This window comes from Gastrolobium bilobum, unplaced genomic scaffold (genome assembly GCF_033153095.1).
Source record: "Gastrolobium bilobum isolate Gb01-03AN ecotype WA unplaced genomic scaffold, APGP_CSIRO_Gbil_v1 utg1031, whole genome shotgun sequence".
Lineage (NCBI taxonomy): Eukaryota > Viridiplantae > Streptophyta > Magnoliopsida > Fabales > Fabaceae > Gastrolobium > Gastrolobium bilobum.
Window position 1 is genome coordinate 320,880 of NW_026899326.1, and position 288,358 is coordinate 609,237.

At 35.0% G+C, this 288,358-nt stretch overlaps 17 protein-coding genes, 2 non-coding genes and 1 pseudogene across 28 annotated transcripts; 11 read left to right on the plus strand and 9 right to left on the minus strand.

Moving 5' to 3' along the window:
• Positions 1 to 7,863: 7,863 nt before the first annotated feature.
• On the plus strand, positions 7,864 to 10,489 carry LOC133289653 (patatin-like protein 2). Its single transcript, XM_061487640.1, has 6 exons — positions 7,864 to 8,004; positions 8,318 to 8,499; positions 8,736 to 8,925; positions 9,609 to 9,770; positions 9,888 to 10,190; positions 10,310 to 10,489. The coding sequence occupies exons 1-6, from the start codon at positions 7,864 to 7,866 to the stop codon at positions 10,487 to 10,489; spliced, it is 1,158 nt and encodes a 385-aa protein (XP_061343624.1).
• An 8,849-nt stretch (positions 10,490 to 19,338) lies between these two features.
• On the plus strand, positions 19,339 to 19,965 carry LOC133289661 (cellular nucleic acid-binding protein homolog). The gene has a single exon (XM_061487653.1). It carries the CDS (start codon positions 19,339 to 19,341, stop codon positions 19,963 to 19,965), a length of 627 nt encoding a protein of 208 aa, XP_061343637.1.
• Positions 19,966 to 45,122: 25,157 nt separating this feature from the next.
• LOC133289692 (small nucleolar RNA R71) lies at positions 45,123 to 45,229 on the minus strand. Its single transcript, XR_009748518.1, has one exon. It is a non-coding gene; the product is annotated as a small nucleolar RNA R71 (small nucleolar RNA).
• Positions 45,230 to 58,268: 13,039 nt separating this feature from the next.
• LOC133289663 (mitogen-activated protein kinase kinase kinase 20-like) lies at positions 58,269 to 59,389 on the plus strand. The gene is made up of 3 exons (XM_061487654.1): positions 58,269 to 58,401; positions 58,549 to 59,000; positions 59,330 to 59,389. The coding sequence occupies exons 1-3, from the start codon at positions 58,269 to 58,271 to the stop codon at positions 59,387 to 59,389; spliced, it is 645 nt and encodes a 214-aa protein (XP_061343638.1).
• Positions 59,390 to 62,579: 3,190 nt separating this feature from the next.
• On the plus strand, positions 62,580 to 68,471 carry LOC133289689 (protein DETOXIFICATION 16-like). 3 transcript variants are annotated; one of them, XR_009748517.1, is made up of 8 exons: positions 62,580 to 62,996; positions 63,656 to 64,200; positions 64,354 to 64,605; positions 64,767 to 65,005; positions 65,844 to 65,962; positions 66,060 to 66,146; positions 66,240 to 66,419; positions 68,444 to 68,471. XR_009748517.1 is itself a non-coding variant. In XM_061487684.1 (8 exons), exons 1-8 carry the CDS (start codon positions 62,712 to 62,714, stop codon positions 66,297 to 66,299), a joined length of 1,479 nt encoding a protein of 492 aa, XP_061343668.1. In that variant the 5' UTR covers positions 62,580 to 62,711; the 3' UTR covers positions 66,300 to 66,619. The 3 variants fall into 3 exon arrangements, 2 of the variants coding, with proteins under 2 accessions (XP_061343668.1, XP_061343667.1); XM_061487684.1 differs by lacking the exon at positions 68,444 to 68,471 and having other exon boundaries at positions 64,354 to 64,440; positions 64,549 to 64,605; positions 66,240 to 66,619; XM_061487683.1 differs by lacking the exon at positions 68,444 to 68,471 and having other exon boundaries at positions 66,240 to 66,619.
• A 14,561-nt stretch (positions 68,472 to 83,032) lies between these two features.
• LOC133289690 (protein DETOXIFICATION 16-like) lies at positions 83,033 to 87,410 on the plus strand. Of its 2 annotated transcripts, none has more exons than XM_061487686.1 (8): positions 83,033 to 83,569; positions 84,905 to 85,449; positions 85,559 to 85,645; positions 85,752 to 85,808; positions 85,953 to 86,191; positions 86,617 to 86,735; positions 86,841 to 86,927; positions 87,021 to 87,410. In XM_061487686.1, exons 1-8 carry the CDS (start codon positions 83,285 to 83,287, stop codon positions 87,078 to 87,080), a joined length of 1,479 nt encoding a protein of 492 aa, XP_061343670.1. In that variant the 5' UTR covers positions 83,033 to 83,284; the 3' UTR covers positions 87,081 to 87,410. The 2 variants fall into 2 exon arrangements, with proteins under 2 accessions (XP_061343670.1, XP_061343669.1); XM_061487685.1 differs by having other exon boundaries at positions 87,100 to 87,410.
• Positions 87,411 to 91,356: 3,946 nt separating this feature from the next.
• LOC133289664 (protein DETOXIFICATION 16-like) lies at positions 91,357 to 101,643 on the plus strand. The gene is made up of 8 exons (XM_061487655.1): positions 91,357 to 91,557; positions 92,549 to 93,093; positions 93,191 to 93,277; positions 93,412 to 93,468; positions 93,609 to 93,847; positions 101,133 to 101,251; positions 101,359 to 101,445; positions 101,563 to 101,643. The coding sequence occupies exons 1-8, from the start codon at positions 91,357 to 91,359 to the stop codon at positions 101,641 to 101,643; spliced, it is 1,416 nt and encodes a 471-aa protein (XP_061343639.1).
• An 8,363-nt stretch (positions 101,644 to 110,006) lies between these two features.
• Positions 110,007 to 123,057, plus strand: LOC133289665 (protein DETOXIFICATION 16-like). The gene is made up of 11 exons (XM_061487656.1): positions 110,007 to 110,171; positions 110,450 to 110,567; positions 112,648 to 112,859; positions 115,202 to 115,746; positions 120,528 to 120,614; positions 120,706 to 120,762; positions 121,849 to 122,087; positions 122,430 to 122,460; positions 122,584 to 122,671; positions 122,773 to 122,859; positions 122,929 to 123,057. Exons 1-11 carry the CDS (start codon positions 110,007 to 110,009, stop codon positions 123,055 to 123,057), a joined length of 1,758 nt encoding a protein of 585 aa, XP_061343640.1.
• Positions 123,058 to 134,034: 10,977 nt separating this feature from the next.
• LOC133289666 (protein DETOXIFICATION 16-like) lies at positions 134,035 to 138,640 on the plus strand. Its single transcript, XM_061487657.1, has 8 exons — positions 134,035 to 134,232; positions 136,178 to 136,722; positions 137,059 to 137,145; positions 137,299 to 137,355; positions 137,638 to 137,876; positions 138,176 to 138,294; positions 138,401 to 138,487; positions 138,560 to 138,640. The coding sequence occupies exons 1-8, from the start codon at positions 134,035 to 134,037 to the stop codon at positions 138,638 to 138,640; spliced, it is 1,413 nt and encodes a 470-aa protein (XP_061343641.1).
• A 1,769-nt stretch (positions 138,641 to 140,409) lies between these two features.
• LOC133289647 (cyclin-dependent kinase D-3-like) lies at positions 140,410 to 144,847 on the minus strand. Of its 2 annotated transcripts, none has more exons than XM_061487626.1 (8): positions 144,712 to 144,847; positions 144,441 to 144,597; positions 143,607 to 143,905; positions 143,414 to 143,522; positions 142,702 to 142,827; positions 142,006 to 142,241; positions 141,605 to 141,919; positions 140,410 to 140,980 (listed from the first exon to the last, which is right to left on the minus strand). In XM_061487626.1, exons 2-8 carry the CDS (start codon positions 144,543 to 144,545, stop codon positions 140,923 to 140,925), a joined length of 1,248 nt encoding a protein of 415 aa, XP_061343610.1. In that variant the 5' UTR covers positions 144,546 to 144,597; positions 144,712 to 144,847; the 3' UTR covers positions 140,410 to 140,922. The 2 variants fall into 2 exon arrangements, with proteins under 2 accessions (XP_061343610.1, XP_061343611.1); XM_061487627.1 differs by having other exon boundaries at positions 141,605 to 141,678; positions 141,733 to 141,919; positions 144,441 to 144,832.
• A 5,257-nt stretch (positions 144,848 to 150,104) lies between these two features.
• LOC133289643 (protein PLASTID MOVEMENT IMPAIRED 1-like) lies at positions 150,105 to 153,368 on the plus strand. Its single transcript, XM_061487620.1, has one exon. It carries the CDS (start codon positions 150,264 to 150,266, stop codon positions 152,850 to 152,852), a length of 2,589 nt encoding a protein of 862 aa, XP_061343604.1. The 5' UTR covers positions 150,105 to 150,263; the 3' UTR covers positions 152,853 to 153,368.
• A 2,581-nt stretch (positions 153,369 to 155,949) lies between these two features.
• On the minus strand, positions 155,950 to 191,907 carry LOC133289667 (uncharacterized; annotated as a pseudogene).
• A 12,005-nt stretch (positions 191,908 to 203,912) lies between these two features.
• On the minus strand, positions 203,913 to 214,486 carry LOC133289673 (peroxisome biogenesis protein 3-2-like). 2 transcript variants are annotated; one of them, XM_061487663.1, is made up of 7 exons: positions 214,213 to 214,486; positions 213,809 to 213,970; positions 213,469 to 213,668; positions 213,216 to 213,346; positions 205,458 to 205,585; positions 204,848 to 205,069; positions 203,913 to 204,476 (listed from the first exon to the last, which is right to left on the minus strand). In XM_061487663.1, the coding sequence occupies exons 1-7, from the start codon at positions 214,224 to 214,226 to the stop codon at positions 204,209 to 204,211; spliced, it is 1,125 nt and encodes a 374-aa protein (XP_061343647.1). In that variant the 5' UTR covers positions 214,227 to 214,486; the 3' UTR covers positions 203,913 to 204,208. The 2 variants fall into 2 exon arrangements, with proteins under 2 accessions (XP_061343647.1, XP_061343648.1); XM_061487664.1 differs by lacking the exon at positions 213,809 to 213,970.
• Positions 214,487 to 217,095: 2,609 nt separating this feature from the next.
• LOC133289658 (uncharacterized) lies at positions 217,096 to 224,164 on the minus strand. 5 transcript variants are annotated; one of them, XM_061487650.1, is made up of 10 exons: positions 223,582 to 224,164; positions 222,587 to 223,086; positions 221,342 to 221,538; positions 221,065 to 221,232; positions 219,809 to 220,150; positions 218,859 to 219,008; positions 218,621 to 218,770; positions 218,319 to 218,525; positions 217,821 to 218,139; positions 217,096 to 217,685 (listed from the first exon to the last, which is right to left on the minus strand). In XM_061487650.1, the coding sequence occupies exons 1-10, from the start codon at positions 224,012 to 224,014 to the stop codon at positions 217,335 to 217,337; spliced, it is 2,817 nt and encodes a 938-aa protein (XP_061343634.1). In that variant the 5' UTR covers positions 224,015 to 224,164; the 3' UTR covers positions 217,096 to 217,334. The 5 variants fall into 5 exon arrangements, with proteins under 5 accessions (XP_061343634.1, XP_061343635.1, XP_061343633.1 ...); XM_061487651.1 differs by adding an exon at positions 223,196 to 223,265 and having other exon boundaries at positions 217,096 to 218,139; positions 223,582 to 223,705; XM_061487649.1 differs by having other exon boundaries at positions 217,096 to 218,139; positions 222,575 to 223,074.
• Positions 224,165 to 243,344: 19,180 nt separating this feature from the next.
• On the minus strand, positions 243,345 to 244,031 carry LOC133289669 (uncharacterized). Its single transcript, XM_061487658.1, has one exon. It carries the CDS (start codon positions 244,029 to 244,031, stop codon positions 243,345 to 243,347), a length of 687 nt encoding a protein of 228 aa, XP_061343642.1.
• Positions 244,032 to 244,076: 45 nt separating this feature from the next.
• LOC133289670 (uncharacterized) lies at positions 244,077 to 244,748 on the minus strand. The gene has a single exon (XM_061487659.1). The coding sequence runs from the start codon at positions 244,746 to 244,748 to the stop codon at positions 244,077 to 244,079; it is 672 nt and encodes a 223-aa protein (XP_061343643.1).
• A 3,655-nt stretch (positions 244,749 to 248,403) lies between these two features.
• Positions 248,404 to 252,813, plus strand: LOC133289671 (exonuclease 1). Its single transcript, XM_061487661.1, has 12 exons — positions 248,404 to 248,481; positions 248,576 to 248,612; positions 248,717 to 248,891; positions 249,026 to 249,104; positions 249,407 to 249,451; positions 249,625 to 249,774; positions 249,917 to 250,031; positions 250,317 to 250,417; positions 251,315 to 251,412; positions 251,508 to 251,600; positions 251,889 to 252,106; positions 252,272 to 252,813. The coding sequence occupies exons 1-12, from the start codon at positions 248,404 to 248,406 to the stop codon at positions 252,811 to 252,813; spliced, it is 1,731 nt and encodes a 576-aa protein (XP_061343645.1).
• A 340-nt stretch (positions 252,814 to 253,153) lies between these two features.
• LOC133289675 (beta-glucosidase 44-like) lies at positions 253,154 to 256,375 on the minus strand. The gene is made up of 11 exons (XM_061487666.1): positions 256,066 to 256,375; positions 255,728 to 255,786; positions 255,344 to 255,419; positions 255,176 to 255,247; positions 254,993 to 255,080; positions 254,585 to 254,837; positions 254,379 to 254,494; positions 254,029 to 254,246; positions 253,911 to 253,942; positions 253,719 to 253,821; positions 253,154 to 253,577 (listed from the first exon to the last, which is right to left on the minus strand). Exons 1-11 carry the CDS (start codon positions 256,334 to 256,336, stop codon positions 253,300 to 253,302), a joined length of 1,566 nt encoding a protein of 521 aa, XP_061343650.1. The 5' UTR covers positions 256,337 to 256,375; the 3' UTR covers positions 253,154 to 253,299.
• Positions 256,376 to 275,095: 18,720 nt separating this feature from the next.
• On the plus strand, positions 275,096 to 275,168 carry TRNAK-CUU (transfer RNA lysine (anticodon CUU)). The gene has a single exon. It is a non-coding gene; the product is annotated as a tRNA-Lys (tRNA).
• Positions 275,169 to 276,710: 1,542 nt separating this feature from the next.
• LOC133289679 (uncharacterized GPI-anchored protein At4g28100-like) lies at positions 276,711 to 279,106 on the minus strand. Its single transcript, XM_061487668.1, has 2 exons — positions 278,352 to 279,106; positions 276,711 to 277,046 (listed from the first exon to the last, which is right to left on the minus strand). Exons 1-2 carry the CDS (start codon positions 279,027 to 279,029, stop codon positions 276,711 to 276,713), a joined length of 1,014 nt encoding a protein of 337 aa, XP_061343652.1. The 5' UTR covers positions 279,030 to 279,106.
• Positions 279,107 to 288,358: the final 9,252 nt, after the last annotated feature.

The window sequence follows — 288,358 nt, forward strand, 5'->3', positions numbered from 1 at the left end:
GATGAATCATCAAGAGTACTCACAAATTAAGTAGAAGAATTTTATTTTATTTTGCTATCACTAAAAAACGTATATTCTAACTATTAAATCAATATCACGTTATATGCTGTACTTTTTCTAGCTACCAATCCAATCTTAAATCTTCCTGGACAAGTAATACAAAAGATTAAATATTCTTACTTGCCCAGGAAGGTTTAATCTTTCAAATTCGAATAGCATGTTGGCTTTTTTTTCTGCATTTACTTTATTCTGTTAGGCTTACTTTGACGTACGAATTAAGTTCTCGGGGGAACTATGGATAAAGGTATTAAGAGAAATATGTAGATAATTTTCTCATGTATATTCTCTTTACGGAAAATTATCTCATGTATACATGTAGGATGGAATCCATTTGTTTTCTTTTGTTTTAATGGATCTGATCCATTTTTTGTGTATTGTATGAGATAAAATTATATCATGCAATATAGAAACGTATTCTTATATAGGGCTTGTCTACTCTCATGTAATAAAAAAGAGCATATTTTATGCTAAGACACAAAATTTGGGGTCCATCATTAAAAAAGAGAGAAAATAGAAGCACAACTATGAAGGATCTATGACATAAGATACAAGTCCCATACGACATGAGACTTGTATTTCTTATATATATATATATATATATATATATATATATATATATATATATATGAGGTAGGAACCTTTGACACCAGTGTCAAATTTCAATTTTGACACATCATCTGAGGGCCGTTAGATCAAAAAAGATCAACGACTCTGATTTGCAAGCATGTGCAGTCGTTGATTTTTTTTTATCTAACGGCTCTCATATGAGGTGTCAAAATTGAAATTTGACACCGGTGTCAAAGGATCCTACCTCTATATATATATATATATATATATATATATATATATATATATATATATATATATATATATATATATATATATAATCCTTCACACCAGTGTCAAATTTGAAATTTGACACCTCATCTGATAGCCGTTAGATCAAAAAAGATCAACGATTCTGATTTGTAAGCATGTGACACCATTGAACCTTTTTTATCTAACGGCTATCAAATGAGATGTCAAATTTCAAATTTGATACTGGAATCAAAGGATCCTATCTCATATATATATATATCATTATTGTTTTGTGTTGCTGAAAAAAATTATCTTATGTCGTCCATTATAACTATGTATTCCAAGGAGTACATAGTTATAATATTAAAACGGTTTTTTTTATCTCTCCTGATCAGAAGTTGTCTGCTGACATAGAGAGAAAAAAATAATTTTAATATTATAACTATATACTCTCCGGAGTACATAGTTATAATGGGTAACATAAGATATATTTTTTTGCAGCAACTTAAGAAAAAAGGGATATATATATATATATATATATATATATATATATATATATATATATATATTTATCTCCTGTGTACACATAAAAATACGCCAGGCTATATTTTTTCTTCTCTCTCTTCTCCTTACACGTGGATCCCATACAATTTTATATGTGTGTAGATAGTTATAATTGGTAACATAAGATATATTTTTTTGCAGCAACTTAAGAAAAAAAAGGATCGATATATACATATATATATATATATATATGATTTATTATTTATCTCTTGCGTAAACATAAAAATATGTGAGGTTATATTTTTTTCTCTCTCTTCTCCATACATGTGGTCCCCATACAATTTTATGTGTGTATAGAAGATAAATTTATTTTCTACAATATGATAAATATTAAACCACACACACACACAGAGATATATATATATATATATATATATATATATATATATATATATATATATATATATGAAAAATCTTATGTTGCAAGATATGTTTTATCTTATGTTGTAGAAACATTCTCATGGGATCCACTATTTTTTTTTAAAAAGAAAATGTTGGCTTGATTGTCGGGAAGTATCTGAAAAAAAGGTGAAAGATATTCTGCAATAGGAGATTAGTTAAGCATATATATATATATATATATATATATATATATATATATATATATATATATATATATAAAGATATTTTGACACCGATGTCAAATTTTGAAATTTGACACTAAATCCTAACCGTTGATTTTCGTCAATCAACGATTATCATTTATTGGGAATCAAACTTATTAATTAACTATTAATTCCAAATAAATGATAACTGTTGATTGACAAAAATTAACGTTAGGATTTGGTGTCAAGTTTCAAAGTTTGACACCGTTGTCCAAAGATCTTGCCCTATATATATATATATATACATATATATATATATACATATATATATATATATATGTATATATATATATATGTATATATATATATATGTATATATATATATACATATATATATATATATATATACATATATATATATATATATATACGTTTATTGTTTCTTATGTTATAGGAGATAAATTTATCTCTTATACACACACAAAAATGGATGGGGCCCGTATTTTCTTTTTCTCTCTCTTCTCTTCATATCTGTCTCACATACTTTTGTGTGTGTGTAAGATAAAATTTATCTTCTACCATATATATATATATATAATGGAAAATATTTTCTCATGTTAGAAGAGAGTTGTTCTCTCCTATCAGTGATCCTTCGATTTTCTTACATTATTTTCTTTTGCTTTTTTATTTTTTTTAATAAATATGAACCTCGCACAATATATGGGCTTTTTGACCCTTTTGCCCCTAATTAAATAATTAATAACCAATTTTCCCCTCCCCCAGAACTATCCACCATCCTGCCCCCATTTAGTCGATTAAGTTGCACTTTTAATCGACTAAATGGGCTAAACTCAAAAATTATGAAACGCGAATTTTAGTCGACTAAAAACTCACCTTAATCGACTAAATTGTTTGCACTTTTAGTCGACTAAGCACATTATTTAGTCGACTAAAGATCGCAGATCAGGTTTTTAAAAAAAAACCCCATTTCGCAAAGGGGGTTATTTTGAACCCTAATCGACTAAATCGCTGCATTCCGTCCCCTCTCTCCAACCAAGTCCGAATCTCAACCCTTGAAGGTGCGATTGAAGCTTCCTTGGTGTCATGAAGGGCATAAACGCCACACTGAAGAAAATAGGAAAAATGGCGCTGAAACACAAAAAATGGAGGAAGAGTCACGTGCAGAAGGGAAATGAAAGATTTAGACATATACAGGGACGGTTCAAGGGTGTTGAAGATAGCTTGCTCGTCTAGAGCTTGGACGAGGACATCAGATTGAGGATGTTGCAGGGCAGGGGGCTGATGTGTCAGATGAGGATGACGAGGAGACGGCGTCCGAGGAGGATGAGGATTAGATTTAGGGTTTATGTTTCTATTTTACGTTTCTAGTGTATGTTGTTATGTAATTGACTTCGGTCTTCCTATTTGACATTTGTAGTTTATGTAATATTATGGTTATGAAATGAACTATTTGATGTTCCCATCATGTTGTGAACCGTTTACATAATTATTGCTGTTTTCTTGTTTACCAAATGAAGGAACAAATATCTTTTACCTTCTTGTTTTCAATTTGTGTCTAGTCACAGTCCAACGGGTCTAAAATGTCCAATGAAATTCAGAACAGGTGACCTTAACAGAGTTAAAAGAAGAACACAAGTTTCGGATACCCTAACTTGGAGCATTTATGCAGTACATGTACATTCGTGGTTTATAACCTGTACAATACTATTTTGTACCTGAAAGTGTGTTCCCCAAGTCATTATATGCGTGTACATTGATATTCGATCGGTTCCGTGCCAAAAAAATGCGTGCAAAACAGAATGGGGTGTCAAAACCAGTTATTTAGTCGAGCAACCTGTACTGGTTTAGTCGACTAAACCAGTACATGTTGCTCGACTAAATAACTGGTTTTGACACCCCATTCTGTTTTGCACGATTTTTTTTGGCATGGAACCGATCGGATACCAATGTACACGCATATAATGACTTGGGGAACACACTTTCAGGTACAAAATAGTATTGTACAGGATTCGTATGCGATTGGGTACGTATTACCCCAAACCGTTTGTTTACGCTCCCCGAAACTTAGTGATTTCATTTTTTGGTAATATTAGTATTAGTTATGAGTTTCAATCTATCAATATGGACCAATGTTAGATAATGGACTTAGAAATGAAATGTCAAATTACATAATGAGTTATACAGTAACACAAAGTAACATCACAATGTCTTACAAAAATTACATGAACTCTTACAAAAGACCTTAAATACATGCACAACATTGGTTCAACTAGGATTAATCCTCATAGGACATGTACGTTTATTGTGACCAATTTGCTTGCAGGTGCTGCATCTAGTTTGACTGCTTGTGGGTTGGGACTCAACCCAATCCATTTCATTCTGTATCCTTGAAGACTTCGGTCTACCTTGTGCACGAACCAACGATGCATTTGGATTAATGTTGGACCATCTATTTCTGGGATCAACAAGTCATTACCCATTGGAAACCAATGTGCAGCATAGACCTTCTCAATTTGTGTAATTGAGAACACAGGATCGACATAGTCATAGTGGTTCAATTTTTCAACCTTGCACACCGCTAGCACATCACTGCAAGGAAATCGTCTAGCTGTGAACCGTCCACATTGACATTTACGATTTAGCAAGTCAACCCTCATAATGTCGCCGGCATCATGCGTAGATTGATTGTAGGCATCCTCAACTTCAAACAACTGCAAGTCTCTATCAAAAACACGGACACGGAGACTGACAGTTAACTGATCATTCTTTTGTAAGAAGTCCTCAACCTTTTTTGCAATTCTCCAGCCTTTGTCCTTTACTTTTTGGATCTTTTCACGCCTCTTCACAAAATACACAACAAGTCTACTTTGCGTCATCTTGACCAATGCCGTTACTGGCAAATTACGTGCACCCCGTAGGACCTTATTGATACACTCAGATAGGTTTGTCGTCATATGACCAAACCTTCGGCCCTCCTCATCATAAGACCTGCACCATTTCTCTTTGGGAATCTGATCTATCCATGAGGCTACTTGTGGGTTACTGTCGACAAATTCTTGAAATCTTAAATCAAAGTGAATCTTCGAACACATGTAACCTGCAAAAAATGAACCCAAATTGCAATGAGTTATACATAAACAACATTACATACAACATGTACACATTCATGTAAATAGGTTACCTAGTTTCATCAGTGCTTTCTTCAGTTCCACGTCCCTAAACTTAGTGTTGAAGTTGCTTCCAATGTGACGAAGACAAAACACGTGATACGCAAATGGAGGCTGCCAACCGGCATGATCCTTCACAGCCCTGATGATGCTGGGGTGACGATCGGATATTAGACAGATACCATGCCTACGTGTGACATGGAAACGCATCTGGCTAAGAAACCACAACCAATCATCCAATCTCTCACCCGGTGGAACAATGGCAAACGCAATAGGCAGAATGAATCCATCACCATCCTGTGACGTAGCAATCAAGAGGGTACCTTTGTATTTCCCGTACAGGTGTGTGCCATCAATTTGGATTATGGGTTTACAATATTTGAAAGCCTCAATGCACTGGTGAAAAGTCCAAAATACCCTGCGAAAGACAGCCTTATCGGTGTAGACTCGTCGTTCGTCACAACACTGATCCGTATCAATCTTGAACACAGAACCAGGATTTATCTGTGTCATGTAGTTCAGCCAACCAGGTAAGATGGCATATGATTTTTCCCAGTCCCCAAACAACTTCACAATGGCCTTCATTTTAGCCTTCCAAGCCTTCCTATAAGATATGTTGTATCCATACAAACTTTGTACCCTCTCCTGAATAAGAACTGGTTTCGTGGATGGATCTTCTTTTAACATACCTATACAAAATTCGAAGTCAACACAATCAATAAATATACCGAAAAATTAAACCATAAACAAAAATGAATGTAATACATACTTATAATGGCTGCACAGATTATATCAGAATCCAGCTGTCTATGGTCCCGAGTAAGGCCTTGGTTTAGGCAGGTGTGTTTTTTACCCCACTTACTAACAACCCAACTATTCCCATTCTGGGGCAACATAGCTCGCACGTACCAGGGACAACCATCATTATGGTGTCGACACTTCATCACAAATCTATGGTCATCACTTTTTGCCACCACAGCAGTACGATGAGACTTCATACAATATAATTTGACAGCATATTGCATTTCAGATTTAGTTCGAAACTCCTGGTACAAATATAATGGATCTTCTAAATGCCAGCCACCGTGGATGTCATCGTCGCCATACAATATCTCCGTCTCATCATTAGGGTGAGCCCAATTAATAAACGAATAGTGTGGGCTGTCGTTCCAAAATGGCTCAATCTCAGACCCTACGTCCAAATTTAAACTTATCCGTTAGTACGAAAGAAAACACAAATATAACAGCATGTTGCAAAAATAAAACTTTAATTTACAATCTTACCACTGCTAACAGGGTCAACACGGAGCGGTGGCATAACCTGGGAACTCAAGTTTCCTGAACTAGTATCAGCGTCAAAATTCCCCTCTACGTCCGTATCTGAGGTGTCACCCAGCGGAATAACACTCTCGGGTTCACCATCGTCTTCACTGTCCATATCCTCGTCATGCCCATCCTCATCCTCGTCTATTTCCCTCAGTGGTATCTGACTTAAGACAGGTGCAGGTGCAGATAAACCGACCACTCTGTCTTCTTGACTTTGACTTCTTCCATGCACAGGTGCAGATGAAGATTGACCACAGTCTATTTCAACATATATCTCAATAAAGTTTTGAAATTTTCGGTCCACAATTGCATCTATGACACAGTCCACATCTTCATCGTCACATATATCATTACCAATGTAGAATATAGCATCCTTACCAACTGTAGACTCTACCCTGGCGATCATCCGTTGAACGCCATGGCTGCCGTGTAGCCCCAATTTTTGGTTAATCCTCCCCTTCAGCTCATTGTACGTAGTGCCCCGTTTGATTTTCAACATTTTCGTTTTTCCTTCAAATTGAACACCGTTGGGGCCTTCATAATGCTTTCCATCATAGTAAATCATGGTAACATACATGTTTGGACTTGAGCTCATCTTTCACACGAATTTTGGGGGTAGAAATCAGATTTTAGGGGTTAGGGTTCGGATTTGGGGGAAACAAGTGAGAAATAAAGGAAAATGACAATGATTTCACAATTACTATGCCTTAGGGGTGGTGGGATGAAATGGAAGGGTGATTGGAAGGTTCCCAGCTGACAAACAAGAGAAAGAGACCAAGAGAGGAGTTTTGATTTCGAATATTTTGAAAATGAGGCCAAGAGAGGTCTGGATATAGGGTTTTTCGCGATCTTTAGTCGACTAAATAATGTGCTTAGTCGACTAAAAGTGCAAACAATTTAGTCGATTAAGGTGAGTTTTTAGTCGACTAAAATTCGCGTTTCATAATTTCTGAGTTTAGCCCATTTAGTCGATTAAAAGTGCAACTTAATCGACTAAATGGGGGGCAGGATGGTGAATAGTTCTGGGGGAGGGGCAAATTGGTTATTAATTATTTAATTAGGGGCAAAAGGGTCAAAAAACCCAATATATGTCTATAAGATAAGATACATATCTCTTCCTGCATGAAAAATTCAAAACCTATATATACGTATAGAGTTTAGTATTTTTCATATTGCATGACTCTCATGCAATCAGAAACATATTCCCTATGTGTATATGGCCGGGGTCGTGCCACACTATAAATACCACCATGGGCAGACCTATCTGGCAACCCACGAGTTGGCCTTAAAAACATACTACAGCCTTTGCTTTCAACTTTTAATTTAGCATTAATCTTTACACGAGAGTGTATATTTTGTGCACACAAACCTCCACTTCGCCTATGGATAGAACAAAGTCATCCGTTGCACAAATTCAGGCCCCTACTTATGGAAACTTAGTAACCGTTCTTAGCATCGATGGGGGTGGTATTAGGGGCATCATTCCTGCAACCATTATTGCTTTCCTTGAATCTCAGCTTCAGGTATATATAATTAAAATGAACCAGTATATAGCTAAGTAGCTAGCTATGTATGTTATTTTTTATTTTTTTTATCATCTAGCTAATTAATCCTCACTAAGTAAGGTATATTTTTCTTTTGTTAACAGAACCATGACTATTAGCTAATACTGCTAATACTAATCCTACTATTAAGTCCTAACTCATGTCAGTCATGTGGAGCCAATCTAGTAAATTAGTACATATTACTTGACGTACTTAGAGCAAATGCAGGTTAAATACAAAGTATTATTTTGAAAGAGTAATCAAATTCATCATCTGGATGTGGGACATGCAGGAGTTGGATGGTGACCATGCAAGGCTTGCAGACTATTTTGATGTGATATCAGGAACAAGCACGGGAGGTCTTGTAACTGCTATGTTAACTGCTCCTGATCAAAATAATCGTCCTCTTTTTGCCGCCAAAGATATCAAGCCCTTTTACATGGACCACTGCCCCAAAATTTTCCCACAACTTACGTATAGAATAATTTATCTCTTTCTTTGTTTCTGTTTAAACTTACTTATAATTTGAGACAAATTATATTTACAAATTTTTTATTTACAAACTTGTTTATGTATTCTGGGAAGTTCATTCCACTATTTTTATACTCCTTGGAGTATATATACAATTTTGTAAACAAAAAATTTGTAAATATAAAATTCTTCTCGTAGTAATAAAGAAACTAAAGTTTTGTGGGTTCAATTCGTGGCAGAGGATTTTGTGCAACAATATTAGCAAAATTAGCAAGATATATGGGAGGACCCAAATATGATGGGAAGTACCTGCGATGGGTCGTCAGAGAGAAACTCCGAGACATTCGCTTGCATGAGACTCTCACCAACGTTGTCATTCCCACCTTCGACATAAAGAGCTTGCAGCCAACTATTTTCTCAACTTATCAGGTTTACTTTACTCTCATTTCACATGAGACATCTTATCTCATTTTCTCTTACTTCGATTTTCGCATCCCACCTTTTTTCTTTTTTTTTCTTTCTTCTTATAATGGTGGGACCCACCCATTTTCTATCTACAACATAAGATAATTATCTTATGTAAAAGGAGATTAATAAAACCCTTACTTCTATCTCTTCTCGCCTCGTCTTTATTTTCTTTTCACTAGTGTGATGAATTTTCTTCTAACAGAATAATTGCTGACTAATTTAGAAGTAATTGTCTTTTATGATACGAATACAATTGTCTAGTTAAAGGTAGCAATGTTCATCTATAAATAATAGAATATCATTTCTTATACCAGCGGAAATAAATTAAAGTAATTTAAGTTTTCTTTTTGGTTTTTTTTTTTTTTTTTTTTTGTAAATAATCTTTTTGGTTTTTTTAGTTACTAAATTAGAACTATGTATATAATCAAATATCAATGTTTTTATACTAATATATTTTATGATGTATAATTTTTAAAAGAAATATATTTATATAAACTTACAAGAGATTAAAGGCAATGATTATGATTTACCGTGAGGAATATGGTATGTGTAAATATTGTTAGAAAATTCTGGTTCTAATTTAATTTAATAAAACCAAATGGATGATCAAAACAAAAGCCTAAAAAGATTTGAAATTCCTGCAGCGGAAGATGAACCCTTGCTTGGATGCTAAACTCTCAGACATATGCATCAGCACATCCGCTGCACCTACTTATCTCCCTGCTCACAACTTCATAAACGAAGACTCAAAAGGGAACGTGCACGAATTCAACCTTATTGATGGTGGTGTTTGTGCAAATAACCCGGTATGTGTAAATATTCACTTATTATTTGTTATTGGAAATTTTATTTAATTACTAATAATTATATACATTGGAAGCATTGCTAATTTTTTCTTTTTCTTGGGGAACTTCATGATACAGACTTTAGTTGCGATCAACCAAGTGACAAAGCAGATTATTAATAAGAATCCTGATTTCTTTCCAATAAAGCCTATGGAATATGGTCGGTTCCTAATAATATCAATAGGGACAGGCACCGCAAAAAATGAGAAAAAATTCAATGCAGAAATGGCAGCCAAATGGGGTCTATTGGACTGGCTAACTCATAGTGGTTCTACTCCCTTAATTGATGTTTTTACTCATTCCAGTGATGATATGGTTGATTTCCATTTATCTACTCTCACTCAAGCACTTCATTCTGAAGATAATTACCTTCGAATTCAGGTATATTCCTAAACATATAAATTCTCTCTTGTAGTTCTTCCTTTAGAAATAACATAACAACATAAGTGAAATTTATATTAAGCATAAATGATCAAATTTCTTTAACAACATGCATGCAGGATGACACATTGCCCAGAACAGATTCTTCAGTTGACATTTCTACAAAGGAGAACTTGGAGAAACTTTGCCAAATTGGTGAAAAGCTATTAAAGAAACCTGTCTCTAGGGTCAATTTAGATAATGGCCTTTTTGAGCCACTTCAAAATGGGGAAACCAATGAAGATGCTCTCAGAAGGTAACATTAAAAAGTGACTTCTTCATTATTAGTAGTATGATGCATATTGCAATCCAATGATACATTTCAATTATATATTTATATTAATAAAATGTTTGGTTTTAGAGATAGGATATTATGCCTACTATTTTTCATTCTTACTTTACCTATTTCTTTCCAACACTATTAGATCAGATTCTTAAGGTTATAGAGAAAGGGTAAATATTAGTTGAGATTCTGATCTAACGATGCTAGAGATGAGTAGATAGAGTAGGCATAGGCCTAATATCCTATCCCTTGGTTTTATTACTTTCAGGTTTGCAAAAACACTTTCAGATGAGAGGAAATTCCGTGAAACGAGATCCCCACACACTAAAAATGCCTTTTAGTCCCATTTCCTCGTCTTATAATATGCAAAATGTTGTTACATGTGGATGACTATTGGAATTTGAGAAGGTTTATGTTATGTCCTTTTTCTTGCCAATGACTTTTGGTATGAAATGTAACCACCCTGCATAATGGTGTATAAATGTATAATCATTCTCCCTAATCATTCTTGAAGTCTTATATAAAGACATGTATTATGTGAAAATAAAAGAATAAGAGTTTGTGATATTCTCCTACTTGTTAAAAGTTCATGCTGTCATTTATTTATATTTTCTCTATTTATTTCATACTTTCTCTATTTTTCTCCTAGTTTTATAATATGTTATTAGCACAATCACGTCTCTAATTGTGTAGCAACATGAGTCTCTGGTATAGCAAATTCCTCCATGTTTCGTTTCAAGCACGAGTCTTTATGTAGCAAAATTGTTGCGAACACGGCAAGTATACCGGTCGTACAAGTAATAAAGTGAATGAGTAGAGTGTCATTCCCACGAGGACTAATTACAAGCAATAGTTTCACCGTTTTTATCTAATTTAGACAAATCCAAAAGTGATCTCAAAGGTAACCAATATTTAATTAAAAATTCAATTAAAGATGCAGTAAAAGAAATTAATTAAAAAGATGAACTTGAAATTATGAATAAAAATTAAGTTCGGTTTGCTTCACCTCCGATCCCCCTTAATTGGTTTAATTACAATTCAATAATATTCTATCTCAATTATTTCAAACAATTCATCATCTAAAAATTAATTGGTTAAATCCTAATGTCTTAGTTCTTTAACCCTTTAACCCAATCGGAATCCTAATGTTGTTAGAAATATTGTAATTAGGTTTTCCTTATTTTGTAATTAGGGTTTCCTTATTTTGTATTAGGTCAGATTACATTAGGTTTGGGCTTAGCCCATTAGTTTGCTTATATAATGTACATCCCTCATTCGTTAAATACACACAGAAATATTTCAAATGTTCCTCTCTTTTCTCTTGTTATTTAACATGGTATCAAGAGCCTAAGGAACTTTGAAAAAATTTTCCGGTGAACCCACTGTTCATCGTCGTTTATTTTTTTTTCCGGAGCTGTCTCATTGTCAGTTTCCGGACGCTTCTCTCTCCGCATACAACTTCTGTCACGTCCAGAACCACCGTCCGGTCACCGTTTCTGGCGATCCACATACCGCCGTGATCGTCTCCGCCACACAGTTCCAACGCCACCGGTCTCATCCAGTTTCAAGGCCACCCACGCCCTCACGCGCGCGTGGAAGCTCGGCCACTCTCAACCACTCTCCTCCACTCCGGCGGCGCGTGGAAGCTCCTCTGCGGCCGCGGCTGGTTGCGATCTTCTCGTCTCGGTGTGTAGGTTCTGGATCTGGTCTTGTTTTGGTGTTTGGATCTCTTTTTGTGTTGACGCACAGATCCCTCTTCTACCGGTTAGTTTTTGACTTGTGCTTTCTGCTTTTTTTATTATGGACACTCCTGTCACTCCTGTCTCCAATGTTTCTGTTTCTGGGACTCCGGCGAGACAAAAGTCGGAGTCTACTATTTTCTCAAATTATATCCTTGCTCCGTTGAGTGTGGATAAATTGGATGGGTCCAATTATGATACTTGGTCTTCCGATCTGCGACTCTGGTTGGATGGGCAGAATTACACATCCCATCTCACCACTAAGGTTGAATCTGTGGCGGAAAATGAGCGCACACGATGGAAGATGATTGATGCTCAGTTGTGTAGTCTCATTAAAGCTACTCTTCATCCGTCTATCAAACAGATTTTTCGACCTGCTGTTACCTGTGAAGCTATTTGGAGTCAAGCAAAGGCACTGTACACCAATGATACCCAGAGACTCTATGCTGTGTGTCAGAAATTGATGACTACCTTTGCTCCTCGGGACTTTAATTGTCCTATGACTGAATATTTGGGGAAAGCTCAGAGTCTACTCCATGATCTTAATGAACTTTTGCCTCTCACTGGTGATGTTGCTAAGGAACAGGAACAGCGTAATACACTATTTATGTTGTTCATTTTATATGGTTTGCCTGATCATTTGTCTGTCAATCGGGATCAAATTTTGGGATCTGCTACAGTTCCTACACTGGATTCCATGATGTCTACCTTGCTTAGAATTCCCTCTAAGCCCTCTACGTCATCAGCACCTCTTATGATGCATATACCCCCAGCGGATTCTGTTGACTCTTCCGCTCTTGCTGCTCAAAGGTATGATCGTGGACGTAGAGAAGACTATGTTGACTCTTCCGCTTTTGCTGTTCAAGGATATGGTCGTGGACGTCGATTCTCTAAAGGCAAGCTCTTATGCACTCATTGTCATCAGACCAATCATACTGTTGACCGCTGTTGGAAGCTTCATGGAAGGTCACCTCCACCTTCTCGGAATGCTCATGTTGCTCGGGCTTTCTCTAGTACCTCTGCTCCAGAGTTACCTTCCAGTGCACAACCTCCAACTACTCTTCTGAATGAATTTGCGACTTGGTGGTCTGAAAAGCAATCATCAGGTCCTACTGCATCCATTGCTCCCTCTGGTAATTCTTTTGCTGGCATTTCTCAGTTGCACTCTATAGGCCCTTGGACTCTTGATTCTGGGGCTTCTGATCATATTTCTGGTAATAAGTCCTTATTCACTTCTCTTTGTACTACTGGTTCTTTTCCCACAATTACTATGACCAATGGGTCTCTGGTCCAATCAAAGGAGATTGGCACAGTTCTTCTTTTACCCAATTTATCTCTGGATCATGTTCTATATGTTCCCGATTCTCCTTTTAACTTACTTTCTGTTAGTCGTTTGACCAAATCCATTGACTGTGTTGTTTCTTTTACTAAAACCTCTGTCATCTTTCAGGATAGGAGTTCGGGGAAGGAGATTACCGAAGGATGTGAGTCTCAAGGCCTCTATCAACTAGTTCCCTCTTCTTCAGCCTGCTCCATTGTGGATTCTCCTCTTACTATCCATGCTCGTTTGGGTCATCCGAGTCTTGCAAAGCTTCAGAAGATGGTTCCCCATTTATCGTCTCTTTCTACTTTAAATTGTGAGTCTTGTCAGTTTGGGAAACATACTCGTAGTGCATTTCCAAGTCGTCTTAGTCGTCAAGCTGTTTCTCCTTTTTCTGTGGTCCACTCTGATGTTTGGGGACCAAGTCGTCATTCTTCTACTTTGGGTTTTAAGTACTTTGTTACTTTTATTGATGATTATTCCCGATGTACTTGGTTATTTTTAATGAAAAAGAGATCTGATTTGTTTTCTATTTTTCAGTTATTTTATAATGAAATAAAAACTCAGTTTGGTATTCCTATTCGTACTTTTCGTAGTGATAATGCATGTGAATACTTATCTCATCAATTTCAACAATTCTTTTTATCTCATGGCATTCTTCATTAAACATCTTGCCCTTATACACCTCAACAAAATGGTGTAGCTGAGCGCAAGAATCGCCATCTGGTTGAAACCACTCGTGCCTTGTTAATTGATGGTAATGTTCCATACACATTCTGGGGTGATGCTATACTTACTGCATGCTATCTCATTAATCGCATGCCATCATCTGTTCTCAATCATAAGGTAGCTCACTATATTTTATTCCCCCATCAGACTTTATATCCTTTAACTCCACATGTGTTTGGTTCTACGTGTTTTGTTCATCATCTTGGTCCAGGTTTGGATAAATTGGCTCCCAAGTCTCATAAATGTGTTTTTATGGGTTATCCTCGGTCTCAGAAGGGTTACCGTTGCTACTCTCCCACTTTACGTCGGTACTTTATCTCGGCGGATGTCTCCTTCTTTGAATCAGTTCCCTTTTTTGGACCATCTACTACTCTTGTGGATACTGATTCTGTGCAGTCGTCCTTCCCGGGTGATCTTCTTTACCTTCCGCCTTTACCCGTTTATGTTCCTGACTCTCCTTCTATCACCTCTTCTGCTGATGAGATCGAGCATAGTTCGTCAGATGTCTCTGTGGACTCACATTCACCTGCATCTCCTCCCACAGCTTCGGTCCCACCTTCGGATAGTGACCTTCCCATATCTCTTCGGAAGGGTACTCGTGATACTCGCCCTCCGGCCAGGTATACAGTCAATATTAGTTATCATCGTCTTTCTCCATCATATTTTGCTTGCCTTTCCTCTTTGTCCTCTGTCTCTGTTCCTAAGACTACAGGTGATGCACTTTCACATTCGGGATGGAGACAAGCTATGATTGATGAGATGAGTACTCTTCATCATAATGGCACATGGGATCTGGTGCCTCTTCCTTCTGGCAAATCTGTTGTTGGTTGCAGATGGATTTATGCTGTTAAGGTTGGACCTGATGGTCAAGTGGATCGTCTTAAAGCTCGCTTGGTAGCGAAGGGTTTTACTCAGGTCTTTGGCTTGGATTTCATTGATACTTTTTCTCCTGTGGCGAAAATGTCTACTGTCCGCCTTTTTATTGCTATGACTGATATTCGCCATTGGCCTCTCTACCAACTGGATATCAAGAATGCTTTTCTTCATGGTGATCTTGAGGAAGAAATTTATATGGAGCAACCTCCTGGATTTGTTGCTCAGGGGGAGTCAGGTCTTGTTTGTCGTCTTCAGAAGTCTCTCTATGGCCTCAAACAATCTCCAAGAGCATGGTTTGGAAAATTTAGCAGTGTTGTTCAACAATTTGGCATGTCTCGGAGTGCAGCTGATCATTCTCTCTTTTATTGGCATTCTGCTTCTGGATCTATTTATCTGGTGGTATATGTGGATGATATTGTCATCACAGGCAGTGATCGGCATGGGATCACTCGATTGAAACAACACTTATGTCATCACTTTCAGACTAAGGATCTTGGGAAACTTCGATACTTCTTAGGAATCGAGGTGACCCAATCTAAAACTGGTGTTGTAATATCTCAGAGGAAATATGCTCTGGATATTCTTGAAGAAACTGTTCTGTTAAATTCAAAATCTGTTGATACTCCTATGGATCCAAGTATCAAGCTTCTACCAAATCAAGGGGAGCCCTTTTCAGATCCTGAGCAGTATAGAAGATTGGTTGAAAAATTGAACTACCTCATAGTCACTCGACCTGATATTTCCTTTGTCAGTCAATTTCTCAATTCTCCATGTCAAGAACATTGGAATGCAGTCATTCGTATTCTTCAGTATATTAAGGCATCTCTAGGAAAAGGCCTTGAATATGAAGATAAAGGTCATGATAAAATGGTTGGGTACTGTGATGCTGATTGGGCTGGTTATCCAGCTGATAGGAGATCTACTTCCGGGTACTGTGTCTTTGTTGGAGGCAACTTGATTTCCTGGAAGAGTAAGAAACAAAGCGTAGTTGCCTGGTCAAGTGCTGAAGCAGAATACCGCTCCATGGCGACTACTACTTGTGAGCTCATCTGGCTTAAACAGCTTCTCAAAGAGCTTAAGTTTGGAGACACTGGACAGGCAACTCTCATTTGTGATAATCAAGCAGCTCTTCACATTTCATCAAATCCAGTGTTTCATGAAAGAACCAAGCATATAGAATTAGATTGTCATTTTATTCGAGAAAAGGTGCTGGTGAAATTAAAACTAGCTTTGTACCCTCTAATAAGCAATTAGCAGATGTGTTTACAAAATCTTTGAGGGGCCCTCGAATAGAGTTTATATGTAACAAGCTTGGTGCATATGACCTATACGCTCCAGCTTGAGGGGGAGTGTTAGAAATATTGTAATTAGGTTTTCCTTATTTTGTAATTAGGGTTTCCTTATTTTGTATTAGGTCAGATTACATTAGGTTTGGGCTTAGCCCATTAGTTTGCTTATATATTGTACATCCCTCATTTGTTAAATACACACAGAAATATTTCAAATGTTCCTCTCTTTTCTCTTGTTATTTAACAAATGTCTTAGAAATCCCTTTTAGATTAAGCCTTAAGCGCGATAAATTATAAAAGTTTGCAATTCCTACAAGCCTATGTCTAGATCATGCAAGAATTGGTGTTCTACCCCTGTCGAGATCAAGATCCCAATATGTCTATTGTGAACCCTAACCTTTTTTATCCCTATATACTTGGCCAGATCAGACAAGAATTTAAACATGCAAATCAAGGTAAACACAAATAATTTTATACAGTTTATTAATGAAAAGAATTAAACCAAAACAAGGATTCACGTTGGATCAATATTCCTAACTACAAAAGAAACTTACCTACACATAACTAGCTTAACCAAAATAAAGAAAGAAAAGAAAATAGAAGAAGAAGAAATCAAAGGTGCTCAAATTCTTCCAGTTCTTCTTTCTGAAATTCTTCAATCTCCAGCAAAAGCTTCTTTGTACTCTGAATGTGCTCGCCTACTTTGTGTTTCCAAGAGTTGCCTTTTTATAGTGATGAAACCATATCATTTAATTTTTTATAAGATCTTCAATGGAATCTTCATTAGAATATCCAATCATATCTTTAATCAAATCCTTAAAATCCTCCCTTTTATATTTAAAGGAAAACTTTCCTTAAAAATATTCAAGAGAATCTTCAATAACATCTTCAATCAATTATATGATTCAAAAATCCAAAGCAAATCCACTTGAGCTCTCCAATTTATCTCTTTATTGAGCTGAAAATTACTACAAAATATAAGAATTTTTATGAGAATCTTAATGAGAATAAAATAATAATTTAATTACAATTCTCATATCTTTTAATTATTTTAAATTAATTTCATGCTCATATTAACCCTTAATACATAATATATTGGATACACATCAAACAATTCTCAGGTTTGGACATTGTTATCCACAGCAATAAACTAGAATAAACAATATGAAGCAATAAAGCAACTTTGTGAGAGGAAACACATGAAATTTGTAAGAACCTGCACCGTTAATTAAGGAAGTTAATTAATTAATCATGTGAAATTAGAAAATAATTCCATAATTGACCCTAATAATTATTATGAGGCTTTAATAATTATAGTAAGTGAGTAATAATACTTAAAGTCGCTTTTCTAACGAAAAGTGCAGATACCGGTTCTGCTACTCGGTATAAATGCGTACCGAAGAAGTATCCCGAAAAATTATGAAAAGTGTGTATATGTCACTAGAATAATATATAGGACTTGTAAAACAAGCTTCAAGTCAAAATGACGAGAACTGGTGTCAGAACTAATATTGTCAGCGTGAAAGCGCCTACCCGAAAAGTACTGCAAAAAAATAAAATAAAAATATAAAAAAAATCTTAGAAAAAAGGATAGGTTCAGAATCTTAATTTTGGGATTAAAATAATAAGCGTAGCTATTAACGCTAATACTGCGCGATTAACTTAAGCGCGCCTATAAATACCCAAGGGCACATGATCTTAGGTCAGCCCTTCATCTTCTACGTAGCATTTTCTGAACCTAGGGAGGCAGCCACCTTCTCCCATCTTCTATCCTCCATTTAAGCTCCAAGAGAGCACATTTCCACTTAGTTCCTTCACCAAAGTTGCTTATAAGAGTGTGCTCTAACCATGGGTGGGAAAAAGTCCAGCCATTTCTGAGTTGTGGGTGTTGTGGTGAGTGAGGGAGCTGCTGACTTTGTGGTTGTGAGGTGTGGGAGCCATCTCCATGCCATTTTGAGCTTCATGGTGCCATTTTGATGGAGAAATGTCCAACCTTGTGGTACATTTTCGTGCTCTTGCAGAGTCAGAACCTTGAGCCTTGTTAGAGAGCTCCAAGAGCCTACTTTTCTGCAGAGTTTGAACCTCCATAGTTATACCTTGAACATTCCCTTTGAAATTTCACGAAAATAGCTTGTTTATGTCATGAAAAGAGATAACCTTGATTAATCAAGTTAAATATTGTTAATCCATGTTTAATTAGTATTGTTGAACCACTGTTTTGTGCCAAAACCGAACCTTGGACCTTGGGGAAGCCTTGGGTCTCGGATTATGCAAAAAAATTCTGCAGAAAATTGTTCTACCCGCGTGGTAATCGATTACTTTTTGTTGGTAATCGATTATCATGTGCAGTAATCGATTACCCTGTTTTTGGTAATCGGTTACCTAGTTCAGTAATCGATTACCATGTCCTTAGTAATCGATTACCACCTGTGAAAATGACCAGAAACCAGTTTTATGCGTGGAAAAGTCCCCTTTTGGGCATGATGGCCTGGGAAGTTGGTGTTACTGTTGGGAAACAGTGATACATTTGATTGAGGGACTTAATGCTTGATAATTATGAACTAGAAAAGATGTAATCGAATAAGGAAATGTTGTCATATTGAAATGAACCTTTAAAGTATGGTTATTGATGATATTTCTGATATAAACAGATTGTGATTGTGTTGTTTGTGGGCATTGAGCTAGTGTGTGCTTGGCTTGGATAGTTTGCTTGCGAGGTAAGCTTTCATGTCCTCGGTTTAGCCATTGTTTGTTCCACCATGTCCCATGGGGGATGGTTATATGCATGATGTGTTTTCATGTATTGTTTTGTTGAAATGCTATTGAACTGTTAGATGGATGCTCACACCCGTGTGGGAGTGGAGTTAGAGGGATGCTAGTAGGGAATGAATCCTCGTTGCTTGAGTGCATCCCGTGTGGAGAGAATTATAAGGGTACTTGCGGGAAAGGACAAAGAGTATGTTTCAGATATGGCCAGCCAGGCCATCTTATAATAGGGTGCGCTTCCAAAACGGAGCGAGCTGCAGGAATACACAGTGTTTCAGTATATCCCTTAGAAAGGACAGCTGGATCGACGTCTAAGGACTTCGAGAAAATTCGTGTGAACCACGAGGCAAAGAAAATTAAAGAAACTGAGGCTATAAGAAACAGTGGTTCCATTTCCTGGAAGGGCAGGAAGTTTGGGGGCAGAGGTAAAGGGAAGCAGCTTCAAGTCAAACAAATGTGCAACAAATTCAAGAGGTCTATTTCTCTGATAAACAACTTTGCTAGACCTTTGATTATCCCGCAGTGTGTAGGTTGCGGAAAGGAGCATTTGAGACGATGTGCTACTAGAGAGTTGCTATGTTACAAATGCGGGAAGAGTGGCCATATTGCTAAGGATTGTTATAATTTAGTTGTTATGGCCGCAGCAGTTCAAACGGCCCCCTTCAGATGTTTCCTGGGAATGCAGCAAGACCTCCTATTCTCAGATGCACGAGATGTGGGAAGTTTCATCTAGGGTCGTGTGCTACTGGCCATACTATCTGTTTCCAGTGTGGCCAGGAGGGCCACTATGCTAGAGAGTGTTTGTCTTCTGTGGCCAGGGCTGCAGCAGTTTTGACGGCTCCTATTCAGATGTTTCCTACACTATCAGAGACTGACCGGGTTTATGCACTGGATCGGCAGCTGTCGGACCGAGCTCCGAACCTTGTCAGAGGTACTGTTTCCATTGGGGAATTGTTGTTGATGTTTTGTTTGATTCCAGGGATACGCATTCTTTATTGCAACCCAGATTGTTGTGGGGCTTGAGTTGCCATGTGCTTTCTCCACCGTTGTGGTTGACCACCGCCACCGGAGAAAAGTGAGATTCTACCACTGTACATCGAGATGTCGTGTTTCAATGGAATGGCCGTGAGTTCTCGGTAGATCGGGTGGGATTACCGATGGCTAATTTTGGAAATCATCCTTGGCGTGGATGGATTGTCCAATAGTTGTGCGATGATTGATTGATTGTTGTGCTTAGCGAGTGGTGATGTCTCCGTGTGATTCCACAGTCAGTTCCTCGCCTTTTATTGCTACGGGCTAGGAGAGCCTTGTGAGCAGGGACATTGGTTATGTCATCTTGGGAGGTTCGGTGAGTGGGACACATGAGGATCTCACTGGCATTCATGTGGTGAAGGAATTCCTCGAGGTGCTTCCTGAGGAGATTCCTGAGTGTCCGCCACAATGGGAGATAGCGTTCTCCATTGAATTGTTGCCTGGTGTGGGGCCTTGTTATTAGCTCCAAACTGGATGTCGCCACCAGAGTTGGCTGAGTTGAAGTAGCATTCTGAGGGTCTTTCGGCGAAAGACTTCATCCGACCGAGCGTGTCTCCATGGGAAGCACCAGTCATGTTGTTATTGAGGCAAGATGCCTTACACCATTACTTAATTGTGATGGTGCTTTGTTGGAGAATGTGAAATTCTCTTCGAGGAAAAGTAAGTGTGTAACACTTGAACTTTGTGGCAAGGCCACGCGCGATCTTGTATACGCGAGTCTGTACGTGTACAAGTAGTTGTGAGTTGAGTGGTCTCCATGACTCTAGGTTAATATGTTATTATTGATTTGCTTCATAAGTAGTTGGCATGTTAACACCATGGATAGTGTTAAGTATGAAATAAGTGTGATAAATGATGGTAATGTAGCAATGTTATTTCACCTTTAATTGACTTTCGATTTTGCAGATGCCATGGAGGTTGAGGTATATTGTTGCATAGAGTTTTGATTCATTATGTTATTGAAATTAAAAATTTTGCAGGTGTACGTGAACTAAGGTACGTTACTATGTGAATGAATATGTTAAATAACATGTATTGGTTGAAATGAACATGATTATGATTTCGTACTGTGAAATGAATATGAATTTATGTTGAGTGTAAGAACCCGCACCGTTAATTAAGGAAGTTAATTAATTAAATGTGTGAAATTAGGAAATAATTCCATAATTGACCCTAATAATTATTATGAGGCTTAAATAATTATGGTAAGTGAGTAATAATGCTGAAAGTCGCTTTTCTGACGAAAAGTGCAGATACCGGTTCTGCTACTCGGTATAAATGCGTACCGATGAAGTATCCCAGAAAATTACGAAAAGTGTTTATACATCACTAGAATAATATATAGGAATTGTAAAACTAGTTTCAAGTTAAAATAATGAGAACTAGTGCCAGAACTGATACTGCCTATGGAAAAGCGCGTACCAGAAAGGTGTTGCGAAAAATAAAATAAAAATATGATAAATCTTGTAAAATTGAGTAGGTTCAGATTCCAAAGTTTGAGATTAAAATACTAAGCGTAGCAATTAGCGCTAATACTGTGCGATTGAGATTAAGTGAACTATAAATGCAACTTTTGCACAGAATCCTAGGCCATATTGGCTTCCTACGTGAGTGCTCCAGCAGCTGAGTGTCTCTCTTCTTGTCACCTTCACCTTCCCTCACTCTCTTGAGCCAAAGGAGCCATTTTTACTCATGGTTTCTTCACCAAAATACCTTGGCCTTGTGTAAGCTAGCATTGGGAGGGGGAAAGGACCACCATTTCTGAGTTTTAGCTTCTGTGTGTGAGGAGTAGTGGGGCTGACTTGGTGGTAAGGGTTGTGTGAGCCTTTGTGGTAGCATTTTGAGGTTCAAGAAGCTTTCTTTGTGAAGAAATGAACCACCTTGTGTGCCATTACGTTTCTTTGCAAGTCAGAACTATGAGGACTTGGTGGGAAGCTCCAAGAATGTTCATTTGATGAGTTTAAGCTTGGGTAAGCTTCATCACCCTTGAACTTGAGTTTTCTTGATTAAAAATGGAACCTTGATGCATGTATGGATTAAAGATCATAACTTAAGGTTGGGTAATGTTAAACACACCATTAAATACATGTTTAAGCTTCTGGAATCATGAAATGAGCAACCTTTGGGAAGGATATCTCGTGAAATGCATAACTGCATTCTGTCACGAAATATCCGGATATGATATCCGGATATTGATATCCGGATATGGGGTCTTCTGATATCAGAATATGGATATCCTGATATGATATCCGGATATGGATATCCGGATATGCCCCCGACAAATATCCGGATATTCTGGGTTTTCGAAGAACAGTAGCTGCACTGTTCATACAGAAGGCTACTGGGGGTTAGTGGATCCTAGATTGATGGAGTTTAACTTCTGTAATAATTAAACTAAGTCAGAATCAAGTGATTAAGGGCTTGAGGCTTTGTGAGGAGCCTAAAGACGTAAAACGTTAAGGAGAGGCATTGTCTTTTATTGTATGCTTGTGGAGTATGAATATTGATGTTATAATTGGTCCATAACAGATTGTGATTCTACTGTGTTTGGCCTTTGAGCTAGTGTGGACTCTTGTCTTGGATTGTTAGCTTGCAAGGTAAGCTTTTGTGTCCTCGGTTTAGCCATTGTTGGTTTCACCATGTCCTATGGGGGGATGGTTTATATGCATGATGTTGTTTTCATGTATTGTTTTGTTGAAATGTTATTGAGCTATTAAGTGCATTTTGCTCATGATATGTATGTGGTGTTACGCCTAAACAGGAGGCCATGGGGTGGTCCTGTGGGCGGGTACAACATGGGCGTGTACTGTGTGGGTAATAGACGTATTCCTGCACTTTTCTGATCAGTAGAATAGTTATAACACACATGACATGAATATTTGTTGCATTGCACTGATTTTGGAACTTATACTGTTGAACTGCTTTTGAACTTATATTGCACATGTAAGTGAGCTTGGGGTGGAAGATCCTTGAGGACCCCTTGTCTTACTGAGATTTCTTTTTAGAGATCTCACCCCACGTTTGGGGCACTATTTTAGGTTCAGGTAATGCGGGAGTTGATGCCTCTAGCGGCAGAAGGTCGGAGCTTAGTTGATTATATATGATGTATGCTGACATGACTGGATATTGGATGTTGTTTATGTTTTCTGCCATTATTATGATATTTGAATTGAGACTATGTTGGGCTTGTTGCCTTATTTGGTGAGCATGGGGTTTGTCCATGATGCTTTGATGTTAGTACCATTTTAGCTTTAGTTGTATAAACTATCAGGGTTGTCCGGTCTACGTGTTGTAGTTCCGTGACTAGAGACATATTTATATTATTTATATATTGAGGTATTTCAGTTAGCTGTCTTTTGCAATTTACATACAGGCAATGTTTTGGAAATGAATTAAGTATTTCAACTTGGTAATGATAATGACGTCATAATTGAAAGTAAAAAGTTATTCTGCATTTTTAAATTAAGTGTGGCTTAATACGATGACATGTTAACAAACTGGGTTAACACAAAGTGTTAAATTTTATGGTATCATAGCACTTTCTAGGGAAAAAGACTGTATGTATTGCAATAACTTAGGATGTTGTGTTGTGAGTTGTGTCTGTGTGTTCTCTCTATTGGGTTTTGCTATGATGATGCATATGTGATCACATTGCATGGGCCTGATCAACTCACTCTTTGTGTAACTTTTGCAAAGTCATGTTACTACCTCGGAGGAACCGAGACACTAGCGAGGATCAACCTGATCCTGTCCTGGCTGCATTGGCTGAGATGTAGGCGGCCCGACTAGCCCACCAGGAGGCCATGAGAATGGCAAACCAGGCTACGTTGGACGCCGTGAGAGAGGCGAACAGGAAAGCCACTGAGGATGTACTGGAGGCGAATCGCCTGGCGAACATGACTTTGATGAGGGCCATGTTGGAGGAGATGAGGGATGGTCCTGCTGTTGGTCAGTTCCCTCCGCCACCACCTCCACCGCCACCACCACCTCTACCTCCACCTAGCCTTCAGGACGAGAGCCTGAGCCATATTGAGGGCACTGGTCAACTCACTGGGGTGATGGAACCCTATGTGGAGCCTGCTGAGGACCGCGATACTATAGACCGCCGGCTTAATGCTTTCCACAAGCATAAGCAACCTTCCTTCGATGAGTCGCTTGATCCCATTGCTGCTGCGAGATGGCTGCAGGCATTGGAGAAGATCTTCCGGGTTATGCAGTGTACCGACCCGCAGAAGCTGATGTTCGCTACTTACATGCTGGAGGGCGATGCCCATGAGTGGTGGATGAACACCTCTCGTGCTTATGATATGCAGGGTCATGTTATGACATGGCCATTCTTCGAGGACTGCTTTTTGGGCAGATACTTCCCTTACGATGCGCAAGAGAGGAAGCAGGGGGAGTTTGATAGATTGGTGCAGGGCTCGATGTCTGTTGACGAGTACCTGGCCAAGTTTAACGAACTTGTGAAGTTCTCCCACTTTTGGATGGCGGTGCCCACTCCTACCTTTTTGGCTGCTAAATTCTGCAGGGGACTTAGTGAGGTGATTGCAGAGCATATTGCTGGAGCTGCATCGAGAGATTTTTGTACACTGGTATAGCAGTGTAAGGACATTGAGGATGTCTGCATTACGAGTAAGGCCAAGAGGCCCAAGATTGCTGAGACGAAGGGAACTGGTAGTTCCACTTCCTGGAAGGACAGGAAGTTTGCTGATAAGGGAAAAGGAAACCAGTTGGCTGCTAGGCAGGCGCCTAATCAGTTTAAGAGGACTTCTGCTCAGGGGAGTACAGCGAGACCTCCTACTCCCAAATGCTCGGGATGTGGGAAGGTTCATCTAGGGCCGTGTGCTACCGGCCAGACTATATGTTTCTAGTGTGGCAAGGAGGGCCACTATGTTAGAAAGTGTCTGTCGTCAATGGCGAGAGCTGCAGCAGTTCGGGCAGTTCCATTGCAGATGGTTCCCATTCCACCTACAGCGACACCTGTTGTGCCACCTACCAGGGGGCGAGTTTATACTCTGGATCGTCAGCAGTCGGACCGAGCTCCGAACCTGGTTAGAGGTACTGTTTCCATTGGTGGATCTTCTGTTGATGTATTGTTTGACTCTGGGGCTACGCATTCCTTCATTGCTACCCCGATTGCTGTGGGGCTAGAGTTGCCCATGTCTGTGCTTTCTCCACCATTGCGGGTGACTACCACCACCGAGAAAGATGTGATTCTACCACTGTTCATCGCAATGTAGCGTTTCAGTGGATGGTCGTGAGTTCTCGGTAGATCTCATAGGGTTACCGATGGCCAACTTGGAGATTATTATGGGCATGGATTGGTTGTCTAAAAATTGTGTGATGATTAACTGTTGTGCCAAGCGAGTGGTGATGTCTCCGTGTGACTCCACCGCCGGTTCCTCGCCTTATATATCATTACTACAGACTAGGAAAGCCTTGAGAGCAGGGGCTTTCGGATATGTCATATTGGGAGGGTTGGTGAGTGGGGCACATGAAGATATCACAGACATTCCTGTGGTGAGGGAAAATTCCTCAAGGTATTTTCTGAGGACATCCCTGAGTTTCCGTCACAAAGAGAGATAGAGTTCTCCATTGACTTATTGCCTGGTGTGGGGCCCGTTTCATTGGCTCCATATCGGATGTCGCCACTAGAGTTGGCGGAGCTGAAGAAGTACATTGAGGACCTTTCAGGGAAGGGTTTCATTCGACCGAGTGTGTCTCCATGGGGAGCACCAGTCATTTTTGTGAAGAAGAAAGACGGGACTATGCGATTGTGCACCGACTATCGGCAGTTGAACAAGGTGACAATCAAGAACAAGTATCCCCTTCCGCGGATTGATGATCTGTTGGATCAACTAAAGGGTGCTTGTGTGTATTCGAAGATCGATCTCCGATCCGGATACCATCAGATTCAGGTGAAGTCAGAGGATGTCTCGTAGACCGCGTTTCGTTCAAGATACGGTCACTATGAGTATCTGGTGATTCCTTTTAGACTCACCAATGCACCCACTGTGTTCATGGATTACATGAACAGGATTTTCCAGCTGTACCTGGATCAGTTTGTGATCGTCTTCATTGATGACATTTTGATTTACTCCAAGACGGAGAAAGAGCATGCTGAGCACTTGAAGATTGTGTTGTAAGTGCTAAAGGAGAAAAGGCTTTATGCTAAGCCTTCCAAGTTTGAGTTTTGGCTCAAGTCCGTAAATTTTTTGGGACATGTGATTTCTGCAGAGGGAGTCGCAGTGGATCCTAACAAGATTGAGGCCATGCTATATTGGGAGAGGCCCAAGACGGTAACCGAAGTGAGGAGTTTTCTGGGTTTAGCAGGGAACTACCAGAGGTTTATCAAGGGATTTTCCATGCTGGTTCTGCCATTAAATCGCCTTACCCGCAAGGAGACTCCATTTGTGTGGACTCACGAGTGTGAGGAATGTCTCTAGGAGTTAAAAGAGATACTAACTACCGCACCTGCGGGGATCCTTCCTGATCCTGCTGAGGAAGTTGAGTTGTACACCGACGGTAAGCTTTCGTGTCCTCGGTTTAGCCATTGTTGGTTCCACCATGTCCCATGGGGGGATGGTTTATATGCATGATGTTGTTTTCATGTAATGTTTTGTTGAAATGTTATTGACATGTTAAGTGCATTTTGCTCATGATATGTATGTGGTGTTACGCCTAAACAGGAGGCCATGGGGTGGTCCTGTGGGCGGGTACAGCATTGGCGTGTACTTTGTGGGTAATAGACGTATTCCTGCACTTCTCTGATCAGTAAAATAGTTATAACACACATGACATGAATATCTGTTGCATTTCACTGATTTTGGAACTTATACTGTTGAACTGCTTTTGAACTTATATTGCACATGTAAGTGAGCTTGGAGTGGAAGATCCTTGAGGAGCCCTTGTCTTACTGAGATTTCTTTTTAGAGATCTCACCCCACGTTTGGGGCACTATTTCAGGTTCAGGTAATGAGGAGGTTGATGCCTCTAGCGGCAGGAGGCCGGAGCTTAGTTAATTATGTATGTTGTATGCTGACATGACTGGATATTGGATGCTGTTTATGTTTTCTTCCATTATTATGATATTTGAATTGAGACTATGTTGGGCTTGTTGCCTTAGTTGGTGAGCATGTGGTTTGTCCATGTCGCTTTGATGTTAGTACCGTTTTAGCTTAAGTTGTATAAACTATCAGGTAATTCCGTGACTAGAGACATATTTATATTATTTATATATTGAGGTATTTCAGTTATCTGTCTTTTGCAATTTACATACAGGAAATGTTTTGGAAATGAATTAAGTAACTCAACTTGGTAATGATAATGACATCATAATTGAAAGTAAAAAGTTATTCTACATTTTTCAATTAAGCGTGGCTTAATACGATGACATGTTAACAAACCGGGTTAACACGGGGTGTTACATTGAGGATGTTGATTAAAAATTGTAAGTCTTGTCGAGGTTAGAGTCATGGAATAGGACCAAACTCACTCAAGTTTTGTGTGGATTAGAGTAACTGGGGTCAGGTCACCCTTTTTGAGAAAGTGAATGGTGATCCCAGAGAATCGAATGACGTTTTGATGTTATTGAGAAGTTTCGAGTTTTGAAGGTGACTTCCTTGTTTGGGGGTGCACGTCTCGAGACGGAGACTGTGAGAGTCAAGTTTGAGCTTATGGAAAGGATCCAAGAGGTGCAAGTGCAGAGAGAGTGCCTAGATTATGTGAAGAACCAGGACAGTGTGTCTTGGAATGAGGATGGACTGTTGACCTTTCAGAAGAGGATTGTGGTTCCTCGAAGTCCGTTGACTGTTGAAGTGATGACAGAGGCTCGTAAGGGCCAGTTTACGGTCCACCTTGGTGCTACAAAGATGTACTAGGATTTGAAGAGGAATTATTGGTGGCTGGGCATAAAGAAGGACATAGCTGTGTTTGTTTCTAAGTGTCTGATTTGCCAGAAGGTGAAGATTGAACACCAAAAGCCGTCTGGTAAACTTCAACCTCTTGAGATTCCGGAATGGAAGTGGGAGAGCATTTCAATGGATTTCGTTGTGGGATTGCCGAAGACTCAGGCTGGCTTCGACTCTATCTGGGACATTGTCGATAGATTGACGAAGTCTCTCCATTTTCTTCCAGTGAAGGTGAGCTTCACTACTGAGCAGTTGGCCAGACTTTATGTTTGCGAGATTGTGAGACTTCACGGGTGCCCGAGAGTATCATCAGTGATAGGGACCCGAAGTTCACATCTCGGTTCTGGGAGGCGCTGTAGGAGGCTTTTGTTACGCAGTTGAGACTGAGTACAGCGTATCACCCTCAGACTGACGGACAGACTAAGCGGACCATCCAGACATTGGAGGACATGTTGAGGGCTTGCACTTTGGAGCAAGGTTCAGCATGGGATAGGTACCTGCCATTGGTTGAATTTTCGTACAACAACAGTTTCCATGCTCGCCTGGGCATGGAACCCTACGAGGCGTTGTATAGAAGGAGGTGTCGAACTTCTACCTGTTGGTCTGAGGTTGGAGATAAAGAGTTGTTTGTCTTGGACCTTGTCCAATTTACCACCATCCGATTCAAATGATCAAGGGAAAGCTGAAGCAGGCGCAGAGTCGCCAGGAGAACTACATTGATGTTAAGCATCGTCCACTGGAGTTCAGTAAGGGTGAGCACGTGTTTGTGAGACTTTCACTGTCACCGGTGTTGTTCGGCCACTCGGAGTGAGGAAATTGAGCCCGCGATTCTTTGGGCCATACCAGTTACGTGGTAGAGTAGGACCTGTTGCCTACCGGTTTGCCTTGTCTCCGAACTTGACTAACACTCACGACGTGTTTTACGTGTCTCAACTTCACAAGTTTGTAGCGGATCCTTCGCACGTTGTACAACCGGATGTTTTGAAGGTTCGGGAGAACTTGAAAACTCTCGTCAGACCACTCAAGTTTCTCGATCGTGGCGAGAAGCAGCTGAGGAGCGAGATCATTTTGATGGTCAGAGTACGATGAACGGGAAGAATTCCTGACGGGTAATTATGGGAGCGAGAGGACGAGCTTCTCCAGAAGTATCTCGCGCTTCGAGACAGGTATGTTTTCTGATTTTGAGGGCAAAATCTTAAAAAGGTGGGGTGAATGTAAGAACCTGCACCGTTAATTAAGGAAGTTAATTAATTAATCATGTGAAATTAGGAAATAAATACATAATTGATCCTAATAATTATTATGAGGATTTAATAATTATAGTAAGTGAGTAATAATGCTGAAAGTCGTTTTTCTGACCAAAAGTGCAGATACCAGTTCTGCTACTCGGTATAAAGGCGTACCGATGAAGTATCCCAAAAAATTACGAAAAGTGTGTATATGTCACTAGAATAATATATAGGACTTGTAAAACAAGTTTCAAGTCAAAATGACGAGAACTGGTGTCAGAACTAATACTGTCAGCGTGAAAGCGCCTACCCGAAAAGTACTGCAAAAAAATAAAATAAAAATATAAAAATCTTAGAAAAATGGCTAGGTTCAGAATCCTAAGTTTGGGATTAAAATGATAAGCATAGCTATTAACGCTAATACTGCGCGATTAACTTAAGCGCGCCTATAAATACCCAAGGGCACATGATCCTAGGTCAGCCCTTCATCTTCTACGTAGCATTTTCAGAACCTAGGGAGGCAGCCACCTTCTCCCATCTTCTCTCCTCCATTGAAGCTCCAAGAGAGCACCTTTCCACTTAATTCCTTCACCAAAGTTGCTTATAAGAGTGTGCTCTAGCCATGGGTGGGAAAAAGTCCAGCCATTTCTGAGTTGTGGGTGTTGTTGTGAGTGAGGGAGCTGCTGACTTTGAGGTTGTGAGGTGTGGGAGCCATCTCCATGCCATTTTGAGCTTCATGGTGCCATTTTGATGGAGAAAGGTCCAACCTTGTGGTACATTTTGGTGCTCTTGCAAAGTCAGAACCTTGAGCCTTGTCAGAGAGCTCCAAGAGCCTACTTTTCTGCTGAGTTTGAACCTCCATAGGTATACCTTGAACATTCCCTTTGAAATTTCACGAAAATAGCTTGTTTATGTCATGAAAAGTGATAACCTTGATTAATCAAGTTAAAGGTTGTTAATCCATGTTTAATTAGTATTGTTGAACCACTGTTTTGTGCCAAAACCGAACCTTGGACCTTGGGGAAGCCTTAGGGTCTCGGATTATGCAGAAAAATTATGCAGAAAACTGTTCTTCCCGCGTGGTAATCGATTACATTTTGTTGGTAATCGGTTACCATGTGCAGTAATCGATTACCCTGTTTTTGGTAATCAGTTGCCTAGTTCAGTAATCGATTACCATGTCCTTGGTAATCGATTACCACCTGTGAAAATGACAAGAAACCAGTTTTATGCGTGGAATGTCCCCTTTTGGGCATGATGGCCTAGGAAGTTGGTGTTACTGTTGGGAAACAGTGATACCTTTAATTGAGGGACTTAATGCTTGATAATTATGAACTAGAAAAGATGTAATCGAATAAGGAAATGTTGTCATATTGAAATGAACCTTTAAAGTATGGTTATTGATGATATTTCTGATATAAATAGATTGTGATTATGCTGTTTGTGGGCATTGAACTAGTGTGAGTTTGGCTTGGATAGTTAGCTTGCGAGGTAAGCTTTCGTGTCCTCGGTTTAGCCATTGTTTGTTCCACCATGTCCCATGGGGGTGGTTATATGCATGATGTGTTTTCATGTATTGTTTTGCTGAAATGCTATTGAACTGTTAAGTGCAAATGCTATATAATATGTATGTGGTGTTCCGTCTAAAAAGGAAGCCATGAGGTATTCCTGTGGGCGGGTATAGCATGGGCTGGTATTTTTGTGGGTAATAGGCGTATTCCTGCATTTCTCTTATCAGTAGAATAGTTATAACACACATGACATGAATATCTGTTGCATTGCACTGATTTTGGAACTGATATTGAATTACTGCTTTTAGAACTGATATTGCATATCCTTGAGGACCCCTTGTCTTACTGAGATTTCTTGTTTAGAGATCTCACCCCACGTTTAGGGACGCTTATTTCAGGTTCAGGTAACTTGGGGGCTGATGCCTCTGGCGGCAGGAGGCCGAAGCTTAGTTGATTATATATGATGTATGCTGACATGACTGGATATTGGATGCTGTTTATGTTTTCTGTCATTATTATGATATTTGAATTGAGACTATGTTGGGCTTGTTGCCTTATTTGGTGAGCATGGGGTTTGTCCATGCCGCTTTGATGTTAGTACCTTTTAGCTTGAGTTGTATAAACTATCAGGGTTATCCGGTCTACGTGTTGTAGTTCTGTGACTAGAGACACATTTATGTTATTTATATATTGAGGTATTTCAGTTAGTTGTCTTTTGCAATTTACATACAGGCGATGTTTTATGAAATGAGTTAAGTAATTCAACTTGGTTAATGCTAATGACGTCATAATTGAAAAGAAAAAGATATTTCGCATTTTTAAATTAAGCGTGACTTAATACGATGATATGATAACAAACTGGATATATACGGGGTGTTACAAAATTCAAGCATAACATTGCATTAAACAAATAATTAGGAACAATTACTCAAGAGAATACTATGCTAAGCATGAATGATTTTCATTTTTAAGAACTTCAAATAATACTTTCTAATTTTTTTATAGGAATAGAATCTAACTTAAGTCTCCCTCACTAAGATAAATAATACTCTCATCACTCAAGTGTTTGGGGCAAAATCACTCAATCCATCAATGTAAGAGCACTACTATAGGCTTGATCATATTCTATAGTTTCTAAAAATAAGGAACATAGACAACATTCACAAACTAATCAAAAGGTCTTTTCAAGGTTGTAACGTTGCCTGGTATATGGGTAGGAATATTTGGAAAGTAGCTAAATTTCAGATATGAGATTGAAGTACAGTAATCCTATGCAAAATCATTCAATTCACATGCTTATTTTCACTACTTCTTTCTACTGCATAATTTTCCTTTTCCCGACACCTTTTATTTTCTTACTAGTTGCCTTTTTCATCCCTTAACAAAAACAACAACAAAAACATTTCTTTTTCTTTTTCTATTTTCTATTTTTTTTATTTTTTTTATTTTATTTTTTTAACAAATATAACTACTGCAGCTTTATTTAATATCCTCACTTTGAGCATTCTTCCCATCTTCTTATCACTTAACACTATTCCTAATAACTTCACTTGAATATTTAATAAGTCTTTCAATCTCATTCAAAGATGGGATATTTAAGGATAGAGGTTAAGTGACAATATAGGTAAATAAAAGAAAAATAAGTCTCAGCCACAAAGGGCTAGCAATGGAAAAATTTTCAGGTGGTCTATTTTGGCCACTGGTTATACAGAATAAAGTGCTTTTATCATCTCAATCTATGCATGCATCAAGAGAGAAATAGAGCAAGTTCTAGAGTAATACTACAGTGAGATCTCTCAACAAGAAAATTAAACTGTTTAAGCTCAAACCTTACGTGTTGTGGAACCAACCTAGGATACTATTCCTTATTTTCTAAATCACAGTATTATCCAAAATTCTCAAAAAGAAACTCATTCAAACGACCAGTCATACTCTCCTATATGAGATTCAATGCAATGTCATGACAGAAATTCATTGTGGGCTCTCACAGTATCACTTGTGTTTCCTAAAGTTATTCATGTTTACTAACTGATGAACCTCATGCAAATTAGAGACAATATTCAGAGACCAAGATAACTGATAAGTAAAATAAAATAAGAAAATAATAAATAAATAAATAAATAAAGGACTGAGATATCTCCCCTGAATTTGAAAATTCTTGTTAGGTGTCTCTCTCTTGGTGTCTACTTCTCAGTCAAAGCATGTCATGCGCCCATAATTCCCAGATTTAGAACATTGTTGTCCCCAGCAATGAACTCTAAACTAAAAATGAGGTGACTCAATTCTGCTGTTGTGCAATTGTGTAACCCTTTAATCAATCACACATTAACGCAAGTGCACGTGTCAACAAGTAATAAAGTGGATGTGTGAGTCGGAATATCGTTCCCACGAAGAAAACTATAAAATTGGGATCAATGTGAAGCAATAAAAGTAACTTTATATATAAAAGTTTTGTGAATTAAGAACTAAGGACTAAACTAATACTAACTACTGACTAATAATTAAAAGCAAAGTAAAAATAAACTAAGAGTGACCTCAAGAACAGAAAAGTCAAGTAACAAAGTAGATTGTGATCAATTTCTCCAATATTACAATTTCATCAGAATGCAGTAGCAATGCTATAGCAATTATCCAATCAGTAATCAGAACACTAATGTATGGAAGGGCTCTCACCAACAATATATGTATATTAGTTCTCATATCTCTATGGCCAACATAGTTATGAATCCATTAAGTGCAAGTTCCATGTGATTTTGTGGTGTCGATGATCTCTCTACCCACGATTAACCAATTAAATTAGTTAAACCACAATACTTAATAACTTTCTGAGTTCCCTTATATCTCTATAGCCCAAACCCTGAGTATCTTGCAGCTCTCTCTCGATAAGTCAACAAGAATAGAGACAAAATAAGCACTTTATTAAACAACTAAAAGGATAATCATATAGCAAAGTTTAGGCAAACTGAATACATCACAATAAGGATACTCTATCACCCAATCCTAACAATTTAGCTCATACTTGAATAGAAAGAAAGAACAAAGAGGGATAAAGATTCCATAAAGCTAAAATAAAATAAATAAGGGCGTTGTTGTAGCTCTGCTCTCGCAGCAATCGTGGGCTCCGCCACCATCCACCGTATCTCAGTCGCCAGAATAGTGTAGGGATCCACCGGATTCAATGATCTCTCTATCAAACCCTAGCCTCACCTTTTGATCTATTAGATCTCTCTCAACAAACCCTCAAAATCTCTCTTAGTGTTTCGCGGCTTGGATCTTCTTCAAAAGCCCGCCTTCTCTCTAAAAGAGAGGCAGACCAGCCTCAAAGAAAGACTCTCCAACCTGTTTGATATGTGTAGGTTTCTACTTTTTATAGAATCTGATGAATTGGGCTCCAATTAGTTCTTCAAATCCGTTACAAATCATGTTCAAATCTGTTCTAATATGACTGAAGATACTGCTATGTTTTGCTGAAGCTACAGCTTGCTTGATTTGCTTGAAGATTCTGTCCACATCTGTCAAAGATATAGCTATGATCGTGATTTGGCTGAAGATTCTTTCCTTATTTGCTGAAGATATGATTGAAGATACAACTCTGTTTTGATGCAGATATGATTAAAGATACAGCTCTATTTTGATGCAGATGTGATTAAAGATACAGCTCTATTTTGCTGCAGATATGATCCTAAGACAGAGCATGATGTTGTTGCATATATTTTTCAAATCTTTCTAAATATATTTCAGATCTGATTTGGATTTGTGGAATCCGATTTGTTGAAGACTTGATTAGGATTTGTTGAAGATCTATAAATGATTATTTTGATCAGATTACTTGCTTGTGCGTTAAGAAGTTTCCCTCCTTGATGTTGGGCATGGGCTCACAGCTTGCTGGTGATGATGTCACCCAAATGCACTGCTTACCTCAGCTTCAATACTATAGCTCTATTTTCCGATGCTACAGCTCTGACCTGCAATAAAATAGTAAATGCAATAAATGGTTCCAACACTCAAATTATCTTAAAATATTCATACTTTACATATTTCTCATTCAAATCATGAAAATATAAAATTCATGCATTAATCATATAAAATCAAAAGAATTATGCACAATTATGGCACCAAATTATCACATATAAGCCTAAAAATAACTCTCCACTAAAGAGTTATCATCTGCGTACTTAGAACACACAGAGATTAAAATAAAATAACATGATAATACCAACAACAAATATAAGAGTGAGTATGTATCTCAATACAGTACCAAAAGAAAAATAAAATAAAATAAATAAAAATAAAATAAAAGATATGAAACAGAAAAATTTATTGGATTGCCTCTCAATTAACGCTTACTTAACGTCACGAGCCTGACGTACCTCTCATGATTATGGTGGTTGGAAGCACGCTATCATTGATGAACCAGTCTTCTTGATCCATAAACATCATTAAAAATAAAATAAAAAGAGAAGAAGAAGATGAAGAGAAAATAGTGCAGAATTTCAAATTCCAAAAAAAAAAAAAACTAAAAACAATTGTCTAATTCGAAATCTGACTGCCGAAGGGTTTCCTAAAGTTTCCCTTAAATAACTCACATTCAGAACGGATTAGGGTTCCACCACTTTAGCCCATACATAAATAAAAAATTAATAAAATAAAATAAAATATTAAAACATGACCTTGGGCCCTAGACACATTGGGTTCTAATTTAATTTACAAGTCCAATTGTCAAAATAAATTTCTAACAAAACACGTCCATCTTGGGCTCAGGTTTAGACCATCTTCCTATTCTAATTGGGCTTCAGTAGCTGAAATAGCGATTGCAGTCCTTTGTGTTAGCTGCAAAACGCAATAAAAACGGAGTCAATCAGACATCTGTAGAGTGAGATATTGCCAAAATACGAAAGTAGTGTAAATCTGGAAAATTCTGACGAAAATCAATTAAACCCAATTAAAATCTAGAATTCTAATTTGACCTAAAAGACCTTTATTTAACTCAAATAAATCCTAAAAATATTAAACAAGAGTAATAAATAAGTGTAACAAAATATGCGTTATCAAATTTCCCCACACTTATCTTTTTGCACTCCTGGGCAAAAACTAAAACAGAAAGCAAAGACTAAGATCAACCAATCATTTCTAACAATTACCAAGCATACAGAAAATAAACAAAGATCACAAGTCGTCAACAGATAAACAATAAGGACAGAAATTCCCATATAGTTGTCTTCTGAATGTTCAGCTAGTGGGCAGTTTGTAGTCAAGTGTCCTTCAGCACATATGTCACACAATGTTGGTTCCTCAACATTGATGGCAGAGATTTAATTCTTAGCAACTATCTTTGTGAGAGATTCCATCTGCTTTTGAAAACTCTGTTGACCAGTCATCAAGATGTCAAGTCTATCCACCTGCAGAATGCCTCTTTTTGAGTTGGATAAATCCTCATTCTCTTCAATAGCTAATTCTTCAATAAGTTGTAGAGATGCAGTTAGAGCTTTGTTAACTAATGATCCATTAGCAGCCACATTCAGAAATTTTCTATCAGCAGCACATATATCATAGTAGAAGAGTCTCACTTTATCTCTTACTTGAAGAGCATATTGTGGGCAAGCTGTCAATAGTCTTTTGAATCTTCTCCAAGTTGTGCCAAAAGACTCACCATCATGCTGAGAAAAGCGATCAATTTCTCGCTTCTTCTGCATGAATTTAGAAAGAGTAAAGAATTTCTTTCTAAATTTAACCACCAAATTGTCCCATGAAGTGATGCTCTCTTCCGGTTCATTTCTCAGCCATTCCTTTGCTCTACCTTTCAGTGTAAAAGGAAATAGTATCATACGAATGGCATAAGTGCTAACTCCATTATGCTTGTGAAGATTGGGACCATAGTCGTCTTGCCCTGAAAATTGATTGTTTTGGAACAGCTGCAAGAAGGCCGGATTAACTTCAAAGTTATTGGCCTGGATTGGTGGAATGACGATCGTAGAGGAAATAGTGCAAATGATGGGTTGAGGAATTGCTCTATTGTATCCTCATGTGTTTGTTCTTCAGCCAAAGTTGATGTTTCTCCATGGAAGAGTGATCGGTTCACTCTTTCTTTTTCTTTTTGCTACTTAGTGAGCCTTCTGTTCTCTCTTGTTATCTTTTAAATTTCGCAAGTCGTTTGGATCAACTATACCTCGCATAAACAAGAATTTAAAAACAAAAATCAGTAAGGGTAAAAAATAAAAAATAAATAAAGGTCTAATCTTAAAACTCCACATATACTACTATTGTTGATTTTTAGTCCCCGACAACGGTGCCAAAAACTTGTTGCCAACACGGCAAATATACCGGTCGTACAAGTAATAAAGTGAATAAGTAGAGTGTCGTTCCCACGAGGACTAATTACAAGAAATAGTTTCACCTTTTTATCTAAGTTAGACAATTCAAAAAGTGATTTCAAAGGTAACCAATATTTAATTAAAAATTCAATTAAAGATGCAGTAAAAGAAATTGATTAAAAAGATGAAGTTGAAATTATGAATAAAAAAGCAGTTAGGTTTACTTCACCTCCGATCCCCCTTAATTGGTTTAAGGGGAAGGTTATATTTACAACCTATTTTCGTTTACAATTTCTTACAACCATATTTTAACCGTTGATTTCTATCAATCAACGGTTAAGATTTTCGCAAATTAAATTTATTAATTAATTATCAATTCACAATAAATAGCAATCGTTGATTGGCGGAAATCAACGGTTAAGATATGGTTGTAAGAGTTTGTAAACTATTTGGGTTGTAAATATAACCCCTCCCTTGGTTTAATTACAATACAATAATATTCTATTTTAATTATTTCAAACAATTCATCATCTAAAAATTAATTGGTTAAATCCTAATGTCTTAGTTCTTTAACCCAATCGGAATCCTAATGTCTTAGAAATCCCTTTTAGATTAAGCTTTAAGCGCGATGAATTATAAAAGTTTGCAATTCCTACAAGCCTATATCTAGATCATGCAAGAATTGATGTTCTATCCATGTCTAGATCAAGATCCCAATATATCTATTGTGAACCCTAACCCTTTTATCCCTATATAATTGACCAGATCGTACAAGAATTTAAACATGCAAATCAAGGTAAACACAAATAATTTGAAACAATTTATTAAAGAAAAGAATTAAACCAAAATAAGGATTCACGTCATATCCATATTCCTAACTACAAAAAAAACTTAGCCAGACATAACTGGCTTAAATAAAATAAAGAAAGAAAAGAAAATTAAAGAAGAAAAAGAAAAAGAAGAAGAAATCAATGGTGCTCAAATTCTTCCAGCTCTTTTCTCTCTGAAATTCTCCAATCTGTAGCAAAAGCTTCCATGTACTCTGAATGTGCTCGCCTCCTTTGTGTTTCCAAGAGTTGCCAAAGATAGCTTGGAGGCAATTTTTGCCAGACGCTATGCTTGAGTCTATCCAGATTCTCTTAGTTGCTATAAGTCTCAATTATGAGATTTCATTTTGGGAGTTGGATGTCAGGATATCTACATACAACAACCAAAAGGGTTTATAGAAAATGGGTAGGAACACATGGTATACAAGTTGTGAAAGTCTATTTCATAGAATTAAGCAAGCATTCGAGTCTTGGAACATCAGTTTTGATCAGTTATCAAAATTTTGATTTTGAGAGAAACTTGATGAATGATGTGTATTTGTATGTAAAGGATCCAACGGAAGACAGTAGCTTTTCTGGTACTTTATGTAGATGAAATACTCCTTATTGAAAACAACGTGGAGGTAATATCAAGCATAAAGAGTTGGCTAAGTTGGTGTTTTGGTATGGAAGTACTGGAGAAGCCAATTATATTCTTGGTATAAAACTCTTATGAGACCGGAAGAATAAGTTGTTGGCATCACCTCAGGCTACTTACATTGAAAAAACTCTTGCCAAAATTCAACATGAGAATTCTAAGAGAAGAATTATAATTCTCAGATGTGGAATTCATCTTCCTAAGGAGTATATGTGGTTGAAAAGAGAACGGAAAGATGAACACAAAGGTGGGTGGATCTCCGCCATCGAAGACTGCACGCGCCTCCACAAGCGGATGCGAGTGGCTGCCACTTTCCGGCAAAGAATGGGAGCGTGAGGGAGCGTCCGGCCACCTTTTTGGGTGGTTCCGGTGGCGGTGCACTCGTCTCTATGTGGTGGTCCTTTCCCTGGAGTTTCGGCGTGAGTTGACGTTGGGTGACGGCGCGGCAGACCTAACAGCTAGGGTTCCTCTTTCGCGTCCTAGGGTTTCTCGCCAAAGGATTGGGTCTTGGGGATTTTGGGCCCATGGAAACCCTAAAGGGGCATGAGACAGATACTATGGGCTAGGCGAAAGTCGAATTCCAAAGTTGTAATATTTTATTATTTTTATTTATTTATTTTTCTTTAAAATAGGAAGGCCATAGATTAAAGTAATTAGAATTTATTATTTAATGCTTTTATTGATTGGCATGAAGTATATGTGCAATTAATATGATATTTGCGATAACATGTCATATAGGATAGGAAGGTGCCATATTGTTGCATGATCACATGTCATACGTGCATATTTACTATTATGTCATTACCGACTAGTATGATAGTATATGCGCGTAGTTTTTGATTTTAAATATTTCGGTAAAATAAAATTATTATTATGATTTTAGAAACAAAATCTAGATTAATGGTTATATTAATTTCAAAAATTAATTAATTATTATGATTTTGATAAAATCTAAAATAATCAAATTGATTATTTTTGGAGTTTTAAAATCAAGACAAATTAGTAAGAAAATTTCCTAAGAGAATTCTTTTATTTTGCGAGTAATTTGTGGGTCTACTAAAATGGTCATGTGTTAAACACACGCTGCATACCACAATCATGTATCATGATTGTGTGAAGCACTCGCTGCCAATCTTGACTGGATTTTAGGACCTTAATGATTTCAAAATTCAGATAAGCTAAGTGATGCACGTTCATCGGTGCTCTTTCTTACGTAGTTTTTAAAATCAAACAAAGGATACTCTCAATTAAATAATTCTTGGAAATTGAAAAATATTGCTTATGTTGAATGGAATGAGATTTAAATTAAGAAATTAATTTAACCTTCAAGCGCAATATAGGACCATTAATAAAATAATCATGTGAAGTCCCATCGAATAAACATGATTAGATTTTATTAGATTGGACCTAAATAATTATAGGAGATTTAAATTAAGAAATTAATTTAACCTCCAAGCGCATTGTGGGTCTATCAATAAAATAATCATGTAAAGTCTCAATGGATAAGTATGATTGGATTTTATTGGCCCTTAATAATTTCAAAATTTTAATAAAGTATTGTACGGCCCATCGTCGATAATACTAAGTTATTAAAGATAATTTTGAAATTAAACAATAAATTCGATAGGGCTTATGAAAATTCTCAAACAAAAATGTTGAATGGGTGAAGGTTTTAAAAATTAAATAATTAATTTTAAAACCTGCGGGCTCCAATTGTGAGTTTATTAGTGAAATAGTTATCGCTGAAGCCTCATCAAATAAGGATAATCAGATTTCATTAGATTAAATCCTAATAATTTCAAAATTTTAGTAAAGTATTGTACGACCCATCGTCGGCAATGCTTAGACACTAAGGATAATTTTGGAATTAAACAATGGTTAATTACATTCAACTTTGGTAAAATTGTTAAACCCCCCCTATCGAGGCTCTGGCAATGGCACTGAAGGCCCAAATAACAATTTTGGTTTTCAAAAGTTATTTGTCCATCGTAAGCCTTGTAAAGATAAACTGAAGGATTGTTAACCATAAACAAGAGTAGTTATGAGAATCTACTTGTACTTCGTTTGTTTATTGCATTATTTGTTTGTAATTGTGTGCTTTATATGTTTTTCCAGAAAATGACTTCCTTCAATCCTATAGCCATGATTTTGAGTCAAAAACCTCTAGATGGTACAAACTATGAAGAATGGAAAAGGAACCTTGATGTTGTTCTTAAACATGAAAAGCTGAAATTTGTCCTTACTGTACCAAAGCTATGGCAACCTGTAGAGAGTGCATCTAAGGAAACTAAGATGCATTTCTCAGATTGGGAAAGGGCAAATATGGTAGTTCACTGCTATATTATTGTCAGTCTTTCCAAATACTTGCAGAAGCAAGTGTACATGATTAAGAGTGGAGTAGAAATGCTTCAGACTCTTAATGACATGTTTGCTGCGTCTAGCAGCTCTGCTAGACAGAATACAGTCGGTGCAGGTTTTGCTAAGAGTCTTGTTAAATCCAAAGGGAAACCCAAGGATGGTAACAAGAACAAAATGACTTGGTTATCAGTTGTCAAACCAGTTGATATGCAGAAGTCGCAAGGCAAGTTCTTCAAGTGCAGACTGAAAGGACAATGAAAGAAAAATTTCCCAGAGGTGAAGAAAAGAACCAGACATGGGTATATTAAGGCCTGATCAGTGAATGAATCATTGATTCAGGAATCACTGATTATGTTTGTTACTTTTTGCAGTAGTTCAAACATAGTATGTCTGTCAGCAGTGGACAAAGATATTTTAAGCTTGAAAATGGGAGTTTGTGTCTGCATTAGCAGTAGAACAAGTTATTTTATCTTTTGATAAATTTATGACTTTAGTTTTAGATGACTGTTTAATTATTCCGGATTTGAAGAGGAATTTTATTTCTGTTAGTTGTTTTGTGAAAACATGGTTTAATAGTACAATTTAATTCCTCAGTTTCAATAAGAAGTTCATCTTCTTTATTCTGGTATATTGAATTGTCTTTATTACTTGAGTTATATATCCCATTTAATTTATTATGTTGAATGGAAAGGATGATGAACAAGGATTTTCACCAAAGAAATAAAAGTTTCAAATGAAACATAACTTTGGCTTTTGTGATTGAGTCACATTACCTCAAGTAGGAAACATGTTTTAGTTAAAAGAGGAACTGAAAGTTCAAGAATCTTTTAACTAAAAGAAACATGTTAGTCCTATTTGGAAGGTAAAATGGCCAAGCAATCCTGCAAGGAGCTAATAAGATTTGCGCAACTATTCAACTGGAACTGGTACATAATAATGTATGTGGACTAATTAGCGTTCAGACCAGAAAAGGTGATGAGTACTTCATTATATGAATGTTTACTCTGGATTTGGACAGATGAACCAAGTGCGCCATAAGTCTAAAGCTTTTGGAAATTTTCAAGAGGTTTAAGTCTGAGGCAGAAAAGCATGTGAGTGTTCAAATCAAAAACACTTCGGTCTACTAAAGTGTTTGACCACCTGTCTGGTAAGTTCAGGTCTTACCTGATTTAAGAGGGGATAGTTTTCGTAACTGTCAACTCTAAGAACGCGTTAGTTGAATGAAGTTGCAGTATGCAAAAATCAAACATTTCTAGACTTGGTGAAGATCATGTTAAGTTATTCATCTTTGCCAATGTTGTTCAAGGGAGATGCCTAAGAGAAGAAAGTGTACCTTCTTAACTTAGTTCTGTCAAAGTTTGTTGTAAAGACACCTAAAGAATTATGGAAAGGGTGCAAGCCCAGATCAAACCATATTCAGATTTAGGGTGCTACGACACACGTCCTACAACAGCAATCAAATAAGATGGAATCTTGTATGGAAGGATGCATATCTTTTGGCTACCCTAAGAACACTAGGGATGATTTCTTATTTAGTCTTAAGGTCAAGATAATCTAAGTGAGCACTCACATGATTTTCTTAAAGAAGGACTAGATGAGAAATTATAATCTCTTAAGTAAGGTTATTATTGATGAGATTTATCTCAGATCAAGAATTTCCAGAATCTCTAGAAGCTTCATCCACTGTTCCCTTGATTGTTCAAGAGGGGATAAATATATCTCTAGGTGAACAAACAAGAGAACCGTAATTGGAAATTCAACATGATAATATATAAGCGAAACTAGTAGAAATATTAGTATCACATATGAGGAACAATATCAAGAATAAGCGGATCCTCAAGAAATTGAAGATCCACCATTTGACCCATTTTTTGTTTTACCTATAAATACACAAGGTCTAGTGCAGTACATTTGATAAACCTTTAGTTTATCTTATTTTATAGACTAAATTAATATAAAATATCAAGTTAAATAAGTCAAAAACTAAGGTTTAATATAATAATCATGAACATTATCTGAATTTTTGTTTAATGGAATCATCTTTGCTATTTTTTAGGGATTTGTTGACAAAAGGAGTCAAAGATGAAGATTGGATAAATAGAGATCACAACTAGAAAAGATAAGATCAAGAGATGATAGAAGAAGATCAAAAACAATAAGATTGAGGATCTTATCAAGTTGTTAGAAGTGGGAGCTTAAGCCCCCATTCAGAAGCTTAAGCTCCCTAAAAACGCAAATAGCTACTGCCTCTAGGCGCTTAAGCCCCCAACTCAGGGCTTAAGCGCGCCACAAGAAGAAAAAGTTGTCGCGAGGAGCGCGCTTAAGCGCCCTTCAGAGCGCTTCAGCGCGCAACGCGAATCAGAATTCACTGTCCTAGGGCGCTTAAGCGCGCTACAACAGGCTTAAGCGCCCAGACAGATCCAACTTAGGCCCATTCGAGTTTTCTACTAGGATACGAACTCTTGGCCAATAAAAGGGCCATTGGGGACCAGAAATATATAACTTTTACATTGCTAAACAACTCTTGGGTGCTCGGAGGCTGAAGGAACGCGGAGAAACATCAGATTCATGTTCGTGAGCGGCGGAGACGGATCAACGTCAAGTGTTCACTGGAGATATTGAAGATCCACCAATCACTTATGGAGTTTGGGGGAGCTTTTCTATTTTCTTTTGTTCTTGATTTTGCCATGTCCGGCTAGTTCTTTAAGTAGTTAGGGTTAGATGGATTTTAGTCGATTTATTATGCTTTGAATAATTCGTACGTTAATTTTCCTTTTTATCATGAATGAAGTTATCTGTTTTTAATGCTTTATATAGGCTTGAATCTTATATAATGATCATCGGTAAATGCATGACAATAGGGATGTTGGTGTGTGATCCATATCTGATAACTTCATCGTAAACGCTATGATTCTAGGGATAGACATAGAATTTGCGTAACCTTAAGATTCTTGAACTTAATGCTTGCATTCTTGGGGAATAACCGGGGAACTAGGGTTCTTTCAAGTTTGTAAAGGTTTTAGGGTAACAAGGGATTGAGCTCTAATAACACGCGAAAGAATTGGTTAGATTGATATTAAGGACGGTTAACGTAAAGAAGGACTTCGAATCATAATAAGGAGATTAAAGGAAATCGAACCCCTAGCTACGTTTTTATTTTATTAGTTAAATCACATCTTTAATTTCTTGTCTTTAATTCTTGCAAGTAATTAGCTTAATATTTAATATTTTAATTTTGCAATTCAAATCCTGTTTCCAAATACACTTTCGATTGTCCAACTAAGTTTGCGATAGTGAATTAGTGCTTGAACCGTAATCCTCGTGGGAACGATCTCTTACTTAATCATATATTACTTGTACGATCGGTGCACTTGCCGTGAGTAGCAACAAGTTTTTGGCGCCGTTGCCGGGGATTACTATTTCAACATTAATAGTAGCTATTAATTCTTTAGATTGGACCTTATTTTCTGTTATTTAATTTTCTGTTATTTAAATTCAGTTTTATTTTCTTATTTTATATAATCTATTTTTCTGGTTTATGCGAGGTACCGTTGACACCGATTCCTTGCAATTCGACCCGGAGATAGAGAAAACAGCAAAAAGAAACAGAAAACTTGCTAAAGAAAGAAGACAGCAAGAGAAAGAAGCTTCAAGCTCAACAGAACCAAGAGAAGAAGCAATGGGAGACAACAATGTACCTCCACCACCTCCGAGAACGTTGGGAGATTACATGACTCCTGCTCGAGTTCCACAGACGGCGAGTATTGTTAGACCAAACGTGGATGCTAACAACTTTGAACTCAAGCCGGCACTTTTACAATTAATTCAGAAAGACCAATTTGCCGGAGGAAGCACTGAAGACCCTTACATCCATCTGGAAAACTTCTTGCTATATTGTGATACCTTGAAAATGAACGGGGTGTCTCGGGATGCTATTTTGCTCAGGTTGTTCCCATGTTCACTTAAAGACGAAGCAAGAGGATGGTTGCAATCGTTACCTCAAGGAAGCATCACTCACTGGGACGACTTGGCAACCAAATTTTTGGATAAATTTTTCTCATCTTCGAAGATGGCAAAGCTCAAGGCGGATATCACTTCTTTTGAACAAAAAGAAAGTGAATCTCTATATGAAGCATGGGAAAGATTCAAAGGACTGCTCAGGAAGTGTCCCCAACATGGCATTGAAGCCTGGGAGCAAGCGAGAACCTTCTTCCAAGGGATGACGCCGAACACAAGAACAGTGGTGAATGCTGCATCAGGAGGGTCCTTGAAGACAAAAACTCCAGAGGAAGCCTTGGAATTACTAGAGTCTCTAGCCTCTCAGGAGTATGATAATGCTCCCGCACCACAGAGAAGAGCGGGGATTATGAAGCTTGATGGCTATGATGCCATCTTGGCCCAGAATGATCAGATCCTACAGTCTAATAAGAAACAGCAACAACAACTAGATGCTCTCACAAAGCAATTTTCTGATTTTCAAGTTTCTTCTAATACTTCAGTAGCTCATGTTAATACTTCTTCTATTGTTTGTGATATTTGCGCAGGTGCTCATACTACTGATGACTGCAAGGCACCCGAAACTGCAGATGTTAATGGAATTTGGCATGATCAGAAAGTTCCATATAATCCAGGGAGGAACCAATACGGCAATAACCAGAATCAAGGGTGGAGAAATAAAAATCAACATCCAGGATTCAGTTATAGCTCGAATCATCAGCTAAATCCTCCTATGCCAGCACCACAGCAACCTCCACAACAATCAGAGTGGGAGAAAGCCTTTGCACAACTATCCAAGACCACATCAGACTACGTTCAAAGTACCAATGCATTCAGGGAAGACACTTCAACCTTTATGCAGGAGACCAGGGCCTCATTCCGGAATCAAGAAGCCTCTATCCGGAATCTTGAAACCCAGATCGGTCAATTGTCAAGGCAGTTCAATGAAAGAACCCAAGGCACTTTCCCGAGTAATACAGACGTTAATCCAAACGCACACTGCAAGGCCATTACCACTAGAAGTGGCATTGTAATTGAACCTGTGATTAAGCCTTCAGTAGAGAAAAAGAAAGTTGAGGGACCTGCCATTGAAGAAGAAAAAGAGAAAGAAGTTGACAAAGAGCCTACTGCAGAGAAAGCTGTTCCAGAAAAGAAAGAGTTCAAATGGGAGAAAAAGAAAGCTCAAGAAAGACAAGAAAAGCCATTGGAGCTCTCACCTTATGCAAAAATTCCATATCCGCAGAGGTTCAGAGAGGAAATCAAAAAGCAGCAGTATTCGAAGTTCCTTGACATCTTCAAAAAGCTACAAATCAATATTCCATTTGCTGAAGCCTTGGAGAACATGCCGAATTACGCAAAGTTCATGAAAGATCTCTTATCGAAGAAACGTAAACTGAAAGAATGTGAAACGGTGACGTTGACGGAAGAGTGTAGTGCTATAATTCAGAAAAAGTTGCCTCCAAAACTTGAAGATCCTGGAAGTTTCAGCATTCCCATAGAAATTGGCAACATTGATGTGGGAAAGGCGTTATGTGACTTGGGAGCTAGTATTAACCTTATGCCATTATCCATCTGCAAGGCTCTGGGGATTCATGAATTAAAGCCGACCAAAGTTTCACTGCAGCTAGCAGACAGATCTACCAGAAGGCCAGATGGAGTTATTGAAGATGTCTTGGTGAAGATTGATAAGTTCATATTCCCTGCAGACTTTGTCATCTTAGACATGCAAGAGGATGCTGAAATTCCCTTACTGTTGGGAAGGCCCTTTTTAGCCACTGCAAGGGCTATGATTGATGTGGAGCAGGGTAAGCTGATGTTGCGGGTTAATGATGAAACCGTAACTATTGATGTTCTTGAATCTATGAAACATCCTTCCGACGGAGGAGATAGCTTCAAGGTTGATGTGATCAATGATGCAGTGCTAGATACAGTTGATGAAATACTCCAACCACTGATGGAATTGGAGTCATTAGAAGAAGATCTACTGCACAATACGACTGAAGCAACAGAAGGAGAACAAGAGGTTGAAAAGCTAGAAGAGAAAGTTGATGATATCATTCCAGGTGCACCAAAGGTTGAATTGAAAGAACTTCCTCCCACTTTGAAATATGCATTTCTTGGAGAAAGCAAGACATACCCGGTGATCATCAACATAAATTTATCAACCGCCGAAGAAGAAAAATTATTGAAAGTGTTGAGAGAGCACAGAACAGCTATAGGATGGTCTATTACAGACTTGAAAGGAATAAACCCATCTTTTTGCACTCATAAAATATTGATGGAGAATGAGGTGAAGCCAGTCAGACAACCACAGAGAAGATTGAATCCAACTATGAAAGAAGTTGTGAGAAAAGAAGTCGTGAAGCTCTTGGATGCTGGTATGATTTATCCAATCTCTGATAGTGCATGGGTGAGTCCGGTACAAACAGTTCCAAAGAAAGGTGGGATCACAGTGGTACGTAATGAAAACAATGAGTTGATTCCTACAAGAACTATTACCGGCTGGAGAATGTGCGTCGACTACAGGAGACTTAATGCCGCTACAAGAAAAGATCATTTCCCTCTACCATTCTTAGATCAAATGTTGGAGAGGCTAGCGGGACATTCATTTTATTGTTTCCTTGACGGCTATTCCGGATACAATCAGATAGCGGTTGCTCCAGAAGATCAAGAGAAGACAGCCTTCACCTGTCCCTACGGTGTGTTTGCCTACAGACGTATGCCCTTCGGGTTATGCAATGCACCCGCCACTTTTCAAAGGTGTATGCTATCCATATTTTCTGATATGATTGAAAATTTTATTGAAATATTTATGGATGATTTTTCTGTCTTCGGTTCATCTTTTGATGTTTGCCTCACTAACTTAGCTTGTGTTTTGCAGAGATGCCAAGAGAGTAATTTAGTACTCAACTGGGAAAAATGCCACTTTATGGTAAGAGATGGAATAGTCTTAGGCCATAAAATCTCAGAGAAGGGGATTGAAGTTGATAGAGCAAAGATCTCACTTATAGAAAAACTTCCCCCTCCCTCTAATGTGCGTGGTGTGCGTAGCTTTCTTGGACATGCAGGTTTCTATCGGCGTTTCATCAGAGATTTCTCAAAGATAGCCAAACCCCTCTGCAAATTATTGGCCAAAGAAGAAGAGTTCAACTTTGACAATGATTGTTTGATTTCTTTTAATCTTTTGAAAGAAAAATTGACTACCGCACCTATTATCACTTCACCGAATTTTGAATTACCTTTTGAATTAATGTGTGATGCTAGTGATTATGCTATAGGTGCAGTCTTAGGTCAAAGAAAAGATAAACTCTTGCATGTTATATATTATGCTAGTAAAATTCTAAATGAAGCACAATTAAATTACACTACTACCGAGAAAGAATTACTAGCTGTTATATATGCTTTTGATAAATTTAGAACCTATTTGCTAGGATCTAAAGTTATTGTGTATACTGACCATGCTGCCTTGAAATACTTATTGACTAAACAGGATGCTAAGCCGAGACTACTTAGGTGGATGCTTCTACTTCAAGAATTTGAGATAGAAATCAAAGACAAAAAGGGAGTAGAGAACCGGGTAGCTGATCATCTCTCTAGACTTCAAGAGAAAGAACTTCAAGATAGTTCAGAATTGATAATCCGAGATGAGTTTCCAGATGAGCAAGTTCTCTCAGTCAGCACACTGCCATGGTTTATGAATGAGCAAGCTCTTGCAGTAGACACCGCACCATGGTTTGCAGACTTTGCAAATTTCAAAGCAGCTGGGACAATTCCTAAAGATTTTTCATGGCAACAACGGAAAAAGTTTCTCCGCGATGTGAAAAGATACTTGTGGGATGAACCATTCCTATTCTACACATGTTCTGACGGAGTCATTAGAAGATGCATCCCTGAAGAAGAGATGAAAGATGTTCTATGGCACTGTCACGGTTCAGAATACGGAGGCCACTTCGCGGGAGAAAGGACGGCTGCAAAGGTTCTTATGAGCGGATTCTATTGGCCCACTCTATATAAAGATGCCAGAAAATTCGTGGAATCTTGTGATCGTTGCCAAAGAACGGGGAACATATCAAAAAGACATGAAATGCCACTAAACAACATCATGGAAGTTGAAATCTTCGACGTTTGGGGCATTGACTTCATGGGGCCCTTCCCCACTTCATACGGGAATAAATATATATTGGTGGCGGTGGATTACGTCTCTAAATGGGTGGAAGCGGTTGCCTTGCCTACCAATGATTCTAGAGTCGTGATCAACTTCATCAAGAAAAACATCTTTGTGAGGTATGGAGTACCAAGAGCAATGATCAGTGACGGAGGCACACATTTCTGCAACAGACAAGTTGAATATGTGCTCGCAAAATACAGCGTCAGACACCGCATTGCCACACCATATCATCCACAAACCAGTGGGCAAGTGGAAATATCAAACCGGGAACTAAAGCGTATCCTTGAGAAAACAGTAGGAAGCTCCCGAAAAGATTGGGCCCGCAAGCTAGATGATGCACTATGGGCATACCGGACCGCTTTCAAGACACCCATTGGTATGTCTCCGTTTCAAATGTTGTTCGGGAAAGCTTGTCACTTGCCGGTAGAGATGGAACACAAGGCTTTGTGGGCTGTCAAGTTCTTAAACTTTGATACAAAAGCGGCAAGTGAAAAGAGGTTGTTACAACTGGATGAGTTAGACGAATTCAGATTATCAGCGTATGAAAGTGCCAGCCTCTACAAAGAGAAAACCAAGAAGTGGCATGACAGAAAAATATTGGGCAGAGACTTCAAGGTTGGACAACAAGTTCTGCTGTTTAATTCACGGTTGAGACTCTTTCCGGGAAAGCTCAAGTCTAGATGGTCAGGACCGTTTCTGGTGAAAGAAATACGTCCTTATGGTACAGTGGAAATCAGTCCACTGGATTCTGACAGAAGCTTCAAGGTGAATGGACAACGATTGAAACCATACCTTGGAGGAGAAATTGACAGAGGAACGGCTACCGTTGCTCTTGCAGAAACGTAAAGGAGGTACGTCAAGCTCGTGACGTAAAACAAGCGCTTATGGGAGGCAACCCAGTATTTAAGCTTCGTATTTTAAATTGATTAGTTTAGTTTCAATTTCAGTTTTTAGTTTAGGTAAGTTTAACATTTAGTCTTATGTTGAGATGAACGTACAGGTCTAAGTGGGAATAAAGCATACACAGGTACGCAAGTCTTATTTAATTAATCGTTGTGTATGATATATGCATAAGGGTGCAGTTGAGGTAAGGAAGAGATAGAGGACAGAAGAAAAATATCTAAAGTATAAAGAGTCTTAAGCCCAAAAATGATAAATCCTATCGGCCTCAGCGCGCTAAAGCTCCATGTATCGCGCTTAAGCGCGCTCCACGATTAGAAATACATTTGGTTCTGCCTCTCCGCGCTTAAGCGCAGGATAGGAGGCTTAAGCGCGCTCCTCGAGCTTCAAAATCCAATCCCAGGGCGCGCTTAAGCCCTCAAATGGAGGATTAAGCGCGCTAATTGAAGGAAAATAAGCCATTTGCCACTGCCTCTCCGCGCTTAAGCGCTTGAGAAGGAGGCTTAAGCGCGCTAAATTAAAAAAATGTACAATTTGCTTCTGCCTCTCCGCGCTTAAGCGCAGGATAGGAGGCTTAAGCGCGCTCCTCGAGCTTCAAAATCCAATCCCAGGGCGCGCTTAAGCCCTCAAATGGAGGATTAAGCGCGCTAATTGAAGAAAAATAAGCCATTTGCCACTGCCTCTCCGCGCTTAAGCGCTTGAGAAGGAGGCTTAAGCGCGCTAAATTAAAAAAATGTACAATTTGCTTCTGCCTCTCCGCGCTTAAGCGCGAAATAGGAGCGCTTTAGCGCGGCCCAATCCACCCAAAGCCTAACTCGGGGAGGGAGCTTAAGCGCCCGAAACCGCGCTTAAGCGCGCCTCAGCAAATCAGATTTTTAAATAAACCCCAAATTTCCCCCCTTCACACTTACACACTCTCTCACTCTCTAAACCCTATTCTCAGAACCTAAGACCACGAATCCCCTAACCGAACAAGATCCTACAAGCATAACCAAGGATTTCCACCGGAAGATTTCCTCTTCTCTCCAAATTCTTTCTTCATCCGATTAAGAAGCCTAAGGTACACATTACACGAATCATTCTTGTATGGTTAGGGTTCTTGAGTTCTTGAATTTTTATGATGTTTGATTTAGAAAATTCTGTGTTCATCATGATGATTGTCAAGATCATAAAGAAATTGAAAGAGGATTGTTGTGTGGCTGATGAATGGATCGATTGGTTGATGAATTAGGACATCACTAGGTTCATAAGAAACATGCACACGAACCATTTGATAAAATGACCGAATGGAATTCAGTGAGAATTTATGAAATTGAAGATAGGGCTATTGATTACATGCTCCATTGAACTTATAGACAGTGGTCCTTCTTAGATATATATCAATTTAATGGAATTGATTGATTATAAAACAATGGGAATCAATCAAGTGAGGAGGTTGAGTTGCAAGTGTCTTGATACATCAACAGCTTGAACATCATCAAGTAGGGGGAATGAGAAAAAAATTTGGAGGAAGAGAATAGGTGCCATTAAAATGGGAAATAGCAGTCATAGGTAAATGCTGAGTTTGCCCTGAATATGATTTTCCTTATTGTTTCAAACTGAATTCTTGATGAACCAAGTAGTAATTGAACAGGAAGTCAATTCAAAGCTAACATGCATGCCTAATTGCTTACATTAACTGTTACATCTTGATTGAGAATCACTTAGTTTTCAAAGTAAAATAATCTACGAGTCCTTGATATTGACTGTTCAATATATGATAGGATTTGATGGCATTGTCCTGTTCTGCTTGCCTATTCTTATTATGATTCTAACGGGGCTGGCTCGTGTAAACATGCATGTTTGATTCTGAATATCCTAAATAGGTTCGCAACATTCTTATGCGACTTCAATTCCACATATTTGTTTACTATTCCAGTGTGCATATTCTGTTTACATTTAGAAATTCTCATTATATACTAAGTTGGGAATATAGACACTCTGTAAGAATAAAATGGAATAGATATAGCATGGACCTGATGCATTATGCGAATACCTTGAGATGAAATGTTACACTCAAAGTACATGAATGTGTTTCCATGCCTGATTACATGCAAATCTGTGATTAAAATGATTACCATCATAGATATTATTTTCAGAACTGTTCTGATATTAATCTGGGAATTGCTTCGTGGAATTGCTTTCCGAAATACATACTGAGTTGGAAACCTTTATGTTTTTCAGGAAATGTCTCCTAAGGACAAAAACCTTGGCAAGAGGCAACGAAAGACACAGGCTGCAAAGGGTGCATCTAGCTCCACACCCCCTCCGGTATTTGACTCCCACAGGTTTAGGACAGCTGAACATGAAGAGAGATACAACAAGAAAGTGGCTGCCAAACCCATAATCAGGGAGAGGAAGATGCTCCTCCAGCAAGGGGAATATCCGGACATTTACAACAATTTGGTCCGAAGACGATGGAAGTCTTATTCCAACTTCCTTACCGACAGCTCAGGCACAATTTGTAGAGAATTTTATGCAAACGCCTACAACTTTGATCAGGGAGCCCGCCGCGTATACATCAGCTATGTTAGAGGCAAGGAGATAGCCTATGATTCTAACACCTTACAGGATCTGCTCAAGACAGCCCATCACAAACCAGGAACAAGATGTGAGTACAGACAGTTACTCGATAAAGTTGAGTATGGACCTGCTAGAAGTGACCCAGCGTCTGATACTTGGGACCCTATAGAAGAAGCTGCACCTATTTTGGATACCATTGCCCTTCCAGGAGAAAACTGGGAGATGATGAAAAACAACATTCGTCCAAAATTGTTGCATCTTAACCAGCTCAAGCAGTGGCCAAAGTATGGTTCCAGTTCATCATTAATAACATCTTGCCCACCACCCACACATCTGAGGTGCAGGTAAAGAGAGCAGCACTTATACACACCATCATGACTGGGGGCACAGTTGATCTTCCGACAATCGTAGCAGATGGTATCTACGACTTTGCACACCAGACATCTGCAAAAGCTGCCATTGCACACAGCTCTCTCATCCAGACCCTGTGTCATCGGGTCGGAGTAGAGATACCCACTGAGCCCAGGCTAGTGGAAGTGTGCCCCCCTATTGATGCTGCTCTCATCCGAACAACCATGGGTGTCCCATCTACTCCCCCATCATCTCCAGCACCTCCAGTACCACCAGCAGCACCAGCCCGACGGGCACGACAGCCAGATATCCCTGCTATATGGGAGGCAGTGCAGTCACTGCAGCGTCAGCAGGGATCTATGCAGAGGAGAGCTAGATACTCTCAGAGCAGACAGATGGCTTTTCAGGATTATATGAGTGCACAGATGGTCGAGCTATGTCGCCAGCAGGACAGACAGGCATCACCATTCGCATATCCAGCATATGCTGGATCTGATGAGGAGGCCCCAGGCCCGACCACTGCTGAGGATGCCACTGCTGCTGACACTGAGACGGCTGCTGAGGATGATACAGTCTGCATTGATGATGCCACTGCTGTTGAGGATGATACAGTCCGCATTGATGATGCCACTACTGCTGAGGCCGACCAGGAGGATGCAGGAGATGACGACACACCCACCACTGATATGGAGGAGGACTGATCCTCACATCAGTTTATCTGTTTTCAGACTTTTATTTTTTAATTATTATTTTGCTGTTTTTACTATTAGTCTAGTGCATGTAGACATGGAGGTATATTGAGACTGACCTGACATGACTGATATTGTTTTGGATAGATGACATGCTGACGTAGTTTCTTTATCTGTGACATGTGTGCAGAGTACATTATCATTTTTTTTCTGATATCTTGCTTAGGGTTCTTTTTAGATTTAAATTTATTGCTGAGGACAGCAAGATTTAAATCTGGGAATGGGTACCAACGCAATTTATCAGACCATAAACTTCACATGGTCGGAAGGAGAAACTCATGATTACACGGAGTACACAGAAATATCCAAATTACAAATGCAGTGTTTCAGGGGAGTTTCTTAATATTATTTTCATATTATAGTTCATTATTTTTATATTATTTAGTATTAGTTTATTTTAGAATTATTTTGATTTAGTATTAGTTTATTTTAAGGTCTTCATATATATTAGTTAGTTTAATATTTAAGTTTTTTTTATTAAGACCCCTTCCATCTTAGTCAATAAATAAATAATTAAGTGGATCTTAAGAGGTTTTCCATTGTGCTTGATATGGATGCATAATGAATAATTACATGAAATTGGTTGATAGTTGATATCAAGAGTATAAAGATGTAGATAAATTTTATTTTCGTACGTAAATGAGCGTCAGTCAAGCATGCTTCATAGTTCACTGGAATAAGAGAAGAATAACTAGAGTAATCAAAGAGAGAGTGGAAATAAGTCTCACATCCTTCGCCGTAAGCTTTTGAGCCTAAACAGAATTTTTTTTGTGGTGTGAACTTTACTGTTGAATCACTCTAGAACTTGTTTTGTTTCTCTTTGAAATGGTCTGTAGTATACAATTGTTGAAATGATAGAGGCAGTTCTTTTTAAAAGCTAGATAGCCAAATAGCCACCCTGAAGGTTTATTCTTAGATTAAGCCCTTTTGAGCCGAGGCCTGTTTGTTCATTGACAGTACATTTAGCCATTCCATACACATCCTCACCTGAACTGATTAATTTTCAAAATTAAATGAGGAACTGGATAGGATTGAAACAAAAAGAGAAAATCAAACTCTAAGTGTATGGGAGGAAAAGGTGAAAAGAGGGAAATTGCCACAAGGTGGTGGAAAAAGGAAATGAAAAGAAAAAGGTTGAACTGTTTATCTGTACAAAAACAGAAAAACAAAAACAAAAGGAAGAAGGAAAAGAAATAAAAGACTTATATTATATGAATAAGTGGAAGAAGAAAAGAGGAGGAAAATAAGAGAAATCTGTTTACTATATGTTGAACAGTTAAACTAGTTCCTCTTTGAAGTTGAATTTTGATCAGTTATCTTAAGCCACTTACCCAGATGATTCCTTCCCTTTTACCTAAAGCCACGTTACAACCTTAACAAAGACCTCTTGATTGACTTTGTATAGTAGTAAGACTGTGGAGAGTGAGAATATAAACAAGCTTATGGTAGTGTTAATTCAGTAAAGTAAGAGTGAAACACATACCCTTAAACACTGAGTGTGAGTGAATAAATAAAAATCCAGTGAGAGGGTGTTGTGGAAATTAAATTGTACTACTCTTTCTTTTGAGAACGCATGTTATGATTTTATGACTGGTGAATTATGGTTGTTTGCTTGAAATTGATGTGTCATTGATTTTTAATAAGTCTGAATACTTTGATATCTCATTATTGATCAGTTTTCTGCCTGATATTCATTAAGCATGACTAGCCGTCTTCAAACTTTCCCATAGTTTTATTCTAATTAATTGCTGAGGACAGCAATGTTCAAATCTGGGAATTGTTTGATAAACCTTTAGTTTATCTTATTTTATAGACTAAATTAATATAAAATATCAAGTTAAATAAGTCAAAAACTAGGGTTTAATATAATAATCATGAACATTATCTGAATTTTTGTTTAATGGAATCATCTTTGCTATTTTTTAGGGATTTGTTGACAAAAGGAGTCAAAGATGAAGATTGGATAAATAGAGATCACAACTAGAAAAGATGAGATCAAGAGATGATAGAAGAAGATCAAAAACAATAAGATTGAAGATCTTATCAAGTTGTTAGAAGTGGGAGCTTAAGCCCCCATTCAGAAGCTTAAGCTCCCTAAAAACGCAAATAGCTACTGCCTCTGGGCGCTTAAGCCCCCAACTCAGGGCTTAAGCGCGCCACAAGAAGAAAAAGTTGTCGCGAGGAGCGCGCTTAAGCGCCCTTCAGAGCGCTTCAGCGCGCAACGCGAATCAGAATTCACTGTCCTAGGGCGCTTAAGCGCGCTACAACAGGCTTAAGCGCCCAGACAGATCCAACTTAGGCCCATTCGAGTTTTCTACTAGGATACAAACTCTTGGCCAATAAAAGGGCCATTGGGGACCAGAAATACATAACTTTTACATTGCTAAACAACTCTTGGGTGCTCGGAGGCTGAAGGAACGCGGAGAAACATCAGATTCATGTTCGTGAGCGGCGGAGACGGATCAACGTCAAGTGTTCACTGGAGATATTGAAGATCCACCAATCACTTATGGAGTTTGGGGGAGCTTTTCTATTTTCTTTTGTTCTTGATTTTGCCATGTCCGGCTAGTTCTTTAAGTAGTTAGGGTTAGATGGATTTTAGTCGATTTATTATGCTTTGAATAATTCGTACGTTAATTTTCCTTTTTATCATGAATGAAGTTATCTGTTTTTAATGCTTTATATAGGCTTGAATCTTATATAATGATCATCGGTAAATGCATGACAATAGGGATGTTGGTGTGTGATCCATATCTGATAACTTCATCGTAAACGCTATGATTCTAGGGATAGACATAGAATTTGCGTAACCTTAAGATTCTTGAACTTAATGCTTGCATTCTTGGGGAATAACCGGGGAACTAGGGTTCTTTCAAGTTTGTAAAGGTTTTAGGGTAACAAGGGATTGAGCTCTAATAACACGCGAAAGAATTGGTTAGATTGATATTAAGGACGGTTAACGTAAAGAAGGACTTCGAATCATAATAAGGAGATTAAAGGAAATCGAACCCCTAGCTACGTTTTTATTTTATTAGTTAAATCACATCTTTAATTTCACGTTTTTAATTCTTGCGAGTAGTTAGCTTTGATATTTAATAATTTTAATTTTACAATCCAAATCCTGTTTCCAAATACACTTTGATTGTCCAACTTAAGTTTGCGATAGTGAATTGGTGCTTGAACCGTAATCCTCGTGGGAACGATCTCTTACTTAATCATATATTACTTGTACGATCGGTGCACTTGCCGTGAGTAAGACAATTTTGCTTTCTTTAACAATATTAAGTCTTTTTTTTTTGCAATGTTGAAAGTTTTTATGAATCGGACTAATTTGATTTGGGATTAAATCTTTCCATCCTTTCTAAAATTTATTACTTTCAAAAAGTGAATCCATTAATTTTTGGGTAGATTAAATTCTAAAATTTAATTTTATTGCCATTAAATCAATAACTCTTGAATATGTTCGGTCATTTTAGTACATAATAAAATGTCAACGAATATAAAATTACAATTATATTCCATGAAAAATGATGATAATTTTGTCGGATTGTTCATTTTCGACGGATTTCCCAACCGACAAAGTCCGTTGGAAATTTTGTCATGGGAAGGAATATCTTGACGGAACCAAAGTGTTTGTCGTACTTTTCCATGGCTAATTTTCCGTCAATTCATATCATTGGTCGTCGAAAGGAGGATGTGAGATCTGATGCATTTGCCAATCATGTATACAACGAAAATCCGTTAAAGATTGTCACTGTCATTGGTTACAGAATTCCATCAGTGATTTATGAATTTCTAGTGGTGCATAGTGATTTTCTTCATGTTGATTTAAAAATGAAAGAAACTCTCTCGTGAAAACAGAAATAAAAGAAAAAAAATGTATATATCTCGAGTGATAGATATTAAACTTTCGTAAACATTATGATTTAAAAATTAAAGTATTACTCACACTCTTTTTATTATATTTTTTCACCAATTCATTGATTAATTAATTAAATTTGTTGAGCTTGGTAGAACCACTTGAGTGATAAAATTCTACATGATTTTTCCCCTCTCTACCTGTTACAACTAAAAAATATATGAAAGTGTAAGCAAACCCTAGGGTTGGTTCAAATTGCAGTGCGAGCCCCAAGACAGATGAACTACCAAAAGAGTATTGGTTCAAATCTTGGAGAGAATTTATGGAGTTAGAGTTGAATAATTGTCACCCGAGCCAACTCAAGTATAATTTTATACATATGTGGCCCTTTTTTCCCACTTGAGTTGTGAAGGTATCCGAAGGATTTGACTCGCTCCAAAGGAATAATTAGGGTCTTAAAATTAAAAAAATTGGAAAGAAAATAATCAATGCTGATTTACTGAAGATTACGAGATTAAATTCAAACTGCATAAACCTTTTTTTTTTTTTGTTTAGTTTGACACAGTTGAAGACTTAACAAGAAAGCAAAAGATCAGTTTACCAAAAAACAAGAAAAAAGAAAAAAGAAAAAAGATGATGGCTGAATGGGAGAAGTTGAGAATATTAGGGAAGGGGTCCTCTGCTATTGTCTACATTGCTACCATGTTTGCTCCAGAGGAATGCATAGGAAATGTGGTGGTTGTGAAGAGTTCAATGCCTCACTCAATAGGTTCATTGATGAGAGAAGAAAATATAATGAGATCGTTGATTGGTTGTGTAGAATTCCTTCAATGCCATTTTGGCTAATTTACTATTGAGAAGGGTGAATTCATCTATAATCTTGTTATGGAATTTTCACCTTATGGGTCTCTCCTAGACTTAATTAGGAAGGGGCCACTGTTTGAGAGTGAGGCAAGAATCTACACCATTATGCTTCTTAAAGGGCTTTCTTGCATTCATCAAGCTGGAGTTGTTCATTGTGATTTAAAGCCCGATAACATTCTTCTCTTTTCTTCATCTAAGAACGATGCAAAGGATCAACTCAAGATTGCAGATTTTGGATTGTCCAAGACTAAAGAAGAGATTATCAATGCTGAGTATTGGAATTTCAGGTTTAGAGGGACACCATTATACATGTCACCAGAATCAGTTAAGGGTCAGATTGAAACATCATTGGATATTTGGTCTCTTGGATGTATAGTCATAGAGATGATCACTGGGTTATATGTATGGAGGAACCCTCCAACTTTAAAGAAGATGATTCCAACTACAAATGAGATGATGTACAAGCTTGCTGTCCTTGAAGAAGCACCAAAGATACCTAATGGAGTAAGTGAGGGTTGGAGAGATTTCTTAAACAAATGTTTCATCAAGAATCCTAGTCAGAGATGGACTGCTAGAAAGCTTCTCCACCATCTTTTTCTGTTTTCTCCATATGATTCTTTTAGAGGTCATGAAAGATTTCATATGATTCATTTTTCACTTATGATTGTAATTGGTTATCATTTAAGGCATAACTTTCTGTTTTTGTTGGGTAAGAGGATACTTTTAGGGTACAATTTCTGTTTGTGTACGGCTTTCTATTTTGTTCTTGATGACAGATAAAATTTTGAATGAAGAGAAGTATTATATGTGTTAATTTTTTTGTTTTTGTTCAGTTATTGGTTGACGATTGGTTCTGCATGTGTCACGTTGTTATTTCCTGTTCTGTTAATTGAATTCATGCTACGGCCACACAGAAGAATAAATAATGTAGCAAATAACAAACAAATGTATACACAAGGGAAAGATGGTAGTTGATGCTTGGGCTAAAATTAGAAATGTATAGTTTATCGAAAATATGAGAACAATCAAGTATTACATTTGTAAACATTACAAATGTCTTTCAAGGCGTGAAGTTGGGTAACAAGTATATGATCCTATTAGAAATACTGTAATTGTTGTTCATGAGGAATATACCAATCAACGTGCAACAATGTACAAGAGAATGGAATTGGATATCCAATGTATGGTTTGGTCCCTTATTGATTGTTAAGTTCGAACCTGTAAATATTCAATTACCTTCTTGATTTTAAGCCCTACTCCGCATGCCGAGGCTTTTTTATTCGACTTGGTCAGAGTCGTTTAAGTTAATGGAGGTGACTCTCACCTCTTTCCATTTGAGTCCAGCTTCGATTGTCGTGACTATTTAAATTTTAACTTGGCCAGAGTCAAATTTAGTTAAAGCTCGATTGTCGTGCCGTTGCAGGATGATAAATGTCAAGGTTGGTTGTCTTCAGTCACTCCCAAACGGTTGTGGCTTGTGGAAATTTCCAGACGGTGTTGTGGTTTCCAATTGGTGGAAGAGCTAGACTAATATAGCTTGTTTGATGCAGTTACTAGAGTTTTTTTGTGGTCTTTGTTAAAATTTAATTTTGGAAAATAAATGATCTTAATTTTTTTTATATATTCATAATTTTGCTATGGAATTTTTATGACATTCCGTCGCAAATTCAATAGTTGACTGCGACGGTATATATTATTTCGTCGCAAATTGCGACGAAATTTTTAAATATTCCGTCACAAAATGCGACGGTATTTTTAAATATTCTGTTGCAAATTTGCGGTGGTATTTTTTCTAAGTCGTTGCATATTTTTGAAGCATTTTTGCGACGGTATATTAGTTTTTTTTCTGTCGTTATCAGTTTACATGCAGGCCAATCTTTTGCAACAAAAAATGTTGTTTTGTGATGAAAAAATTCATCGCAATTTGCGACGGAAAATAATCAGCCAAAATGCTATTGTAAATTTTGTTTGCGACGAGGGTTTTTGCGACATCTTTTTTCCATCACAAATTCCATCACAAAGTGTATTTGCGACGGAAATTGCCAGTTTTGTGACGAAAAATGCCCGTCGCAAATAGGCTATTTTCTATTAATATATGGAGTTTCATGACCTAAAAAAATATTAACATATATGATAAATTCTGTTTGACTCTTTCCCATTGAGCATGATTAAAGTGAAACAATTAAAGGTGTATTCACTCTTGATTTAATTTAAAATATATCATTATTAACTTATCTTTATTTTTTTCAAGTAAAAGTTATTTTTATTTACTTACTTTAATACTAAGTTTACTTCAAAAGAATAATTTCTTTTTAAACAAAGATTATAACTTTCAACAAGCATATTGTTTTGGCATTTATTGCTTCGTGTTTATATGAACAATGCGAGGCATTTCTATGATTCCGTAGGTCTTATTATTTTATTATTTTTTCATATATATATATATATATATAGGGAGAATATTTTTATTATCAGAACTTTTTACTACTAACTTACTACCTATCTAATCACCATTGAATCAGAGAGAATGCTAAAAAATGTTTGAAAAAAGAAAAAATGTTGATCCAAGGATTATTAGATAGGTAGTGAGTTGGTAGTAGAAAATTTTAGTAGCAAAAATATCCCTTCTCATATATATATATATATATATATATATATATTTTTTTTTAAATTATAAGTTAAGTAATAAAAATTATTGATTAAGTAATAGAAATTAAAAATTAAGTAATAAAAATTAAAAATTAAGTAATAAAAATTTATTTTTGTTAATTATTATGAGTTTATTATTTTCGTTACTTAATTTATAGTATTTGGAAAATAGATGTATCATGTTCTAGAAAATTGGTTGTATCATGCTATAGACACAACCAATGTGGACCCCACCACTTTTAAATTTTTTTTTTTTTTGGTGATATTCACATTAGTTGTGTCTATAACATGACACAACCAAATTTTTACAACATGATATATCCATTTCCCATAGTATTTTACATAAAACTTATAAATTTTAAAAAATTATGCTATTTTTTTATTTACGAAGTAGACCCCTCAAATATTGGTACATTTGTCTTGATGTCAATGTATCTTTCTGTCAATAATGTGTGTGCATAATACAAAAACGTACACGACAGATTCCTGTTTCTCGCAATATCACTGCATGTGTCTTTTTTATCTTTTTTTGCAATTTGGGCAATGATATTGCGGTAGGATCCTTTGATACCGGTGTCAAATTTTAATTTTGACATCTCATCTGAGAGTCATTAGATCAAAAAAGATCAACGACTCTGATTTGCAAGCATGTGACACCATTGATCTTTTTTGATCTAACGGCTCTCAGATGAGGTGTCAAAAGATCCCACTTCTTGCAATAAAGAGAGAGCATCATGCCAATTTTAAGCGTAGTCTTGTCACCAATATTGGCATTTACCCAGCAAAAAAAATTTCCTCATGAAAATATGTTAGTACACGGTCATTGTACTTTTAAGTTAAAGTTAAGAAAAAAGTTTTAAAATAAAATTACAAGTTGTTTAATGATTATATAAATTTTTTAGTTTAAAAATTACTTATAAACTGTTGATTTAAAAAAAAAGCACATATTGTTTACCAAAAAAAAGAAAAAAAACATGTTGATACATCTTAAAATTTTTTTTTCCTAAGAGGAACTTTTGCTTTTTTTCTTTATTATAAAAAAATTGAGATAAGATATTATTATTACTAATTAGTGTTATTACTTATATCATTACTATTTTGTTCTACTGTTATATTCATTGTGTTAATCTAAGAGTTATATTTATTTTTATCTTTGTATGATTATGATTTCTCATATTTAATATAAAAGCATTAAATACGAAGAATCATAAGTAAAAATAAATATAAAATATTAGATACAGAGAGAAGAAAAAAAATTTAAAAAAATTAAATTATAAACTTTGGATCAACGTAATGATTAAATAAAATTGGCCGTGACAGTAGTAATCACAGTAATTGATATCCTATCTCAAAAAAAAAAAAAAAAAAAACAAACTAGCTTCTATAAAATCTTTTTGTTCGAGGAGATGAGAAGATTTGGCACTTCGTGACTTCAAAAGATTCGGTTCGTGTCTTCTTAATATGAAGCTTTTGGTTTCAGAATTGCACTGTAACATGTGACCAAACATAACACGCAATCTCTGTCTCTGTCTCTGGGTAACTAAGAAGTAGGATCTAAGAACATAAATGGAGAGAGAACACGAGAACGCAACTCTACAGTCTCCGTTGATTCAAGATGGATTCGTAGCTGACGTAAAGCAAAACGAATCATCAGGGGGAATAGAAAGAAGGGAAATTGTTGAAGAAGTGAAGAAGCAGTTATGGCTTTCAGGGCCTTTGATATCGGTGACCCTTTTGAATTTTTGTCTACAAGTTATATCTGTCATGTTTGTGGGGCATCTTGGCAACTTGGCTCTCTCCGGTGCTTCTATGGCCACTTCTTTTGCCTCTGTCACAGGTTTCAGTTTATTGGTCAGTTCTTATCTTTGATATCTTCTAATAATACCCTTATATTGGATTCCAAGTTTTGTGTTGGTTGGTTGTAAAAAGTATAGTTCTTTGCTAATGAGGGAGGGATACATTTTTGTAAAGAGGTGAAACTGTAACGTGTGTTTTTTCATTATAGATTACAATTTTTTATTTGGAAAAAAAAAAAAAAAAAAAAACATAGGGTGTCCTCATAACTAAATGCTTGTATGAGTTTTGGGTATGATTGTTATATATAAGGGCAAATATGCACAAAAGGTTTTATGAGACTTGCGAAGGTAGGGATAAGAGTCCACTGTAAGTAGATTTAAAATCTTATAATTTTTGCAAAGAGGCTATTTTCCAAACTTGAACCCATCACAATAAACAACCTTACCGCGCTCTAAGTTTGCACTAGCGTGATTATTATCTATATGAAAAAAAAAAAGTGATGCTTTGGCTTGTATGAGGTTAGACATGGCAGATAAAGTCAACATAATTAGTTCAAAATAAATTTGTTGATTGTTACCTATTGTCTATGGTTTACATTGCAAACTTATCTTTTCATGGAAATAATTGATAAGGAAGCTGGCAAAGTATAATGGAGTGTGCTCTGAGCTTTTTTTTTTTTTTTTTTTTTTTCTTTCTTGGGGGGGTTAAAACAGGTAGGAATGGCAAGTGCCTTGGACACCTTATGTGGACAGTCATATGGAGCAAAGCAGCACAGGATGTTAGGGATACACATGCAGAGAGCAATGTTCATTCTTATGATTGTTAGCATTCCACTTGCAATTATATGGATTAACACAAGGTCCATTCTGATTTTCCTTGGTCAAGACCCTGAAATATCTGCTGAAGCTGGCAAATATGCTCAGTTAATGGTTCCAAACCTTTTCGCCTATGGTCTTCTCCAGTGCCTCAACAGATTCTTGCAAACCCAAAATAATGTGTTTCCAATGATGTTCAGCTCCGGAGTGACTACTTTACTACATTTTCTTATATGTTGGCTTATGGTATACAAGTCTGGACTAGGAAGCCGAGGAGCTGCCATAGCAAATGCTATATCTTACTGGTTAAATGTTTCCATACTCTCACTCTATGTCAAGTTTTCTCCTTCTTGTGCAAAAACTTGGACAGGTTTTTCCAAAGAGGCACTTCATAATATTCCCTCATTTCTGAGGCTTGCCATTCCTTCAGCTTTAATGGTTTGGTAAATACATTCTCTTAATACTTTAATAGTACCTATTAATATAGTATATCAATATTTATTGTGTTGTTTCTTTTCTTAACATTACTCTTTCAATTTATTTTTCAGATCTTAATGATGTTTTATAATTTTTATTATCATGATTATGGTGAACAGCTTGGAAATGTGGTCATTTGAAATGATGGTTCTCCTTTCTGGTCTTCTTCCAAATCCTAAGTTGGAAACATCAGTGCTTTCTATCTGGTTGGTTTCATATTTGAGATGCTTTTCACATTTGTTAGTTGCTACACATAATCAATCAACTTTATTATCATTTTCATCAAACTATTGTCATTTACTTGGTTTTGTCAGCTTGAATACATCAGCACTTGTTTGGATGATCCCCTTTGGACTCAGTGGAGCTGTAAGGTTAGTATCTCTTATGAAGTTTCAGAATTCAGTGTCAATCTCACCGTTTTGCTTAAGGACACATTTGTCAAACATTCTGTTCTCTTTCTAGTTTTCTCTTTGAAAATTTTCTCTTGCTGAGTATGTATATAGCTCCATTATTGCTTGCATGATTCTTGCAGCACTCGTGTCTCAAATGAACTTGGAGCTGGTCATGCGTGTACTGCACGTTTAGCAGTATGTGTTGTCCTAGTAATTGCCATAATTGAGAGCATCGTAGTTGGAACGGTGATGATAGTAGTACGCAATATCTGGGGCTATGCGTATAGTAATGATGTAGAAGTGGTCAAATATGTGGCAACTATGTTACCAATTCTTGCAACATCCAACTTTCTGGATGGACTCCAATGTGTTCTTTCAGGTTTTCACTATTCCCCATTTCTTTCATTTATTGTCTGCATAGGAGGGTATGACTCAAAAGCTATGATAGAGACAATTTCGTGTATGAGAACATCCAATATATAATACTGTATAAGTATAACCTCTCTGTTACCATACAAAAGATGCTAATAGTGCTGCATGCTAAAAAATAATGTTATCAAATTTTAGTTAAATACTAATGAGGTCTTGTTATTCTGAGTCAATACCCGTAAGGCTGTTATATTTTTACAGATTAAGTGCTTACCGGAAGGATGGATGTAGATTGGTAGAAATTGTGAAAAATTGAAAATTATGTACTATTATAAGATTTTTCTAATTAGCATAAAATTAAGTAATAAGTAAGCAAAAAATTTTGAAGCAATATTTTGTAAGCAATGAAACAGGACAGGCAGGGGAAATGGAAATTGGAAAGTACCAATAAAAAATAAAGGAACTTGTATTCTATGATAATATTTTAATAAATTATAAAGTAACACTAATAAGTGTGTCTGCAGATTTCAGTCAAACAACTTTAAGAGTTGATTTTCTTTGGTTTTCATAGTGCATATTGCGTAAATATCTAAATGGCATACTGATAATTGAGACTTTAACAGGGTTAGATTGTTTTGTAGCCATTTTTCTTTAGGATCCACATTTCCATAAGCATGAATTAGATGATTTACTTTTTTAAACTTATTTATAAATATGAAAGAGAAGAAAGTCTTGAAGAGGAAAACTTACATTGGTGTTAAATTAATACTACAAAATCTTTGGTGTGTGATAGCTATTCAGTTAGTACAAATGATATTTTTTTCACTTTGTCTAAAATTATAATTCAGGCACTGCTAGAGGATGTGGTTGGCAGAAAATTGGTGCGTTTGTGAATCTGGGGTCGTACTATTTAGTTGGGATTCCATCAGCTATTGTATTAGCCTTTGTATTGCACATTGGTGGCAAGGTAAAAAATTAAAAAATCAAATTCATTCTTTGGTAGCGCCTTGTAACAAAAATTGCAATGATCTGATTTCTTTCTACCTGCTAAATACTGTATGTAGGGGCTTTGGCTGGGGATTATATGTGCACTTATTGTTCAAGTAATTTCTCTAATGATCATTACTATACGCACTGATTGGGAGCAAGAGGTGAACTTCAGCATTTTTTTTAATCCCTTTCTTTCTTTCATTTATGTGATGTTGGTTGCTGACATGCCTTTATTTTTATGACTCCTTATTCAGGCAAAGAAGGCTACAGATAGAGTCTATTGTTCAATAACACCAGAGAGCATAGTCTCATGAAGCTGCAATATCTTTGTAGATACACTTTCTGACTAAGTTCTATTTGGATGAAAGCAATACAAGCTTTGTCACAATTCTTCCAGTAGGAAAGTCTAGGCGCAAATGTGCATGGCCGAAAGGGTATTAACCTGATCTTTGATAATCTAAAGTAGTGTACAATATAGATGATGCAACTAGCAATTGGAACTGAAGAATATAGGTAGGGACATCTTTTAATGTTTTGTCCTCGGAAAAGATGAATGAAAAGAGTATGTTTGGAGTTTTGATGTGCTGTGTGTAAAAGGTTGCTGGATGTGAATTTGATCAAGTTACTGAAAACCTGAGACATTGAACTTTGTTTATAGCCTTAATAGATAGCAAGCTACCGAGGTGGACTCTACTTTAGAAAAGAATATAAATAAATAGTCAAATAATATCTAGAATGGACTTTGAGAGTCCTATAATAAAAACATATAATGCACTTGATCTTCTAAAAACTAGATTTTAGGAATCCAAATATGTTTTACCAACAAGCATTGGTTTGTATAGTAAGGAGTTTAAAAGGATTATGGTCCAACATAACTTGAATATTAGTTGAGATTTCTATGACAAATTGATTTTATTTTTATTTTTAATATCTAAATGCACTTAACTTGTTAGTATAAATTTTTTAAATAGTAAAGGTTTATCATTTCTCTCCCATGAGGGAGTGCATTGTAGATATAAAATCATTAATATAATCTCACTTAATGCTTTAAGGTTTTTGGTTTAAATGATTCTTTACATGGTATCTAAAGTGATCAAGTGGTTATGAGTTTGATCTTTGCATCCCTTTATTTTGTGGTGGAATTAAGTAAGCAGGTAAATACAATTTGGGTTTATGTAGCACAAGATAGACAAAAAAAAATGGATTTGTCCAATATCTATGCTTCAAACCCAAAAGACTCTTATGTAAAGGGGAATATTAGAAAGATATAAAATTATTAATGTAGCATCACTCAATGTCTTAAGGTTTTGGGTTGAATTGATTATTTAAATAAAATTATCTCTAGCAATCCCAAAATTATGTTATTTTAAGGTGGAGAAAATTAATTAATGATATTTTGGTAAAAGTTATATAATTAAAAAAATTATTAAAATATTCTTTATTAATTCTCTCAATTCTCAAAACGACGTAGTTTTTGGATTATTAGGATAATTTTATCTCCGGTGACAAAAGAATAATAATATCAAATAAAAAATATCAGAAATACTTTATGGAAAAAAAAATTAAAATGAATAAAAAAAAGGAGAAGAGCACAATAGAGTATTCATGCAAAGTCCAACGACAATGAGACATAGAGAGAGCAAATACGCAAAGGGAAGGTAGGAGAATATTCACAAGACTCGAGAGGGAAACTCGAAAAAAACGAATGCAGTGTTTGTATTGATATGCATATATAATAAATCAATTTTAACATAAATCATATACTACAAAAGAAAAATTAAAAAGAGGTTCGGAACGGAAAAAAAATATATATATGAAATAAAAAGTATTTATAACAGCAATCAATTAATGTCACCTAAATATAATCCAACTTACATGTTAGAAATATTAAGAGTCAATTATAAATATTAAAATAATTTTATTATAGTTATAATATTAAGACTCTTGATATTACCCATTAAATGTTATATGACCTCATTAATTATTGATGCATTTAATCTCAATCAATGATTTGGTATATATTGGATGTACCAGATTATAAGTTATGGAATATATATTAGAGATTGTGTCTTTCCCTTCAACCTCAATGTCATTCTTTCTATCATAATACATATCAAAGTAAAGAAGGTTTAGAGTGATAAACTACTTCCACACAATTGCTCACAAGATGATGACTGCTGTTAATTCTTCATCATCGTTTTCGGTATGTCTTTATCTCTTATGTGTATGTAAAAATCATGTATTCCCAAAATTTTTTATTATGTTCTTATTTTATGATTTATGAACATGATATATTATGCAAACTAACATGTGGTAACAGAGCCAGGTTTAGCAATTCATGTTTTTCCATGTATAATTGATCATATTCTTGATTTTTGAAAAGTTCGGATTTTTAAATTTTATGATTTTTCCTAAAGATTTTTTATATGATTCTATGAATTCATGTTTCTGAATGCAGGTCGATTTTTGCTAATTATCGTTTCTGGATCCAAATTTTGAATTGATTTTGCAATTCACAAAAAGACAAAATTGTGCCTATTACTTTGCAATTCACAATTTTATATATTGGATTCAATGGCTACTGTACATATATTCAAAAAAGTATATTTGAATGATTATAATAGAACAAATTACATGCATAGAATGGATACATTACTTTTGTGCAAGGCTTACACATGATCTTTTATATATATGTTTGGATTTTTGCTTTTATATATAATCGAATATATAAAGCTAATGTTTACAAAGGCAAGATAAATGTTTGTGGCTTAATGTTTATATACATATTATTATATATATAAAGTACTAATTTTGAAATGTATTTTTGATTGGGTTAAAATTAAATGTTAAATTTTAATCCTATAATTGTTTAATATATATATATATATATATATATATATATATATATATATATATATATATATATATATATATATGCATTATTTATATTATGAATAATGCAGTATGTATAATGACATGATTTCCATTGTGATTGAATGAATTTTTTTACATCGTTTATGTTTATAAAAAATAATTGCAATATATATATATATATATATATATATATATATATATATATATCTGAAGTATGGATTGTATTGTCGTATATATACTTATTGTTAATTTTATTGATGCATTATATTGTGATTATGATATGAGATTGATATGTTAAGTTATTTTCTCACATTATGTCATGGTTTGTTAGTCACCAAAGTGGCCAAACTAAAAGGTGTAGATAACATAAAAGACATTTATTTGTGTGCATTATGGTTATAGTTTGTTAGTCACCAAAGTGGCTGATCTGGATAAATATTATACAAATACAAGGCCCAAACTAAAATCCTTTACTACTAAGAAAGCTCATAGTCAATGAAGGTTGCACAACCCATCTCTCCAAGTTGCACAATAGTTAGACAACAAAGATATCTCTATAACAGCGAGCTCAAGACAGCCATCAAGCTGCATAATATTAAAGACCCCATGACAGTAAGCACCATGATATTAAAGACTCCATGACGTCAAGCTCCTCAACATTAAACATGGCAGCTCTATTACTTTACCTCCAAGACAAAGGAAACTTGATCACTAAGTAACATCTCCCCAAGCTGCTCATCTCTCCACTATAAATACATGTATAAACACTAAGGTACATCATCTTCTCCTACATAATTAAACCTGCTTGAACCATATCTGACTTGAACATCGGAGTGTCTTGCAAGTACACCCCCCATCGCGTTCCATAGAAGACCCATGGGATAAAGAGGCCCAACTGCAAGATGCTCTGACCCAAGACGGTTCCAAGCTGTGTAGAGGAATATCACATGATCGGCCCAGTTGTAAAGATTTGGTCTGATCATTGGTGCCGTCTGTGGGAAAGGTAAACTTTAATTCCCACCCCAAAAGGTACGCACCATCTGTGTAAACGTTAAATTCTTTGGCAGCAGTAGTTATTAAATTTTCCGCGATGATACCCTCCCTTTCCGCGATGATACCTGATGTGCCTCTCGCAAGTATGATTTTCTATGTTAAAATTGATAAGAATTGAGTCACAAAAGAGAAATTTAATTACATATTTGCTAATTATATTGATTATTTCTTGTCAATAATATTTCTCACGTATTGATTGTATTTTTACAGGAAAAAGAATTGAAAAATATAAAAAGCCTATTGATGCAATTCCACACAAAGGAAAGTTTCATGTTGCATCATGTCGCATAGTACAAATGCCAGAGAAATGGCGTGGACTGGCACCAAATTGGCTCAGACTCGCGCCAGATCGCGGAAACTACAGCGGAGAATTTCCAGCGGCGCATCATGGCACCAAAGTGGCGACAACTGGCGCCGGTCCACGCAATCGGGTCTGACTTTTCGTATTCGAGACAGTAACTCCGCGCGTATTTGCGGCAAACCCGCGCCAACTGGCGCCGGGTTGCGAGAAAATTACACCGTCTTTTCGCGGGGGTATTTTTGGAAGAAGGAAAAAATAAGTTTATAAATAGGATCCTTGTGCTAGACCTAAGGATATCGGATTCAGACCTATTTCTTCAGAAGGAGACCGACGGTAGAGCTCAGGAGGATTCTTCTACAGTTCTTCTTCTTCTCTTTTCTTCGTAATTTTATGCTTTGGAATATTGGATTATTTTTAGCCATGATTATGCTTGGCTAGTTTTCTTTTATTGTAGTTAGGGTCACGAGCCCTATGTGAACCCTAATAAAGAAAATAGAAAATACGCACAAGGTAGAGACAAAGATAATTATATAAATGAGTAAAACTAAATCAATCCATCGTAACAAGGGTTCACATAGGGCTCGTGACCCTAACTACAATAAAAGAAAACTAGCAAGCATAATTATGGCTAAAAATAATCCAATATTCCAAAGCATAAAATTACGAAGAAAAGAGAAGAAGAAGAACTGTAGAAGAATCCTCCTGAGCTCTGCCGTCGGTCTCCTTCTGAAGAAATAGGTCTGAATCCGATATCCCTAGGTCTAGCACAAGGATCCTATTTATAAACTTATTTTTTCCTTCTTCCAAAAATACCCCTGCGAAAAGACGGTGTAATTTTCTTGCAACCCGACGCCAGTTGGCGCGGGTTTGGCGCAAATACGCGCGGAGTTACTATCTCGAATACGAAAAGTCGGACCCGATTGCGTGGACCGGCGCCAGTTGTCGCCACTTTGGTGCTATGATGCGCCACTGGAAATTCTCCGCTGTAGTTTCCGTGATCTGGCGCGAGTCTGCGCCAATTTGGTGCCAGTCCGCGCCATTTCTCTGGCATTTGTACTATGCGACATGATGAATAAAGTATTCCCCAAAGTCACGTCAATGTGGTATACCTGCCGCAAATCTTTGAGTTTTACCCAATGTTATTTTTCTATATTTGATGACACTTGGTTATACATCATTCTTTTCCAAACGAAGTGGTAGGACTTCACTAAAGATAATCCATTAAATTGATGGCATGGATGGCGATTTGCTATGGGCACCCCTATTATGATCCATTATGGGTATGATGCAATATATTCTAAACAGCATGCGCGATGCTTATGAATTTTCACACGCTGAGGAAATAAATTTCCAGTATCTAGCTTTAAAACACGTCGCTGTCTTAGGTATCACTCATATGTTTATGGGATTGCCACGAGAAAGCCACGCGGCTTCAGGCATGTACACAACATAGGAAGCCTACTTTGTCATGTCATAGGAACTATCGCGCCTTCTGTGCCATGTACTGTCCATATTGTAAAGTTGTTTAAAATTTGCCTTAAGGATCCAAGCGCAATGCTTATCCCAATGAAGACAAGGTAGATGCTTATATCTTATTATTAATATCAGACATTACAAATGTCGCATGAAGACAAATTTGCGCCTATCTGTAGCAGTGAGAAATGCTCTAATCGCGATGTATGCAAAACCTTTTTCATATTTGGCGACATGCACTATATTTGTGATCTATGGATGCGATTCCATGAGGATCAGTATTAATCCTTCTTACATAATACTGGTAGCAGCGCGATAATGGGATTATCTTGGTACTTTAAGCACTTGTCATACTGATATTGATTCTGCGATAACCATAGATGTTATTACATGATGCTGCATAGCTCGGATGACCGAGCGTGATATCAGTTCAGTAAGCTTACTCGGATGACCTAGCGCGATATTATTTTTGTCCCCTGTGTCTTTCTCCTGTCATTGGGCATAACACTGTGTCAACCATTTATCGATCATGTTCTCCAGAAATTGGGCATTGATTATAACTTTGTTGTTTCTCAGCATGAACTTGAAGAAGTGGATTCATTTATTTTGGTATCCCACGCGATCAATCCTGAAAACTTTTTTGTGGTGTTAACAGTTTTATATGATTCAAGATAGATGTATAATCTAGGTATGATTGATATCCCATAGGATCAACTTCGCGAAATATATCATGATGGGTAAAGTTAGCATATTGAGGATCAAGTTGTGTACAATTATCTATATATCTCAAATAGATTATCGATGGCGCAGGCTTAGAAGCTTAAGACATGATATGGTGCTTGAACTAACTTTTGCGCAAAGACCTGATATGGTGTTGCAGAAAACTTACAGCCTCTAGGCAAATCGATAGTTCCTATAAAAGAGGTTTAGCAATGACTGATAAGCATCAATCTCCTTAGGGTAAAAGCCCAGCAAAGGTTAAAAACTCAAGTCTTATATGATATTGACAAAGTCTAGTCTGAGCACATCCTAGGCTTACGAATCATTTTTATGAATCATCTTAGTCCTGTTACAAGGGATGAATTATGACAAAGGCCTGATAGGCTATCATATCTTTATGTGATTTAATCACTATTGTGATCATACTTCTTGCAAGATTTCATAAACTTGCAGGATGCTCACGCGATACAAATCATGACATTTATGACTTATTTTAACAATCTTCTGTCTCTGTTATGAAACTCATACAAGTTGCAGGGACCCATGGACAATAAACAGTGAAGATCTCAATCTCACTGAGAATGCAGATAGACTTAGAACAATTTATCTGATTTATATGCCCTTATCTTGAGGTATCTTAACTACTTCTATTGTGAAATCCATAAGAGATTGCAGGGCTCCATGACTGTTAAAAGGTGAAGACAAAAATCTCGCGTGAAACGCAGACAAACTCAAAATCAAATGCTACATTTCCTATCAGCAACATTATTATTTTAAACATGATCTTGTTAAAATTATCATCTCCATGATATAATGTTATTATTCTGTGAGGTCTATGGAAATTACAGGTTTCACCAAACAGAAGAAAAGTCCTCCAAGCCAAAGTGCAATGAAGAACATAACAGGATTCTCACACGAATCCTCCAAGTAACAGGATTCCTCTCAAGGATCCTATCAAATAACAGGGTTCTCACACGAATCCTCCAAGTAGCAGGATTCCTCTCATGGATCCTATCAAATAACAGGATTCTCTCACGAATCCTCAAAGTAACAGGATTCCTCTCATGGATCCTATCAAATAACAGGATTCTCCCACAAATTCTTCAAGTAACAGGACTCCTCTCATGGATCCTATCAAAAAACAGGATTCTCTCACGAATCTTCCAAGTAACAGGACTCCTCTCATGGATCCTATCAAATAACAGGATTCTCCCGCGAATCCTCCAAGTAACAGGATTTCTCTCAAGGATCCTATCAAATAACAGGATTCTCCCACGAATCCTCCAATTAACAGACTCCCTCACAAGGATCCTCTCAACGGATCGAAACTATTCACATCGCGATCCTCCATGATCAAGCGCGATACAAGGCAGGATGAACCCCACTTAGGGTCAAACTCCTTCCTAAAGCGCGATACATCTGGCATACGTCACTACATCTCGACAACATGCCAATAACAAAGGTACGCAAAATATATGCATTATGAATTATGAACTGTATAATAATGCAGAATACAATCATGAAGCTCTCAAGCACCTATACAAAAGTACAGACCATAGTTCCAGATGAAGGAACAAGCGCAATGAATTTTCCAGATTGATAAACAGACAAATCATCTCACAAAGACTTATACATCTCGCTACTCATGCTTTCGGCATAAGCAACGAGCTGGGGGGCTTCTGATCTGGATAAATATTATACAAATACAAGGTCCAAACTAAAAGCCTTTACTACTAAGAAACCTCATAGTCAATAAAGGCTGCACAGCCCATCTCTCCAAGCTGCACAATAGTTATGACAGCAAAGATACTTCTATAACAACAAGCTCAAGACAACCATCAAGCTGCATAATATTAAAGACCCCATGACAGTAAGCACCATGATATTAAAGACTCCATGACGTCAAGCTCCTCAACATTAAACATGGCAGCTCTATTACTTTGCCTCCAAGACAAAGCAAACTTGATCTTTAAGTAACATCTCCCCAAGCTGCTCATCTCTCCTCTATAAATACATGTATCAACACTAAGGTACATCATCTTCTCCTACATAATTAAACCTGCTTGAACCATATCTGACTTGAGCGTCGGAGTGTCTTGTAGGTACACCCCTCATCGCGTTCCATAGAAGACCCATGGGATAAAGCGACCCAACTGCAAGATGCTCTGACCCAAGACGGTTCCAGGCTGTGTAGATGAAGCTCACATGATCGGCCCAGTTGTAAAGATTTGGTCTGATCAGTGGCCAAACTAGAATGTTATCGCATGAATAAAATTGTCATTTATCCATGTACTTATGAAATACCAATTACTGAAGTAAATTGGATAAATTGACGTTGCTGATTATTAGAAATGAAGGTTTCACCCAAAGGTGAATCATATTCTATAATTAGTGACATTATGTGGCAAATTACTATTTTGATAAAATATGTTTTAATTATCCAAAGATAATGGATAAATTTAATTGAAAAATATTTTTGTCTATTAATGTTTTGGTATTTGCTTATGATAAGTATATTGTAGTATCTACACAAAGGAGTGCTACTTTGTGCTTGTATGATTTTATTTGAATCGCATTTATGATTATTCATGAGCTTTCGTGTATATTATTTTAATTGTAGTTTTTTCCATTAATTCACAAGCTTCATCTGTTACTATGTTTGCTGGTGAGAATTTCTCAAAATAGCGTGAACAAGTCAACTTTCACTTAGGTGTAATGGATCTTGACTTGGCACTCCTTGAGAATGAACCCAATGCTATTACTGAAACTAGTAGTGAGGAAGAGAAATCTCACCATAAGGCATGAAATCGAAGTAACAAGTTGAGCCTTATGTTCATTAAGATGACTGTTGCCAACAACATTAAGTCAACCATTCCATAAACAGAAAATGCAAAAGAATATATGAAGTTTATGGAAGAATGCTTCCGATCAGCGGACAAGTCACTTGTTGTTACTCTTATGGCACAGCTCACGACCATGAAATTTGATGGGTCGCGAACTATGCAAGAGCACATTATTGAGATGACTAATTTCTACAGCAAAACTTAAGACCTTGGGATTTACTATTGAGGACTCATTCTTGGTTCAATTTATTTTGAACTTGCTGCCTTCTGAATATGGGCCATTTCAAATTAACTATAACACTATTAAGGACAAGTGGAATGTTAATGAATTGGCCAGTATGCTCGTTCAGGAAGAAGGGCGTTTAAAGAACCATGTGAGTCACTCTGTTAATCTCATGGGTTAGAAAGCTGGGAAATGATTGAAAGCAAGATTAAGACACTTCAAGAAAAAGAAAGCATATGTGCAAGATGGGCAGGAGAAAGAAAAGAAGGAACTAAAGGACATTAGTTGCCACTTCAGTAAGAAGTCTGGGCACTATCAAGTTGAATGTCCTAAACATATAGCTTGGTTCGAAAAGGAGGGTAAGTATCAATCTTTCGTAAGTTTTGAATCAAATTTAATTGAAGTTCCTAATAATACTTTGTGGCTTGATTCTGGTGCTACAACTCATGTTTCCAACAACTTGCACGGATTCGTTACGATCCGAACTATAAATCCAAATGAAGATTGTTTTCTCTTTATGGGAAACAGAAAGAAATCTTCGATTGAAGGCATAGAGACTTATCGTCTGGTCTTAGATAGTGGCTATCATTTAGACCTATTACACACCCTTTATGTACCTTCATTATCTAGGAACCTTATTTCAGTTTCTATGTTGGATATTAATGGTTTTAAATTTATGTTTGGATCTAGTTATTTTAATTTATATAAGAATATTGATGTTGTAGGTTCTGGTATTCTGATTGATGGTTTATATAGATTGAAATTGAATGAGTCTTATGCTGAATCACTACTTAATGTTGTTTATAATGTTGGATTTAAGCGTAATATAGAGAATGAAAATTCTGCTTTCTTATGGCATAGAAGATTGGGTCATGTATCCAAAGAAAAATAATGAGATTGGTGAAGAATGATATTTTGTCAAATTTAGATTTTACTGATCTTGAATTATGTGTGGATTACATTAAGAGAAAGCAAACCAAACATAATAAGAAAGATGCAACAAGAAGCACCCAACTTCTAGAGATTATACACACTGATATATGTGGACCTATGGACACTCCAGCTTTTAATGGGGAAAAATATTTCATTACCTTTATTGATGATTTTTCACGCTATAATTATATCTATTTGCTTAATGAAAAATCTCAATCAGTAAATGTGCTAAAGACATTCATTAAGGAGGTTGAGAGGAAGTAAGATAAAAGGTGAAAATCGTAAGGTCAGATAGATGTGGTGAATATTACAGTAAATATAATGAGTCAGGACAATATCCAGGTCCATTTGCAAAATTCCTCAAAGAGCATGACATATGTGCATAGTATACTATGCCGGGCACACCACAACAAAATGGTGTGGCAGAAAGGCATAACTGGACATAAATGCATATGGTCAGGAGCATGATGAGTAACTCTCATTACCCAAAAATTTGTGGACTTATGCGCTTAAAAGTGTGACCTACTGGCTGAATAGGATTCCTAGTAAGGCAGTTCAAAAGACTCCTTTTGAATTGTGGACAAGAAAGAAACCTAGCTTAAGGCACCTGCATGTTTGGGGTTGCCCAGCTGAAGCAAGGATTTATAATCCACATGAAAAAAGTTAGACTCTCGAACGATTAGTGGATACTTTATTGGTTATCCCGAGAAGTCCAAAAGTTAGTGGGAGTTCTAAAAGGGAAATTATGGAAATAAAGGAGACTAGGGTAAATATTTCTTTACCTACAATTGTTACTTCATGTACTAAATTCCTTAATGTTGTTCCAGTTGTTATAGAACAAGATGACAACACTGAACAACATTTGAATGAAGAAATACTCCCAACAGATGCTAACTTGTAGAATGCTAATGCACAAGAAAGAACCACATGAAATAGAATTAAGAAGATCCTAAAGGGAACGTAGGCTAGTTATTTCGAATGATTATGTGGTTTACCTGCAAGAGTCAGATTATGACATTGGAATCAATAAAGATCAAGTTTCGTTTTCACAAGCCATAAAAAGTATAGAATTCGATAAATGGATTGAAGCTATGAAAGAAGAGCTAAAAGCCATGGATCAGAATGATGTCTGGGATTTCGTCGAATTACCTAAAGGTTCCAAAAGAGTCGGTTGTAAGTGGATCTTTAAGATGAAACGCGACTCCAATGGTAATATTGAACGGCATAAAGCTAGATTTGTTGCTAAGGGTTATACTCAGAAAGATGGCATTGATTATAAAGAGACATTTTCACCTGTCTCAATAAAAGATTTATTAAGGATAATTATGGCATTGGTGACTCATTAAGATTTAGAGCTACATCAAATGAATGTGGAAATAGCCTTTCTTAATGGTGACTTTGAGGAGGAAGTTTATATGGATCAACCTGAAGGTTTTTCCATGGAAAGTGAAAGAAAATTGTGTGTAAACTCAATAGGTCAATATATGGACTTAAGCAAGCATCCCGACAAAGGTATATCAAGTTCAATACCATTATTACATCTTTTGGATTTGAGAAAAACATTGTTGATCAGTGTATTTACCAGAAGATCAGTGGGAGTAAGTTTGTTTTCTTAGTTCTTTATGTTGACAACATCTTTCTTGTTGTAAATGATTTGAGTATATTGCGTGAGACTAAAGATTTTCTCTCAAATTTTTTTGAAATGAAAGATATGAGAAATGCGTCATATGTGATTGGAACAGAAATATTCCATGATCGATCACAAGGATTGTTTGGACTATCTCAGAAAGGATATATTGAGAAAATTCTAGAGAGATTTAATATGAGTAAATGCTCACCTGGAGTTGTTCCTATACAGAAAAGTGATAAATTTAGTCTCATGCAATGTCCAAAGAATGATCTTGAACAGAAAGAAATGGAATCAATTCCATATGCCTATGTTGTGGGCAGCTTAATGTATGCTTAAATCTGTACTCGGCCAGATATCAGTTTTGCGGTTGGGATGTTGGGCAGATATCAAAGTAATCTAGGAATGGAACATTGGAAAGCTGCAAAGAAATTTTTAAGATAACTTCAAGGCACGAAGGATCACATGCTCATGTACAAAAGGTCCAATGAATTAGAAGTAATTGGATATACTGATTCAGATTTTGGTGGATGTCTTAATAGTAGAAATTCAACCTTTGGCTACTTGTTTATGTTTGCCCAAGGAGCCATATAATGGAAAAGTGCAAAACATACTATCGTTTCTTCATCCACTATAGAGGCAGAATTTGTGGCATGTTTTGAAGCCAAAACTCATGCATTATGGCTGCAGAACTTTATTTCAGGGCTTACGGTTGTCGACACCATTAGCAGGCCACTAAAAATTTACTGTGATAATTCTATAGCAGTATTCTTCTCTAAGAACGAGAGATACTCTAAAGGTGCCAAACATATAGAGTTAAAGTATTTTTCTGTTAAAGAGGAGGTTCAGAAACAGAGAGTGTCAATTATGCACATCAGAACCGAACACATGATGGCAAACCCTTTGACGAAAGGGTTACAACCAAAGCTATTTAAAGAACATGTTAAAAGTTTGGGCCTTGCTTGTATTAAAGATTATTGATGTATGACACTTTGAGCTCACCTATGTGTTTCTGACATACTTTATGTTTTCTTGTTATTTTATGGTCGTATACACATTATGAATTTTGACAAGGAAGTCTCTGTAAGACATTATGTAGACCATTATGTTTCCTATATTATGAATTTTATATGATGGATTGTTGGTGTTGTAATATATGGAAGGGAATGTACTGAATTAATAGCACACTACCGCCATAACTCACACTTGACAATTTATCTTTCATGATGACTAACATTAGAGATGAACATGTATATTATGATTAATCGGGCCAAGTGGGAGAATGTTAGAATATTAAGAGTCAATTATAATATTAAAAGGATTTTATTATAATTATAATATTAAGACTCTTGATATTACCCATTAAACGTTATATGGCCCAATTAATTACTGATGCATTTAATCTCAATCAATGATTTGGTATCTGATGGACGTACCAGAGTATAAGTTATGGAATATATATATATTAGGGATTGTCTCTCTCCCCTTCAACCTCAATGTCATTCTCTCCATCATAATACATATCAAAGTAAAGAAGGCTCAGAGAGAGAAACTACCTCAACACAATTGCTCACAAGATGATGACTGTTGTTAATCCTTCATCATCGTTTTCGGGTATGTCTTTATCTCTTATGTGTATGTGAAAATCATGTATTTCCAAAATCCTTTATCATGTTCTTATTTTATGATTTATGAATATGATATATTATGCAAACTAACAAAAGGTTCATAGAAAAATGCTTACCCCACCAACAATGTTGAGAGATTGAACAACACATGTAGTTTGGTCTTTAGCTGAAAATCTGGAATATGTTTGGTCGCTTTACACTAAAGAGCAAATCCTTTTTTCCTCTATCCTTTCATCCCAAAAACTTGTCAACTATTTATATGAAGATTAGTCAACTATTATGGGAACACCTAATGCAGTCTGCCTTGTTGTGGCAAGGCACTTTGCAACTGCTCATGTGCTGATAGTCACTGTTGTGTTGGAGGGGTATCAGGGGGGATCCCGAATTTGGCCATTTCGGTGCCTGCGGGGCAAAAGGAATAGGTTGCATCCCAACGTAAGATATTCTGGTGTCTTACGTTGGGGAATCTTGCTACAGGGAGAAGGGATAGTAGCAATGGTAGGGCTGAGGTGGCAAGTGACTTTGACTTTGGGAGGTAGAAACTGAACTCGTACTTTTTTATTTTGGGAGTTTCTGTCCTAAAATAAAAAAGTAGGATCTTGTAAATAATATTGTCAAGTTTGATAATTCATAGTCACGAGTTTCTGTACGTCTACTCCTGTCAAAAATAATATTGTATTCAATTTGTTTGATAAAATGTGATAAAATCTTGCTACATTTTTGTTTAGTTAAGCTTCATGAAAATGAACTCGTATTTTTTTATTTTTGGAGGTAGAAACTAACTAAATTTTGTCTTTGATGTTTCAAATTTGAACTGATTGGGATACATTCTTGTAAATGATAGAATGCATATCCTTCCCTGTTACAATTATCTATTTCAATACAAAATTACAAACCATAAATAATTCATAACTGTATATTTTCTATGTTCTTTGTAGTGATTATTATGGGGAAAAGTGCTACTATTGATGCTTATTTTAAGAGAAAGAATAGTGAGTCTTTGTCCTCATCTACTTATAATGTTGAATTGTCAATTATTGAGACTTCTTCTTCAAAGTCTCCTAGAATTGAAAATAAAGAGGTGGTTAAAGAAGATGATCTTGCTTCATTGGAAAGAGATCCTGGACTACGCCCTCCAATATGGAAATTTCCTATAAATCAACAAGATGACATCCGTCGTGCGTATCTTAAACTTGTTGGTCCATTTCAGTGCAAGATTCAAAATTGTCCTTTCTTTGGGCTAGAGAAGAATCAAGTCATTTTTGCTCTTCCTGGTTTGATTTGTTTCCATCTTGGTTAGAGTATTCTCCCACTAAAGATGCTTTGTTTGCCTTGTTATTTATTTAGTAAATCAGGTGGAAATGGTCGCTTTGGACTTAGTACATTTGTTGTTGAGGGACTCAGAAATTGGAAAAAGGTTAATGATGGAGAAAATTGTGTTTTTCTGTGCCATGTCAGAAAAATATTATCTCAATGCATAAAAATGTTGTGAGATCATATAGTGACCTTATGAACTAATCTCAACATATTGAGATATTGGTTGAAAGACTTACTTATCAGCATATTGCAGGTAATCGTTTGAGACTACAAGTTTCTGTGGACGTGACAAGATGGCTTGCTTTGCAAAGATGTGCTTTTAGAGGTCATGATGAAAACTTAGATTCATTTAATCGGGGTAATTTCCTGGAGATGATTAAGTTTTTAGCTTCCTATAATCAAGAAGTTGCATCAGTTATTTTAGAAAAAGCTTCTCATAATGCTTCATATAGTTCCCCTCTAATTCAAAAGGAAATTCTTCATGTTTTCTCTCAAAAGGTAAATGACACAATACAAGAAGAAATCTCCAATGCCAAATTTTTTCTTATTGTTGATGAAGCTAGTGATGTATGAAAAAAAGAGCATATGACTATTGTTTTGAGATTCGTAGATAAAGATGATTTTATACGGGAAAGATTTCTCGGTCTTGTACATGTGAAAGATACAAGTGCTAAGACTCTGAAACAAGGATTATGCAACTCTCTTCGTCACCATAATCTTGATGTTCCAAATATTCGTGGACAAGACTATGATATAGCTAGCAATATGCAAGGTGAATGGAATGGATTGCAGGCTTTAATTTGCGCTGAGTGTCCATATGCTTATTATGTTCATTGCTTAGCTTATTGTCTTCAACTTGTCTTGGTTGTTACATCTCATAAGGTAAAACATGTTCATCAATTTTTTGAAAAATTGAACTTCATAATTAAAATTGTTACTTCTTCTTGTAAGCATAATGATGAGTTAAGGGTTGCCCAAACAAAGGAAATTGTAAGAATGATTGCTATTGATGAACTCGAATCAGGAGCTAGTCTTAATCAGATTGGTACTTTGCATCGAGCTGGAGCTACTTGTTGGAGTTATCATTACAATTCGATATGCAGTTTGTTTCAAATGTTTAAAGCCACATGTGAAGTTCTTGACAATATTTCTAATGAAGGAAAGACAACATCACATCGTGGAGATGCAGATAATGCATGCTTATCATTGACACCTTTTGATTTTGTCATCATATTGCACCTTATGAAGGAAATTATGGATAGTACTGAAGTCCTTTGTCAAGCTTTGCAACTAAAGTCTCAAGATATTTCAAATGTTTTACATCTGGTTTCAACTACAAAAGAGTTACTTTAGAAACTAAGAGAGTCGAGTTGGGATGCTTTTTTGGTTCATGTTCAAGAATTTTGCAGAAAACATGACATTGACATTCCAGATATGAATGCAAAATATATTGGAAGGAGAGGTTGTGCTCGAAATGAACAAGATAATTTTTCTACTGAGAAATTTTATAGGGTAAATATCTTTTGTGCTACAATTGATTATCAATTGCAAGAATTAAATAGCAGATTCAATGATAATACTGTTGAATTACTTACTTTGAGCATGACTTTAGATCCAAGAAACATGTATAAGTCATTTAACAGTGATGATATTTACAAACTTGTTGATAAATTTTATTCTAGAGATTTCACAGAACATGAAAAATTGCATTTGAAGATGGAGTTATAACATTGTGAGCTTGACATTCCCAAAAATCTAGATTTGACTAATTTATCAACTACATCTAAATTATGTCAAGAGCTAGCAAAAATTGAAAAGTCTATCATTTACTCTCTTATTCTTATCAACAGAGTTATTAGACTTGTACTCACTCTTCCAGTTTTTAGTTTTAGCACGAATTCAATTATATATGAGTTTAAGCAATGTCAAGTGAAGTGATATTAATTTCAGTAATAAATTTCTTTTAATTTTTTGTATATTAGGTCTACTTTTATTTATGATATAATATTTTTTATTTTCGTCCTACTCGTGTTAAAATTCATGCGTCCGCAGCTACCTACACCAAGGAGATCTTGGGCGCTCGGTCTTGATATCTGAAGAAACTTTGTGTCCCTACCCACCATAACGTTTGGCAGAGAAATGTTCATGCAGATAGAGAGAGAGAGAGAGAAAAAATGACGACTTCTTGATTTCTGAAGAAACTTTGTGTCTTCATGAGATATGGTTTCAAAGTTGCAGTGCAGCTCATGAAAAAACTCTCTCTATCTTTCTCTGTGTGTAACTTATAAGTAGGATCTAAGAGCAAAAATGAAGAGAGAACGCGAGAATGCTTCTCTACAGTCTCCGTTGATTGAAGATGGATTCTTAGTTGACGTAAAGCAAAACAAATCATCAGGGGGAATAGAAAGAAGGGAAATTGTTGAAGAAGTGAAGAAGCTGTTATGGCTTGCAGGGCCTATGGTATCTGTGACCCTTTTAAATTTTTCTCTACAAGTTATATCTGTCATGTTTGTGGGGCATCTTGGCAACTTGCCTCTCTCCGGTGCTTCTATGGCCACTTCTTTTGCCTCTGTCACAGGTTTCAGTTTATTGGTCAGTTCTTATCTTTGATATCTTCTAATAATACCCTTATATTGGATTCCGAGTTTTGTGTTGGTTGGTTGTAGAAAGTACAGTTCTTTGTCAATGGCAAACCAAGAAAATTTTGAAATGGGACGAAATTGTAATGTCTAATCTTTCAGCAAGTTACAATTATTTATGGAAAAAAAAAATCTTATATTGTAGGAGAATTCTAATCTCATATCTACATCAAGTGTGAGTCCCATTTATTTAAAAACAAAAAACAAAAAACAAAAAAAATGAGAGGAACACTTTTTTATGGTGTGGGTAGGAAGAGTTTGTTTTCTCATGTAATATGAGAAAAACAAATCCCTTTATTTATATCATAAGAAAATGGGAAAACATTTTCTCATCATAGGAGAGTTGTTCTCTCCTACTAGTGACCCTTCGATTTTCGTGCAATATTTTCTTTTGTTTTTTATATTTTTTTAATAGATGTGGGTCCCATATAAGATGTGTCTACAACATGAGAAAATTTTCTCTTACCAAATGAAAAAATCAAAACCCTAAAAAAATATAGAGATGGTAGTCAAAACAAAAGTCTTATTTGAGCTTGGGGAGATCAATCTCTATACAATAAAAAAAGATACGTTATTCTACCTATCTTTTTTTATACCTATTATACCTACACTCTCTAACACCGTTAGATTATAATTTAAGAAAAGAGAGAAATAATAAAGGTTAATTGAGATTTTGATCTAATGATGTTGGAGAATGATAGGTAAGGTATGCATGAAAAAAAAAGGTAGGTAGAATAATTTATCCAAATTAAAAAAAGATAAAGTTTCGAGATTAAAAAAATGTATGAACTTCAGTATCGCCCACCCTGCTCTCCTTGCTCCACCACTGCCCTCTGTACTTCTTGTTGAGCCGATAAGGTAGCTCACGGTAGGGAGAGACCATTAACTATGAACTAAATGAGTAACGATATTAACTGGACTTAGACGCTATAATCAAACTCAAATCTTAAGGTATTAAATATATGAGTTTTTCTACTTATATAATGCTCACTCAATCTATTATTATTAACAGATGTGACATTTCAGTCACTCATGCTTAAATTTCTTATAGTACTATTCACTTGCTCGCTTTTGTAAATCCTAAATTGTGTGAATTTGGAATCATCACTGAGGTTAGATATAGGACATAAAGTCAGTCAATACGATTAGTTCAAATTGTTACCTGTTGCCTATGGTTTATATCACAAACTTATCTTTTCAAGGAAATAGTTGATAAGGAAGCTGGCAATGGATAATGGAGAGTACTCTGAGCTATTCTCATTGGTATTATTATTTTTGGTTGAAACAGGTAGGAATGGCAAGTGCCTTGGACACCTTATGTGGACAGTCATATGGAGCAAAGCAGCACAGAATGTTAGGGATACACATGCAGAGAGCAATGTTCATTCTTATGATTGTTAGCATTCCTCTTGCTGTTATATGGACTAACACAAGGTCCATTCTGATCTTCCTTGGCCAAGATCCTGAAATATCTGCTGAAGCTGGCAAATATGCTCAGTTAATGGTTCCAAGCCTTTTTGCCTATGGTCTTCTCCAGTGTCTCAACAGATTCTTGCAAGCCCAAAATAATGTGTTTCCAATGATGTTCAGCTCTGGAGTCACTACTTCACTACATTTTCTTATATGTTGGCTTATGGTATACAAATCTGGACTAGGAAGCAGAGGAGCTGCCATAGCAAATGCTATATCTTACTGGTTAAATGTTTCCATACTCTCACTCTATGTCAAGTTTTCTCCTTCTTGTGCAAAAACTTGGACAGGTTTTTCCATAGAGGCATTGCACAACATCCCTTCATTTCTGAGGCTTGCCATTCCTTCAGCTGTTATGGTTTGGTAATTACAACATATCCATGTTTACTGTGTTGTGTTGCTTGTCTTAACAATACACATTGAATTCTTTTTTGATGTTTTCTATTTTTATTATCGTTATAATGGTGAACAGCTTGGAAATGTGGTCATTTGAAATGATGGTTCTCCTTTCGGGTCTTCTTCCAAATCCAAAGTTGGAAACATCTGTGCTGTCTATCTGGTTTGGATATTTATTGATATGCTTTGCAAAATTGTTATTATACTTAATTAATCAACATTATTATTATATTTTCATCAACTTATCGTCAATGACTTGTTTTTTTAAGCTTGAATACCACAGCACTTGTTTGGATGATCCCCTTTGGACTCAGTGGAGCTGTAAGGTTAGTATTTCTTATAAAGTTTCAGAATTAATTGGTAATCTAACCGTTTTACTTTAAGCACACATGTATCAAACGTTCTGTTTTCTTCCTAATTTGCTCTTTAGTATGTATATAGCTGCATTATTGCTTGCATGATTCTTGCAGCACTCGTGTATCAAATGAACTTGGAGCTGGTCATCCACATGCTGCTCGTTTAGCAGTGCGTGTTGTCTTCGTAATTGCCATAATTGAAGGCATCTTAGTTGGAACTGTGACAATATTAATACGCAATATTTGGGGCTATGCGTATAGTAATGAAGTAGAAGTGGTCAAATATGTGGCAACTATGTTGCCAATTCTTGCAACATCCAACTTTCTGGATGGACTCCAATGTGTTCTTTCAGGTTTTTCCTATTTCCCATTTCTTTCATTTATGATCTACATTGGAGCTATAACTCAAAAGCAATGATAGAGACAAATTTGGATATGGAAACTTCCAATATATCATAACGTATCACTATATGTGAATGGCATATTGCATAAATATGTGAATGGCATACTGACAAGTGACAAATGAGACTTAAACAGGGCTAGCTTGTTTTGTAGCCATTCTTCTTTAGGATCCACAGTTCCTTCTTGCATGTCTCATAAGCATGAACTAGATGATTTATTTTTTAAACCTTACCAATGAATCTGAAAGAAAAGCAAGTCTTGAAGAGGAAAACTTACATTGGGTGTTAAATTAATACTGCAAATTCTTTGGTGTGTGATAGCTATTCAGTTAGTACAAATGATATTTTTCTTCACTTTGTCTCAAATTATAATTCAGGCACTGCTAGAGGATGTGGTTGGCAGAAAATTGGTGCATTTGTGAATCTGGGGTCATACTATTTAGTTGGGATTCCATCAGCTATTGTATTAGCTTTTGTGTTGCACATTGGTGGCAAGGTAAAAAAAGTTCATTATTTTGTAACATAGCCTTGTGACCCATGGTCAATTTTACAAAAATTGAAGTCATCTGATTTTGTTCTACCTTCTAAATATTTCATGTAGGGGCTCTGGCTGGGGATCATATGTGCTCTCATTGTTCAAGTAATTTCTCTAATGATCATTACTATACGCACTGATTGGGAACAAGAGGTGAACTTCTTCATTTTTTTAAATCTCTTTCATCCTTTCATTTATGTGATGTTGGATGATGACATGCCTATATTTTTCTGACTCCATATTCAGGCAAAGAAGGCTACAGATAGAGTCTATTGTTCAATAACACCAGACAGCATAGTCTCATGAAGTTGCAATTTCTTTGCAGATACACATTCTGACTGAGTTCTATTTGGATGAAAGCAATACAAGCTTTGTTACAATTCTTCCAAATAAGAAGTCTAGGTGCAAATATATATGGCCAAAAGGGTAATATCATGATCTCTGATAATATAAAGTAGTGTACAATATAGATGATCCAACTGGCCATTGGAACTGAAGAATATCGGTAGAAGACATCTTTTAATGATATTTTTTTCTTTTTTATACAAGTGAGAATTGAACTCATAACCTAATATAATCTATCTAAACTCTTTATCACTGGATCAATTCTATTGGCTTGGCATCTTTTAATGTTTTATCCACGGAAAAGATGTATAAATTGTATGTTCGTAGTTTTGAGCTTTGGTGGTTTTTAACTTTTTATAGATTATTGGATTTTGGTGATTACTTTGACTAATTTAGAGTTTTTTTTTTAATATTATTAATATGAGTCATTAGACAGCAAAGATGTTAGCTTGATCAAAAAAAAAATTTAAATAATATCTAGTAAAAAAACGTGAGAAATATTTTAGCAAAAAAGCAAAATAAAAAAACAATTTCTTTTAATTATCTGTAATACAAAAAAAATAAAAAAAGAGGAGAAGAACACAATGCCAAAGTTTTTGTCAGTTTTATTGTTGTCTCCAAATACATAGTCCAAGATAATGAGACATAGGCAGTGCAAATAGGTACAGACAGGGAAAAAAAATGAAAAGGAAGGAACAAGGAGAGAGAATATCCACAAGAGATAAACCTGAAAAAAAAAAACAAATGCAGTGGTTAAACTGCACATTGGAGACTTCAATGTATTCTATCCATTAAATGAAATGGAAGCCATTTAGATTTTAGAGAGGGGTTGGAGGGTTTGAAGAAAGTAAGGACAGAAGGGTGAAGGTTGGTTACTTGGTTCTGATTTTTCTGCACCCTTTGAGAAGAAAATACTGAGTGAGAATTCAATAGAGACTACCTGCAGTGCATGATTTTCCTGAAGTTCTATCTTAGTTCCCGAAGAAAGCAATGACCTTTATGTAGCTACAAAAAGAAGAGTGATGGAGCCACCTTTGTTAGATTGAACAACACGTCAACTACTTTGCAATTCAAGGTGCACGATCTACCCTTCAGTTTGTATCATTGGAAATTTCATGCATTTACTAGAATTTTGATTGGTTTTAGCATGTGCAGTGACATTTATTTTGTTATGATCTGCATATATAATAAAGGGAATTATCTCTATTCAGCTGCAAAAAAAAAAATTATTCCGTGCAGCAGTCACATATTTAGGATATGATTTCGTATTTTGAGATTTTTTTTTTAACATAAATCTCAAAATACGAAACTGTATCCTGAAAAGTATGTGTCAGCTAAAGATAATTTCTTTGCCACAACAGGAAATTAATAGAACTATATAATAAATCAATTTTAACATAAACCTTATACTATATAAAAAAAAAAGGTTCACAACTGCAACTAACCATAGACCCGTTAACTTCACAGCATCATTATAAGACCCATCATCATGCAGCCACCATAACCGCCGGCAATCCGCCACCAAGAGCACCGGCCAGCCATGCCCTTGTGTTGTGCCCCCTGTTTTTAGTTTATCTAATTTGGATTATTAATGTTTATTTGATTGTCTTGGGTTAAGCTTTTATATATATATATATATATATATATATATATATATATATATATATATATATATATATAGTTTATTTTTGAGTGGGTTAATGAATTTGCACTCTAAAGTTATTTATTATTAACATTTCATGTTTAATATCTGATACACAAATTAGTAAGAATGTTTGTTTTTAGCATTTTATGATGCGACATTGGGTTCATTTAATAAAAAGAATTTAAAAATTATTATGGCCTTATCTCATGAGCCCATATCTTTATGGCCCACAATAGACAATTACCTAAGGTAGTGTTTGGTTGGGGAGAAGTAAAAATTTTCCTAGCCAAGTGCAGGTGGGAATGTGAAACTCCATGTTTGGTAGAAGCATTTTGGTTGATTTTGACGTCAATCAGCTTTGTCTAGCATTTGCGAAAACAGGATAAAAGCACTGTTTGAAAGTCCTCTGAGAAGGTGGTATTTCTTATGGAAAGCAGATAACTTGAAAAAGGTGATCATATTGAAGACAACTTTACCCCTCTTCCACTGGTCAATGACCTAGTCGTCATTGGTGATCTCTTCTAGCATTTATGGTGTTCGGCCTTTTGTTCCTTTTTTAAGGAGTCTCCCTAGCAGATATGCAAACAGAGAAGAGACCTTTATTGTGTCGATTCCAGCTTGTTTGTTTTCTTCTTTCATGGATGTAGACTTTAGTTTCGATTCCAATCAAAATCAGCATAGAGCACCAAGCAAGAGTCTCAATGATCAGTGAAATTATCTGTCAATAGATCATATAACAGCTTTAATTCTCAGAGTCAACATCTGACAAAAAAGGACTAAGCAGAAGAATTAAAAGGTATTGTATGAAAAAATGATAATGCAAATAGGTTATTTCTTTTGGGTTTTTTTTTTGTAATTTTATTAAATTTTCTCATCAATATTTTATCTTCAACCAAACACACATTTAGTAATTTAACTCAATTTTCCTGGTAAAATTTTGTCCAACCAAACAATATTTTTTAAACTTTCTCATATAACTCACTTTCCCCGCATATCCCTAGTAATTACATTTTCTTAGTAAAACAAAAATTTTCTCCAACCAAATATTACCTAAGAGAAATACAGAAACAATCCTATTAGATAAGATAATAATCTTATCATGTGAATTGAATATTAGGCCTTTTATATTTCCAAGAGACCCACAATCCTATCATATAATTATTTATAAATAAGAGGTTAAATCAATCAGAAATACATTTTATATTATTTATTAATTATCATTGTGCAGACAGACTCACTCTTTGACTATATCGTTCATCATAATACATAATAATCTACAATCCTCTAAGATATATTTCTCATAAGTATCTGAGAGCATATTACATAAACTCACCAATCTGTCATTGGACACTCTCAATCCCCTGGATCGAATAAAAATAATATATAAAACTTTATAACCCTTTCCTTATTATGTAAATTTAGCTTGTTATTAGTTTTATTAGGATATGGATTTTAATTAAAAAAAAAGTACGAGTCGTGTAGATTTATCCGCCTTTTTTTGGTAAGTGGTTATTTTATTTCGAAAAGAGAAAAGAAAAGAAAATTATTTAATTTATTTTTCATTATTAGGTATTAATTTTTAGCAAATTTGTGTATATGCAATCAATAAGAATACATTAAAGCCACCAAGTATTCTCCTTCTTTATTTTTTGTACATTGCTTTAATTTAATTGAATATTTTCCATATTGATAGCGACAAGCCGACAAGTACCGTAATAAATGAGATGCTCATTAATAATGGATATGAACAATTCAAAATAAATTAAATACTATTTAGTTAATTTAAAAAAATAAGTAGCGTTAAAATCATTCTTAATACACAGGTTAACAAGGCTCAAGATTAAAATAATCTGGCGTCAATTGAAGTTTCAAATAATTAAATGGGTTTCCTAGTGCCTATAAACACATAATTCTGCCCCCGTTGTTCTCATCATATCATTTTATGTCCATTTTCAAAAGGCTTCAACTCTTCATATAGATCATTTTACATCCCCATTTCAATATAAATAAAGAACCCTTCGTTCTTTTAGCAGGTAACCATAAATGAAGAACAGTTTATAAATTCTCATATGTATAACCTCTCTCTTTCTCTCTTTCTTAGAAGGATTTTTGACTCTTGATATACTACCACTTTTAAAACAAATTTTTTTTTTTTTGATTCACTCTTTTGTTTTATTTTTCCAAATGTGCCAATTTTATTGAAGTAGATCCCACCAATATGGTAATACCTATTTGCTGTATTTTCTATGGGAAAAAAAATTGCAAGTTGTCCACTACCAAGATTTTGTACTTCCCCATTATGAGTTATTAACTATATATAAGCAGCATCCAGTTAATTATTTCTTGCAATTAATGTTTGTAATGTCAAATTACCACTAAGTTCATGGATATTTTCTTGTTATCTTTCATATAAGAAATATTGTATATCCAATTAGGCTACTTTTTCTAGAATATTAGGTTGTATTTAGTGATTATCTTAATTTGATTGACAATTGTGATAAACTACATATACAAAAAGCTAGAGTTTGGTGCCTCATGGTGTTGATTTAAATAAAATGCAGTGAGAACCATCACTTGAAAAGAAAATTAAGAATGAAAAGAGTTTGGAAGCAGGAAGTGGTTGAAGAAGTGAAGAAGCAACTATGGCTGGCTGGTCCTCTGTTCAGTGTTGGTCTGCTGCAGTATAGTTTGCAAGTGATATCTCTTATGTTTGTGGGTCATCTTGGTGAATTGCCTCTTGCAGGTGCTTCAGTGGCCAGTTCCTTTGCATCTGTCACTGGTTTCAATTTGTTGGTAAGGAAGTTTCTATTTATTGTAGCTCAATTTATTTTATTTTATATTATCCATTGCTTCATGGATCATTTAACTAGTCCAATTCGAGCCAAATAAAAATATATGAGCGGCTAAATTATTCTTATAAAATTTTAACACAGTTGCATTTCAAGAGATTCGAACTCAAGACCACTAATTAAGTTCGAACAACTCTTTATCAATTGATCCACATACATGGTGCTTGGTGGTTGTGAGAATTTTTTTGGCACTACTGTAATACCTACATCCATACTAAAAAGGAAAAGTTCTTAAGACTTAAAGAAAAATATAAACAAAATTTGGGTTAAAATGGATGAAAAAATTTCCTATTTAAAAAAAAAAAAACAATAGTTCGGTACTCTTGCTTCATTGAAAAAAATTTCCGGTGGTTACATGTCAAAACTTTATGTATCAGCGATTAGCCTTTGCAACTTTTTTTTTTTTTTTTTTTTTTGTAAAAATTAGCCTTTGCAACTTATTCACTTTAGTTTTAGTCAAAAGTTCTGTTTAGAATATTTTAATTATAAGATTTTCTAAACCAAACAAAAAAAACCTATAGATAATTTATTTTATTTTCAATATATTAAGTCTATGTAAAGGGTGCAACTTTAACATCTCCTAGGGCCAGTTTCGATTAATATAAACGTCATAAAAATAAATAAATTGAAACCGACTGATTCAAATATGTAAGAATATTTTTTGTTATTGAATTAAAGGGTATTGCACACGTGAGATAGTTAATGGTAAGAGTATGCTTTTATAAGGAAATGTGTTCATAATAGTAAAAAGTAAATAAATAAACAAACTTTCTCATTATTTTTTCGCTTAGTAATTCGAGATTTATAATGTTATTCTGGTATCTTTCATTTGAATTCATCTACCACGCATCCCAACTAATTTGAAATAAAGGTGTTATTGATGTTGATATTGTTAAATGTTATTCTTGCTGATTACTCGTTATAAATTCTAACAGATGGGTATGGCTAGTGCATTGGATACCTTGTGTGGCCAGTCATTTGGAGCAGAACAGCACCATAAGGTTGGCATACACTTGCAGAGAGCTATCTTTGTTCTCTCATTTGTAAGTGTCTTTGTAGCTATCATATGGGCATGTACCAAAAACATTCTAATTGCAATTCACCAACCAGTTCCCATAGCTGAGGAAGCTGGAGTATATGCCTTTTACTTGATTCCAAGCCTTTTTGCTTATGGTATCCTTCAATGCCTTCTCAAGTTTCTACAAACTCAAAACATTGTCTTCCCCATGATGCTAAGCTCCGCAGTTGTGGCTTTACTTCACACCCTTTTATGTTGGGTGTTTGTAACTAAATCAGGACTTGGTAGTAAGGGAGCTGCCATAGCAAATTCAATATCTTATTGGGTGAATGTGCTGCTAATGGCACTTTATGTCAAGTTTTCTACTTCATGTGAAAAATCATGGAATGGCTTATCAAAGAAGGCCCTACAAAATATCCCAGAATTCCTTAAAATCTCAATTCCTTCAGCTCTTATGCTTTGGTATATTATTGATCCTGAAGTAACATACTCTTATCATGTTGTCCTATAATTCTTCTTATCATATTTCTGATTCAGTTTAACTCTCTACATTGACCAGCTTAAAGACTTGGACATTTGAACTAATGGTTCTGCTATGTGCTCTTCTTCCAAATCCAGAGTTAGAAACTTCAGTGTTGTCTATATGGTTAGCACTCAACTAAACGTGTGAACAAAATGCCTATACCATTTGCATTTTTTATTTTTTTTTCTTCACGAAATAACTAACATTTCTTGTGGATATGATTATATAAATATGTAGCGTGACATTTCTGTTTTCAGCCTTAATACATTTGGAATTGCATGGATGATACCCTTTGGACTAAGCTGTGCTGCGAGGTACCTTAACACACTGCATTTATCAAACACAATTCCATTATGTAAATGAGTTTTTCATTCAGTTGTATCATTTGAGATGCTTAAGGCATGAAATTGAAGCTATATATGGTATATATTGAGAAACTTTTTCCAATTTGCAGCACAAGGGTCTCAAATGAACTAGGGGCTGGTCATCCACAAGCTGCAATTCTTGCAGTTCGGGTTGCTCTTTTCCTTGCCCTTGTTGTGGGTATTATGATTGTATTAGTGATGATTCTGATAAGAAAAATATGGGGCAATCTTTACAGCAGCGAAACAGAAGTTATCAAATATGTAGAAGCCATGATGCCCATTCTTGCTATATCCAGCTTCCTTGATGGGATTCAAAGTGTCCTTTCAGGTATCCAAATTAATTTCCTACGTTGAAATCTGTTGAAAAATTACGTCAAATAATCATGAGAGGATAAAATATGTATTTAATAATTGCTTCGACACAAAATCAATTCAACCTAAAATCTTAACACAAAATCAATTCAACCAAAAAATTTATTGGGTAAAGACCTTTTTAATGGTTTATATTATTATCTAACAAACTCCTTCACGCAAGAGCTCTTTGGACTTAAAACGTGGATATTAATTACACAGGCTCAATTTTTGGTTTATGTGCTTATTTAATTTCACTAGAAAGTGATGGGAGGTGGTTACTAAAACTCTAATACCATGTAAAGAATCAATTCAAATAACCTCAAGATATTGAGTGAGAACCTTTATAATAATTTATATTATTCTGTAACATAATTTGAATGACAGATTTCATATCTTGAAAATTAAGACACTTCAAATCAAAAGGCTCCTCAAACACAATCGTATGACCAATCACATTGGAGTTGAAGGATGAAAATGGTAATAATTATGCTAGAAAAAACTAGTAGGGTTGCAGTTTTAATGCGAAGAGACACGTATCATCAATAAAATTAATTCAAAACTAATTTCAATAATCCCCTAGGTGATTAAAATCATGATCTTATAAATATGAAAGTGTTACAATTCTTGGTATAGAGCTACCAAGAATCAGCCCACTAATCGAACTAACAGAAACAGAAAACATAAGAAACAACACACAAGAGATTTATACTTGGTTCAGAAATTCTTTGTATAAGAATTTCCTACATCCAAGTTGGCCAGTGAGGGTCAAACGCCCTCTAGCATGCACTCTTATTCAGAAAACAGATAACAGGTACAACGAGTTCAAGATCCTAAACATGTAACTCTACCAATACAGCTTATACAAGGCATATAACAGAGAAAGAATAAGCAAGACTACAGTAATGCATCAGGAATTAAAACACCCGAACAAATACATCACATGTATTTAAAGATTGAAAACAACAGCATAAAAATTAACTGGAAGGACTTCACCAAATCAATTAGCCAGCATCTTCATCCAATGCGCCCAGCTCCTCATTATCATGCGTTCTTCTTGTCCAAAGAGGAACGTCACCAGGTTCAGCCTTTCCACCACTGTTGGTAGAATCTCTCAACAATACACCGATTAAAAGCTTCGTCTTCTCACCAGGATCAAATCTCTCAAGAGAACCAAGATGAGATTCTTAGTTTAACTCTCTCAAAAAAGCCTCACAAGCTCTCAAAGAAACCCTAAGATATTCTTTCTGCAGAGAACTTCAACGAAAAGATGAAAACCCCAACTTTTCCGTATGGCACACAATGAATCAGCTTAAGGAATAATGCCATTGTGGCAACACGAATATGTATCACAGTTTGATAGCAATCACACCGTAACAAACAAAACGATGCGTTTTGTATGTTGGTGCTAAATGCTAATAGCCAGCAAGGGTAATCAATTTGGGCCGTAGAGATAAAGTAAACATAATGAAGCCAATGGCCCACAAATATATATCAAATGAGACTAATACCAAATGGCAGTATCAGTCAAGTATGAAAAATATATGTGTTTAGGAAAATAAACATAACAAATCTCCACCTATTTACTAAACAGAACAAAAGTGCACACCAAAGTTTTATGGCGTTTAACCCAAGGCCTATGCTATGCATGCAATTTAGGGAGGTTTTATTTTTAACAAATTTAGAGCCTCCCTAAATTTACTAAGAGGAACAGTCTTAGTCAAAATATCTGCAGGATTAATTTCAGTTGATATTTTATTCACACTAACCTAACCATTACTAATTATTTCCCTTATGAAATGCAACCTAACATCTATATGTTTGGTCCTTTCATGGTATGCACCATTTTTGGACAAGTGTATGGCAGATTGTGAATCAGAAAATACCTTAGGAGGGTCCTTACCTAGACCCAACTCAGAGACAATTCCATGTAGCCACATTGCCTCCTTGACAGCTTCTGTGAGAGCCACATACTCTGCTTCAGTTGTGGAGAGTGCCACAATGTGTTGCAAGCTTGCCTTCCAGCTCACCACATTTCCTCCCACACAAAAAACAAAACTAGTTAGAGACCTTCTTTTATCAAGATCAGCATCATAGTCAGAATCACAATAACCAGTAATATCACAATTAACTGAGTTTTCAGCAGTATAATGAATGCAGCAATCAACAGAGCCACTAAGGTATCTAAGCAACCATTTCACAGCATTCCAATGTTCCTTAGATGGTTTACTCATGTATCTACTTACTACACTAACACCATATGCAATATCAAGCCTAGAACCTATCATGGCATACATTAGGCATCCAACAACATTAGAATATGGAATATTGCACATAAAGGAAGCCTCATCCGAGGCTAACTCACCATCAACAGCCTTCAACCTGAAGTGACCAGCAAGGGGAACACTTACAAGTTTGGCCAGGTACATGTCAAAGGTCTTTAAGACCTTTTTCACATACTCAGATTGAGAGAGAGTCAATTTCCTCTCATCTCTAGTCCTTGTAATGTCCATGCCAAGTATCCTCTTGGCTGGACCAAGGAATTTCATCTCAAATTCCTTTTTCAACAAAGATTTCAAATTATTAATTTCATTTATGTCCTTAGATGCAATTAACATGTCATCAACATAAATCAACAAGTAGATAAAACAGTCATCATGCAATTGTTTAAAGTACACACAATGATCAAAACTACTCCTATTAAAGCCTTTGGACAAAACAAAATCATCAAACCTTTTATACCACTGCCTAGGGGCTTGTTTTAACCCATAAAGGGACTTTTTCAAAAGGCACACTTTGTTCTCAGCCCCCTTTTTTATAAATCTTTCGGGTTGTTCCATGAATATGAGCTCTTCAAGGCTGCCATGCAAGAAGGCAGTCTTGACATCCAATTGTTCCAATTCTAAATCATGAATTGTAACAACTGAAAGAATAAGCCTAATAGAAACATGTTTCACAACAGGGGAAAAAATTTCATTGTAGTCAACCCCCTCAACTTGTGAAAAACCCTTAGCAACAACCCTTGCCTTAAACCTGGCAGCTTCAACACCTGGGATTTCTGGCTTCCTTTTAAAAATCCACTTGCATCCAATTACCTTCTTGTTCTTTGGACGCTCCACCAAAACTCAAGTCTTATTTTTCTCAAGAGACTCCATCTCTTCCTTCATGGCTTTTAGCCAATGAATTTTAGAATCCAACCTCATAGCCTCTTGGTATGAGCTGGGTTCATTAAACTCCAGCATATCTCCTACTTGGAGTGCAAATGCAATGACATCTGCATGAGCAAAACAACTTGGAGGTCTTATACTCCTCCTAGTCCTATCCCTAGATAGCAAATAGTCCTCTAGATTATCTCTATCCACTTCCACATCATGCTCCTCAATGGGAATGTCATTCCCATCATCTTGAACTTCAGCAACAGTGTGCTGTTGTTCATTTTCAGCCACATCATGTTGCTGCCCAGTGTTGTTGGGCAGCTCCACCTCCAACTCAACAGTCCTAGGAGGATGCTCTTTGTCACTAAGCTTGGATATGTCTTTATAGAATGTGTTTTCTTCGAAAATCACATCTCTACTTATGACACACTTCCTTTCAGCTATGAGCCATAGCTTATATCCCTTAACACCTGAAGGATAACCAACAAAGACAGATTTAACAGCTCTAGGACTCAACTTATCTTGTTTTACATGCATGTATGCAAGACAACCAAATGGTTTTAAGTGTCCTAGACTTGGTGGCTTACTAGACCAAAGCTCCATAGGGGTTTTAAGACCTATAACAGTGGATGGGCTCCTATTTATAAGGTAACAGACTGACAGCCTCAGCCCAAAAAGATTTAGGGAGACCAGATTCAGCCAGCATACATCTGACCTTATTTAGGATGGTTCTATTCATCCTTTCAGCCACCCCATTTTGTTGGGGTGTTTCAGCACAAGTTCTGTGCCTCTTAATACCATGCTCATTGCAAAAATCAAAAAATTGATTATTGCAAAACTCAAGCCCATTATCAGTCCTTAGGACCTTGACTTTCTTATCAGTTTCATTCTCTACAAGGGTCTTCCAATTCTTGAAGCTATCAAAGGCTTGATCCTTTTGCTTCAAGAACATGGTCCATACTCTTCTAGAGTATGAATCCACAACCGAAAGGAAGTAATGGCAACCAGAGAGAGAGGGGGAACATTAGGAGATGCCCACAAATCAGAGTGTATGTAATCAAGGACAGATTTAGAAAAATTTGAAGAACTAGGAAAAGGTAACTTGTGTGTTTTTCCTAAAATACAATTTTCACAAAATTCAACACAAGTTACTTTCTTAGAACTTATAATGCCTTGTTTACATAACTCAGACAGACCCTGGTTGCTAATATGACCCATTCTCTTATGCCAGAGAACATATTCATCATCCTTGGCTGCTGTTATACAGCTTTCGGATGAAATAGCATGGCCCTGTAATATATACAGGCCATTAATCAACCTTCCTTCCATTAAAATTTCACTACCCTTAAGAACAGTGAGTGAACCTTGCTCACTCTTGAATAACAGCCCACTTGACTCAATCATACCTAGAGAAATTAAATTTCTCCTCAAGTCAGGGACATACCTCACTTCTTTGAGGATTTTATGGCTGCCATCAGCCATTAGAAACTTGACAGCCCCAATCCCTTCTATTTGATAGACCTGGTCATTCCCCATAAGGACCTTTCCACCCTTTTGGAACCTTAAACCAGCAAGCCACTCCTTCCTAAGAGTCATGTGAAAAGTGCAACCTGAATCCATAACTCATTCAGCCTCAAAGCCCTTATTAGACACCATAAGGACTTCAGCACCCTCATACCCGCTAAGTAAATTTGCATACTCAGTCTTGGTTGCTGCCTTTGCAGCTCCCTTATTATTTTCAGGGCAATTCTTCTTGATATGCCCCTCTTTATGACACAACCAGCAGGTAAGTTTACCTTTTGACTGCTCCTTATTTTTATTACCTTGTGTGTTCTGGTTAGGTTGGGATACATTATTGTTTCCCTTCCATTTATTTTTAAATTTCCCCTTCTTGTTCCCTTTACCCTTCACAACCAGCCCCTCAGCATGGGACTTTTTATGGGAGAGTATTTCAACCTCCCTTGCTTTCAAAGCTTCAGTTATCTCATCTAAGTCCATTCCCCCTTTGCTGTATTTTATAGCATCTTTTACACCCCTATAAGAATCTGGAATAGAATTCAAGAGGATCAAAATTTGATCCTCATTTGAGGCAGTTGCCCCAGCATTATCCAGATCTAAGGTGAGTTTGTTAAACTCATCAAGATTGTCCTCCAGGAACTTAGAAGGATCCATCTTGAAGGAAAAGAATTTCTCCTTCAAAAACATCTTGTTTGGGGCAGATTTAGTTTGATAGAGAGCCTTAAGCTTTTCCCAAAGCTCTCTAGGATTAGTTATCTTACAAACACGCCTAAGGACACTATCAGACAGATTTACAACAATTAGACTATGAGCTAAAGCCATTAAGTCTTTTAGTTCCTTAGGTGTCAGGGAATTAGGAAGATCCTTTTCAGGACCAACAACATCCTCACACTTCTGTTGGACCAAGACAGCCATCATCTTGATCTTCCACATGTTAAAGTCACCCCTCCCATCAAACTTCTCCACCTCAACCTTGGTGATACCCATCCTCTTCAGCTTCCAACAGCAGATAGGACGAGGACCAGAGGGAAAAAGACAGAAAACACGGAACAGAAACAGATACTGACCAGAAGAAAAAAGGAACCAAGAACCTAAGCTCTTGATACCACTTGTTACAATTCTTGGTATAGAGCTACCAAGAATCAGCCCACTAATCGAACTAACAGAAACAGAAAACATAAGAAACAACACACAAGAGATTTATACTTGGTTCAGAAATTCTTTGTATAAGAATTTCCTACATCCAAGTTGGCCAGTGAGGGTCAAACGCCCTCTAGCATGCACTCTTATTCAGAAAACAGATAACAGGTACAACGAGTTCAAGATCCTAAACATGTAACTCTACCAATACAGCTTATACAAGGCATATAACAGAGAAAGAATAAGCAAGACTACAGTAATGCATCAGGAATTAAAACACCCGAACAAATACATCACATGTATTTAAAGATTGAAAACAACAGCATAAAAATTAACTGGAAGGACTTCACCAAATCAATTAGCCAGCATCTTCATCCAATGCGTCCAGCTCCTCATTATCATGCGTTCTTCTTGTCCAAAGAGGAACGTCACCAGGTTCAGCCTTTCCACCACTGTTGGTAGAATCTCTCAACAATACACCGATTAAAAGCTTCGTCTTCTCACCAGGATCAAATCTCTCAAGAGAACCAAGATGAGATTCTTAGTCTAACTCTCTCAAAAAAGCCTCACAAGCTCTCAAAGAAACCCTAAGATATTCTTTCTGCAGAGAACTTCAACGAAAAGATGAAAACCCCAACTTTTCCGTATGGCACACAATGAATCAGCTTAATGAATAATGCCACTGTGGCAACACGAATATGTATCACAGTTTGATAGCAATCACACCGTAACAAACAAAACGATGCGTTTTGTATGTTGGTGCTAAATGCTAATAGCCAGCAAGAGTAATCAATTTGGGCCGTAGAGATAAAGTAAACATAATGAAGCCAATGGCCCACAAACATATATCAAATGAGACTAATACCAAATGGCAGTATCAGTCAAGTATGAAAAATATATGTGTTTAGGAAAATAAACATAACAGAAAGGAATCAAAAAAATTAGGATTTTGATTTTCCCTATTGGTTTTTTGCATATTCATATACATTTACATCTTCATATTCCATTACGGTTCTTCTAACTTCCGGAGGGGGCTCTTGATTGGAAGTATCAATATTCAAAAGATGAATTTTGTTTTATCCTGGGAGTTAATTTTCCAATGACTTTGGGCACCAATAGAGAGGATAAATCGCCTTAAAAAAACAACGTGTTGGGCTCGAAATTTTCTTGTATTGGTGATAAATTCATCTATCTCATCAGTTTCCTTGAATTCTGATATTGTATTGAATTTCATGTTTATTTTTTCTTTTCAATTTCTAGAACACAAATTATTAACACACGGTAATTAATTACATTTCCCCCAACAAAATCTTCATCTCGCAAAACACAACAAGAATTTCCATGCAAAGGAAAAGGTTTCTTAGCTAGGACGTACATGCATTTAAATGTTTCAGTACAAAACGATTTTGGTTATGGTATTAACACAATCAATTTATGGTGGGGAACAAGGGATTGCAAGAGGTTCTGGTTGGCAGAAAATTGGTGCATATGTGAATCTTGGATCATTTTATTTCGTGGGAGTTCCTTCTTCGATGGTATTAGCTTTTGTTTTCCACATGAAAGGGAAGGTAACTTAGCACATAATTTATTTCTGGTCTTTACTCTTTATAATTATTGCAACTTGTAATTGTGCTCTTCACATAGATTTGGCTAATGCACATGTTTGAAATAATAGGGCCTTTGGTTGGGGATTGTCTTTGCATTCATCGTGCAAGTGATACTTTTTGGTTTCATTACCATTCGAACTAGCTGGGAGAAAGAAGTAAGGCATCAATTCCATATACACTTATTAGTTGCTTTGTTGAACAAGTCACAAAATCTAGCTCTTTTTTGGAATTTCTTCTCCAACAACGATTAACACCATTTGCATCTTTTTTAGGCAAATAAGGCAGCAATGAGAGTCAACGACATCAAAATCCCTCCGGAGTTGTCAAAGGGAGATCCAACATTACCATCTTAGAAGTGGATATGTCTTGGGTCTATATATGTAAATTATAGGAATTAATGTATTAAAAAGAAGAAAGAGAGAACTAGACTGAATAATATGAAATAGATATTTATTTAATTTGTTTTGACTCGAAATAAACTACAAAGCACAAATACCAATTTATAGTAATATCAGACTCCAAATCTTGATAAAATAAGAAGAAAAAAACGATTAAATTATAAAGAAATAAAAAAAATTATTCTCAAGAAACTGTATAAAATATACCAATCTATTCTAAAATATAATTAAGATATTATAATATATTTTTCATATATTCTAACAAGTTGTATTATTTATTCTAAAGACTCTTACATGTGTCTCGAGGATTTGGACTTAAAAAAAATTGTTTCATTTTTCTTTGTATCATGGGAGGACAAAATAACTTTTTTTAATCAGAAAAGCAGGCCTAGGACAATTCCCATAAGAAGCTCTCAAACCTCGGAGACATCTCGATACAAACGAAACAAAAAAGTCACGACTCTTGTATGAACGGTTTTTCTTGCTTAAAATGGTTCCCTTCAATGGTATTTTGGATAAGAATATACTGGACAAACTGATATACGATATATTCTTTATGCATATACACTATTGCATTTGTATCTTTTTATTCATATATGAACAAAGCTTTTATATAGTTCTTATCAAATGATGACAACGGATCTTTATTAAGGTCAGCAAGGAGAAAATGAAAGGGTGCTTTTGTCCATATTCAAGAGTACTTTCTACAATATCAAAAGATGATAGCTCAATTAGCGTATGGAAGCTGAGCAGGTGGGAATGAGAGCATATATTTGATACTTTTCAGTATCATCTTTAAGAGAAGTTTAAAACTTTAATTATAGACTCGTCCCAAACTCTGGAGTAGCCTTAATCCTAAAGAGTATTTTCTACAATGTACAAAGGAGTTCGGAAAACTAACCAGTTGCCTCCAAGTATAAACCTAATTCATGCTCTGATTAACAACTTATAGTAAGTTAAAATTTTGCCTAGTTTGTTAATTGATACAAGCTTAAGCTTTAACTATTTTTTAGTCAAATAATTTAATCCTATTAATAACTTAAAATTATAGAGAAGGATGGAGGTTAACCTTAATGAAGAAAGATTTTGCTTTAATAAAGAGAAAGGACTTTGCTTTATTATTGATTATATTCATTAATTATTAATTACTAAATTACTTATTAAAATAAGCTAAAATATTTAATATATGGATTCATTCATTGAATAAAAGTAAAATGGATAAAAAATACATCATATAAAATAATTAAAGAAAACTTTTAATTTAAAAAGAATTGAACATATTATACATAAGTTGGTTTTCATTATACTTATTTATTATTTAAATAAATTATAATCTTTATAAAATTCTTATATACTTGTGTATCAAAAAAAAATATAATAAATTTTTTATGTTTATGATAATTTTATTTTTATAAAATAATGAATTTTTTGTTTTTATTTAATAAGATTAGTCAACTTGTCTCTCATCATTAAAATCAAGTATTGTCCTTCCTCGTTAATTTCCTTATGCATGTTACATTGATTAAATTTAGAATTTTCCATATTAATAGTTGAACTGTTTGGACTCAAGATTATTGATAAGTTCATTTCTTTAAACTTTTCTATCAATTCCCACTCTTCAACCATTATATGAGATAAGTGTAAGGACTTACGATTAAGGATATCTATAACTATATTTGTCTTATTAGGGTGGTATTCCTTTAGAAATTTTATCTATCTTCTTTTCTTTGCCTCGTAATCAAATTTTTTTTTTGTCAAACAAATACTTAAGGGTTTTGTAATCATTAAAGACTTAAATTTCACTTCATACAAGTAATATCTCCACATTTTTAAGGCAAACACTATTGCTATTAATTCAATATCATGAGTAAGGTAATTTTTGGTCTGGGAATTGTCTAGAAGTATAGGAAATTACTTTCCGTTTTTTTCATCAAAACATAACCTAAACCATTTTTATAATTGAATTATGATTTTTGGAGTATTGTTTAAGATTGAATTATAATTTTTTTTAGTGTTATTTATGATTGAATTATAATTTTTTTCGAGTTTTGTTTTCAATAATTTATTATTATTATTATTATTAAAAAATTGAGAGAGTTACAATGTGGTTAGTATAACTTAGTTCATTGGTAATAGTCCCCGCTGTGGACTCTCCTTGCCGACCTGTCACACTAACTACTATATAATTATTAGTTTATGTGACATGTAACATTAACTGTTATTACTATTATTATTATTATTGTTGTTGTTGTTGTGTTGTTCATTTTTAACGCAATAACTACTAATATCATTATTAAAAAATGTATTTTTTTGACATAAAAATTCTGTAAAAAATGATTAAAATTTCATCGAAAATAAAGTTTTCGACGAAATTATCGAAGAAAATGAAACCATCGAATATCTCTTCGTGAGTAACAATTTTTTCAACGGAATTAAGGATTTCGTCGAAAATTTTCAACGAAATAATTTCTATAGAATGTTTAAATGAAAAATAAATGAAATTCCATTGAAAAATCTTGTATTAATTTTCAATGGAAAAATAATTTTGTCGAAATTTTTCAACGAAAAATGAATAAAATTTCGTTGAAAAATATTTTGTTAATTTTCGACCGAAAACAAATTCCGTCAAAAATTTTCACGGAAAATAAATAAAATTCCGTCGAAAACTATTGCCTCAATTTTCTACGGAATTTTTTTTCTTTCAAAAAAAAATTAATTTCTCTCTACTAGATTAATACCAATTTATGTTTTGCACCTGATAAACAAATATAATTAAAGTAAATAACATATCAAAATCATATGATCTTAATATAATTATGTGTACAGAAGTCTCTGTTATATAATAATGAAAAGAGTCTTATATATACAAAAGTCTTTGTCGTATAATAATCGAAAGAGTCTTGTATGATTTTCGAAGGAATAATATTTTCGTCGAAACCTTCGACCGAATATGTTTTTTGTCAAAATTTTCGTCTTTAATTTTGACGGAATATTTTCAGTCATAATTTTGACTTTTCTAGTAGTGTATAAACAATGGGAAAAGTATTTGTCCGGACATAGAATTATGTCATTTTAATTAAAATTATTATGTTCTAATGTTGTGAGAAAAAAAGTTACAAAATAAAAAACCATGACGAGGAAGATTGGAAAGTTATTGACAGATTTTTTTATTTTAAATATTAAATAAAACACTACTACTTTACTTGAAATGACAAACATTTTTCCTAAACAATATAAGCCTTGAAGGCAGTGCTCTTGAAGTGGAAGGTAGGTGATAGGGACCTGCAACATGAAGGAAGAGGCACAGACGGTAATGTGGGAAGAGAAAAAGAAACAGAGGGGAAGAGATCAGATCAGAAGATGGAAGTACCAACTAGGAGAAGTCATCGAGTTAAGGTACCAGTCAAGTGGACCAAAGACTATGTGCTGGGAACACGTGGATGACAGGTGGCGGTGGGAGACTCAACATTTCTCCTTGGGTCGGTCACGTGATTTACTGCTACCTATTATCTGTGCCAATATCCTAGCCCATTTCGCAATTTCCTTTTTCGCTAATGAAGTCAAGCCTTTTGGCCCAATTAGCAATTTCCTTTTGTCGTATAATAGGAAGTATAAGTGTGAGGAAGAGGGTATCGAAATTCTGTAACAAACTTGTCTTCTCTCTCAACTTTAATCTCTGGAGTAATCAGCAAACTCGAATTGCTGAGTTATAATACAAATTATATTCTGAATTTCTGTTAATATTGTGAATCAATAGCTTAAGGCTATCAATTTGGTGCTTTCATTGAGAGTTGAACTTCTGATCTACACTATGGCAGAAGGAACTCGCAGCTCTGCTAAGCAAACAACCATTGACGAATGCTTGAACCGATTATCACATCATGACGATCAGTTTAATTCTCTAGGTAACCTGTTGAAGGAGATGAATTTGAAGTTAGCCTTGCTGGAGGAAAAATTGGATCAGAATCAGAAAAGCAAGAACAAAGTAGAAGGTGCATCGCACGGAGGTTTGGGAGATTTCTTTGGAGCAAATGCATTCAAGTCAGTGAAACTTACCATACCGCATTTTTCTGGTGGAAATCTGGAACCATGGATCCACAAAATCCAACAGTTCTATGGGTTTCATAACCTCACTGATGTCGAGAAATTCACGCTGACTTCTTTCCACATGGATGGATATGCGGAGGAATGGTATCACTGGATAGATCGCAATGGCAGATTGCGGACGTGGGAACAATTCTTGGTAACATTACGCGCCAGATTTGGACCTTCATGCTATCGTGATCTGAGAGGAGAGCTTGGTCGTCTGACTCAAGTAGCCACGGTGACTGAGTATCAAACTCGGTTTGAGCAATTGGCTAACCAGGTGATCGGGATCGACGATATCAGCCTTTAAAGCTACTTCGAATCTGGTCTGAAGCCTGAGATACGTAAGGAGGTCCATATGCATTTACCTGCAACCTTAGAACAAGCCATCGACTTAGCTATGTTAATAGAAGACAAAATTAATGATAGAAGTACTGCGAGATCATATTACAACAGAAACAGCCTTGGTTCTAGTAATGTCAGCCAAACTGGACTTTTACCTGCACCCCCAAGGTCTAATGCTCTAAGCACGATGCCAAAAAAAGAAAGCATACTAATCAAAAGGCTGTCATCAGCAGAAATGGCAGAAAGGAGGGAGAAGGGATTGCATTTTTACTGCGATGAAAAATACAACAAAAATCACATATGTAAAGGGAAGATGTTCATTCTGGTGGTACAAGATGAAGAAGGTGATACAGTGGAGACTGATGTGCGTGACTTAGAGCTAGAGCATAAGGTTGATAATGAGAAGATTGGAGGAGAAGACAATGTCATGCCTGAGATCAGCTTGCATGCCATGGCTGGTCAACACTCCACTAGCACCTTACGGGTTACAGGCCGAATCAACAAAACAGCAGTGCAAATCTTAGTCGATGGGGGCTCCACTCATAATTTTATACAGGAGCGATTGGTGAATTTTTTGGGCCTGGAAACCAAGCCAACCCAGAAATTTCAAGTATTGGTAGGCAATGGAGAGGTGATGAATTGTTTGGGAGTGTGTGCACATGTTCCCCTAGAAATACAAGGCCATGAGTTTTGTACTGACTTGTTCGTGTTGCCAATTCAAGGAGATGAAGTTGTTTTAGGTGTACAATGGCTCTCTGAATGGGGAGATGTGACCATCAACTATAAGCAGCTAGTTACGAAGTTTGAGAAGGATGGCTGCAGGGTGGAAATTCAAGGAGAGTCCAACATGGCCATGGAAGCAATTTAGCTGAATCAGTTACGCCGATTGACATCATCCCACTCAGTTGCTTGTCTATACCAGCTACAAACTATAGAACACACCAGCAAGGATTTCCAGCCAGAAAACCAAGAGTTGGATGCACGGGTGCAACAGGTCCTGCATGAATTCGATGATATTTTTGAAAAGCCTTCGAGCTTGCCCCCTTTCCAAGAGGAGGACCACCGAATACACCTAGAACCTGCAACCACAGCAGTTAATGTCAGACCATATTGGTACCCACATTTTCAAAATATATAGATAGAGAAATTGGCAAAAGAGATGCTAGAAACAGGAATGATTCGCCACAGTCTTAGTCCTTTCTCGTCCCCTGTCCTATTGGTCAAGAAGAAGGATGGGACCTGGATGCTCTGTGTTGACTATAGGGCTCTCAATCAGGTGACTATAGCCAATTGGTTCCCCATTCCAACCGTAGATGAGATGCTAGATGAACTGGCAGGCGCCACAGCATTTTCAAAGATAGACTTGCGGTCAGGATACCACCAAATCCGCATGGCTGAAACCGATATTTACAAGACGGCGTTTCGTACTCATGAAGGCCACTATGAGTTTGTGGTCATGCCATTTGGCCTCACCAACGCACCGGCTACATTCCAATGGATCATGAACTCAGTACTTAAGCCCTTTTTGAGGAAATTTGTAATTGTTTTCTTTGATGACATTTTAGTTTATAGCAGGACACTAATGGACATTTGGAGCATCTCTGGACTGTGCTTCATTGCTTACAGCAGAACCAGCTTTATGCTAAAAGGGAGAAGTGCCCATTTGCTCAATTGGAGGTAGAATATTTGGGGCATGTAGTAGGAGCCATGGGGATACGACCAGATGCAAAAAAGATCCAAGCAATCATGGATTGGAAGACACCAACAACAGTAAAGCAACTGAGAGGATTCCTTGGGCTGGTCGGGTATTATAGGAAGTTTGTCAAAGGATTTTCCCAACTGGCAGCTCCTTTGACCACACTCCTCTAGAAGGATGGTTTTCAGTGGAGTCCATCTGCTACTCAGGCCATGAACGAACTCAAAGAAGTCCTATCGAACCCCCCAGTGTTAGCCTTACCAAATTTTAGTGAGCCTTTTGTGCTGACGACTGATGCATCCGGAATTGGGATTGGAGCCCTGCTTAGCCAAATTAACCAACCAATAGCTTACTTCAGTCGAAAACTGTCCACCAAACTGCAGCAGTCGTCAACTTATGTCCGAGAGCTGTTTGCCATCACTGAGAGTGTTGCAAAATTTCACCAATATTTGTTGGGCAACAAATTTACCATACGAACGGATCAGCACAACATCAAGGAGTTTATGGCTCAGGTAATTCAAACCCCAGAGCAACAACGCTTCCTGGTGAAATTGTTGGGGTTTGACTATACCATTGAGTATTACCCCGGAGCTGTTAACAAAGTGGCAGACGCCTTGTCTAGGGTGCACGAATGAGAAAGGATTGAAGAACCGGCCCAAAATTCCATATTCACCTTGTCCACATTAATAAACCCACTGTTAGATTCCATTAAAGCTGAGGTCAGTAGTAAATCAGAATTGGTAAAAATAAGCATGGCAATTGAAGAACAGAGAGATGGTTATGAGCATTACTCTCTCAAGGATGGATTGATTTTTTTCAAGGGAAGGATTGTCCTAGCCAGCACTTCTGAGTTAAAAACCTCCTTGCTGCATGCATTCCATTCTACTGTAATTGGAGGACATGGAGGTACGCGTAAAAACTTGCACAGAATATCCACCCATTACTACTGGCCAAATATGAAAAATGATGTGCAAGAATTCGTACGAACTTGCCCTGTTTGTCAAGTTACTAAGTATCAACCACTGTCTCCCGCGGGTCTTCTCCAACCTCTATCCATTCCTCATGCTGTGTGGGAAGAATTGTCGATGGATTTCATAGTAGGACTTCCCCAATCAGAAGGGAAAACAACAATCATGGTTGTAGTAGATAGCTCTCGAAATATGCCCACTTCTCAGCTTTGGCCAGCAACTTTACAGCTTCAAAAGTGGCATCCGTATTTGTTTCAGACATCTGCAGACACCATGGCATTCCTAAATCGATCGTTTCAGATCGCGATCGCATTTTCCTCAGCTGATTCTGGCAAAAACTCTCCCGTCTCAGTGGCACCCGCCTTCAATTCAGCACGGCCAATCACCCTGAGAGTGATGGACAGACGGAGGTCACCAACCGAGGACTGGAAAAATACCTACGTTGCTATGCCATGGAAAACCCACAAGGTTGGGTTCAGTACTTGGCGTGGGCAGAATTTTCATACAACTCTTCATACCACTCTTCTACTGGGACCACTCCATTCTAGATCCTCTATGGACGACTACCTCCGACTTTGCAACTGTATAATGGAGAATCTTCGCCCATTGAAGCCATGGACACCCTGCTAACACAGAGGGATGCCATTATCAGACAGCTCCACGAGAACCTCCACCGCACCCGTCAGCGAATGAAAAATCAAGTTGACAAGCACCGCTGTGACATCCAGTTTGCTGTAGGTGATCAAGTGTTGGTCAAACTCCAACCTTATCGGAAAAATCAGTACATAACCAGTCTTTCTCTAAGCTCCGACGCCGATTTTATGGCCCCTTTCCGGTCACGGCACGCATCGGGTCTGTTGCTTATCGGTTGGAATTGCCGGAAGGGTCACGGATTCACCCTGTCTTCCACGTATCGTTGCTCAAAGCTTTTCGCCAAAATTTGTCGTTTCACCCATAACCACTGCCGGCGGTGACTTGGGATGGACATCCAGTGACCGATCCGCTAGTGATCCTTCGTTCGCGGACCATTTCGAGTGGGAAAGGTTCAGACTTGCAAGTACTGGTGCAATGGAGGGGGCCGCCCTTAGAAGACGCTTCCTGGATTTCAGCTTCGGAGTTTTGCCAAGCTTTTCGACAGTTTGATCTTGAGGACAAGATCGATTCTTTAAGGGCGGAGGGATTCGATAGGGACCTGCAACCTGAAGGAAGAGGCACATACAGTAATGGGGGAAGATAAGAAGAAACAGAGGGGAAGAGATCAGATCAGAAGATGGAAGTACCAACTAGGAGAAGTCATCGAGTTAAGGTACCAGTCAAGTGGACCAAAGACTATGTGCTGGGAACACGTGGATGACAGGTGCGGTGGGAGACTCAGCATTTCTCCTTGGGTCGGTCACGTGATTTACTGCTACCTATTATCTGGGCCAATATCCTAGCCTATTTCGCAATTTCCTTTTTCGCTAATGAAGGCAAGCCTTTTGGCCCAATTAGCAATTTCCTTTTGTCGTATAATAGGAAGTAGAAGTGTGAGGAAGAGGGTATCAAAATTCTGTAACAAACTTGTCTTCTCTCTCAACTTTAATCTCTGGAGTAATCAGCAAACTCGAATTATTGAGTTATAATAAAAATTATATTATGAATTTCTGTTAATATTGTGAATCAATAGCTTAAGGCTATCAGTAGGCAACAACCTGCTCGAGTAAGAGAGAGTAGCCACAGTGGCCATAAGGAGAAAGGAAATTGCAGACAAAGCAAAGGAACAACTATGACTGGCAGGGCCAATGGTATTAATTTGTGTGTGTGTTTCAGCAAAGCTTACAAATGATATCTCCGATGTAATGGTACATTGACATGGGATCAAGATTTCTGTGTATATAAAATCTACCATTCACTACAAGAAGACAAGGGAAGGATAACCTCCAAAAAAAAAAAAAAGACAAGGGAAGGACACTTTAAGGATGAGAAATTAACATACTGATTCACCGTACATGGGATTAAGATTTCTATGTATATAAAATCAGAAAAAAAATTCTGCAATTACTGTATAAAAGTTATCTTTATTTACTTCTAAAACGATATTGTTTTGAGATTGAAAGATTAAAAAATTATAATTATGAAGACTATAATAATCCTGAAATAAATTAAAATTACAAAAATACTGATTTCTGTCCCAAGACAACGTCACGTTAAATTTATTGCAGAAAATTTATTTGTAGTGACCGACCGATATAAAATGTATCATTCATTGGGTTATGCTTATGCGTCTTTCATTCTTGTCCAATTCAACGTGATGAGTATACCGTAATTTCATCATACAACCAGGGACGTGGTGGGTGTCATTAATTGGTTCTTTGCCGAATCTCTGTCATATGGCAAATTGTGATTACATTACGATTTCAACGTGAAGCATTACGATTTTCTATGAAGCACCAATACTTAAAAAATTCTGACATTTTGACATTTTTTGACACTTCAATGTACGTTATAAAAATTTAAAAAAAGTTTAAAAATTGTATTGCGTGGAGTTTTAATTCCAACTATTAGATTCGTTAGATTACGATTACTATTTTATTGAGTTTAATATAAATATTTAGGATATTTATGTTTCTTTGTAAAATTCATGAATATTATAAGTTTAGTTTCATTTTTTTGTTAAATTATTGAATATTAAATATAATATACACTACATAAATTTAAAATATTTTTTAATATCAAAACGTGTCTTACCGTGTCAAAATCTAACATTTTTTAAAATTAACATATCGAAGTGACGTGTCTCGTGTCGGTATCGGTGCTACGTAGACGATTTTTAAGTCAAAGACGTGCGCATTCAACGTCTTTATCCAAAGCTACAGGTTTTCGTGTTATATATTTAAGAAGAAGAAGAAAACCGTTGGTTAAATAGAATTGAATGCGAAAAACACAGTATCCTGCGGCTGTCTTTTGGTCGCGAGTAAAAGCCACAATTCACCTGATGCATCAACATAAAAACCGCGAGACCACTGGAGACCTTTTTCTATTTCAACATCGATCAATAAAAAAATTCATATAAAAATCATGAATTCTCAAACTTATCCCAGCTAAAAAATTCATATTCAATATTCAAATATAAGAACATGAATAAGGATATATATAGAGAGTTCATAATATTCAAGTTGATATGATTATGTCACGATGTTATCACACATAAATTTTTGCTTTTGTCCCAGAAATTTTTTCTCTGCTTAGTTTGTCCCATTGTAAAAGAAAGAGATTAAAAAAAAATAATGAAACCCACTCACTTTTTATGTAAATAAGATAGAGAAAAAATTTCTTCAGCAAAATTAGGAATGTTTTTCCCATACACTTATCATTAGGGATGTGCATGGGTTGAATCGAACCGAATTTTTTGAAAAACCGAACCGAATTGGTTTAAATGGTTCGGTTCGAAAATGATTCGGTTCAGTTCGGTTGAAAACGATTCAGAATCGGTTCGGGTCGATCCTATTTTGAAAAGAAAAAAAATTAAAAAATAAAGTTATAAAAACAATTTGGTTCGGTTCGAAAACAGTTCGGTTCAGTTCGGAAATGGTTCAGTTCTTAAACCGATTCTAAAAACCGGTTCGGTTCATGAACTGGTTCTTTAAAAATCGGTTCGGTTCATGAACTGATTTTTTAAAACATGTTGTTTTAAGTGCAGTTCAGTTTGATTCATGGTTCGGTTCAGATTTTTGGTTATTTTGTACACCCCTACTTATCACATACATAAAATAGTTTTTACATCAAATTGACTATGACCATCTAATGGAAGACGGGTTTCCACGTTCAGGGCCCAGCATTTTTATATGCGACCTTTCAAAGCAATGCTGTGGGAGAGGAAGTAAGAGAGACAAGCCAAAATGGCCAAATGGAGAAAGGAAATTGCAGACGAAGCAAAGAAGCAGATATGGCTAGCAGGGCCAATGGTATTTGTGTGTGTGTTTCAGCACAGCTTACAAATGATATCTCTCATGTTTGTAGGACATTTGAACGAGTTGCTTCTAGCTGGTGCTTCTTTGGCTACTTCATTTGTGAATGTCACTGGTTTCTGTGTATTGGTAAGTTGACATGATTTTTCTCCCTCTATATACATATTTTTTCTAGTACAAGTGTTTAGTATTCCATATTTTCACACCAGTGCACAATATCATATCTCAATCCCTTTAGCTACGTTTGTATTAATGTTGTGGAAAAATGAACTATGCAAATTATTTAGAGGTTTTCAATAGTTTTGGATGATCATGAAACCAAATTACTTCTTAATGAGCACAGGGAACACAAATTAAGTTAGGATGCATGGTGCTGTTCACAAAGTAAGACACCACACCTTTATATTATAAGGACAATTTTTCGGGAAGTGAAATTCGGGCATACTATCTTTTTTATTTCCCCATTGACCCTTATAAATTTTAAAATTAAATCTCAGATTAATCTGTTTGACTTGAATAAAAATTAATTGAATAATTAAAACATTATATTTAAAAATAACTTATAAAGAATTAGTGAGTCCCACTAGACAAACATGTAAATTAAGAATAAAATTTTAAAATCTTCGAAATAAACTACTCCAAATATATATCCTTCCTTAGGAGCTTTATACACTCATAATCATAAGTGATGAGATAGGAGCTTGCATAAGTCATAATTCAACTGGTTTGGATGGGCATTACAATTTTCAAATTGATTTTTCTTAAAAGTTAAATGTTATTTTGTATTTGAATGGAATACCTAAAAAATTACTTTAACGTAACTACAAAAAAATATTGGATATTAAAATTAAAAAAATGCTTTCAATGTATAAAATTATTAAAAAGGACATATGAAAATAAATCATGGAAACAATATTTTGGGGTTGGGGCAATAATAATAATAATAATAATAATGAAAACAATATTTGGTAATGGTGGTGGGGTTGGTTGAAATTGGAATTGGAGCAAATTTATATTTTGAGAAAAGCTTTTGACTTCTGCTTTGTTTTAGAAGCCATGAACTTTAACTTAAAAAGAAATACTATTTTGACTTTTTTCCCACTTTTTCAAACAATGACATTTAAATGTTTAATTAAAGTGAGAAATACTTTTTTAAAAAATAACAGTTTTTTGAGTAAAAAAAACTCATTCAAATGGGATCTAAACTTCCTTTCTAAGTTTTTCTCTTTGGGCCTCATCCCGTTTCATCATTACAAAAATATTTTGTGAGACATCAAAATATTAAATACTTTCATTTTTTTTAATTAATATTTTGTTTTTGAGTAACAGGAGAAAGAGAATGTCAGGTTGACTGTTTAGATAATTTATCACTACTCTAATAAAATACAATCAAAATGTAAAGGAAAAGTATTGAACTTTAGAACCCCTCAAATAAAAAAAATTCAATGTAGGTCAACCTCCCAATGATAATTTTAACATATATAGTTGATAATAATTTTATATCGGTATAAGTTACACTCTTAATTTCGATCATTAATTTTATTTATATCTAAATCGTCTCTAATTTTTTTTTAATTACGTGAGTTGGATACAAGTGAATAATAACCAATAACGAGTGCCAGTTTGAATCTTCTTATTTTTAACTTCTCTTTTCCTTATAACCAGAAGTTAGACTAAGTGCCTGTTTGGATCCTCTCTTTTTTAAACTAGAAGCTACTTATAAGCATAAGCTAGGCTAAACAGGTTTTGGAAAAAGCTCTTATAACGAAAAGCTTTTTTTTATAATGAAGAAAAAAGCTGAAAACTAAAAGCCCCTCCTAGGAGCTTTTTTTTAATCTCTTATCTGTTTTTCTTTAATTGTGTGCTTTTTTTTAAAATGAAGAGTGATAAAGATAGAGAAAGAGATAACTTTCTTGAAATATGTGCTTTTAAGTAATTTTTAAGCTAAAATTTTTATGTAATTTTCAAACAGCTTTTAGCTTCTTTTTTTAAGCTCTTTTTTTTAGCTTTAGCTTATAAGTAGATTCTAGCTTGAAAATAAGAGGATCCAAACAGAGGAGCTTTTATAATGACAAGCTCTTTTTTTATAATAAAAAAAAAGGCAAAAACCAAAACCTCCTAGAAGGAGCTTTTTTTTTAAGCTCTTGTAATTTTTCTTGAATTGTGTGCTTTTTTTGAAATAAGAGCCATATAGATATAAAGAGAGGGACTTTCTTGAAATATGTGCTTTTAACCAACTTTTTAAGTTAAAAGCTTTATATAATCATCAAACAGCTTTTAACTTCTTTGTTTTAAATTTTTTTTTTAATTTAGTTTAAAAGTAGATTCTAACTAAAAAAAACATCAAACATGTTTTTCTTCTTGTTATACCGATATAAATTTGTCCCTGATATATACTCAAGAATTTGTTCTTCTAGATGTGCTTTGCTCCTTAAAATTCGATTTGCTGTTTATGTTCGCTGCTCATTTAGATAGGTATGTCAAGTGCACTGGATACATTTTGTGGTCAATCATATGGAGCAGAGGAGTATCACTTGGTTGGCATACACATGCAGAGAGCCATGGTGGTAATCATGGTTGTTACTATACCCCAGTCCATTATTTGCGCAAACTTAAAGCCTATTCTAGTTGCTCTGCATCAAGACCAAGATATAGCTGCAGAAGCTGGACTATTTGCCCTATACTTGATCCCAAGCCTTTCTGCCAATGGCCTTCTACGGTGCATTGTCAAATTCCTACAAACACAAAACATTGTCTTTCCTATGTTGCTAGCTTCTGGATTTACTACCTTAACACATGTCCTTGTTTGTTGGGTTTTGGTTCTAAAACTTGGCCTTGGCATCAAAGGAGCTGTCATTGCAATTTGCATTTCAAATTGGCTTAACATGGTACTACTAGCACTGTACATCAGGTTCTCCTCTTCATGCAAAAGCACTTGGACTGGTTTCTCAAGGGAATCCTTGCATAACATCCCTCAATTTCTTAGGCTTGCTTTTCCTTCAGCAATCATGGTCTGGTATGATATGATATTTGTTACTGAACACCAAAATTTATTTCCATAGATGTATAACAACTTGCATCCAAATTAGCTAATATGAAAGACTATTTGTTTTACCAAATGATGGTAGCTCAGTTGGCGCATGGAGCTGAGCAGGTGAGGATGGAAGTATGTGTTCAATCCTCCCTATTATCATCTTTAGGAAAAATTTAAAGCCTTAATCTTGAACTCATCCCGAACAGGAATGTTTCCCGTGAAGGATATCTGTGGTTTATCCATATAAAAAATAAATAACTTCGTTTTTTTTCCTTGTGACTAATAATGTGAATTGTTAAATAACGAGAGAAAAAAGAGGAACATTTGAAATATTTCTGTGTATTGACTGATGAAGGTTGTACAATATATAAACAGACTAATAGGCTAAGCCCAAACCTAATGTAATCTGACCTAATACAAAATAAGGAAACTCTAATTACAAAATAAGGAAACCCTAATTACAATATATTTCTAACACTCCCCCTCAAGCTGGAGCGTATAGGTCATGTGCACCAAGCTTGTTACATATAAACTCTATTCGAGGGCCCCTCAAAGATTTTGTAAACACATCTGCTAATTGCTTATTAGAGGGTACAAAGCTAGTTTTAATTTCACCAGCAAAAACCTTTTCTCGAACAAAGTGGCAATCTATTTCTATATGCTTGGTTCTTTCATGAAATACTAGATTTGATGAAATGTGTAGAGCTGCTTTATTATCACAAATGAGAGTTGCCTGTCCAGTGTCTCCAAACTTAAGTTCTCTGAGAAACTGTTTAAGTCAGATGAGCTCGCAAGTAGTAGTCGCCATGGAGCGATATTCTGCTTCAACACTTGATCTGACAACTACGCTTTGTTTCTTACTTTTCCAGGAAATCAAGTTGCCTCCAACAAAGACACAATACCCAGAAGTAGATCTCCTATCAGTTGGACAACCAACCCAATCAGCATCACAGTACCCAACCACTTTATCATGACCTTTATCTTCATATTCAAGGTCTTTCCTTGGAGATGCCTTGATATACTTAAGAATATGAATGAATGCATTCCAATGTTCTTGACATGGAGAATTGATAAATTGACTGACAACACTAACTGCAAAGGAAATATCAGGCCGAGTGACTGTGAGGTAGTTCAATTTTCCAACCAATCTTCTATACTGCTCAGGATCTGAAAAGGGCTCCCCCTGATTTGGTAGAAGCTTGATACTTGGATCCATAGGAGTATCAACAGACTTTGAATTTAACAGAGCAGTTTCTTCAAGAATATCCAGAGCATATTTCCTCTGAGATATCACAACACCAGCTTTAGATTGGGCCACCTCGATTCCTAAGAAGTATCGAAGTTTCCCAAGATCCTTAGTCTGAAAATGATGACATAAGTGTTGTTTCAATCGAGTGATCTCATGCTGATCACTGCCTGTGATGACAATATCATCCACATATACCACCAGATAAATAGATCCAGAAGCAGAATGACGATAAAAGAGAGAATGACCAGCTGCACTCCGAGTCATGCCAAATTGTTGAACAACACTGCTAAATTTACCAAACCAAGCTCTTGGAGATTGTTTGAGGCCATAGAGAGACTTACGAAGACGACAAACAAGACCTGACTCCCCCTGAGCAACAAATCCAGAAGGTTGCTCCATATAAATTTCTTCCTCAAGATCACCATGAAGAAAAGCATTCTTGATATCCAGTTGGTAGAAAGGCCAATGGCTAATAGCAGCCATGGCAATAAAAAGGCGAACAATAGATATTTTCGCCACAGGAGAAAAAGTATCATTAAAATCCAAGCCAAAGACCTGAGTGAAACCCTTCACCACCAAGCGAGCTTTAAGACGATCCACTTGACCATCAGGTCCAACCTTAATAGCATAAATCCATCTGCAACCAACCACAGATTTTCCAGAAGGAAGAGGCACCAGGTCCCATGTTCCATTATGATGAAGAGCACTCATTTCATCAATCATAGCTTGTCTCCATCCCGAATGTGAAAGTGCATCACCTGTGGTCTTAGGAACAAATATATAGGATAAAGAGGAAAGGCAAGCAAAATATGATGGAGAAAGACGATGATAACTAATATTGACTGTATACATGGCCGGAGGGCGAGTATCACGAGTACCCTTACGAAGAGCAATGGGAAGGTCACTATCCGAAGGTGGGACCGAAGCCGTGGGAGGAGATGCAGTTGAATGGGAGTCCACAGATACATCTAACGAACTATGCTCGATCTTATCAGCAGAAGAGGTGATAGAAGGAGAGTCAGAAACATGGATGGGTAAAGACGGAAGGTAAAGAAGGTCACCTGGGAAGGACGACTGTACAGAATCAGTATCCACAGGAGTAGTAGAGGATGCAAAAAAGGGAATTGATTCAAAAAGGAGACATCCGCCGAGATAAAGTATCGACGTAAAGTGGGAGAGTAGCAACGGTAACCTTTCTGAGACCGAGGATAACCCAGAAAAACACATTTATGAGACTTGGGAGCTAATTTATCCAAACCTGGACCAAGATGATGAACAAAACACGTAGAACCAAACACATGTGGAGTTAAAGGATATAAAGCTTGATGGGGAAATAAAATAGAGTGAGGTACCTTATGATTGAGAACAGATGATGGCATGCAATTAATGAGATAGCATGCAGTAAGTATAGCATCACCCCAGAATGTGTATGGAACATTACCATCAATTAACAAGGCACGAGTGGTTTCAACCAGATGGCAATTCTTGCGCTCGGTTACACTATTTTGTTGAGGTGTATGAGGGCAAGATATTTGATGAAGAATGCCATGAGATGAAAAGAATTGTTGAAATTGATGAGATAAGTACTCACATCCATTATCACTACGAAAAATACGAATAGGAATACCAAATTGAGTTTTTATTTCATTATAAAATAACTGAAAAATAGAAAACAGCTCATACCGCTTTTTCATTAAAAATAACCAAGTGCATCTGAAATAATCATCAATAAAAGTAACAAAGTACTTAAAACCCAAAGTAGAAGAATGACAACTTGGTCCCCAAACATCAGAGTGGACCACAGAAAAAGGAGAAACAACTTGACAACTAAGACGACTCGGAAACGTACTACGAGTATGTTTTCCAAACTGACAAGACTCACAATTTAAAGTAGAAAGAGATGATAAATGGGAAACCATCTTCTGAAGCTTTGCAAGACTAGGATGGCCCAGACGAGCATGGATAGTAAGAGGAGAATCCACAGTGGAGCAGGCTGAAGAAGAGGGAACTAGTTGATAGAGGCCCCGAGACTCACATCCTTTGGTAATCTCCTTCCCTGAATTCCGATCCTGAAAGATGGCAGAGGTTTTAGTAAAAGAAACAACGCAGTCAATGGATTTGGTCAACCGACTAACAGAAAGTAAGTTAAAAGGAGAATCGGGAACATATAGAACATGATCCAGAGATAAATAGGTAAAAGAAGAACTGTGCCAATCCCCCTTGATTGGACCAGAGACCCATTGGCCATAGTAATAGTGGGAAAAGAACCAGTAGTACAAAGGGAAGTGAATAAGGACTTATTACCAGAAATGTGATCAGAAGCCCCAGAATCTAGAGTCCAAGGGCCAATAGAGTGCAACTGAGATATGCCAGCAAAAGAATTACTAGAATTACCAGTGGGAGCAATGGATGCAGTAGGACCTGATGTTTGCTTCTCAGACCACCAAGTCACAAATGCTTTTGCCTGACTCCAAATAGCTTCACAAGTAACAGCAGGTCGAAAAATCTGTTTGATAGACGGATGAAGAATAGCTTTAATGAGACTACACAACTGAGCATCAATCATCTTCCACCATGTGCGCTCCTTTTCCACCACAGATTCAGCCGTAGTGGTGAGATGGGATGCATAATTCTTCCCATCCAACCAAAGTCGCAGATCGGAAGACTAAGTGTCATAGTTGGACCCATCCAATTTATCCACACTCAACGGAGCAAGGATATAATTGGAAAAAATAGTAGACTCCGACTTTTGTCCAGCCGGAGTCCCAGAACTAGGAACATTGGAGACAAGAGGGTCCATAATCAAAAAGAAATCAGAAAGAACAGATCACAGAACTAACCGGTAGAAGAGGGATCTGTACGTCAATGCAAAAAGAGGTCCAAACACCAAAACAAGACCAGATCCAGAACCTACGCAAGGAGACGAGAAGATCGCAACCAGCCACGACCAGAGAGGAGCCTCTACGCGCCGCTGGTGTGAAGAGAGTGGCCGAAATGTCACGCGCGCGTGAGGGCGCGTGTGAACTTGGAATCGAACGAGACCGGTGGCGTTGGAACCGCGTGGCTGAGACGAGCATGGCGGTATGTGGATCACCGGAAAAGGTGACTGGACGGTGGTGCTGGACGAGACAGAAGGTCTGACGGCTGTATGCGGAGAGAGAAGCGTCCGAAAACTGACAAGGAGACAGCTCCGGAAAAGATTTAAACGACGATGAACAGTGGGTTCACCGGAAAAAAAAAATTTCAAAGTTCCTTAGGCTCTTGATACCATGTTAAATAACGAGAGAAAAGAGAGGAACATTTGAAATATTTTTGTGTATTGACTGATGAAGGCTGTACAATATATAAACAGCAGACTAATGGGTTAAGCCCAATCCTAATATAATCTGACATAATACAAAATAAGAAAACTCTAATTACAAAATAAGAAAACCCTAATTAAAATATATTTCTAACATGAATAACCAATGTTTGTAAGTGTTAAATGATGCTCTGTGATACTGCCATGTTACAGCCTCGAAGCATGGACGTTTGAACTAATGGTGATTCTGTCAGGTGCTCTTCCCAATCCAAAATTGCAAACTTCAGTGCTTTCTATATGGTTAGTTTTTTAATTAAGGTCTTAAGGTTATGCTATGGTATGTCCTAGATTTTATATGGCGTGCCTATACCTTGATCTTTCTCTTCCCCAGCTTTAATACATTTGGTCGGTTTTGGATGATACCCTTCGGAGTTAGTGCTGCTGCAAGGTTAGTTGTGTATACATATTATTAGATGAAGGTTATATTTACAAATCTTTTGTTTATAAACTCTTACAAACTATATTATGTACTCCTGGAAGTACACTATATTACACTATATACTTCCAGAAATAGATAGTATAATTTGTAAAAAAAAAATTATAAACGGATTCTTTCCCATTATTATATCTTGCAAACTTTATTTTCTTTGAATTTGACTCCCAAACTTAATTATTTTGAGGAAAAGCAAGTTTATAAATAATATGTACTAAAAAAATTTATTTCAATAGTGACTTTGGTAAAAAATAATATTTACATTTGTTGATAAAAGTACTTTTACATGTTAATTGTCAGTAAAGCTATATAAATATTGTAAAATAATAATATAATATTAAATTATGAGGATATTTTTGTCAATAACATCTATAACTGGGTTATTCTTCATTGCAAAAGTAATAAAATGTTGCTATGCAGAATTGATTTTGCTCTGAAATTATCAAACATGCTGGCACAAAACCACATTTTTACCCTCAAAGGTGATCCCATATCCTGAAAACGTTTTTCCAAAAATGCTATTAGTCTTGATGCTGAACTGTGCAACTTATATATTACTATATCCAAAAATAAATAAATAAATGTATATTCATTAAGACTAATCTTGATCAGAAAATGTGCTTGCTATGCCACTCAGGGAAAAATTAGCAACAGACTAAGTGTGTTTGGATGAGTATTTGCATTCCTGATTTTAGATGGTTTTGATTTAGCAAAATTGATTTTGGTTAAAAGAGAGTTTGAAGTGAAATGATTCAACTTTTATATCAAAAGTAAGTCTACGCAAAACCTACATTTTTTTCACTTTTAGTCAAATGTATGTTTAGAAGAAAAACTGATTTTAGTTGAAAATAACCGAACATCCTTTTATTTTTTTCTTTTGCAATATCAAATTTCTGGTTGATAACTTGTGTTTGAGGCTTTTCAACACAAATCCAAGCATATTGTAACTCTATCACCAAAAACAAATATAGCAGTCACATGGTTTTTATGCAATTATTGGGTTTAACAAGCCTCATTTTATTTATATATTTCATTAAACAGTACAAGGATCTCAAATGAACTAGGTGCTGGCTGTCCAAAAGCTGCATATTTAGCTGTTAAAGTCACCTTATTCATGGCCTTCACGGTTGGGGCTTTAGAATTCACACTCCTTTTACTTACAAGGAACATTTGGGGCCCTATTTTTACCAATGTACCTGAAGTAGTCAATTATATGGCATCCATGATGCCAATTCTTGCAAGCTCTGCCTTTGTAGATTCACTTCAAACAGCATTCCAAGGTATTAAACAAAATCCCTCAATAAATTCCAAAAAAGATATTAGATAAAGATAAACTGTGACCGTAGTAAAAAAAAGTTGCATTAAAATTATATTTTCAGCATAATTTCTAAGAAACCTTATACATGATTAGATTGAATGGAAGAAAAAATAGTAAATGAATTACTCAATTAAGTAAAATACCAATGAAATTTATGAAAAGAAGTATACGAGGAAAATAAATGAATTCCACTTTATCTATGGCCTAAAAAGAAAAATCACATGCATGTCAATTGACCTTAGACCTTATGTTTATATACACATGTGAACTTGAGCTTTATTAATTCTTTGGGTTGTGAAAAAAGGTATTGCCAGGGGATGTGGCTGGCAGAAGCTTAGTGCATGTAAAGAACCTTGAGGTCACCACCCCAAAAGCTAGCTCAAAGGGTGAGAGTGTCCAAGGCCTTATAAACTCCACATTAGTTGCACATACAATCAATGTGGGACTATATATCTCAACAGTGCATTTATTAATCTTGGATCTTATTATCTTGTGGGAGTTCCTTTTGCAATTGTGTTTGCTTTTGTCCTCCATATGAATGAAAAGGTAAGATTTAACCAATCTGTTATCTTGTTTCCTACTAGTAAACTTGTTTAATTGGAGCTAGTGCTATTAAAATGAAGTTGATTTTTTCAAAAAAAACACAGGGGCTCCTTTTAGGGATTATACTTGCACTTATTGTGCAAGTGGTGTGTTTTCTTCTAGTCACCTTAGGCACCAATTGGGAGAAAGAAGTAAGTCATATCTTTAACTCAGTTTTGTTTTCAACTTAGAATCTTAACAGCAATATCTTCTCTGTTCAGGCAAATAAGGCAGCAATAAGAGTACGAGGCAATAGTTGTGTCCAAGTTGATGTACTTGCACTGCCAAGTGACCAAATGGAATACAGCAAAGGCAATTGTGTGGTGATGGAACCAAAACTCAAGGACTAACTATTTACCAAGCTTATACTTCGGGCATGAACCATGAAATATAAATAAAAGAAAAGTATAATATAAGTAGTAAAAAAAAGTATATAAATAATAATAGGATAGAATATCTGAAAATATCTCTTAATATCATTATCGTAATATTGTAATTATTACAAAGTATGTTAGATCATGTTTAAAGAATATTTTTTGTATTTATTATATTTTATAACGTGTTTCTTTAATTAATTTAGATGGTTTAATGAATACAAAATTGTGTAAGTTTTCATATAATAAATGAAAAACTTGTATATTAAAATAAAATATAAAAATAAGCATTTATATCGTAATTTGTTTAAGTGTACTCTAAGAGCTTGTTTGGTGGTCAAGATAAAGATGATAGGATAAACTATTATATAATGCTCTTGGTGAGCCACCATGATATAATAAACTTATTCTATTGACTCATTTTATCTTATTCACATGATAAGTTATCTTAAGTGGGATTGAGTGAGGATTGGATAGTGTAAGATAGCAAATATCATGCCCAACTTATCGCGATTATAGCCTTCTACTTTTTTATAAGGAACTTCATTGGGAACGTGAGAGTATCGATCATCCATCACCACTATCATCATTGGTCAGCCACCATAATTGTCACCAGCCACCACCATTACACCCGTTGTCATTGTCGCCATTTCCACCACAATCACTAACTACTAGGCATCTGCCATCACCACTATCATTGGCCACCATTACCACAACTGCCACCGACTATCATTATCATTGTCGTCGTCGTCCACTGCTATCAGTCACCACCACCAACCATAGGTCAACTATGTACTACCACTTTCACATGCACCCCACTTACCACCGGTATTCACAATCAATTTAAAACTTGATTTTTAAAATTTTATTTGATGAGGATATAATTTTTATTTTAAAAAATTTGTGAGTTATTTTATTTATTTTAATATATTTTATTTAAAATTATAACTTTTATATTTTTAAAATAATTTAAAATAAGAATCAATGTACAAATAAGTTAAAGAAAAAAATTATTTTAATAATGAATTTAAAAATAATTATATGAAATTAATTATATTATAACAATTTTTTATTATTATTATAAAAATTATTTACGTCTATTTACATCATATCTTGATAATATTTAGTCCATCTCAAATACTGACGATAACATTATCATATCAGATTATTTATTTAATGAACATCAAATACGGAATAAGATATATGAGATTATCATGTCAATATCATTTCCTAATCTTATATATTTCAATTATCTTATTTATTTCTATCATATCTCATCCACCAACCTAGTTATAAGAGCATATATTCTCCGCTAATAAATGCCTTTTAACTATTAGTTTAGAAGGCTTGGATTCCTATACTTAACATCTACCTATTTTTATTTGTTATGTTACGAAATCCATGCTTTTTCTTTTTTCTTTTTTTGGTACAGGTCCATGCTTTAGTCTTAATTGTTTGAATACGACGTGGCCCAAATTTTAGATATGAGATCCTCAAAGTAAGGATATGAAAATGGACTGAATTTACTGGGTAGACTCGATTAGCATAATATAAGTAGCTTCTACTGGGCTGGACCAAAATGTTGATCCAATACAATATCCTTTGTCTCTCTTTTTATATCCATTGAATTGATGGACCTTATCAAAATTTCTGAATAAAGATAAAATAAACATAAAAGTTAATGTTATGCAAAATTTTAACACAATAAAAATTTCTTAAATAAATCCAATGCAGACGCAGTCATGTCGTTATCACGAAGAGAGCATTAATTGAGTCAACTCTGCCACGTTTAATGTATGAATGTTTATGTAACTGTAACGGTATAAAGAATCAAAAGAGTTAGGTCAATGTGTGGGGAAGCAACGGCAGGCTATTAAAGTTTTTGAAATAGAGAAATATAAAATTATTAATTTAATCTAAGAATATAATATTTATCTCTTCATATTTTATTAATAAAAAATTGAATTATTATAAAATTTATTATCATAAGTAGGTTGGATTTGATTTATTATTCACTCTTCAAATTTGATAACTTCTCGTATGAAGAGATGTATTGGAAAAAAAAAACAAATTAATTAACATAATCCTACCCAATAATTTAAATTTTTGAATTAAATTAAATCTTAATAAGCATCAATGTACTTATTGTAGGGCCAATATTTTTATTCTCTAGTTACGTTAGCAATAGAAATATTGAAGAATGTGACAATTAAAAAAGTTGTTAAACATTTTAATTTTCAAAAATATAATTATGTTTAGTAAAATTATTTTTACATATTTTTATTTTTAAAAATATTAATTAAAAAATGATTAATTTCTATTTAATTTTTATAATAATAAATATAAAATGATATTAATTTTTATATTCCTACAAAGGTAAGAGATTAATCTAAAAAAGAATTATTTGGTGCCGTTTTTACTTTTGTGTTGTTTTCTTTTTTACAAGAGTTAAATATAAAATGTAATTTTTACTTTTCTGTTGTTTTCTTTTTGACAAGAGTTAAATATAAAATGCAATTTCTCCATGACAGAGGGGACCTATTGTAGTATTGTATAAGATTCCACTCAATGTCAGCGACCATAACAGGAAACTGTTTGCAGTATTTAGACACCTTCGAAACAGTTTATTATTTAATTTTGTATGTAGTACGTGCAAGTGTACACATTTTTGCATCCATTAAAGAGTTCTTATTAATATTATGACTTAAATTTATTACTTCTACACAAATTGTTATTAATTCTAATCACTTGAATTATATTGAGCTAAAAATCACGATGGAAATAAATTTACTTGAATTTTGGCAAGATATATAAAGTTAATAAGAATCGTTGATCAATTGACAATAAATTATTTCAGTTTACTTCCAGTTTAAATACATAATTAAGTTAAAAATTTATAAGAATAATTTTATTATCCTTTTACTCATGTTAAGCTCTAAACTGAATTAGTCGATATCAAATGATTTATAAAAAATATTAAAATTAATGACATGTATTGAACTTATTACATATATATAGATCTTAATTAAACTTTATTTTATGAAAACAATTAAATGTTAGTCCAATTATTATACTTTTGGGAAAACAATTTGGAGCAAGGTTTTAAATCGCAATATGTCTCGTTTATTGTTTGACCCATTTTTGGTATTGTGTATCGTGAATCGTATCGAATCGTAAAATACATAAATATAATAAAAAATAATTTAAAAATACATAATATACTTAATATCATACAAATTTAAATTCCAAAAAGATACAATCAACAAAATATATAAGTAACTAAAATACAAACTAGTTATTCTCCTATTCATCAATCATCAAGACCGATATTATCACTACTATCACTACCAGCATCTATCAGTGGCATAATTAATATATCATCCTCTTTATTAGTGTAGTCATTTGACTCATCTCTAATTTCTTATTCAACAATTTGAGGTCATTTTCCCTTATCATTCTTGTTAGTAATATCATTTTGTTTATCAAGTCAGTTGACATTATCTTATTCTTATATAATTATGCCTTTTCTTTTATCATTCATGTCGGCTTTAAGATTTTTCAGACTAAAAAAAATAAAATTATACATAACAAAATATATGATTACATATGTAAAAAAATTAGATAAGGCGTTTGACTAAAAGAAATATTATACGAGCATAATGTACGAGCTAAAGCAAGGTAAGATATCTTGAAAAGACACTTTTTTTGTTTTTTATTTACGCAACCTTCTGTTGCTTTAATTTGAATCAATTTTTTTATATATTTATTTTTTATTTTAGAGAAGAAAGAGATTTTGAATATTTATTTAATTATTTCAAGTTTTTTCAGATTGATTTTTGAATTTAAATTACAAATCAAATCTTTATTTTCTTTTACTTTGATTATTGGTGTTATGGGCCTATATGAGTGGCTCATATTCTAGAAGGCCCAAGAAATGGCAACAAAAAGAGGAAGTAATGCAAATAAAGGAAAGAATTCTTGATTGCCACAAATCCTAATACGACAACTACAAACCTGGACATGGCTTAAAAAAAAGCCACAAAAAGTTCAGAATTTCATTACTCACAGGTAAACCCTTTAAATAAGAGATAAAGCATACAATTATAAACACTCTCTTATTGCTATGTTGTCACTGTGCACATACACCACCCCTTTGGCAACGTTGTTACTCTATACACACTAATCTACTACCTTAAAGATATCTACTCCATAGACATCTGACTAGAAATCTCTATCTCGAGGGCAGAACATTTGGGTTTATGCTCGTTCTCTTAAAAGCCCAATCGGGATCAAGTTATGAGAAGATCCCAAGTAGCCTAAGGCTGGGGTTTCTTGGTGCCCGTTTATATTCTCACTTTTAGCCACTAGCCTTGGGGATTCTTCTGCAGTTGTATAGGCTTAGGTAAGATCATATCTCTTATAGTGAGAGAGTTCTCACACACTAACCATTTTCCCTTGAGAGATAGTCTGGAAGGTCTGCTGCTAACCAGCTACAAGGAGATCGTTCGTGTTGAGACACAGTGAAGACCAGTTCGTGAAGAGAATTAACACATAAGGAGGTCGCTTATAGACCTGTGCTGCAAGAGGTATGCCATGTGTGTTTGAGAGACGATGATGATTCGATAAGCATATAAATGTACTAGGTCCTTAAATCGCTTCTGTTTAAATCCAATTTATCCTACAATAATACCTTTTCTAGTTTTTTTTAATTTAAATCACAAATCAAATCTTTATTTATTTTTTTAATTCAAAAATTATAAATTTTGAGTTATTTTTGTATCGTATGATACACGATACAATATTGTATTGTTCGATATAACCCTTTTTCTGATACACCCATCGATATGTATCGCTGAACTTGTGAATTATATGTATTATATCGTATGAATCGTATTGTGTATCGTACGACTCGTATCGTGTATCGTATGATACTGATAACAATAATTTGTAGAAAATACATGTGTGAGAATGATAAGCATATATACCCGAGCACCATAACAACTTGCATGCTCCGTGAGAATAATAAATACATGTGTAAACACTAAACAATTAGTTAATTAAAACCTCTAAACCAATGTTATTAAACTTGTGATCGAGGTATCGGATCAGTGCATCACTAGTTGAACCACATGATCCCTCAAAATTTCTTCACTAGCAAAATCTATAATTATGTCTACTTAAAATTATGTCTAGCAACAAATGCAAGGATTGATTTATGAAATAAGGTCTTGGCATGGAAAATGATATTATCATCTTTAACTAGCCTCCTTCTCAAATGATTAGTTTACTAGGTGAAGATTTACTTGTTTTCATAACTATATAATTCTTGCATTTTTATAATCCATTTTTTGGGGCTTAGGCCCTCCCTAATTATGGGAAAAGAAAGAATTATCCATGGGGTCATTATTAAAAAAAAAAAGAGTAAATACCATTTTTGATCCTCAGCAAATCTTATGATACATGCTTTAGTCCCTAACAAATAAAAAGACTATTCTTGGTCCCTAAAAAATTCAAAGTGGACATATTTTAGTCCTTTTGAGGGACTAATGTGGGTCTTTTTTGAATTTGTGAGGGACCACGATTTCAACTAAATGGATCTATTTTGAATTTCTTAGGGACCACAAATAGTCTTTTTATTTGCTAGGGACTAAAACGGATATCGTGAAATTTGCTGAGGACCAAAAAAGATATTTACTCTAAAAAAAAAATATCACTTTTCAAATTTTAAATTAGTTTTCCCTCGTGTCTTCTATGATTTCAAATTTCAATCCAACTTACGTAGGATTTTCACTTTTCATTTCAATTTCATTATTTTTAACTTTAAATATTTAATCGTGTTTTTTTTTGTGTGTGTGATTGATATGTGTATTTGTGAATTGTAACTTAAATATTTTGCATTTGGTCATTTTTAAAAACGATGTTGTTTCGCTTTAATTTTTCATTAAAAAATAATATGCATGATTCGATTGGTTTAACAAAAACTGATCGGAACACTAATTTTGATAAAACTTGGCCGAGTCAAATCGGTTCTCATTGAGCCAGTTAGATGAACGATCCATTGGCTAACCCGAACCCGAACCAATTAAGTCACGATTCACTGGTTTTCTATCGAGTCGGGTTTACCACTACTCTTAACTAACTACAAACTACTATAACTGCGTCTTAGGCCGTGCAAGCTGTGCGCAATTTGGACTGTATTGGGAATTTCTTGGATTGTGTTGAGATTTTTTTATTGTGAAAATAGGAAAAATTGTTGCAATATAATATATACATAATGAGGGAGGATCCACTTACCACCACTAAAGTATACCACTTTTACAACTAATTTGATTACCGTTGAATTAAAATTAAATCCAACGGCTCACGATTAATTCTTATAATCCTAATTTTTTACTTTTCATTCTCTCACATCTTCTCTCATCCTCTTCCAACTCTGTCTAGGTCTTTCGTATTTGATCTTTTTTTTTCCTAAGATTGAAGGAGCACGTAATGTTTTTTTTTTTTTTTTTTGAATTGATTTACATATGGACTTTCAAGATGCCTTATGGTATGGATCATCAGAAAAATATAAGAAAGATGCCTTCTGGTCATATATTTTCGTATGTGTTTTTAACTTTGTTGGCTGTGAAATTCGTTCTTTAGAATATAATGTTATTCTCTTGTTCCTATACTCTCCAATTCAATCAATGATGTTATAGCAAAGTTGTTTGATTCTCACTACAGCAAATCCCTTTTGCATCATAAGGAAACTATTCCTTTGAAAGCATAACACAAAATGCAGACTCCATCGTAGTAATCTGTGCAGGATTGAGTGAACTTATATCCATCACTATAACTCACTAGACCCTGCGTGAGATAAAAAAAAAAAAAGTGAATCTAAGAACCTGCAAAACAAATTTAGAGAGGGATCAAATTTAAAATATAAAAAAGAAAATTAGTGAATCATAAAAAAAAACCCTCACAAAGGGGACACTAAAAGACCAACTTTACCTAGAATTATTTTCTTTAGCAAGCATTTTATTAATCGCATATCACACACAAATTCTAGGTTAGTTTCATTTGTTCTATGTGGAATGTGCAGTATACCTGTTGAGCCGCAACTTTGCGAGTATGAAAATCATAATAAGAAAAACACTTTTCAAGAAAGGGTGATCAAAGGATCGTAAAGAAATAAATTCAGCGTATGTTGTGAATCCTAGAAAAAAAGAGGATAAAACACAGAAGACCTAAAGAGAGTTGGGAGAGGATGAGAGAAGATGTGACAGAATGAAAAGTAAAAAATTAGGATTATAAGAATTAATCGTGAGCCGTTGGATTTAATTTTAATCCAACAGTAATCAAATTGGTTGTAAATGTGGTATACTTTAATGGTGGTAAGTGAATCCTCCCTCACACTTGTATATATATATATATATATATATATATATATAGGTAGGATCCTTTCACACTGGTGTCAAATTTCAAATTTGACACCTTATCTAAGAGCCATTAGATCAGAAAAGATCAACTGCTCTGATTTATAAGCATGTGACACCATTGATCTTTTCTGATCTAATGGCTCTCAAATAAGGTGTCAAATTTCAAATTTAACACCAGTGTCAAAGAATCCTACCTCATATATATATATATATATATATATATAAGGTGTCAAAGAAAAATTTCACCGTTAATTAAAAAAAATCAACTGATTTGTAAACATGTGACACCATTGATTTTTTTTAATCTAATGATTCTCAGATGAGGTGTCAAACTTTTTCTTTGACACCGTTGTCAAAGGATCCTGCCTCATATATATATATATAAACTTCATGCTGCGGTTATCTTGTTAAAAATTAGAAAAACAGGGTGCTGCTACCAAAAGTCTGAGCGCATTTAACACTCGGGAACTGGGAAGATATAACATTTTTTCTTTTTAAATTTGTAAAACTTCACGAGTCTCAACACCTGTGTATTGTTCTTTTAGGGAGCGTTTAGAAATTTTTTAAATACTAAAAAAATGTAATTAAGAGAGAAATGGTTGGAAAGTGAGTTTGATAAGAAAATGTAACAAAAGTTATTTGATAAGTAAAAATATTATCAGGAAAATTGGGTTAAATTTTCTTCTTCTTTTTTGTATTACTTTTGGGTTAAATTTTCTGAATCTATGTTTGGTTGAAGAAAAAAGATTAATAGGAAAATGAATTGAAATGACCGAAATAACCTTGTAAAATATTTGAAAGTTGTTATTGTTGTTTGCATACATATATGTATAATCGAGAAATAACCTTGTAAAATGCTTCGATGCTTGGAATGGTTTCAATCGAGAAACAAGAACAGTGTTAAATTTTTTTGTCCCATTGGAGGATACGTACGACTTAAAAGAGAGTTGAAACCAGGGACAATTTTGTCAGCAAATTCGTTCAACTTTTTTTTTCCAAGCAAAATAAACTCAAAATACCATTGTGAATATAGTTTTTTGAAACAGTGCTTTCAAAGAAATTTTGCACACAGAACAGGTTGGCTGGGTAAACAAGTCTCCTACCTAAATTTTGTTAATTCTTCTACCAAACGTAGACAAAAACAAAATCCATTTCAAGTTGCCTAGACATCCTTCCCAAAAATCCTTATCAAACACCCCCTTAATGGTGAATACTGAACATGCTCAGGCATTAAAAAGCTGGGAGAGTAAAATAAATACTTCTATCACTTTATAATATTTAACATTTTTAAGGTTGTTATAGGAAAGATAAAAAAAATTAATTGATTTTAAATGTAAGAATTAATAAACTATTATATTCGATTGATTTAATTTAACTAAAATCAATTGGAATTTTCATACTTATCTGTAGCTTAATTAACTATTCACTAATACATACCCATTTTTTTTAATTTCATAAAATGTAAGTAGCTTCCTAGTCTGTAATTAATATTGGAGGACTTTAATTAGCGAGAGAAATAATATATAGTAATTGTGAAAGTTAAAGTAATCAAATTAGTTATTAAAGATTTTAAAATATAAATAATTAATATGAACGATAAGTTAAAATTAGTCATATTAGTTTTTTTCTTTTTAAGAAAAACCTCATTGTTTATTTACCAAAAAAATGCTTGCTGCACCATAATTAAACAATCATCTTAACCAACAATGTTACTTAAAGATCCATTTATTGTTATATTATATCTCTCTAATTATTATTCATGTTAAAAATTAAAAAAGTCAGACTAAAAAATTATAATTGTCTAGTATTTTTTTTAATAATATGCAAGGATAAATATGTGAGACTAAATTCAAGGTAGGATAGACCGATTATCGAGAATAAACCTTTTTTTTCCTGTAAACAGAGAATAAACCTTGAATTGCCTTACGAGTTCTGTCATGCAGGGTGCAGAGAAGACATTAATGGGAAAAATCTTCCATACATCCCATGTATGGTACATCTGTCCAAGAAAAGAAAGTTTTTGAGGACTTACTTGAGAATAAAAATAAAGAAGAGGAGTAGAATGAAAAGAATTTTTCCAAAATTGAAAAAAATGAGTATCCAATAGCATACTACGGCTCTACTGAAGTTTCTCTCACATTAATGTTGCAAGTGTAGTACACCTTATTCGATTTAAAAATTGTTGAGATATTTAAGTTTGAAAAGTCGAACATTAATTAATAATAAACTAAGTGAAATATATATAAATGAGAGGACTTATAAATTTAATGTTAAGATTTTGGATTATGATATGGTATTGGATCCTCTTTGTGTAATGACCTAACTTAGCACATTAGTAGTGATCCCCTGTTCCGGGCTTCTCCTAGATCCATTTGACTCTAATATTAGAAGTGAGTTGGGCCTGGGCTAGCTAGGTGATTGACTAGAGGTGGATTAGGTATTTTGGGTCGGGATATTCAATTAAGAGAGAGGATATCAATGGTGAATTTTATACTTAAGAGGGAGTGATAATGGGTTAAGTAAAGTATATATAAATGAGAGGACTCATGAAACCAATGCCTTAAGGTTTTGAATTATGATATGATGTTAGATTCACTTGTTGTAGTTGGCCTAAATTCATTGGTGATAATTCCCTCTATGTGCTCCTCTAAAGCAAGACAGAATTCATGCAAAGGTGTTCGTGCGACTAATTTTTTATATTTATTCATGATTACTAATTAGAAATTTTAGTTAATTTTGATAATTTGTCTTTATGTTAGAATAGAGAAAACCTTAACCATCACATCCTAGATATCATTTAAGGTTAACTAAGTAGAAAACACTCACTCGGTTGGTTAAATCCCTTAATGGAAAAGGAAAGGGCTCGGTTCAATTCTATATATTACATTTCAGAGAGGTTTAAATATTTTCATCTCTGACTCATCGCGCACTTCAAATTAGTCTCATGTTCGGCTCAAAGAATCGAAACTATACCAAAAATTGGTTTGCGTGAAAATGGAGTATTGGTTTGCGTAAGCATGTTTGTAAAATATCAAAGGGAGTTATTCATCTTCAAGTTAATTTCAACAATACTATTGTGACCGTTACATATGTGAGGGGTCAGGTGATTTCTTGGTCCTCTACCAGTATTTGTGGATTTAAAGGTACATGAAGGGAAACGTCATTTGTAGCTGAAATTATTTTTCCTTTTCACATGAAAGGGATACCGAGAAAACCAACTCGCTTCAAAAAATAATTATGATTGAATTAACTAAAATTAAAAAAAAAAAAAAAGTTACAAAGAGTCAATAGAGTAACGCCATGGTAGGTAAGTATTGTAATGCAATTAATATTTTCCCAAACATAAATTTTTCCAATCCAATGGCAATCATCCAAAGCCACGTTTCAATGAAAATCAGGCTACCAAGCCACGTTTCCATGAAAACGAACTTGACCATTTGACATTTTGCTTTTTTATATTTGAGTCTTCAAAGCGGTGAAGATTGTTTTATTATGTGTGAGAGTTCAGTTCAACAAAGAGAGAGTAGCCACAATAATGGCCATATGGAGAAAGGAAATTGTAGAAGAAGCAAAGAAGCAACTATGGCTAGCAGGGCCTATGATATTTGTGTGTGTGTTTCAGTACAGTTTACAAATGGTATCTCTCATATTTGTTGGGCATTTGGACGAGTTGCTTCTGGCTGGTGCTGCTATGGCTATTTCATTTGTCAATGTCACTGGTTTCAATGTAGTGGTATGTATGTTCACATCATTTTCTTTTCTGTTGTAGTCCCAAGCATTTGTAAGATCTATGCATCTATATATGCTATGGAAGATCTATGCATGTATGTTATGGATTTCTTTCAGTAGTGGTGTGAGGAAGGGGTTAGGGAACGATCTTCCCTTTAAATTTATAAAAAATTTATGAGCATCATTTCTATTTTGTTAATTATAAAAATAGGGATTAATATTTCTCATGTTATAACATATAATTTTAGGGTTTGATGTTTGTCATTTTAAATGACATAAGTTATGTCATTTAAGGAACGATATAGACACAGGAAATGAAAATCATAGGAGAGAGAAAATGAGTAATTTTTTTTAATTTAAATTTTAAATAAAAAAATAAAATTATGTGTCTATCTCTCTCTTAAAATGACGTAAGTTTATATCATTTAAAATGACAAACATTTTTCTCATAATTTTATCTGCTATACACATAAAATAACATAGTTTCACACACTTACACTTTTATGACTTTTACGTGTGTAGATAAACATTAATCTCTAAAAATAATTATAACTTCAAAGAAGTATATACTTTGCAATTTCTCCCCCTCATAAAATTTTCCTTCATGATTGATGTGTTCAGTATCAATGCATTATTGATCCTCGTACAATTAATATTCGTACACCATAAACTTACATCATTCTTATACTATTTAATTTTTAAATACTAATATATATATAAATAGTAATGTGATGGGTCCCACCTTCCATTAAAAAACAAAAATATATATATACATATAGAGAAAATTGTTTCTGCATTAAGTGCAAAATCCTTTATGCAGTTACTCTTACATTGTTTTGCGTGCTGTTTTTCGTTTTTTAATAATGGGTCTTGCATTTTTTTGTATGTGCAGCAGATTTTTTATGTCTGTCGTTAGCGGCAGAAAAATAAAAATCCATACATATATATTATAGAAAAATTATTCTCTCATGAAACATGAGAGAATTATCTTATGTTGTAGATATATTGATAAACATATCTTTTATTTATTTATTTTTTATTTTTTGACACATGGTGAGACCCATCATATGTTGGATCTATGATATGAGAGGAGTGTCTCTTACAATATGAGATTAAATGCTCCCTATATTATAACATTTTTATTTATTTTTTCTTAAACGAGCAAAGTGTAAGAACAATATTACTCTTTATTTGCAAATAACATTATTCAACTAACCAAGTGGAAAATGCATTAGACAGATTCTATAGAAGTTCTCAACGGTTTTGAATTTAAAACAGAATCACTTCTTTAGTTCTTTACACGGGAAAAGGGAACATTATTAGCACTCTATATTGTTTATCTACACATTTCATTAATTTATTTTAACTATAACCTTTTAAATTAGTTTCTATTAAATACAAGTAAATAATGAAAATATACTTGTTTTGCTTGAATAAAAAAATTAAAATATGATAATTAAAAGTAGAACTAGAAAAGAATATAAATAGAAATTTTAAAATATTAATAATTTCACTCAGTAAGCATATATTTTTTTTTAAAAAGAATAAATAAACCCTCTTGATAAATGAACCATATATATCATATTCTTCTAATTGACTAAAGAACAAAATCTTATTATTTTAAATTTCTTGAATTTTTTTATTTAAGCAATACTTTTTGTTCTAAGGAATTGAGGATATATTAGGTGAAGTTTTCAGAAAAATATAGCATTATTCTTTTTAAAATAAAGATATGAAATGTAAAAGGAACACATTGAACTTTGGAAATATCATCATCCAAAAATAAAAATAAAAAATAAGACTTCATTAATGTAGGTCAAACTCTCAATAAAGTATCATATAATTTAAAATGTCACACACAAGTATATAATTTTATATATTTCTTTGCTCTGCATGATATATTCTATAGTCTATACTCTTTGCTACTCTTATGTTTATGACTCGTTTAGATGGGAATGTCAAGTGCATTGGACACATTTTGTGGTCAAGCATATGGAGCAAAGCAGTATCATATGGTTGGCATACACACACAGAGAGCAATGTTGGTTACAACCCTTGTTACTATACCCATTTGCATTATTTGGGCAAATTTAAGGCCCATTCTCATTGTTCTGCATCAAGACAAAACTATTGCAGCACAAGCTGAACTATTTGCCCGTTACATGATTCCAAGCCTTTCTGCCAATGGTCTTCTTCGGTGCATTGTTAAATTTTTACAAACTCAGAACATTGTGTTTCCTATGGTGCTAGCTTCTGGATTAACTAGCTTAGCACATGTCCTTGTTTGTTGGGTTTTGGTTCTAAAATTTGGACTTGGCCTCAAAGGAGCTGCTATTGCAATTGGAATTTCAAATTGGCTTAACATGGTACTACTAGCACTTTATATCTTGTTCTCCTCTTCATGCAAAAACACTTGGACTGGTTTCTCAAGGGAATCCTTGCATAACATCCCTCAATTTCTCAGACTTGCTTTTCCTTCAACAGTTATGGTCTGGTATGATATGATATTCATTAGTACTGAAACAAAATTTACTTTAGTCCTTTGAAGATATACACATGCATTAATTAGTCCTTTTATATATCATATTTTTACCATCAATTTGGTCCTTAATATGACACCAAAATGGTTCTTGAAGAAAAAAATTGATGGCAATAATTATTATAAAGTTATATCCTTGATAAATAAAGGACTAATGTACTATTGGGTATATTTTTGAAGGATCAGATAGAATGACTTGCAAAATCTTATATCTTTTACTTGTGACTAGTAATGTGAATGACCAATGTTCATAATTTCTAATTGCTGCTTTAATGTGTTACCATGTTACAGCTTAGAAACATGGACGTTTGAACTGATGGTGCTCTTGTCTGGTGCTCTTCCTAATCCGAAATTGCAAACTTCAGTGCTTTCTATATGGTTAGTTTTTGAGTTAAGATCCTAAGGGCTATGCTACTGTATGTTTTGAATTTTATATAGCGTGCTATTTTATTTACTTTTTATTTTTCTCATTTGGTTTCTCCATTTTCCTGCATTGTTGTCAATGACCAACTGTACTTTTCTCATCATCAGCCTTAATACAACTGGTATGTTTTGGATGATACCATTTGGAGTTAGTGCTGCTGGAAGGTTAGTCTTTCATGCTGAAATGTACTGCTTATATTTTATTAGTATAAAAAATAAATAAATAAAAACACTCCCTGATGAGAATGGAGTGAGGGTAATTTTTATACGTAGTCTTACATTTGCATATTTGCAAAAGGCCCGTTTCTTGAATTTGAACCCCTGACTTTTCAGAAGTCATGGATGAACAAATTCAAAAATGTGTACGCTATCACCATAGACAATGTTGCAATTTTTTAATGTTATTATTGACCATAACGAGTCTCATTACATGTTTCCACTGAACAGTACAAGGATCTCAAATGAACTAGGGGCTGGTTGTCCAGAAGCTGCATATTTAGCTGTTAAAGTCACCTTATTCATGGCCTTCATAGTGGGACTTTTAGAATTTACTTTCCTTATGCTGGTAAGGAACGTTTGGGGCCGTGCATTTACCAATATACATGAAGTGGTCAGATATGTGACAATCATGATGCCAATTCTTGCAAGTTCAGCCTTTGTAGATTCAATTCAAACAGCATTCCAAGGTATTGAATAAAAGCATTCAATGAGCTCCAAAAATTTTCATTTTTTTTCCCTTCCCCTCTGTTTATCTTCATAATGTTAGAAATAATCAAGTGAGTATTAATGAAGTTTCACATCATTTAGAAATGCTCCAAGTGAGTATCATATAAGTGTAAAAAAAACCCATACAACTTAAGCGATTTTGAGTTGAGATGTGGTGTCGATTCACTTATTGTGATTTATCATTTGTGTTCATTGGCAAGGGTTTTGGACTCCCCCGTATCATTCTCGTGAACTTAGCTAATTCTTTGATACTGAATAGGTGTTGCAAGAGGATGTGGTTGGCAGAAGCTTGGTGCATTTGTCAATCTAGGATCTTATTATCTTGTGGGTGTTCCTTTAGCAGTTGTGTTTGCTTTTGTCCTCCATATGGATGGACGGGTAAGATTTAACCATTGTGACATTGTGTTATCATGTTCCTGTTCTGCCTAATAGTAAACTTGTGGAGCTAATGCTTTTGAAATTATCTTGATTCTTCATAATACAGGGATTATTTTTGGGGATTTTATTAGCACTTACAGTGCAAGTGGTGTGTTTTCTTGTAGTCACATTACGCACCAATTGGGAGAAAGAAGTAAGTCATCTTATCATCAACTCAGTTTTGTTATCAACTCTGACACTTAACTATAGTATTTTTATTGTTCAGGCAAAAAAGGCAGCAATAAGAGTACGAGACAGTGGAGTCCGAGTTGATACACTTTCGGGTGACCAGAATGTTACTCTTTGATAGTTAAAGAACCTCCATTCTACTTTTATGTGAACTTGCTATTTACCTTAGCATAATGCTTATTGTATAGACCCAAAACTCAGCATCAATATATTTATGGCAGTAAATATTCCGTAGTATACAGTATCAACACCAAATCCCATGCTGGAATTCTGTTAAATAATAAATTATTTTGGTTAACAATTGTTATTTCCTAAAAAAACGTAAAATATTATTGCATGTTTAGGAATAAATCTTTGGTATTACTGTTGTACCAAAAATTCAGTTCATCCCACCAATAAAAATATTATATATCAATTTAAAAAAAAAAATTCTGTCAAATTTTTTGTCTCTCCTCTGATGTGTAATGCTCTCATTGATAGGATGCACTGAATCTAGGTACACTAGTACCAAAGTTTTATTCCATGTTTAGATAGTTCGGTGCGAGCAAAGTTTTGTTTAGAAAAGTCAAAATTTAAACTTCCGGATAGAGTTAGAAACTAGTTTTTATTGGCAAAAAAATTTAAATATTATTTTTTTAATAAATATTTATGAAAATATAGTCATTTTAGATGTAAATACAAATCTATAGAACTCACACATGCCCCACATAGGATGTGACTGGTCGGAGAGAAACACTCCCCACAGATGGCGTGTTTTATGAGAGAGACACTTCCCACAAGGGGTGTGACTCATCAGGTGCTGACACGAGACACAAAAAGTCAACAGTTTGACGATAAAATTTTGGAAATCCATAACTTTTGACTCAGGTGTCCGAATTAGGTAATATTTTTTTTTATTCCACATAATTTTTTGATATCTACACAATGACACTTCATTTGGCATATTTTGTCTCTAACAAAAAAAATTTGATTTACAACAATAATACTATAAGAACGTTTAAACTCAAATTAATAAAGAGAAAATCATTGTCGTGATTAGAAATATTCCTAGTAAAGATCCTATGATTATGGTACTATTGTTGCAAATTGAAATTATATTTATGGGATACGAAACTTCAACTTAAATAACGCCGTTCACACTCAGAGATATAAAATATGCAAAACGGAACACAAGGAAGCATTTTTTGAAAAAAAAAAAAAATTTGACCAAGGGGACTTGCCAACATGTTTTGTCTCAAAAAGTAATGGGAAAAAAAAAAAAAAAACTTGATTCAAGCACCTGAGACCAAAGTTATGATCTTTCGAAGTTTCACCAAATCCCCTTCAATGAGACCACATTGCGTAGATCTTGAAAAATGGTGTGGAATAAAAAAAAAAAATATTCGAACACCAAAATCAAAAGTTATGGACTTCCAAAGTTTTACAATCAAACTGTTGACTTTTTGTGTCACGTGTCAGCACCTGATGAGTCCTTTGTGGAGCGTGTCTCTCTTCTAAGACTTTAAAAGTCCATAACTTTTGACTCGGGTGTTCGAATTAAGCAATTTTTTTGTGAATTTGAATTTTTTCAGTAAGTAACACAATGGTACCATAATCATAAAGATCTTTACTATAAATGTTTCTAATCATGACAGTGATTTTCTCTTTATTAATCTAGGTTTAAACGTTCTTATAGTATCATTGTTGTAAATTCGAATTTTTTTTGTGAAAGATAAAATATACCAAATGAAATATCATTGCATAGATCTCGAAAAATTGTGTGGAATCAAAAAAAAAAAATTACCTAATCCAGACACTCAAAAGTGCACATAAAGAGCATTCATCCTGTAAACAAATGGAACAAACACGACACGCCCGAAAATGCAAGCAATCAGCAAAAATCAACCACCATATCTAAAAAAAATACTTCTGTTCAGTACACAACCTGCTTGAAGCACCCGAGAAAATACATATTATACACTCCAAGTGTAAACAATAATTTCTCTTATGTTCAATACCAAATTAGTGTTAAAATTCAGTTTCCCCAAACCATTTCTTTTTCAATCGACAGATACAGCAAGGACCCAAGAAAATGCCCTCACTCAAGATCTTCCGTGAACTTATACAAGTTCTCTTGAAAGCAAAGAACAAAAATTAAGAACAAAGTGATCCAGAAAGTATGGTTACTATAATTCTTTTTTTTTTTTCTTCTCTATAAGACTTGCTTTAGGGTCTCTGAACTACTATTCAAGTGAGATGTTAATCTGCTGTCACTGCCACTTCTTCCTTTAAACATCTACACATCCATAGTAGCTTCACGCATAGATACAGAGATAAGGAATGACATACAATCACAGCCAATTCACAGCATTTTCTCAAATGCATTGGACTGCTTGTACTGATGCACTGGTCATAGAACATTCATTCTGGCTGCTGGAATTCTAGATCTAATTTTCTTTTCAAATGTGATCTGTCAGCACTGCAGAACAAAAAGGAACTAATTATGTAACGTCATTTACAAGTAGAAATTAGAAGACAAAAAAATATCACACACTTGCATTTGCATTATTCAACTCTATCAAAAAGATGAAACTGTATTCTATATTTCCCCTTCCACTGTTAGGCTTCTCATGAGTCATGGACTCATGATGAATTCCATCATAGAAAATAAGCATATTAAACACCAATAACAATTTGGGTCTCCAAAATCCTAGTTATTCTTAAAAATGAAGATTGTAAATCACAACATAGCTTCAAAAGTTTGGTGTAAATTGCGATATAGACAGTACAGTACTAAGGTACACTACTAATACAATTGTTGCTTTCGCAGAGCTCCCCCATTTAAATTTAACAAAATTTTATACTCAACCTTTAGATTCAATTTGGTTGAATGCCTTCACAAAACTAGTCATAAATTTAAAACATACAAACTACACAGTATAAATCCTTGCTTATTATGTTCTTCCAAACTCAATAAAATTAGTAAAAGGTTTATGGCTCAATATGCAAGCTCAAGAATAAAATTATGTTTGACACTGTTAAAATTACAAAGTACAAACTATTAGGCCACTTTGAAATGATTTGATGATTAACATTGTTTTACCTGCTAATTGTAGGTCTATTTGGAGGCTTTAATCCAAAGACAGAAAAATCTAACGACATTGGTGCTGGCTCAGTCTTGCCTGTATTATCATCAACTGTCTGTCTGAAATTACCAGCATTGTCATTAACCTTATCTCCCTGCAAAGAATTTCCTTCAAACCCATCACGCCCTGGCATCACTCTCCTTGACTTTCTTGGAGGTGATAAGACAGTAGGACCGTCATGTGAATTGAAATCTGAAACCTTAGGTTCCCTCTTAGGGGGAGGTCTTGGAAGCTTATCTGGATCTGTGGGCAGAGGTGCAGAATAAAAGTACCTAAAGTGGAAGAGGAGAGATTAAATTAGGGAAAAAGAAAGGAAAGAAAGCATTTTTTTCCTTAACGGAATGTTTAAGGCACCTACCTGTGCTCTAATGCCTGCTGCACTGAAATTCTAGCTTTTGGATCATATGTAAACATCTTTGACAACAAATCTAAAGCATCATCAGTTGCCATTGGAAATAAAGAACGCAAAGGCGGAGCAGGAACATATTGGTATTCAACATAATCGGGAAGATACACCATATCAGGCCACTGAGAAGGTGATGGAGTTCCAAATGCTGCGAAAATCTTTCCTAATTGATCAATGTCACTTGAACCCTACCAAATGAAGAAAACAAAGTCGTGAAATTACCAGAAGAAGGATGCCTAAGCACACAGAAATAAATGAATTAAATCAATCAATGCAATAGATGACATCTACGCACTTAGAATAAAAGAAAAATAGCTACATAAAAAAAAAATAAGAAGAAAAGGAATAAGATGGAAACCAAAATTAAATCAAAAATATCTATAAAGTATAAACACCATAAGCCAACAGCCTTTGAGCTAATCTTAATTGAGTAAAACTGCTTCAAAGGGTTTATTCAGACTCCAATTTGAACTAGATGATAAAGTTAAATGGTTAATCTCATGAAAAGAAAAAGTTAAATAGTTCAACTGCCCAATAAATGGTCAACTGTTAAGGAGAAAAAATCCATCTATTCCAAACATCAACCATTTATGATTTAACATAAATATAATCCATATATAACCTAATAACCATAACAATCTTGGTTACCTGCAGAAAGGGGCGACGAAGAAGAAGTTCAGCAAATATACAAGCTGCAGCCCAAACATCTACCCCTGAACCATACTGCTTGGTACCAAATAATAGCTCAGGTGCTCTATACCATCGAGCAAACACCTATTCATGTGAAGTGTCAACTGTGTAGATCCATTAAGAGAAATTGCAAAATACAAACATAAAGATGAAACATGTTATGTTCAATATTATGCAGACGCTGACTTCTAGAAGAGAAAATAAATTGAAAGGAAGACAAGGGTTCCTAAAGAAACATTTTTATTCCACAGAAGTTGGTGAGTGGTGAGTAAGCTGTTACTGGTTCAACACACTGTACTCAGCTCTTCAGAGTCACTCCAGTACATGGTTATCCTAGAGAACCACAATCCTAGAAAACATGCACCAAATTCTAGTACACTTCTACTTCAATACGCCAATGTATGGTCTCAAGAATATTTAGTCCTAAGAATATTCAGTCCCATGTTTTAATTAAGTTTTAAGACAAAACCAGGCAATAATAATGGGGATTTCAAGGTATGCTCCACTAAGCTATACCCTATCTTTTCATATAAATCCAGAGTAAATCACCATACAAAGTCAAACCTGACTTAAAAAAATCTAGGGTACATCCCTTTCCAGCCTTGCAAATTCTAGCAATCTAAGTGCTAACTCCCACATACTCAAAAGGATTCACATGCTATTATCAAACCTGATGAGTAAACCTGCGATCTGGGCTCCCAAATATCCGTGCTAAACCAAAATCTGCAAGTTTCAGCTGTCCATTAGGTCCTATCAACAAGTTATTTGGCTTCATATCCCTGAAAATACATAAGCAAACTTTTGACCTTCGAACTAAAAACAAATAACGGTTTTGTAATGGCCAAATCAGTAACATAATGTACCTATGCAAAACCCATTTCTTGTGGCAATAAGCAAGACCTTTTAGCGTCATTTGAAGGTAAGATTTTATATCCCCAGGTGAAAGGAAAATATTTCGGTCTCGTATGACAGCTTCAAGGTCTGTCTCCATGAATTCAAACACAAGATGCAAATTCCCTTTATGGGGGAACGCATCAATCAACTCAATAATGTTTGGATCTTTCAGCTCTTTAAGCAGTTTAATTTCTCTAAGAGCTGTAAAATTCACCCCTTCTTTCTGCTTGCCTAGCCGAATCTTCTTAATTGCAACCGTATGTCCAGTCTGTCCAAGCAATAAATACAACTTTATAAGGACCACAAGATAATAATAGTAGTATAGTACTATTATTATTGAACAAAAGCCCAGTTCATGAAGACATTTACGCAACCATATCTCCAGAACACAATCAAATAGTAACCCCGCCCGCTCTCAAAAAAAAAAAAGGGGGGGGGGGGGGGGGGGGGGGGGGGGAGAAGAAATTGGAATTCTCCATTGCAACTAATAAGAATAATAATGCATAACTTTACCAAACTCATACTTTAACAACTTAAAAGGCATATAAATGTATATTCCCATACCACATTCCTGTAAGTTTCTATACAAAGATGTATTTTCCACTTATTCACAGATTTTTCTAAACCCCATCTTTACTATAAGAGACTGAAACTTCTCTTTCGAGTTCCAAATCTTATTCACAGACCCAATTCTCACAACCCAGATAAACTAAAAAAAAAAATCATTTTTTTCATTTGAAAGTCCTTATAATTAAAAAAAAAAAAATTCAGAACAAGTTAACAGTAGAAGAAGAAAAAGTTACCTGGGTGTCAATGGCTTTGTATACGACACCATAGGTACCTTCACCAAGGACTTCACGCTTAAGATACCTATCAGCTACTTTCTTGGACAGATCGAGGTCTGCCATTTTCTCCCAGAAACGGGTCGCGTGATGCTATCAATTCCAGCTCAAAATTCAGCTGCAAAATTGGGAATTTACAAGTGGGTCATTTGCAAATAATTAGGGTTTCAGGGGGGGGAATTGGGAATCGAATAATTACAGTTGAAATTCAGCTAAAAAATTGAGAATTTACAAGTGGGTCATCGTGGAGCGTTATTAGGGTTTAAAAAAGGGTTGAAAAGCCCATCGAAAGAGAGGGTTTGTTCTCATAAGGCATAAAATGAAAGTGAAGGAGGCAAGAGAAGATGCGGAATAACGGCTACATCTACACCATTTTATACAGTGTTTGTGTTTGTAGGAAATTTCTTATGTACGTACATGTACCAAGTGGATGCATCTTTTTACAAAAAGCAGAAAATTTTCTTTTCATTTAATGTATCAGATGTACGTATATCATATTTTCGTTAGCAAAATATCATGAAGAGATAGAAAGATAAATGTTAATTAAGATTCTGATCTAATGGTATTTTAGAATTGTAGACAAAGATAGAAAAAAAATAGATAAAATAACTTATCCCTTAACTTATATCTTTTAAAATATTTATCATCAAATTTCAAATTTTAATTTCTTTTAGACTGATATATAATACATCTGATGCACTACAAAAGTGCTCGTGTTTGTAAGGTTTGAGTTTTTTTTAGTCTTGAATTGTTGCGGAACCTGATACCCCCACAACAATGGCATTGGTTTGGCTTTTGTGTATTATTACTCTTATTTTATAGAAAATAAATTTATCTTATGTGATTCATATTTATTTATTTTTTCTATTCTTCTCACATGTGATTTCACAAATTTTTATGTATATAGAAGATAAAATTTATTGATAATATGAGAAATATTAAATCCTTACTATGTTAAAAAGGGTTTCAAATTACATGTTAAGGATTGAATTAAATTAGATTATTAAGCTTTTAAGATATTAATTATTTTTTATTTAATGTATTTTTATTATATATTATCCATTGGTTCATTCATTACTCAATTAATTTAATTCAAGTCATCCATGACAAAGCTCTTTTAATTTTTTTTAATTATACTGTAAGAACAGATGTTAACTTCACTTATTATTATCACATATTTGATTAAATTTGCTCATGTTTAATGAGACCCATATTTCTGTTTCTATTGGAGAAAAGAGATACATAAAATGCAGGGCTAATAATTTATGTGGGTATAAAATTGAGTTGCACATCTCACCAGCAAGAAAAAAAAAACCTACTTGGAGCTGCAATGCATTTTCTAAGTTCAAGTCATCCATATTTTATTTTCTAAGTTTAAATGGAGATGAAGATTTCTTAATTTTAGAAAATAAAAATTTATATCACGAATAAAAGAAATTATAAATTAGAAAATGATTCTAAGAGCCTGTTTGGATCCTCTTATTTTTAAGCTAGAAGCTACTTATAAGCTAAAGCTAAAAAAAAGAGCTTAAAAAAATAAGCTAAAAGCTGTTTGGAAATTACATAAAAGTTTTAGCTTAAAAATTACTTAAAAGCACATATTTCAAGAAAATTATCTCTTTCTATCTTTATCACTCTTTATTTTAAAAAAAAGAACACAATTCAAGAAAAACAGATAAGAGCTTAAAAAAAAGCTCCTCCTAGGAGCTTTTAATTTTCAGCTTTTTTCTTCATTATAAAAAAAAGAGTTTTTCGTTATAAGAGCTTTTCCCAAAATCCGTTTGGCCTAGCTTATGCTTATAAGTAGCTTGTAGCTTAAAAAAAAAAGATCCAAACAGGCACTAAGAAACGTAACAAATATCTAATATCATAACGGTATAATTTAATAATTAATTAAACTGCTTAATGATCATTAATAAAGTAATTTTTGGAAGAAATTTCCGAGCTGCTTAATAAAAGTAATCATATAAAGTAACTAGGGTTATTGTTATAAAAATAAAAATAAAGTAACTAGGGTTATAAATTGGGCTTTACCTTAAATAACTCAGATTTATATAAAATATCTTAAGTCTGATGAATCTATTAACCTGATAAAGGCTAAGGCATGATTTAACCCCAAAAAATCTAGTAGGGCAACTTTCAAGTCCACTATGACTTCAATGGTAATAAATAAAACATAAACTACTTACAAAATTAAAATATAAAAAATAAATAAGAGCAAATCTTATGACTATCAATTAATTTTTATAAAATACTTTTCAATGAGAAGTTAAAAAACAAATCTCTCTCTGTAAATTTGAGTGTTTCCTTATGAATTGAACAAGTTCTTTTTTAAAAAGTAACTTTAAAAAAACAAAAAATATCTTATTTAAAAGTCAAGATTTTTACTTCTTGGTTAAAAGTATTTTTATATATTGATTCAAAAAAGATGAGGGTTATATTTACAAACTAAATTATTTACAAACTCTTATAATCAAATTTTAACTATTAACTTTTGTCAATCTAATAATTATAATTTATTAGATCATATTTATTAATTAATTATTAATTATCAATAAATTATAACTATTAGATTGATGAAAATTAACTGTTAATATTGGATTGTAAACAATTTAGTTTGTAAACAATTTAATTTCAAATGCAGAATAACTCTGATTTTGAAAAGAAAAAAAAATACACAAAAAGTTCTTTTTCAAAAAACCTATTCAAATGGGCCTAACGCATTGCCATGCTCTCCCTCCACCTTAATTATTTTATTTTATTTTGGCGCATTTGGAGTCTATGTACTTGAACAAATTTTAGTGCAGATAAGTGGATACTCTCCTCTCTTTTTTTGTTTCAGATGCGGAAAGTGTTTTTCTATTTGAATCCAGCTTTCAATTTTTATTTTTAAGTCTTAAAAATTTTCGTTTTTGGTAAGATATAAGTATATCCGGAAATATTTTTTATGGTCTAAAACCACTATATAACTTGATGCTCTCTCTCACAATATCAATTTTTTCTTTCTGTTATTTTTTCTCTTCCTCAATTTTATCCTTTCATTTACACTAAGAGACCATCTAAAAAATAATAGTGCGGAGCATAATAAATGCACTCCCCTTATACCCCCGTTATACCGAAGATTTGTTTCTATGTACTTAAAGACATGCTTATATAATAAATAAATTGGTAATCTACATGCTTACATAATCTAATAAAAATATAACACATCACGTAATATATATATATATATATATATATATATATATATATATATATATATATTTAGATCATGAGATATCATATAAATAATTAAAAGTATTATTTTCATAATATATACCAGGAGTTTCCATAGAAATGGCATTTGAATCAGATAGTACACACTCATACCCGTCAAAATCAAAGTTAGCTGTTGAATTGAACCAAATCAATATATTAACCTCCAAGGTACCTTAGTTGGCAGAGCTTCCAATGATTTACTTGGGTCACGAGTTCAAATCGTATCTCAAGCACTCTGTTCCAATGAGGGTGTAGCTTTTGAACCAGAGGAAGTTGAATGTGGATATCCTCTAAGTTATATATATATATATATATTATATATATATATATATATATATTATATATATATATATATATTAAGTGGTTAGACCAAAATACACAATTGCTTAATATTACATTAATTTTATATTAATCCATTTTTCCTTCTTCGATCATAGTTGTCATAACTAAATATGCACTTAGTGATAACTAAATTAATTTGATATGCAACTTTTTGATTATTTCTCCACCGTTTTATCGATTACTTGACTAATCTGGTCAAGCTGGATAGACGTCAAAGCTCTCTTAACCAAGTTTTTAACTCAACGGTGCACTCAAAATTCGAACTCGAGATCATTAATTAAGCTGTAACAATCCATTTCTTGAGAAGCAGATTCAAGCGAACAAGTTCTGTTATGCAGAGAAGATGGGATATCTTGATAATAGCATGACCAAATTACATAGGAAAATCTACGCTAAGACATCTAATAATGGTTTTTCCATTCATCTTATGCAATTTATATTTGATGGAAGCAACAAATGGTGACTTCAAAAAGGTAGACTTAGAACCAAATAGTAAATGACTGCATACAGGAAAGGCTTACATTTGATTATGGTTGTTCCATCTTGTATTCCTTCTATGCAATTTACATTTGTTGAAAATAACACATGGTGACTTCAAAAGTAGACTTAAAAACATTTTTTTTTTTGTAGGAAATATGAAATACAGATAGGAAAGGCTTAGTGAAAGCAACAAGAGAGAGGTTTAACTTGTTTTAATTGATTCTGAAATTCAACACAAAATAACAAAACTAGAGCAAAAAAATTGTGTAAAGATAGAAAAGAAATAGAATCATGGCCAAAAGCAATAGAAACATGGCATTTTTCAGCAGTAAAAACTAAGCATTAAAGTGTTCTTTGAGGTCCTCCCAATCCCAAGGGAAGAAACTCACTATTTTGCTTTCTCAGTGACAGGAAGTGCAGAAAAAACGTCTTCTACTACTCTGCTATTGTTTTTTACCTGAAGTTTTTATTCCTTGGGTTGCAAACATGCATTTAACTGGTGGACCTATTTTCCTTATCCTTCAACTTTTCTAAACCTTATTTTCTAAGGCCTCTAAAAGACAAGGGGGAAAAAAATAGCAATATTTTGTGCATATGCTGTTATACACGTATGCTCTTAGAACATGAAAGAATTTCTCTTTCAATACCTATGAAGTAAATAGCAATGTGTACTAACTCGCATGGCTGCAGCGTAGCCAAGCAATCATTGACAGCAACTTAATCCAACCCGACTACTTTGTTTGACTGACAACTGCCTGAGATACAATTACTCTTTCAACCAAAATAATCTAAGGGAAAAGGGAACGTCTTCTCAAAAGACACAAACTTATCTTCTTTTAATAGTTTTTAATTATGCGAAATACATAGTTATAATATTAAAGTTATATTTTTTTCACTTTCCATGTAAGCAGTTTCTGAAAAAAGAAAAAATAATATAATTTTAATATTATAATTATGCATTATCGGAAATGCATAGTTAAAATTGATAAAAGAAAAAAATTTGTGTCATTTAAAAGGATACTTGCTATACCTATAATTTAAAAACTTCTTAGATTTTTTTTTGAGTACAAGTGAGGATCAATTTTAAACAACCTCACTCTTGTATTTTTTCAAAGAGATTATTTTTTATTCTCGAACTAATAACCTTCCGATCACAAGGAACAACTTTATCGCTACTATAATAGTTACCTTCATCTTACCTGAAAAATTATGGGGTGGCAGCCAATTGATCCAATTCAAATGGCTATTGCCCAAGCCTTTTCATATTGATATTTGACTGATTTTTCATTACAAGTTTCCTCTATTTCCCCCCCGCAAATATAAAATTGTCACCAATGCAAAGGTTACCACAGTTACTCGTTACCACTTACATCTAGCTAGGGAAAACCAACATTAAATTCGATGGGACCACTTTGCTTTATAATTTTCAAATTTGTCTTGCTCTTCAAGGCACAATATAATGCCATCGTTCATGTTTTGTCCACCACAAATATACTTCTTTAGATTCTCTTGGTTCAGAAAGGACCAGCAACTTCACTATTTCATCATCATTTATAACATAGTCTTACCACCTCAAGTCCTTTAAGTTAAACCAACCTTCCAAGCATGTGAGCATCTTATCTTCTTCCCAATCCCAAAACTCTCTCTCTTTTTGTGATATCATCATCACCATTTTCTTCAGTAACAACTTCTTCATTCATTAGTATGGCAGCTGATTGTTCTGCCAAGAGAAATTCCAACGCTCAACTCCTTGAAGAACTAGAGGCTCTAAGTGAATCCCTTGACCAATCAAACACCACCACCACAGCTAGAAGAGCTGCTTCATTAGCTCTACCTCGAACCTCACCTCCTTTTGTTCCATCTGCTGAAGATGGCAATAACACTGTTGAAGTTGATAACAAACCTAGGTCCCGTCGCATGTCCTTGTCCCCATGGAAATCAAGTCCAAAGCTTGAAGGTGCTAAGGTACCCCCCACTAAGCCAGATATCAAAAAGTTTGATGACACATCAACTTCAGTTGAAAAGAAAGGGATTTGGAGCTGGAAGCCTATAAGGGCTCTTTCTCATATTGGAATGCAGAAAATAAGTTGTTTGTTTTCTGTTGAAGTGGTCACTGCACAAGGCCTTCCTTCATCAATGAATGGACTAAGGCTTTCTGTTTGTGTTAGAAAGAAAGAGACGAAGGATGGTGCTGTTCAAACAATGCCATCACGTGTTGCTCAAGGAGCTGCAGATTTTGAAGAGACCCTTTTCATAAGGTGCCATGTTTATTGCAACCATGGTAGTGGAAAGCAGCTTAAGTTTGAGCAAAGACCGTTTTGGATATACCTTGTTGCAGTTGATGCCAAAGAGCTTAATTTTGGAAGAAACTCTGTTGACTTGAGCCAGTTGATTCAAGAATCCATTGAGAAAAATCAGCAAGGTTCACGGATTCGGCAGTGGGACACAAGCTTTAGCTTATCTGGAAAGGCAAAAGGTGGAGAACTAGTTCTGAAACTTGGTTTCCAAATCATGGAGAAAGATGGAGGACTTGAAATATATAACCAGGATGAGAATTTGAAGTCCAGCAAGTTCAGAAATCTCACATCTTCATTTGCTCGCAAACAATCAAAGGCATCCTTCAGCATGCCTAGTCCTAGAATAACAAGCAGAAATGATGCTTGGACTCCTTCACAGATAAGGTTAGCTGAAGATATTCAAGCTATGGATGATTTGAACCTTGATGAGCCAAACCCAGTTCAGGATTCCCCCTCTACACAAAAACTTGAAGGTGGCAAAGAAAAGGTGGAGGATTTTGATCTTCCAGATTTTGAGGTTGTTGATAAAGGGGTTGAGGTTCAAGAGAAGAAAGAAGATGAAGGAGAAGAATCTGAGAAATCTTTGGAAGTGAAGTCAACTTCAAGTGAGATTGTCAAGGAAATAATGCATGATCAGTTGCACCTAGCTAGATTAAGTGAGCTTGCTTCAATTGCCAAACAGTTGAAAGCTCTTGAGTTCATGATGGGAGAAGATAATAGGTTCATAAAAGAAGAGGAAACGGAGTCACAAAGATTGGATGATGATGAAGAAACTGTGACAAGGGAGTTTCTTCAGATGCTTGAGGATCAAAAGACCAGAGGATACAAAATCAACCAATCTGAAATCCCCCCTTTACAACTTGAAGGACATGAGCATTCTTCAGCAGAGGGAGAATCCACAGTTTATCTACCTGATCTTGGCAAGGGCTTGGGTTGTGTGGTTCAAACAAGGGATGGAGGCTACTTGGCATCTATGAACCCTTTAGATGATGCTGCGGATAGAAATGATACTCCAAAGTTAGCAATGCAGATGTCAAAGCCTTTTGTGTTGGCATCATATCAATCCCTAAATGGGTTAGAGTTATTTCAGAAATTGGCTAGCATTGGTCTTGAAGAACTCAGCTCTCAAGTTTTCTCCATGATGTCCATAGATGAACTGATAGGTAAAACTGCAGAACAGATTGCTTTTGAAGGCATTGCTTCTGCCATCATACAAGGTAGAAACAAGGAAGGAGCTAGTTCAAGTGCTGCACGTATAGTTTCTGCACTGAAAGGCATGGCAAATGCAATGAGTTCAGGAAGACAAGAAAGGATTTCAACAGGAATTTGGAATGTGGATGAAACCCCACTAACTGCAGAGAAAATTCTAGCTTTTACAATGCAGAAGATTGAGTTCATGGCTATTGAAGCATTGAAAATCCAAGCTGGCATGGCTGAGGAAGAAGCTCCATTTGATGTTTCAGCACTCAGCACAAAGGCAGATAACAAAGAAAATGATCTATTGGGTTCTGCTATTTCACTTGAGGATTGGATTAGAGACCAAAGCTACAGTAACACTAATGCAAATTCTGATAGTGAACCATCAAATATCACACTGATATTTGTTGTCCAACTGAGGGATCCAATTAGAAGCTTTGAAGCAGTTGGGGGTCCTATGATGGTGTTGGTTCATGCAACAAGTGCAGACACAAAGGGGAATGATTATGAAGATGAAGATGATGAGGAGGAGGAGGAGGAGAAAAGGTTCAAAGTAACAAGCATGCATGTTGGAGGTTTTAAGGTGAGAAGTGCTACAAAGAAGAATGCATGGGACACTGAGAAGCAAAGGCTAGCTGCAATGCATTGGTTGATTGAATATGGATTGGGAAAGGGAGGGAAGAAAGGCAAACATGCATTTATAAAAGGGCAAGACTTGTTATGGAGCATTTCATCAAGAATCATGGCTGACATGTGGCTCAGAACAATGAGAAATCCAGACATCAAACTTGTACAGTAATAAGCATATCCACTCTCTCCTCTTAATTGTGGCAAGGTACTTGCACAATCTTGCATTCATGTCTCATATGAATGCTACATCCTAATTTAAGAGGAAGTTCAAGAGGAGTCATTAGAGCTTGCAGATTTATGGATACAATAATGGTGCAAATATCGTTACTCAGAAGGTCATAATTAGTTGCTTTTTTTAGAGCCAATAAAAAACTGTGACTTAGGAAATGTTATGTACACATACCAATTTTCTCACATCCCTCACATCCAATCAATCATCACTATTTTTTTTCTCTATCTAAATTTTCTTCCTCAAACACCTTTTGTTTGTGTATAGGGTGTATGAGAAAATGTAATGAGGATACAACATTTCCACTCTCACTTATATAGGGGACATATGAGATTTGATTGATGTTGAAATAAATGAGCTTTTTGAAAGAAGGTCACGGTAACTTCCCATCTTTTATTTTTTTATTTTTTTATTTTTATAACCCATTTCCCAGACACTCACGAAGTGGGTATTTGAACTGGGTCGGCCCTTTATTTTTATAACCCATTTTGGACTCAGTTTTTATTAGTTGTTTGGTTGGATTTCTCTACTAATCCAAAAAGCATGTATTTGTGTATTGTGTACATACATTGGGGAATAAAGATTATTGAAGATTTTGAAGTAAAAATTTGAATAAATTACATGTCATACCTTTATAATGCCATCTTTTTAGGGGGGAAATTAGCATTCTTCAATTTATTTATTTTTTCGGTTAACCATCCTCGATTTTGGTTTAAGTTGAAAACGTTAATCTTTAAAGGCTTTTTACATATTATTTCCGTGCGGTTTAACAATTTTTCAATTTCTCCCTAAGGTTACAATTTATTTTACACATTATTTCCTTAAGAAAAAAAATAGGATAAGAGGTAAAAAATTTGTTAAACGATCTTTAAAGTTAATTAAAAAAATTAACATTTTCAATTTAAATCAAAGTTAAGAGGATCAAGTGATAAAAAAAAGTTTAGAATAATTATTTCAAAAAAATTGAAAAAAAGACTAGAAATAAAACGTAATTAATCCTAAAAAAATTATTTACTTTTTTAATTAATGTTTTTTCATATTTTTAAAATAATAAATATTTAAGAAAAACTATTATGGTAATTGATCGGAACAGATCTTTACAACTGGGCCGATCATGTGATCTTCCTCTACACAGCCTAAAATCGTCTTGGATCAGAGCATCTTGCAATTGGGCTGCTTTATCCCATGGGTCTTCAATGGAACGCGATGGTGGTGTACCTGCAAGACACTCCGACGCTCAAGTCAGATTTGGTTCAAGCAGGTTTAATTATGTAGGAGAAGATGATGTACCTTAGTGTTGATATATGTATTTATAGTAAAGTGATGAGCAGCTTGTAGATGTCTTAATGCTGAAGTATACTTGGAGATGAAGTATCTTGAAGTTGCTTGGTGTCATGCTGCCTTTAATGTTGAGGAGCTTTGCTAAATAGGCTTTAATATTGTGGTGCTTGATGGCTGTATTGAGCTTGGGGATGAAGATGAGATAGCAGCCTTTGTGGACTAAAACTTTGCTTCATTGTGAAAGCTTTTGGGTTGGGCCTTGTATTTATATAATATTTGTTCAGATCAGTAATTGTCATGTTAAAATAGAAGGAATTTGACTTTTGTATTATAAAATTAGTTCGCATTCCTCGCATTATTTGAGCATCTTGACACATGTCAAAGAGGCATACTCTAAAAGAAAAGCGTTGTAAAGGCTTAAGAACAACATTATAGATAAAGATGATAGTGGCAAGTCTGATTGTCGTTAAACACTTAAGAAAAAAACTAGTCAAACACTAAACTGTTTCTTTTGTAAAGTTTGTTTTTTAAAAAAATAAAAATTTCTAATTGTTATAAATTGAAAGTTTGATTTAAAGTTTGCACCCTCCAAAATCGTGATTTATAAAAGTGCATTTCACTTATCTCAGTTCAGCAAAATCACATTCGGGATATGTATAGTAGAAGTTTGATCTCAAAACCATAGTTTGAGAAGTGAAAAAATAATTTGCTTTTCAACTCACCTAGGCTAGAACTTATCCACTATTATTTTCGAGGTTTTAAGTTCTAACGAAGTAGAAATTTAAAAGATGGAATCTATGAGACGAATATATCAACGGGATTAAACCTTTTAATTGAAAACAACCAGAAACCTAATAAATTTTCACAATGTAGAATTAATTGTGATCATATCCTGAAACCAAAGTTCCGTAGTTAACAATATTTCAAAGTCAGTTGTGCTATTATCAAATTGACCATACTGTACACATCCAATTTCCAATAGTACCAGCATTCATGCAGAAAATAGCAATCTAAACCACTCTACTAGTACCAAGAAAATTAAAATAAAAAACAAAATTTATCTCAAACTTGATGTTGTCAATTATGCCTCAATTCTGCCGTTATTTCAATCGGTTCATCACTTCACGACTAGTGCCAAATCTCACTTAATTTGGGCAAGTTTGTAAATGCAATAAATCCGCAAATTGATTCTAAAATATTATGTTTTTATAATTTTTTAATTAAATAATAATATTTTAATTTTTTTATCGGTTTTAAATTCTAACAAAGTAGAGATTTGAAAAAGATGGAATCCATTAGACAAATATGTCAACGGGATAAAAACAGCCGTAATACATTATAATTGAAAAAAACCATAAACCTAATAAATTTTCACAATGTAGAATTAAATGTGATCATATCCCCAAACCAAAGTTCCGTAGTTAACAATATTTCAAACTTAGTTCAGCTATGATCAAATTGGTAATACTGTACATCCCATTTCCACTGTTACAAGTATTCAAGCAGAAAATAGCAATATGAACTATGATAGTTAAAATTTTGATTTATTATTACAATTTTACGTTTTTATGATTTTTTTCATCAAAACAATTTTACAAATATTCCAAATACTTTTACATTTTTACAATTTTTTATAATTTTTTTACATTACGATTTTACGTTTTACAATTTTTTATCACTCTTTCAATTTTATATAAAATCTCGATTTTAACTACCTTCGTCTTGACTGTTCGAGATTTTGCAGTAGTACACTTAATTCAGGAGTAGTACCTCCAGCTTATGTAAGACACGTTTCAGAGAACAATATAACCTACCAACTACATAACAACTTGTCCTATGTATTTTATATTACAAACAGAATAATAAACGGCAAATTAAATAATAAACTTCGTTCTACCAATAATAAAAATAATAATAAACTTCCACTCAACTACTACAAAGAAAATTAAAATAGAAAAACAAAATTTATCTTAAACTTGATGTTGTCAATTATGCCTCAATTCTGCCACTCCATTTTGTCTGTGCAAGAATTATGTCCTGTCGACACAAGACAAAGATCTGTTGGAATATAAGTATAGTAACCAAATTGCCCAAAAAAAAAAAAACCAAAACAAAAACCACAAATGGAAACTGAAATTTTAGTCAGATGATAGAAGACTGTTTCATGATAGAACAGTGTCTTTAGGCAGCTAGCCTGCTAGTGGCCAGTCAAAGACCAGTGACCCATTGTACAAGATGAATCAATAAACATAAGGTAGTTAGTCACTTCCAACGGGAGAGGAGTTGCCCGGTGTTTATAAAGCATAATGTATAAAGAAAAACAAAAATAATAAAAAGTGAGGTAGTGTTTGGTTGAAGGTTTATTTTGGGATTGATGGGAAAGTGTAAGTGGATATTGAAAAATACTACGTTAGGTTCAGGTTTTTTCAAAAAATACCATGCAAATAGGATAGATGGGAAAATGACTTTTGTGTTGATTTTCGGATGAAATTCACTGTTACAGAATACCACTTGAGATGTGGTATTTTGAGATAACTGGGAAAGTGAAAAAACAAGTGCAAAGTTTCTCCCGAACATAGATTTTACATATTTAAATAAATTTTCCTGGTAATATTTGGGTCAACCAAACAACTTTTTTTACATTTTCCTACCAAACTCACATTCCAACTATTTTCCTATCAATTACATTTCCCTGGTAAAAAAAAATTTCTCCCGAACCAAACACTAACTGAGTGAGTTCTTACTTCTGGGAAATTAGACAAGATAAATCATGTCCATTTTTTATTAAAAAACCTTTTTACTGACTCATGATGACGACTTTTTCAAGAATTTGTAAGGAAAATTTCTTTCTTTCTTTTTTTCATTTTTTCTTCACATAAATTGATTTTATATTCTTTTCGTCTAAAAAATTGTTATACTTTGTCCAATAAATACAGAAAATTATAAGAACCCAAACTATAATAGAGATTGAAACATAATGCCAAAATTGATATTTCACTTCAACCATTTCTAAGTCAAATGTCCAGATGTTTAAATTTATCGGACGCAAAAGAAAGATAAGCAGTGAAGAAAAGGTACTCTACCTAGCTACATTAAAGCATATGAACTGAATTGTCAAGAAAAGCAGGCCACATATGCTAGAGGAACATGCAGTAACATCTTCAATGAATATAACAGTATATCAATCGACAAGATTGACCATAAAAGGAAATAGCAGCTTGACAAGTGAAACAAGCAAGAATGTTCATAAAATATTCTTACCTCGAGTCCAAATTGTTATAAACTTACAGACCAGTGACTTTTCCCACTGCAATGGTTTTTCCTGCAGGACAGAGTAATGCTCTTTCAACATATATTAAAACCACGAAGAAGTTTGGAAGAAAAGGAAGATATCATTTCTTAAATCTCACCTTCATCACGAAGAATGAATCTCCCAAGTTGTGGAAAATCAGAGAATTTCTCAATGCATATCGAGTTACTAACCTATAAGAACATTTCCAAAACAAGACCAATTAAAAAGCTTAAATATATGAAAAAATAATGAATTCCTTTTAATTTGAAACTCAAGAATCATCCCACACAATCATCAGGAAATGAAAACCTTTTTGTATCCCAAGAAAACCCTAGTAAGACAATATGACAATCAATCAACATCACATTTATCTCAAACAAGTTGGGGTCGGTGGCAGATGAACTCAAATGAAACGTACGAAAAAATTGAGAGGGAAAAAAGGATAAAAATAAAATTAAAAGAAATATAGATTCGTATTGACAATATCTCATACATATTTGCATCCAAGATTACAAAAAACAGTACCTGAATTCGGCACGCAACACTTGCACCATTCTTCACAAAGAGAACTTTCTTTTTCAAGGGCTTCTTTGTCTTTGGATCAATTTGATGTATGAGCTCAATAACCTCACAATCTTCACGTACAGATTGGATGTGCAGAACAGCCTTGTACCCAGCAGAAAAAATACCCTAATTTTGTGTAACAGAGATATGTCCTAGGTTAATACTGAGAAACTTTGCCAAGGCCCAAATGCAGAGAGAGAGAGAGAGAGAATAAATACATTATCCAGCAATTCAAGGATCGCCAGCTGAGCAACAAACTCAGTCACAGCCGGTATTGGATTTGCTGAAAGCAGGACAAAAGCCATATAAAACCAATTAGCTAATGTGTAACCACATAAAAACAGGACCAACAATCTAAAAGTAAAGAATGCCAAATATTAATTTTTGACTATGACATTTGTGGAGGGGAAAAGGTCCATCTTGCACCATATTGAATGACTTATTTAAACCAACCACAATTTAAGCCTAGGTTCCCAACCCAACTGAAAAAAACAAAATCCAACGTCTTGCTCTGAATTAAAACTGCAACATGATAGAACATTAGTAGTGGCATTGAAGATTTCATAGCATGGCATACTAGTTAACTGCTGACCTTTTCATAACAGAGGCAGAAATAAGAAAAGAACCATGAGTCAAACCACTAGTTTTCACTTATTATGCTCAAGTTGTTTGTGTGATAATATTTTCTATAGCATCTTTATTTCAAACAAATTTCTTTTTCAACTAAAAATTATTATCTCAAATATTCAGCTGCAACATATCTTTCAAAAGTTAAGCAAGAGCTTACCAATACTAGAGAGGACAAATCCAGTTAAAATGTCTTCTTCTTCAACTGCAGATAATCTAATTCGTAAATTTTCACCAGGTCCAGCACGTTTAACCCGATCTTCCCCAATAAATATAGCAACAACTTTTACTTGATCCTGCGGATTAATACGCAGTTGTCATCCCATTTCACATTCAGGGAAGGGAAAAAAGCAGAAGAAAAGAAAGAACAAATGGCAAAGCTCGCAATACCTTATTCGGCATAACCAACAAGGAATCTCCCTCACGAACAGTACCAGATTCCACTTTGCCCATAACAACAGTTCCCATGTCTTTTGATTTGTCAAGTATAGGCATCGTATGAAAATCAGAAATCCAACCTTAGCACAGAAGTGGAAATTTAATATATATATATATATATATATATATATATATATAGAGAGAGAGAGAGAGGTAGGATCCTTTAACACCAGTGTCAAATTTGAATTTTGACCCCTCATTTGAGAGCCATTAGATAAAAAAAGATCAACGACTCTGATTTGTAAGCATGTGACACCATTGATCTTTTTTGATCTAATGGCTCTCAGATAAGGTGTCAAAATTCAAATTTGACACTGGTGTCAAAGGATCTTACCTCATATATATAGGGGAGGGATCTTTTGACTCCACTGTAAGACTTACGGATCATTTGGATGGGATTTTTAGCCAAAAGAAGCTTTTCAGAAAGAAAGAAAAAAGCACTTCTACTACAAAGTCCGTTTGGATGTCTGTTTTTGAAAAAGCAGAAGTCAAAAGCCAAATATTTTTTAAAAAATCTAAATAGCTTTGGCTTTTGTAAAAAGAACTTATAAAATATGCAAGGCATAAGAAGTACTTTTTTCATAAGCTCATCCAAACGAGCCCTTATAAGTCTTATTCCGCATCTTAGCCGTTGATTTCCTTTCATTTAACGGTTATAATTTATTGAATTGTACCAATTAATTAATTATTTTGGGAGGGATAAGGAAATGGCACAATGTTTGGACAAACATTACCTGAAAGGCCCTTTGGGATCTCGAGGAGGAACTTCAACAGTGTCAAGAACTTCAAATAGGCAAGGACTGTCCCACCAAGGACAAATGCTTTTGTCCACTTTTGTTTTTAGGTTTGCACCAATCAGCCCAGACATTGGTAAAAACATGGCATCTGGTTAATGAGATAATAGTTAAGTAAAATAATTTCACTTCCACAACCCATCAAACAGGTCAAGACTAATAGATGAAATATGATATTATCTCAGTTAATATTTTCGCACATCAAATTTTATATAAAGTCTACGCCCTACACCGCTTGAAGAACAGCAAGCGAATGACTTCATTTGGCTCTAATACTTGGCCATCGAAGCTCTGATACCATGTCAAGAGCCCTATCTCGAAAGTTTAAGCCATTAGGTGAAGCTACATGAGCGATTTTATATCTAACAGAAATAAAATCTAAAAAGAGAGTAAGGCAAACAGTTCCAACATACCTTTCTTCACATTGTAACCTGATTGCTTCAGAAACGGTATCATCTTTGACTCTATTTCATCATACCTGGGGGACAAACCAGCAGCAAGAAATCTCATTAAAATTGCAGATAAGCACAGAAATTGGGAGGGGGGAACAGAGAAAGGGTAATAGTGAGACATTACCTTTCTTTTGACCACTTCACTGTAGGATCATCCATTTTATTGACAACAACAAGCAGTTTAGCCACACCCAGCGATTTTGCAAGCTGAACATGTTCACGGGTTTGTCCACCTTTCTCATATCCAGTTTCAAATTCTCCCTTTCGAGCAGAAATTACCTGATCGACGCGACATAGAGAAACACGGACAGATATCATCAAATGCTTGTCAAGAAGCATCTATTGAAGATCAAGAAAGTGTGACACATCATAGATCAACTTACCAACACTCCAATATCAGCTTGAGATGCACCACTGATCATGTTAGGGACATAATTCTTGTGACCCTGCAGAAGCGTTGTTATTCATAATATAAATATTAAATGTTTCCCCAGAAAAATGATGTGAATTAGAGAGAGAGAGAAAGCAACAATTGGAGCAAGGAAAGATGGACAAAAGAATAAAGCCAGAGCAGAATGTAACCAAGACCATTAACATAGACTAAAATTGGTCTCCTCTGGTCTAACTTTTTTATGGGGGGTTTTCTCCTATGGCCTATTCAAAATTGAGACCTGGGACAAATAATATCATGAGCCCAAAGACACTCAAGAACCACATTATTTTAAAGGAAATGCCAAGCAATGTAGTCAAAAATAGATTCTCTATAAGCTAGAAGACATTTACTATCATAATATCATTTGCATTTCATAGTCCAGTTCAGATGCCAGTTTATCATTTGCATGCCAATTCTCACACAATAGATCTGACTACAAAAGATTCACTTCACTTGTCAACTTCTTGCAGATGAATTTTTTTGGTCAAACTTCATCTAAAGCATTTGTATTTCTCATATTAGCAGAGGATTTATAATAATAAACCTTATCCATATAACATCAAAAGGTCCACCTCATTTGCGGGCATTTCTATTAATTAGAAAGAAGAAATTATGCAGACAGATGTTTACTAGTCAGAGTACACAGCAACCATTAAACCAGTGGAGTGGACAAATATCAAATAAGGAGAGAACACATGAGACAGCAGTTGAAGAGGTTGGGTGACGGGATGAGCTCATAGATCACTGCTCTATAGGCCTTATTCAATCATATGATTATGATCCCAATCAATCCTTATCTCATGAAGTTAGACATTCATGATGGAGGATAAAGTATACAATAATAATTTTCTCTCGAAGTCATCAAAATAAATTTCTTTTCTTTTCTTTCTTTTTTTAGATAAAAGGAGAACATTTATAGAAGTACTGAAATACAGCAACAGAGGATAAGATATCCTCTAAAAGAGAGAAGAAACAAACTACAAAAGAAGAAAGGAAAATCAACTAAGCAAAGTTCACCAAACACTGCATGTCTGCCAGAGAAAACCCTCTAAATGATCCAAAAACATAATATTATTACTCTACAAAGTATGCCAGTAAATGGTTTGGAAAACATCTCGGAAGAGAATCATGCAATGCAGATACTCACAGGTGCATCCAAAATCGTAAACCTTGTTGTCTCTGTCGCAAAATCTGCTCTTCCAACTTCAACTGTCTTTCCCTGTAATCAGCACATATTTACACAAATTAGAAGTTCTAAGCAATTCATATAAATATATAATTAACAAACAAAAAGGAAAACTAAACCAAATAGCATAAACCATTTAAATTATATCAGTAAATTTATTCATACCTTTACCCACTCCTCCTCATTTGTGTCCATTATATAGGCCATATACCTATCATATAAATTTCAAATTATTAATCAGATGTATATCAGTATCAAGTATATACAGTAAGCTAAATGATCTCCCAAAGCCTAAAAATAAAAAATAAAAACACCTAACAATGTAATAAATTGAAAACCCAAACGACTACATCCTACACTTTCATAGTTTGAGACATTGTTGAGAAAAAACAGACTATATTGGCTATCGAACCAATTCAACCAGGAACCAAAACACCAACCAATGCAGTCAACTTAATTGAACCGCCAAGTTACAAACTAGCCTGAGACTTGTTGAACTGGTTCTGAACAACGCACACTCACACATACACATACACGTACCCATGCACACACACATTCACATACACGTACCCACGCACGCGCACACACAGAAGCAGAAATATTTATATCTCAACCTAGACTTATCCAAATTGGACAAGAATTATGAACCAAAGGAAGAAGACGCTGAAAATAATTATAATGTTCACACTTTGATTTTAGGAGCATGATAACCTTTGTAGTAATAGACAATTATCCAATGTAAAAGCAAACACGAAGCTCATGAAGATAGATAAATTAGCAAGCCACTATTTTCATTTAAAAGAAAATATATATATATATATATAGAGAGAGAGAGAGATAGGATCCTTTGACACCGGTGTCAAATTTGAAGTTTGACACCTCGTCTGAGAGCCGTTAGATCAAAAAAGATCAATGACTCTGATTTGTAAGCATGTGACACTGTTGATCTTTCTTGATCTAACGGGAAAGATCAAACGGCTCCCAGACGAGGTGTCAAATTTCAAATTTGACACTGGTGTCTGATGTGCCTCTGTCAAGTGTGGTTTTTCCATGTTAAAATTGATAAGAATTGGGTCATAAGAGAGCAATTTAAATACATATTTGCTAATTATATTGATTCTTTCTTTTCAATTATAGTTCTCACCTATTGGTTGTGTTTTTACAGGTAAAAGAAGTGAAAATTACAAAATTATAAAAAGCCTGTTGACGCGATTCCACGAGGGTATTTTTGGAAGAAGAAAAAGAGTCTTATAAATAGGAGACTTTGCACAGAAATTAGGTTAAAAGGTGAAGAAATTCGAAATTTGAAAGAAAACAAGGAAATGATTTGGCGCTGATTGTGCGGGTGCCATGAATGCAGTCCTTGATTTGTGGAGTCACGGATTTGGCGCTGATCGTGCGGGCGTCATGAATGCAATCCTTGAATTGTGGAATTATGATCAAAATGAAAAATTAATGAAATTAAATTCAAAGATTATAACCTGATTGACCAGTTGCCTATTTAAAGGGTGGTCCTCCACCATTCCAAGACATTGGAGACAATTCAGACCTATTTCTTCAGAAGGAGACCGACGGCAGAGCTCAGAAGGATTCTTCCACAGTTCTTCTTCTTCATCTATTTCTCTGTAATTTTATGCTTTGGAATATTAGATTATTGTTAGCCATGATTATGCTTGGCTAATTCTCTTTTATTGTAGTTAGGGTCACGAGCCCTATGTGAACCCTTGTTACGATGGATTGATTTAGTTTTATTCATTTGTGAACCCTTTGCTGACAATAATTGGGAGTTGAAGTCTTCCATAATTCAGTTGGTGGAGAGAGTTCAATTTGGAGGAGATGAGCATGAGGATCCTCACAGGTTCATAAACCGGTTCTTAATGATATGTGACTCAACCAAGCACCCTCGGGTGTCTGATGATGCTATCCGGTTGAGATTATTCCCTTTTGCTGCTAAGGGAGAAGCACTTAGCTGGCTGGAGAGGCAGCCTGCACGGAGCATTGCTACATGGGAGGATTTGTCTACAAAGTTCTTTGCAGAGTTCTTTTCCATGGAGAGATACAATCAAATGGTGAATGATATCACCAACTTCACTCAAACTGAGGGTGAAACATTGTGTGCAGCCTGGAACAGGTTCAAGGACTTGATGAGGAGGTGCCCTCATTATAATTTGACTGCTGGTAATCAAGTCAGAATATTTTTCAATGGCATCACACCTGAAGATAGAATGGTTTTGAATGGTGCAGCTGGTGGTACTATTAAAACCATGAGGGCGAATGAAACTCTGGAGCTGATAGAGAGGATGGCCAGGAATGAAAATCAAGGGGTATCTTCAAAGTCTAAGAAAGGTAGCCTTCATCTAGAAGGTAATGAGTCAGTTCTGGCTGAAAATAAATTGCTAGCTCAACAAATGGCTAGTTTGACTTCCAGGCTTGATAAGATGCAGATCGCGGGAGTTCAAGCTCAGTCTGTTGCCTTTGTCTGTGACTACTGTACGGACAGTCATGCTCCTAATGAATGTCCATCTCTTGCTTCTTCTGATTCACCTCAACAAATGCAGGTGAATGGTATATGGTATGACCAGCGCCCTCAGCAGCCAAATCTTCAGAGAAATCAGAATTTTTCTGGTGGTGATAACAATTTTCAGCGGAGAGCTCAGGGAGTTGGCATGGATTTTAAATCTAATACTTATAATCAGCCTTCACAGAGTCAACAACGAGAGCCTGCTGAGTGAGAAAAAGCCTTTGCACAAATGGCCAAGACTTCTAATGAGATGGCTCAGACCACTAATACCTTTATGGAGGAGACTAGAGCCAACTACAAAAATACAAATGCTTCCATAAAGAACCTGGAGAATCAGATAGGCCAATTGGCAAAGCAAGTTTCAGAAAGAATTCCAGGTACTTTTCCTAGTAACACAGTTACAAATCCCAAGGAGGATTGTATGTTTATCACAACTAGAAGTGGAAAAGTGGTAGCAGCTCCAGAAAAGCCGAGAATAAATATGGAAGCTGAAAAGAAGCTAAAGGAGGTTAAGGAGCCAGAAAAAGAAATTAAAAAACCTGCTGAAGTGGAGAAGCCAGTTGAAAAGAAGAAGTTTGAGTTGAGTCCTGAATATGTGAGAGCCATGGCACCTTATCCTGACAGATTCAAGAAGGAGGATCAGAAGCAACAATATGGAAGGTTTCTTGATATATTCAAGAAATTGCATATCAATATCCCTTTTGCTGAAGCCTTGACTAGCATGCCAAATTATGCCAAGTTCATGAAGGATTTGTTGTCAAGAAAGCACAAGTTGCAAGAATGCCAAACGGTGACACTCACTGAGGAGTGTAGTGCTATTATTACAAAGAAGTTCCCGCCTAAGCGTCATGATCCAGGGAGCTTCAATATTTCTGTTGAAATTGGTAACAAAAAAATTGGCAGAGCATTATGTGATCTAGGGGCTAGCATTAATTTGATGCCCCTTTCTATTTGTAATTCCTTGGGGATCACCGAGTTGAAGCCTACTTTAGCATCTCTTCAACTTGCTGATAAGTCTTTGAGGAAGCCTAGCGGTATTATTGAAGATGTTCTTGTGAAGGTGGACAAGTTCATCTTTCCTGCTGATTTTGTAGTGTTGGATATGGAAGGGGGAGTTGAAATGCCTCTTTTGTTGGGTAGACCTTTCTTGGCCACTGCTCGGGCACTAATTGATGTTGAAAAGGGGAAGCTTGAGCTAAGAATGAATGATGAGACCGTTACCATCAATGTCTTTGATTCTCTAAAACAGTCTTCTCACAAAGATGATTGTTTTAGCCTTGAAGTAAAAGAAAAACAAAGTGCAGCGGATGATGCCAAGGAAGATGGTGCCATAAAGGTGGAATTGGAGGAGCTTCCTCAACCTCAGAAAAATGTCTTCTTGGCTAATAAGGAGGTGGTGATTGAAGCATTGAAGGAAGAGGAAACTGAATTGAAAAATAAAGATCCTTCTTCCCATACCAACAAAATCCCCAATGAGGACAGGGGCGAACCCACTCAGGCTCACGTGTCCGCACTTGCAGACACGAAAATCTGAACAAAAAATCTCAAAAAAAAATTTGAGTTTGCAACTCCCTACACGCTACCTCTCTGTTCTCTCTCTTTCTGCTGCAAGGTTCACACTACCTCTCCGTTCTCTCTCTTTTTGCTGCAAGACAATGTGTTTATTTAGTATCTCAAGAAAAGGACAGCCACCATTGTCTTGTCCTTTAGACGCACGTTTGGGCATTGGAATTAAATAAGGTTACAAAGCAATATTATAAGCCTAAGCATGAATTAGTGTTATGAGTCTCAACTACAACTTCAAAGACCTTCCCCTGCTTCTCATCTTCTCTCCCCCACGTTCCTTTCCTTGTTAAAGAGGTTAGTTTCATATTCAGTTTTTCAATTTTTTTTTTTTTGTACATATTCAGTTTTTCAACTTTTTTTACCTGTACAGAGAGCTTCCTCTGAAGTAAATATAAAATTAATTAGGTGTGATTATAGAATTAATTGCAAAAGACAAGATCCCCTTAAATATTTGTTTAGCTTTGATTTATGGTCAATGATTTTATCATATTGTTCTCTTAGCATGACAAACTCTTGGGTTCTGAGCTGGTGGTATTTTCTTTGATCGCATTGTTAATCAAAGTTTCAAATCCTTTGACTTCTTGAGAGTGGTAATGAACAGAATGCATTTTTCAATTTCTATAAATACACACTTAACTGTTTTGCTTAGCTGATGTTTATGGAAATTTAAAAGTATGGCCATCTTGGAATTTTCCTATTTCCCAAGTTAAGGGCTATTTTCAAAACTACAGGATTTAAGTCTTGTGACTTATTATACTGGCTCTTTTCATGAGTTATTGCTAGACTATACTCCCTATCTCTTTTCAAAATTTATTGGTTCACGCTATCATTATAAATGTTTCCATGAGTTCATCTAGGTAACTGAGTTATTGCTGTTTGTACTAAGCTTTGTATATCATAATTCCATGAATACGTTCTGCTTATGCACAGATTTTTTATTTTTTTGAAAAGGGGAAGGGGATTGGAGGACAGGAAAGAGATAGGGAATCTGCTACTTTGGATTTTTGTAAATGAAGCTATTCTAGTTTATTTAAATTAAACACTCATCTTAAACATTCAACAAGTCTCAATGAAAGGTACCTTTCTATATTTATTTATTTATTATAACTGTTTTAATAGCAACAAACGATATAATTGATATTTACTTTTGGATTTTTAGGGTTGTAATTGTTTCACTAACATAATTACTTTTGGATTTATTTGTCAGGGATACAATCTTATTTCAAACGTCTAAAACCCACAAATACAGAACCCAGATCTCAAAATGAACAAGTTTCAAATAGTATTTCAGTTCCAATTGTCCAAGAATCTTATCAACCTCAGAGACAAAATGTTTCAATTGTGGAAAATTCTTCTCAAGATCAAAGACAAAATGTACCACCACAAGCATCTCAATTTCAAAGTTTTCAATCACCACCTCAAGCAAGAGTTAATATAGAAAATCTTGAAGCGGATCCGGGAAAAAGACCTTCAATTTATTCAATGACACCAAATCCTATAGAGAGAGAGGATATCCGGAGAGCTTATTTGCTCAAGGGGCCAACTCAACCAATTCTTAAACCATTCCCTCAAACGGAAATGTATGGAAAAATGCGTAGATTCAATCCTAAGTGGTATGAAGAATTTGGTTCTTGGTTGGAGTATAGTGTATCACAAGATGCATGTTATTGCTTGTATTGTTACCTATTTGATATGGAGGTGGGAGGTAGTGGTTCGACGAATGAAACATTTGTTAGTGTGGGGTACAAAAATTGGCAGAAGAAGGACAGAATCAAAGTTCATGTTGGAGATTATAGGAGTGATCACAATAGATGTTATCAAGCTGGTCAAGATTTGATGAAGCAAGAACAACATATTGATATTGCCTTTTCAAATATTTTTGAGCAACAAAGAATTGATTATCGTATTCGGCTGAAAGCTTCTTTAGATTGTGCTAGATACCTACTACGAAATGGTCAGCCTTTTCGGGGACATGATGAATCTGAAAGTTCAAATCAACAAGGTTTATTTATTGAAACTCTAAAGTTTTATACTAAGTCAAATAAAGAGATGAGTCATGTGGTCTTGGAAAATGCCCCTGATAATCACAAATTGACTTCACCAAAAATTCAGAAAGATCTTGCTCAAGCTTGTGCTGATTTGACTGTTAAAGCAATAATTAGAGATCTCGGCGATGATTACTTTTCATTGCTAGTTGATGAAGCTCGTGATGTTGCAATTAAAGAACAAATGGCAGTTGTACTTCGGTACGTAAACAAAAAGGGGTCCATTGTTGAATGTTTTATTGGTATATGTTTCAGATACTACCGCACAATCACTAAAAGCTGCGATTGATGGGCTGTTTTCTAAACTTGGTTTAAGTTTGTCTAAATGTCGCGGTCAAGGCTATGATGGAGCTAGTAATATGCGGGGTGAATTCAAAGGGCTTAAGAGTTTGATTTTGGCAGACAACAAATCTGCATTCTACTTTCATTGTTTTGCTCATCAGTTACAATTGGCACTTGTGAAGGTTGCAAAACATTATAAGAAGATTCAAGAATTTTTTGACATGCTTCAAAAGATGGCTACCGTTGTGGGGGGTTCATGCAAGCGGAAAGAAATTCTTCTAAAGAATCAATATGAGCAGATAGTTGAAAGAATTGCTCGCGGTGAAATACTAACTGGAAAAGGTTTGAATCAAGAGACAACATTAAAGCGACCTGGAGACACTCGTTGGGGTTCCCATTTTGGTACAGTTACAAGTGTTATCTCATTATTTTCTCCAATAATTTCCTTGATTAAAATTATTGAAGACGAGCCTAAGAATGATGCTGCAAGAACTGATGCAGGTTGCATTTTGTATGCAATGGAGGATTTTGAGTTTGCATTCTTGTTGCATCTAATGCAACTTATCTTGGGGATTTCTTATGAGTTGTCACAAGCACTACAAAGAAAAGATCAAGATCTTTTAAATGCAATTGGTTTAGTGAAGGTAGTCAAGATTCGCTTACAAGAGGTGAGAGATCATGGTTTTGATGAATTGCTTCAAGAAACGAACATATTTGCCAATAAATATGATATTGACATTCCAAATATGGAAGATGTTTATTGTCCTAAAGGGAGATCAAGACGAAGATTGGAATCATTCACATTCTTGCACTACTTTAAGGTGGAGTTATTTAATAGAGTGATAGATACTCAAGTTCAAGAGTTGGGTGATAGATTTGATAATGTCAATACCAAGTTGCTTGAGTGTTTGAGTTGTCTTGATCCTCGTGATTCATTTGCTGCTTTTAACAAAGAAAAGTTGATTGAGTTTGCTAGATTTTATCCTTTGGAGTTTGATGAGGTTGCAGATATTCCTTTTCTTTTTTCAAGTCTGGGTAATTTTATTGTTGATGTAAGAGCTGATTCTGATTTTGTCAATTTGAAAAGAATTTCTGAACTTACTTTGAAGATGGTTGAGAAGAGAAAAGATATTGTTTATCCATTGGTCTATTTGTTGATAAAGTTGGCACTCCTTCTACCGGTAGCAACTGCTAGTGTTGAGCGAGTTTTTTCTGCAATGATTTTTGTTAAGGATAAGTTGCGCAATCGAATAAGTGATGATTGGTTTAATGCATGCATGTTAACTTATGTTGAACGTGATATATTTGATAAGATTGATGATGAAGATATAATGCAATATTTTCAAGCAATGAAGAATCGAAGAATGCTTTTGTGATCGTTCTATTGTAATAACTTAGTTAACTCTTGATTATTATTTTTATGTTAAGTTGATGTTTTCTTTTCTTTTCTTGTTTATATTATTTTGTTTTTTAATGCATTTAAAAATTCAATTAGATGGTTTGGCCACTTTGGGACTTTTTTGCATTTTCCTCCATCTCAGTGTACCAGCTTTTCATGGAGGTTAGTCATTGTTAATTTTGTCAATGCAGATGTTAAATACCTCTTTTTGTGTTGAGATTAAATGTTAGTAATTCTTATGTATACTGTTTATCAGGTAGTAACTAAAGAGATTGGATGACTTGATTTTTATTCTGGGTTTGCACACTACAATCGCTCAACTCAACAATCATTGAACATAGCTTCACTGTCATACTTGCTTCACAGGTAACTTTTATTTTATACATCATTTTTTACTAGTTTATGTCCTTCTTTTTCAACATTCTTAGTCAAGGGTTGCTAAGTATTTGTCTGCAAGATCACCGGGCTGCTTATGACATGTCAGGGTAGGCTGGTTTTGGTGGGAATGTTCCTGCATTGATAAGTCAACTCCTCCACATGAAAGTTATATCAAAAATAATTTCGGGGGCGCTGCCCCTGAACCCCCACCACTTAATGTGCGGACACGAATTCTTTTTTCTAGGTCCGCCATTGAATGAGGATGATGACAAACATGGGAGGAAATCCAAAAGGAGGCGTCATCCTATAATGAAGAAGGTATTAAGAAAGGAGGTAGTGAAACTCTTTGATACAAGTTGGAAGAGACATCAAGAGCTGAAGTTTGACAAGAGACACCGAGACTCTATCTCTCGGAAAAATCAAAATTTCAAAGAGTTCTTAACATGGCTCCATGGTTTGGAGCAAATCTGGGAATGGTGGTCTCATACACCAAGGCAACCAGTACCACCAGACCTTCCATTTTCTGAGTCATCCCACGCTGCTGAGGGGGATGACATGGAGGGTTGAGTTTATCTCCTTGCTGAAGGAGATCTTGTATATTAGTTTATTTTTCTGTTTCGTATTTTTTCTTTTTAGTTACTTTGTGTTAGTATATCTTTCTCTGATGTTTTAATGTGCGCATTATAGTTTCTTCTATATGCACTGTTTGTTCTATTGTGCAGGTTTTTCTTCTTTCTTGTGGTTTAATTATTGCTGAGGACAGCAATTCTCTAAATCTGGGAATGGTAGGCTTGCACCTTAGAACTGCTGCAATGCTTCTATCAGGGGAGATATTCTAACTCTTTTAATTTTCTTAGTTATTTTTATAGTATTTTGTGTGCTATATATTAAAAAAAAATAATAATAAATAAATAAATTTCTGAGCAAGTCCCAGGTTTAGATATGCTTTCCCTAGTTAATTTGCCTGATTCATCCTAAGAATCATGTTTTGTATGTACTTCTGGCATAATATTGTATTGGCATGAGTAGATTTCATGATTGCTCGTTTGTCTGAATTTTGTGCTTGAATGATTAATGATGCCTGATGTTCTTTTAGAAGTCTAGCTTAACATCATAGCTGGTGAGGTTTTGTGCTTAAACACTTATTTTATTCTGAGAGACCTCACTGTGATAGAATTCTAGAACTTGCTCTGTTTCTCTGTTATGCATGTATTGATTGATATGATAAAGGCATTTTGTTCTTGTTAGCTACTGGCCAAAAATAACTCACCTCAATGAATTTTTCCATTGTTAGCCCCTTGAGCCTGAACCTATTTGTTGTTAAATGACCTGTGGCCTGATTGATGGCTTAGCCTATATCCATATGACTTACCTTGATTGAGATTGAATTACTGAAATGTTGAAAAGAAAACAAATAAATTGAGGTAAGCTCCACAGAGGTCAAATAATTAGGGGAGGTAAAATTTCATCTGTGCCCTTAAAACAAAAAGTTTTGAAAAAAAAAAAAAAAAAAAAGGGTGAGTGTAAAGAAAAGGTGGTTGAAAGGAATTAATTCCCGAAATTCTGTGGGAATGTTAGTGGAGCAAAATCATTGAGTTGAAGGTGTTAAAAATGAAATAATATCAGTTTTCAATCTCAGTGTTGTTTGAGCTACTTTCCATATATTCCTACCCATTAAACCCGGCCAAGTTACAACCTGTGAAGTCCTTTTGATCAATTATGCATGTGTTAATGTTCCTCATCTTTAGGAACTTGAGAATATGATCAAGCTTATGGTAATGTTATTGCTGTGATGGATTGAGTGATTGTTACTCCCTTAAACACTTGAGTGCTGAGCGTTGTATGATTATCTTGGTGAGGGGTGTTCAAGTTAGACTCTGACATTTTAATGAGAATAGAAGGCATTGTTAGGAGTTCTTTGCATTGATTCAGTCATGCTTAGCATAGTGATCTCTTGATTGTCTGTGTGATATTGTGTTGGAATAATTGATTGTTTCCTGGATTGAGCCTTGTACATTGCTGGGGACAGCAACGTTTAAATCTGGGAATGATTTGATGTGCCTCTGTCAAGTGTGGTTTTTCCATGTTAAAATTGATAAGAATTGGGTCATAAGAGAGCAATTTAAATACATATTTGCTAATTATATTGATTCTTTCTTTTCAATTATAGTTCTCACCTATTGGTTGTGTTTTTACAGGTAAAAGAAGTGAAAATTACAAAATTATAAAAAGCCTGTTGACGCGATTCCACGAGGGTATTTTTGGAAGAAGAAAAAGAGTCTTATAAATAAGAGACTTTGCACAGAAATTAGGTTAAAAGGTGAAGAAATTCGAAATTTGAAAGAAAACAAGGAAATGATTTGGCGCTGATCGTGCGGGTGCCATGAATGCAGTCCTTGATTTGTGGAGTCACGGATTTGGCGCTGATCGTGCGGGCGTCATGAATGCAATCCTTGAATTGTGGAATTATGATCAAAATGAAAAATTAATGAAATTAAATTCAAAGATTATAACCTGATTGACCAGTTGCCTATTTAAAGGGTGGTCCTCCACCATTCCAAGACATTGGAGACAATTCAGACCTATTTCTTCAGAAGGAGACCGACGGCAGAGCTCAGAAGGATTCTTCCACAGTTCTTCTTCTTCATCTATTTCTCTGTAATTTTATGCTTTGGAATATTAGATTATTGTTAGCCATGATTATGCTTGGCTAATTCTCTTTTATTGTAGTTAGGGTCACGAGCCCTATGTGAACCCTTGTTACGATGGATTGATTTAGTTTTATTCATTTGTATAATTATCTTTGTTTCTACCTTGTGCGTATTTCCTATTCTCTTTATTAGAACTGATCAATCTGATAGTTGGGAATAGTTTGAGGGTTAGAACCCTAGATAGGAATATTGGGGTTTTCATCTTGAAAGGGGGTAGGACAACAATTGGTATGCATGCTAGGAATAGATGTGTATTTAATTGCGGATGCTTAAATTATTGCGTTCATTGCTTAATACCATGAGGAACATTGCAAGGAATTGGGGTTCCAATTGGGGATTAAAGGGTTAACCTTGCAAGGAATTGAGGGTTAACTAATAAATATTTTTAGATAATAATTTATCCGAGTAATTATATGAATAAATATTGTGAATCAATCCAAAGTAAGAAGTGGGGATCATAAGGTGAGTGCGCTCTAGCTACAATATTTCTCATATTTTTATCCAAATCATTTTGCATCATTCTCTTATTTTTAAAATACAAAAATACGTCTTTGTCTTTAATTTCTATTGTTCTTCAAATCACTTGGGTTTTATATCTTGAAAGGACGTTTATAAGATATTCGCTCACAATCCCTGTGGAGACGATAACTTACTTATCACTTTATTACTTGAACGATCGGTACACTTGCCGGTGAGCATCAGTGTCAAAGGATCCTACCTCATATATATATATATATATATATATATATGAGATTTCACATAAATGTTTGTAGCTATTTTGTTGCAAAGAAATAAAACCTTCAGAAAGGAAGATTGAACAATAAACCTTCAGCAGGGTGGTCGAGCTGCAGTCATTTCAGCCTGAAGTGCTCAGGCTGGCCCAAAGAGTAATAGTGCTGGGCAATTTTGCTCAAAAGTAGTTGCACTGGCCCAATTTCAGTTCAAAAATAATTGGGCTGGCTCTATTACTTTTTTATGCAGACAAATTCAACCACAAATGTCAGTAAAAACTTGAAAACCATAAGGTAAAACCCTAGGTTGCAGTAAACAAGGCTGATATGAAATCAAACTCCTACTAGTTCAAAGAAGAGCACTGCCTTAATGAGAAAAAATAATAGGATAAATGTGATACAGCAAGGCAGCATTAAATACATACAACATTTACAATCAAGAAACATAGTAAATGAACTCACCAGCTTTCTCTACTTTTGTCTTTAGCTTCTTTCTCATATTTTTGGATAGTTCGTTCATCGACCTCACCACTGAGGAAAAGTATCTGGCCTCCTGTTGTAGACTTACCAGCATCTGGAAAAAGAAGCAACTTATATAACTCCTCTAGTAATCTAAGACGTCTGAAATTCATATGATGCTGAAGAACAATAAGCATTAGATGTACATATAATAATGATTGAGAACCTAACACAAACACTTCAAATTTTTAAAATTCCTGTCCAGCCAAGACCACTGCAATAAGCAATGTGTTCCGGACCCAATGACGGGGTCGGGTACCAATCAGGCACCAGAGGATCCACCTCATTTAAACGGCAACTACGTGAAGAGGATCCCACAAAATCAGGCAAGCATTCAAATCAACCCTTATCATTCTGCCACAACCACAAGTGGTAATCCCCCTTATTCCTCTATAAATACATGATTTCCCCTCCAAATACACAGCTTCTGAACCCTAATCACCTTCTCGTTAGTCGTTACAATCACACACACCTATTTTTTTGGACCACACTAGGGGTGGTCAAGCCTCCTTCCTTGCTGATCACCCTCCTTCGGGCCATAAATCAAACCCTCAACCCTCTGGATCAAACACAACGTGATCCTAATTTCCAGATTGACCAATTTCTCTTTTATCCAATCATCCTAATACAACAATCTGGCAAGTCAAATATGTACCATGTGAAAATTAATCTTAACTATACCAATCCATCCCTACCGGAGATGGATTATATTCTTTATCGTTAATCAACAAAGACACATTGCTTAATTGTTATGATGTGTAAATCACGGGCTAATTGCACAAATAAGCAATAACCTATGCCAAAGAAGTTTTTTTTTTACCCAACAAACAATTGTCTTGGTGATGAACGGGCCAATAGAGTATAGACCAATATCTCGGGAATCACTGTTTTGGTATACTCCGTTATGCAGAATCAAGCGTTGAACACGGTCCATCAAATCTTATCTTAGGTTTACTTTATTAGGACTTCTTATGCAACCTAGTTCATCTCAGTCTACCTATACTCCAAATCCACCATATTTAGCATTACCAATCTTATTAGGATTAACAAGTCTTGGCCTTAACATATATTATATCCTTGTATAATTGTATTTTATATTCAATAAAGTCACTGAGAGATTTTAATTATGGGAACTAGAGTTTGAGACATGCCTGTCTACTTTCTTCTTTTTCTTCTTTTTCTTCTACTATTCACAGTGTTATAACATCATTCTAAATTTCCTCTTCATTCTTACTACAGTTTAAAAGATGTTGATCACTTGATCCTCTTTACCATATAAAATCACAAAGTTACGACTGCTTTTGCCCATGAAAGCCGGACTATAGCAGTTCAAACTCCTTAAGTTTTCTGTAAGCTATAACTTCAATCCCAAATACTCCAAATCCTCCAACTTGGTCTTTACAAACCTCAATCCCATCTAATAAATAAATCTCTAAACCAAACCTTGATCCTCTTTAAGCCTAAGCAGAAAAAAATACAGCTTTGGAACTTTAGAATATTTTCCCAAACCCAATGAAGCAGATAAAGAGGAACAACCGCAAAATGGAATTAAATGTTTTAATATTTTTACAAAAAATAAAACGTAAAAAACTAGTTTCTGACTGCACATTTTTAATTAAAAGTTGTTCAAAGTCCTTTCCTCCTTTTTTTTTCTGTTCATTCCTGGGATCATCACTTATCTCCTTATCTAAAGTGTGATATTAATTTCCCAAGCAACGCTAGATTTTAAAATTAGTTCAAACCAGTTTTTAAACATACGCATTGTACAGGAATTCCATTAAAATCCTATAAGGCACATGACACAACAGATGACAATACACTTGAACAATTGATAAGCCATAAAAATTCAATAAAACACAAACAGGAGAGCAACTAATAATCCATATAATATTAATGGTAAAGGAACCTTTAGAATTCATCAACTTACCCACATGACCAATAAACACAAGATTTAAGTGCCTTTTGTTCATTATCTCCCCCTCATCTTCTTCATCTTGCATAGGAGAAGATTCCATACCTTTCAAAACAAATCAAAGTCATGGCATCAGCACCAAACAAATGGAAATCCACATCTTTGTTGGCAATGAGCTGTTTAATTTGAAGCAGCAATTTAAATGCACAATATATAAATAATCACATAACTGAAAATGAAACAGTTCTCCATTACCTTTAGGCTTGGCCTGGATAGGCTGTGCCTGAACCGCCTGCTTTGGATCTGAAACTACCAAGGTGAAATTCTTTATATAATGCTCTCCATCATTAATTTATACTATGGATTACAAGAGTAAGGTAAATACCATAGGTAGGTAGCAAGCAACCAAGAAAACAATCTAGAACAGACCTAAAGCAATTTTCTTTTCTCCTTGTTCATGAAGCAAATAAGATTTTATTGCTAGAAGACACAAAAATATTTCACCATCATATATACAAAAATTTTAAGAAAAAGTTCACCAATACCCCCGTGGTTTACTCCAGAATCATTTATGTCCTAGTGATTTTCTTTTTATCACATATGACCCTGTGGTTTGCAAAAGGGTATGTTTTTTATCATGTATTCCCCTGTGATTTTTTATTTTTTACAAAGCACGACATATGTGATAAAAAAAAAAAAATCACAGTAGCATAGATGATTATGAAGGGGCATCGTTGAACTTTTCCCAAAATTTTATTACTAAAGTGATTATTCATTCAAAAATTGAATGAGCTAATGTTACCACCAATAATAACATTCATCATAAGTACAATAATCTAACAAGAAACCTAGAAAAGAGGAATGTATATATGTTTTCCAACTTCAATAATATTTTTTGGCCCTCATTATAACAGCCGATGATCAATTTCTAACTCAAAACATTTTTTTCTGAATAAGTAAGAGATCACGTCTGGTTATGTTAATAGAGGGAATAGAAGGTGCTACTATGAAGCATTTATTCATGCATGTGAGAAGCAGAAGCACGTTGATCTGAAAACACTGTACATAGTCTCAGAGTATGACAATAGTGCACTTTGACATGAATAAGATTTTTCCTCGGAGGAAAAGATGAAAAAAAGAAAGAACAAGAAAACGAAGAATCAACCACTTTATTACTACCACCAACCTTCATCAATTTCATTAGATTTCTCGATTTCTTCTGTCTTTCCATCCTCTGGACTTACAATTCCATTATTATCTTATGCTCCATCTCCATCAAAAATTGGATAAAATGATTAACAATTCAACACAACACAACCTATCAAATATAGTAAAAGAATGAAAATAAAAATTCAGTAGGTTTTTGGATTACCTGCTGAATCAAGCCGTACAGCGCGGATATACTCCTCGATATCTACCGTTCAAAAAATAAATAATTAAATAATAGTATAAACCTTGTTAGAAATTACAAAATAAGATTTGTTGCGTAAAATCGCCAAGTGCACCAATCCTACCAAATAATAAAAAGTGAGTAAGAATATCGTCTCACGAGGATTGAGGTACCAAATTAAATTTAACTTTTCCTTCCTTATTGGATGAACAAGAGTTGGTTTGAAAGTAATAGTGTTTGTAACAATTGTGAACTATTCAATAATTTATGAACAATTCTGAGATAAATTTGAAGAATTTAAAATAAAAGGTTTTTGAGTAAAATATTGTAAAAAGTTATTGCAGAAAAGGACTCCAACACCTTTCCGATCCCCACCTTGTAATATTAATTAATGTTTACATTTAATTACCCAATTGATCAAACAATTCACCATTTATTAATTAGTTAAGCCCTAATCCCTTAGTGATATTAATCTTTTTAACTCAGTGAATTTTTCACGTTTGCAGTTCATGTAGCCTATCCCTAGTGCATACATGAAGAGTTAATTTACTCTTTGTCAGGAACTAGAATCTCAATATTCCTATTGAAAACCCTAACACTCGCAATCCTAATAGAGTGATCAATTCTAAAAGAATTGTAGATGAAGAACAGGATAAAATAAATGCAATTGAAATAATTAAATCTAAAAACTAACCAAACTACAAGGGGTTCACATCAAGGGTTGTGACCCTTACCACAATATTATAGACTAGTCAGACATATTCATGTCTGACAATTTAAAGTATTGAAAAGAATTCATAAATAAATAAAAACCAGAAAATTGGAGAAGAAGCTTGCTCTGCGTTTTGCCTCCGTCAATCTCTCTCTGTGCAAAAGTTTTTCAATTAGGATTTCTGACTCCTTTTTATAAGCAACAATCCAATTAGGTCTAAATCTTATCAAAAGATTTAATTTTTCTTTCTGTTTCCACCAATTATGACATCAGGATCCGAATCACGACGCCCGACGCAATCAGCTCCGATTCCACGACTGTCGCGTGAAGTGTTTCAAATCGCCGACGCAAATAGCGTGAGTTTCACGCTAATTGCGTGAACTAGCATGAACTCCCAATTTGTTGACGCGATTTGCATGAACTTTAGCGTGGCTAGCGTGGCCATTGGCTTCACCTAGCGCGAATAACATGACATTTCGCGCCGTTAGCGTGGAACGACAGTGGTTAGCTCCTCTGTGGCGCGACTGGCGTGAGATTCTTGGCCATCAACATAAGGTTGGCGCCATTAGCGTGAACTTGGCGCTAATGGCGTGGGAGTACAGTGAGCTTTTTCAATTTGGCGCAACTAGCTTCAAAATCCAAGCTATTGGCGTGGAAAACATGGTTCCTTAGTTTTCATGCTAATAGCTTGAAATTCAAGCTATTAGCGTGAGAAAATTTGCACCATTATCAATTAACACATTTGCAAGCTTTCCTCATGCAAAAAAACATTGAATTCAGCGTGAAAGTGTGTCTGAAGATGGATTATCAATAATTCATTAAAATTAATACTTTTTATCACTGAATTACAGTCAAATCCTTATTCTTTTTACGCTGAAATATCTATATGCTGAAGGCACATCAAGATTATACAAAATTATAACACCAAAATTTAGACTTACTTATTGACGACATAATTCTTAATATCTAAATTTTCAATTGTAGTGCTTGAATGGGTAAAAGTCGAAGGACTAGTATTTTTCTTTGCAATTCACACCACTGTTCACAAACTTAACTTTCTATTGACTGTTTCCTAATAGAAACCTAGCCAAATTTATTAACTTTAGGCGGTTGTATTGGATTAGGATTTTAAAAGATTTTTTTGAGATAAAAAATCTTATAGATTTTAAAAGACTATTAAGATTTGGAAGGTCTTTAAAGATTTTTTTATAATCAAGATTTTAAGATTGGATTTTAAAATTTTTTAATAGAATTTATAAAATTTGAAAGGAAAATATGAATTTATAAGATTTTAAAAAATCATATGAAATTTCTACAAATATTTAAAATTACAAGAGTCAATAAATAAAATAACAAAGAAATGAAATAACATAAATAAAAAAATAAAACCTAATATAATTTTCTGAATCAGTAAAACATAATATAATTCTTAACAAATATTTAAAATTATTAAGGAACAACTCTCCACATAAAGTTATACTAGTCCTCCATACATCAGCATTTTCTTGTTCATGCTCTTGGGTTTAACCAATGGGTTAAAAATTATCTTCTTCGCTTGGTATTAGAGCTATGCATATATGATTATAAGACCCAGTTTTTTTATTTATTAAAACAATTCTAAATTTACATATAGAACCTAAAGTTCATAATAAATTTTCGTTTGAAATTTTTTGCAATTGACCTTGGAAACATTGGGGTTTTTGTTTTACGTAATGAGAGTTTTCTAACCATATATCATATGCATATTTTCATTGAGTATTATAAGAAAATTTTGAATATGAATTTCTTGGTTTTATTACATGAAAGTTTAAAAAAATTCTTAAATTATTTTTAATCGATATATTGAAACCTTGGGGCTTTTGAAAAATAAGTTTTTGGTTATCTATTGACACAAAATTTGTTTTAAATCGTTTCTTATAGCAAAGAAATTTCGTTCATAAATGTATTATTACTAAGTATACGGTTTATACTATAAAAGTTTTAATCTTTCTTTAAATTGATCTTGTTTAATTGATGTAAAACGAACATTGGTTTTAGGGTTTTAGTTCTACTATTGTTTTTCCACTGTTTTATGTTATTTTTAATACAAAAATCATACATTTTTGTGCCGAGAAAAATCGCGACCATAGCTTGATAAATCATTTTTAAACTTTCAATAGCTCTCAAAAATCTGATATTTTTTAGATGGATTATATTAAAATCTTGTTAGTTTGTTGTTTCTGGGTTGTTTTGAGATGAAAATGCTCAAAAATCTGCTGTTTTTCAGCTTTTACGAAACTCTTATGCGTAACTCTGATTCGAGAGGGTTAACTCACCAAAGGAAGAAGAAGACACTATAACAGATAAATCTCAAGAAATCCTAAGGGTTAGTGTGAGATTGTGTTTCTCACTAAAAAGTTTCACGAAATCCACACAATAGAAAATTCATTAAAATCATTAGATTTTTTAATACTAAAAGATTATTTTTTCTTTGTTTAAAATACTAATTGAACACCAACGGATTTGGATAGAATCTAAAATAATCTTTTAAAATCCTAATTGAATACGTACCACATGACTTTTTTTCAATCGTTTAAAATCCTAATTGAATACCAATGAAATTTTTTTGTCCAGAAATAATTATTAAAATCCTTTGAAATCTCAATCCAATACACCTTTTAATTTTTTTGAACTATGTATTAATCTTATACTAACGTTATTTAGTGTTACAGGTATTCAAATCCAAATCAAATATATTGTGCTTAATTAAATGGGCTTTAACTATACCCATACATGAATAATGATTTAACCCATTTTTATAAAAATAAGAAAATGTTTGATGAATTTATTCTAAAACTGGAACTTTTTAATAAAAAATTAAAAATCCTCGATTGATCAGTAAATTTTTTCTTCTTAAATTCATTTTATAATTTCTTGTTTTCTTTTTTAAAAAAATAACATGTTTTATTATCTTTTTATTTTAAAATTAAATTGTGTATATTATGTGTATCTTCTGTATAATATACAAAAAAAATTACTTTTAATTTATATTTTTATATTCAAATTAAATTAGGTATGGTTTTTTGACAAATCTGAACATTTTTTATCTTAAATTTTTGTCTCCCTTAATTTATCATTACTGACAAATAACTAATTTTTCATGTTTTTGTTATTTTCAGAATAAAAAGTTAAAAATCAGAAAAAGAAAATTAATAAAAAACACCTGAGAGTTGTTATCTAATTCCTGCTCTGAAAACTGTAAAGCATATATATATATATATATATATGGTGATTTTAGAATGATTTTCACATAACATTCATGGAATGGAACAGTGATCAAAGTATTACTTTTTGATAAAAAAATTATCAAAATATCACACAAATGGTACTTTTTTTTTTGATAGACACGCAAATGGTACTTTTTAACAGACTGTCACGTGTCATAATTCATTACTACTGATAGCAAATTTTGTGGCTATATTGCATACCAAATTCACTACCAGTGATAGTGAATTTAGTCCAGTCAGTTTTTTCGTGTGAAAGTATGTCACGTGTCACAAAATCGTTGACGAACGTAATTTGCTACAAGTCATAGCGAATTACGTCACGTGTCAGTCTGATGAAAAATACTATTCACATGGCATTTGAAACAAAAAAATTGCCAAAAAGTGACTTTTTGGTCAATGTTCCAACATTCATTGTCAAACATTTTTTTTTAATTAAAAAACTTTCTGGGAAACAGAAATTAAGCGGGCCATAGTTGTTTTTGTTTTCACGTTTTTATTTTCATAAATTCTCTAATCTCAATTCAAACCATTGCCTGCATTACTAGCAAAACCCCATAACTCCATTGGATTAGGATTTTTTTTTAAAAAAATTAAGATAATTTTTTGTATAGATTTTAAAATATTATTTAAAATTTGAGGTACTTTAAAGACTTTTTTTTACGATCAAGATTTTATAATATTGGATTTTAAAAGATTTTAATACAACTTATAATATTTGAAAGGATATTTATAATATTTTAAGAAATCATATGAATTTTTAACGAAAATTCAAAATTACAAGAGTCAATAATATTAATAAGAAAATAAAACCTAATATAATTTTATCAATCAGTAAAACATAATATAATGTTTAACAAACATTCAAAATTAATAAGTAACAACTCTCTACATATTTAAAAACTATATTAGTGCTCTATGCATTAGCATTTTTTCGTTTCTCCTCTTGGGTTTTACCAATAGATTGAAATTATCTTCTTCATTTGGTATCAGAGCTATGCATATATGATTATAAGAGCCAGATTTTTTTATTTATTAAAATAATTCTAAAATTTCAATATAGAACCTAAAGTTCATGATAAAAAAATTTTTGAAATTTTTTGCAATTGATCTTGCAAACGCTGGGGTTTTTGTTCTAGGTGATGAGGGTTTTCTAACCATATATCATATGCTTGTTTTCATTGAGTATTCTAAGAAAATTTTGAATATGAATTTTTGGGTTTTATTATATGAAAGTTTAGAAAAAAAATTAAATTATTTTCAATCGATACATTGAAACCTTAAATTGCTTTGGGACTTTTCAAAAACAAGTTTTTAGTTATCCATTAACACAAAAATTATTTGAAATTGTTTCTTCTAACGAAAGAATTTCATTCATAAATATATTGTTACGAAATATAGGGTTCATATTATGAAAGTTTCAATCTTTTTTTAAATTGGTATTGCTTCATTGATGTCAAATGAATTTTGGTTGTAGGGTTGTAGTTCCCCTCTTGTTTTTTCACTGTTTTATGCTATTTTTAATACAAAAATTACAAGTTAAAGAAAATTAATAATAAAAGATTGCAAGCACATCTTTTTGTGTCTATGTGACATGATATAGTTATCTTCTACGGTTACAGAAAACAATTTTCCATTTACATGTGGCGTAAAGTTTATGATATAGATTTATGTATTTTTCCCAATTTTATTTAATAAATAGAGTAGTCAAATTTGTTTAACAGACTTTTCAAATTATATTTACATTAAATCATAAACGATAGTCAAAATAGTAATCTCAACTATTTTTGAAGAGTATATAAACTTTTTTCATGCTAAAAATGATAGGTTATATTTTGAAAATGGGATAGGATAATAGGGGTGTTCGCGATCTGGATTGGATCGGTTTTGGAAGCAAAAATAATTCGATCCAATCTCTTCGGTTTGATTATGTAATCATCCATTCGGTTTGGATTGGATCGGTTTTCGGTTTTTTGAAAATTTTAAAATTTGTTTCATGATTATTGTGCAAATAACATCTTTTGTATATATTGGCTTTGTAAATTTATTTATTTTTGAAATACAAAAGTATCAGTAAACGATAATATAGTTTTTTTGTTTTTTGGCAATGAGATATGAAGCTCTACACAGATGAAATTTTGTTAATAGGATGTGACTAGATTTTTTCTTGGGTTTAGTTGATGGGTTAATGGATCTTGAGTTTAGAAATTTTTAGGCTATGATTGGGGAAAAGTCCAAGTAGGTAAAGGAAAATTAATATATTGGATCAGTTTTCATCAATCAATCCGAAAATCGATCTAATCCAATTAAAATTTGCGGGTTTTTTTTGGTTTTCGATTTTTTGATTTTTGGTTTATTCGGTTATCGATTTTTCGGTTCGGTCACCGCGGTTTGAATCGGTTTGGATCGGTTGATGAACACCCCTATAGGATAATGTTACTATTAGCTAATGTTACTATAATTGTTACTACCATATCGTAACCGTTGATTTTCGCCATCAACGGTTATTATTTTCACAAATCAAACTCATTAATTAATTATTAATTCGCAATAAATGATAATCGTTGATTGACGAAAATCTGTTGGGTATGGCTCATACTTCGCATGTTGATGAGGGCCCTAATTATCGGGGTCAGCAGAAAGGCAACTTAGGGTTTTTGAATCCTATTTATATTTTTCTTGTAAATTGAGTGACTTGTAATGAGTGGCGGTCAAGCTGGACGTAGCCTAATTTGGGTGAACCAGGGTAAATCGCTGTGTCTATTCTCTCTCTTTTTGTTTTCCGTTTTCGATTTATGTGTTGTCGATTTTCGACAAAATCAACGGTTAAGACATGATAGTAATAATATCGTATCCTTTCGAAGATATTAGTTGTCTAGATTATGTTAGTGCTAGTGTACTAATCTCAAAACCAATTAACTTTAAGCTACTTCGAGTATTATTAATGAAACCCGTTAAACTCAGGTTAGTTTAATTAAAATTTAGTTTTTCTTAAGATTTTTAATGAGAAGATAAATATATAAGCTAATTAGAAGATTCATTAATGGCATTTATTGAAGTTCAAGTGAATTTTACCACATGTATAGATAAATAAACATATACACTACACACAGAATAAGAGTTTATCTCATATACAAATAGGTGAACGTGAAAGTCGTCAAAATTTTCAAACTACACAAGAGAACTTAGTTCTTTTCTATAGAGAGACATTTGTTTCAAGCTATTTTTTGAGATGATAAAAATAGTTATTCAAAATTTTGGCTAATTAAAAGAATCAATAAGCCAATTTTACTATGTGTATAAATGGATAAACAGATTAACTGCACATAAGATAAGAGTGTGTTTCATATAATAGTAGGTGAATATGGAGCTCATACACAAAAAGACTAATATATTTTATATAAGGAGACATTAATTTCAAGATATAGGATTACATTCCCAAAAATGATATTCTCATACATATTATCACCAAAAAGGATAGCACATGCATGACCACCATTCATTGTGGCAATAAAAATAAAGCAAAACATGGGAACGTCACTCTCGTGACAATCATCAATTCTGAGGAATATTTTTTTCTAGCATGTCTAAACATGTCACAATCCTTAAAATAAAAACAATCTTTATTAAGTTTCACGACCCTTTTATTTTTTAATGTTAATACAAATATTATACTTAGTCAAACAAAGATGTGAAAAACAATCTCGAAGGTGAAGGTAGTACGAGTCCAGCAACTTTGTCGATGAAGTTGAAAAGAACAACACGAAGAAACCAAAAAACTTGTAGTTACTAACTTACTATACTAGGTCATGCGGATGAGGGAAGCAAGAGCCACTGCACCTTACCTGATTTTTTGCCCCTGTTTTTTTAAAGAATTGTTAAGCATATCAATATTAATAATATCAATCCAATTTAAACTATCTGTTTTTCCATTTGTTCAACCAAGATAGAATACAAAAACAGGCCCAATATATTGGCCCAAGTCAACTCTACCACCCTAAGTCTCTGAAATATTTATTCACCCAGAAAAATTTGTCATTCTGAACCGAAATTGACAACCTAGACGATAAAGGTATAGGAAAGATAATATTTTTCTCATTTTGTTTACCTTTCTTCAAAAAAAAAAAAAAAAAAAAAACCTTAAGAATTACCATGATTGTTAACAAGTTGGCGTAGTGATGTAAGAATTTCCAAGTCAAGACAATCATAATTATATGTTCCTATGTGAATATCATAATTATGAAATCACCAAAATTGCAATATTAAAAAGAGAAAAATGTTCCGGCAGTTACCGCAGATAAGTTATCTACATTTATTTTCAAAACGACATTATTTTGGTATTGAAATCTTAAAAAATTATAAATATAAAGACTATAACGCTGAAATAAATTAAAATTACAAAAATACCATAATTTCCGTCCTAAAACAACGTCATTTAAGTTTAATGTAAATAACTTATGTGCAGAAAAAAAAAAACGAACTCTATTAAAAAATACCAATGGTTTTTTAACAAATTAATGTGAAAAGGTTAACATTTACAATATTTTCCCTAAAAAATTGTGAAAAAATGTAAAATATTAAAAATTTAAAAATTCTTTCACTTTATAATGAAACTTGAAAGTTGAAAGCCATATCCGTGATGCATGGGCCCCTATACAACTCATAACATAGGGCAGAGAATAGAGTGCGCGTACAACGGTAAAGTTAACATCACCTTGTTGGGTATCCCACTGCGTCGTCTTGTGCTTTACGCGAGCAACGTCGCTCCCAATAAGGAAAGAACACGCCGCGATTGAAAATTAATGCAACCGTCCCCACCAGGTAAATGTATCAGTCCCTGATCTTTGAGATCTACCAATAGATTTGAGTTTGACTTCAGGCAGATATTTCTATTTGTCGCTATTATTCAATTAATTTTTTATATAAATTCTTTAAATTACTAATTTGATTAATAAATATACTTTTTAAAAAATTAATTGAATAAGAATAACAATTAACAAGAGATGCCCTCTTGATTTTTCATATCTTGGTTTTCGTCCTGCTAGCCGGGCCCTTATTGGAGATGTTTTAAGTTAATTACATAATTAATAAAAGTAAATTATAATTGTTATATTGGTTTACCATAGTAAATTTAAAGTAAGTATTATGATAAGGGAAATATTATTCTTATTTTACATAAGATAATTATCTCATATTATTTTATTTTGAAAATTTTACTCACTCTTTTTTTTCTTTTCTTTTTTATCCTTAATAGTGGACTTCACGTGACTTCTCTCTATAACATAAGATAATTACTCTAATATAAAATGAGATTAATTTTTTCAGGCACTTTGAATCATATTATTATAAAAAATTGTACCCTTAATTACCTTATTATATATCACTATTTTTTTTTTGGCATCCATATATCACACTATTTAATAAGCAAAATATATGTATTAATAAATTTACTAAATTAGAAAAAGTTCAATCTATTGCCGAGTAATGAGTTATCCTAAAATCAAATCTATATATTTTTAAAAGAAAAAAAAAAGTTGATTACCGGAGAGTGTCGGATATTTAGTGATAATTTTTTTTTAATACCGGGCTGTATCGAAATTAAACTCAAAATTTTAAAATTATCATAATTTCTTGTGTATATTAATTTTTGAGTAAATATCTTTTTTGATCCTCAGCAAATTTTACGATGCCTATTTTAGTCCCTAGCAAATAAAAAAGTTTACCGTGGTCGCTAAGAAATTCAAAATGGACTCATTTAGTTGAAATTGTAGTCTCTCATAAATTCAAAAAAAATCCATATTAGTCCTTAAAAGACTAAAATGAGTTCATTTTGAATTTTTTAGATATCACGAAGGGCTTTTTTATTTACTAAGGACTAAAGCGGACATCATAAAATTTATTGAGAAAAAAAAAATATTTACTCTTAATTTTTATAATGCAGTTGCGTGTGAACTGTGAAGCATTGTGTCGAAGGACAAGAAAAGAAATAACGTGGGTTCAAATAGTATTAGTATAATATTGGGATTTAGTGCAGTATTGGTTAAAGTGTTGAGTGGTCACATCAACGTCTCTTTTGTCTAATCACCGAACTTTTATTCAGAGTTCAGACCACTATGATATTTCGTCTTCCATCAATCACTAACCTATTAGCCTAAACCTACCCATTTTTTTTCATTGTTTCAATAATGCCTCAGAAATTTGGGAAATCTCTTAAATAAAGAAAAAAAAAAACATAATTGCATATATTCAAGAGTTGTATAAAAATCTTGAGAGCAAGGATGGTGAAAGAGGTATTTATAAACTTGCAAAGATAAGGGATAAGAAAAGTAAAGACCTCACCCAAGTTAGATGCATCAAGGATGAAAATCAAAAACTTCTGGTGAGAGATGAAGATGTAAATGAAAGATGGTTGAAATACTTCAACAAGCTGTTTAATGGGGATGGAGATACAAGCGAGGTGGACCTAGAGGATGCGTATGATGATATGAATAGAAGATTTGTACATAGAATTAATACACATGAAGTTAAGGAGGCTTTAAAGAGGATGAAGACTAATAAAGCCTTGGGGCCTGATGGTGTCCCTGTTGAAGTGTGGAGAGGCCTGGGGATGTAGCAATAAAATGGTTGACCAATCTTTTTAATAAGATTCTCTAGATGAATAAGATGTCTGATACATGGAGGAAAAGTATGATTGTGCCTATCTACAAAAACAAGGGAGATATACAGAATTGTTCAAATTATAGATGCATTAAGCTAATGAGTCATACTATGAAGTTGTGGGAGAGGGTTATTGAGCATCGCTTGAGGAGAGATACTAAGGTTTCTGTAAATCAATTTGGATTTATGTCAGGAAGATGTACCATGGAAGCCATTTTCTTGATGCGACAACTAATGGAAAGATACCGAGAAAAGAAGAAGGACTTGCATATGATGTTCATAGACCTTGAGAAAGCATACGATAGGGTTCCAAGGAAAGTTTTATGGTGGGTTCTGGAGAAGAAAAAGGTTCCATTAAAGTATGTAAAGGCAATTAAGGATATGTATGATGGGGCTACTACATGTGTAAAAACTTGTAACGGATCATCGAGTTATTTTCCTATCACGGTAGGTGTACACCAAGGGTCGGCTCTAAGTCCTTACCTCTTTGCCTTAGTTATGGATGTACTAACAAGAGATATTCAAGAGGAAGTGCCATGGTGTATGCTTTTTGCAGACGATATTGTGATTATTGATGAGAGCAAGGAGGGTGTTAATAAAAAACTTGATCTGTGGAGAAGCACATTGGAATCTAAAGGATTCACATTAAGTCGAAGCAAGACTGAGTATCTGAAGTGTGAGTTTTCTCTGGTACGAGATGGGGACCAAGAGCCCGTGCATCTAAATGGTCAAGAGGTACCCAAAAAAGATGTTTTTAAATACTTGGGCTCCATTTTACAAAAAGGTGGAGAGATTAATGAGGATGTAAATCACAGAATCAGAGCAGGGTGGATGAAATGGTGCAGTGCATCTGCATTTTTGTGTGACCGCAAAATCCCCCTGAAGTTAAAAGGAAAATTCTATAAAACGGCAGTAAGACCGACAATGCTATATGGAGCGGAATGTTGGCCAGCACATAGGCAACATGAGCATAAGATGGGAGTAGCAGAGATGAGGATGTTAAGGTGGATGTGTGGTTACACAAGGATGGATAAGATAAGAAATGAAGATATTCGACGAAAGGTCGGAGTAGTACCGGTAGCCGAGAAGATGAGAGAACAAAGATTGAGGTGGTTTAGGCACGTGATAAGAAGACCCATGGATGCTCCTATAAGAACAGAAGTTTGTTACCAAGAGCTAAACACTAAAAAAGGCAGAGGTAGGCCGAAACTTACTTGGGAGAAGGTAGTAAAACAAGATTTAATTGAGTGAGATATAGATTGGCGGACAGTAAGCCTTAGAACAGAATGGATAAAAGCTATAAGTATGGTGGAAGGTTAAACCCGCTGTTATTCCTATGTTCCAGATGGTCCCTTTTTGGTCCTTTTCCCCTTCATTTCCCCCACTTCTTATTGTCTCTTTCTTTTTTACTTTTATTTATTTATATATACATATATTTCTATTCTATTTTATTTTATTTTATTTATTTATTTAATTATTTTATTTTTATTTTGTATTTTATTTTATTTTTATTTTTTTCAACCGTTTTGTATCTTTCATGTGGGTTCATCTACCACCGACCCCAATTAATTTGGTGAGATCTTGGATTAAATTGTGAGAAAATAAAGTTGAATTTGCTTTGAGAAAATTGGTTGTGCATCCAACTAGGGGAGATGAGACAGGCTGTGGGAAATTTGCTTTGAGAGCACTATCGCAATGATTGGCGAGGGAATTTCAACCTGAGGGAGATTTAATCAATTAAGGTGGGAGATTTAATCGATTAAATCTCGAGTCAATTATTTTTGTTTATTTTGACCATTTAATCAATTAAATATTCAAGTTAATCGATTAAAGAGGAGCAGATTGATAGACAGTTCTGGGTAAAGGGCAAAAGGGTTATTAATTAATTAATGAGGGGTAAAAGGGTCAAAAAGTCCCTTATCAGGCCCAATCCTACCCTCGTAGGCCTAATTAAGTTATACGTCATTTTAATATATAAAGGGATTTTTTTTTTTGGTATATATAAAAGGATCTTGTTGTATAAGCTTATACTATACATGGTCACACAAAAAAACAAAAAATGTCGTAACGTATAGTATAAGCTTAATAGCTTATACTATCATGCCTTATACGTCACACCAAACATGCCCTAAGGAAATGGGATAAATCCTGAGTTGAAGTATTAATAAGTGCAATTCTAAAAAATTATTATATCTTTTTAATATTAATATATTAAAATAAAAAATAATTTTTTAATATATAATTCTTTAGAATATTAGAGATTTTTACTTTATAAAAATTAATATATATTTTTGACACACTAATCAATAGATTTCTATAAAAATTAATATCACATGACATGTTTGAAAGAATAATATAAATTCTTTAATAAAATATGTTTTTAAAAAAATATTTATTTTTATCCAATATAGTATTATACAATGTATTACCAAATACTTTATGATATTAACTCATATAATATATTATCTTACATGATACCACGCCAAACGCTATATAGTATTAAAATTTAATCAGTCATTATACTATCAAGTGTTATGCTATACTATGTACCAAACACATTCTGATATTTTCATCCTCGCCTCATATTAAAAGATGAACCATTATTTTTTCTTTTGTTTTCTAAACGATAGGCCCCATCTTATTTATCTTAGTATAAGGTAAGAATTATCTTCAACAACATGAGTAGATGAATGTAATTTGAGAGTGCATGAGAGAAAAATTCTCTCATGTAACATAAGAGTAATATTCTCCTAAATTAAGTTGCAATTTTTTTTTTCAAAGTGGATAAGGGTTCTTCGATTTTTTTACCAGGGATGTGCGTGAATTTGAAGAGAGTTTTTTTTAATTACATGTATTCTCCACTGAAAGCAATTATGTTCGGAGAGCGGATCTATAATTAAAGTTTTAAACCTCTTCCAAATATGATACTAGAAAATATCAAACACATGCTCTCGTTCCACCTACTCATCTCTCCTGCACCAATTGAGCGACCATCATTTGGTAATTCAAAGAGTTTCTTCAAACCCCATTAATTGACACAACATTTTAAACAACAACTTTTTAAGGTAACGAATTTTATGGATCATTATTTTAGTACAAGTCTATTCTCATGTCACAAACGATTGTTTTTCCATGCCAACTTTTTTTTTCTTCAACCTCGAGGACAAGGCTATTTTGAAGGGCTATAGAATGTAGCAATCAGGATTCATTATTATTCCTTTATCCTAGTTGTTTGTTATTATATTGGTGTAACTTTATCTTACTTGTTAAATTATCTTAATAGTAGCTATTTTATAAGTGTTATTAGTTTTAATTCAAATTAGGATTCACATATGTTTGTTGAAGTTGTAATTCTATAGATTATTAGTTCCCTTAGCATGAAAAATATAAAAGAAAATACAAATTTAGAATGATAAAGAGAGATTGAAGATAGTGAGACGATGGGATAGAGGATTAAGAAGAATATCGAGACATTTGAAGGGATACTATTAGTATAGGTGTCCTAGAGATAATATGCCAGTTAGATGACACCATGTACTTTGAAATTATTTCATGAATAATAATTTCAAGCATTTACTTTATCTAGTATTTCCATCTTTTTTTATTCTTAATGTTATTATTTTATTCTCGACATGAGAGAAGAAACAATCCCGAGGCCTGAGCCCGATGGGGAGTTAGAAAACCTCGCAATGGGGGAAGAACCTGGTTAATTTACCTGAATTGGTAAGGCCTTAGATCCTCAAATCAAAGAACAATTAGCCGGGTTCCTCAAGAGCAACACATATGTATTTGCCCGGAAGTCATCAGAGATCCCAGACATAGATCCTACCTTCTGCTGCCATGAGCTGACAGTTTACCCTGGATCCACACCGGTCTCTCAAAATAAAAGGAAGTTGGGACAAGAGAGAAAGCAAGTCCTGGAAGAACACGTGAAGGAGTTGCTGGATGTCGCGATTCATCCGGGAAATACAGTACACAACATAGCTTGCGAACGTGGTAATGGTGAAAAAACCAAACGGGAAGTGGAGAGTCTGTACTGATTACACGGACTTGAACAAGGTCTTCCCAAAAGACTCTTACCCCAAAAAGACTCATAGATAATTCGGCTACTTTCGACTGTTGTCTTTTATGGATGCCTACTCTGGTTACAACCAGATTCCAATGTACCCTGGGGACCAAGAAAAGATCGCCTTTATTGCTGAAAAGGTCAATTATTGCTATAATGTGATGTCATTTGGGCTTAAAAACTCAATGGAAACTTATCAAAGGATGATGAATACAATTTTTGAGGATAAGCTCGGCAAAAATATAGAAGTATATATTGATGATACGATTGTAAAGTAATTTGATATGACAAGTCATGTCCAGGATCTTGAGCAGACTTTGCAGAAGCTCAGAAAGTATCGCATCCATCTAAACTCAGTAAAATGTGCGTTTGGAGTCCCAGCTGGGAAATTCTTGGGTTTCATGTTAACTCATAGAGGAAGGTACCTCAGAATAAAAAGGAGGTTCAACAGTTAACTGGTAGACTGGCTGCATTAACCCAGTTTTTGCCAAAGTCTGCTGAGAATGCCCTTTCATTCTTTTAATTATTAAAGAAGGAAGCAAGGGAAGGCTGGAATACGGAATGTCAAGCCGCATTCAAGAAGGTCATAAAATGCTTGGCAACCCCACCAGTGCAATCAAAGCCAGAACCAGGAGATACTCTGATCTTGTACCTGGCTGTGGGGGAAGAGGCAATAAGTGTTGTCCTGATCAAGGAAACTGGTAAAGGCCAAGAGCCGATTTATTTCATCAGCAGAGCCTTACAGGGTGCAGAGGTCAGATATCAAAAGCTAGAAAAGGTGGCCTTTGCTTTGCTGATCACGACTAGAAGATTGCGGCCATATTTTCAGGGACATAAAATAATAGTCCAAACTAATCAACCTATACGACAGGTGTTACACAAGCCGGACCTGGCAGGAAAAATAACTAACTGGGCAATTGAACTCAGTGGGTATGACATAACATATGAAAGTCGGAAGGCCATCAAGTTACAAGCTCTGACCGACTTCATAACGGAACTAACACCGGTGAACCCGGAACATAATGAATATGGGGATTCGTGGAAGGTCTACGTGGATGGATACTCCAACGATAAAGGGAGTGGAGTTGGAATCATACTCGAAAGCCCAGAAGGAGTGACAATAGAACACTCCTTGAACTTGGGTTTCCCAACTTTGAACTATCAAGCATAGTATGAAGCTATGATAGCCGGATTGATGCAGGCTAAAGAGCACGGAGCTAAGAAGGTAAAAATCTTCAGTGACTCACAATAGGTAACTTCGCAGATATAAGGAAAGTATCAGGCTAAAGGTCCTCTATTGAAGAAATACCTGAGCAAGGTTCTAGAGATGATGGCCGACTTGGATGAAGTACAAGTTACTCATATTCCTCGAGGGGAAAATTGCTGAGCTGATATCTTGTCTAAATTGGTAAGTACCAAAAATTCAGGTAACCACAGAACTGTGGTACACCAAAGCATAACAATGCTGAGTTGAGTGATGGTTATCACCTCGGCAAATAACTGGAGGCAACCATTAGTGGCATACCTTGAGAAAGGAATATTGCCAGGAGATCGACTGAAATCCAGGAAGCTGGTTCGAGATGCGGCAGAATACACAATTGTGAAGGATCAGTTGTTTAGAAAGGGGTTGCATGTACCCATGCAGAAATGCTTGAACTCAGAATAAGCAGAATATGTTCGGACTGAGATACACGAAGGAATCAATGGCCATCACATGTGAGACAAAGCATTGGCTGGAAAGGCCCTCCGAGCTGGTTATTACTGGCCTACTATGGAGGCAGACTCTAAAGAGCATGTCAAGAGATGTGACAGCTGCCAGAAGCATGCCAAGCTAATTCTTTCACCACCTGAAGAACTGAAATATATCTCGGCTCCATGACCCTTTTTCAAATGGGGAAGGGATTTGCTGAGACCTTTCAAAGCGGCTGAAGGGCAATTAAAGTGGTTGATTGTAGCTGTGGATTACTTCACAAAGTGGATAGAAGCAGAACCAGCCACCACAATCACCTCGGCTAGAATACAAAGGTTTTTTGAAAGGAACATTGTCTCCAGATTGTGAATACCGGCCGAGGTGGTAACTGATAATGGAACACAGTTTGCGGATAAAAGGTTCAAACAGTTGATGAAAGACTTACAAGTTAAACATCATTTTGCGTCCGTGGAGCACCCACAGTCAAATGGGCAAGCTGAAGCAACAAACAAAGTAATTGTGGATGGTCTCAAAAAGCGGATGTTTGACGCTAAAGAAAGCTGGGTTCAACATCTATACTTTGTCCTTTGGGGATACATAACGAGTACCACAACTGCAACAGGGGAGACCCCTTTTAGGCTGACGAATGGTTGCGAAGTCATCATCCCGGTGAAATTGGAGACCCCTCTTGGAGGAGACTGAATATTGTCAAACAAGGCGAACAACAAAATAGTAAACTGCTAATTGTTGAGTTAGATATTGTTGACGAAGCCAGAGTTACAACTCACTGCCGGGATATGATGGCCAAACATCATACAGTAACCAGATACAACAAGAAAGTGAGGCCAAGAATCTTTGAGAAAAATGATTTGGTTCTCAGGAAAGTAGACATTGTCAATAAAAATGTCAGAGATGGGAAGTAGCTGCAAACTGGGAAGGTCCATACCGAGTTAAAGAAAAGCTTGGGAAATGATCTTATGTCTTAGAGACAATAGAAGGAAAAGGAATTAAGAGAACCTGGAACGCGGATAAGCTAAAAATATATTACAGCTAAATTCGGGATCCACCTTCTGATTTTAGCAAAATTTCAATTCAGTTATATTTTCCTCTTTTAGGGATTTAACTAAAGCTGAATATGCCGGCAAATTCATGTAGTTAACAATTTGATATCAATAAATAAGGAATTTTTCTTTTTAAGATTTATTCTTGTCTATTTTTTATGCATCGATACAAAATTCGAGGTACAAATGCAAATTGTCACGATGACTCTGATCAAGTAGAAATGCTCCCCATTTTGGTCTAGGTACCAAGCGGGACAGATGACAATATTGTTTTTACCTTAGATAAAATTGAATTATAAAATTCAAGTTATAACAAACGATTAAGTCAGTAAAGACAAGACTCATTGTTAATGCGGACTTAACAAAACGATTAAGTCAAAACAAACATGCGTCATGGAAAATGACAAAAAGCGGAATCCGTACAATGCTTTGACCTCGGCAAGGTCAAGAATAAAAAACTCATAAAATGCAGGGGTTTAATAAATTTATTTGAGATGAAGAAATTCGCCAATGGATAGTGGATAAAACTCGAATAAGACTTAATGCAGAACTCGTAAAATGCACGGGTTAAAGAATAAAATCTACTCCGTTTGTAAACCATCCCGAATGGAAACAACTCGGACTAGGTTTGAGATGTAACATTTGCCTAAGTTATAAACTTAGATGACAAAGGAACAAGACCATTTGTCAAAAAACAATGTCATACCAAATACTTAGAAGTATTCAATGAATGCTCCAGGCGAACACGGCAGCCTGTGAAAACCAAATACCTAGATAAATGCATCTACGGTAAATTCGGAAAGTGTGAATTATAAGACATCAAATAATAAAGCAGAATGTGAGAAGAAAATAAAAAGGCTCAAAGAGCAAATTAGAAACCAGCGTAAAACCGGCAATATTTATTGCAAATCAAAAAGGGGCTTCAAAAGCCCCAGATAGAACTGGAAATTAGAAAGGTAACCGGCATCTCGGACCTTCATTGAGTTTTGCCAACAGGAGGTTCTTCAGACACCGCGATCTCTTTAGCAGATTTGTTTTCTGCCTCGTCTCTATCAGCACCTTCTCTCTCAGATTGGGTAGCCGAGTCACCATCGGGAATGGCAGCAGGAGGTGGAATGATTTGACCGTTGCTAACATATGCGCGAGCATTTAAACCAATTACATTCAAAGGCAAATTGGGATTAAGTACTTGAAGTTGGTTAAGGGAATTATAGAAGGAGCCGGTGATCGACTTCTCAAGTTCGCCCCGGTAAAGTTGGGCAGTACCCTCAGCTTCCTTCACCATCTCCTCCATTCTTTCTTACATAATCAGGAAGTCCTTCATCCTAACGGCCTCAGCAGCTTGCTCGTCTCGAAACTTTTCGAAATCTGCCTTGACCTTTACCAGCTTGCAACAGTTTGGTCATACTTCTCCTTCAGAGAAGATAAATCGCTCTTCACCTTTAGAAGCTCAGCATAGGTCTTGGCCTTCTCCTCCCGGGATGCAGAAGCCTCGTTCAAAGAGCGAAGACAGTTTTGCTTGAGAGTCAGCAAAGGCCTCGCCAACCCGGCCATCTCCATACAACCCAACTCTAACTCTTCCACCTCCCTAATCTGGGCTACTGTAAGAGCGGAGGAGGGGTAGAAGGGCTTAGGAGCGCAGATTGCATTCCGGAGAAGGCTATTCATCCTGCCCTGCCATACCACATGTTTCACAAGCTCGGGTGGGGGGGGAGGAGGAGGAGCTTTCATTGCTTGCGGAGCAGAAACAGGAGCACGTGCATCAGCAACGCCCACCTTATCTTTGGCGCTGCCCGCAGTAGCAGTACCTTTGACACCCGACGTGCCTTTTAGCTTACCGGGGTCATCCTTTGAAAGCTTAGAAGCTTTCTTTTTCTTCGGCAACCCGGCAGAAGCAGCCTTGGATTGGTTCAGGACCAACAACCAGCTAAGAGGCTCATTTTGTTGGTTCTCTATGCTGGGTACTGCAAAGAAGAGACAATAAGATATAATCATCAAAGGAAATATAACAAATATACAAATATGGGTTTAGAGAAAATGGTCCATACTTAGTTCAGCATCAAGATTCTCTTGGGTTTTGAAAAGAAAGAATGCGACACTAGCATGCTTATGCGATTGAAGGTATGTACCAATGGCAATGACATTGTCGGCATCAGAAGGGCTCAATTGGGTCTTTTTAAAGCGGTAGCTCGAAGGAGGAAGTTGGTAATGGTCGAATGACCAATACAAGGGAAATTTTTCCTCTACATCCTCGGCATTACAGCTGTCAATAAACCATACACTCTTGCCGGGATGGGCAGAAACTTTAAAGAAGTTGTCTTTAAAGTTCTTGAAAGAATCAGTGTAAACCCGAAAAAGTTTACGGCCAGGGATACCTCGAATGGTAACCCAACATTTTTGTTCCGCCGGTTCACGACCGGTTCGAGGAGTAAGCACTTGAAAAAGAAAAAGAAAACACAGACAGAAGCTGGAAGGGTAAGGTATGCGCAAAAGCGCTCAAAAGCCTTAATAAAACCCCAATCATTGGGATGAAGTTGGGTAGGGCTATCTGAAGGTGGTTCAAAAGATCAATCTGAAACTCGATCAAAGGAAACCGGACGCCCAGCTGAGTTACGACATCTCGATAGAAGAAAAAGAAAGGAGGCTCTTCTGAGCTCCCACTAGAGCAAACTGGTTCGTTTTCCTGCGGGGGGACTATATCATAAGTCACCCAACAGGAAGACCCGCCACGTCGTTCAGACCCATCTCGGAAGCAGTGTTTAAAACCTCATAAGTCACCCAGAGAAACTGGGACACAAAAGAGGAGGAAAGACGTGGGGGGTCTGATTCAGCAGAACTCGACTCTTCTACTACCTCTGGTGGAGGAGATGCCATAAAATCTAAAACAAAGAAAAAAGCTCGATCTTACCAACTTATTGGGCTGGACATCTCTGTCCCAAGGACAGAACAAAAATATTTTCAAAGTTGTTGTGAATAAATTTTATAGGAATTAGTCGTTCTATTTATGATAATATTTTCAAAGTTGTTGTAAGTATATTTTATAGGAATTAGTTGTTCTGCTTGCTTGATTTTTTTTATTGTATAGCTAATTTAGGAACAAAACTATGTATATATGATGACCTCAATTGAGGAAATTAATGAAAACACACTTTTCAGTATGTGTATTTGAATTTCTAACGTCTCTCCGTATTTTCCCCCTCACTTGTTGAGGGTTTCAAAGTTATCCTTTTTATTTACATGGATGTTAGATTTCAAAACAAGAATTATTTTCCCACGAAACCATTTAGAGCCATATGATGAAGATTACGCGATTGAACTGCAATTTCTTGGGTTATTGAATTTGAACCACTAAACTTGTGCCTATCTAATTACATTGGGTTAATTGATGGTTGAATGGATTTATGGGACAATCAAGTAATGTAATAAACATTGTTAAAAAAAAACATCTTTAAACCAAGTAGATAGAGACAATCATTAATTACATCAAATTTTATTCTGATTTTCTAACCATACAAATTATGTAATATCAAAGCACTTAATGAACTTATCACCAACGTATCTTAGACAAAAGGAAAATTCACACAACACTCGATTTAGATAACACTTTAAAGAACCGTTAGATTGGATGACATTTTAAAAAAATATAGATATTATTCATGGCTATGTTTTATTAATGAAAATATATTTTTTCATGTTGTTGGACAGTGTTTTTCTCTTTACACAACATTTATTTTCATTTTACTTCTTTTTCTTTTTTATAAATGGATAGGTCCCACACATAATTGTCTCTATAGTAATAGAAAATTTATCTCCTATTGCATAAGATTAATAAAGCCATTTATTAATTTAATACAGTGGTAATAAATCATACCAAAAATATTTTATCTTCCTTCTTACTTATTAAAAAAAATATATCCAAATATTAGTGAATGGTATATAATCTCTCTCAAAAATCCTCAAAGAAGTTGAGGTCTTTACTAATGGATTTGGATCATCTCATTTGAAAAAGTAGTCATGTTATTTGATCATAATTACTTATTTTAAAATTGTTGGATTTTTGGGTCTAAATCCCATTTGTTATGAATAAGAAGTTTGATATGAAAATGTGTGTCTTTTTGTCGTCGAACAGATGTATCTTTTCATGTCGAACTGATGTGTCTTTTCGTGTTGAACGGATATGTCTTTTCATATCGAATAGATGTGTCTTTTCGTGTCGAAGAGATGTGTCTTTTCGTGTCGAACATATGTGTCTTTTCGTGTCGAATAGATGTGTCTTTTCGTGTCGAACATATGTGTCTTTTCGTGTCGAACAAATGTGTCTTTTCGTGTCAAACAGATGTATCTTTTCGTGTCAAATAAATGTGTTGTTTCGTCGATGAAAACATGCTTTTTGAATCGTGACCTTACGTTTTTTATAAATATATAGAGAGTCATAGTTTTAGTTAAGTTTTGTTTTTATGTATTGTGCATCCATACCATAGTACTAGATAACGTGATTCTTTAAGCGTTCAGTTGTGTTCGTTCGGGCTTCTGATCAGTAATGCCAACGTTCTGAAAATGTCAATTCGTTCTATCTTGTGAGCCAACCTTCGGCATCCATAGAGGGAACAAATTATCTTAAGGAGACAACATCTCTTGGGCTCAAATTTATCTATATATTGACATCTCTTTCATATATCCCATGAGTTCGTTTCTTATTTTTATTGCACTTTAATTATATATTTAATTATAGCATATTCGTTGTATAAATTTTAATCTTATTCACCTACTATCTTCAATGACAAAAATCATATTTTTTATTATTTTAAGCCATCATCAATGAATAATTGTATTTAAATAACATAATCATATTACCACTTTTGTAAGAGCATATAAATCCTTTTCTTAATTTTATGGAATATCCATATCTAATTTACTTGAATTTTTCTCAATTACAATATATATATATTTAAATCCAACTGTAATTGTGTAAAATCGAGGATGTAGCAGGAGGGCACGTGAAGAGCCTGGTAAGGGAATCTAATGAAGCCGGTTCCCGAGACATATGGTGATAAAAGGATCCAACACCAACAAAAGTAAAAGGAAACAGCTAGCACTGCATCCGGTCCACACCACGTTACTATCATCATCACAAACCCACCAACCATTTTCTTATTCTTTATTTTATTTTATTTTATTTTTCAGATCTTAAAGGGATAAAAAAGCTGAGCTGTGGCGGTGAAAATTCCATGCGTTACTTCCAACTGCTCTATTTAATAGTGTTTCTATAGAGTACCTACGATAGGGTTTTCATAGTGGTCAAGGGTTATGCAACTTTTGAATAGTGTTATGGTGGTTGTGTGTGGATTTTAACCCTAGTTTTCCTATTTGTAGCAGTAGGTTGCTCATAGATCTCTCTATGGCCATATATAGTTCTCACTTGTCATCAAATCTTGTTGTGGATCTAATATTTAGGTTTATGTTTTTGCAGTTTGTTTTTTTGATGATGTTAGATTCTCTTGTTTTGAGCTGAACAACGCTTCTTTTTCCACTTTTTGTTTTTTTCTCATACAGATGAATCTTTGCGATGAGGTTGGTCTTGATTTTCGGTGTTTTTTTTTCTTTGTGTGAAGTGATTAGGGTTTTTGGAGTTGGAAGATGTGGTTAGGGTTATGATCTTATGGTTTGAAAGATTAACTCAAAAAGGGGTTATGGAGTGGAGCTCCTTGAAGTCCAACTGAGGATCTTGCTGGGTTGATTGAGCTGCTATGCTATGGATCCCAAAGTTCTACCCATGATCATGTGTTTTTTGTGGTAGTTCTATGGCTTCCATATCTTGGGAGCTTAATTACCCATAGTTTTATCCTTCTTTGGATTGAAGGGAGCTCTACACCTTCCTCTCCTTTTTTTTTTTATAACTTACATCTAAATATATTTCAAACTTCATCTTTTCCTAAGCATGTACATGTTAAGCTAAGCTCCAGTCTCCAGACCGATTATGTTATAGTAATTTTTTTATCCAATTTTTGTTCATTTGTTATAGTTGATTAATTTTTGTTGCTTATTATATTAGATCTGGGTTTGTGTGCTTCAGGTTCGGTCATGATTTATGGAGATTTACTATTTTTTTGATTTATAGTTGTGTTGTTGAATGCTTCACGTTGTTATTTGGTATGAGCCAAAGTGGTGTTCTACCTACGTTCTCAACCTCACAGATTTTATTTTTTTATTTTTTTATTTATTTGCTCACTGATCTTGGAATTTCTCTTAAACTGAAGTTCTAATATGCAGATCCATAATACTCTTGCCTCTGCCATTTTTTCTCATTCCAAGCTGGGACATGTCGCGATCTTCGTGCTTGACCTTCCATTTGATGCATTTCTCATTCGGGAAAATAGAGTTCTTCCGTTGAAGATTTGGAGATTGGAGACCTATTGTTTAACTGAAGATATTAATGAGTTTCGTAAATGTACAATTCGGTTATATTTTGAAGTCATTTATGGCGAGTTTACTTGTAATTTAATTTTTGTAGTTGAAAGTTATGAATTATTTATTGCTCTGAGTAGAGTCAATCGAAACTGTATGCATTTTAAATGTTTTGTATTGTTTAATGTAAACTTAATTATTTGCTCGATTTGATTTCTGAGAAGTTGATGTTATGAAATATATATTCTCTGAACGAACGCAAGAAATGTGCTGTTTTTTTTTTTTAATCTTTTTCAGTGTATTATTTTTTATACAGTCTGGGCTGTATGTAACAAGTTTTCTTTCAAAGCTTTGTAAATTGTAACTGTGAAGTATTATAAGATTTGTTGATAGTTTCATAAATTAGAAAAAGGAAAATATTACTTTCTTTTTACATGAGTTAACTTATCTTATTTTCTCATTCCGATTTTCGTATCTTATTTTTTTTTTTTTTCCTTGTAATGATGGGACTCATTCATTTATTTTCTACCATTACGTGGGAGCCGATTAATAAAACCCTTAGAAAAAAGGGTCAGAAGTTGCAACTCTCAGACGCATAGGAGTTACTGAGCAACGCGTTTAATACTCCATGATAAATTGGTAATGAATATCATAGAGGGTTAAAGAGTGAATAATAATTGTGCGTTAAATGCTTTGAACAGTTAGAAATGCGTTGTATAAATTTTATTATCTCGCTTCTAATTAAGTAGCGCAGTTGTGAGATATAAAGTAGTAAATCTTAAATAAAATAGAACGTACATATAGGATGTCAACGCAATAAATCTATTGTGCTCAATAAGCTCTTATGCATTGATAATACACTACATTTTGTGTGTAGTTAATTATAATAAGTATTAGCTTATGTCTTTCAATTTAGATTTCATTACGTCAAATGGACGTGAATGTAGTTTTGCTAACAGGAATACAGTTGCATCGTTGCAATTGATGAATTCAGTTGCATCGTTGCATTTTTGTAGTGCTTACCTGATTTTGCAAAAAAACTACATGGTAAAAAACTTTAGATAATTATTATTTCCAATTATGCAAATTAAATAGGAAACCAGAAAGAGAAGGGAAAGAAAACGTTTCTTAGAATAATTGCTTGCGGCGGTTCCAAGAGCAGTGTGGGTGGAGAGTTTGATTTATTTTTCTTATCGGAAATAGTTTTCTATTTTTAAGAACAGAAGCACTAAACTTCAGGGTCTGATTTTGTGTTCTGTTATTTTTTTAATTATTTTGTAAAATAGTTAATGAAATATATATTTTCTGTATTTTTTTTATTTTAAAAGTTTAAATTCAACACAACAAAAACAACGGATATGTTTCTTAAATTTGATTATAAAAATAAAAAAATAATTATAATTTTTAATACTAGTTTTACAGGTTTTTCTCTCTCTAAAATTTTAATATATTATCTTTGGAAACATAAATCAAACAAGTCCCAATTTTATTAAAAAAATATGTACATATTTGTTTTATGTTTTATATTCTCTATTATTATGTCAAAATCACTGCTGTTGCTGATTTCGTAATCTTTCAAAAAAAAATTTCAAAACTAAAGTCATCAAGCAAGGATATTTTTAAGAGAACGGATCTATTTACCACTAAAAAAATTAACAACTCTAACCCCCAAGGGTAGCTCAGGGCAGGGATCAAATCCTGCCTCAATCAGTTTCTTAGAAAATCTTTGTGGGCTAGAGGATAAGCCAAAAAATCTTCGGTTGGGGGATTAGTCTCGTCCTTTCTCCGGTTGTGAAGCTTAGTGCACCCACTGTTACAATGAGGGACTAGCCCAAACGGGCCGTACCCCGAGGGCATGGTGCCCGGAGAAGGTTGAATGGGGATACCTCCTGGCAATGTACCAAAAAATAAAAATAAAAAAATTAACAACTCTTACAATCAAATTAATCACCGTTGATTTCTGTCTTCTCTCCATTTTTTTAATACTTTCATTTTGTAAATTCTAAAAAAAAAAATTCTATGAAGACTGCACCGTCGAACTGTCGAATTGATCCGTTTTTAACATCAGGAAAAAAGTTATCATTCGTCAATTATTAGTAATATCTCAAACAAATTTAGATTAATTCACCGATTCATAATTACATGACTAATTCAATTTGAGTTTTTATCAAACCTACATAGAACAAAATTTTTAATTCAGAGATTTCAATTAAGAAAACAAATTTTCTATCGCTTGAAGCAATGATTATTGATTACTCTCTCACATTTTTATACAACAACCCATCAAACACCACAAAGATTTAGTTTTATTAAATATCGCTTATCAATATAGAAACTAAAGTCTTTCACGTTTATTGTCCCTGCTTGCCCTTTAGACTATTTCCTTTTTGATTTGCATTAAAAAAACATAGACGGGTTCAATCCTGACCATATGTATGGAAAAAAAACTGTTGATAGAATCAAAATCCACTTCGGTGATCTCTACGCTTCGAAAGGATTAATCTTCGGCAATAGCTAGAGAAGGAAACTCAAAAAAACATAAAACTTCTTGGAAGAATTCTCAAATAAAGAATTATGATGCAAAATTATGACAAACGCTTAATGAATGAAAGAAATAAAGCCATTCCTGTGTATACAAACGCTGACAACAACCCCAACTAAAGTCCTAATCCTAAAGGATGGTTCCTCCCAACACTAAGATATAACCAAAGAGGCAAAGTGGGAGTGTTATAGAACACTCATTAAACCAAAAGAGAAAAGACATACAAAAAAATTAGAAGACTAAGAATTTATCAAATTTATTTTTCGGGGGAAATCTTTTGAACCTCGTTTATATTTTTGTACAATGATGCCTCATGCCTTCCGTACAACAAATTTAATCTTTTTTTTTTTTTTCTTCTTTGGTTTGAAACATATATATCTTAATCATTAGTCAATGCAGTTGGTGTATTTGCATAGAGGAGAGTGAAAAAAGGTTCAACCTCTGGTATATTTTTAATGACTTGGATGAAATGATTTTTGCTAGGTTCTTCAAGGAGCAAAGGACGCATCTGTGCAACTTGTGGTAACACTTTAGCCAGTGGAAGCCCTAAAGTTACATTTCCTCCTCTTAATTTAGCTTCCATGTGCTCCACCACTGTATCTACCACTGCTTTCAGAGATATATCTACAATGCTCCCAAATTCAGCACTGCAAAAAAGGACAAAAACTATGCATAATTTATTCACACAAAGGCACGTTTTTTTGGAAAAATACCAAGCATAGAAACATTAAATATGTTGTACCTTGTCCCTCTACCCATTTAAAAAAATTCAGTTTGATTGGTTAATCTAATGTAGCTCCTAATGTTACATGACATATTCAGCATAAAATCTATGTAAAAGTTGACCATAAATTAATAATTTCATTCTCAGAAAGATTCATATCATTGTCAACTATTGCACCATCATAGTCCTCCTTAACATTACAAGTAGTAGAGTTCATCCACATGGTTCCCACAAATTTATTAAGCTTTATGGCAGTTGTAATTAAACAAAGCTTACAAAGCCTAACATATATACCTTGATAACACTGCTCGTGCCTCCACCATAAGTTGATCAAATAAAGTCACATCAGCAGGAACTCGATCATCACCGAGGGAGGTTTTCGAATGTGCTTTAACATCCTCAGGCATCAAATACTTTACCCAGGAATAGGTACTCCCCATGCTAATGAATGTATCAAGTATCTGCATGATGGTTTCTTGAAGTGTTGTACTGTTGAAGACACTTCTCAACTGCTTTCTGCACATTGAAATTACCTATAGCCCATTTAAAATGGTTCTTGACAGGGAATAAATATATAGGGTGTCTCTAAGTTATAGAAATTAAATCATTATGTCCAACTAATCTGAAAAGAATTTGATATCCTGTGTTTCTCAATTCAGAAACTTAGTGAAGAATAGATTGAAAACTTTGAAAGCTTCAAAACACAAACTTGGGTATTGACAAATCCTATGTGTGGCATTGATAGAATTTTTTTTTATAAATTCTAAACTGTACACAGTTAAGATTGTTCTATATCTTGTGTGAAATCCAAAATTTATATGATTATATCCCAGAAAATAATTTAAATGATTGACAGATTTAATCCATGAATTGTCAACCTTCAAAATAATATGAGAAACCTCACCCTTGGAGAACTTCTTTTGTTGCTGTCTCCATATCAGAAATCAAGGTAGCCATACCACATTGAGAGAGAAAATCTACACTTCCTAGAAACTTCTGCTGGTCTTCCCTATCGATCACGTCTCCACTTTCCTGTACAAAGGGGGAAAAAGACCTTTTAGATTGCACGTGGAATGCGTGAATTTGGCGAAAAGTATTAGCGTTTCAATCTAGTCTGGTCAAATGAAGCTGAGAATGGATTTTTTTTTTATGTTTGTTAAACAAATACATATATGGACTAGCCTAACCATAGGAGCAAAACAAATACACCACTCAAAGAAATTGATCGGAAAGTTTTAAAAATTCTGACCAACCTTGAGATTTGACCCATTCCTTGATTCCACCAATCAAGTAGTAAAAAACCCCATTTTGTACTACATAGCCTACATTCAGATCCCCATACCCCCAGTTAAGTTCATCATCCAAATGCAATCTCACCAGTGTCATGAAAATAAAATTTCACCCCTTCACCGTCCTCAATAAAAACAAGGTCCCGAGAAAAACAGAAAAAATTATGCAGATATATACAAAAACAACAAGTGTTATCGCACTAAAAGAGAATGTTCTGTTGAATCTATTATGACATGGATCAGAGAAGCATAATAAAAAATAAAAAAAACCCCACTCCCCATTAAATCCGACTAGCGAGGGTAAGGTGGAGATAATCCTTGTACGCATAGAGATAGGAAAAATGACATCTGATTGAATTTGTTTTTACTCAATCATGACATTCAGTAAATATTCAATTAAAAATGATGAGTGACAACAGATACTTGTTAAATCGTATCTGTGAAACCATACAACATGTAAAGACAATGAAACTCCATAGCCTAATTCTTAAACCAAAAGTGAACAGTTTAAAACTTGTGGGAGACACACTTCCTCATTTTTTTAGTGGTTGAAGGATGATTTTCTTAGGAAATTGTGCTCCCACCTCCATTCAGGAAAAAAAAGTAAATTCATTCACTATTTCTACTGATAATTATTTCCATAGTGATGCTGTAACAATATCTTCATATCACAGTCACTAAACAGCAACCAGAAGCCTGAAGTTTTGCAAATGGCAATCAGAACAATATGTATGCCACCTAATACTCTCAAAACCTATCACTATACATGTTGAATTAGTCTTGGCTGTAGAAAAACTGAACATAAGGTGTTTTCTTGTCAATCATTTACGTTTCTCACCCACATGCATTTGTTGGTTGTTGGTTTGCTTGGTAGATTTATCTAAACATGGAATGGTTTAAGCTTTAATTGGTGTAACTGAGGCAAGTACAAATTGTACAGTGACTCACTGAAAAATTCCACTCTCATTAAAACTAATTTATGAATGACAGAAGACTCCCTATTTAAAGAAATAATTCAATTGCATCACTTCCAATCAATAAACAAACTGATGGATAGATTCTTTTGACTTTATGTTATGATCATCAAAGCCTGTCTTAAATTTTCTATTAGACTACCAACACATCTTGTACCTAATTCAAGCATTGGATGCTATCAAACACCAGTAATTTCTGAAAAGATTTGCAAGTGAACCATAATGTTCCACATACACACACACACACACACACTAACAATATAGGACATGAGTTAAGAGAAATTGAACTTGGTGAAGATCCATGGCACATCCACGTAAATTAACTTGGAATAAGGTCAAATAACTCTGACTGCATGGGAATGCAAGTGCACCTTGATATTATAAGTAACAACATGGATCCTTAGACAGATTAGGGAGTGGAATACTTTATAGTGCATACTGCGTATATCCAAAATATCCCAATCACACTCAATGCTGACCTTTGATAAGAAAGGTGAAAAATTATCTCTCAGAGCAGAAAATAAAAGAAGTAGTAATTCTAGATCTAAGGTTTAAACTATGAATGGTCCAATCAAAGTGGCATGGCATGTCATTGCCGGCCGTAACCTAATCAGGATTCTACAAAAGTTAGCCCTTTAACAAATTTTAAAAACACATACAACAGGCATATATTTCAATAATTGATTGACTTTGATCCTGAAAACTGTATCAGTAACTCATGCAAGCCTCTGCTAAATCACACTATTATAAGTTAATTTTGCAATTGAGTGTACATAGCAGACAATCCATGTCTGCCTTAAGGGTTGTTCTGTTTATATTGCTCAGCCTTTTTTTCTCCATTTGGGCTTGAACAGAATTGTTCAGTCATTAAAATAGTAAGAGGTAGCTACCCTTCAGTTTCAGCACATAAATAATCGAAAGATGTAGCCATTAAATTCCATAAAAAATATCAAATTTAAACTTCTGATCATACTTAATTGTGAGAAATCCTAAAGTTTTTTTTTTTTTTTTTTTTTTATAATGTTGTTTTATAAAGTTATTCTAATATGAGCAAATATTTGGAACAAAGCCAGAAAGAGAAATGTTGTAAATAATATTTATTTATTTATTTGTTGTATTGGGCTTAATCCATTAGATCATGTAGTCTCTTTAAATAGAAAACCCTTTGTACAGATCAAATACAATTCAATAATATATCAGATTACCCTTTTTTCAAGTTGATATCAGAGCTCTGGATCCTGAGGGCTCTGCTTCCGCGCCTATCACCTTTAGAGCGAAACTTTTTATTTTTTGTCTCTCGCTACCATCAACCGCCAGCGGAAATTTTTTTCCGGGGACCTCTTGGACCGAGAAGACCACTGTTAACCTTGTCTTGTTCCGATCTATCAGTCTACCTACTGTTTCAGAATAGCAAACGACGCGAACACCTTCAACCGCCGTCAACCAGACCTGTTCATCGTGTTTTGGACACTTTTCTAGCGACCTTTCAACTCCGACCAGCCACAGACAGGTTCGCGCTCGTCGGACGACCTCGCCGTAGAACGCTCAGCCCGGAAAGCCACCGCACGCGCTCTCACGCGCCACCGTCTCCTCTGCGAGTGACACCCACACGCCGACAGCTTCACCGGCGCGTGGCTGTGATTCTCCTCCTCGGACCACTGTCGTTCTGCTCGTCTCTTTATTCTCTATCTGGATCTGTGCTTTCCCCTCTGATCCGACGTCGTTTGGGTATATGTTGTGTATTTCTTGGCTTCTTGGTGCTATTTTTAAACTATTTTTTGCAGTATGGCTTCTTCCGACACTGATTCAACTGTTGGAAATACTTCTACACAATCTGTGGTGACCCCTCTTGGTCACAATGATCTTCCAAGTCTACATCAGAGTTATCGACTTGATGGATCAAATTATTTATCGTGGTCTCAACTTATTCGTACTACCATCAAGAGTCGCAATAAGATTGTTCATCTTGATGGCCCTGTTCCTGCTGCCACCGATCCTAGTTTTGCTGTCTGGGATAATGAGGATTCTCTTATCATGACTTGGTTGTGGAATTCGATGACTCCAGAAGTGGGTCGTCACTGTATGTTTTTATCTTCTGCTAAGGAGATTTGGAAAATTGTCCGCTCAACCTACTCTTTGAAACAGGATATGGCTGCGCGCTATGAATTGCGTAATAAAATATTCTCTACTAAACAAGACTCCTTATCAGTGACTGCTTATTATGGTACTTTGAAGGAGTTGTGGACTGAACTTGATCAATTTCAGAGTTTGAAGATGCAATGTACTACAGATGCTACTGCCTTAGCCAAGGAGGTGGAAAATGAGCGTATTTTTGATTTTCTTGCTGGTTTGAATTCCGAGTATGATCTTATTCGGGTTCAGATACTTGGCAAAGATACTTTTCCATCCCTTTCTGCTGTTTTCAATACTGTTCGGGGGGAGGAGACTAGTCGGGGAGTTATGATAAACTCTGATAAATCTGCCATGCTGTCATCACATGATGGGTTTGCTATGATTTCTACAAAAAATGATGGTTCTTCTCATGGGAGTTCTTTTACAAAATTTTCTGATTGTGCATCTTCTAGACCTAAGAAAGATGATCAGTGGTGTTCTTATTGTAGAAGAACAGGTCATATCAAGGATCTATGCTTTCGCCTCCATGGAAAGCAAAAAGTCTTAGAAAAGATGGCAAGGATGCGTGGTCAAGCACATTTTACTTCCTCTGATATAGCTCTTGCACCTAATGAGACCCAACCTGCATTTCGTCAAGATGAGTGGAACGACTCCGGACCATCCTTGATTCTCTGAGTAAGCCATCTGGTACTAGTGATTTGGTTATGACTAGTATGAGCTCCAATACTTATTCTTTTCTTACTTCATGTATTGATTTTAAACATTCTTGGGTTATTGATTCTGGTGCTACTGATCATATGACTTGTTGTGCTGACTCCTTTGTTTCTTATAACCCTACCATTCGCACTCACACAATAGCCGTAGTTGATGCCTCACATAAATTAGTTGCGGTTTTTGGTAACATAAATTTACAGCCTTCCTTACAACTTAAAGATGCTCTTCATGTCCCTAAACTCTCTACTAATCTTCTTTCTATTCATAAAATTATAAAAGATTTGAATTGCACTGTAACCTTCTTCCCTAATCACTGTGTTTTTCAGGATCTCGCCACGGGGAGGACGATTGGGGGTGCTAAAGAGCAAGGTGGGTTGTACTATCTAGTGTCACAATCTCCCGCAAATAATGTTAAGGATCATATCTTGTTGTCTCATGGCAGTCAACTACTGATTCTCTGATTTGGCTTCATCATAAGCGCTTGGGACACCCTCCATTTAGTTTACTCAAGTCTTTATTTCCGTCATTGTTTTTGTCCAAGTCTGTTGAGTTCTTTTATTGTGATGTTTGTGAGTTTGCAAAGCTTCATCGTGTATCTTTTCCTTCTAGTATTACTAAAAGTGTTGAAACTTTTGATCTTATTCATTCTGATGTTTGGGGTCCTTCTAAGGTCCCTCCTTCTTCTGGTAATAAATGATTTGTTTCTTTTATTGATGATTGAACTCGTGTAACTTGGGTTTACTTAATGCGTGAAAAGTCTGAGGTACCACAACTATTTTCTCAATTTTATAAAATGGTTGAGACCCAATTTGGTAAAAAAATCAAGAGACTAAGGACTGATAATGGTACTGAATATGTTAATCACTATTTACCCAATTTCTACGAAGTCAAGGTATGATTCATGAACTTACTTGTGTAGACACCCCTCAACAAAATGGGGTTGCTGAAAGAAAGAATCGTCACCTTCTTGAAGTTGCTCGTGCCTTACTGTTTCAAACCCATGTACCCAAATGTTATTGGGGAGATGCCATTCTTACTGCAGCGTTCTTGATCAACTGTTTACCCACTCGGGTTCTTGACAATGTAAGTCCTATTCACTCAATAACTTCTTTTTTTCTTTCTGTTCAAACTATGCAGAGTCTTCCTCCACGAGTGTTTGGGTGTGTTGTCTTTATTCATGTTCATAAACATCATCGCAGTAAGTTAGATCCTAGGGCCCTTAAATGTGTTTTCCTTGGTTATGCTCCTGATAAGAAGGGCTACAAGTGCTATTACCCTGGCAGTCGATTTTTTTTTGTTTCTATGGATGTTACATTTCAGGAATCTGAGTCCTTTTTCCAAGGTCTTCATCTTCAGGGGGAGAATAATTCAGCAGAAAACTCATCACCTTCCTTCTTTGAGTTTGAATCTTCAGTGTCTACTCCTTCTTCTCTTGTTTCTGTTCCACCTGTGTCAGATTCTCCTGTGTCTGATCCTCCTGTGACTTATCCATCGACTACACCAGAGATACGGAAGATTGTGACACCTGAGTTGGTATATCATAGAAGGAAACAACCCACATTGCTTCACCAGCAACCTCAATCATCTGAACCACTGGTAAGTCCTGAATCTCATATTTCTAATCATGATATTAATACTTCTGATGACTTACCCATTACTACTGATTCTGATGATTTACCCATTGCCCTAAGAAAAGGAAAAAGATCTTGTTCCAAGAAATCTTATTCCTCCTGTCCCTCTTGTACTCAATATCTTATCTCCCATTTTTTTCTTCTACTAATCTTTCTGTGCAGCACAAAAGCTTTGTTTCAGCACTAGATTCTATTTCAATCCCAAAATCAGTACATGAAGCATTGAAAGATGGGAATTGGGCTCAAGCCATGCAAGAGGAGATGAATGTGTTGGAGAAAAATAAAACATGGGAGGTTATTGATAGACCCAACGGAAAGAAAGCAGTAGGGTGCAGATGAGTTTATGCCCTGAAGTATAATTCTTATGGCACTCTTGAGAGACATAAGGCTCGATTAGTCGCCAAAGGTTACACTCAGACCTATGACATTGATTATGAAGAAACCTTTGCTCCAGTTGTAAAGATGAATACGGTGAGAGTCTTGTTATCCTTTGTTGCCCATTACAATTGGGATATAAATCAATTTGTTGTAAAGAATGTCTTCCTCAATGGTGAGTTAGAAGAAGTCTACATGAAAATCCCGCATGGTTTTGATTCTGTGAATGGAGAAAATATAGTTTGTAGATTAAAAAAGGCCTTATATGGATTGAAGCAGTCACCTCGTGCCTGGTTTGGAAGGTTTACTAAGGTTATGATGACCTTAGGATACAAACAGAGTCAAGGAGATCACACTCTTTTCTTTAAGCACTCCCAAAATGGGAAGTTCACTGTGCTCCTTGTATATGTTGATGATATTATTATCACAGGTGATAATTTTGTGGAGAGACATATTCTGCAAACACAGCTAACCTCTGAGTTTGAAGTTAAAGACCTTGGGAAACTGAGATATTTCTTAGGGATAGAGGTAGCTCATTCAAACAAAGGAATTTTTATCAGCTAGAGGAAATATGTTCTTGATCTTCTCAAAGAAGCAGAAAAACTCGGGTGTAAACCCTCTAATACTCCTATTGAGCAGAATCACAAGATAGGCTATGAAGAGGAGAGTCCTCCAGTTGATAAAGGACAATATCAACGGCTAGTTGAGAAATTGATATATCTGGCTCATACTAGACCAGACCTAGCTTATGCTGTTAGTGTTGTCAGTCAGTTTATGCACGATCCAAAGGAGAAACACATGCAGGCAGTGGAGAGAATTCTTCAGTATCTTAAAGCTACTCCTAGCAAAGGACTGTAATTCCGGCGTGATGGAGATCTCTCTTTAGAAGTCTACACTGATGCTGATTATGTTGGATCTGTGACTGACCGTCGTTCTACCACTAGTTATTGTATGTTTCTTTGTGGTAACTTGGTGACATGGAGAAGTAAGAAACAAGATGTGGTTGCCAGATAAAGTGCAGAGGCTGAATTTCGAGCTATGGTTCAAGGCATTTGTGAGTTACTGTGGCTAAAAATTGTACTTGATGATCTCAAAATAAAATGTGAGGGACCTATGAAGCTGCTATGTGATAATAAGTCCGTTATTTGTATAGCTCATAATCCAGTTCAACATGATCGGACTAAACATATTGAGATGGACCGCCATTTCATCAAAGAGAATCTTGATAGCGGATTGATTACTACTCCATACATTCCTACTGGGCGTCAATTAGCTGATGTATTGACAAAGGGACTTCCTTCAGACAGATTTCAAGAGCTTACTAGCAAGCTGGGAATGATAAATATCTATTCTCAGCTTGAGGGGGAGTGTTGTAAATAATATTTATTTATTTATTTGTTGTATTGGACTTAGCCCATTAGGTCATGTAGTCTCTTTAAATATAGAACCCTTAGTACAGATCAAATACAATTCAATAATATATCAGATTACCCTTTTTTCAAGTAGAAAAGATAAACGACAAGACAAGAAAGAAAGTGGTTCTCACCATTGAATTATAGCTTCCAAGGCTTCGTGCAGTATCAATATATAGATGCCTTCCTAGTATATTTACTTGAACTTTTATATATAAGCTAAGCATTGTTGTTGCCCATAATGACAACACCATTCTTGTAAAACCTAGAGAAAAAGAAATGACATAGCAGCAAATTTGATTTTAATTCCCTAATGCAACCAGACAAATTAACATAGCCACAAAGCAACAGGTATAATAAATGTGGAAGCAAAGACCCGGTGCATACTTAGAATCTTGAGTCTATCCCATAAAACTAGTTTCTCTGATCGAGTTAAAGTGTTTGGCTGACCCTTTCCTTGTATTAACTTCTCAAGAAGCTGAGAAAGATCCAACTCTTCTGATATCCGAGAACTTAAACTGTGCATGGCATGAGGCAATGTGATTGTTTCAGAAATTCTCTGAATATTCTCAAAGTGAGCTTGCATCCTATCATTGTCAATTACAAAAGAAAACATGTCATTGGTATCTCCTTCTTAATGTGGGGTTGGAAATTCATCATGATCATAGGCAAAAAAAGTGTAAATACATATTGAAGAAGAACAAGCTGGGTTGATATCACACTTAACTGAGCCTTAATGAGCTCTTCATTTTCTCTCTGAATTGCAAATTCTCTCTCAAGTGCATCAAGCCTACGCCTGTGACCAACATATAGCTTATACAAAAAATACCCACTTCCTAAGACACCAACAGTAACAAAAACCTTCCTCCTATGCCGTCTCCAAAAATCCCTAAGGCACAGTTATTGAGGGGAAAAAAAAAAAGCAAACACAAATGAGACATCAAAATAAGGCAAGAATGATGCAACCAACCAAATCAACAGACACAAATTTCCCTGCATTTCCATTACAAAGGAACAGAAACAATAACCAACGTTCAAATTGTTACTATAAATTACAAAACTACATAAATGAGAAACAAAAAATCAAGAGTCACCCCAGATGAAGAAACGCATTAAAGTTGGAGGCTTTACCAGAAAGAAGGCATTTTGATGCTATGAAGACTCAAAATCCATTACTGGGATTTCATTTAAAGAAGAAAAGAGAATTAAGAAGAAGCTTTGGAATTAACGCCCCAGGTGAAGGATAATAAATGGAAGTGGGTGTTGTGTTCTCCTTCCTTATCTTTGTGTTTGAGAGCTGAGAGCTTGGATTGGCCCTTTCACAAGCACAAAACAAGTGACTCGTTCAAGGTTGCGTGATTCCTTAAAGTTTCAGAACTGAATCTAGCGTCTGTTTGGAGCTAGAATCTATCTACTCAAATCACATACTAGTGTGTTGTTTATTTTCTTGTAAAAGAGACGTAAAAAACAAAAAAGAATCTATCAAATTGAAAATAAAAAATATAAAATAAATTATGGTGCACATATGGCGAACTTAATTTACTTGGCTGAATGTGTAGTTAGATTAATTTATTTTAACGTTATAAAAATTATTTTTTAAGAATTTTTTAAAAATTAAGAAATATTTTGCATACAAATTTATCACAATATAATAAAGAATTTTTTTTTTATATTATAAGAGATAAAATTATTGTTATACATATATAAAAGTGTATGAAGCCCATGTAGAGTCATGTGAAGAGAAGAGAAAGAGAAAATATAAAATATTTGAACACCTAACATTATCTTCTATACAAGAGAAAAATTATTCTTATGTCACATGAGGTAAGTTTTATTCTTACACATCTTTCGATAATCGTGCAACTTTTTTCTTTTTTTTTCTTTTTTCTTTTTTAAGTAATGGGTCCCACCACTATGTGTCTACAACATAAGATTTCTCTCTCATGCAACATGAGACTAGATAGATAAGCCCTCTGTACCATTATAAAATCTCACTTTGTACACCTCTGTTGCTAGGAGTAGGGTCTTTTTTTAGTTTCAATATAGTAAAAAAAAGAGTAAAGTCTCTTTTGGATCCTAACAAAAAACGCAATTTCTACTTTTGTTCCTTACAAAAAAAATTAATTTTTAATCCCTCTACAATTCAAGTTCTTTGAATATGTAGTCTCTCAGAAATTTAATGAAAATTCAATTTAATTTAATAAAAAAGAATAACACGATATTTTTTTTATAAGGGACAAAAGTGAAGATGGTATTTTTTATTAAGCGCCGCAGATAAAAAGAAAGGAATGATCCGTTTATTTCAGCCGAACATAAATGTGATCCAGTCTCAGATGTCCTTGAACAAGCCCAATTCTGCAAAAAGCTAAAGAATAATATGCTTCAAATTAAAAGAAGAAAAATCACCTTCCGGTTTAGGATAATTTCATATATATGAATTTTTTTTCCCTCCACACGGTGATGTCAACTCTCTTTTCGTTTAAATAAAGCGAAACATTAAAGACCACTAAAAGAGATTTGATGTTGGATTTGTTAGATTGTTTAAGAGTTTCTTCTTCTTCTTTGGTTGTTTTCTGCTGTGATTCTCACTGCCAGTAGTCTAATTTGTGTGTTTTAGTTTTGTTTTTTGCGGCCCAATTTTGTGCTAATTCTTTGTGAGAACTTTATTTTATTTAAAAAAGTAAAAAAAAATATATATATTGAAAGAAAGAAAAGAAAAGAAAAAACCTTCTAAAGTTTCACATTTAATAAGTCATACTCTTTTACCAAAAATAAAATAAAATAAGTCATACTCTTTCATCCTCTAAGTTACGGAGAAGTTTTGCTCTTTATTCTTCTTTTCTACCATATAAAAAGTACATCCCAACATCAAAGAAAACATATAACATTTGGGTTTGATACTAAGTTTAGAGACAGCGTTGATACAATAAAAGAATTGTGTTTGATACTAAATTCAATTCGCTATATTAATCTGAACGTGACACTGCAATTTTATCATCAAAAAATTAATAAAAGTTGAGTTTTGTATTTTGTATTTTGTATTTTTTGCTTTTAAGTTTTAACCTACAACACGCTCGTAGTAAATGTTCAATCTTATATATTACACGATCCTCTTGTTCACCATGTTTAAATAACAAAACATCAATTAAAAACTGATCATTTTTTCAAAAATTTATAACGATGGTTAAAACTAAAAATTATGATGATCCACTTAGTTAAAGGGGGCAGGTTACATTTACAAACTTTTTTGTTTACAAACTCTTATAAACTATACTATATTCTTCCGGGAGAACACTAATTTCACTATGTTCTCCCGAGAGAACATAGTGTAATTTGTAAAAACAAATTAAAAAAATTTGTAAACAAATCTTTCCCTTAGTTAAAGAGGCATTCTTTTAAATGTTGTTTCATAATAAAAACAAAATAAAACTTTTACCATTCAACTTTGACCTATATTCACACATTCACACAAGTTGTCTAAACTAAGTTTAGAACTTCGGAAAAGAAAATCGTAATTGATCCTTGAATATTTTCTATGAAAAATATGAGTTAATTGTCATTTGACTTCCCACATCTAAAAAAAAAAATATTACAGTTTTTGCTAATTAGCCATCTCAGTCACTTAAGAAACGACCGTTCGATAAGGATTATTTTATTAACATTTAGATAAGCTATTTGAATGTTTTTCAATGAGCAAAACCCATGGATCTATGATTCTATACCCGACCACACATGACTTATATTATTTTTGAGACTTGAGTTATTTGATAATAGCGGTTTTATAGAGATCCAGTCACACATGACTTATGTCAACGTAAATTTGTTATATTTTCATCTAATAATATGTTACTACATTATTAAAAGAATTAAGCTTCCTAAATAGTTGCTATGATAGCCAAAAATTATTTTCATGATTTGATACTACATAGTACCTGGTACAGAGTAGAAAGTTTCACGATGAATCAAAACTTCTTCAAAACTAAACCGAGACGCACCATATAATTTTCACCCTTCAAGCTTTAGAACATTAAAAACAAATACAAAAAATAAAACGGGAACAGAATTCTGGCAGTCCCAAAGTTACAAAGTGCACTAGGCCGAAAAATCTGTATGTACAGGCCCAAGCTCAGCAAAACTGCACTTGCATACTTCGTACATCAGAGAAATCACTGCCCCCTAAAACTATGTCAAATTTTCTTCTATTCATTCATAGGAATCGGAAAACAAAAAAATAAATATTCCAGCCTACATAATTAACACTTACTTTTATGAACATTGGCTCTTCTTCGCTGTCTCTTTGTCTTATTTTGCAGGAAAGAAGCAAGCAGGTCATAATCTTTTTCTTCCACATTTACGTTTGTGGGTTCAGCCACACCATGCAAAACAGTCTCCTCTTCAACAAGCTTTGACATTGACGGTCTATCGCCATCAACTATGATGGTTGGATTGTTTCCACAATGCACTTCACGAAGTAACAAAGATCCTTTTTTCAATTTTTTTGATTTGTTACCCATAAGGCAAGCAAGAGTCATATCATCGTCATCATCCCCAGTCGATCTATTTGCATCTTCTGGTTTTGTCACTTGTCTGTGATAAACAACAATCTGCCGCATGGACAAATCTTTAGTTCCATCAGTACCACATGACTGAGACAACCCATCTTCCTCACCAGATGGGATTTGATTTTCAATCTGCTTAGATACAATTGTTGTCCCAGAGGGAGAGAAAGCCGGACTCACATTTTTGGTACATTTAAATCGTCTCTTCTTTGATTTGTTGCGTAAAAAGCATGCAAGAGTTTTGTTGTCCCAATCTTGAATTTCTGAACTCTCAATACATGTCTCGACTTCGTAACCATTTACTGTATCCTCTACTTCCTTGAGACAATTTCGAGCCTTTTTCGCATGTCTTTTGGACCTCATTTTCTTGGGAACATTACTGCTCGTAATGAATGAGACATCTACACCACAAGTATTGACCTGGTCACTACATACTACATCTTGTACTTCCTTGGGACAGGGTCGAGCTTCATTTACATGTTTTTTAGACCTTATTCTGCTGCATGCAATGAATGGGAATTAGAAAATCAAAGGCAAGATTAAAGCAATATTCAATTTTAAACATTATATGGCCAAGATTATATACCGAAACAATAATTTCAATAAAGCTGGCATCATATCTCTAAGTTGTCAAGAATCAAGAGGGGAAATGAAAGGTATGTTTTAAAGGGGGATTACCTTGACTCCCTCTTCCGCTTACTGGGGAGATTCACAGCACCATCATCAGATGGTGAAACTAACATACGTAAAGGAAGAAAGTCATTCAGTGTAAGGGGCGGGCGTTCAGATTCTCGATCAACAAAGTTACTAGCAAGATAAGACTTTAGAGTCTTTCTTGCCTCTTGAAGCAAAGGAACTTGATCAGGAAATAACACCCTCCATCTCCTGATCAATGTAAGGAAAACAGATAAGTAAAATAACAAAATTTAAAGATTTAAAACAAAGATTTTTCATTGACAAAGTTAATTCTGAACTCGTACTTCCGGCATTGAGAATCAGTGCGAGGAGGCACATCTTCAGCAACCTTAGACCAGCAGAATCTATGCTTGACAATTGCAGCTTCTAATCTTAAATCCTCTTCCTTAGTCCATCCACCCCATTTCAAAGAAGGGTCCAAACTATTGAGGTATCTGCCACAAGAATGCTTAAAAACTTTAACAGGAACCCTAAATTATAAAAAATCTATTTTACCAAAATTTTTAAAATAAAATACATTACCTGTCCCTACACTGAGATTGGGTCCTTCCAGGAACAAATTTAGCTACTTGAATCCATTTCCGTCCAAAAAGCATGACTGCTACTATTAAGCGTTCATCCTCCTCTGGAGTAAAGCTCCCTTTCCTCTTAGGATAAAGCGATTTTTTCCATCTGCATTGGTTAATCATGTTTAAGTTTTTTATACCAGTGACCATGTTTGGTTATAATGGTGTCATTTCATTTTAGAGAATATGCATATCATTTTCTTTCCTTTATTTTCAACATAAAGCAACCTTATAAGAGAAAAAAAAAAGAAAAGTAAAGAAACAGAGTCTTAAGAACTATTCAAAATGATAAACAATATTCCTGTCTCCCTGTCATAAAGATATAGAAACTAGTCACCATTGAAAATTTCATGGTGTTTAAGATGCACTGTGGCAAAGGTAAAAAAAGTAATGTACTGCTTCAAAGACTATCCTCTAGGAGGGAACAATTATTTATGCTTAACAGAATTCAATCCTTGGCTGCTTGGGTTTGGAAAAACATAAAAAGCTACCATCCAAAAGTTGTAACCAGATATTCCCAGCTAAAAACCAGATTGTAAATCACCAACCAATACAACAGGGTAAGATATTACTATTTTCTGTCACCAAAAGAAAGGTTTGAAGCTCAACTTACAGCAGGATAAATACTTCTCTCATCCTTTCAATTTTCAACAAGAATACTATATAAACAAAGAAGTCATGCAGTTGAGGATCAAACTACACCGAGCAGAAATCTAATTATTCATTTGAGAAAAAAAAAAATTGATTTCAAATTACTTATGACGGGCCTTTAAAACTATTTCATTATACGAGCCTCACTAATTTGTGGGATAGGCTAATAGAAAATTGTTTTTGATTTCAGTTAATAGACTTACGATCATATGTAAAATGTAATTACAAAAATAATAAACCAAATAGCTGACTGACCTATTTGAGCACTGTGTTCCAGTCCGCCTTTCTAAAACAGAAGCCACAGACTGCCAATCTTGCTCACCAAAATATGCTACAGCAGAACAAAGTTGAGCATCTTCTTCCTCAGTCCATTCACTATTTAGCATGGAAGAATTTAAGCTCCTTTGATATCGTGCCAAGCATTGAAATGGAGTCCTGTTTGTATTATTATCCGGAGTCCTGTTTGTGGCCGCCAATGATTCAGCAATATCAATCCAGTTCCCAATGCCCTTATCTTGAACAATACGCAAAAGAGACATATCCTCTTCCCTAGTCCATGGGTCTTGTTTGATCAAGGGATCTTCACAATTCAACCACCTGTGAACGTAAACCATTTAAAAAATAAGAGAAACATAAGTATGAGAATCCATCCATACATACATATAGACATTATTCTACAGTCTACAGTACATTCAAGAAATAAGTGTCACAGACATCTGTGATGACAATCATCACAGACATATTAAGAACCACCATTTTAAAAATCATGTCATGTACATGCCCACCTGCATGATCTATGTTGATCTCGAACTCTTATTGAAATCCAAAAATGGTAAACTGTCTGTGATGATGATCGTCATAGATGTCTGCAACGCCAGGGGTAAGATATTCTTCACAGAAAGGCAGTAAACATGAAACAATAGTCAAAGAACTGTGGGGAAGAGACCAAGAATATGACACACAGTGATAACGAAGCAGCTAAAAACAGATCTACTGTGCATATGAAGACACGTTTTGACCTTCAATACGATGATGATATTGGTAGAATTTAATACCCAACCTGAATTAAACAACTACGTGTAGAAAATACATTATTCCATCCTAACCAGGATCCTATCTAAAGAGATTGCCAGTTTGTTTTCAATATGAACCTCACATGTACTCAAGATGTAACCCCCCCCCCCCCCCCCAACCCCCCAAAAAAAAAGAGTAAACTGGCTTAAATGGGTACTAAATTATAGTGCGATCATCTTTTCTTTCACCAACTTCAAACTCAATGTTAGGGTCTTGTACCTCATTACGCATATAAAATAACATTGCAAAATGTTCAATCCACGTTATCTCAATAATGCAGAGTCAATGTAGTTCTCCTAGGACAAAATATGATATGGGTATGAATATAGCACAATAACATAAACATAAAACACAAAGCTTTATCGTAAAACAAGAACCATCTTTTCATACATATCAATACAGAGAAAACAGAAGTTCATCAAATAGAAAATACATACCTTGATTCACATTCAGCACCAGTACGACCAGAAAGATGTGTGGAAGCCAACTGATCCCAATCAACTTTAGGTAAAAATTCTCTAACCCACTCTGATGAAATTTCAAGAGCTTTAACAGATTCAGTTATGCTATCCAAGTCATTTGCACCTCCAAATGAACACTCTGAACTGTCAAGGAGATAAATCAAGGGAAAAAAATCAAACCACAATAGGGTTAAGGGACACAAAGGTCAAATGGCACACTTAGTAATATATATCAAACCAGAATAGACATTACCTTAATCTGTCTACTGAAATTTGATACACCATTTTTTGGAATTGTTCCTTAATTCCCTTCCTAAGATTTTCCCTTTCCACAGATGACCATTTTTTCCGATCCAATGAAAGCGCAAATCTTTCCAAAACCATCTTATAAGAAGGGACAAGAGGATTCTCATCTGGGCCATAACACATTGCAGATATTTTTTTATGGTTCTGCCCAAATAAAAAAATTAAATCAAGGATTGCCAATATTTGTTAGAGACTGATACAGACCTCAAAGTAAAATAAGGAACAATCAATTAATAACAGAGAACCCGGAACTCTTTGGCCTGAATAATCAGGTGTTTCATATATTTATGGAAATCAAGTGGCAATTACAGAACCTATGATAGTAAACAGAGACCAATTACAAGTAAAGGAAACAATTACAAGACTGGAAATGTATAACGGTAAAGGAAATACAGTAAAGGATAGTTGTGAAGCAATTGGAGAGGCTTCACTCTCTCCCAAGGGTTCCAATCCAACAATATTCTCCAAGATGATCCTTTCAAGCACCAATCCTCCCCTTTTAACCAATTCCCCCGTAAGTCGTAACCACCTTGCTCTCCCATGCTTCCTTTCTATTCTGCTGAGTCAGCACAGCCAGTGTTTTCACTTGGGCCTATTTCTACATTTGGGGCCCAAACTATGGTGGGTCCTATCAGAGACATACTAAGACTATCACATATGTTAAGTAAATAGATAATGATACATTTGCTTCTTCTTTCTTTTTTTGACAATATCTAATTATCCTAAAAAAATTTAAACATGTTTATTAGAAAAAGCAAAAACAAACGAGCTCTAAGTCTTTGTACTAGTTTATAAAATTCTTATATTAGATTAAGCTACTACGTAAGATTGTTATGCAAAAGATTTAATCCACTCAATCCCCCAAAGACAGACACAATACAAGAAACAGATAACAAGGACTGTATAGAGAGAGCCATTCCCCTACATTCCAGTTTGATATTATCCATTCAGATCCAATAACTGTATGAACATAATACAAGCATATATCACAACAGAGAATCACTATAGTCATGTAATTTCAAAAATTATATTTCAAATGAAGGGAAATTTTAAATGATATTCAGCCATCTACCCATGAGAATATACAATATCTGACCGGTGACCACAAATTCACAACGAAATCAATATGAAACATAACTAAGACTTCAGAGTTCAAAGAACTATGAAAGTATTACACAACCAAGTGACCAACCTTTTCATTTGGAGCATAAGACTTTTTTGCTGATATTAACTGAATACGGAAATCCTTTTTTAGTGATAAAGCACTCCCTGTCCTTCTAATGCATGAAAGCTGGAAGTCCTTAAGGATCTTAACTTTGTCCCTTAGCTCTTTGTTTTTCTCAATTTTAGCTTCAGTCTCAGTCAACTTACGTCTAAGAGATCTCTGGAGAGACCTATTCTTCTTGATGGCATCAATAAAAGCCTGAGCCGATGGAGGAAAGCTTGATCTTTTCGGTGGTAATTCAGTTAACTTGCAGGGATCAGATATAAAACTCTCAACAAAACCACAATGCTTCATTTCATTGTTCGCAGTCAACAAATTGGTGGTCATATTAGGATATTGAGAAACAGGACATAATTCACCATCATCTGATCTGTCAGAGATCGAGCTGTTAACAATATCCCCTTTATAGCCAAGGCTTAAGGCCCGATCCCCCTCAGCTGGTGTTCCCATTCCGCCTTCATTAGGACCTGATATTTTTCAGCATGCCAAGTTTGTGTGAAAAGAATGGAAGCAAAAAAAAAAACTGACAACAAGACAACTTAAAAATTTATACACCAAAGCCAAGCCGAGCAATACCAGAGTCGCAGAATATATAAACGATGGTAAATAGGTGAAGAAAATGACTTCAATGAGACATTTTTGTCACCTAAAACACATAATTTAATGTCAGTCACTGTGTGTAGTGCATACCAAGAAACAACTTTTTTCTCTTTTTCTTTCCTTCATTCTTTTTTTCTTTTTTACAAACAATAGACAAACACAGGAAGGCACACATTACCAGAGACCCAGAAATCAAATAAAGCTAAGCTCAAATCACCACATACATTAACTAATAAAATTCGAAATTCCACAGTTACTTAACCCGCACGTTGCATTCTCTTTCCAATACGCATCAGTCATCGCCCAAACAAACAAATTTGCACAAAGAGAAATCAAAGTGATGACTGAATTCAAATACCTACCTTCGTTGTAGTTGGAAAACCGATTAAAAATAGCACGGACTGTCGCAAAATCGTCCTCGCCGTCGTCATCATCATCGTAGTCGATGTAAGCTGTGGTCTTAGGGGGAAGAGAACACAAAGGCTGGTAGAGGCTCTGCACTCTTTCAAGGCACTTTATATCGTCAGCGTCCGAGTCAGAGTCGAAGCCGAAGTCATCGGTTACGGGGACAATGGCATCTCCGGCGGCCAAGAGCGGGTCCTCGGCCTGAATTTGGTCGGAGTGAATGGTGAGATCACGGCAGGCGGTGAAATCGTTGTCGCAGCGGGTACCGGCAATGGTGCAGGCTCTGGCGAGCGCAGCCATGTCCTCCTTAAAACCTTCATCGTCGTCTTCTTCTTCTTCGTCGGTGGCGGAGAGGCTCTCTTGTTCATATTCATCGGCGCGAGGAGCCATTGGTGATATACGGCTAGGGTTTTGTCTTCACTTTTTTCAGAGAGTGAATTAATGTTTTTGGGTGTTGAATTTGAAGGCGGTGATTGGTTTGAATTACAGCGCGTATTTATTAAAATGGGAGGTCGACACGACGCGTTCTGGATTTCTTTCCTTTTCTTGTAGCGGTTGCCGACTTGCCTTTTTTTCTCTTTTTCCTTCGACTGGACTTAAGGGATTCACCAGTCACATTTTTTTTTGGGTCATTGGGCTTCTTTTGGACTCGACTTTCACCAACTGGGATTGTGTTTTATTGGAACTAGGAGTGTAAATGGGTTGGGTTGGCTTTGGTCTGTCCAAGCCTACGTAAAAAAAATTCAGTCTATCTGACCTACTGGTCTATTAAAGGTTTTATTTGTAGGTCAAACCCGGCCCATTTTAAAAATAAGAAAGTCTACAGGCCTCGTAGGCCTCCCACTGTAGATACTAAACAAAAAAAATAATTGTATAGAGCAAAAAAAGATTCATTCATGCATGCACTAGTATTTCTCATAAGAAAAAAATGACAAATTAGAAAAAGTCAACATAATACCTCAGCTCTAGAATGTATATCATAGAGGAATAGAGTCAAAGAAATAAGAAAAATACAATTACTGAATGCTGAAATAAAGTGTACAAAAGAACGTCATTCATCTAAAATAAATATTATTTTATTATTTTATTTTAATAAATTAAATAGGTCACCCTACAAGGCTATAGCCGGACTTGACAAAATTGGCCTATGACCTATTTGTTAAAAAAACTTTTTTATAAGCCTAAGCCTACTCTACTGTTCTGAAAGGACGGGTCTGGGCCGGGCTCAATGTAGGTCGGGCCGCAGGCTGGGCCGGGCTAGCCGGCCCGTTTACACCCCTAATTGGAACCAACATTCAACTCGTAACGTTATGAAATAAAAATATTACATATATGCATTTAATAGTTATAATTTATTAAAAATAATTAATTAATTAATTAATATAACTTAATAAATCACAATCATTTAACGATTGTATTGTAAAATTTTATATTCTTATCAATTCTAGAAGTTGAAGTTAAAGACTACATTAGCACGATCTATGATGCACCGACACAGGACACGGACACGACACGACACACTGATACGTTAATTCTAAAAAATGTCATATTTTGACATGTTGGGACATGTTTTGATATTAAATAAAAATTTTATTGTATATAATATAATTTATATTTAATATATATAATAATCCATAATGGGTCATATAACCAATCAAATATTCAAATTTCATAACATAAATATAAACAAAAATAATTTTTCGTACTTTGTTAATTTTTCAAGTCAAATTTCATAACAGAAACAAATAGATTTATAAATTATTATTTTTATATTTAGTTAATAAAATATAATTAAGACTAAAAAAAACGTGTCGAAGTGTTGACCGCATGCCGGAAAAAGTTGATTGCGTGTCGGAATGTGTCGAAGAGTTGACCGCGTGTCGGAACTTGTCGCTGTCCGACACGTAATTTTTTTTAAAAATTGTGTGTCTGTGCTTCTGAGAGCACGATCACATTGAGATGTCCATCTCCCTGATAAAGCTTTCATATCAAAGTGACAAATTGATTTATACTGCATACGTCCCGAGCATGTAGTCGTCAATTACTTGTGACCTATATTAACACATACAAGATGGCAAAGCACTGTATAAAAATTTCTCTTGTTCAAAGCACATCTGAATTTTGCCATATTAGAGTAGTTAAACACGTCACCTGACTTGACGCATTCAGTCTCGTCAACAATATTGACGCAACTTGGTTCCACGTCAGCAAAGTGGAGGAGCTACAGGCCACATGGCTTGATCTGGTTGAGTCCAGTCACACAAATTGATGGCACAACTCGTGTCAAATAAATTGATGCCATATAATCACATCACAAAAGTGACCGCATCACCACCATCTACTTAACAAATGACACGTGTCAGTCTCGTCATATATACTACAGTTCTCTTCCTTTTTATACTCACAATGATACCTTCTCCCTTTGCATTTTCGTTATTGCACACTCTCTCTCCACAAATTTCTTCGTCTCTCTCAAAGTTTTCTCTTCCTTCTCTCTAAATTCCTCTCCATCTCTCTCTAAAAGGTTGCCTCTCTTCTTCTCTTTGCTTCTGCCTCCCGTTCGTGCAGCTGCCCTGGTATGTTGTACTGTTTAATTTATTTTTTATTTATTTTAATTGTCTTTTAAATTTTGTTATTTAATTTAGTTATAAGTTATTACATTATTTGAAAGGAATAAAAACCCTATTGCAGAATATAATAAAAACCCTAAGTTAAATATTCTTCTAATAAATTCCTCGTGTACAATGTATTTTTAATTAAAAAGTAATTATATCATACGATAGAAATAATATTATTAAGTAATAATAAATTAGTAAATAGTAATAATTATAATTAGTATATAATGAATGTTTTAATTAAATATTAAATATAAATTAGGGTACCATAATATAAAAACTTATTTAGTTAGGTAATTAATTAGTAATGCAACAATTAAATAATAATTTTAATTAGTGTTTTGAGTAAATAAAAATTATAATTAAAGAAAGCCTAGGATAGAAAACATATTTAAGAAAATAATGAAGTAATAATTAAATAATAAAATAATAATTATAATTACTATTTTAATTAAATATTAACCCTAGGATAGAAAATTATTTACTAAAAAATTAATTAGTAATGCAATAATTACTTTGTAATTCTAATTAGTGTTTTAAATAAATAATAAATATCATTTATGAAGAAAAGAAATTTGGTTAACTGAATTATAAAACTTTGAATTAGCATAGAAATGATTAAATATTAATTATAATTTGGGTGCTATGATATAAAATAATAAAGTAGTAATTAAATAATAAAATAATAATTATAATTAGTATTTTAATTAAATATTAACCCCATGATAGAAAATTATTTACTAAAATAATTATTTAACTAAATAATAAAAATGATTTATGAAACTTTTTTTTTTTGGTAACCTGAATTATGAAACTTTGAATTATTATAGAAATGATTAAATATTAGTTATAATTTAGGGTACCCTATGATATAATTCTATTTAGTAAAATAAATAATTAGTAATGTAATGATTAAATAGTAATTATATTTAGTGTTTTACATAAATAATAATGTTAATTAAAGAAAGGCTACGATAGAAAGACGTTTAAAAAAATAATTAGTTTATTTATTACCGTTTTAATTATTGTTTTAATATTACTTAATTATTCATTTATTTGTAAATTTGTATTAGTTACATGGTTAATCAACATCCTCGCATTGACCCTGGTAACGTACATTTAGATGGATGCCAAAAAAATACTCACAGGCTTCCTTGTTTTCACTTTCAACAACCACAAAAGCAATTGGCAGCACCTTATTATTTCCATCTTGGGTTCTGGCGATCAATAATGTTCCTTTATATTTACCGTAAAGATGCATACCGTCCACCTGTATAATTGGCTTACACCATTTGAACGCCCCACAATATTGACTGAAAGTCCAAAAAACATGTTGAAAAACCCGAACCCCATTAACAACCTATCGATTGATGGTATACAGTTCATCTTGAATATGATAAACATATCCCGTGGGAAATTTGACCATGTGCATGAACCATCTTGGTAAGAACGTATATGACTCGTCCCAATCATCGTAAATCTTAGCGATTGCTTTTTGTTTTGCCTTCCATGCCTTACTGTAAGAAACGTGAAAACCAAAAAGACCAATAACTCGTTCTTGTATCATGATCACGGGTACCGAAGGCGATGCGTTGACCATGTCTGTTGCCACAATCGATACATGTGTACATTAGGAATAATATTTATGTTCACTTATAAATACAGATAATTATGAAGAATAATAGTTAAAGAATGCATAATACTTATCATGGCCTGAGAAATAAATTCAGAATCAAGCTGTTTGTGATATTGGGAGAGGATTTTGCTCACACAACTATGTTTACCAACCCATTTACTAACCACCTAGGTGCTGCTATTCTCCAGTTTAATTGCTCTTACTCGCCAATTGCAACCTTGTTCATGGTTCAGACATTTCATAGACAACTTGGTTGTAGTACTCTCAACTACTATAGCTTCTTGATATTCCTTCATGCAGTAATGTTTTATGGCATCTTGGACATCGCGTTTAGACCCGAACTCTTGTTTCACAAACATTTCCTCTCCTCTTGTCCATGGACCATGACCTAATCCTTCGACATCCAATATATCTTTATTCGGATAATCACAATTAACAATCACGTAGTGTGGAATGGCGTTCCAAAATGGTGTCACGTATGCATATACAAACATAATAGGGTAGATGCGAAAACGTGGTAAATAATAAAAAATAAAAAATTATTAACACAAGTTACTAGCTAACCTAATGGTGGTGGAACAACTGCGATATTGGACATAGGGATACCAGTCTCGCATTCCACGGGATTATCATGATGTTCATCACCTGCATCGCTATTATTCTGATCATGGTCATTTGCCAACAAAGTATCTTCATCTTCATCTACTCCTTCCATATCAAGTTCAACATCTACCATATAGTTGTTTTCTTCTCCATGTGCAATGGTTGATTGTGTGGGCCGCGGAACAGACGATAATACATAATGTGACTAACTATTAAGATCCAGCCCGCAAATTAGTATTGATAGATCCTCTGATGTCACAATAATGACGTATAACTCAACAAATTGAGACGTATTGTTTTCGATGAATGTTGTAAGGAAAACATCTATGTCCTGATCATCAGATATTTCAATACCTCCATATTTACGGTTTCCACTCGGGACTCTACCCGTAACTAAAGATAGTACCTGATTTTATTGCATCATCAACTTCTCACATATCTTTCCATACAGATCCACAACAAACATGCTCCGGACAATATACATTGCTTTTCCCCTCTTCGAAGCTTAAACCACCTGAACCTATGCTTTTACTACCATTGTAGTATACGAACGCACGAAATTTATTCATTGTAATAGTGTTTTTATGCAAATAAAATACAAATTAAAATGTGAACCTATGATAAGAAAATAATGACTACAAGCACAAAGTAAAAAAAAAACATACACAACACTACACTGAACAATCTAATGAACGACTAAGGGGGTATATATATATATATACAAAACGTGAACTTCGTATGTCTCAAAAAAAATCACATGTGTATTAATTATTTTATTACCACGCTTGTCAGTATACTTGCTCTCCTTTTTATTCACGGGTGGAATTATTTTGGATTCCATGGTACTTTGCTTTCCTTTTTATTCACGAGGCGAACTATTTCAAGTTCTGCTTACTTTGCTTTCCCTTTTATTCTATTTGAGATTCCACGCAATATGGTTCTTTTGTCTTTTTGCGTCGGCAGATTGAGTCTCGTCAACATACGTAATGGCAGTAGGTCATGAGTACCGTCACATTTGGTGACACGATTAACCATGTGACATCAATTTATTTGACGCAATTAGTGCTGTCAATTTGTGTGACGGGACTACCGAATCAAGCCACGTTGCATGAAACTGCTTCACTTTGCTAACGTGGACACATGTCGCGTCAATATTGTTGACGGGACTGTACGCGTCAAGTTAGGTGATGCATTTGACTTCTTTAGTATGACAAAACTTTTCATATGTGCTTTAAACATGAGAAATTTTTGAGGAATTAGTAGTACGGTGCTTTTGCTCATACAAGATACCAAAGAATAAGTAAAGTGATTCTTACCAAAAAAACAAAGTTAAGGGTTAAAATAATGCAAACTCGAATTGTCCTCATTCCCCCACCACCACCACTTGTGACATCTGTTCATATTGCAACCACTTAATAATTTTTCACTATTTTGTCTAGTTTAAATAGGAGCTTGATAAACCTCCTAGATCATCAATTTTTTCGGAAACTTGATAACCTTACAACTTCTACTAAATTTATGGGTATCTTGGTAATCTTCAATAATTTTCCTAAACTTTCCTAGGTGATTAATTACCTCTCAAACACTAAAAACATCACTACCCTTGATCCAAAAATACAAGAATGGAGTAGTTTAATTTTTTCTATTTTTTGGGCTTCAGGCACTACTTATTTACAAAAAAATAAAATTAAAAATACAAGAATGGAAGTGTTTGAGAGATGAACTTTTAATTAATGCATAATACAATGTGAAGCATGACAAATATACGATTTTTCAATAAATAAGCTCAAATGTGTATGATCTCATAAAGAGATTGAATTGTATGTAATTTGCAATGTAAATGCATTTAAAATATTTTCAAGATGTATAAGAATGATGTCCTTGATGTTTAAGAGTCATTGAGAATATATTTGTTAGGTCCTGGATAGACCGTATTGCTATACCGCAAGGTATGCGCTCAGAGATAGTGTATAATCAGATGTATACTAGGCTTATAGTCGAGGTCTCAATCACTGCGCACAAGTAATAAGCTTATAGCCAAGGGGTGGGTGTGTGCACAGTGAGGACAGTATTCATAAATAGGTTAAAAAGTGTTTAACTGGGGTCCTTAAGCTCTTATTTATAAGGATTACCTTCCTAGGCTTGGGCCTTTTGAGCTCCCCCAATTGCAATAGGATTCAACTCCTTTTCTGTTGGGATGTGATCCTTATCTTGTGCCCTTTGACTGTTTAGAGTTGTTGAGATGCTGGTGACTCTATCTCTTACTAGATACCCTGGTAGGTAGTTGGGATATGATATTCATATACATAACAGTTGCCCCCCAGCTCGATATTCCGAGGCTCAGGATGCCGAGGTGTTGCTATGTTACCTCGGATTTGGTTCGTCCGAGTTCGTTGGTCTTAGAGTTGAGCTTTTGAAAGCTTGGCGTTTTGCGATACTACTCGGAATTATTTTTGCCGAGGTCTTTCACGTAACATTCCATGATGTTGCATGTGAAGTTCAGACTTTCAATATATCGGATTTTCCATGGGTCCGAGCTTAGTCCTCGTTTCGACTTTGTCACGTTATTTTTGAGTTGAAGTTCTTGGTCTTGTTACGACTTTCGGCTTCGATCTCGTGGTCGAGCCTTTGTCTGAGCTGCGATGTTGAGGCGAAACTGGAGCTTGGAGGTCGGTGTTTGGTCCTGTCTTATCAGCTTGACCTTTCGTTTCGTGTTTTGCCATGACGGTTATCAGGATCCACGTGTTGTGCGCTTGTTGGCAGTGCATGCATCGTGCAGGGCGCGCCGTATTAAGCTTTACAGAGGTCATGATTGAGTGCATTTAATGCACTCAGGGTGAAGTTCCCTTTTTGCCCCTCATTATTCAACCGTTTAGAAACCCCTTCACCTTTGCGCCTCACGTTTTTTTGGTTTCCTTTAAATTCACCATTTCGGTTCCTTCACAGGGTTTTTACTCCTTTCTCGTGTGTAGTATATATTCAGAGTCTTTTACTCCATTTCAAGCTTCTTCTTAGCATTTTCTTTGATGAGCTTCTGCTTTCCTACTGTTTTTTTGGCCTGTGCTGCCGAAGGTCTCCTGTTCTAAGTTCCTTTGTCTCCTCTCACTTCCCTCTGACCAGGTATCTTTCTTCTTTCGTTTATTTTCTTCATTTACTCCATCGTCTCGAGTTTTTGCTTGGTGCATGTTTTGCTGTTTGTTTGGCCACATAGTCTTGAGACTCTAGAGTATAGTACTTTATCTTGTATTGAACTTGCGTTCTTTCTGTCTATTTTGTTTGAGGGTTCTCTGTTTTTGGGGTTTCTGATGAGTGCCCTTGGTTCTTCTTCTGGTCCGGCTTCTGGCCGAGGTGGTGAAGAGAGTGAGGAGGTGGTGAAGCAGCTGCTGTAACAGCCTGTTGTACACCGGTATTGTTAACATTAATTATGATATTAAGTGCAGTTACAATCACAGCAATTCATTTATAAAAATGCGAATAAACTTTTTCTGATTATTACGCGAGCATTTAAAACATAAAAAGCGTAATAATTAAAAGCCGTGACCGTAACCGTAAACTCTTGTGGAAGAATTATTTAAACTATTTTTATAACTTACTTTACTTATTATAAGTTACTAAGGGGTTCCCATAAACCCACTTAGCCAATTACCAACTTTTACGTTTTTACTTACTTGAACATGGTTCACTAATTAATTTTCTGCGAACACACCGCTCACAACCAGACCTCCTTCTCATATTATATTTTTTTTCTTACTTAATTCCCTTTCTAATAAGCTATCACACGCTTCAATCGGAGCTCATTTGCTCCGGTTATCACTGTTTGAAGTTGGACAAGCAAAACAGCCAACCAACCCCAAAATAGCTCAAAACCACTCACACTTTTCGAATTACTTCATACAATCCACCCAACCAATTGCTCTCAAATTTTTATCCTACAAACTAGACATCCCAAACTTCATTTTGGTGTATCACACGCTCAATTTGACTGAGAGACGAAGCGGGAATCAAATTCCAAAAAACTGGCCAGAACAGCCCCTGCATCAGAGGTCCCTGGACAGTCCGAACTCAATAAATTCCACAGGGCTGCGTACAACCCAGAACTGGCTCATATTTTAACACCATATAGGGGACATCTCAAGCTTCAAAATGGCGTATGGTACGTCCCTATCGGACATCTGTGAAGGGAGATATGCACTCCCAAAACTCGCATAAAACATGCAAATTCTACAGAAATTTCGCCAGAGTTTCCTTTGTTTTTCCTAAAATCCCCAAATTTGTACAAGCTCATTTATGCCTCAAATGTACCTAATAATCACATAAAATTACAGTAATAATCCAATGGGTGGCACACACAAGGACCAACAACGCCTTGGGGCACTTACAACCCAATCCAGTTTATAGTTATTAGACACATAGCTCACTTTAATCATTCTTAAATAGTTGCAATCACTAACATCACTTTCATGCATTTTTTATCATACTTGCAATCATCATCTAAAATAGGCCTAAGGCCCTTCCATCATAACTTATCATGCATCAAGGTACAATTACAATATTTGCTTTACAACTAACAACTTACAAATTAAACTTAATTACAATCTTCCAATGTTACAACTTAAATACAAATGGTAAAATAAACTACATGACATGACTACTAGACTTAGGTAAAATGGCATGAACAAATATGCTAATGAAGCTCATCCTACATACATATGAGATGTTCATGACCTACATCTAGCCTAGGCCACACGGCCAACAAAATGCAAAATACTAAGCACTCCACTGCTCACTCCGCGGGCCTCTTGCCCGCTGCTCCAGCTCCACTGCTACCTTCTGAAATAAATGCCCCGAGACGGGTGAGATATACGAATATATCTCAGTAACCCAGAGATTCTGGAGAAAACTCTGCCCAATGGTTCACTTCGATGCATATCAATAGTATAAACAACCACTTTCAAAACGGGATATAGCATGGGATTTAGAGAAACTGGGGAATATCGGGATACAAAATACGACGATGCGGGATGGTAGCTACCAATACCACGCACGCCCTGGGCATATATAAGCCTACGGGTATCATCCAAGGTGTGTTCCAAGAACCACAACCATGATGCCCAAACCAACCATAACGCCCGAGACATTCCTAGTGTGCTCCTATCCGGATCACACACCACGACCCTAGGTCAACTGGAACTCCCTCTCGGAGACCTATCCAGTGGAAGTCCGAAATTGCCCGAAAGCTAAAACTGTCTACTGGCCAGAGACTCGATACATAAGTACCCACTGTGATAATGCATGCATGCTCATGTTGTTCTACACTACTCATATACACTTCCTACCATTACCCTCAACGGGTATGATGGAACAGAAAAAAGGAACAAACCCCAGTACCAAGAGGTTACCTTAAATAGTTTTCTCACTTAGCTCCGCAGCAGCTTAAGTTCCAAGTCTGCTACTCAACAGAACGCCTACACATAGGACGTTCCCACTTACTCAAAGTTCACAAAATGCATGCCAATTCTCAATTTCACATGCATAATACAATCACTTACCTCAATCCCCTTGGTCCAGTACCAAGGGCAATTCACTGATTCAAGGTTCGGGATTCAAGTCGACGTACGGCAACCTATACAATCACGTACAGCCATCAGTACGCGTCAAATAACGTCAAAACGCGAAAAAACACAAAAATCCTTCCCATCACCATGATGGTTCGGCCATTGTAGTGTTATTTTAGGATTTATTTTTCTAAATTTTCTTTCTCATTTTATTATGCTTCCTTAGGTTGCTAAGAGGCTAGTTCAATCGCCGTTTTTTCCGTTTTACGACTTTTACACATCGTTTTGCTAAATATTTCCCTCAAGGTTCTTTTATGTCAATTACACAACTTATTATTTCACCTTGATTCTTCCACTTGCCAACCACCACACAATCCATCTAATTACCTTTTAACACATAATTCATCACTCAACAATTTCCAACAACATCAATTCCCTAATTTTTCCTTTAAAGGCCAAGTTGTGACCTAGAGCATTCCAAGGATTTCCACTCAATTTTAATCACTCCAACCCTCACACAATCCATTATATCATCATATAATCATACCACAATTCATCAAACAAAGCCTCAACACAAAACTCAAAAGTCCAAAGTCATGACCTCAAAATCCACTAAGTTAAAAATAATCAATTTTCACTTAAAATTTTCATTGCATTTCTAGCTTTAATACATCATTCTAAGGCATTATCATCTAATACACATTTTCCAATTGAGCTCTCTAACATCACATATCAACCATGCAAGGTCTAGGGTTCAAAATTCACATCATCATATTCAATCGTTTAAAATGCAAGAACACTCACCCAAATGGAAGGTACAAGGCTCCTCCTAAACATACTCCACCATTGGAGCACTTAGAAGCTCCATGAACACAAATCTCCAACTATGAGCCGCGGCCTTGAGGAGGGATTTTCGCAAAATATAGCTGGATTCAAGGCTTGCCACTAGTGCCAATGTGTTTAGAAGGTGTTTTCCATCAAATTTCAAGACAAGAATCACTTGATTTGGTGGAGAAATGGTGTAGTTATGGTGAATTGAAATTTCCAAAGCCATTTTTTTTGCACAATGATGAAGGGCTGCGGGTTTGGAGAAGAGGGAGGGAGGAAGATGATGATGTAATGGTGGCTTTGCCATGTGGCAAGGTTCACTTAAGTGGGGTGGGGCCCACCGCCACCTCACATGATTTCAAACTCATTTGAATTTCCCTCTGATTCCACTAAACGTTCATAAATTCGAAACCTATTTAGAAACTCTAATTTTTAATATTAACCATTGTCTTTTAATTATACTTGATCAGATGAATTTAGAGTTTTCCGGTCGTTCGGAGAAAACACTGTTTTAAGCTGTTGCTCACGCGATTGGCATGCTTCCCCAAACTGACTTAATTCCATCAAATATTATCAGAAATCATATTTCCTAGTTCTATAGACCATTCATAAATCATATATGAAACCAAGAGCTCAAAACTCAACTGGCACGTTTTACGGTGCAATCGTACCGCGATATTTTTACCCGCGAAAAACATTATTCACTGATTTTTCTGAAACTTGCCTATCCACTCAATTTTTCTTTCTGAATCCATTTCCAGGGTTATTTTTATCATCTGCGACCTTCTACTCAATTTTTATCTTCCTAGGGTTGCGTGTTGGCTAATTACCGTTTTGCCCTTTCTTTGTATTTTAGCCTATCTTCAGGATTTTTCACTAATCCTTCACTTAATTACTCACTTAATATTTTAATAGTTGATTTAGAAATGTGAGGTGTTATATTCACCCCACCTTTTATAATTTTGTCCACAAAATTAACTCATACTCATCTGCTAACTCAGGATACAGCCGGAGAACCTCATCCTCCCGTTCCCAAGTAGCAACCTCAAGTGTGTATCTTTACCATTTTACTTTTATCATAAACATAGTCTCATTTTCGTGATACTCATTATCCTTTGACCATTCACACTTACTCGTCTCTCATGGTTCTGTGACCTTTTAATTCACAATACTTTAAACTTTCTCTTGTTTACCGTTTCACTTTCAATGATTTTTAGGTAATAACATAACCATATTACAGATTTATTGGTATCAATTCACCTCATTCTCATCTCTATCTATCTTTCTGACCCATGGTCGTTCTCAAAAGCATCTAATCGTTTTCATACTAGGCTCTAACTGTTCTCATGAACATTCACTAATTATTCCTGGAGTATTTCCAACTCACATGTTCTTTAGTACTTAACTCTTTTCGATGTCCTCACTGTTTCAACCACCCCCAAATATACCAGTCCTTTCCATTACTGTTACTACTCTTATCATCTCGTTGTTTTCTTGGCCTTCACCCAAGCACATACTTTCTAGTTTCAAAGGCACTTTGTCGTGTCCTACAATTCCGACTCACATTAAATTCTATACTCATATACTTTATTTTTCCTTGTCACGTGTCTTCACCTCTTTTTAGGTACTCACAACTATATCTTTCTCTTTGTGATACGAAACTAACAATCCTCCCAATAGTTTATATTTCCGATTAACCATTTAAGGTCCTTTAGCCACAAACACACTCCTGAATTTTTCCATCTACAAACTCATATTCATAATTTACACTCACTGTTACTCTCTTTATTAACTTAACCATCTCAACTTTATCAACTCAGTCAGTTCAACTCCATACTTAGACCTCTCACAGTCTAAACACAACACTCATCAATGACCTCCACATCAAGGCCTCATGCGTAATATTTTTTCCCACTAACTATTTTCAACTTTCATTCCACTCCAATGTTGCAACTTAACCATATGTTCCACTTATTTATACTACTTTTTCGTAATCATCGTCATTTAATCCTGGATGTCAAACTCAAAACACTATCACCTTACAGTTTTACTAACTTCCACCAAACACCTTGAGACGAATCATTTTCCAAACCCATTTCACTAGTAACTGATGGACCCTTAAAATGCCATGTTTCTCACATGCAAGTCTCATCCTATAGGAATCTTTGAAACTTAGTTATCAAGCCACAAAAAACTAAATCCATCATTGGCACTACTTCTACAATTTACCATCGGTTGGTATATCAGTCTCTCGAAATATTCAAAGCTACCAGAAGCACTCGACCAAACATCATTAGTACCTAACCAAAACAACGTCAGCATTGTGCATTTTCCACACACTTTCCACTATGAGTGGCATATGCGATTATATATAACACTCCTCAATCTACTCCACCAGTAAAGTCAGGCTATCAACTTTTAGGTAACCAATTACAACTCTTGTTTTCAGCTATTATTACTCATTCATACTTGACTCTATTACCATTTACCTCTTATTAAGGCTAATAAGTCACTGTTTCAACCTGAACTCTTGATCATCACTAGCCTTCCTAAAAGGACACTCACTCAATCTGTCAACATCAATCTCGTTATTATCTCTTTCATCATAAGACGAGAATTCCAACAAATTTAATACCTCACTTGGAGCCGAAATTATTTCATCAGACTGACTTTACACCCACAATAGTGCTTCACTATCACACTTCAAAAAAATTTACACATTATGCCTCACCTCTTATATCCAATTCTGACATACTATTGTCCATTTACAAATATTTGACCTCATATTTTGCGTTAATCATATGGCAAAACTCTCCCAATGCAGTGGGTAAAAACATTCTTAGGTTTTAACCGCTCGAGCTCTTGCTGTCCTCAGGGCCCCAGATGAACCCACCGATCAGAGAATCCACCCATATGATCCATGCAGTAATGATAACCTACCACTTGCTGACCCTGTTCTATTAGCATTTCCAACATTTCTTATTGGTGCATTTATATAAATCAACTCAACTATATTAACAGTCACATCAATGCGGAACACTTGCTCGTCACCCATTACTCATATAGGATAACAATTGTCTCCGGGAACGTAATTCACACGGAGATAACCATACCCTCCGGGCACATAAGCCACACAGGGATATCCATAACATCATGTCGTACCACATGCACCCAGTGCATAGAGAAATTTATATTCACAATATATCTGTATATCACAACCAACGTGTACCCAGTACACACCAGATCACACTTGGACCCTGTCCATTTAGTGTCTGTATCATACCCGTATATAACGGCAAAATGTTTTGTATATCCATATGGGGTTGTCCCCCATAATCATACTAGTAATAGTATTATACTCATATCTCATATACATATAGTCCCTTAATTCTTCTTTGATTATTCTTCTCAAAGATTGTTTACTTCTTTTACTTAGACTAGTCACCTGACCTGGTTCATATTACAATCTCGATTCCGTGAATCCGGAATTTTTCTCAAAGTTCTGTACACATCTCACATCTCATAATATAATGTATTATACTTCCCACCTATAATTCCCATCACACAGGGATCTTCTAAACATATCCGTCCCATCACACAGGGATCTCCTTTGTGAGCTTGGTTTGTCGTTTTCCTTTATGGATTTTTTTCCGACATGTCTAATGATTTGAGTTCTAATCTTTGAACCTCTTGCAGTTAGCATGACGAGTGCCGAGTACATGAAGTTTTTGCCCAAGAAGTCTGGCAAGGGAAAAGCCAAAGAAGTCCCCTCTTCCAATGCCGAGGTCTCCAAAAAGCGACGGGTTGATGCCGTGATCAGCGGAAGTTCATTGGGTGAAGAGGTGATCATCGCTGATGTCTCTTCTCCTTCCTCATCGTCGCTTCCTCCTCCCTCCACCGCTCCTCAAGGGACCCTGATTACCCTAGAGCCTGGGGAGTTGTGGAGGGTCGGGGCTACTGACCGACTTAGGGCTGCCTTAAAGCCTCATCTGGGGCTCATTGGTGGCTCGGGCTTGACCTCTACTGGGAGGGCCATGCTGGCGCGAATGGAGGAGGACTCTTTGAAGACCACCTCTTTGCTTCAAATCTTTCAGGATCTCAATCAGAGTCTCGACTTGTCTATTGCTTCCAACTCATCTCTTACTACTAAGGTGGAGGAGCTGAGTAAGTCTAAATCCGATCTGGAGATCCGAGTTCGAGAGTTGTCCTCTGAGCTGGACAAGGCTAAGAAGGATTTGGAATCGGCCATTGTCAAAGCGGATGGTTTGAGTGCTCAGAATGAGTCCTTCTCAAAGTCCATGGCTGACAAGGATGCCCAGATTGAGAAACTTCAAGCTGACTTCGAAGAGGCTAGGGCCTTGGTCATAAAAGCCGCGACTGAGGCCTTTGACAATGCCGTTGCTCAAGCCCGGGTTTTGAATCCTGAACTTATTACAGATGGGATGGACGTGGCATACAGCGCGAAGGACGGTGCTATCGATCCCGGAACTCCTGATTCAGATTGTGCCGATGAGGAGGAGACCGGTACCGAGATTCCCGCTGCTTCTCCACGTGCTATGGAATGAAGGGGTCGGAATGCCGACTTTCATTTTGTATTTTGCTATGGGGTCTTTGAGCCCCTATTTTATTTTGTCTGAACATATTTGCCATTTTGGGTCGGCTTCTAAAACTCATGTTTTGGTTTTATTCTAGCGAGATCGTTGCTTTACTTCCCTTTCAATTTTATGTCCGAGGTTCAATTTCGATCTCGTTATACTCGACTTGCGATTCGCCGAAGTTTTATTAACCGATCTAGGATTATCTTTTGTCCGTCAACAAAATTTTTATTCCTTTGTTTGATCGTGAAGCTCTTGAGGCTTCAATTACTTGCGTAGAAATCGACATGCACTGATGACAGAATTGATGTAACTGCTCATTTTATTTGCACTTCAAACGAAATCTATTTACAAGGCCGAGCTTAAGAGCTCATTTTATTTGCTTCGAAATAAATCTACCCACTGACTGAGCTTAGGAGCTCGTCTTATTTGCGTAGAAGTAAATCTAACTATTGACCGAGCTTAATAGCCCGTCTTATTATCTCGAAAGGCGGACTTCAAGCCTAACTATAGTAGACCTTCAGCTTGTCCGCGTTCCAAGTTCTCTTTACTGTCTTCTTGGAGATAGTTTCCAAGGTGTAGGCTCCCTTTCTTAAATTATCTTTGACTTTGTAGGGGCCTTCCCAGTTTGGGGCGAGCTTTTCATCTCTAGCATTCTTGTTGCCGATGTCCGCTCTCCTTAGCACCAAGTCGCCGCTCTGAAATGACCGTGGTCTAACCTTCTTTTTGAATCTAGCAGTTACTAGGCATTTCGCCATCATATTCTTTTATCTGGCGTTCTTTCTGCATTCGTCCAATAGGTCGAGTTCCACAAGGAGTGCCTCCTTGTTTTGACCTTCGGTTCCTTGTAATCTTTGTACCCTCCTCCAGGATGGTTCGCCGATTTCCACCGGAATCATAGCCTCGCACCCATATGTCAGCTTGAAGAGGGTTTCTTCTGTGGCAGATTGGGTGCTTATCCTGTAACCCCACAAGACGAGGTGCAGTTGTTGCACCCAATTTCCTTTGGCTTCGAACAACCTTTTATTGAGCCCGTTGATAATCACCTTGTTGGCTGACTCAACTTGTTCGTTGGTCTGAGGATGTTCCACTGATGCAAACCGATGTGTGATTTTGAAGTCGGTCATTAGCTCTTGGAACTTTTTATCAGCGAACTGTGTCCCGTTATCTGTGATGATCTCGGCGGGAAGTCTGAATCGGCTAACTAGGTTTCTTTCAAAGAATCTCTGTATCCTTGCCGAGGTAATGGTGGTGAGGGGTTCAACCTCGATCCATTTGGTGAAGTAGTCGACTGCCACTATCAACCATTTGAGTTGTCCTTCAGCCGCGGTAAAGGGTCCAAACAGGTCCATCCCTCATTTGAAGAACGACCACGGTGCCGTGATAGTTTACAGTTCTTCAAGGGGTGCACGAAGGATTAGCGCGTGCTTCTGACACTGTTCGCACCTTTTGACGTGTTCCTTCACATCTGCCTCCACAGTGGGCTAGTAGTATCCAGCCCTTAGTGCCTTCCTGGCTAAAGCTTTTCCTCCCATGTGATGCCCATTTATGCCCTCATGGATCTCGGCCAATGCATACTCAACTTCATTCTTACTCAAGCATTTCAGCATGGGTGTGTAGAAACCCTTTTTGTAGAGTTGCCCTTCTACAATGGTAAAATAGGCCGAGTTCCTCACGAGTTTTCTGGCCTCTTGTGTTTCGTCTGGAAGGACTCATTTTTCCAGGTAGGCCACTATTGACCTTCTCCAATCTTCAGTCTCGGTTATCACCATTACACAGGTCGGCTCCAGTATGCTCTGTTGTATTACGGTGCGATGGTTTCCTGAGCCTTTCGAGCTGGCGAGTTTGGATAGGATGTCAACCCTATTATTTTCGTTCCGAGGTATGTACTAGATTACAACCTCGTCAAACTCGGCTAATAGTTCCTTGACCTGTTGGAGGTACTTCATCATGCGAGGACCCTTGGCTTGATATTTTCCCTCAACTTGTGAAGTAACCAGCTGCGAGTCACTCATGATTTTTATCCTCCATGCTCCGTGCTCTTTTGCTTGCACGATCCCGGCGATGAACGCCTCGTATTCAGCTTGGTTGTTTGAGGTTGGAAATGCTAGGTGAAGTGAGTGTTCAATGGACACTCCTTCAGGGCTTTCAACAATCACCCCGGCTCCGCTTCCCTTAAAGTTCGAGGATCCGTCGACATATATCATCCAGAGATCTTCATTCCCTTCTCCCTTTTCATTGGATGGGGTTAGCTCCAGGATGAAGTCGGCCAACGCCTGCGACATGATTGCCTGCCTAGGTTTGTATGATATGTCGACCTCGAAGAGCTCGAGGGCCCAGTTGATCATTCTTCCTGCTAGATCCGGCTTGTGAAGTACTTGCCTGATGGGCTGGTTTGTTCGCACAGTGACTCAATGACCTTGGAAATAAGGTCGGAGCCTCCTTGTCGTGATAAGCAGGGCGAATGCAACTTTTTCAAGCTTCTGGTAACGAAGTTCTGGTCCTTGCAATGTCCGACCTACAAAATAGATCGGCTGTTGTGATTTGTCGGTCTCTCGTACCAGAGCGGCACTGACGGCCTCTACGACCACAGACAGGTATAAGATCAACGTTTCTCCGGGCTCCGGTTTGGACAGCACGGGAGGGGTGGCTAGGCAATTCTTTATATTTTCGAATGCCTTCTTGCATTCTTCCCCCCATCCATACTCTGCCTTTTTTTTTAGGAGCTTAAAGAAAGGTAAGGCCTTTTCTGCCGATTTAGGCAAAAATCTGATCAGGGCCGCAAGGCGACCTGTGAGCTGTTGGATTTCTTTCTTACTTTCCGGCTGCTTCATCTCGAGGACGACCTTACACTTGTCGGGGTTGGCTTCAATTCCCCAGTTTGTGAGCATGAAGCCCAGGAATTTTCCAGCTGGTACTCCAAAGGCGCATTTGGTTGGATTCAACCTGGTCTTCCAAGCTCTTAGTTGCTCAAAAGTCTCCCTGAGGTCGGCTATATGTGCCGCTATATGCATCGATTTGACGATCATGTCGTCGATGTACACCTCTAGGTTTCTCCCAATTTGCTTTTGGAAAACTCGGTTCATTATTCTTTGGTAGGTCGCCCTAACATTCTTGAGGCCAAAAGGCATGTCGTTGTAGCAAAAGTTTCCTTTTTCTGAGATGAACGAGGTTTTCTCGTGGTCATCTGGGTGTAGGGGGATTTGGTTGTACCCAGAGTACGCGTCCATGAATGATAGTAGCTGAAATCCTGATGAATTATCAACTAGCTGGTCAATGTTTGGCATCGGGTACGAGTCATTTGGGCAGACCTTATTTAGGTCGGTATAGTCCACGCAGATCCTCCACTTTCCACTTGGTTTCTTCACCATCACTACGTTTGACAGCCAAGTGGTGTACTGTATATCCTTGATGAATCCGGCTTCTAACAACTCGTCGACGTGTTCACTTAAAGCTTGACGTCAGTCAGATCCTATCTTCCTCTTCTTTTGGGACAGAAAGTTGGGTCTATCCCTGGGATCTCCGAGGCCTTCTATACGAATATGTCCGAGTTTTCCTTTAAGAAGGAAACTGGCTCCTTTTTGAAATCGGCCTCCAGGGTTTTTCCCACCTCGGTGTGCCCTTTACCGTCCTCCCCAATGTTGACGTCTTCCAATTCTCCTTGGGGTTCTGGACGAGGTGCTTGGAGCTCCTCCCTCATGTCGAGTTCGATCAAGTTTACCTCGCTTCCACATGCCTTTAGCGATTGATCCTTAGCTACTCCACTTTTAAGCCGAGGGGGAGATGATGGACCTCCTTGATGAACCCGCAGGGTCTCGTAGTAGCACTCCCTAGATTCTTTCTGATCTCCTCTTATGGTGATAATCTCGTTATTCGCCCCTGGCATTTTCAATGCTTGATGGAGATCAGCATATCCCAGTCATGGATTGTAGGCCTGCCAATGATCACGTTGTAGGAAGACGAGGTATCTACTACGACGAAACGAACCCTTCCAGCTCGGAATGCATCCTTCGTTCCTAAGGTTAACTTCAAATCAATGTAGCCTTTTGGAGGGGACGTCGCTCCGTTGAACCCGACCAGCTCGGTGACGCATGGTTTCAAGTCCTTCTCGTCCAGGTTCATCCTCTGGAAAACATCCCAAAGAATTATGTCTGCCGAGCTTCCATGATCAATAAAGATTCTCTTGACCCGACAGTTGACTAGCACTCCGGTGATTACCAAGCCGTAAATATGTCCGGGTACGACTATTGCTAGTTCCTTCAGAGTGAAAAACAATCTTGGGGGAGCAGGATTACTGGCTTTCCCTTTGAAGGTCGGTCTGTCTCTTACCGACATGACCTCATTCAGGTACTTTATTCTTGCATTGGCCTTGTCTCCTCCTCCTCCCAGAGCTCCGCTTATCACGTTGCATTCAAATTCAGCCTCCTGAAAATACTCATTTTTATCTTCGACCTCTTTGCCCTTTGCAGGGCGGTCTTGTTTCTGATCCTTTCTGTCATCTCTCTTCGGGCTTCGACTTCGGCTCCAGCTTCTCTGCCTTCGCTTATTATTCTTCTTGCCCTGAGTTCGGATCATGTACTACTTTAATTTGCCCTCTCTGATGTGCTTTTCGATGGCATCTCAAAGATCCCAGCAGTCATCTGTGATATGACCGTTCTGGTTATGGAAGGCGCAGTACTTATTTCTATCCAATCCACTATTGGCTTTGAGGGGTCGAGGTCTCTCGGCATTACGCATTTCAGTCTGGGCCACCTCTTTCCATATCCGAGATCTGGACATGTTCAAGGGCGTGTAATCATCATATTTCCTCCTTGGCGACCGATCTTCTGACCTCTTATCACGAGTGTCCTTCGCTTTCTTCGATCCCCGCTGGTCCCGGTCTTTGTTGTTTTTCTTACTCGGGCTCCGTCGTGTCGGACTGCGTCCTCGGGACTCCACGTAGACTTTTTGCATGTCTTCCACGTCAATGTATTTATCCGACCTTCGTCGGAACTCTTCCAGATCATTGACCGGGTTCTTATAGATGGACTTCGCAAGTGGAGAGTCGCCATCTAATCCCGAGATGATCAGGTGGAGGTGCACTGCTTCAGTTAGGCACCGAACCTTGAGGGTGGCATCCTTGAACCTGTCCAGGTATTTTCTCAGCGATTCATTCTCCTTTTGCCAGATTCTTCCCAGAGCATAGGCCGACATTGGATGCGCCTTGCTTGTTGCAAAGTTCAGTCGGAAAGTCCGGGCTAGGTCCTCGAACGAGTCGATCGAGTTCCTCGGGAGCCTGGTTATCCAAGCCATTGCCTGACCTGTCAAGGTCCTCGGGTGAGTGCACAGTGTGGACAATATTCGTAAATAAGTTAAAAAGTGTTTACCAGGGGTTCTTAAGCTCTTATTTATATGGATTACCTTCCTAGACTTGGGCCTTTTGAGCTCCCCCAATTGCAATAGGATTCAACTCCCTTTCTGTTGGGACGTGATTCTTATCTTATGCCCTTTGGCTGTTTAGAGTTGTTGAGATGCAGGTGACTCTATCTCTTACTAGATACCTTGGTAGGTAGTTGGAATATGATATTCATATCCATAACAATATTCATAATATTTACAACGAAATATAGTTATTTATAATCGTTTGGAACTTTTTGGATAGCATTTTCTCTGAGTAAATATTGAGATTTACTCAAGCAGGGTGTTCTTCAAGCATCAAGGAGCAATTTTTTGTGATAAATAATAGATTTACTAAGTAAACAAGCATAATATACAAAACTATCCTTTTGGGTTCAAATCAAAATTTATCACTATAAAAAACATAAAATTGGACTATGGATTATGAATTCAAAACATATGAAAGTCTTTTCCATCAATTCTTTCGAGGCATTAAATCAATGATTTCACACAAATTTTCAAATTAGAAAATACACTATTTTTCGCTCAAATTAATTTTTAAATGATTTTTAATATTTTAATCACATGTAGTTGGCTTTTGGAAATATATCTACGAGACAATGTATGTTAAAGACACTTCCCATCTATTTTTAAAATATCTATCCAAATATTTCATGAACTTTAAAATATATGCAATTTGAAAACCACTCCACTCTTTGCAATATAATTTAACATATACTTTTATGACCAATTATAAGTTCGAAAAGTATAATCAAATTAAGGTTTTATACTTTACTTATTATTTTTGTGCTCGGACCTTAATGATTCTCTCGATTTATTAAATTGAGAGTAAATATCATTTTTGGTCCTCAGCAAATTTCACGAGGCCCGTTTTAGTCCCTAGCAAATAAAAAGGCCCATCGTGGTCCCTCAAAAATTCAAAAAGACCCATTTAGTTGAAATCGCGGTCCCTCACAAATTCAAAAAAGAGCCATATTAGTCCTCAAAAGGACTAAAATGAGTCCAATTTAAATTTTTTAGGGACCACGATGAGCCTTTTTATTTGCTATGGACTAAAAAGGGCCTCGTGAAATTTTCTGAGGACCAAAAATGATATTTACTTTTAAATTGATAATATTTGACACTTTGTTGATCTTGATTTTTTTCAAGATGACTTGTGACATTAAATTTATCGTTAAGGTTATCAATGGTTTGTTGCATTGATATTTGTTTTTCTCTTTTAATTCTTTATTGTTGCTTTTGATCTGATTACTCTTAATTCGTTGCTATCTTTAAGGATCATCGTGTTCTTGTATTTTGTTGTCTCAACATTTTTCTTACATGACTCCATTATATATCTTTAATCTTCATACATGAATAGTGTTTTTTGCTATTAATCAACACTCTTATTTTTATGTTGTCGAACTTTCTATCTACACGACTACGCTCTTTAACATTTCATAGGTTGTACTCGTTCACATATTTGCACATTAGAATCTTACAAGTGCATTACAGCATTAGCATATAGGAGGAGCCAAACGAACAATTATGCCTTGTCGTAAAACGCCTTGTCTTATCCTAGGGTGAACAGTGCTTCTGTTAGATACGGCTAATGGAAAGATTCTCTCGTACACTCGAGAATATCATAATAATGTGACACCCTTTACTGATTGAAAACAAAACCATTAAAAGAATAATCTGACAAATTAAAACACACTTGATTTTTTTTTAAAATTAATCAAATGTTTGTGAAATTATAATGTTATAAAGACTAATATAGAATTTAAATAAAATAAATAATATTATTGTAAATCATTAAATTTATTTTTCTCTAATTTTATTACTTTTACGAATAGGCAACATATCTACAATATATATATATATATAACATATTTACTATATTTTAATATAATAACAACTTACACATAAAAAATATATGTTTTCTTTTACGTTTTTATTTTTTATTTATTTTTTTGGAAATAGTTCCAAGGGTATCCCAGCCGAAAATAAGGACTAATTCCCTCGAGGCGAAGAGATCACACGATTGTGAATATAGTCTCTCCCAACAAAGCATTTTCTATCCACACGGTTAGGGGTGTAAATGGGTTGGGCTGGGCTTTGGCCATCCTGGCCCAAGCATATGTCAAAAAAAATTCAGCCTATCTGACCTACTGGCCTATTAAAGACTTTATTTGTAGGCCAAGCCCGGCCCATTATAAAAAATAAGAAAGCCTTACATGGCCTACAGGCCTTGTAGGCCTCCCACTATATATACTAAGCAAAAAATAAATAAATTGTATAGAGCAAAGAAAGTTCTATTCATGCATGCACTAGTACTTCTCATAAGAAAAAAATGACAAACAAGAAAGAGTCAACATAATACCTCAGCTCTAGAATTATATCATAGAGGAATAGAGTCAAAGAAATAGAAAAAATAAGAAAAATACAATTACTGGATGCTGAAACAAAGTCTACAAGAGAATGTCATTCATCTAAAAATCTTTAAACCACCATCAAGACAAGGGAAAGAAGAGTATTATTGAAATATCTTCATCAGTAACATCATAATCTAGCAAGGTACCCATTGCTCCATGGTATTAAGCTGCAACAACATGTAAAATTTGGAGACATTAGACAAATTTTCCTTTCATAAAATAAAATAGCACAAAAAGTAAGAGATATTGGTATTTGGTACTTTGTGTCTTTGTCACATAAAATAAATATTATTTTAATAAATTAAATAGACCAGCCTACAAGGCTGTAGGCCAGGTTTGACAAAATTGGCCTATGGCCTATTTATTAAAAAAGCTTTTTTATAAGCCTAAGCCTACTCTACTTTTCTGAAAGGCCAGGCCTGAGCTGGGCTCAATGTAGGCCGAGCCGTGGGCTGGGCTGGGCCAGCCTGACCCATTTACAGCCCTACACACGGTTAATGATCGAACCCCTGTCAGTATACTTAAAGTTCTTAACTATCTACCAGTTGTGTCAGGCTTTGTTGATTTACGTTTTTATATCTAAGAGTTATTACTCTAACTAAAGCAAATTTAACAAAAAAATACAATGAAAAAAATATTTGTCTTTTTAAAGGATATAACTTTGTGTCATTTTAGATTCTAACCGTTGATTTTTGTCAATCAACGAATATGATTTACTGAATTTTATTTCGAATTACTAATTAATTAATAAGTTTGATTCAATAAATTCTAACTATTGATTGATAGAAATCAACCATTAAAATCTAAAATTACACAAAATTATATCCTTTAAAAATTCAAAACGTTTTCCAAATACAATTCGCCCTTAAAATGGTAATAGAAGTATGAAACAGTGGGGCTCTCGGCTCACGCTCTTACTAATATAAATTTTTTAATTAATTATTCAAATAAATGATTAAAACAAAAAGAGCGCCAAAGTCTTCCTCGTTACCTCGTTTTATTTCGCCACTTGCTTCTCTTCCCGCCATTTTCTGTCTCCTTATTTATATAAAAATTCTCGAATCGAAGTATGAAAAAAAAATTAAATAAATAGAAAAAACCCAAAACCCAGAAACAAAAACCTAAGACCATTGCAAATGGGCATCAAGGATCTTCTCAGATTCATGAAGCCTTACATCGAACCTGTCCACATAAAGAAGTACACTGGCAAACGTGTAAGAATAAACCCCATTCCGTTAAAAGTTTTGATTTTTCAGCAAAATTGTTATCTGGGGTGTGTTCATCTCATTCTATTTGCAAATTCTGCAGGTGGGTATTGATGCATATTCATGGCTTCACAAGGGAGGTGAGTAGTATCTAATATTGGTGCAGTTTGGATACACTCATGTTGTAATCGCGCTTTTGGGTAACTAATGGTGAGAAGTTGAATTTGACATTATGATTTTTCAGCTTATTCATGTAGTATGGAGCTTTGTCTTGACTCTGATAGTGGAAAGAAATTGCGGTATATTGAATACTTTATGCATCGAGTCAACATGCTTCGCTTCTATAAAATAACCCCAGTTGTTGTTTTTGATGGTGGCAATGTTCCTTGCAAGGCAGCAACTGAGGAAGAGAGGAAAAGGCATGTTTTTTTCTTCCTCAAATTTTAGGCTTTGAATCAAATTTTTAATCTTTTGTTTCTTATAATACTCGTCCTTTCAATGAGGTGAATTTTGTTTCTCAGTATATGATGTTTGTGGGGTTTGGTTGTTTTAGAAAAAGAACGGCTAATCGGCAATTGGCAATGGCGAAGCTCAAAGAAGGGAATGTTAGTGCAGCTTCAGAGCTCTTCCAGGTAGGAACATTTTTCAGTTTTGGATAAAAATGAAAAAAAAAATCTGTAGTCATTCAGGAGGACATTGCTGAATAATCCAAGGATTTGTCTTTTTGGACTAATCCTAAGTTTTTTTAGACTAGTTATGACTTGTCAAAATTAGAAAAATGAAAAAAACAAGATATGTGCAATGCTAACAATTTCTCTACTTGTGTCATCATAAAATATGGGGACAAGAGTTTTTTTACTTTGATTATTTTATATTCTAATGTTTACTCCCATGAAGAAAACAATTCAATGATATTCCATTCTTCCGTGTGTAGAGAGCAGTGAATATTACTCCTCTTATGGCACACCAACTAATTCAGGTATGCTGTGAACATATCCATTTGTGCAGACTTGTAAATGGCAGTACCGAGAATATCCCTCCCCAACCCCTTTTCCCCTTGTTAAAAAATTTGAGAAATATTAGTGCTACTCCTGAACAGCAATCTTAGTTAATCTAAATTCTAGGTAATTCCTTCATCTAATTACCTTGCAGACTCTGAAATCAGAGAACATTGAGTTTGTTGTAGCTCCATATGAAGCAGATGCTCAGTTAGCATACATGTCCACCCTTGAAGCTGAAAAAGGTGGAATTGCGGCAGTTATCACAGAAGATAGTGATCTGATAGCATATGGCTGTCCAGCTGTAAGAACTTCTCCAAAACTATGATATTGTGCGTGGAGGTTTACTGCTTTTCTGATGTTTTGATTTATTTACTGATTCACTATTCAATTTCATATGAGTCCTGTGTTTTTTTATTTTAATTCGCAATGGTTTTGATGAACAGATTATTTTCAAGATGGACCGTCATGGGAATGGTGAAAGAGTGGAGTTAGAGAAGGTTTTTTCTGCTGAGTCTAGTAGACCTTCATTCCGGAGTTTTGATATGAAACTCTTCACTGGTAAATTTTTGTTGTTTGTTGAATACAACAAACAATGTGTGCTTAGAAATATGCACGTCTTGAAAATCCATATCTGTGCCTTGACTTGTTGGTTATATGAATGGAGGGTACTTCTCTATTTTATGGGAAATCCATATCCCTGGTGAAGGTTAACATGAGATTATGAGGATAGTACCAGGAGATTTCACCAAATTTCTAAAGAAATCTTTGTTGTTTGTGTCATAGAAAAAGAACCTCATGCTTTTAGGTGAATGACAGGCTGAAAAAGATTTTTCCCCCCTCCAGGTATGTGTGTCTTAGCTGGCTGTGATTTCCTTTCATCTGTTCCTGGAATTGGTATTGTTCGAGCTCATGCCTTGGTTTCCAAGTATCGGAACCTAGATCGTGTAAGTATGTTCTCATCTGCTAATAAACACTAGTATTGATTACTTGTTGAAGGGAATTTACAATTTTAGAAGCACTCCAGTCTCTTGTCCTCGAATTACTTGCTTTATATGATCAAGTGGACTTCTCAATTGGATTACTCAGATAAAAAGTGTTCATTATTCATTACATTTTGATCTGTTTTATAAAAGGATTCCCCTTTCTTTATGCTAAGTATCTGAATGCCAAATATCTATCATGAATTCATCATAAAATCAGAGAGACTACATGATCGTCATTTCTTGGATTATGTTCACTGTTGATTTACGTTAGAAAATAGTAAATGATTATTATCACGTTAGAAATATTGTGAATAGGTTAATAATCAGAGAAATTCGTTGATAGTCAGTGAGGGATGAAGTGCCATATTTTTCAATTAATATTAATGTAATTTTTATACTCAATCCATATAATAGAGCCTCTCATATGCTATTGAGAGTTGAGACACACTGATTCCTAGTTATTCAACAACATATATTTTCAACTTGATTTACTTATGTATTTTGTGAGTTCGGGTGTAAATAGGGCAGACAGTCAGTCAATGAGGGGCTTAAATAAACTAAAAAGTTTTGGCCAAGTCTTTTGTATGAAGCCAGACAGGCAAGGACTTTTCTATGTTGTATTGTATTCTACGACATATTTTATGTATTGAGTATCATTTATACATCTTGTGTTGGAAAATAAGAATTAGGCAAGTACATATTTCATTACCAAATTGGAATTTGTGTTCATTTGGATGTTGTAATTACAGCAACCAATACTTTGTTTTCTTCTGTTAGTGTGACAAGTATCCTTGAAGTTGTTGCTAGTAAAGGTTCATATTCAATGTCATTATGACTAATATATCATTTCTTCAACAGATCTTGTCTGTTCTTAAGTTTGAGAAAGGCGATCAAATGCCTGAAGATTATGCCAATTCCTTCAAAGAGGCAGTTGCAGTCTTTCAGCATGCTCGAATGTGCTAATACTAAAACTATTTCTCAATTCTTATTTTTAGAATGATATTTATTATTCTTTCAGCAATGACTGTTTCCTTCTGGAATATTTGTGTAGATATGATGCCGATGCTAAAGAGCTTAAGCACATGAAGCCTCTTCCGCAAAATTTTCTTGAGTCACTTGATGGAAAACTTGATTTCTTAGGACCGTATCCTTCATTTATTATTTTTTGGCTAATTCCTTTCCTGAAATCTTCCATTATTTTCAATGTTCTCAACTTGTCCATCCAGCATTTGGTGCCTTCCTGCTACTGATAGCAACCTCTGGTCTATCAGACAGCAATGTATGGAAGTTACTTGGGTTCTTAATATATATCATGCTGTATAGCTTTCTATTTTTAGCACTTGCACTTCTAAGAGGACATATGATCAATTTCAATCTGTATTTTTGTTGAACATGGATCATGTTTTCCTTGACCAAGTCCAAATGCAATTAGAGAAATTCCCCCAACTATTGTCACAGCAATAGCTGAAGGAAACTTGAACCCATCAACTAAGGAAGCCTTTGATAAGTCTGAATATCCTAGGATTTCTCTACCCCCCATTGAACTCCAAAGCAATGGTCAACTTAGGAAAGTTGAAGCTCCTGCACCATTTAGACAGGAGAGCAACTTTTCAGTCTTTGGTTCCCATAATAGCACAGAAAATAGTACAGGCAAGTGATATAAATTTGAGATGCATGTGTTTATTAAACCACATGTTAATTGTGCTCACGAACTGACAACTTTTGTCAATACATTGCTAAGTTTATGCTATTTTACTAACACGGTTTATATTTTTAATTATTAGCATGTCATAAACCTTTTTCTTATGTCTCCAGTGACAAGACTGTCAGATAAAGATGAGTATTCCGATGAAGCATTTGCACTTCAGAAACTAGTCATGCCATTGGAACCAAATGGAACAGTAGAAAAGACTATTATATCTGATGACACACCTTTGAAGGTTCCTAACAACAACCCATTTAGGATAAGAAAACCTGAGGAAATATATTTGGTACAGACAGATGACACGGTTGAAGAAATTTCTATTGTCAGCAGTGATGAGTATATTGATGTGTGCATATCTCCAGATAACTTTCAAGAGGAGTTGTCTGAAAATCTCTCAAGGAAAAGGAAATTTCAGAACATAGGCTCAGATGAACTAGAAGCCACTGGTAAACAGGTTTCAGGAGTGACTGAAGTAGAAAATTCTGATATTTTATGCATGACTGTGGAATCCCAAGAAAGTGTAAATTCTAAGACTAGGAAAAGTGCTGATTTGAAAGAAAGTTGTGAAAGTGAAAAGAAATCCACGAGAAGCAAGTGCAAGAAAACAGGGAGCAACAATAGAACTATTCTGAATTTCTTTTCTAGAGTGTAATCATTCAACATCTTTAGGCCTGTGATTTTTGTTACGGCCCATGTAGAATTTATTTCTTTTTCTCCAATTAAGTTCAAAATTCCCAAAATTACATGAGCTAACAGTGCGCCAATATTTAAGAATCATCAAACCAGTTCTCAGTTAAGGTCATTATGACATTCTACTGTCTATGTGAAAGGAATCACATTTGAACTGAAACAAGTTGAGTTTAGAGGAATTGATTAGCACCCTTTCAATCAGGTATCAATCCTTTCTTTCAAGACGTCTTTCCTAATGTTTTCATTTGTTCAAAACATTGAACAATATGAGATTGCAGCTTATGGAAAAGTAGTTAGTGCCATAAAAAAGATCATTTTATTCCAAGACTCGTATTAACCAAGTCACATGATTACAATTGCACAGGGGCTTTCACTGATTCAAAACTACTAAAACGTGATTCTTAGTAACATCTAGAAGCTTAGAAAATAGATGTTAAGCCAATCTTTTCTACTGCTTCTTTTTGGTAAGGAGTTGCTTGAACCAGTATGCTGACATCTTGGGGTATCTCTTGAGGGTTTTGAAATCAACATAGACAATGCCAAATCTTGATGTGTAGCCCAATCTCCATTCAAAGTTATCAAGCAATGACCAAGCGAAATATCCTACCACATTTGCTCCATCATCTACTGCCTTCTTTAGTTGAGTCAAATAGTCTTTGTAATATTTTATTCTTGTGGTGTCATGCAAACCCTTGGGAAGAGTTACATTACCAGGATCGTCCATGCCTACAAATCATAAACTAGGTCAGTTGGAATTGCATTCAGCTTTAACAGTTCATAAGAACTAAGGTGAATGAATAACAGAATACTCATATCATAGAGCAGAAAGAATTGAGACAAAGCCAGAAACAAGCATCTGATTTCTACCATTTTCAGATAAGATCACAGTTGGGTTTCCATAATGCTCCTTGATGTACATTAATGCTTTGTACATGCCCCATGGTACGCTGTAAAGCCAATATGAATGTGCCTGCAAAGTAACACTTATTAATAAGTCAATGCATGATTTCTTGCATTTATATTTTTATAATGGATATCTGTCACTGGGTTCTAACTTACTCTTGGACCAATAGGCACTCCATTCTTTGCATCTACAATGTTCAGCAGATAATCCAAATTAGTCATGGAAATATGCAGAAAATATTTAAAACAATGTTTAAGGGAAGCATTATCTTACAAGCAAACCCTGCATTCCAATCCTGTTGGTAACCTGGGACTTTTGGTTTTGATTGATGGGGATCATACATGTAGTAAGTAGTATATTGGTTAATTCCAACAAAATCAATTGATCCCTTCACGATTTTAACTTCCTCCTTAGTGAACTTGGGGAGTCTTTTCCCAACAATTACTTGCATAGTTCTTGGATACTCCCCATACACAATGGGATGAATGAACCTGTAGAATTTTAACACCATTATCGTTATTGTTAAATCCTTGAAATTCTTCTTGGGGAAAAACACACATTCAGTACTAAATACTTGAACATGAGTTGGAGGAGCTTCAGTAAACATATGCTAAGATTTTTACCATCCAACATGAAAGTCTCTGGCTCTTTGAGCAGCATAGTTATCGGCCTTTGATCTTGTAAGAGGCTCATACCAAACAAAGTCCAAGAGAATCCCAATCCTTCCCTTTTGCTTTTCCTAAAAACAAACACATTCATCACTAAATAAGAACTATATAACAGTTAAAGCCAGCCAAGTAAATATAAGGACTCCAAATACTAATATTACTTGATACTTCTCTCGGTATCTTTGAACAGCAGCCGCATGTGACAATATCAAATTATGGGCAACAATGTAAGGCTCAGTCCCTGAATCTCCAGCTGAACAATTCCCATATTCTTTTGAGCACCTTCCAGGGGCAAAGAAACCATTATCATAGCCAAGAGCAGCCACTACCCTCGGTTCATTAAACGTCATCCAATTCTTTACTCTGTCTCCAAAAGTCTTGAAACAAAAGTCTGCATAATCCGCAAAATCTTTCCTGTGCAACAATTTTGAAGCATTCATCAAATATCCATTGGCCATAATTACAGTGTAAGCACACCAAAACTTATTTCAAATATTAATCCATGAGAAATATGTGCATGTAAAAGATTAATATCTCAATTTTTTTCTCATATCTACAGTGATACTTACACAACATTGCGGCTCAATAATCCTTGGTATCTCATCTCAAGAGCTAAAGGAAGGTCATAATGATAGAGGTTTGCATAAGGAGTAATGCCTGCAATGGTTTCAGACTATCAATAAGGAACAAAAACAGTAAGCAATAAACATCACATTTCCAATACTATATCAACATTTAGCATAGAAACTTACCTCTTTCTAGTAAGTAATCGATCAACCTATTGTAGTATGCTACACCTTTCCAATTTACCTTGCCAGTTCCATCTGCAGTAGCATTGAACTCAGTTATCAAATGAGTTCATCACTTTTGTTTCATCTTGTTTTTGAAAAAAACATGTAAAATATCAACTGTTAGATTACTTGGAAAAATTCTGGACCACGAGATTGAGAACCGGTAGGCATCAAAATTCAGCTTTGCCAAAATATCTATATCTTCCTGTCAAATTAAACACACATTATTCCTTGTAGCAGAGAACAGCTTGAGGTATATATCAATCTCAATCTCTACATGACTAAAATTACATTGGAAATCATGAAGGTCAGTCAAGGAAGGGTTTAAAAATCTAATCTTAAAAGTTGAGTTTTTTTTGGGTCTAGTAAATTTGATGCATATAAAAAACAAAATTGAGATATATTAGAAATGTGAACATTTTATAATTATGATTTTTATTAGTGGTTTTTAACGTGCATTTCATGCAGTTATTTGGACAGTAATCTTAATGTTAAAAATTTAAAGCCACTTACTTTGTAGCGATGGTACTGATCCACCGAAACTTCTCCCGTGCCATTATTTGCAACAATCCCTGTTTTCAATTGAAACAATAAATATTCCACAAAATTTATTAAATTAAAAAAAAAAACTAAACTAAACTTCGTAATTAGAACTCAAAGTTAATCTATGTATTCATATTCTTTACACTTCTCTATAAATGTGCCACATATTCTTTATACTTCTTAACGTAAATAAAAATTTTTATCCTTTTTTTTTTCAAAACTCTTTATCCAAAGATAATTAAAAAAAGGGTAAGAATGTATAAATGAATAAAAGATTGAAATTTGGTTGAGAAGTGAGAATGACGAACCGGGTTTTTTGATGAAAACGTCCCAAATGCTGGGGCCACGGCCATCCTTATCAGCCATACCCTCAACTTGATAAGCAGACGTCGCCGTTCCGAATAGAAACCCCTTTGGAAAAACCTCTCTACTCAACCCCCCAGTATCAAAACTCACCGTTTCAGGCACTGCAGTTCCATCAGGCTCCCCTGCACCGGCCACACACTGGATAATAACTAACCCAGCAAGCAGCAAGGAGAACAAGAACCATTGGTATGTAAGTGTAACCACCATCTTCATCCTCCTCACACAGTATAGTAAAGTGAACTCACTCACACAACTCACAGACACTGTGTTAAGTGTTTGTTACCTTGTTTTATAGACAACATTTGTCGACAATTGCAGTTTTGCCCATGAAAAGAGACAAAGTGAAATAAATAGTAAATGGCATTGTGGCAGCATATCACATTCAGTGGACCATATGTGGTGGCCATGATTGTACCCTCTAAGGTGGTGCTAATCTTTTTGCAATTTTCAGTCTTATCAAAACTTTAATGATTTATGTCAATAAATTGGATTTATGCCTTTCCTGCATACTTTCCTATTTTTCCTAAATTTTTTTTTATCCCTTTAATAGTAGGACATAATTTTCTTAAGTTGTCGTAGGAAAATAGTTATATGTTATAGAAACAAGATTACAAGTGAGATTCATAGATAAAAGGAGAGAGAAAAAAGAAGAAGTGAGACTTATCTATCTTTTGTGCCTAAGAAATTTAGTTATGTAAAATGAGATAAATATAACTCAAAAGGAAAAATAATTATCTCATGTACAAAAAAAATAAAGTAGTGGGGTCCATTATTTTTTCTTTTTTTCTTTATTTTAAAAAAAAATAATGGATCCACTATCTTATCTTTATTAGATGAGATAATTATCTCATGCAACATGAGATAAATAAATCCCATAAAAAATATATATACCTTATATTTAGGAAAGTTGTATTTATAATGAAAGAATGACCCTCTTTTTGGGGATGCCCTGATTGTTGCAGAGATAACATGGCAAAGGTACCTTGATTTCAAACATAACTGCAAGGATTTTTTTTTTTTTTTTATAACAAAACTGCAAGGATTTAACATTGCACATAGATGATGTACATATGAAATCTATTTTATAGTTTGTATTATGGTCCGCTGCTATTTAGGTTAATTTGCATACACTTTAACTGATTTATTTTATTGGACAGTATGATTAAAAATCTTTTAAGAAAATTACGGTCTAATCTCAAGATTGACAAAGTTACACAATTTAAACGTACGAATATGTGCTGCCACTAATGTGGTTTTTCTCAATTTTTTATTTTTATTTTTTTCAAACCTCAACAATCAGTTTATCAATAAGTTATATTAAACTGGGGAAAAATATTTCTGCTTTAAAGGCAAAAAAATAAATATTATCTCTATCACAAAGATAAAAATAAAAAGAAATAAAACATGTTTGATTGAGAGAGCAAAATATGATGGACTTTACTCTAAATTATCTTTTTGTGATAGATAATTTTTTCTATCTTTAAATAAAAAATGCTTTTCCCATCAAACTATGGGATAACAGTCTCTCCTGATGTTGGGCTCACCCAACAAATGATAGGACCAGAAGATAAAACAAAAAGTTAGCACAATTTTAGATAATCGGATAGAATTTTTCTCCCCAATAGCTGGAAAGGCTATTATCCATTAAATTATATGTAAACTGATATACTGTGTGGGTTAGAGTTATTATGACTTTTTACATCAATGGTCAATTTTGTGGTATTTTTCTTGTCATTGTTATGCAACAAAGATGAAATGATTTAAGCCACTGATTTAATAGTAAGAGATTTGAATAGTATGTATAAAGTCGTAGGTTCAGATATCAGTATTATTATTGTATAAAAAAATTGTGAAATAAATGTTATTTGATTCACTGATATCTAAATAAAAATAAACTAGTTCGTAAAATCAACCATGTTTGGCAAAGAAAAGGTCGAGAAAAAAAGAGTTTTTCTACCGGGAATTGATTAATTGATAAAAAAGGAAATAATTATCTCATGTTATATAAGATAATTATCGCATGGAATAATTATCTCATGCAATAGAGACAATATAGTGAAATCTATTATTTTTTATTAAAAAATAGTGGATCCCACTATTTTATCTCTGTTGCATGAGATAATTATCTGATGCAACATGAGATAATTAGATCTCTAAAAAAATGGGAAATATTACTATAATGTGACATAAGAAATTTTTTTTCTCATGCACTCATAAATCAAGAGTTGAGCCCACTTCTTATTTTTTTCTCTTCTATTCTCTTCCCTCTAAGTTGTGAGTGTATGAATAAAATTTTTCTTATATCACGTTAGAGTAATATTTTCCAAAAAAAATTGCTTTTTGATTAATTGGAAGTAGAAGTGAATTGTTAAAAAAAATTTAATAAGGGAAAGTTTGGGGAAAACTGAGACGACTGTTGTTCAAGTTGAAAAGTCAATACATGTAGATATGACGTATAGAAGATGCATGTTGATGTGGATTTCATACGTGACAATGAGAAAGAAATTTAAAAGGCCGATATTGCAGTTACAGAATCCATATTTCAGCTTTTACTTATTAAAAAATAATGGGATTAATAATTTTTTTGTTATAGAAAATAATTTTATTAAAAATGTAATAAAAAGAAAAAAATATAGATATCATATTTTTATGTGTATATAAAAGATAAAATCATCTCTTATAATATGAGAAATATTAATTTCTAAAATAAATTTTGTTACTACACATTACAAGAATTTTCTATATATTAACCCGAAAAATATAAATCATATTTTCTTTATCAAATTTTTGATTAAAAAATTAATTCTAGAAAGAGATTACTTTGAGTTATTTTCATATTCACCGTTTATGTTATGAGAAATTTTTTTTAGTGCTCTAAGTTCTATGTGATTCTTTCATTCAGCATATGATATTTAGACAATTTTTTTTTCTCCATTAATTATTTAATTTTAATTGACACGGACCGGTGAGTGGACCATTGAAATTATTCTCTATCACATGACGTCAAATAGTTACATTTGTTGACCGGATCTCTGTCTTGATTCTCAAAAGATTAAATAATGCAAGCTTGTTTCACATCAAGGGAAGATAATAATTGTTCAGATTAGTTGACAAATATAATAAGTATCTCATGAGACAGGATACTGTTTATCACATAATGTCCATGAGATTACTTTTTCTATTTACTTTAAATTATTAATCTCATATTTTATTTGTTTCTATTTAGCTTTTATTTTATGCTAAACCCTCCTCATGAAAAAAATTAACTAGATACCTAATGGGTGCAGCTCAGTTGGTAATTTGGCGCTGAGTTAGTGGGGTTGGACATGTGTTCGATTCCTGCTGAATGTATTCTTGGGGAGGGGGCTGAACCTTTAGCCATCATTGCTCCCCCGCACTCCGAATTAGTCTCATAGCCGGCTCAAAGAGTCGAAGCTCGTGGGGATACCGGAGGGAGCCAACTCGCTTCAAAGAGGTAATTAGGGTTGGGTAACTCCAAAAAAATAAAAATAAAATTAACTAGATACAAATGCGTTTTAATGGATGTAAGATTTTTTTTAGAGGAGATATTTTTTTTTTCAATTTTTTTTTTTTGTTGAGAATATGGTGAGAATTTTTTTTTCCGAATAAATTATAAAAAAGTGTTTGCTAGGCCAAATTCTTTTCGAGAATGTAAGATTAATTTTACTGATGCTATGTTTGGTTGATTATAAAATATTGATAGGAATTTAAACCGAAATAACAAATTACTTATCACTTTGAATATTAAATCTCTTGTCAGTTATCAAATATTCATTTTACACGACATTTTCATCTCAAAATGTTGTTACGCATCTTCAAGTCTATGGGAAAAAAATAATACCATAAGTAAGATGATATTATTTTTTGGGAATATGTAATTAAAAACAAAATAATGAGGAAAAAATATCCTGTAATTATTTTTACTTTTACTTATATAATGGGAAAAAAATTTCCATCCCATTTTTTCATCATTTCAACCAAGAAAAATTATATCAAACACCCTTTTACTTGTTGGGTTTGATGGTGTCTTTGTTATAAAGATAAAACATTTATTTTAATATCTCAAGATAATCAATTTTGGTGAAATTTTATGATACTATTTATGAATATTCTTCCAGAAAAAATCTATCAATAAAACTCGAATTCAAAACCCTTTTTTATAAAAATAGTTTGATCTTATCATTTAAGTTGACTGTCGTGGTTAGAATCAAGTCTTCACAAATGCATGTACCAAAAAAAAAAAAAAAAGTCTTCACAAATGCATCAGTTTTGAGGCGAAAAGTAGAGTCACAAGGTTTGTCATCTTGTAATAATTGGAGGGGAAATTCGTCACGTAGCGACGTCCCCGTGTTTCACCTCCGCCACTAAAATACTATTCTTGCCGTTTATATGTCGGTGGACAACATCCCCTTCAACCATGCAATTTTATTTTCTACAAGAAGTCCCAATTCTAAACTCCTTCAAGTCCCAACTTTTAAGTTCATATACATGCCGTAAACTCAAAAAAAAATTCATTTATAATTTTTGAAAATTTGCAACATGGTTGATACAAAAATTTATATTCAGATCTAATCATTTTCGAATTCATACTGTGTTCAGTTATAAAAATTGATTCGTAAATATTTGTGTCGTATTAGTATTAACCCATGGACTCGAAATTGACCGTATTAATTTTCTTATAAATTATTTGTGTCGTGTCATGTGATAAACATGTTATTCGTGTTTTATCGTGTTGTATGGACTCACATAATAAGTAACTCAAATTGAGATTAATATATTATTTGTGTCGTGTCATGTGTGTCAAACTACATAATAAACAATACACTACGAGTTTGCAGATTATTTGGATAATATCATGTCAATCTACAAAATAAGTGAATTGTATTCGTTCAAAATTTTTAACCCAATTTTAAATGAGTATTGACATGTTTGTATTAAGTGTATTAGTGTTCATGTTTGAATTTAAATCGACCCGAATTGCCACATACTTAATACGAATAATCCTTATATATATATATAATATATATATATATATATATATATATATATATATATATATATATATATACAGGCATTAGCACATTTTCTCTCTTTTATATATGCTTATTCATTTATCTAGTTATTTACATGTTCTCATGGCTGAAATATGTGTCAATCCTTTATCTTGACCGTTGGAACTGAGAGTGGGTCCTAAAACATGATATTTGGACAAAAATTGTTATGAAACGAGACATTTGGTAATTTATTTGGAAAACGTATTATTTTGATCATTATCCCACAATATTCAAACTTCAATGAAGGACCTAGTGCATTGCAATGGACCATAATTTCGTTACGTCCCACTCTTTGTAAGTTCTGTAGTCTGGACCAGAAACTGACGCAAAGAGCCCACCTCTCCACGAGGTTGTCGAAACTGACTCAATATATATCGTCAACGTCAATGTCTGTTTGTGAGGAAGTACGCGAGTTTCAACGCAACTCGCCTACTATGATCAATAAAATCCAATCCTTTTGTTTAGTTCTCATCATAAAACACTGCTAACGACGAATCGCTATGCGCGTTTGATTCGGCAGAAATTCTTTTAATACTAGAAAAATATAATTATTAAGAAAATAATTAAAAAATGAATTTGATAGAAAAATATAAAAAAAATTGTTTAGTTAGACGAAATATTACCGGATAAATTGATTAAAGTTTTATAAGTCTATGTTTGATTGAGTGTAAAATATTGATGGAAAAGTGGTATACAATGACAGAAGTAACCTATTTTAAATTTTAAAAATTGACAAAAACAAATTTGGTAGAGATGTAATTATATGATAAGGTTAGGTTAAAACAAATATATGAGTCACATCTCTCACTTTCTTCTATCAATTTTCCCATCCAACTTACAAATACCACGTTGTAAGTGTCATTTTTTATCTTTGTTTATTGTCAAATTTTACTCACAATTGATGAAGGATGGACAAATTGGTTTGCTTATAAATTTTTTGAAAACCATGAACCAAACATGGTGAGACAAAATGCCACTTACTGATGTCTATCTATCTCATAGGAATATTCCAACCAAACGCGCCCTAAATACTAGATGCCTACGCCATCACCCGTCATTCTGTAACTTGTGTCCATCGAGACTTATCTAAAAGTAAGTTTATTAGCTTATTTAAAAATTTAAATATAAAATAAAGTTTTTAAATAATTTTTTTAATTTAAGTCAAACTTTTTAAAAAAAATCAGATTAGGTCTTAAAAATAAAAAAAAAACCAGACCAAACTTATATTTTATAGAGTAAACACCCTTTTTAGTCCCTGTCAATATTTATGAAGTCCTTTTTAGTCCCTGGCAATAAAAAAGGACCAAATTGGTCCCTGAAATTACAAAAAAGGGTCATGTTAGTCCTTATGTCAACTCCCAAATATGTAGAGTGGCCCTTTTCTTGTACTTTCAGTGACCAATTTGGTCCTTTTTTATTGTCAGGGACTGAAAAGGACTTCATAGATATTGCCAGGGACTAAAAAGGTGTTTACTCTATTTTATATTTGAAAATAAGTTATTTAAAGATAACTATTCTCTATCTCTAACTATATGCTTATTAATTAGCTTCAATTTAAAATTTTGGTTGATTGATTTGAAAGAGTTTTGAAATCACAATCACCAAAATAATCTTCTCATAAATATTTTAAGGGAAATAATATTCTCATGCCACATGAGATACTCTCATTTTCCTACACAAATTCGTTTTCCATGCCAAATAATTTTTCTTTTCTTTTTTAATATAAAATATGAAACTTACATTTAACTTCTCTCTATTTTTTTTCTCTCATACAATCTTACAACATAAGAAAAATTAAACCCATGCTTTAATGATAAAAAAAAGGATTGTTAAAACTCGATTTTTATACTATCTTTACTTGAATTTCGATCTCTGTAAATGCAGAATGTACTTTACCATTTTTTTAGATAATGAGATTTTTTTTACTAAAAAAGAAAAGAAAAGAAAGATAGTGACATGTTTTTATATTTTTTAAATATAAGATCTGATCTGGTCGGGTCAATTAACTGGCCCAATATGGATAGTCCACAATCAAGAGATCAAGCCACCTCAGCCCTACCACCTCTACCGTGTTAGTGCTTCTTGACGTGTTAGCGCTACTGTCGTTTGCACTACAACCAAACATCCCAATGTAAGACACTAAAATATCTTATGTTGGGAGACTCTTCCATCTCTTTTACCTCCTCATACACTTAAATTATATCCATGAGGACTCCCCCCTCGCTCTCTCCTTACACAGCAGCTACCGCATACATTGTGTAAGAACCCGCACCGTTAATTAAGGAAATTAATTAATTAATTATGTGAAATTAGAAAATAATTCCATAATTGACCCTAATAATTATTATGAGACTTTAATAATTATAGTAAGTGATTAAGAATGCCGAAAGTCGCTTTTCGGAAGAAAAGTGCAGATATCGGTTCTGCTAATCGGTATAAATGCGTACCGAAAAAGTATCCCGGAAAATTATAATAAGTGCATGATAATTACTAGAATAACAGGTAGGACTTGTAAAACGAGTTTCAAGTTAAAATAATGAGAACTGGTGCCAGAAACTGGTACTGTCTATGAAAAGCGCGTACCAGAAAAGTGCTCCAAAAATTATAAGAAAAATATGATAATTCTTGTAAAATTGAGTAGGTTAAGAATCCAAAGTTTAGGATTAAAATGCTAAGCGTAAAAATTAAAGTTAATACTGTGTGTTAATTGGTTAAGTGGCTATATATAGCCTTGGCACATGATCCTAGGTCTGATTTTGGGTGCCTCCTTAGTAGGATTTTCTGAGTTTGAACTCTCTTTGCTGCCTTCTTCTTCCTTGCTTGGGAACTCACCAAAGAAACTACCTTTCTTCCATTTCCTTGCATTTAAACACCTTGGTTGAGTGTGGTTGGGTCTTGGGGTGAATGTTTGGCCTTCTTTTCTGAGTTGGGTGAGCTGCCTTGTGAGATTAAGGTGCTGAGTCTTCTGAGTTGTGAGGTTGGGGCCTTTGTCTTGTGTGTGGAGGCTCCAAGAAGCTTCCTTTGTGAGAAAAGGGCCAAGCTTTGGTAGCATTTTCGTGCACCCTTGAAGTCAGTACCTTGGAGCTGTTGTGTGAGCTCCAAGAGCACCCATCTTGCTGAGTTTAAACTGTGGTAAGTTGTACCAACCTTGGTATTGAGTTTTGTTGCTTAAAGATGAAGTCTTGGTATGTTTAATGGATTAAACAAGTAACCAACTGTCATTTGAACCTAAAACAGATGAAAGATACATGCTTTAACGTTTTAAAATGTTAAAAATGGAACCTTGAAAGGATATCTTCCGAAATGCAGAAACTGCATTTTGTCGCGAAATATCCGGATATTTGGTCAACAAATATCCGGATATTGCCAGTGAGATATCCGGATATGCCCCCGAGGAATATTCGGATATCCTGGGTTTGCGAGGAACAATAGCGTAATGTTCATCCGGAACTGATCTATGGGTTTGTGGACCCTAGTTTGAGGAAGTTAAACTTCTGTAATTAATTAATGTAAGTCAGAATCATATGATTAAGGGCTTATGGCTTGTGTGAAGCCTTAAGATGTAAAACGTAGGAAATGCGTTGTCTTAATATTGTATGCTTGCGGAGCATGTTTATTGATATATTATTGGTCCATAACAGATTGTGAATCTGCTGTATTTGGACTTTGAGCTGTGGACTCTTGGCTTTGGGTGTTAGCTTGCAAGGTAAGCTTTCGTGTCCTCGGTTTAGCCATGTTGTGGTTCCACCATGTCCCATGGGGGTATGGTTATATGCATGTTGCGTTACATGCTTTGGATATTTTGAAATGCTTTTGAGCTGATATGTGCAATGACTTATAATATGTATGTGATGTTTCCACTTAGTCGGTAAGCCTGAGTATGTGGCGTCATACAAGATGGTGAGTCCGTGGGTGGGTGCAAGTAGCGTTTTGCATATTGTGTGGGTAATAGACGTATTCCTGCATTTCTCTGATCAGTAGAATAGTATTGACACACATGACATGATTATCTGCTGCATTGCACTGTTTTAGAAATGATATTGATGAACTGCTTTTAAACTTATATTGCACATGTAAGTGAGCTTGGGGTGGAAGATCCTTGAGGACCCCTTGCCTTACTGAGATTTCTTGTTTAGAGATCTCACCCCACGTTTGGGGAATGCTTATTTCAAGTTCAGGTAGTATGGTGACTGATGCCTCTGGTGGCAGGAGGCCAGAGCTTGGTTGATGATATTACTGCTTATTTGCTAGCATGATTGGACTGGATGCTGTTTATGTTTTGCGCATTATTATTCTGTTGTTGATGTTGAGACTTATGTTGGACTTTGTTGCCTTATTTGGGTGAGCATGTGAGTTGTCCATGCCACTATGTTGTTAGTACTCTTAAGTCGAGTTGTATAAACTGCTAGTGATCCGGTCTATGTGTTGTAGTTCCGTGACTAGAGACATACATTATTTTATTTTAATTAATGAGGTATTTTAGTTAGCTGTTTTATTGCAATTGCATACAGTCGATGTTTTATTAATTGATTAATAAGCAAGTTGGTAATGATAATGACTTCATAATTGAAAAGAAAAAGATATTCCGCATTTTTAATTAAGCACAACTTAATACGATAGTATGATAACATTACCGGATATATACAGGGTGTTACACATTGCAATAGCTGCAAAATGTCTTACCCCTGCAAGGCTAGGCTACATTGGCTCTTCCTCATAATAATTGACTTCCTTCTCTCCCTCTCCCTCATGAGACCTATAAATACCCCCTCAGTCTGCATTATGAACACACACGATATCACTATTGTATGAGCCGCTATCCTGTTAACTTGAAGAGTCATTGTAGTCACTTTACACCACCCCCATTGTCTTGCACAGTATGTCGGATCCTTTGGTTCAACCTTAGTTCATACTATTACTGTCTAAGACACCCTTATATTGATTATCACATCCCTTGGGTTATACCACAGTAACAGTTCAAGATCAATCCTCATTTAATTGTTAATTTGCACAAAAAAATTTAGTAAATTTTTAAACCCCAAAAACCTACACCATAAGTAAGTTTAGTTTATCTTCATAAAACTTACGGGAAAATGTGTGTCATTTTAAATGACATGTAAGAAATTTCGTGATGAGATTATATGAAATTAGAACACCAAAAGATTTAGGCTTATTTGTTGAAGACATTATTCTTGATTTCTTGAAGACTTATTGTTTCCTCTAATGCTCCTGCAATGGAAAGCCTAGGATCTTCCTCTGCAATTCACATCACTCCCTGATCACAACCGTCAATGGGGCAAGTTGTGGAGTAACAGTTTTTTAACACGTTGTGAATGCAGAGGGGACCTAGCCAAACTTATTAACCCTAGTCCCCTTCCCATCATGAGCCTATGGGTTAGGCCTACACTGTTACCTACATTAATCAGTTTACAGATATCCAAACTCAAACAAAAGGATCACTTAATTAAATGGGCTTTATACTGCACCCCCATATGGATAATGACTTAGCCCGTTTTTATCAAAACAAGAAAAACTACAATTGATTAAAGCCCACAATTATTATAAAAATTTCTAACATTCTCCCACTTGGGCAAAATCAATCGTAAAATTTTAATTTAAAAAAGAAAAGGAAAACAAGTTATTTGAAAATGACTCTCAGGCTAAGGACTAATTCTTATAATGTGGCTACATTTTAAGAAAAACACATGATCCAAGGTGCGATATCTGAATATGACTCCATCCAACTAAAATCAAATAACATTGAATCAGGCGGTGATTATACCCTTACCGATATAAGACCTTCCACGGTCACAAATGTTACTTGACTCCGTCGACTAGTCATTAGTGTGGAGTGTAGCAAGAAAATAACATGCCAATATGATCAAATAACAGCCAAATTGCTATTTTCTCTGTCAGTCCTAAAATTTCTCTCAAATGCTTTAAAGCCAGAGAAATTCCATGGTTTATCAAAAAACCATCATATAATCAAATATGGTGTCGACTATGGGTCCTGTAGTCCTAACAACATCATTATGTCTCAAACTCCTATATAGTGTCAATCACATACATGATGGTTTCAACGACACTGAGTTCCAAAATCATGCCTCAAACTCCAATATAGTGTCAGCCACAGGCATGGTGGTTCTAACAACACTGAGTTCCAAAATCTTATTATCATGCCTCAAACTCCAATATAGTGTCAACCACAGGCACGGTAGTCCCAACGACACTGAGTTCCAATATTTCACAATTACAAACACAAATATGCAATATATACAATAACAAAATTCAATACCTAATCAGTTGCTCCATAAGAGATTTATATATCAACCAAATATCCATTACGTCTGTAATAAACAATTCAACATGATAAGTAAATAACAAAGAACTCAAACTCCCACTAACCAAGCACATCAAAGCAACTCACAATGCACATGTTCTTCACAATACCATGGGCCTAAGTCCTTTGGTTAGAGAGTCGATTAACATTCTCAATAACTAAGTCATCCATATACAATACAAGAAAAAAGACTTCTCTCCCACTGATCTTATGGTAAATATACTAACAAAAATTATTTTTATCATAGCTCAAGAAAGTCACTACCTCATCAAATCACCATTCATGTAAAATAAAATTCATGTTGATTTAAAACGAATATAGAATTCAAAATCCTTCTCAAAGAGGTCTTATAGAAAATTCATTTAAAAATAAACCCATATCCTGACATTAAAAACTAAGCAATTATCACTGACTCGACAATAACTTCAAGATCACACAAAATTAATCATATATCTCCCACTAAAAAACATATCAAATATAATCTCCACATTAACTATAGGCTAACTTTAACGTAATACCTTATCAAGAACAAAATTCATAATAAAAAATCTAGATCTCATATCTATTTATTATAATTTAATCCAATCGATAATTCTATTATGACATTGCTATCATTCATATCATAAGCATATTTATTACAAAAATGCAATTATATTAATTATGGGCAATGAAATAATTTTAACGAAATAATTAGCATATTATAAACTCTCATTTGGGCAGAGTATATAGTACATAATTTTTTTACATTATTTTAAATTTTAACTCAATGCAAATTTGAAAATTGATGCATACAATAACTTTCTTTGGACAGATAATTGCAAACAATAATTTTTATTAACAAAAAACACTGATGATTCACAAATAACATTATGAATAATCACACCTAAATAATATGAAAAACCTTATAACATATGTTTCCCAAATTCAAATTGCATTTACTAAACTACAATCTGTGTCACAAATTTCAATCCACAATATCAGCAATTATATATCTTAGCTCTCTAATCAAACTTAATTAACAAAGCATATAAAGTCTACGCTAAAATTGTGAGAGAAAGTACTAACATTATAATAATAAAAAATCTATAATAATTTTCATTATTTAAAATTAAAAAAAGTCATAAATATTTTTCACAAAATTAAATATGAATGATAGAAAATAATTCCAAAAAAATATTTATGTATATAAAAAATTAAAATAAATATTTCAAAATATTAATTCCAAAATGAATCAAACATCTATTTAAAGAAACTAAAATTAAATTCATTATTAAGGCAAAAATAGGTAAGCATCATAATAAACTAAAGGACAATATACACATTCAATTTAATCAAGATATTATAATGAGGCCAACATAATAGTGCATTTCCCTTTGGGCAGAATGCACTAACCAAGGTTAAACCAAGGCCAGAACCTCATATGAGTTAATCAATGAGCACAACACTGGGTTTGAAAAACTATCCCCTTTGGACAGATAGATTCCTAGACCAATGAACCTCCAATAACTTCATCTACAGCCTTAAGAAGAAGTTTCTCAGGATGAGTTAATCATTGAGCACAACAAGGCCAACATAATAGTACATTTCTCTTTGGGGAGAATGCACAAACCAAGGTCTAACCCAAGGTCAGAACCTCAGAAGAGTTAATCAATGAGAACAACATTGGGTTCGAAAATCTATCCCCTTTGGGCAGATAGATCCCTAGCCCAATGAGTCTCCAATAACTTCATCTGCAATCTCAAAGAAAATTTGCTCAATGAGCATACACTGGCTTTAGAGATGCATGTGTCCCCTTTGGGCAGATAGATCACCTAAACCAATGGACCTCCATTAAAATCATCCCAAACAAATTTACAGTTATAACACACAAATACCCCCTTTGAGGAGGAAATTGCATGAAATAACCAAAATCATTCCCAATTTTTTTTTTGTATTTAATCAATTCAAGCGAAAGCATGCATCTTAATAAACAAAAAAAAATATTAGAGCAAGCATATAAGGCTTATCTCTTTCCCACAAAAAGATATTTATTACAAGAATTTATTTATTTATTTTAAATATATTATAAAATCATATTTAATTATAACACCACACAAATAATATTTGATAAAATTAGGTCAGTATTGGGCTCACAAGTGCCTTATGCACCATAGCCTGTAGATGAGCTTTACTCAAAAAAATCCAAATAAGTTTTCTTCTCCACAATCAAATCAATCATCACAGAAATAAATTGCATCCATAAATAATGCTTAACTTTAAACGAAGCAGTTTCATCAAAGTTATTATGGATTCATGCATTTTTATTCATGTTGAATATTGATATGCCACCAGCATATGTATAAATCTAAGCCAAAAAGAGAAAGAATTTTGATCAATCCTGTATAAAAAGGGCTAGAATAACTGATAATTTGATAAATCTCAATCAGAGATCACGCAACTAATTTCCTTTTGATTTTGTAGGAAAATAGGACAAAAAGAAGCCCAAGTCGAAGTTCCCAAGATGAAGCCCCACGCTACTAGCGTGGAACTTGCGCTAGTAGCGCTAGAGTTAAAATTCATCCAGAGACATCCACGCTCTTAGCGTGGAACCCGCGCCAGTAACGCCAGTCATCTTTGCATTTCACGCTTACAGCGTGGGAACCACACTAGTTGCGTGAATTTCCAGTAATGTGAATAACACCCACGTTATTAGCGTGGGATCCACGCTAGTAGCGCGGGAGGTGCGGACAATCAGCATTAAATCTTTTTCTGTATCAGCGGAAGATTAGATAGAGATTTACGACGAAGATTCAATCAAGATATCTGAGCAAGGCACAAAGTCTATAAATAGAGGCTTAGACTCCCAGAGAAAAACATCTTTGGCTGGAGAGAATTCTTCACGCTAGAGATCAGGATTCCGACGGAGTTGAAGATCGAAGAACATTGATCTTCTTTCTTCTTCTTCTTCTTTTCTTTTTCTTTCATGAACAATTTCTATTTTAATTATTTTAAGTCAGCTATGTCTGGCTAGTTTGTTTTTGTAGTTGGGATCACGGACCCGATGTGAATCCTTTATATTTTCTGTATTGATATTTTATAAATTAATTAGTTAGTTAGTTTTATTCTACCTGGTTTAATTTTTCATATCCTGTTTAGAACTGATCACTCTAAATTATAGGGCTTTGAGGGTTAGGACTCACAATAGACATATTGGGGTTTTAGTCTAGACAAGGGTAGAATAACAATTTGTGTATGATCTAGACATAGGCTTACATAGATTGCAGACTCATAATTCATTTGCTTAATGCTTAATTCAAGAGGGATTACTAAGACATTAGGATTCTAATTGGATTAAAGGGTTGAAATCACTAAGACATTAGGGTTCAACTATTTTATAGAGAAATAATGAATTTTCTGAGCAAACAAATTTATTAATTATAAAATACAATATATGAATATAAGGGAGGATCGGAGGTGAAGTGCATTCTAACTACATCCTTTTTATAAATTTTTCATCAATATTTTCTCGCGTTCTTGATCTTTTCTTGCATGCGTTCAAAATTAATTGTCATTACTTTTCTGTTTTAAATTTAATTGTTTTAAAATTCTATTTTGAATTAATTCCTTTCACAACTCAAATCAATTTTATTTTCCAACTTAAAGGGAATAGTTAAACTAGTACTTGGTGCATTAATCCTCGTGGGAACGATACTCTACTTATCACTTTATTACTTGAAACGAACGGTATATTTGCCGCTTTCGCAACAAATACAATGTACGTATCCCACATGGCTACCAAATAACTTTTATTTTAAATTATTGATTCCAAATAGTTTCAAACTAAATATGAAAACACCAATTGTAATTTATTTATTTCTATCCAAATTTTTTTTTTTTGGTACATTGCCAGGAGGTATCCCCATTCAACATTCTCTGGGCACCATGCCCTCGGGGTACGGCCCGTTTGGGCTAGCCCCTCATTGTAACAGTGGATGCACTAAGTTTCGCAACCGGAGAAAGGACGAGACTAATCCCTCAACCGAAGATTTTTGGCTTATCCTCTGGCCCCCAAAGATTTTCCAAGAAACTGCTTGAGGCAGGGTTTGATCCCTGCACCAAGCAATCCCTTGGGAGCTCAGCTGCCAACTGAGCTACCCTTGGGGGTTTCTATCCAAATATTTTCATTAACCCACAAATACGAAATATATTTTGAAGCATTTCAATCAATTCCATCAAAGGTGTCAAATCAAATAATAATAATAAATTTATCTGAATACAAATGTATAATTAATTGATTTGATGATTGTATCATTGATGTTATATTCTCTGCCATATAATCAACAATTATTCCAAATGCAATAGAAATAACGTCACGGTATTTCTATCAAGATAAATCACCCAACAAATATTATAATAAAATTTATTTGGAAAACATATATATAAAACCCGCACATGATCATGAAACATACCATCAAAACAAAAAAAAAAACCCAAAACAAATAAAAAAAGAAAATACCACCTCAAGAATACACCAAATGATATTGTTACACAAACAGTATTGTACTATATCAAATTGCGTTACATAAAAAGTTATTCAACTTTATAAAAAATTAATGGATTTAAAAAATCACATTTTACAAAGTGTCTTGGAAATCTAATTTTGATTTATTAAAAAAACAAAACTTGATTTAAAAATCATATAATCAAGAATAAAGGAAGATAGTAAAACTAATCCCAAAAACCTGATCATGTTTAATAATAAAAATTGGGTCCTAACTCATATAATTTAGGTTTTGATACCAAATGTAAGAAATTTCAAGATGAGATTATATGAAATTAGAACACCAAAAGATTTAGGCTTGCTTGTTGAAGACATGATTCTTGATTTCTTGAAGACTTATTGTTTCCTCTGATGCTCCTGCAATGGAAAGACTAGGATCTTCCTCTGCAATTCACATCACTCCCTGATCACAACCGTCGATGGGGCAAGTTGTGGAGTAACGGTTTTTTAACACGTTGTGAATGCAGAGGGGACCTAGCCAAACTTATTAACCCTAGTCCCCTTTCCATCATGGGCCTATGAGTTAGGCCTACACTGTTATCCACACTAATCAGTTTACAGATATCCAAGCCCAAACAAAAGGATCACTTAATTAAATGGACTTTATACTGCACTCCTATATGGATAATGACTTAGCCCGTTTTTATCAAAACAAGAAAAACTACAATTGATTGAAGCTCATAATTATTATAAAAATTTCTATCATGACACACCTTATATTTTTTCACTCTCATAAAGAGATGAGACTCACACCTTTAAAATTTTTTCCACCCATTCTCTCTTATATAATTTATCTTTTTCTCTCATTTAAAATGATACAACTTTATATTTTTTAAAATAATACACATTTTTTCCTAAAGCTTAATTCCCATCTAAACCGCACCTTGGGGCTGAATGCGTTTTACTATTGTTAATGATGATAAACCTCACTTTATAAGACAAAACACTATAAAAGATTCTAGTCATATCCAGTGAGTGACCGCTTTTGAAATTAGGGCTAGTTTGGTAGCTGAATTTTTTTTATTTTTCCGGGATTTCTTGGTTGAGTAAATAAGAATGCATCGTTTGGTACATAATTTTTAAAACTTTTTTGAAAATCTGATTTTTCCGAAATTTTCTTTTGTGTGTAATTTTTTTTGAAAAAATCATCTAGGAATACCATCCAGAAGGTGGTATTTTAAGATTTCTATGGCAAAGGAAAATTTAATACAACTAAACACAACATCAACAAAATTAACTCAATATTTCCGAGAATATATTAGTCTACCAAATAACTTTTTGGTAACACAATACCAAACACTCTCTTACAGTTGTTTAGTTAATAAACTCCACTTTTCAATGTCCCATAATGTGCCACGAAAACTATTTTTGTACCACCAGCACCTAAAAGTAATTTAGGGTTTAAGTTTTATTATGTTGCTGCAAAGTAAAATCTTTTTGCAGCATACACAATCAATGGTGGGGTCTACAGTTGATTAAAAATAAAAATAAAAATGAAGTGATGTGATATTTTTTATGTGTGCTGCAAAATTCTTTTAGTTACTGTCACGTAACAAAACTTCAACCCAAGTAATTTATGTGCATAACCATCATCCTCGATAAAAACAAAGGTTTTAAAAGCATTTTAGCAAATTTGAAAAATAATTATTTTATCAAAATAATCCTTCACTAAATATGCATTCATTTAAAAGCAGCATCCAAAAAATGGTCCCAACTGTAATGTGTAGTCAACTGTGGTTGTCATACTGATGCTTGGAATTTGCAATATGTTCTTTTACGAAACAACCATACAATCAGAAAAAGCTTGTGTCTTTTAAGTGAATAAAGGAAATATCAATTATTAATTGTGTAATTAGGTAAATAAAAATTAAAAAATAACAAAAATTCTAAATAAATACATTTTTTAGATAAATCCTAATTAAGTGCATACTCTCAATAAATATAATTTTTCTTAAAGTAAATATCTCATTAGAGATAAGATTTGAGGTCATTGTAGAAGAGTATACTATTAACAAATAAAATTACAAATTTTTTTAAAATGAATTCTATATTTTTTCTTTACAAGATGAACATTTTTGATTTTTGATTTTTTTTTACAAAAACATATGACCCGACTGGGTCATCGATTTTGCCGAGTTCGATCGGATCCAATGCATGTCGGTTCGATGACCGATTCACTAGGTTCCGGCTCGACCAGACCGGGTTTTGTTACAACTAAATAAATAATTAGGTTAAAGTATTTTTGTTTTTATGTTCAGCGCTTTAATCATTTTATCAGAACAATGACCATTTTGTCACACTTCAGCAAATTATTTACCAGACTGTCACACCAACAGTAAAATTTCCCGGAAGGCCACGCGACATATTTTGCTTCACTGTGCAGGGAAATATGTTTGCATATAATTCGCTCCACAGTGTAGCGAATTATGCCATGTCAGGCTGCACAGTCAGCAAAAATGACACGTGTCAAGCAGGCAACAATACATAATTTGATACACTGTGTAGCGAATTATATGCAAACATATTTCGCTGCACAGTGTAGCGAAATATGCCGTGTGACATTCCAGAAATTTTTATTGTTGGCCTGCTTGACACGTGTCATTTTTACTGACTGTGCACCCTTACATGGCATAATTCGCTATACTGTGTAGCGAATTATATGCAAACATATTTCGCTGCACAGTGTAGCGAAATATGCCGCGTGACATTCCAGAAATTTTTACTGTTGGTGTGGTAGTCTGGTAAATAATTTGCTGAAGTGTGGCAAAATGGTCACAGTTCCCATTTTAGGGATTTATTAATCTCATGTTGCATGAGATGCAACAGAGACAAGATAGTGGGGTCTGCTACTCTTTTGAAAAAAGAAAAACGAAAAAAATAGTGGACCCCACTATTTTATCTCTGTTGCATGAGATAATTATTTCCCACCATTTTATCATCACCGACATGAAATATTAGTTATGCGGTTCTTGTAAAATAAAATTTTATAATTTATTGTTGTTTAAATTCAACAACCAGCCCGTCTAGCTCAGTTGGTAGAGCGCAAGGCTCTTAACCTTGTGGTCGTGGGTTCGAGCCCCACGGTGGGCGTTTATTTTTAGATAATGTTTGCCCAAATTTTAATTTTATCTATATTATGAACTCATAGCATAGGCGTTGTTGCTTGGGTTCGTGGGAGGACACATGTTAGTTTAAAGTCAAACTGCCCAAATGATCAATGTAATAGATAATTTAAGAGTAAACACCTTTTTTAGTATCTGTCAATATCTACGAAGTCCTTTTTAGTCCCTGTCAATAAAAAAAGATCAAATTGGTCCCTGAAATTATAAAAAAAGGGCCATGTTAGTCCTTATGTCAACTTCCAAATATGTAGAGTGTCCCTTTTCTTGTACTTTCAGCGGGACTAAAAAGGGTGTTTACTCATAATTTAAAATGAAAATAGTCACAAATACTCAAACGCATAAGGAAGGGTGAAGAAAGATAATGGCCTTTACAATAAAAGCTCCAACCATGAGTTCAGAACCCAATTGTGTATATTTGTTTTTTCTTCATAAAATATAATACTATTGAGTTCATAATGTTAGTTCATATGAACCTAAGAAGATTATTAGAGGAACGTGATGAAAGATGAAATTTGGGGTGGCTATCATTTTTATTTTATTTTTTTTTGGTTTCTAGATGTCGCCACTTCCATATTCTCTTATATTTTTGTGATTATGCTCGACTCAACCGAGTTACTCGATTAATTGACGAACCAGTAAAGAAATATTTTTTATAAAATATATTTTCTTCTTTATAGTTTGTAGATTACAAGGGCTCTTAAAATAACATATATATTACTAGAAAAATTGTATTTGTTTGTACCCTAAAATTTCCTTGGGTTGGGTGTTTGTGGCTTTAACCTTTTTTTGTGTGTGGACACATGCGGCTTTAACTTTTAAATGGTCATTTCTACAGTTTTACTTTTAACCAAGCTCTAATGAAATGAAATGCCCATTACTCCAAACTTAATACATGGATATAAAGTTCATTGCTTTGGCTATCATTCTAAATTTTCATGGTCAACAATGCCATATCTATGGACCCCGAATTTCCTTTTTCTTTTTATCTTCCAATGAGTGAAACCGTGACATTATAGACAATTTACCATTAACCCTGTTACTTTTTCAATTGTTTTCTTTATCACTATCACATTTCCCCCCTTTCCTGATTCTATTTTCTCCATACTGAACTTGTGACTAGTTCTTATCCTTGGAATAATTCAGCTAGCAACAACCTTGTCAACCCCACCACATTAATGTGTAGACAACAGAGGATATCAATATTCTGACGAGGAAGTTGATGTTCCATAATGCATAAATAGCCCGTGAAGTACATAACTCTGAAAAAAATTGCCACCCCAATAAGTAACGCCACTCCCAAATTTTGTCCATAGAAAACAATGCACTAGTAGTCCCTACAAGCACATGGTAATGGTGGCCCACAAAAATTAAAATGTTACAAAATTAGTATCAAACACCTTACTCTATTTCAATTAATAACTAAGAAGAATTACATTCCTAAGCACCAAAAGAGAGATTCCAAGCTACAAAAGGCCATGTTTGAGAAACAATCTTTATGTTCTAATTTTAGTTAGGAAGATAACACAGTAAACTCAATACGTAGTAGCAAACAAAGTAACAACAAACAAAAAGAGATAGGTGGTTGGAGGTTGGTTGATGAAGAGTGATCAGAGATTTCAGATGAATCCACAGCAAGAGGCATTCCATCACTGTTTAGAGTGCAAGATTGAGGGTCAGAGCCATCAGTGTTCAACATCAAAGCACGAAGAACCCCAGAAACTGTGTGAATATAAGCTGTCTGATTCTTAGCCAGAAGCCATGTCAACCCCATTAGCTCACAATCTTTGTTGTGGATCTTGGTGGTCCTTTCTTCTGCTTTGCTTGAATTTGAAGTCTTCTTGTTAAGCTACGTAGAAGTAATATTTCAATTAGAATATCAAACAGAAGTGGCATATATGAGTGATTGTGCAAGAGAGGTTTGGTGCACCAAAGCTTCTTAAATAATAACATCTTGGTTGGTGCAACATCCACTCATAGAAAAATGGTCATAGCTGCACATTAAGGCTAAAAAACTACCTAATCAAAGATGTTGTTAATAGTGTGACAAAATGCAATTATTGATTTATTTATTTTTTTAGGGAAGCATCAATCCAGAATAATATCTTCAAATGCAACAAACAACATTTGTTACACCCTGCATAAGACATAATATTTTTAGATAATAATGTAAGGTTATGAAACAATTGCAAGGATTTTAGCTATAAGGGACCGCACTTCTGCAAACTGCAAAAAATCAGAAACTAGAGAGAAAAGTCCAACATAAGTTGTCATCTAATCCTCAAAACTGTATGCTAAGTTGGAAATGTGATTCTGATCAATGTCAGACAATAAGATGAATAACTCAGAAGATTCAGAGGGATTTTACTCATTCGATGCCAATTTATAAGGTACATAGTACATGCGACAGAAAAAAAGCAAGAGATTAAAATTAAAATTCTCTGTTATGAAACCATCATTTATGACTGGGGCAGGCAAAGAGCAAGAACAGTAAAATTGTTTGAGGCCTTTAACATTTAACAAATAACACTATTTGTAGTAATAAATTAAGCTTGTTTCATATATGATCATATTGGTTGAGTCAAATTTCTGCTTAATCCAAAAAATTCCGAGCAATTAATTTGCAACCAAAGTTATCAAAAAAAAAAGAAAAAAAAGAAGAGAATTACCAAAAAGAACTACTGCTAACTCAACTGTCCTCTTAATACCAAGAAACCAACTTCAATTTATTTTTGAAGCAACAAGATAGCTACATTGCATATGCTTAATAATTTCTGGCTATGTTCAGGTTCATTAAAAACTTTATTTTAAGACACTACAGTCTAGTCCTTTTTTCCCCTAAATTTTCAAGTGACAAAAATGGTTGTTGTGCTACAAACTGTACCACTAATCCATTATTGGTACTGTTCATGTTGGTGACCCACACAACTCCAAAGGCGCATAAAGAATGGTGCACAACTTAGAAAGCAACCAATATACAATCAAATAAAAGCAAGAAACAACTTTCCTAATTACCAAGCATGAAGAAGATGAAGATGAAACCCTAATCATCTTGTTCTTCTTTAATTTTCAACAAGATTCATCAAAATGACCACCAAAACAGACAGCAGAGAGAAAAAAAAGATTTTTTTTTTAATTTATAAAGAAAACTCACCAAATAGAGACTATTTAAGCACTTAGAACACCCTCCAAGACCAGGGAAGCCATTGACATTTGTGGTGCTACTCAAACAATTCTTCTCTAATCTTCTCACACTTGCATCCCCAACAAGTTTCCCACTTTGGGAAACTGAAAATGCATCACTGCAGCTCAAAGGGTGCAACCTGATGCCACAGTAGCAATACACCACATCACAAGTCTCATTTGGCTTATTCAGCTCAACCCCTCTCACTTTCAAAGCCTCTCCCAATCCATTCACACATGTTTCTGAATCATCAGGCAACAAGGGCATGTCATATGATGATGATGATGTTGTTGTATGGCTTTGGCTATGGCTTATTCTGCCAAGTGCAGTGGCAGAATATGCATAGTACAACCATGCTGCAAGCACAGGGCAACACCTGCTACGGTGGAGCTTCATGTCAGCACCACCATCTTTGGTGGCACCACATGCACTCTTTATCCCATCAACAAACTCATCAGATAGCTTCAGAGGACACCCTGCAACATCAGATTGTTCTGGGAATGCAGGGATTGTTGCTGGCTGAGATGGGCTTTGGAAAATTGGCTTAAGGGTTGTTGCTGAATCATCAGGGTCAGGGAGACACAGATAACTAGGGAAGATAATGCACAAGAAAAGGGTCATCATGAATAGTGTCCATGGCAATGACATGGTGTTTGAGAGGGTCTAAGGCTGAGGTAAATGGCAGAAAGTTCTTGTTTTTCTAACTGAAAAGAAGAGAATATTGGTGTTGGTTATATGGGTAGTAGGAAGCAAAGGGAAAGTGAAAGGGAAAGGAGAAAGGGGAAAGACAGAAAAATAAAGTGTAAAAAGCTGGTAGGGTTCATAAAAACCAAAAATAAAAAAATAAATAAAAAAATTGGTGGGGTTGAGCAAAGTTTGGCACCATGTTATCTTGTTTAGATCTAAAACTTTCACACTCAGCAAAAGTTAACAGCATGGGATTAGCATTTAGTATAATGACCAAATCATTCATGGAAGAACTACATTTGATTTGGGGGTGTGGATTTGTGTGTTTTTACTAAAGTTTCATTTTATGTTAATGTTCTGTTCTCTCTCTCTCTTCTTCTTTTATTTTATTTTAATTTTACCCTCTTTTTTTTTTGGGTTTTGAAAACTATCATCTTTGTTGTTGTGCCGTGTTTTGATTACCATGTATAAATATCAGTAGCTTAAATGTATTTAATGCATGGCGTTGTGTCTGCAGAGGGATGGTTAGAGTTTTCACATGTTTGGAGGGTTCTTATTCAATATAGAAATGCCCATGTCCTAATTGTTTTCACCAGCAGTTGTTGGAACCTTTATTCTTCTCTTACTAGTCGTTCCTAAACATGGAAGACAATTATGTAATATCTATGCCTTTTTCTGTGGTGTAAAAGGGGCTAGGGAGTTTTTTTTTTTTTTTTAATAGGTGAATAGTTATATCCTATTTTACAACCCTTGATCATAATATTTATTTCCTTGATGAATTGTGCAATGGGGATAAAAGAGATTATTATTGGCACATATGAGATGGTGAATTACTAAAGTATCTAAAAATTGTTGTTATACTAGAAAGAAAAATAATTAAATAAATACATTAGCTAGGACAAAGACATTGTTTGAGTTCAAATGTGAAGGTTGCCTATTGGTATGTTCTTGTTAAGTTCTTTCTTGATCTTAAATTAGAACAATCATTCTCTTACCTTAAAATTTCACATATCAAAAACAAAAATGAAAAAGACTTGAAGCAAGTCAATTCTCCAAACCTTGAAAACTCCATTTCTAATGTTCGGATGATCATAGTGAGATTTTACTAGATAATAATTCTAACTAGATTTCATTCTATTCCAACGAGAGGCATCAATTCCGGATTCAAAAGCCAAAACAATTGGCTTTCTCCCTATTTAACTTTAGAAATGATCCTTTTATTGTCCTTCAATTTTGCCTTTATTCTTTTCTTTTCCCCTGGATTGCATCTTTGAACAAAGTTGTGGTTTCAGAAGCATGTCAAGTTCATTACCTGTTTTATATTGTAACTTTTGTTTTTTTATTAAATTTTGCTATGTTTTTTTACAACAACTAACAATTTTCTTTATTACAAAAAAGTCAAGGGTGCGGTTGTTTCATTTTCATTTTCATTTTCCTTTTCAACTTTCATTCTCTCCGGATTAGGATGGATAGTGGGGATACCTCAAATCATGTTTATCGAAAATATAACAAGGAGATTCTAGTTGTGAATTTCCATATATTCCTTTTGAACTTAATAAGGTCAAATGGTCAATCTCTTATTTTATTTTTTTCACTTGTCTTTAGGGCCATTATTTGAAACATCTTGTTACCTCTTGCCAAAGGGTATGTACTATTTGGCCATGAGCCTTAGTGCTTGAGTCTAGTTGTCGATGAGCAATAAGCTTTAATTATTTACTTGAAAAAGTAAAGAAATTGCTGGCCAGAGGTAGTAACAAAGTTCAGCAATTCCATTGGACTTATAAAACTTGTATTTTAATAATCCCCATCATAGAATCCTGTACAAGATATATATAATTCTTTGAACTTCGAGTTGTTTTTTTGTTAGACAAGAAAAATCCCGACCCTTTCATAATTTTCCTTTTTTCCATTGAGAAATCCGAGTTGCGTTACAGTTGTGCTTAATAAATTGGGTACATATTCCATAAGTATTTATCTGTTTTTTTTGTTGTTCATATTTTGAAATGCTTATAGTTTATACTTTTACTATTTGTTTAATTTTTATATCAATACAAGTGGGATATATACTACAATGATTAGATAAATAATAATATTTTGCCGTGTTTTTTAATAACTAAAATGGGCTCATCAAACATTAGTGTCTTCAATCTAATTTAGGATTTGTTTTTGTTGAGAATATAATTCAATATCTACCATCGGTACTGATCATTTATAATTGTGGGCTTTTTAGAATTATGTATTGTTACTCATTTTTTAATATGATTACATTAAGGGTAAAATGTGTGTCATTTTAAAAGATGTAAAATTATGTCATTTTAAGAGAGAGAGAGAGATAGATAAAGGAGAAGAGATAGTTGACAAAAAAAAATAAAGGTGTGGGTCCCACCTCTTTGTGAGAGTGAAAGAATATAAGTTGTGTCATTTAAAAGGATAAACACTTTTCTCTTATATTAAATAAGCAATAAAGTAATTACCAAAAAAAATAAAATAAGCAATAAAGTACAAAGATGATTCAGGTTGTTATTATCTAAAATTTAACTCATTTGTTTCCAGATTACTAGAGAGATTTCTTTGTATTTTTTTCTGGTAGGGAATTCTTAGTACTTTTAAGTTATAAATTTCTTGTAGTTTTTATGTTGATATTGTATTTTTTATATATTCATACTTCGTAATTCCATGCCATTTTAATCATGAAGTGGAAGCAGAAATCTTGAGAATTTGCCATATCAATGAAACTGTAAGGTCTAGATTTAATCAGTTAATGGCTTTGTTTACGATGCAGGCTAATTAATAATCATTTCCATTAATTCTAAAGTCCCGATTTAATACAATATTCAAATAGCCTTCAATATTTTATGCTCCTGAGTTTGTTTTATGCATAACTATGAGCACAGTCCCCAAAGTTGTAAAATGTATAAGCTCAAAAACTTTTAAGAGAGGAAAGTGTTTTGACTCTTCTGCCTCCTTTTATGTATAGAAATTTTGCCTTTGACTGTTATAAAAATCTTTCAAATTTTTTTCCGGGACGTTTGGTAGAGAGTTTTTTTTATCCAAAAATTACGATTTTTAGGAATATGATGAGAAAATGAGTTTTCTGAGAATGTCACCAAAAAATTGTTTGGTAGACTAAAATATTTCCGAGAATTTTGAATTAATTTTCTTAATGCTATGTTTATTTGTATTAAATTTTTTTTTGCCATAAAAATCCTAAAATACCACCCATTGGATAGTATTTTTGGATGGTATTTTTAAAAAAATTTATACACAAAATAAAATTCTGAGAAAATTAGATTCCCAGGAAATTTTTTAAAAATCTTGTACTAAACGTGGATAAATAAGATTACCACTTTTCAGTTTTTCAGGAATCTAAAAAAAAACCCTTGTACCAAACGGTCTAGAGACGTTTGGTAGAGGGGATATTTTTTTTTACCGGAGAAACATAATTAATGGGAATATGGTAGGAAAGTAAGTTAGCTGAAAAAGTTTAAAAAAAGATGTTTGGTTTACCGAAATTTTATCAAGAAAATTTATTTAAATTTGTAAAATCTATATTTGGTTGAATGTAAAATAGTGATGAAAAAATTGGTTGAATTGACCAAAACACCCTCGTTATCAATATTTTTTAAACGAACCACGGCCTAAAAGTGAGAGTCCAACGTCAATAACTTGGTTTCCTTACTTCTCCACCTATCCTAAAATACCACACTCAAAGTCATATTTGTGAACAATTAAATAACTTAGTTTCAGCAAAAAAGCAACGTAAATCTAATTGCCTAGGTTTCCTACTCTGCTAGTCTTTTTTTTTTAAAAAAAAAACTTGAACTAAATGTGACTTTTTTTAATATCCATTCACATTTTCTCATCAAACTCAAATGAAAACCTGTACCAAATACACCCCTACTAAATTCTACTTCCAAAGGATGTAGGATTGTAGGCTAGAATATGAACAATAATAATATACGATGTGTAACGCCCGGCCGCTTCAAGAATTAACGACTATCCCCACATACTAACACGAGACTTTTCAGTGTGCTTTTTCCTCACTCGCACACTTCCTGAGAAAACTTCCCATGAGGTCACCCATCCCAAAATTGCTCCAAGTCAAGCACGCTTAACTGTGGAGTTCTTCCGTTCTGGGCTACCGAAAAGCAGATGCATCTTGTTAGTATAGGTAGTACCAATTAAATCTAATTGCCTAGGTTTCCTACTCTGCTAGTCTTTTTTTTTTTAAAAAAAAACTTGAACTAAATGTGACTTTTTTTAATATCCATTCACATTTTCTCATCAAACTCAAATGAAAACCTGTACCAAATACACCCCTACTAAATTCTACTTCCAAAGGATGTAGGATTGTAGGCTAGAATATGAACAATAATAATATACGATGTGTAACGCCCGGTCGCTTCAAGAATTAACGACTATCCCCACATACTAACACGAGACTTTTCAGTGTGCTTTTTCCTCACTCGCACACTTCCTGAGAAAACTTCCCAGGAGGTCACCCATCCCAGAATTGCTCCAAGTCAAGCACGCTTAACTGTGGAGTTCTTCCGTTCTGGGCTACCGAAAAGCAGATGCATCTTGTTAGTATAGGTAGTACCAATTAATTCTTATAAGCTATTCCAAACTGTGCAGTCTCACACCTGCACAGTCTTTGGAATCCCTCTCTTTCGGGTGTCGATTCGAATCATTCATGCATGTAACCCCACGCTAGAAGCCTGTCAGGAGCCGCTCTTTGTCCATGCCTCTTTGCACCGGCGATCACTCCCCGCCCTCGTTAGCGCTCGGGATGTTACACGATGGAGTGTAAAATCCTATATTCTAAGGATCACTATGCAATATCCTAGGTTCTCTGCAAAATTTACTAATATTGTTTGTTTTCTAGTTCTCTTTCTAGCAGGCTTTGAGGAGGTAGGAGCTGCAGGAGACTAGCACGCTTTGCAGTTTAAAGCTGCTAAGGAGACTTATAGTAGCAAAGTAAAAGGCCTCACTCTCTTTCTTATTATGGAACTTTTATTTCATCAACCAGCTAGTGGTGTTGTCATGTGAAACCCTTTACTACATATTCAATAAAAACAAAGGGGGACCCCTTTATTGCATCTTGGATCAAGGTGTCGCAATTAATATACTTTTTTCTTATGTAACAACTTCTGTCATTTTTTTCTTTTTTTTTGGGTGTTAAGTTGGGGTTAAAGGCTAGGTTATTTTTTACGACAAAAGCAAGGGATTAGATAAAGGTATGTATTTTTTTTTAAGTGAAATAGAATATTAATCTATATTTTTTTCATATTGATGTATTATCTACTTTCTTCAATACCGTTAGATTAAAATCTTAATAAGAAAAACAAAATATGAAAATTAATTGGAATTCTAATCTAAAAATGAATCGGTGATAACAAAAAAGAGAGCATAATATCTTATTTTTTAATTTGGTACACATTTTTATCTTTCCTTTTTAATTCTATGAATCATTGCATCTCCACTAAGATGTTGAGTAACATCAGCCATGATTACAACATTGATGTAACGTTCTTTCCTGAATCTATTTTGCAACAAAAAAATGAAAGGTGGCTCAATCAATGTGTGAAAATTCACATGCATTACAATCCAATATCCTTCTATGGGGCAACTCAGGGAAATTTTTAAAGTGATCCGAGATTACTTTTTTTTTTTGGTCCTTTTTTTATTTTTGGAAATTTTTTCTTCCCTCTCAATCCCTCATTTTTTTAAAAATTCCCTCTCACTCTCTACTTTTTGCTATTTTTGGAACGGGCTCACATGTACCCGACCCACTACAACAAACCTTGCAACTCAGCCACTAACCACTATACAAAAAAATGCCATCTGTTTAAATTGCAGAAACTTGATTAATAATCAGCTTTTGATCACTTCTGAAACCAACCCCCGGAGTTGCCATTTATATTTGCTATTTTTGTAACATTAATAATATGGTATGGTTTGATGTTTTTATATGTTATGGAAGATAAAATTATCTCTTATATATATATATATATATATATATATATATATATTATATATATATATAAGGCCTATATGAGATTAGGGTTGGTAAAACGAGCTAAACCGGCTCAACCCGAAAAAAATGAGTCGGGTTAGGGTTGACTTAAAAAAAAAAAACGAGCCAGAAAATTCAACCCAACTCGACCCGAGCCGGGTTAGAGTTGACTCACGGGTTGGCTCGAAAAACAACTCACGGGTTGGCTCGAAAATTAGCTCGTTGGGTTGCTGTGGAACTCTTATATCTTCTTCAACAAGACTCTTTTGTAAGAATCACCAATGATAATGGTAAAGAGAGTAGCTAATGAAAAATGAAAAATATTCTCACTGAAAGCAATCGGCATAACCATTTCACTGAACTTGTTATTTTATCCACAAAACAAACAAAAAAAGGTACAGAAATCATTGTAAATCACCAAAGGATGCTTTTTTTCTTCTTACCGACTTCGATTAATTACCGAAAAGCATAGATCAATACTAAGTCCAATGTAAAGAACCGTGCACTATTTATTCGTAAACAATAAAACACTGCACTTAGAGTTGAAGGGGTGCAAGAGAATTTCACAGAAATTAAACATTCATGAATAAGCTTCTCTATAGAAAACACAGTCGCAATCGGGGACAGATGAAACAACACTAATCGACAAAACAAAAACAAAATAAGAGTAGTAATATTATCACCATTGAACGATTTTTATCATTGAAAGCAGAAGAAAGAAGAACCTTGATAATGGTGTGTGTTGATGTGAGAAGATTAGGGTTAAAAAAGAGTGAGAAGGAAGAAAGAAACTGACGGAGCTGAGTTGGGGTGGCCCGTGTGGGTCTTTGTCTCTTTTATTTTTATTTTTATTTTAATTAAAAACAACTCAACCCGCGAGCTAGCTCGTTTAACCCACGGGTTGGCTCGTTTTTTCGCGAGCTGGTTCGGGTCGGGTTGACTCGGGTTGGCAGCTCATTTTTGCCAACCCAACCCGGCTCATTTTTGGCGGGTTGCGAGTCAACCCGACGAGTTGACTCATTTTTGCCAACCCTATATGAGATCATGTGGGAAAAAAAAAACACATGAATCCCACACACTTTTATATATATATATATAAGAAATAATTTTATCTCCTATAATATGAGAGACATTAAACCCTTAATTACAAGGGACAAACTGATATAAGAACAAGAAAAATGCATGGCCAAGAGAAAGTATCAATGTACGAGAAGCCTCATAGCAAGGAGTCTAGACTTACTGCTTTCCATCATATTTTCCCTATGATAATGAGCCTCACCAAAAATAAAATAAAAGAAATACTAAGATGCATTAATTCATAATGCAAGCACTTTGACTCTTTACAAAAAGGTTCCTAAACAAGAGGATAAGCTATATCTTTAAACTTTAACCTATTCATGTACAACCAAAAAATTAAAAAAGGATCCAGTCTATCTAAGGCCTTTCACCCCTTTCTTGATCAGCATTGAAAAAGACTGCCTCTAACTCATTTTGATCAAGTGACGAACTAAAAACTTCCAGAATTTTACAATCATCAAGTGATCCAATCATCTCCTGCAATATCCCACATTTTTTTAATCATTTTTTATATTTTAATTATTTTTTAAAAACAAAAAATAATTGTTTTGAATAATTTTGTCAAGAGCTGCAGTAGACTCAAGAGGAAGAAAAATCTTCTGGATGAAGAGGCAACATGTACAAAGATGCTCAAGGACCACCTTTAACAATAAAAGCCATGGCGAGACACTAAGATGTATGCTCCTATAGACGAAAATGCATAAACCACATGCCTGGATTGTCTATCTTAAATTGAATTGTTGCCTATTCTCCCTTTGAAACAACCACTGCATTATTCTCTGAAGGCTCAAAAGGTTATATGAATATATCTTCAAGTTCAGGAAGATTAAGAATACCATGACTAGAAGGAATATATAGGGGCTTGGTTTTCTTAGTCCTTTTGTTTTTGTACACAAAAAATCCAATGCTGTGGAGTTATCAAAAAGCAAATAGAGGTGTTAAAAGGCCTAGCTTCCAGAACAAACATGTCTGAAGAATCAAGAACTTGATTAGAAGTGAGAAGAACAATTTACAGAGAAAATAATAGTATGTTTGTTGAATATCATTCTTTTCCCAGGATCTGAATCACAATGATAACAGAATCAAGAGGGACAATGGAAAACAAGAATTCCAGATAAGTATCTCTCACAACCCCAAGAAATCAGAGAGTCCCAGCTCTCCCTCCCAACCTCTACTCCAAATCCAATCTAACTCTTGCTATTTTCTCTCTTACTACTTATACTCTCTGACTTCTACCTCCCACTTCTGATTCAGTCAGGACACCTAACCAACAAACTGTTAATACGGCTGTTAACAACGACTTAGGGGTCTGCTAAACCTTATTCCTCTGCACTAATCCTTATTATTCCTAACATACAACTTTATAATTGGAGGTCTGCTAACAGATTGCACTGATTGGAACATTTTCTCTGTGTTGCATCAATCTTAACATCAAACAAGGGGTGATTAGCAACATCAAAATACAACTCGTCACTGAGAGTTGCATAGATGATAGATGAAAGTTTTCCCACTCTCAAGTCTCAACATTGTAGGTGGAGATAAACCCAAGAGATGCAGAATTGAATTCGTGACTTTCTCTCACTGTTCTCTAAGTTTTATTAAGTAAAGACAAAGCTTGTTTTGCAAGCTATTAGAGCTGTTAAAATAATATAAAGAATACTAACATAAGTTATTGATACATAACTAAAAAACAATAAAACTAACACAAACATCTGTATATATCTAACATAGATGTAAATATCTTCATACAAATGAAAAGGAACAAAAACATCACTGTCATAGTGGTGCCATGCCCAGATTCCATTGAAATGGCAGGGTTTCTCGTAAGACAGGGGAAATTTGTTGAAAGTTGCCAAATTAACTAACTGCCTTTATTTGAACAAGTGAACAGAGGTCCTAGCAAACCATGTACGGAGTAAGAATTAGAACTGTCGGGTTGACTTTCATACTTCTCCATGCCAATTTTCCTATTCATCATATATTAATATACTTTTGTGCTAATTTAGCATCTGAACACTGCCATGTTTGTATAATACATGGCAGGCACTGTCTAGAGTAACTGCAAGTAATGTTTGTTCAGGAACATAAAGTAAATGAAATGTTTTGATATCCAAGACATCAGAGGAGCAAAATCAGTCAGCAAAAAGTGTTATTTTGGGATAGCAGGATCGATTTCATAGATAATTTCAAAGTCTAA

Excerpts from the sequence above, each read along its gene's own strand:
- LOC133289661 (XM_061487653.1), top strand. The coding sequence starts at position 19,339 with ATGCTAGTAGGGAATGAATCCTCGTTGCTTGAGTGCATCCCGTGTGGA.
- LOC133289647 (XM_061487626.1), bottom strand. The coding sequence starts at position 144,545 with ATGGCAGACCTCGATCTGTCCAAGAAAGTAGCTGATAGGTATCTTAAG. Across the intron at positions 143,906-144,440 it reads ACAAAGCCATTGACACCCAG|ACTGGACATACGGTTGCAAT; the intron begins GTAACTTTTTCT and ends TTGCTTGGACAG. Across the intron at positions 140,981-141,604 it reads AATAGACCTACAATTAGCAG|TGCTGACAGATCACATTTGA; the intron begins GTAAAACAATGT and ends TTTGTTCTGCAG.
- LOC133289689 (XM_061487683.1), top strand. The coding sequence starts at position 62,712 with ATGGAGAGAGAACACGAGAACGCAACTCTACAGTCTCCGTTGATTCAA. Across the intron at positions 65,006-65,843 it reads ACTCCAATGTGTTCTTTCAG|GCACTGCTAGAGGATGTGGT; the intron begins GTTTTCACTATT and ends ATTATAATTCAG. Across the intron at positions 66,147-66,239 it reads GCACTGATTGGGAGCAAGAG|GCAAAGAAGGCTACAGATAG; the intron begins GTGAACTTCAGC and ends CTCCTTATTCAG.
- LOC133289643 (XM_061487620.1), top strand. The coding sequence starts at position 150,264 with ATGGCAGCTGATTGTTCTGCCAAGAGAAATTCCAACGCTCAACTCCTT.
- LOC133289675 (XM_061487666.1), bottom strand. The coding sequence starts at position 256,336 with ATGAAGATGGTGGTTACACTTACATACCAATGGTTCTTGTTCTCCTTG. Across the intron at positions 254,838-254,992 it reads TTATTGAGCCGCAATGTTGT|GAAAGATTTTGCGGATTATG; the intron begins GTAAGTATCACT and ends ATTGTTGCACAG. Across the intron at positions 254,247-254,378 it reads AGAGACTTTCATGTTGGATG|GTTCATTCATCCCATTGTGT; the intron begins GTAAAAATCTTA and ends AAAATTCTACAG.
- LOC133289669 (XM_061487658.1), bottom strand. The coding sequence starts at position 244,031 with ATGATCCGAACTCAGGGCAAGAAGAATAATAAGCGAAGGCAGAGAAGC.
- LOC133289679 (XM_061487668.1), bottom strand. The coding sequence starts at position 279,029 with ATGTCATTGCCATGGACACTATTCATGATGACCCTTTTCTTGTGCATT. Across the intron at positions 277,047-278,351 it reads GCTTAAATAGTCTCTATTTG|CTTAACAAGAAGACTTCAAA; the intron begins GTGAGTTTTCTT and ends ACTTCTACGTAG.
- LOC133289690 (XM_061487685.1), top strand. The coding sequence starts at position 83,285 with ATGAAGAGAGAACGCGAGAATGCTTCTCTACAGTCTCCGTTGATTGAA. Across the intron at positions 85,450-85,558 it reads CCTTCAGCTGTTATGGTTTG|CTTGGAAATGTGGTCATTTG; the intron begins GTAATTACAACA and ends AATGGTGAACAG. Across the intron at positions 86,736-86,840 it reads TGTTGCACATTGGTGGCAAG|GGGCTCTGGCTGGGGATCAT; the intron begins GTAAAAAAAGTT and ends TATTTCATGTAG.
- LOC133289653 (XM_061487640.1), top strand. The coding sequence starts at position 7,864 with ATGGATAGAACAAAGTCATCCGTTGCACAAATTCAGGCCCCTACTTAT. Across the intron at positions 8,005-8,317 it reads TCCTTGAATCTCAGCTTCAG|GAGTTGGATGGTGACCATGC; the intron begins GTATATATAATT and ends TGGGACATGCAG. Across the intron at positions 9,771-9,887 it reads GTGTTTGTGCAAATAACCCG|ACTTTAGTTGCGATCAACCA; the intron begins GTATGTGTAAAT and ends TTCATGATACAG.
- LOC133289663 (XM_061487654.1), top strand. The coding sequence starts at position 58,269 with ATGGCTGAATGGGAGAAGTTGAGAATATTAGGGAAGGGGTCCTCTGCT. Across the intron at positions 58,402-58,548 it reads TTCAATGCCTCACTCAATAG|ACTTAATTAGGAAGGGGCCA; the intron begins GTTCATTGATGA and ends GGTCTCTCCTAG. Across the intron at positions 59,001-59,329 it reads CACCAAAGATACCTAATGGA|TTATTGGTTGACGATTGGTT; the intron begins GTAAGTGAGGGT and ends GTTTTTGTTCAG.
- LOC133289665 (XM_061487656.1), top strand. The coding sequence starts at position 110,007 with ATGGGGGAAGATAAGAAGAAACAGAGGGGAAGAGATCAGATCAGAAGA. Across the intron at positions 122,672-122,772 it reads TCCTCCATATGAATGAAAAG|GGGCTCCTTTTAGGGATTAT; the intron begins GTAAGATTTAAC and ends AAAAAAACACAG. Across the intron at positions 122,860-122,928 it reads GCACCAATTGGGAGAAAGAA|GCAAATAAGGCAGCAATAAG; the intron begins GTAAGTCATATC and ends TTCTCTGTTCAG.
- LOC133289673 (XM_061487663.1), bottom strand. Across the intron at positions 213,669-213,808 it reads GAAGAGCTCATTAAGGCTCA|GATGCAAGCTCACTTTGAGA; the intron begins GTTAAGTGTGAT and ends TGACAATGATAG. Across the intron at positions 205,070-205,457 it reads ACAAAAGAAGTTCTCCAAGG|AAAGCAGTTGAGAAGTGTCT; the intron begins GTGAGGTTTCTC and ends TTCAATGTGCAG.
- LOC133289666 (XM_061487657.1), top strand. The coding sequence starts at position 134,035 with ATGGCCATATGGAGAAAGGAAATTGTAGAAGAAGCAAAGAAGCAACTA. Across the intron at positions 137,146-137,298 it reads ACTTCAGTGCTTTCTATATG|CCTTAATACAACTGGTATGT; the intron begins GTTAGTTTTTGA and ends TCTCATCATCAG. Across the intron at positions 138,295-138,400 it reads TCCTCCATATGGATGGACGG|GGATTATTTTTGGGGATTTT; the intron begins GTAAGATTTAAC and ends TTCATAATACAG.
- LOC133289664 (XM_061487655.1), top strand. The coding sequence starts at position 91,357 with ATGAAAAGAGTTTGGAAGCAGGAAGTGGTTGAAGAAGTGAAGAAGCAA. Across the intron at positions 91,558-92,548 it reads TCACTGGTTTCAATTTGTTG|ATGGGTATGGCTAGTGCATT; the intron begins GTAAGGAAGTTT and ends AAATTCTAACAG. Across the intron at positions 101,252-101,358 it reads TTTTCCACATGAAAGGGAAG|GGCCTTTGGTTGGGGATTGT; the intron begins GTAACTTAGCAC and ends TTGAAATAATAG.
- LOC133289670 (XM_061487659.1), bottom strand. The coding sequence starts at position 244,748 with ATGGCTTGGATAACCAGGCTCCCGAGGAACTCGATCGACTCGTTCGAG.
- LOC133289658 (XM_061487649.1), bottom strand. The coding sequence starts at position 224,014 with ATGGCTCCTCGCGCCGATGAATATGAACAAGAGAGCCTCTCCGCCACC. Across the intron at positions 221,233-221,341 it reads ATTTCAGTAGACAGATTAAG|TTCAGAGTGTTCATTTGGAG; the intron begins GTAATGTCTATT and ends TCTCCTTGACAG. Across the intron at positions 220,151-221,064 it reads GGTGCTGAATGTGAATCAAG|GTGGTTGAATTGTGAAGATC; the intron begins GTATGTATTTTC and ends TTACGTTCACAG.
- LOC133289671 (XM_061487661.1), top strand. The coding sequence starts at position 248,404 with ATGGGCATCAAGGATCTTCTCAGATTCATGAAGCCTTACATCGAACCT. Across the intron at positions 248,482-248,575 it reads AGAAGTACACTGGCAAACGT|GTGGGTATTGATGCATATTC; the intron begins GTAAGAATAAAC and ends CAAATTCTGCAG. Across the intron at positions 250,418-251,314 it reads AGTATCGGAACCTAGATCGT|ATCTTGTCTGTTCTTAAGTT; the intron begins GTAAGTATGTTC and ends TTTCTTCAACAG.